The 288,358-nt window shown below is 42.4% G+C and overlaps 2 protein-coding genes and 1 long non-coding RNA gene across 11 annotated transcripts; 2 read left to right on the plus strand and 1 right to left on the minus strand.

The window, feature by feature from the left end:
• Positions 1-10,447: 10,447 nt before the first annotated feature.
• COG6 (component of oligomeric golgi complex 6) lies at positions 10,448-72,074 on the minus strand. 9 transcript variants are annotated; one of them, XM_052786222.1, is made up of 19 exons: positions 71,452-71,687; positions 71,170-71,313; positions 70,737-70,808; positions 67,009-67,067; positions 54,287-54,398; positions 52,288-52,370; positions 51,981-52,051; positions 50,719-50,812; positions 46,863-46,991; positions 46,663-46,754; positions 42,243-42,307; positions 38,075-38,166; positions 36,258-36,375; positions 26,342-26,473; positions 25,637-25,804; positions 23,551-23,658; positions 21,945-21,998; positions 18,754-18,833; positions 10,451-12,379 (listed from the first exon to the last, which is right to left on the minus strand). In XM_052786222.1, exons 2-19 carry the CDS (start codon positions 71,308-71,310, stop codon positions 12,196-12,198), a joined length of 1,854 nt encoding a protein of 617 aa, XP_052642182.1. In that variant the 5' UTR covers positions 71,311-71,313; positions 71,452-71,687; the 3' UTR covers positions 10,451-12,195. The 9 variants fall into 9 exon arrangements, with proteins under 9 accessions (XP_052642186.1, XP_052642182.1, XP_052642180.1 ...); XM_052786218.1 differs by lacking the exon at positions 71,452-71,687 and adding an exon at positions 71,900-72,074 and having other exon boundaries at positions 10,452-12,379; XM_052786219.1 differs by lacking the exons at positions 10,451-12,379; positions 71,452-71,687 and adding exons at positions 12,507-15,049; positions 71,900-72,073.
• Positions 72,075-72,713: 639 nt separating this feature from the next.
• Positions 72,714-81,433, plus strand: LOC128141482 (uncharacterized). The gene is made up of 3 exons (XR_008235071.1): positions 72,714-72,746; positions 75,004-75,141; positions 81,056-81,433. It is a non-coding gene; the product is annotated as an uncharacterized LOC128141482 (long non-coding RNA).
• A 6,377-nt stretch (positions 81,434-87,810) lies between these two features.
• On the plus strand, positions 87,811-237,305 carry LHFPL6 (LHFPL tetraspan subfamily member 6). Its single transcript, XM_052786227.1, has 4 exons — positions 87,811-88,016; positions 90,450-91,009; positions 222,483-222,581; positions 236,213-237,305. Exons 2-4 carry the CDS (start codon positions 90,625-90,627, stop codon positions 236,329-236,331), a joined length of 603 nt encoding a protein of 200 aa, XP_052642187.1. The 5' UTR covers positions 87,811-88,016; positions 90,450-90,624; the 3' UTR covers positions 236,332-237,305.
• Positions 237,306-288,358: the final 51,053 nt, after the last annotated feature.

The raw sequence follows: 288,358 nt of genomic DNA on the forward strand, positions 1-288,358 counted from the left end.
CTCTCAGCACCCACTGGGCTGAGGCTGCAGCCTCTGACTCTTAGCTCTTCCCTCTGCCTTCTGCTGCTGAGCATCCCGGTGCCTCAGTCTCACCTGAGCCCTTCAGAATTTTGCTGACTTCCATTAACTCTGCCGACCTCCGAGCATTCATCCACCCCAAAAGGTCATGCTCCTCCTCTTAATTCTCCTCTCTGAACAGCGTGAGCCCTGTCATTTAATGATCACTAGCAATAAATGGGAAAGACAGGAGAGTGCAGGAAATGCCTTCCTGGGTCAGCTCAGTGTCTGTCTGTCCTGGCTCTCTGGGGAGAGCACACAGATCTTGGTGCTACCGAAGGTCTGTTGTCCTCATAGTGCCCCACACAGCAGCTGTAGGATTAGGGATGTTAGAAAATACGCCCTGGATTCTTTTCTTTAGGATCTTTTTATGGACCTATTGTTTGTGAGGTTTTTCTCCAGTCCTTTTGCACCTGATGGTACTGTCTGTCTCCACAACCTCTGGTGGCAACAAGTCCCCAGATTTCTCTATTTGCCATGTAAAATTTTTCTTACTACTATCTGTTATAAATTCATTCATATTTCATTGATTGCCCACATTTCTGCTATTGAGGGATCAGGTGAACAATAGCTTTGCATTCCCCTTACCATTGCCTTCATGTTTTGTAAGCCTCTCTCATATCCTTCCTCAGCCTTCTCTTCTCCAAATTAAAGCAATCCAGCCTTTTCAGTCTCTCTTCATAAGCAGTTTGCTCCATTCTCCTCATCATTTTAACTGCCATTCTCTATAGCTTTTTTTGATTCTACTATATCCTTCTTCAGATGCAGAGACCAGAGCTGCACCCAATACTCAAGGTCCATGGGTACACTAAGGTTTGACAGCATGGCTGTTTCCACCAGTATGATGTGTAGTGTATATATATAAGAAAACCCACATCAAAACAAAATGGAGGATGCAACCAGTACAGACAGGCTGAGAAGGGCATCAATATTCTAAAATGTCTGTAGGTAAAAGCAATGGTGAACAAGAAATAGGAGACACACTGTAAAGTGAAGTTACAGCCTAGTGAGCACAGCAAGAACATGATGCTTAAGAGTAACTAGAGATTTGATATTGAGGCCTTAGAGAAGGAAAAGCTGTACTGCTTTGTGCAGTGCAGTGTGGTAAAGAAATCACAGGCACCTCCTGTGGGCAAGGAGCCAAGACATGGAAAATAGAAGAAAGAGCTTGAGCAACTGCTGGGTGCAGAAAGAGAGGAAAATAATTCAAAACCTTCTCTCCTAGGATTCGTGGCTGTTAAAACAAAACAAAACAAAACAAAGGAGAGGATTAAAAAAATATATCCCCTTCTATAGAGAATACAACTTAATTGTCTGCAAAGTAAAGTACTCAGAGGAAAACCCACCCTGAACCTGATTTTTTGCAGTGAAAAGTAACTGATTGAAAGTAGTAACAACAAATAGCAGAGCTACTCAAATTCAGATTACCACAGGGTAAAATCCCAGTGCAAATAACTATGATTTTGTGAAAGCAATCTAGTTAGTCACAAGTGACTAGGACCAAGGATTAAAATCAACCGCTATGGGAGAAGGCTAAAAGATACGATCTCCAGTTTTCCATCCAAGATGAGGCTCCTGGAAAAGAGCACAAAGGCAAGGAGGCTTTACAAGGGAAGTGAGGTTTAAGAAGGAAAGTGCATCAGCAACAAAAGAAGGGAGCCAAAGTGACAAGATAGATAGAGCGAGGTAATTCTGATATGGAAAAGATAAGGCCAGAGGAAGATAAGAAAAGAGGAAAAGGGTGTTTTAATGTGGAACAAATCTTCAGTCATTAGGTAAAAGATCTTAAGGATTTACAACAAAGGTGGGGGTAACTATCTGTGTAGTATGCCCCATCTGTACTGCCCACAACTAGCTTAACAATGTCTTTGTAGGGTGGACCTGCAGTATGTGGGGCTGGAGAAAGCCAACCCTTCCTCTAATGTACAAGAAACAATTCTTCAGATGTTAGACACAGCTCTCAGTGAAAGCTTTCATCTGGCTAGGCGGAAAATGAAGAAATAATCTCTTTCAATAAACATGAACAGCAGCAAAAAAATAAGCAAAGCCTTAAAGCTGCAGTTGCCTCAGGTGGATGTTTTGGTAGGGCCAAAGCTATGCCCCTACGGGTGTGTTTACCACTGGAGCTGTTGTCCACAAAAGGCACATACTCAGGTTTTAGACCTGAGCTATCTTCTGTATAATTTGATGCTAGGCTGTTTTTTCTGGCTTTAGGACCCGACCTGCCATTTAAGTATACAACTATCCTTACCGCCTTACTACCTCATAGTCTTTGCTAAATGGCATTTCAGATGAGGGCAGAGATCTGGCATCCATCTACGACACTGCTGGAGAGACAGAGTAAGAAGGGCAGATAAGCAGATTTAATCTGCTGCTGCAAGCGGATGCTAGGGGATGCACGAGGAGGGCTAAGCAGAGCCTCCTCCTTGCCATCCTGCAGGCCGTGGCCAGATAAGGGCGCAAACAGAGCAAAAAGATTCAGATTAGACCGACAACATCAGGGTAGTAAAATATCTGCTTATTCAGTGCTGCAGTTTCAGATCGGAAAACACAGCGAAGAGGTCCTTTCCTCACACAGGTGTGGGTTCAGCCTCCTCTCACCCTGCCAGGGCAGGTGGCTATTCTCCACTCCAGTCGAGCTATTCAGGACACCCAGAGCAGGGAAACTGAAGCACAGAGATTAAGTGACTTCCCCCCCAGTGGTGACAGCCAGGAAAGAAACCCAGATTTCCTGCTTTGCCGCTTTAACGACAAACCTTTCCACCACAGGGTCTGCAAACCTCTCCTTTGCTCATCGCCCTGCTCCAAGCAAACTGACCCACATCATTAGCAAACAACGGCACTGGGGATGCTGGGGCTCAGGCATGGCATTTAGTCCATTTGCTCCTCTCACTTCCCTTTCTTTTCCCACAGAGCTCACTAACTTTGCGTGCTGGTGCCCAAAGCGGAAAGGGTCCCGCTGGCACTGCGCATCCCCTGGATGGCATCTCTGGAGCCCCCCCACCTTCTGCACAGGGGCAGGGGACAGGCACAGACCCCCTCTGTCTCCATCACCTGCAGGCTGCATCATACAGCCCATTGCACTGCAGTAGGGCTGAGGATCCTGCAAGCTGCGTGGATTTGAGGCTTATGCAAAGGTGAACGTAACTCCGGTGTTTTCTAAATGAAGGGGGTTTGTTTGTTTGTTTGTGCCTGGCATGTAAACACCTGTAATACAGTGTACTGATGTTTCTGACTTCTGATATAGATGGGCCTGTCTGAAATGTCATTACCTGTAGCCTGAAAAGCCTTTATTCTTGCATGCCAGGTTCTATTTTTAATGCATGGCATGATCCTACGCTCAGGAATGATCACTAGCTCCACTTTAATTTCTCCTCTCTGTTTCATTGCTCAGTGAGCAGCCTCTGGTCTCACTGCTGACCTCCCAAACCATGGAAGAAACAGGCTCCCACTATCTGCAGAAACACCCTTCCCTCCCACCCTGCGCCCCGGCAGCCTCAGCACAGTCCCTGTCCCCATCGCCCAGGCTGCAACCGCCTCCTTTATCTGCACTTACCAGCCCTTCCTCTGTCTTTTCACTCTGCCATCAAGGTCTAGGGCAGCTTCCTGTAATATTTTCTGTGCCACTGGTATCTTAACTTCTGCCTCAAGTAATCTCTGCCTCTAGTGAGCATTTTCCACGTCATGTCTTTCTGCAGACTATATATCTTCCTTTGCTCCCGTCCCTCACGCTTCCTCCGATCCTACTGAATCTCTTCTTTACTGACTTGTGATTTTAGGGTTTCCTGTTCTCAGGAGCCAGGATCTCCAGGCAATATAATATAAACTGCCAAGCCAATTTGCTTTTGACCTTCTGCTTAAAGTATTTAAGCTAGCTCTTGCTCTGTTACACTCAAAGTATATATTGCACGTGTTGGTTTCTCCTGCTTTTTTTCCCCTTCATGTTTTTGGACCAAAACCTACTTTTAATCATTGCTGCAGTTAAGACTTCCAAGGAATCAGTTACAGGCAGTGTATTTAACAGCTTGACTATTAAATAACAATGTGTATATAGGAGAGTCTAAAAGAAGTGGCAAATATTCTATACATTATGTCTTGAAACTGAAAAGAATGCACACTCTTAGAGGTTATTCCAAGACTGTACCTCTGTTGAGAGACCGAACTTCAAATGAGCTGCAGCCTTACACATCCTTGTGTAGTGGAGTTCACGAGAACATACGTATGCAAATGCCCCTTTCCTTTGAAATCACCAACATAATTTGACATATATACATGCAATAGGATTACTCGTGCTGAAATGTGTGCATAAGTTTCCACAGCATCAGGAACTTACTGAAGAAGTAAACTCTTAAAAAATCAGGGACTCCCACCCTTTGCCTTCTGCCATCCCACCCCAGTCAGAGTCACCCATAACAGAGCTCTGAGCTGACCCTGGTTTCCACTTAGGCAACACTTTTAGCAATTTTTCTAGATGAAGAACATCATGACTCCAGAAAAAGCATCCAGAGTAAGTATACTTGGGAAGTTAAAAAACTTCTGTTTCTGTATCTTAGGACACAAACAATACATTTTAAACCCACTGCATTTCTGCATCCAGAAAAATCAGTAAAATCAATCGCACAAATGCTTGTGCTGGTCCATTCTCATTTCCCAGCAACATGTATTTACCTGGTGAGAAAATACGACTTCAGGGGATGGGAGAAATGACACCTACTAAATCCACATTAAGCAATTTCTACTCAGGACTTTGGGATTTGTACTGGCTGTCAAGCTTTTCAGATGGAGGTGACAGCAGTAATTAGAGGGTCTCAGACTCATTTTTTGCTGTACGTACTCACGTTGCTGCAGCTGCAGTCAGTGTGAGCTCCTGAGCTTCTCACGGGGCACCTGGAGCAGGGCTCCAAGGCCAGGACTTGCAGAGCTCAGGTCCCATGACGTCCCGGACGTGCCAAGAGAGATGGTGCGCAAAAAGATCTTGGAGAGGTCACAACCTACGCTTTCTGTCCAGGAAAACGCAGACAGGAGTGTGTGTATGTATCTGGCTGGTTAAGTGCCCATTGAATTATTTTATTTTTGTTGTGATTGTGGCATTTAAGGGTATTTTAGGCCATGATGGGATCTTTAGTTATTTAAAGCTGTGACAAGCCAAGCAACCTCAGTTTCCAGGTGGTTCCACGTGGAGCCAAGCTTGCTCAATTTGCTTTTCTTTAATTCTGCCTTTTTCTTACTGAACTGGGAGAACAAAGCAGGACCCGGGGCCCAGACACACCCAGTGCAGATGGCTGTCTCCAAACTGGTCCCCACTGTATTGTCTAGGGGGAGAGATAAGCACTTTTACAGCAGTTAATCTCTTCTGAAGCAGTTTTCTCTACCTGATCAGAAAAGCATTGCTCTGAGCACCAAGTCCTGTGCCGCTGACATTGCTGGGAGCTATGCCCTCAACAAGAGCCATCTTTGGGTCTCAGGTACCTGTTGGACTTAGAGATAAGTACACGTTTATGTGCCCATGAAGTCACTCGGTCTTAATCATACGCTGAAGAGCTTTGCAGAGTTGATGCCAGAGTTCAATCATGTAGCGGGTGGTTGGAGGGAAAGTGGTAACTGCAAAGATTTGCAATGGAGAGCCAGAAAAAAATGAGTTGGTCTCCACATAACATCCTTGTATTCTCCACATAACACCCTTACATTATTTATCCCCCTGTTTAACTTATGAATCTGCCCAATGATAGATGAAATTTTGATTTTCAGCTGTTTCACTTATGATCTCCCTGGCTGTTTTCTCTCCTAAAGTTAGCCTGAGTAAATATTTGACTTTGTACCCTCAGCCACCGCATACCGTTGTGTAACCTAATAAACCCTTTTATTTCATTAGCACCAGTTTATCCAATGTTCCGGACTAACTGAGAGTGGATTTCCAAGAAGAAAAAGGAAGAACATGTTCACAACCACAGACACCTACTCACCTGTTTACGAAAGACAACATGGGTTCTGCAGGACAGAAAAAATACTGGCAAAAAATACTGCATCTCACCTTTCTGCAATTTGCTCAGTCTGTATCAATTCCCTGAACTAAAAGCTGCATCACTCAGTGTTTAAATAAAAATGAAAGCTGAAAAGTAATGTTGCTGTTTTCCTCCACCCCATAGGGATAATTGGAGCAGATTCTGCACTCACATGTGCGGTGATCATGTCCCTCTCCGTGCTCTGCCTTAGCATTCCAGAGGCGGCTGGACACGGGCAGGCGGGAAGTGACAACTGCCCTCTTGTTTATAGCTACTTGCGTCATCAGTGTGATCTTTGTAAGGAAAAGGGGAATCAGAGGGAAAGGCAAAACACTCTGGCAGCAGCCAGCCCGCATCCCAAGCCTGTGTCCTGCTGCAATCACCTTGATCTCCCTCACCACGCTGCAGCGGTGCGGGGGTCCGGGCAGCGACCCCCCTGTGCCTGGCCCAGTCGCTGTTCTTGCCATACCCACCGTGGTCTCGCCTCCAGACAGCTTGGCTTTGTCGCTGCTACTCTGTGGGCTCTGTTTAGTACTCAGTAGGATTTTCTGGGCTACGCCAGAAAAACTTGGGAATACAGTGCTTTATAAAGATACGGAAAACGCACAGCACAGGTCCTTTTCCAAGGAGCTTTGTGTCTAGGTGAGGAAAAGACATATAATAAATGGCTGAAAACCTCTGGAGGTGCGAGAACAACCTGATCCAGCACAAAACCTGCTACGGCAAAATAACGCCTCCAAAACCCTCTGATTTGTCTTGAACAAAATTTGGAGTGGCAGCAGGAGCTTGTACCTTCTACAGTGTTTCTCATTGTGCAACCACAGCGGCTCTGACAATATTGGCACCTGAAAAGCAGATTTGTCTCAAGGACCACAGTGTCACCCTGCAGGAGCCACCCAGCTCTCCCTGTTGACTCTATAAGATGCCAGGATCCACTCTGTGAGTGCTCTGCATTACTCCGAGCCACAGCTTTATGTTCAGGCGTTACCATACCTGGGCTGCATACCCAAGGCAGGTGGTTTGAAAATAGCCTGACGTCTCTTCTCATTAGAACAAGGACTAAGTGGTAGCACTCCTCAGGCGGCAGTCTAATTCATACAATCTTTATGAAACAGTTCATAGAATCACAGAATAGTTTGGGCTGGAAGGACCCTTTAAAGGTCATCTAATCCAATCGCCTACAATAAGCAGGGACATCTTCAACTTGATCAGGTTGCTCGGAGCCCCATCCAACCTGGCCTTGAACACTTCCAGGGATGGGGCATCTGCAACTTCTCTGGGCAATTTGTGCCAGTGTTTCACCACCCTCATTCTAAAAAATTTCCTCTTTATACCTAGTCTGAATCTACCCTCTTTTAGTTTAAAACCATTATCCCTTGTCCTGTCACAACAGGCCCTACTAAAAAGTGTGTCCCCATCTTTCTTATAAGACCCCTTTAAGTATTGAAAGGCTGCAGTAAGGTCTCCCTGGAGCCTTCTCTTCTCCAGGCTGAACAACCCCAATTTTCTCAGCCTGTCTTTGTAGGAGAGGTGCTCCAGCCCTCTGATCATTTTCATGTCCCTCCTCTGGACCCGCTCCAACAGGTCCATGTCTGTCCCGTGCTGAGGACCCCAGAGCTGGACGCAGGACCACAGGTGGGCTCTCCCCTGATGGGAGCAGAGGGGCAGAATCCCCTCCCTCGACCTGCTGCCCACGCTGCTTTTTGTGCAGCCCAGGATACGGCTGGCAGTTTTCAATTCTTTTCTCATTCTGGATATAAAACAATAAAAATCAAAGGACTCTGTAAGCTGATCCCATTTAAGTAGAAAGCTGACACATTTTTATCATTGCTGTGAGATTCCTGTGTGCTGCTAAGAGGGCCTGGGGAAGGGGAATCCGAAGGAATCGGTGTATTTTATAAAGAAACCGAACAGTACAAGAGCGTGTTCAAGTACAAATTGTTACTGAAACCGAAGAGAGGACAACATTGCTACAACATCCTCAGCTTCAGAGCCCTTTCTAAGTCAAAGTGCTGGCAAGCTGATCATCTCCTGGCATTTGCTTGTGCCACTATCCTGGAAGTCCCTGGGGCACATCGGCTCCTCCTTGCTGTAAGAAGACAGGCAGTCCGTTCTGCTATTGTGGACAGGAGCACCAGACCCGAGGCACAGGTTTCTCCCCAAGCCGCAGGTGGGGATGGATCCTCATAGGGATAAATGTTTGTCATTCCCACAGTATTCAGGTATGGAGCAGAAGGGCCACCTGACCCAAGGGCAGAATGGTTGGCCATGCCAATCAAATCTCTGACTTAGTGTTTGCTGAAGTGAAGGCTCTATTTCCTCTACACAAGCCAAGCAGCTTGTCTTCCAATTTGCTTGTTCTTTCTTTTCAGCCAAGAAGGAGCCGGACAGCCCTACCCGAAGCTGTGAGCTGCACTCGGGACAGTGCTAAGAGGCAGCAGAAGCACTGTCCTTTGTGAACAGGGAGAAGCCTCTTCTGCTGAAGTAGGCAGGTGTCCTCGGAGCAAGGTGGGGAAGGGCTGGAGAATGAAGATCTGCTCCATGATCTCTCCAGTGGGGCCATGGGAGCTGGAAGCACAACTAAGGCTTCTTCTCAGCTCTGTGTCCAGGAGATTTGAGGACCTGTGAAACTGCTGGGTGCAGTAATTCAGGATTAGAAATATTTTATTTGGACAGTTTCTACAAGGGAGGGTACAAGGAGAATCAAGGAACTGGGCTGACCATGCAGAACTGATATAGACAGTAGGGACAGGAGCTTTCTTTAAGGATTTCCCCATAACTTGGTCCTTCCGAGGCGCATTTTCTGAGCCATTTCTAAGGGCGAAGGACCTTTAAGAGCTTAGCCAGACTTTTAAGAGTCATCTTCTGAAAATCATTCATAAATTCCTATTAAAAGTTCGTAAGGCTCCTAAGCTACAAACAAGGACACCAAAAACACTAAGGAAAAAAAAAAAATGATAATAATATATGTGTCCTGTTCTGACTCTTACCCACTTCTGACTCTGATCTTTCAAGGTCAACTGCAGATGCAGAGAATGAGCTCACGTCCAGCCTCTGCAGCCTGGCACCGCTGCCGGGGCCTCTCGCAGAGCCAAGGCTCCGCACAGCTTCAGCCCCACAACCTGCTCCTGCGAAACCTGCCCTTGCCCAGCGAAAGGCGCGTGCCCAGCCAGGGACTGGCACAGGACGCACCTAGGCAGCTCTGTTTTCTTCCCTTTTTGCTTTCTCTGTGACTCCTGGAATGTGTTTGCACATGGTGGAAAAAATGCAAAGAGCAGGGAGAGGTGGCCAGGAACGTCACCCTCCCTGCCTGCGCTCGGCTGCGGGGCCAGCAGGCGCAGCGGCTCACGCCAGCATCGGTACCCGGGGAAGTCGGAGGAGCCCCTGATGCCTGCAGCAGTAGAACTGCCCAGGGATGAGCTGAATTTTGGGGGTAATCCATTTTGCAATTAAAAAAGGAAAATGTATCATCTGCACAAACTTGGGTAATGCAGGCTTGCAGTGGAAGACGCGAAACCTGGTTTGCTCAGAAAACTGGCTTGCAAGGAGTACAAGATATTTCACAAATTTTCGAACCCGTCTTCTCCTCCCCGTTTTCATTAATGGGCATCTTTTATCCTGTCATAAGCAACAGCAACAAGACTAATTAGTTTAACAAGTACAACAAATGGTTTTATTGACAAAAAAGAACCCTTTGAAATATACATTATATTCACAAAGGATTAAATTACACCCTATTATCCATTTTCCATAAAATAAAGATTACTTTGATAAATCACGACTAATGTTATCTTTGGCTGATAAGAACTCTGTGCTTATTTGTGTGGCTTCTATAAATAGTGTGTTCTGAATTTTTTTTCTCCCTAAATATAGTCAATGATACAGTCTGCCAGGCATCTTTCTGCAATTTGACAATACCACATCTGTGAACTAGGCAGCAAATGAAAGCTTCATTTTCTGAATATGAACCATGCAACAGTATTTTTCTTTTTTGTCAGCTGCTCTGCAGTGATCTATGAAACACCTTTCAGCCATACCTTGCTCAATCAAGGTTTCCTTACTGCTAAAGCAAGGTAGTCAAATTTCTTTTTGTTAAGAGAAAAGCCTTTATGGTTCATCTTTCCATTGTACACAAAGTCTGACAATTGTAGTGTGAGGGGGTCATACCCTCATTTAGGCCTTAATGTACATAATATATGTACATTAATGTACATAAGTGCACATTTTCAGGTGTAAAGGACTCTTTTGCACTTTGTCTTTCCATAGCTTTGCACCAGAGGATTCTGCAGATTACTGAAGAATTACCTGCATCGTCTCTGAGAGGATGAACAGTCAGGCATGTAAACATGCTCACCTTTACAACGCCTTTAAAAAACTTTTGAAGAAGTAGTTTGATTCTGAAAAACTGAAGTTGGCTTCCTACCATGCAGCAGATGGCTGGAGAGACCTGCCCTGCCATACGAAGGGCATTGCCTCTCCTACTCTTCAGGACAAATATCCAAGTTCATGATACGTTCATTTCCCACGTTTTGAAATTCTTTCAAGAAACAAATGGGCTCCGGGTAAAACTACAGCTTTGTACACCACTGGTTGACTCAAAGCACCTCATTTTACTCCGAATTACCCAAGGGTTAGAATTGTTGCAGGATTGTCTTGAAGTCTAATTTGCCAAGTGCTTAAAACCAGTGGAGAAAAGCTGCAGAGGTTCTACAAACCTTTAACAAGTAAACCCAATGTGCAAGGGAGTTCACTTGACATACCTTTTACTTCCACCGCCAGTTTCTTCTAATCTGCATTTTGAAAATTCTCTGAACTATTCAAACATAACATCAATTTAACATCAATTTACGGCATCTAACCCTACCATGGCTGTTCTGGATGGGTGCCCTCATCATAAGCAAATGTCTCTTTTCCTGTATTTTCCCTCAGAAGCACGTGCCAGTGGATTTCAAACAAACCCACACCCATGTCTGTGTTGCTTCTGGAGGGTGTGTTTTACTCATGGAAATATGTCTAACCCCTTCGTTTAATTTTCAAAATTTTATAAGCTTCCCACCCCCTGGGTTGCCTGCAAAGTGACTCAGCAAGGCAAGCAAAGGGATCAAAATTCAGATAGAGTTTTTTAAATGAATGGAAAAGTTTAGTGGTTCTGAAATTATTTTCCTCCAACACATATTTCAAAAACTTTAATAAAAATAATTACAGCTGAGTCTATTAACAGACAAAATGCAGGGCTAGAGTCATAAATCTCAGAGAATAGGGAGGAGCGCTCTGAAACGTTGCAAAACAAATGTATTATCACCTTTCCAAACCTCCTTACGCTTCTCTTTTCCTATAATAAAAAACAAAAAACCACTGTGGCTGGGCTGCTATGTGCTTGCTATAATCAAAACAACTTTTATATTTTATTTCCACAGTGGTGCGTGTATTTATAAAGAGGGGAGGAGAAAATTGTACACATAGGACTGAACACAGAGGCATTGTCACCAGTGCGGAGGAACCACCTTGGGTCCAACCCAAACTCAACTCTGTAGCTTGCTGTTTGCTGGATATTCTGTAGGTGATAAAGTCCTGGGATCCTGATTCTGTTTCTGGGACTCACGTACTGGAGGTCAAAGATAAGGTCCCCAAGTAACAACTGGAGGGAGATCTAGACCTTGGAGTCCTCAGGAGATTCCTCACGTACATGCCACAGGGCCAAACTCCTCCTTGCTTATTCTGTCTCATGCCTCCCATATTTTGCATTGATTTATGCATAGCTGCTAAATTAAAAAAAGAAACAGAGCTGCCCCATCTCATACTCCACAAGAGCCAAGGGTTCCCCTCCTCCAGGAAGGTGGGAGATGTCGATTCCAAACTCCTTTGGCCCAGAACCCAGCTCTCCCACTTCCCATGGAAGTGCTCTGCATCGGACAACGATGCAAAAAGATGCCTTTCACACATCCGTTCTCAGAATTGTGTTGTCAGACCGTCAAACATGGAGAGCGGTGCCTACCACAGGCAGCGCTCAAACACCTCGCTTTACCCAGTTTTCCCAAGCATCTTGCTGCCCAGCACAGAATAACGGACTCGCTCTTCAAATGCATGCCCCTCCTTGTCAAGTGTTTAAGGACCAACAGCAGAAGTGCTGACTAACTCAGCCCAGCCAGGTGAGCTTCTCTTCACGCACTGCGATGCTCAAGCCAGACCTGCAGGAACTGGTCTGAATACGGACCCGGTACTGACACCCAGGATTATTCCATTTACTACAACGCTTATGGGTCATCCATCTAACTGAGCAATTAGAGGACTGCAGCTTCACAGCTCCTGGTGTGGAAATCCTGGGAATTTGTAAAATAAAAGGGTCAGAAATGTCAAACTAGAAAAGGCAGGTCAAAATCTAATCACCCTTTCCTTCCTCCTCTTAGGAAGGCAAGCAAGAGGAAATAACAACATGGAAGACAGCAGTCAGTAAATCAAATGCTTTTATTGACATTCTTTCTCATTTGTGACCCTTTGTCATTTACTTTAACTGCACAAACCAAACATAGTGATTTGACTTTAATTTTTGTAAGTTACAACTTTCATAGCTTTTGCATTTTTTATTGAGAAAATAAAATCATGGCTAAGTCTCTACATGGACTCAAAGATAGGAAGCAACTTCTTACTAATCTTCATGCAAACTACTGACTCATTATTGGAGACTGAGGTTGAGTGTAATTTCAGGAAAAAGTTCACTCTTATGAGTATGTTAATCTAATAACTAGCTAATTTATAATCCTTTCACAACTGATGTAATTTTCACATATTAGATAATAATTATAGGCATATTAAGCAAAATTAACGTTATTAAACAACAATGAACAGCCTTCTAAATATATACTATGGTAATGCAAAATCTGAGTAATTTAAAGTGTCTTACCTAGTAAAAGAGCATAATTTTCCATTAGAGCTTTTCTAAGCTTCTAGAATTTTTTGTCTTACAGGTCTGGAGTTTTTAAACAGAATAAATCTAACATTCACATTTACAGAAGAATTTATGCCTGATCCAAGAACTCCAGGGACACTTACACTTTCCAATCTTTTTCTATTATACCAACAAATTATGCCCATTTGAAAAAGGAGCTATTGCTTTATTGTGGTATTACCAAGGAAGCTGATTTCTGAGCACACTGAATATATCTTGTGCAATGAGTTTTCCAAGAGACTAAAATGTATTGCTGCTGCTCTTCTCTATTTCTTGCTCTTTTGCAAGCATACTCTAAACTGCACACTTGGCTGCCTCTAAGTATATATTTTATATGGGGAATATTATTGTTGATAAAAATAAAATATGTAAGTTATTCAATATGAATGACGGCTCATCTTCCCCTTGATGTATATAAATAAGTCACATCTAATATAAGTGTAAACTCAGGCAACTGTAGTAACTCTGTGGCACCCGTACAATAACAAAGAGGAAAAAAAAAAAGTTAAATGCTTCCAACGAAACAGTTAGCTTAAATTATCCTTTAAAACAAAACAAACAAAAAACCTAATCCCAAACCACTCCGAATTCCTTTTACTAACTTTTTGTTTCCTGAAAGTTTCTCTATAACAAGGCTTTCCTAAAAGAACACGCTTAAGGAATTTGCAGAAAATTATCATAAGGCCCAACAGAGAACAAGTGTCCTACTTATCTATTTTCCTCTTTTACTGGAAGCAAAGGTCTCCTAAATCATAACTCTCTATATAATTACAGTTTCTACACAGAGCAGGTTCAGCTTTGCACCGAAGGAGGAAAGAAATGAAACCTTCACTCGTGGCTTTCTACACATCAGCCTAGAACAACTACACACCCCGGCTCTCCCACGTAATTCCCAGAACAACCTGTGGCTGCCACAGGTGAACTTAACCATAATTTTTAGGAGCACCGCTGCAGACACATAAACCACGAAAATCTCTTGGTGGATTATTAACTGAATGAATGCTTGTACTAGAGCAGATGGACTTTTTCTATACTTAAAAAAAAGCAAAGCAAAAAAACACGTACATGTGAAGGAGGAATGGCCATACCGCTGTGCAAACCATTTTCCTAACCTACATTGTTATTGGTCCCAGCCTTAAGAGATCTGCAAATTTCAACTGATACAAGGATTCCTACAGAATGACTGCACTAAAACAAAGTCCTTCCAGTAAAACAAAATTATACAAATAATTTAAAGCATTAAGTTCCAGGTTATGTACATGCATGTAGTTCAAATACTTCTTTTTCTTACAGAAAATACCAGAACTAGCAACAACAACAATGAATTCCAAAAAACCACACAAATTTCACCCCAAAGATTTAATCAATGGGATTTGAAAAACAGCATCAAATATTCTGAAATAATTTATGAACTGTAAAAGTGGTGGACTTGAGACATTCAAAGTATATCAGTTGTATTAAAATTACAGTTATCAGCATTTACTGATGATAGGCTGAGAAAAAGAGTGAAAACACAGGGAAAAGAGCAAATAAAAATATTGGTGAGGTCATAAGAGACACTGGTTCAATCTCTAGCTGAAAGGATTATGTACAGCAAGGAAAAAGCTTCTTTCTCCTTTACTCCCTTTTTCAAAGAGATTGCATATTGTCAAGGTCCATTTCCATTAGAGGAATACATTAAAATAATTTTTAATCTATATTCTATTTTCTGGCCTATAGAAGGTATTCAAAGACACAGGAAAGACTAAACTTCTGCCAAGCAGATTAAACAAAATCGCATTCCTACATATTTTAACTATACAGTTACACATCAAAATTCAAAACAGAAAAATAACTTGATGCAAATACTCAACAAATACATAATTATGGATTCTGATAAATCTGGGGGAAACAAGACTATGAAAGGAGTGCCTGAACTTGATGAGGAGATCTGTGTAGTATGGTTTCTGGATCCTTATATTCATTTGAAGGATCCATCACAGCTGCATATAACTCACTGTAAGCTCTGCAGACCAGTTCTGTTGACTGTTTTATTATCTGCTCTCTAAAAAACAAAACAAAAAGATAATTTGCAAATCATGGGGAATATAACTGTACTACATACAAGGAATTAAAGATATATGATAAAAACGCACATTAAAAATGAGTGTCAGTTACATTAAAAAGCCCTTTTACTTCAACTGCGAAAACAGCTTAAAGTTTTAAAACAAAGGCAGGCTTCTTCATCTCTTTGTATCAAACAAACTCACATATATGATCCTAATAACCAAGTAATTAGCTTCTTTATTTCTGCAATCATAAAAAAAATAGTAGAAGGACTTAATTTGCATACATGAGGTTTTTGCCTGCACTCCCCTGCATATTTTAAAAGACTGATAATCTTAGCGATCTACCTTCTACCTCCCGTGGCTTCTCACTGTCCTTTGCAAATACACACATTTCATCTATCAGCAAATATATTCTATTTGCTTTATCTTGACAGCACCTGATTCCATAATCGGTCAAAAAGGAAGAGCTGAAAGTGATAGTGGTCAGAGATTTAAAACCTGCTACAGCCTTTTACGAACAATGCTATGAAGTCTGTATCCTGTTATTCTTCTGGATCTAAATGAGTAACAATGCACAGAGACTGGATGCTAAATTTAACTGGAAAGTTTAAGATTTAAGAAAGTTTAAGTTTAAGATTTTTATTTATTATAAAAACCAATATTTTTACTTTACATTGCCCATTGAATCGGTTTACTTTAATCACCATGGTGATGTGTTTATAGTTGCACATGCATTTTTATCTATCAGAAATAGTAGTTAAAACTATTTTACAGCCAAACCCATGCAAGTGGAACACCAGGAGAAGCTGAGGAAACCAAGGTAACCATGAATCCAGATTCAGCCCTGATATAATAGGCTGCAAAGGAATAAAGACACGAAAACTGCATCCACTAAAATCAGGGTGGAATTCACCAGCTGTTGGGAACTGACAAGTTAAAGAAATCTCAAAGACCAAGTGCGTAGAACTTAGTCTTTTCAGGAAATACGAATAAACGGAAGCTATGAGAAAGAAGAGTAAGAGACAAAACCTGCATTTTATTCTGATGCAAAGTATCCAGTTTTTCAATACAGGATCAGTAGATTATTTAGCATACCTGAAAGACAGACTGGCCTTATAATAGAAAATTTAGAAACACCATTGTAAGGGAAATATATTCAAGGTGTTCAGGTAAAAACCAGCTGTCTCTGAACACAGTCTGGGATCACTAAGCTACTGTAACATGACAATCTTTTAAGAAAGTATTGCACACAGAATTTGTATAAAATCAACTATATTGCACCAAATAATATTAAATTAAAAGAAAAAGTTCATTACAATATTCCAGAGGATTGAACAGCATCAAATGAGTCTTTCCATCACATGTCAGTGTCATTAATCAGAACATTAGGATTTCAGTTGCCATAACAACGTGATACATTTTATCACTAACACAAATGGCAGCACTTTCTAAAAATAGTAATGCCAGCATTCAGCTTCTGTGACCCAACACAAATGAAAGAGCTTTTCAAGACCAACAACACATAAATAAATAGCTTAAAACTTTTTAAATGAGCAAAGGAATTTGAAAGACAAGAGCATGCACTGGGAAATGTTGGAAGGAATGCTTTTCATAGTTGTAAAGCTTAAATGATATTGCCAATGAATATATAATACACTGGTCCCTTATCAAAAGCATGTGGTCTGATTTTGAGAACCAAAGAGCTCTTGGGTTCCAGCTTAACCGCTGGAACGGTGGATCACAATTATGTGATTTCAAGGAAGACGTCTTCAAAAGTGACATCAAATGTCTGCAAAACTAACTTAAAAATTTCAACTACTATAGCCAGAGATTAAAATTATAGCACTGGTTAAATGTTTTGCTTGAATCTTGAGAAACTTTTTAATTTTGAATGTTTATTTACTACAGAAAATATTGATTACTAAGTCCCTGATTCTACAAGCATGTATCTCTGTAAATACGTGTCTTAACTTCAGAAGGATTGCTTGTGTTTAAAGCTACATGTTTGAAGGCTAACGGGCTAACAGACTTTTTTTTTTTTTTAATTCAGAGCAGAACCTGACCTATAGCATTGAGTTACAGCAGGTTAATAAACTCCTGCATATTAGCTGAGCTGTACCAGCTATAGCAATCATCCTCACACAGGCTCACCTCTCAGCTGCCCACTGTTGCAAGATAACATGAATTTGGCTTAAATTTCACTAAGGTTTAAAAAGCTTATCAATGGGCTAAGGCTAAGAATGCGTACATGACCGGTTTATCTTGGTTCATCTAACAGAAGAAACGATTAAGTCAGAGTAATTTCACTGTGCCTGAGTCTTTATGGTAGCATAAAGTCTACCTCTGAAAAATTGCTTCTGTGTTAGCAGTGAAAAATTGAGGCTTTCAAAATACATTTACTGTTATTATGATTTTTAAATAGACCTACATTAAAAAAAAAAGAGCAAGAGCTAAAATACAGGTTTAACAGCTTGACACCTAAAAGCAAAAGTTGCAATGCTTCACTGACATTACTGTTCAAGCTACCCTGTTTGATCTGTACTGGAGCAGAACAGCTCTCGCGCAACAGGGTTAGCTCTGCTGGCTGAGCTGTGGGAATCGTAACCCTAGCAGAGAGACCCAGCGAACTACTGAAAAGCACCAACATCCCCCACGCCAAGCCACACACCATGTGTATGGCATGAAACTGGAAGTCTTTGAATGAGGAGAACCTGAGCAATACAGCAGGAGAACCTGGCAGCTGGACTATAGCTGATCATTGTAGGTCCCTTCCAACTGAACTATTCTATTCTATTCTAATAAATTCCCAACAATAAATATTTTTCCCTTGACGTATGTCATTTTTTAATTGCAAGACGCTGTAATACAATCCCACTAAGGACAGGTACTAGTAATGAGACTCCAAATATTGTTGCATCACATAAAATGTGATGTGCTAGTCTCAATTTCTGGTATATTCCATAACCTGCATTCTTCGCAAAAGTGTGAAAAATAATGTCAAGAAAAGTTTTTGATCAGCGCAGCATATAATTCTCTGAGTTTAAGTATTACAAAATGTCTTCATATGGCTCACATTTAATTGGGAAGAAATTCGTGGCACTTTCTCTAGCCTTAGGGTTCAGTTATATTCAAAAAACAAGACAAGAGATAAATAATAAAGTTCGTGCTTCCACACTTCAAAGAAGACATCACTAAAAAAAAAACGCATTAGGTGAAAAGTAAAGTAATCTCAGCACAATATTCAATGAGACAGAATGCCAATATTCTACAGCAGAAGACAACAAAGTTGAAAATTCTAGACCTGACGGAGCAGTGGGGATAAAAGAAATCTTGAGTGGAGAATTACATATTTCATCTGTCTTTGGAATGCTTACAAAATAGTTCTAAAACAATTTGCAACTAAGTTGACAAAAAACTGCCAGCACAGTGGAACGTATTCAAAATAGATGAATGTAATTAATTTTGATGGTGTCCGTTAAATCAGGAGTAACTACTTCAGAAAGTTACAGAATTACGTATTCCTCACTGCTTGTTCGAAAAGAGGAGAGTCAGAACAAAACTGAATTGTGACCTGAAGGACAATGCAAACACGATCACAGCTGATAACTTGAATTCTCATCATGATCCACTAAAACCTAATCAAATTCATCTTTCTGATCATTATGCAGGCATAACAGAAATTCAAAGGCAAGATACTTACTTCACAGTGGCACTCAGAAGGAAATTTAGCTGGGACATTAACAGACTATCTGGAGCAGAGAGATAGCGATCAAACTGAGCCTAGGGGTGGGGGGCAGGGAAAAAGAATATGAGATCAACATATTAAAAACTTGCTGTTAGATGAAAATAGGTAAAAACACAGATCTCTGAAAAGTGATTACATTAAAACGGCACCTTATTTGATAAACATTTCTCTTTTTATATATTTAAGATGGAGCCTAACATACTGTACAAATGTTTAAGGCAGAACTTAATAGTCCAAACCAAATGGCTAACTTCAGCACCTCTGTCACCAAAATTTTAAGTTTCTCACTCTGAGGAGTATGGGTGAAAGGGCAAATAATGAGAATCCAGCTTCCCTAATTATCCATGTAAGTTCCCTCTGCAGATCGTGCATGTATGCATGTGCCTCTGAAGATCAGACCTGGCGGATTCAGTGCAGAGGGAATACAGTAGCCTCCAGACAGAAATCTAGTCTGTCCAAGTTAGACATGTTGCACGTTTCTTTTTACATGTTTCTTTTTACTTTTTGGCAGGGAGTCACTGCTTAATAATCTAATAAGCATTTATATTGGGGAAAAAGAAGAGCAAGGGACCTAGTTCAGGCTCCTCAAACTGCTTCTAGGCCTACTACTCCTCCCCCATGTAATACAGTGAAAAAAACTGTGGTGTTTTGATTCTAGTAGTTTGGGGAGGAAAACACTAAGAAAGAACATTACTGCTCTCTTCAACTATCTATCAGAGAAGTTGTGGATGCCCCATCCCAGATTGGATGGGGCTTTGAGCAACCTGGTCTAGTGGAAGGTGTCCCTGCCCGTGGCAGGGGGGTTGGAATGAGATGATCTTCGAGGTCCTTTCCAACCCAAACCATTCCATGATCAAATGGGTGACCATAGAGAAGATGGAGCCAGGTCTCCTCACAGGTGAAAACATGAGGAATATTACGCTAAGAAAAATTCTGATTAGATAGTAAGAGGAAAAATTCTTGCCAGGAGTGTCATCAAACACTGAACAGGTTACCCAGAAAAACTGTATAATCTCCACCTTTGGAATTACTCAATTAGGCAAGGCCCTAGGCAACTTTAGCTAATGATGGCAACCTTCCTGAACACTGGATGAATCTTATCAAACTGGTAAACCCTAAAATCCATGTCCATCCATCATATAAATGTGCAAAAAGTGGGCACAAATGACTAATGAAGTCACTCACAGTTCTCATGAAGTAACTTTTTGGGGTTATCTGCCCTCGTTTGGAAGGCAAGGGAGCTTTAGCTGAGAGAGAGGTATGGACTTTACTAGAACAGCATTTGTAAGCACATATGAACAACTTAAAAGGCTGGGACCTGGGAATCTTTCAGGTTAAGTTGGGAGGCAGTGAATCTGCCTGCAAGTACTCCCTCCACATGGTTTAAATCCTGGGAAGCCAACAGATTACGCTGATAGATGGGATTTATGCGGGTTTGATTTCAGCATACTGGGTTCCATTTTGTGTGTCGACACAAGCAGGCATTAAACAAAGTAATGAAGAAAATAAAAACAGTTGGATTCTTCCCTAACTATTCAAGTGAAATTATTATGTACCGCTATAGATAACAGTTACATACATATAATTTAAAGAGATGGTCCCCAAGCTGCAGTCTTTAAATTCCTCATTGGTCTACAAGACTATGATAAATAGAAGATATTTTAAATGCAAAATTTATAAATATTTGTAAGAACACATGCTGATCTGAGTAAACCACTGAGTGGTCTGTGCCAGAGCTCCGTCCATACAACCAGCTTGGGAATCACTGGTTTAAAACTTGAACAGAGGAAAACAGGCTACAGTGACACAATTAAGAGGGATTCAACACAAAATTTTTTAAAAGACCTTTTTTTAAAAAAAATTTCTTTTAAAAAGACCTTTGTTTCGTGGGGCTATACGTGTACTGCTGGATGAGCAGGCCTTATTTACAGTTAAAACTTTCAGAATAAAGCTAAACTTGACTAAGCAAGAAGAGTGACAGATCATATATTATTGCCTACTGAACTGTGATACTGCTATCTCTATGCAAAATAGCCTTCACACACCCTAAGAAAAAGTATCAGCTGATAATTTGTTTTAAAATTGTGCTGGTTTTGGCTGGGATAGAGTTAATTTTCTTCACAGTAGCTAGTATGGGGCTATATTTTGGATTTGTGCTGAAAACAGTGTTGATAATGCCGAGATGTTTTCGTTATTGCTGAGCAGTGCTTACACAGAGTCAAGGCCTTTTCTGCTTCTCACCCCACCCCACCAGCAAGCAGGCTGGGGGGCACAAGGAGTTGGGGGGGACACAGCTGGGACAGCTGACCCCAACTGACCCAAGGGCTATTCCAGACCATACAATGTCATGCTCAGCATGTAAAGCTGGGGGAAGGAGAAGGAAGGGGGGGATGTTCGGAGTTATGGCATGTGTCTTCCTATGCGTGACGGAGCCCTGCTCTCCTGGAGATGGCTGAGCACCTGCCTGCCCATGGGAAGCGGGGAATGAATTCCTTGTTTTGCTTTGCTTGCGTGTGCGGCTTTTGCTTTACCTGTTAAACTGTCTTTATCTTAGGCCATGAGTTTTCTCACTTTTACCCTTCCGATTCTCTCCCCCATCCCGACGCAGGGGGAGTGAGTGAGCGGCTGCGTGGTGCTTAGTTGCTGGCTGGCGGTAAACCACGACATATTGCAGCTTTCAACTTAAATATACAACTGTGACATATGCCCAGCACCTAACTGCTGAGTTTAGCTGAACTATTTGCATAAAATCAAAGCCTTAGGACTAAAATTATAAATGATAGCAGAACCTATATTTCAAAGTATACAGACAAAAAAGAGACTTTGGTGATTAAAACTAATTAGAGCTAAGTATTTGCTTTTAGCAATTTAAGATGACTCATGGGATAGCACTCTTGTAAGTAAAGTTCTATTTCTCAGGGCTTAGAAACTAATATTCTATTACTACCCATTCATAAATAATTTATGTATTTATTACTTCAAGTGGTCAAATTACTACAAATGAAGAAAGTATTCCCAGACATGTAATTTAGCTATTCTTAAAGAGTATGACTGGTTAGATGAATATCTACTACATCACATAATTAATAGTATTCCTTCCCATGTCACAGCATCACCACCTTAATATGAAATTGTAAAATGCTTACCATTGCAACCTTCAGGGACACAGAATCCATACTTGGCAAATTTGAAAGAGGACCCTAAGAATCAGTAGTCAAAGGGGGAAGGTGGAAAAAGGTCATACTAGTATATGGAAAAAGGTAAGAAATAATAAATTCTACAATCAGTTCAGTACTAAATTGTTATTTGGTCCTGCTACAGGATCTTAAATGTTTGGAAACTGAATCACTATATCAATACTGAAATGCTGTAACAGTTCATTTGTATTCTACCGCTCTCTTAAATTAAAAACTCAGAATACTGAGTTCGTAGTACATCCTTTCAAGTCCTATTCTTCCTTCTTCACCATTAAATGATAAACCTCCAAAAAAGCCTTCCACAAGGTCTAGGATAAGAATTGAACTGCAAACTGGCCACATCCCCTTGGTGTTCCAGAATTACAGGGGACAACTTCCCTCTATTCATCTTTTCCGGGACCGTGCAGAATTCAAGCCTGCTTCCCAGTAAATCTTCTGTGCTGGTATGGCATTACAATGTATACATGCTGCCTAACTCCCCAGCAAATCCTGTGATGACGTTACCTCTGTGGCCAGGCTGCTGGACAGATGTAAATGAAAATTGCTACATTCCATTAACAATCTGCCCTGGTCGATTTGAAATTGTTTTTAGAACAGGAGATAGGCTCATGAATAGGAAACCAAGCTGAGTTATTAATTAGATTATTTATACATTTATTTATTCATCTTTATACATAAAAATCTGTTGAGTTTGGGCACTTTATGCAAAATTATTGGCTGAAGAAACAACACAAAGCTCTCCACCAGAGTTCTGCTTTCTGCAGAAAACACGGTTCTTCACCTTCACAAAAGATCACAAAAGGACACAGGGACAGCTGAAGGGAAGAGGGGCTGTATTAACACCTATCACGTAACAACTGTGGTTCACAAGAAAGGATGAGCGTAAGCTCTGAATTCCAGTTTTCAGCTCACTCTAAGAAATCTCAAGTTTTCACTTTTAGAATCTCACTGTCTTGGTGTTAGAATAGCTAGAGCAATGAATAAGGACAAAAGAAGAAATTTTTTCAAATTACTACTAAACTTAACTGCCAATTTTTCACAGAAGAAAAAAAGCAGTAATTATCTAATGCATGCAGGGTATCTATCCATTCCATGTATGGTGCTATAGCATGCAACAGAAGAAACCTGAATGCTACATGCACAGTAGGTGCAATATGTTCTAGGTGTCATGGAAGTGGTATACATACTCAGTATTTGTGTTTTAAAGCCAGCTTGATGCTGACACTTTCTGAGGCATATTAAACTACCTACACAGTTATGCTGAGAACATACAGGATGTCTGTGGTGTACGGAGCCTGTCAATGGTACACAGATAAGCTGCACAGAAGGACTGTTGCATACCAAACCTGCTAGGCTTGCTGATTATACAGAGTAGGGAAAATCTGTAGTTGCAAGATGCCTTTGTCTAATAGTCCTGGTCCCATGTGAAAAATCAACAGATAGTACTGAGCTTTTGCTTTCAGAGGAAGCTTAATTTGCAAAAATATTAGTGCCAAAATTCTTCTAGTTGGCAAGTATGCAGTACCTCCTCAACACATACATTATATAAGCTTACCTGTTCTGGTTTGTGTTGCTGCAGAGAATTATATATGTAACTTAGACCAGCTCTTGTTAACACGTAGGAAGCTTGTTCATTTATAAGTGTATCTAAATGAGCTTCAATCTGAAATTTTAAGCATAAGGTATTAATAAAATGTGCATGAGAATATTAAATAGTACAAGCTCTGAGGTTAAAAGGTCTAGAAACACAAATAAGAAGAAAAAACACAAATAAGAAGGAGAGTGATCAACAAACAAGGAAAAAAACACAAATACATACAGCATAATTATTTTATCCATTTCCATCTTCCATACTACAAGGAGCCAATAATAAAAATATAGATAATTCTTTCATGTCTGACTAACAGAAGAACCTATTTTTTTTGTATTTGTAAATTCAACAGCAACAAAAATTAAGAATACCAAAGCTCTAATCTTAAAAATGCTGTATCATTTTATTTTGCTATAGTTCTTTGAAAATATGTGATAAAAATCATCCAACTCTTATTAAAAATATTGACAATAGCACGGCAGTTTTATAATAAACAAGAGACAGTCACAAGGAAAATAAAACTGAAACTAAATCATAATCAGTAATGATTTTAAATTCAATACTGATAAACATGTATGAAAAAATTAACTGAAAGAACAATAGACAATGAAATTACAGCTATCAATTTTGCTTTAGTTATCTTCATATGAAAAAAGTCATAAAGGTATTTTACATTCTTAGCATAATCTTCACTTTGCAGAGAAACCTAATCAATAAATCCAGTCACAGCAGCAGCAATCATTTTTTAGTTTGAGTAGTCTTGGAAAGGTATTTGGGTACATATACACTATTACTCCATTTTTACAGATAACTACCCCACATTTTACTTCTTTTTCTTCCAATCCTAAAGAAAAGAAAAAATTTATAATACATCAAACTCTAGTAAAATGTAAGACTTCCATGTCTGTTATTTTAAGAGTTCACCTTTTTACTTCCTAAAATTGTTTAGAAAAATGCACTTTTCTTTTTAAATCAGGAGGGAAATCTTAATATTTCAATTTGGAGATTTTAACTGTCTTAGAGAGTTCTTTTTTCTATGAAAAATGTTTCTCTTATTAAATATGCCATTCCAGCTCCACTTTAATAACCTACTTATGTATAATCTTAAAGATATTTTTCAGTCTGTTCCCGTATTTGTAAAATGTTTGAAGAAAGTAAATGGTATTAAATGCATAACCTTCAATTCTACTGCTTCTCTGAAGGATAAATCATTGCAACATTTACTGTGAAAAAGAAACTCTGATAATGGAAATTAGAAATGCCCCAGACAGTTTGGTAGGGTTGTCTGTTTGTTTGTTTCAGAGCTAAAAGGTGCTAGAAATTCTAATTAGGAGTAGAAAGTGAAAAATGGCTCACAGCCAATCTTTACTGATGCTTTCAAATAAGAAGTTGTGACTTTTTTCCAAGACCCCCCCAGCTCCAAAACCTCTCCTGAGATATATTGCAGAGATGTTCATGTAGCAAAACTATAAACGGGCAGTGCCTGTTTTCCCAAGTCAATGGTTTATAAACTACATTTCCGTTTCAAAATGGTACCACATATGAACTACTATCTTGGCACGTTAGGTGAAACCAAACGAATGAGAAAAGAAAGGTAGAAAGAAGGACTAAAGTAGTAACTTCAGCTATACTATATTCTAGTATAAACTAGATGATGATCTAGTATTAACTCTGTGACGGAATACAATCAGCCATTTGACTGTTTGAGCTTTCAACTCCCATTTACTTCTCACACAGTTTGCAGATAAATATTAGAATGGTTAGAATAACGAAAATGTTCACTGATAAAGGTTTATCTGCAATTAAACCAAACCAAACCAAATCTTCTAATCATTTTTTTGTTTGTTAAAAATGAAAGATGCTATGTACCATAAGCTCCGATACCTACTATTTGCTTATGGTCTCTGATAAGAAGCCCTCTTATCCCATTTCCCTGATTTAGAATTGACCCAAAGCCAACATTATCAAAGATAAATACATTCACATTACAACTTATAGTCTGCAAAAAACAGTAATAAGTTAATTTTCTTTTGGGGCTGTTAAAGCTTACCTGAAACTGTAACATTTCTAGACGCTTGTCAGTGAATTCAAAGAGAGCCAAAGTAGTCTTCATCATATAAAGTGAATTTACCATGAAGGTTGCCATATCAGCTGTGCCCAAATTACTAGCAGACATAGTACACATCTGTAACAACGGATCTAGCACACAAGACAGAACCTAAAATAGCAAACACACAGAAAACAGGGAGGGGAGGGAGGAAATCATGTCACGCGAGGCTTCTAAGCTCATTCTGTCTCTATCATGTATTTATTCCCCAAAGCAGAATAAAGAGAAATGAGAGTTTCCAACTGTGAAAGCAGCTTTCTACTGGATTTGTCAGCAGGTGATCAGCTACCATAGTGATGGGGAAAGTATAAAAAACTGAGAAGAACAGATTCCAACCTAGCAGGAGGAAGAGTAACCCAGATTAGATAATTGGCAATTGTGCAATCTTGAGGGTGTATTTACTTAATGGAGTAGTAATTGGATAACAGAATCTAGATACTGCATTAAGAGTAGCACTCCATACTGTACTGTAATTACCCACTTTGTTAGTCACCCTCTTATTCACATTACAAACTCGGGTTTGGTGGGAAGCTCCAAAGCGGGACCGGACAAAAAGACTAATGTTTCACCCATCTTTTGTGTACCGAGACTAACTTACACATACTTTTTTTTTTCCCTCCTCTTCCAAGCAGTCAAACATTCTTATACCTGCACAAAGTCAGCTTGACGGGCATCCAGTGGAACAACAGATGAGTCATGAGATGCTAGAACCTCCCGTAGCAAGTTAAGTGTCTGATTTAGTGCAGAGCTTGGGCCAAGATCAGGAGGTGGGAGTTCAACCTGAAGAACAAGATTATCTGTTTGTGGGGTTTTTTAATTTAATTTACAGCAAACACCATCCAATGTTAGCACAAATGCAACCAGCTAATAATAAAATTACATATAGCCATACAGAGAAGAACTTTAATTTGACACTGGACAAATCTAGCGTGTTTCAGACAATAATTGCCTGCAACTTTCAGCATAACCATTCCGTTCAGTGACAAACGAGCAAAACTGAATTTCTCCTTTCATTCAGACTATGCCTATTTTACAATCTAGAGAAACGCAAACAGTACTGGTTTTGGTAGTAAAAAAAATACATTTGCTAGATTAGGTGCCAAAGAATAGCCACATTGTTGGCACCACTGAGTTTGCTTTGAGCAGGACCTCCTGTAAACACTCCAGAACCTAGTGCAGGCAGAGCTCTGGGCTATCAGGGCCGTACTGCAACAGCTGAATGAAGTAATCTTCTTGACAAGGCTGCACAGCCCCTATCATGCTAAGTATGAGAGCTGCAGTCACAGATGCAACCGTCTTAATCCTATCAAGTTTGTACCTTAAATTACCAGTACACAAATGAACTGTGCACAGGCTAACTCAAGTACACATACATAAACTGCAACAATACTGCAAGAACTGGAATGCAGGCCTACCTCAAAGATGAGAAGTAGGAATTGCAGATGTTTAGAAAACAGAAGAAAAGTTTGTAAATCTCAGAGAAAAACACACACTTTCTGAGTCAAATTATGAAAAGTTGGAGCACCTGAAGTGGACTGAAATTCTATGCTATTTTTAACACAGGCTCACATACTTTAGCCCTTCTTTGTAACAGGCAAATACCCATTAAACACTTCATAAAACGTTTATACAATACAAAACCTAGCACAACTCTTTTTCCCAACCCACATTCCTCAGGCTCCACTCCAAACGTAGTTGCACCTTCTTATCTTCAGTGCTGCCTCAGATGGGCTTCCTGCTGCCTCCAGACCCTTCCTAGAGCCCAGGCTGCTGGCCTCGTTCCCTTCTGCCAAAAATCCTCTTCCCACCTTCCTGTACCCTGCCTGTCCACGGGCAAACACAGGTCCGGCTGGATCACGCGGGAGTAAGGAGACCCCCAGCAATACAGAGTAAGTGCGCGCTCCAAGGCATCATCTCCTCCCAGAAGGATGCAGGGAGAACTAAACTTGGCCTGGCCGGGAACTCACTCGAGGCGTCTGGGTGCAGCAGAGTGAGGCAGAGTGCACTTCTGCAACGCTCTTAAGACTCCAGCTCAACAAGGAAAGAAGGCAGTTTTGGATGGACCCCCAAGCCACAGGCAACATGCTCCATACCTTCCCAAACGAGAACTACTGATTAATAGCATAGTAACATACATGCCTGAGTCTCCAAGGAAGAAAAAAAAAAAAACAAAAAACATCAAAGGGGCAGAGGCTGATGGCCAAAGGAAGCAAGGAGGAGAGCGTAACAGGCAGTTTCGGAGTGAGCCATTTCAGAGCCTTCTGGAAATGAGTCTGCACCTAATGGACATGCCACTAGAGAAGGAAGAAACAACTCTCTCTTTGGAGCCAGGCCCAGCTTTCACACTGCGTGTGTTTTGAAACATTTGAGATATCGTACATGTCCCCACACTGTTACCAAGACAGATCAAACAAAAACTTTTTTGCATCCTTCTGAATACAAAGTGTTCCTCTATTCTCACTTTCCAAGAGACAGTATACTGAATTCAAGGAACTAATGGAAACTAAAATCTAATAGGTTCAGAGAACAGTTGTTGTTCAGCCTAAGCAGTCTTGAAAGCATAAAACAAATATTCTAGCAATGAAGTAACAGCAATTAAGAAAGAGGCACTTATTCAGTGCTGATTAGTAGTAAAGTTTACTGAAATTTACAGCACTGAGTGACTTTCTTCTTGTTTATTCTTGTTATTATTAGCATTATTGATTGTGCCCTGGACACACTGTTCTCAGGCCTGAACTGGACCGTGTTCAGGGATATTTTGGCATTAATTTGAGACTAGAGTTTGATGGGGTTTTCACTTCTAACACACACATAGACCATGGCAATGACTATTTCAGGCTTCTTTGCACAGAATTTTTGTCTCCTGAAGTAGCCGATGGTCAGAAACTTCTAAATTAGCGTCATCTTTCATTTAATCTGTTCTTTTAAAGTCTACTGTCTTCTAGATGGGAGCAAGGAACATTATGGAAGAAGAAAACAGGGCAAGGAAAAAAGGTTTAGATCATTAGATTCTATTGGGGTTAGCTTGAAATTCCTGACTACTGCAGTCGATGCAGAATTATCAGTAAGTGGAAGAAAAATTTAAGCAGTGCTATATTCATTTTGAAAATTCTAACTCTTTGCACACGAATGTAGGCTGGGGGTTTTTTCAGAATTGAAAAGGAAAATTTTAAAACAGACATATCTAATTTATAGAGCAACCTACCGACTCCAGTTCATGAGATCTAAATCACTATTCTAATAAAAAAATTGATGCCTGAAATGTTTTACGTGCACTAAAAGATTATTACAATCGATCCTATTTCCAGAAAAATAGATTTGAAATACATGCTGAATTCTACTTTTGAAGTACCTACTTAAGATGCAAGCTAGACAGGAGCTAACTAAAAAATTATCAGAGAAGTTCTGTAGCAGCTAGTTCAACAGCATTAAAACATACTCTAACACAGTATTAAGTGTCTAATCAGTTACAACCAGCAGTTCAGTCATGCAGAAATGAGGCCAACCAGCTGTTCAGCCTTTCAAAGAAAACAAGAAGAAATTCCCAATTTTTAAAATTCAATATACAAAACTGAAACAAATTCTCCTAAAATTACAACGGACACTAAAAGCTGTACATAAGGTTTAGTATAAAAGTTTGTATCTTCATTTAAAGTTCTGCGTATCAATCAGTGGGGATTAATTACTAAGCCAGTAATCTTCCTCCAAATATACAACCCAGAGCAGGCTTCTCTGTCTATGAGAGCAAGTAGCTCAAAGGCTGTCTTGAAGGACTTAAACAGCAAAGGAAAATACAGGAAAAAGAACAGGGAGTGTCAACAATCAAGAAGAGAGTGCATGTATGTTTATGTTTCCCTTTCTCATTTACGAAGAAGGTTAAATGGAAAAAAAAAAAGTGCAATTTTTGTTCCTATTAAATACAGTTAATTCTGTTAAGGACTGGAGCCGATATTAAGGAGAGCAGCTTTGTTAGAAGTTCATATGTGCACCTGCAAATACTGAAAATACTGTATAGGCAAGCAATCAAAACTATTTATATACTATCCTACTTGAACATTAGAAAGTTAATGGTACAGAAAGACATGGACATAGTGGAGTGAGTCGAGCAAAGGGCCACAAAGTTCATGAAGGGACTGGAGTATCTCCTCCACAGGAAGCTGTGTTCAGCCCAGAGAAGAGAAGGCTCAGGGGCGCTGTTATCAATGTATATAAATACCTTATGGGAGGGATACAGAAGAGGGAGACAGGCTCTTCTCAGTGGTGTCAGTGGCAGGTCAAGAGGCAATGGGCACAGATTGAAACACAGGAAAACAATTTTTTACTGTGAGGTTGGTCAAACACTGGAGACAATTGCACAGTGAGGTTGTGGAGTCTCGATCCTTGGAGACATTCAAAACTCAACTGGAACCAGTCCTGGGCAGCCTGCTGTAGCTGACACTCTTTGAGCAAGATGGTCAGACTAGATAATCTCCAGAGGTTCCAGCTGACCTCCTCCATTCTGCAATTCTGTGATACTAGTATTAAATAAAACAAGACGGTAATTTAAAACACAGAACTCCTCAGAGAAAGCCCTGCTCAGAGTGACAAACAAAAGGTTGGTGGCTTTTTGAAGGGCCTAATCAGCTTCTAACAGAGTCTTTTTGGAAACCTCACTGGCAGAGGGTGGAGACAAAGCACTACAGACATGCAACCTTGTAAAAAGGTATCTGGATATTTCATCCTGTCAGTTACAACTGGGTAGTGTCAACTACAGAAGTTCATTCTACAAATTTCACCATAGCAGCAGTCTAAGAAACTTGAGTGCACATGTACCAGAGCAGCTTCAAAGCAGCTGTCCTAAGCTCTTTTAAGCCCTGTTAAGATCCTACAGAGATCACCGTGGGTTCCACAGTAGAATGCCTAATGGCATGCTTTTCTTTTCAGCTATGAAGTTGGTCTTGAAAGAAAAGACAACATAAAAATTCTTGCTAACGTTGTTTTGTTCACATGGATCCATTCAGACCACAACATCAACCAGTACCATTTCATCTGTCCCCCATCTGGTTTCCCATAAACCTAACAGGTTTCATTCTGACAGGAACCAAATTATGAGGGAGAAGTTACAGTTATTCCCATGCTATGGTCTAATACTTCTCCAACTGACAAACTTAACAGATAATGCAATCGTAACATTTAATTTGCATACATCTACTCTAAAAAGAACAGCATTAAGGAATAACAATCCCAAAGCTTGATTTGGGGTACCCTACTAATAGTCTTCTAACAGCTCAGACAGCAGATGATAGGTTAGTTTGGCATAATATCTCTTTAGAACCCTTATGATAACTCTCATTCCATTTAATTCAATGTTTGTAATTATTCTTTCCTTTAATAATTTTCTGGAGTACTACTGAAGCCAGAGTAAGGACAGCTGTGCTTGAAACTTCCCACTCTCTAAATGTATTAGCTGGTCCAATAAAACACACTGGCATAGGTTAGCCTAACAGGCTTCTTAAAATGCCTCACCAGCAGACTTATGATTTTAAATGACAATTCTCTCAATATGAGAGAACTGAAAGAGCAGTCCATCCACTCCAGTGCATTAGGCGCTTTGAACTTTGCTTCCAGTTTCATTAGAACAGTTTCTGTTGTTCTGATAATTATTTTCATTTACTATTTTCTCCTGGATTTATGATCATCTGTAAAATGGTAATCTATACCAGGCTGTTCTTAGTTAGATCCGGACAGTAACACAAGAAGAATCCCAAATCCCTAAACATTTGATTTATTCGCACAGGGTCAAAAGAAACCTAAAAGGATACACAAGGACTGAACCGACAGTTCTCAACTGCTTTACTAGCATGGCTGCTAGACCCATGGCTGGGTCCAGGAGAGCTAAAAAGAAACAAATACAAACATGATTTTTCAGCGCAGGGACATGAATGCTGGCCAAAAAACATTCCAGTTGAACCGACAACTAGAACAAACCAATTGTTACCAGAGCTAGAAAGCACTGGCAAGACTGCCCAACACTGCCTCTGAAGGGTAAGAGCCCATACGACCATGCAAAGGAGAGACAGTGTTTGCAGTAAAAGCTGATGCACTGAACCTTCAGTGACACAGGAGAAGGGTGGTGATGCACAGCTTCTATATGATGTCAGTGTTGAGCTCTACGATGACCTGAGAATCTCAAAGCTGTGAATGGCATTTTAAACCCTGAAAACAAAATGGATTTGCAATGACTCTGTCACCAAGCTTCACATCAGGTTTCACGGAGTATTGGAGCCAAAGAGCTTCTCTTGTGTATTGCCTTTCTTTGATAACAACGGACTTACTTTCAGTCAGTATGCTGAATATTTCTGTCACATAGATTTCAGATGGTAGAGAGCTACCCAAGAAGTGTGAATGAGAACACCATAAAAACGGTTTCTCAGACTGAAGAGTCTAAAGTTGTGAGAACTGCTGACTACCTTATTTTCAGATTACAACCAGTAAAGTGCTTCTGAGCAAGCCAGTAAGTACTCTGAAGTAACCAGGGATTTCCCTGTATCATTTACACTGATGGCCTGACAACCAAGAGGGAGAATCCTGATCTGAGACTGCTTGTAAGTTTCCAAGGAGCTCCATGCTTGTGACACTCCTTATGTAATATGGGACTCTTCACAAAAATAGATGTGAAGAGGAAGCTAGTTTTTTGTCCTAGAAAGAACAGCCTCAAGTCTCAGTTTCCCATTGCGCTTCAGAAATTAATCCCAGGCAGTTTGAAGGCAATGCTCAACTCAGCATAGTCAATAACCTAGGGAATTAAATTGTCTTTGCTGATGAGGACATCAAACTACCGTCCTGTCATTCCTCCACATCCAAAGGAAGGGATCTTGAGGAGTTAGCATATTTAATGAAACCTGCTTTGTCTAAAAAAGTTCCAAACTAGCTATACTTAAGAGAAAGATTTGCTTAGATACTATTCTGGTCTATCAACTACTAGATAAACGATAGATATTAAAAAAGCATACCACAGCAAGACACAGTAACACACCAGTGTTTCTAGACAGTTCTCCCCCACTACAGCACAAGAGAATTTGAACAGGGCTAAAGAGATTCCTGTCAAGTCACAAAGTCACTGGTAATTATGACTAAGTCTTCTGGAATTTTGTAGCTGCAAACAGCAATTAAGAAAACACTTAAATTCTCTCTAAATTAAATAAAAATTGTAGAACTGATTTCCATTCAGAGTTTCTTGCTTAAGATTTTCAGATTATCAGCAGCAACTGATGACACTAAGGGAATACTATCAGTAAAATGGTGTAACTCACACAGGCTATATTCTCCACTTTCTAATGATCTAAACAAAAGAGGCACTTAAGTTTATAGAAATAAAAATATTTTTTAAGAACATCCTATTTTTATTTTAATCTATTTCCAAAGTTATTTAAATTGCCTTAAGAATCGTATCTTAACCGAAGTACTAGACAGCTGATATTCTTTTAAACAGGCTTATCAATGCCTTAAGATGCAATATATAAGCAGAAATAAGGAACCATGATTTCCAGATTGTCCAAGTGAAAAGTAATTTACTAATTTTACAAGTGAGTATTCTCTTTGTGCATAACAGGAGCAGCAACGAAGCCTTTGCAATTGCATATGTAAGCACAAAGGGTCTGTTTTCTAGTGCTTAATCTTCTCTGAAAATAAAAAAAATTCTGGAAGCAGTTGCAGTGCATACATAGTTAGCAAAAAGCTGGTAAAAAGGTTGGCATATGAAAAGAGTCCTACTAATACACAATTTTGGTCTGAACACACATTAATAAAAAGGATGATAAAAAGCAACCTTGAGATTCCTCAAAATGTAAAAGCATTGTGACATTCGTTACTAAATTAATGAAGACATATGAAAAGGCGTAAAAGCTGGTTATCTGTATATTAACACACAATAAACCAAGTAACAGGAGAATTAAATTTGTGATAAAATGGGGTCTTTATCTCATGGAAACTAATGTTTCTCTCAGTGTAATTCAGCCTATTAATTTTGTATTTTTTGTGAAGTAAAACTAATTTCAGTCATGAGGAGATAAGACATCATTCTATCAATACAGTAGTACACTCATAAAAAGAAATAACATAAGGTGCTTCAAAGGACTGTCTAAAACTCTGAGTCACAAGAACTACACATCAGTACAGTAAGACTCCTTCTCACCCATAGTTACCTCCTTGTTAACTCCTGAAGCAGACATTAATAAATAACGGTGGATGCCTCTGTTACTCACATATCTAACCCTCTTCCAAGTCTCTTTAAGCTTTTGACATCAATTATATCCTGAGGAAAGACCTTCATAGGGCACATATGCAGTGTAAAATTTCCAATGTCTCAGGTTTAACTTACAAAATGTGTTCATGAGAAAGAGCAATACTATCATCTTTTTACATTACATGGTATCCTCGGTATGCCATTCATTATTTGTAATAAGGTGCCACTGAAGGTGGCAGTGCAATCACTGCCTGCCTTCATTTAACATCAGCAAAACCAAATTCAACTCCTTTATAAAACAATGGCAGCATCTAGAGCCAGTTACATCCAGGCTGGGGGCTGGCTGAAGGGGAACTAAGAGGGTGAAGACAATTATACAACCTTCCCATAGTGACAATACAAAGAACACATGCTACAAACTGGGGGATCACAATTCCTTTATCACTCCTCCTTCTGAATTCTACTCATGTCCAAACTGAAAATGGCACATCACCCAAACCAAAAGTACAAAGATTTTTAATTATGTAAGTAGAAAAATTATGCTGGATCCTGTTTGAGTACAGATGTAAGACCCAGCAGGATAAATGCAACAGAGCTAAATACAACAGAGATGAATACAGAGCTGTCTTACAGTTTCAGGCCAAGAAAATTTCTTTTCTTAAGCACTACTTTGTTTGCACATTCTTTGTAAGTAAAGAGCAGTCATGTATTTTTGCTAAGGTCCATCACTGGTTTCTCTTCATAAAAGGAAAAAGTACACAGACTATTTTCTTTTTGCTTACATATTAAGAAATAAAATGTTTTGAGGAATTCACATACAGCTAGTGTATGCCCATAGCAAGCCATAAGCTTTATTTAATTTTTTTTGGTAAATTCATACTATTCTTGTCCATTGTATGTTTTATGAACTCAAGCTTTAACCGACCCTTGAAGAAGCATTAGTAGCAGAGGAACTACTATTCTGATGACACTGCTTTCAAATGGAAATACCCCATGACAACAATGTACTGAGTGGACTTCAGTAGTATGAACTGTGGGTGGTAGCAACTAAGGAGTCATCTATGAACGAATGAAACCACTGAAAGGAGTCACTGGGATATACGGAAGGGAAGATGAGGAACAACAACTGTTCCTTTGAGAAAGCCATTCCTCAACCCTTGCAGAAAGACAGGAAATTGGTGTAAGATGCAAGGTGTGCAGAATGAGAAAACTACTTTGAGTTCACAGAACAACACTCACCAAACTCAGAAAATCCCACTGAATGGCTGGTGAACTACAAGGCTTTGCACAAAGAACAGTTTCTGTAAAACTTCATATTTTTTGCATTTTTCTTGTAAGTTAAATACAAATAATTTAGAAATACACTTACAAAGCTTCGCTGTTTGTTTTTCGTTTTTTTTTTAACTGGAAAAAACAGTAATGTGAGGGCTTTGTTGAACTCTGGGGTTGTGCAGTAACTAGGAAAAAAGAAAGGCATTCCTTCTTGGCTTTAGGGCCTAGTCAACTCATCACAGCTCAGACAGAGATGCTGGATGAAGATCAGATCCCTAGGAAATGGAAAGGGAAGCATAGCCTAACAATTTTCTTTGACTTTGCTTAGATTTTAGAAAGGTGAGATTTAATGGGCGGATCCACCAACAGCAACATGATATGAATACAGCAGGGAAAAATTTAAAAAAAACCTATTCGTTACTGAATAATGGGAAGTTCACTGCAATGCAATTCAAAGCACTCAACAGAAAAAGAAAAGATACCAGGAAAGTGAGCTGGCTTAGGTACAGTTGTTTGGTATAACAAATGCATATTCTGTTTTTAACGGCAGCAATGTTGATGTGGTAAAACTATTTTTATAAAAGACAGAAAAGCCCAAGTTTTGTTTTTACTTAGCTTACCATTTTGGGATACACTTCATAACTTCAAGAAAGGAATTATGCACATGAGTAATTAACTACTGATCTGATGATGCATTAATACAAATTATCTAGCTCAATCAGCTGACTTTGCTATATTGCACTTAGGGAAATTTCCTAATTTTTTTGCTTCTCAAAAATATGTAAAGTGCTTAAAAAAATAAAAAAAAATATGTAAACTGCTCTGTAAACAAACACCGCTAACAACAGTATTTTAGCCGTATTTTCACAAAAAGAAAACTATTAAGAGAATTAAAACATAGACAGGAAGTTTTTAATGTAGTTCCATAGCTAAAATATAGAAACTACAAAAATTCAGTTTTAGGAAAAGTTGACATATAAAACAGCTATTCATCTAATAATCTTACTAGACAAAAGGGAAATGAAAGTGTATTTTGAAACCTGAAAGCTGTATGATTTTGAAACAAACCTTGTCCATTAGTTTACTTGCATGAAGACTCAGGCTATTAAAGAATATCTTCTTGCTCAACAAATGCATTTCTTCAATTGTTGTCAACAGTGTGGCTGCACTGTTTCCTACAATACCACTGAAAACAAAATTAAGGTTAATTAAATAATTTGAAGCAGGGGGGAACGTGACAGAGTCAGATACTTTAGACAGCATTTCAAATACAATTTGCTTCAAAGTTGAAATTTACAACAAATAATTGCAAGGAACAGTTTTCCGTATTAGCTGAGAGATTCAGTCATAAGATGACTGAGAACAAGCACTATCAACTATGTCACTAAGCAGATACTAGGTACAGGCTATCTGAAACTTTGCACAAACTTTTTAGTAGAATTCTAAAATTCACTGGATTTTTGTTTTGTTATTCTGTAAATCTACTTCTGTTATAGAAAACAGATTATGTAAACAAAAAGGCTTGATAACTATTCCGTCATACTGTCCTTTAGGGATAGTATCATCTCTCTTCTTTTTTCATTGCGATGTTATGCATCTCCAAAAATACAAGAATTCATGCCTTGCTATTCCAAGTGTCAATCTATTATACTTAGCATGAATGCCACATAAACCTTAAATGGCACTACATGACTATGCTCCTCTCACAGATATACCTTCCATCTAAAGTAAAAGCACTTTTAAGCTACAAAAATGGCAGTAAAAATTCATTGCATCGCAATAGGACTAATTTAAACTTGTAGCTTGATTTTCAGATTATAATCTTGTTGCATTTAATAGAAGATTTCTCAAATTGCATTTTCCCTTCATTAGCCAGGTGCACTTCCTCTATACAGAGGGAATTATTCAGCTGACAGAAGGTTCTTCAGTGGTCTTTAAACATTGTATCATTAGCAAGACAGAAAGCAAGAGATAAGACTACCTAAGACATTCCATTTTAACATCACATTTTCAATTGCACTAAGCTTTATAACCACTGGGAAACACAAACTTTGGAGACAGAAAAATGACAGCAAAAATATTTCAGCTTTTTTGACAATAAAATTAGGAATAGGTCTTATGTGTGTTCTACCATAGACTTGCAGTGCCATCAGAACTGAAGATTTTAAATGTAGTGGGAGCTGCCCAAGAACCACTTATCCCAGTCTGCGCAATATCTAATATCTAAATGTCTTTTCAGACAGAAAAGCTCAAGTAGTAATATTAGGGATTCAAATTCTCAGCAGTTCAGTCCAGGGCTGTGGAGGAAGATTTTTCTGCTCCTGCTGTTTCTAACCAATATAAACTACTGCAAATGCCACAATGTATAAAACCCCTGGTTCTGGCTTTTCTCCAGTTTCTGTGTTCCTGGTGGCATCTGGAAGGTTGGAAGGTGATTGCTGCACCTTCAACAGCAAGATACAGAATGAGGCAAGCACCTTCCCAATAGAAAAATGCAAGTGCATAATTAGAAAAAGTGATACCAAAACATAGTTGTTTAAGGAAGAAAAGGAAAACTGAATTTCTAGAAATAATTTAATTCTGGCATTTTCTCAAAGGGGACTTGACTTTGTCATCTTAAATGTTTTGTGTAGCTTTTTTGTATACTATTTGTATCTACACAGAACAATAAAGTTTCTGTGGCAAATTGATGCTATATTCCAAAGCAGATTCCATATGAATTGAGGAATGACAACAGATAAATGGCATCTGCTTGACATCATGCACATTTCTCCTTGATTCCATAGTACAAACTAAGCCACAAAAATACTCTTTTTGCTATATTAATCTTTATATATACAATTAAAAAAAAAGACATCTTTAACATACTTTGCAATTCTGCGTACCTGATTGTATGATGGTAGAACTTGAGAAGATTAGAAATCTTGTACAGTAAAACTGCTCCTGGCTCGGCAACAATCACCTGCTCAATTCTAACCTGCAGAATAAAGAAATGTAAGCATCCTTCAGTTCATACATTTCAAAAGCCAACCTCTATGACTTTATATGCAATATATGTCTGATTTCTGAAAAATAAATTTAACCAGAAATAAATTTAGAAAGAGAATGTCCAGTTAACTATAGCATTCTGCTTGAACCAAAGTGCTTCTTGGTTGCCAAGCCTCTGGGTAGAAAAAAAGCATGTGTATGTATTCTTAAAAAACCAAACCAAACCAAAACAAACCCCCAAACCATTTCCCTATAGATTTTTGTTGCAACTTGTTATTGAAAATTTCAAAATAATGAGATCATTTGATGGATTAATACCAGTACATACTGGAATTCTCCCCAGCACTGAATAGCAAGAATAGCTGCAAAGCTGCAAGATCCCTAAACTACAACAGCTGATCATTAGCATCATGCAGCAATTCAGAACATCCAAAGTATTAGGTGTTTTACCCAAAAGACAAAATTTCACCTGGATTAATCTCCTTCACTTAAAGGAGAGATTATATACCTCCCACTGGTATTTAATTAGATATATTTATAACTAATGACCAGCTATGTTGACTGCACCTCAAGCGGGAAATACTGGCTACACAGACCAAAACAGTGTGACTGTCTTTGTAGCTGGGACAGTTGATGTCTCGTCTCCATGGTACACACAGGGTCAATCCACTCATAAAAGGCTGCCCCAGGGTCAATCTTCGGGCACTTATGAAGCAGAGATAGACAGTGACTTATCACTGCCCTGTTCTCCCACGTGCCTGTGTGTGAAAGGGCTACACACAGATCACCAGCCACCACCCGCTCTCCCAAGTTATTTGTCCGCTGTTGAAGGGAGCACGATGTGCAGCAATGCCTTCTTGGCAGAGCCAGCTGCAGGGAGAATTAACTAAGATCATGCTTCCTCAATGCTTTCCCTTTGCATCTAAAGCAGAGACCAAAACCAAAGAATAATTTTTGACTTATTCACAATGCTCAATGCATGAAGTTAATTTCAATACTCAGGTGAATTTTGCTCTTCAATGCATATGTATATACAAAGGTATATATACAAATACCTGTCTCCAATGTTGCATAAAAGGTCATTTGCGCACGGATACTGAGTATAGTCTAGGCGTACAGCAAAAGAGAATAAGAAAGGCAGGGGAAAAAGAGGAAAATCAAAATATTGACCAAAAAAAAAAAGCAATAACTAAAAATAAAGAAAAAAATCAAGAACTAGGAAAAGACAGAATAGGCAGAAGGAGAGAAAAAAACCCAAAAGATTTTAGGGTTAGGAAACAAAAATGAGAATTAAAAAAAATAAAGTAGGAAAAGAAGCATTGCTGCTTCCCATACAGAAGACTTCACTGCACAGGAGAACCAAAATTTGCAAGTGACTAAACCAAACCTGCTCATGGAAGTCCTGGACTTACAGCTCTTACCATTTCTTAATGCTATGTGTCCTGTAGTCAGCTGACCATAAAAGACTATCTGAAGTCTACATTAAGGCATCAAAAACATTTTGTTAGTTTTGACCTCATCTTAAGTGCTACGGAAAAGATGAGGACCTTAATTTAAATTTTATAAGGTCCTCCTACTTCCATCTGAAATGAGAGGCCTGCGGTAAGATCTACTAGTGAGTACTCAAGATTCACTTGGATGCCTAAAACTCAAACCAACTATCAGTAAGAACTGTGGACAATTTATACTGCATATGAGCATAATCCTTCTTCAAAAGTAAGGAAACTGTATCATATTGCACATTCACATGGAAAGGCATAAACCAGTAAGAAAATTCTACATAATTCTGTAAGTAAAACTGCTCATGGAAATTCTATGACTAGGCTTTTATCAGGCTATTTTGTACTTCAGCATCAACTCAAAATGACAGGTTTGCAAACATCAGCAGAAATCCACTAGAAAAGCAGTATACTGTGGTGCCACACAACTACAACAAAGAGTGCTCCCCCTGAAATTAATGCAGTTATTTTTCTTATTGTGGACAATCTTCAGGAAGAACAATGAGAAGAAAAGAATTCTCCAAACTGAGCCTATTTTTGTTGTTCCTTTCAACACGATGGCTGCAATTATGTAACTGCATTGTATGAAGGCTTTTCCGCTTGGGGGTTTTGGTTTTTCTTTTTTTTTTTTTTTTTTTTTTTTTTTTTTTTTTTGCTATGGAAGATTTCCCCAGGGGAAACAGTAAGTACTGCATATTTTACGTTGGGAAGTCTAGACTGGCGGTGAATTAACATAAGTTGCATTCTATTAAAATACAGAATACAAGGGGAAGTCTTTAATTGTTCTTTTAGTTTTTTTCATTTTTATTAGCACAGTAACTAACTACCAACAATATTTGGGAGGATATTTCTACAGATAGCAGAAGTACACAAGTGTAAAGAGTTTTGCAATCAAAATGGAAGATATTCTGTACCAAACTGTACAAATCGTAAGTACTCAAATGAAGACCAAAACTCTCTCTGACTTACACAAAGGTTTGGTTCTATCCCTAATTACTTTGTTGGAATGCACAGAAATACTGAACGCAAACATCGGCATTCAGTATTAACAGAACCAAAGCATGCAAGAAGAACACAGGAAAAAAAAAAAGCTGTGGTAATAGTTTGTTTGTCTAATACGAAAGGTGTTTTTCAACAGGTCAAAAACTAAAGGGTGTGAAGGATGATCCTAATTCTACAGCAACAGGCACAAACTGAAACACAGGAGGTTCTGCCTGAACATCAGGAAACACTTTTTTACTGCGAGGGTGACTGAGCACTGGCATAAGTTGCCCAGAAAGGCTGTGGTGTCTCCATCCTTGGAGATACTCACAAGCCATCTGGACACAGTCGTGGCAACCAGCTCTAGGTGGCCCTGCTTGAGCAGGGGGGTTGGACCAGAAGATCTCCAGGGGTCCCTACCAACCTCAACCCTCCTGTGATTCTGTGACATTCTAAATGGCACACTTCCTTGATTTTTACCTCTCTTCAGACCTTATCTGTTTCTTATCAGGAACTTACATATAGTATTCAGAACCTACCTGTTAACATTTAAGACTAAGTATTTGGCAACTGGACACAGTTGTTATAGCTACAGCATCCTAAGAGAAATTTATTATAACAGTATTTAGTACAATAGATTTTTACTTTAGAAACACTTGGATTTATACACTGCACGGTCAGGCAATTATTGGTATCAGCTTCATCACCCTGATTATTTTATTTTGTGCTTATTTGAAGCACATCCAATAAATAAGACAATCAATAATTTGATGGATCATTATTAATGATTTCTATCAAATGGGTCCCCTAAACTGACTAAGGCTGTAGCTTGAAAAAAGACAACCGTGGAGGGATGCAACAAAAATACAGCAAATCAGGGTAGCATAAAGATGGTAAGTAGGAAACAATTTTTCATGGTCTCTTTCAATACAAAAGCTGGAGTTATTAACCAAAAGAAGAACAAAAGGAGCTGGCTTTTCACACAGCACGCAGTTAAACTGCACACTTCCCTGCTGCAGGATATGTTGTGAACACCAGCATTTTATGTCAACTTGACGTATTCATGCGAGAAAAATCTATTGAGGTCTATTAAATACAAAGACAGTAGCTATGGCTCAGTAAGTCCATAGTACGTCCACAAACCCGTGAGGAAACAATTCTACAGAAGTATCATGACACAACTGCATAACCTGTACACTCTTCCCTAAGCATATGCTAATGGTCACTATGAAAAACAAGGTAGTAAATTAAACTGATTTTTCATTTGACCCACTACTGCCATTCCTATATACTTATCCCAAAGCTAAATTTTTGTACATAAGCAATCCTGAACTTAGGAAAAGTAAAATGAAATCAAAATACAGATTTAGTATCCTAGTATCTCTGACTGTATGACTGTTTAAACCAGGTATCTATGAACTATGGAATCTTTAATTTTGAAGGGTTTTATGATTCTCAAAGTTGAGAATCTAATTCTTAACCAAGGGTGATGAAAATACATTGTAGAAATGGGGACAGCTGTTCTGGAAAAACATGACAGAACAATTTTTATATTTAGAATGCTAAGGAAAACAAAATACTTCACCTTCAGAGGCCTGCAGACACCTTCTGTGATGTGCCCAACTACTTCTTGAATATTTTCTTCCACACCTACAGTTAATGCAAACACATGCTAAGATTATGCAAATGTCATTCTCTTTTCTTCAAGACTATAAAACAAATAAACTCCTCCATAAGAAGCATTATGAACTGCATATTCCTTCCTCCACAAGACTAGTTTACACCTCCACTGAACTTCAAATCTAGCCACTAGGAAATAGCTGCATAACAAAACAGAGTCCTGGAGAGTCATTACCTTATGTTACACCATTGCTTCCTAGCACAACATGGTGCCTGGGGATTTCAGGGAGAAGGAGCAAGAGGAAGAATAAACGATATAGCAAGAAACTGTCACAGTAAGGCTCAATATTAGCACTTCATTAAACTAAACAGGAAAACAAAAGGCCAGTGAGATGCTCAAGGGCCAATAGTACATACCATTTTGAAAGGCCTGAACCATAAACACATGTATCTGTCAGCGTTCGGTACTGACGTGCTCATAGCATTGTTACAAATTAAATCACATATGTACCTCCACACTGCTGTATGCTGCACATTAGCAAATACTTCCTCCCCAGCAGCAATTGAAACTCATCTTTCACAGAACTATATACAAAAGAGAATATTGCCCTATCTTATCATGGAACATAAATGAATTGTTGCATGGCAACCAGTACTGTCATAAATCAATCAAACTGAAAGCAACAGATCTTCAAGCTCTCACTTCAGTAACAACTCAGAATAGATTTATGGAGAAAGCAATACTTAATTCTAATTTAAAACTTGTCAACAGGAGTTCATCTTCAGATGGGACCCATGCAATGAACAGTAAACAAACTGACTGTGACATGTGATAGAAATCAGGTGACCTGAAGCTATATTTTGCAGATCTTATTTCAGACTAAAAGAGATTACCTTTGAGAGTAAAAATTATAAAAGATCAGCGATCTGTGCCAATGTCACTTTACACCAAGATACGTGAAAAGCCACATAAGCAGAAACAACTGAATTCAGTGTGGTGGCTGTAAGAATTTCAGCATATTAAATTGGTAAGGTAATAAAAATATGTTTATGTATTTGAGTATTGATATCAAGTAAGAAAGCAAGATTACAAACCACAAGATGTATAGTCTGTTATGCAATGGCTAGCTCCCAGATACACCCTAACAATTTACACATTTCTTAGTAGGAACAGTCACACTTTACTGTTCATCAATATAACAAGCACCTAGCACATATTTGCAATAGTATATCTAGACCAGATTGACTTAAGAACAAGTTGTTGGGTATGAAAGCTTTAGCTGCAAAAATATACAAGTTCAAATACCACAGGACATGGAATTACAATTCTTGATATATGGCAGGCTTGTGCCTTCACATATATTTTCATGTCCAATTAGAATATTTTAGATTCAGCAAACAGTAAAAAGAAATATTCCAGCACAATGGGTTATATAACTGTTGCAAGTATTAGTACGTCACACTGACGTAAAAGAATTATGGAATAAACAATTCTTAGAGACCCAAAATCACTTTCAGAAAACAGTTCATTACTGAAGATACACTTCTGGCTGCCTGCTACACCACCTATCATTTTTCTCTGTGTATCCTTCTATAAGGGACAGATCTTTCTTGGACTTCGTTTGGCTTCTGCTCTCCAGCTGGGTTCCTGTAACTCCATGAAAAATGGGTTTCTACTGCATCTCTTAAACAGAATGCCTGCAATTCTCTCTTCCTTTAAAGTGTAAGGTCTCTGTAAGACTGGAAGGCTCCTGTTAGCCAGAATACCTAAGCTCCAAAGAAGAGAACCAGATGCTTTATGCTTGTCCACTACAACGCAAGATATTTAAACTTTTCTGAATGTGTTTTCAGTGCTTTTTATTAACATTTTTGGTCAGATTAATTTTAAACAGCTAACATTTGCAAGCTTAAAGTTTTAAAATTTTTTAAAAGCTATTCTTGAATGCTTGATTATGGGCTACATAGTTTGTTCTCTTCAAAGTAAAAACTGGGATGGGAACATCCAAAAATGTGGCTTGCACACAGTTTTTCCTCCACTGGGACCAAATCCACCTCTATCTCAGCCATAGCTATACATGTGGCTTTTTTTTTTCTTTTAAGAAAAGGGAAGGTTTTGTGTAGCTGCAATTTACCACGTTCTCCACAGTCCTGAAATAACACAGAGCTTATAGAAGAATTTAAACAGAAATCTGAACTCAGAACAGAGACGCCTGAATTAAAATAATAAAACCTGTTCCATCTGCAAAAAGCTACTCAAGTTGAAATTAAAGTTAAAACATTTGACTGACCTAACTTTAGACCCACAGTTAGATATCTTATCTATAGTAGTCACTTGGGCTCCCTCTATAGGGTATGGAAAAAAACCCCAAACAGTTGCGATGAAAGTCTCCAGAAATGCCTACGTTAGATCTAACTTTTGCTAGGAAGATTTGCCCTCTGGAGATGCAAATCTCCATCATTATCTGTAATGGCAAATAAACAAGATGTCCACTTTTTAAATGGCTATGTGAAATTAACCCAATCTATACTGTAGCCTGCACAACCAAACACCAGAAGACTACGACAGCACAGGGAATTCAACTTGAATCTCTCAGTACCATAGACACTGTACTCACTGATTAGCCACTACCAACTCAGGATCTGTATTTATATAAACCATATAATCTCAAGGTACTTCATAAGGCTGCACTTCCCATAAGTGGTTCTTGTTAAACCCAGTGGTATCCCATTAAGCACTGTTTGGTCTTACGGATCTTATCGCATAACCATCCCTGTCATCAAAAAAATTTCCCAAAGATGCGGAGGAGTAGTTAACAGCCAGCACCTCCCAGGCTTTGTTGCTCCCAGTATGAAGCTAAGAATCCCTCTTTACATTTCTTGAAAACTGTACAACAGTGATGGCAAACCCCTTCCTGGAGAGCTTAGGAAAACGTATTTTTGCTTCAGACAGAAATACTGAATCTCTTGTTTATACTAGTCTCTTGGGGAAAAAGTTTTGGCCCAGTGATTTTTTTGGAACATTTTTCCCTAAAAATTTAGTATCTCTGTATTCTCAAGTAGCTTACTCTGATCTATGGCTTAAATGCTCTAAATATATCTAATTATGTAGTCACAGCACCTCAGCCTGACATCCTACCAGAAGGCCAAGGGATTTAATAGTTAAATAAAGCACTGCACAAAGAGGTGTGAGAATTTCAGAACAGAATGCAGGCCTGGGCAGCAGCAGTAGCCCAGTCTACAGCAGAACCAGATACAGTACATCCTCCATGGGGCCAGCTTTTTCTGAGGGACTCCCCAATTACAGCAGAAGCATCAGACGGTCATCTACATAGAATTGCCATGTCTTTTTCTCTACCATAAAACCATCATGAGGCCTGCTTTCCTGTCTCCCTGAGATACTGTGAGTAAATAATACTAAATTCACTTCTATAGTACGCTGTAATTATAGCTAAAAAACAACAACATCTCTTCAGTTTGATTTACAGCAGTTCCTAAACAACCTCCTTGCTCATATACCGTTAATTAGGAAAGCCAATTAATACTTCCAACAGTAAGGAAAATGAGAATGCATATTCACTTTAAATCCCAGAGCAGGACTCAATTAAAACATACAGTCTGAAGAGCTCACTAGACACAGATCAAATGTAAGTTCTTACAACGAGTTTCTTAAAACTGAGTACACATGCTTAATTTATTAAATAAGCCTTTGGCTGAAGCTATGGACACAAATCATACTACAGCTTCTGCAGGATAAAGGTCTTTAAAGTATAGGTCCAATGTACTTAAAGCAGGGCAAGGGGGCTGAAGAATAAGCATGAGAATCTCTAGTTCTGTTAATGAAGGAAAGCTTTGATACTAATAAGCTTCACGTATCTATGAGCGGCCTACTTTGACCTCTGTAAACCTATATGATGTTACATGACAGAAGAAAATTTCATTTTACTTGTAGCATAGGAGGAAGAGAATTATAGGAAGAAGGAATTATATTTAAAAAATTTACTGAACAAATGAGCAAGGCCTAACAGGAATCCTCAACATACCAATAAGCAACCCTAGGACAATGTTTTCAGAGCGGTATGTATTCATATACACTACAGACAATTCTTGAACTCTCAACTACAGTCTAAAATGTCCCTTTGTAAATTTAGTGTAAATCTATTACAAGCACAGAAAAATGAGAAGAGTGCATTTTGAAATACTCTTCTTCATTAAGGGCTTTCTTCTGGCCAAATGCAACCACCAGCTACTCTGAAATTATTTCTATGAAAATCTAAGCTCAGACTCTCATAACTGAAGCCCACCCTAAGAAATTAATCACACTTTCTGACTTATCACAGATTTACTTTCTATCAGTTCCCAATTTATGTTTTAAAATCTAGTACTACCTTGAATAGTTACAAGCTTTAACATAGCTTCTAGGTGTTCTTTTTCAGAAGCTGTAGCTTGATGCAACCAGGCCAGCATGTCTCCTACGTACCTAAAGACAGAAATTTCTGTGTAAATCAGCAGTTTATGGTGTCAGGGATTCAAAGTGCCAACAGGCAAAGGAAGGATTACTTCATATACGTTCTTGCTAGTACTGTACCTCAGAGGATCGTGGGAGTGCATTTCAATAGGGCGGGGAGTACCTCCCAGACCTCCTCTAGTAAGAGCATCTATAAAGCCACGGACTACAGCACTCCTCCTAGCTGTTCCAAACTCGTCCAATGTGTACCTGTTATTGAAACATGAAAATAGGTAAAACAAAACAGTTCACCTCATCACAGTTCATGAGCTCAGCTATACAGTTAATATGAGTAACCATTTTTATAGTTCTAGAAATCTTGCATCAATGCTTCTACTATGAAGCATTCAAAACTATCTTATTTTCTTGACGACTCTAAACAGATACTAAAGATATACCTTTTCCTTGCCCCTCCCATTCCCTTGCCCCACACAAATAAATAAATAAATGAAAAATCAGCTTTTCCATTTTTGTACATATAAGCATGTATTGACAGGTCTAGGACTCCTGTCCACACGTGGTCCTGCTGACTGACAGAAGCAGCAACTTACTACACTGCCACACAAGGCTTTCTCCTTCTTCTAGGCTACCACATGATTAGTAGCAAAAAAGTTATTTTCATTTGATAGTTGTTCACTGGTTTTAATCAAATGAGTCTTAGTTAGATATTTCATGGCTGGACAATTACAGCCCATAGTGCATAACCTCAAATGGCTTGCTGGCAGTAGAGGAGGTAGCAAGAACATACACACAGTTCATTTTTGGAGCAGGCTACCTTCCTGTTGGGGCTAAAGCACGACAGCAAGTGAAGGATGGGAAATGAACACTGCTAGGATGCCTGTTACATCTGCTTCGAAACAGCATTTTTGCAAGCTATGGAACACTTTTTTTTTTTTTTTTGAAAAAACAAATTTAAGCATTTTGCACAAAACACATAAATTACAAAGGAGAGAAAGAAAATACACATGACAGTTTATTTTTCCAATATAACTGAAGAAATGCCAAAGAGTAAGCATGGTGTCACTTACCAATGACACCCAGCAGCTGAACAGATATAAAAATAATAATAATAAAAAGCATGTTACTCACTGACTGAAGTTAAATGACTACTGCATTCAGAATTAGCAGATGGGGAGAACAAAATACAAAAGAAAATAATATACTGTTTCAAATATGTTCCAAGTTCAATTAGATTTCTATTATGCTATAAAAAGTCTACGGGAACCTTCAGTTTTGCTCTTTTCAATCTACATGACTATTTGAGAGAGGGGGGAAAAAAGCACACTAAAGAATCCAGAAATTTCTGTTTAAATCTTTTTCTTCATACACTGTACTTGTTAACTCAGAGAGTAAATATCTGCAATTAAAAAAAAAAAAAGTCTAATGAAAAAAGTCTTTAATAAATTACAATTTACAAAAATTATGCAATTAAAAGTGGGAGAGATCCAGGATCTGCCGACTACCCACAGTCCAGGAGTAGCAGCATTGCAGTGAAAAATCTCAAGTGTTTGCAGAAACTACCTAAGCTTTATTTTTTCTCCCCTCCAATAAACAGCTATATAATAGATCATTAAAAATACAGCAGCGAAACAGATCTTGTAATCTTGTTATTAGTTTTGAAAACAGCATTTAATAATGATAATTCTGTTTTAAAAAGAAAAAGAAAACTACTAATTTTTCTTTTGCTCTCAGTAGAACCGGGTATAACTATTACAAAATCGTGCATCTTAAAAAATTCAGTAATAACTATTATTTACACTAGAAACACAGTATTCACTACTATGTTATTACATGTACTCATGGTAGGGGAAGAAAACAACATTTGGATTCTTTTCAACCCAGCTCCAATTTTTTAAAAACCCAGTAATGATCACTGCAGGGAGAGCAAGGAGGTGGAGAAAAGGCTTTCAAAACCAGAGAGGATGATGGAAGAGGAACACTGCTTTGCGCTATGACTCCACGTATTTTCTACGAAACAGTTTTCAATTTTTCTGTTAGAACCGGGAAATGAAAACCAAACTGCAATGTTTATTTCAGAACCCTACTGACTGCAGTTCCCAAAATCCATCCATGGTGCAATCTTTCTGCCACCTTAAGTTAACAAGACGTAAGTCAATATAAGAAAACAAGAATTTGTAGTTTTGTTTCTAAACTCCTGCCCTTCTCCATCTTACTCACTCTCCCCCAATCAAATCACAGTCTTTATCAGATGCAAGGACAGTGATTTGGAGGAAAAGTGTTTAGTCCACACAACAGTGCTTATATGTATAAAACCAACAACGATTTAAAATTACTTTCTTCTGTGATGTAATTTTTACATTTTAAACTCAGCAGTTTCTGTCCTAAAGGTATGAAGAAATTTTTGAAGGGAATAAACTAAATCTTGAGATTTAAAACGCAAAGCATCAGTAGTGCAACTTTGACAATGCTGCTGTAGCAAGTAGTTAAGCATGATAATCTATGATGAGAGACATATGACTGCATCTTCTACAGTAATGTTTATTTTTGCCTTTTTGGCAGAAGAAAAGTCCTATCTATGAAGTTCTGCCTTTGGTAATACCAGTAATGCTGTTTGTGAGAGAGGTGTCAGAAGAAAAATATAGTCTTTTTTGCAGATTCATTATAAAGTGGCCAGCTGTGGATTTATACAGAAGGAGCGCGGGGGGGGGGGGGGGGGGCGGTGTCATAAATGTTAAAAAAGCAAAACAATAGTTTTATGAATTTTGAAAGTAACATAATTTAACAAAATATTTATTACAGAAAATATAAACTATATTTATAAAGAATCCTATAAAATGTTGTGAACACCGTTGTGACTGATCCTTTGCAGCTGTGAAAGAGGGCCTGGAGGACAGAATGCAAGAAAACACTCTGCAATGCCCAGCTATGGCCCAGTGCACTACAACGCACCACATGCAAAAGCTGGGGGGCCGAGGGACACCACCTCTCCCTCACATTAACTCGCAGAACTGACTGAGCATGTCAAGATGTGCACTCTCCCTCATACTGACAGAACTTTTAAGGTCCGCTTGCACTGTGCATTTTCCCTGTTAAGAGCTCAGTGGAGATTGACAGTGTCACACACCTACACCATTGGGGTGTGTGTACACCTACACATTTGACACTCTTAAAGACAACGCTAGCCTTTGAAAGACTGCTTAGTACTCTGCTGTCCTGGATGCCTGTGGCTGAAAGTAATTTGCAGTAGTTGCAAAATGTGACGAATGCATTTTTCAAAAAAACCCCTAAAAAGCAAAGAAGCGTGAAGTACCACCTCTTCAGGTAGGGTCACCCCAATAAAAACAGTTCTTACAGTGCCACCTCGTGGTTAAGTTGTCTCTACTAACTACCATTTCATTTACATTAAGTCCCTTCAGCAAATTCTGAACAAGAACTAAACAGTAGTATATGTTATATATATGTAAATATATATATATAAAAAAGTACCCCTACGCTTTAGAGGCCCATATGTAGTAGACTGTTTTTAATAGATTACTGTACAACTCATAACGCAAGACATTCTTACTACCAGAAGCCCTTCAATAAAAGCTAATTAGCCTTCATCAATTTTTTACTTTGGGAATTTAAATGAGACAATCACATGCTTTGGACAGCATTTTTTTCTTCAGAAGAACTCTACAATGAGAGCAGAAGAAATTCACAATTCATTTAGATTAAAATAAATACAGTCTGACATTTTACTTTAATTAGAGACCAGTAAGTTGGAAAAAGTCCAATGACATTTACTGTACCATAATTATGTCAAAAAGACTTCTGAAATTTAAAGAAGTTGAAATATGATTTTTTTATATTTTTATTTTTATAAAATCTGACACAGGACTAAATTGCCACCATCTTTGGCACTGTAATTCATGCCCATCTTTAAATTGCCTAGCCTGGAAATACTCATTTCTGTTAATCACGAACATTTACTTACTTATACAGGACAGGTCTATCTTGTAAGGCTTCCATAGCTTGAGCGAGAACTGGAGAAATGTCACATGATTCTTGTGTCAAAGTCCTGCATTCATCTATAAAATATCAACACAGAAAAAAGCCCATTCTTTACACTGTAATAGCTTTTATAACAAGCTGTCAAAACAGAAAATGAGTTGAAAACTCAGAGTTTTTGATTTTGAATTGAAGCCTTCAGAATATGCTACCTGGCCTAGTTTGTGTTAATGTAATTAAATTCCCCCATAAGCAGTACTTCACTGTAAAATGGATGTCCATCACAAATGTCAACAATAATAAAAATTAAAGGAAGCTTAGTATCTGTTTGAGCCCACATACAAATGTCAAGTCATTCAACCATCAGAATTCTGTCAGGCTCCTTTGCAACAGTTTATCACATTCCAGGTAAACTATTAAGAAAAAAGGGAGCAAGTATTTAAGCAAGCTGTGGGTGTGTTTTGTTGTTTGTTTTCAGGTTTTTTTACTGTAATCACATTAACTATATAATCTTGTATATTCCATGCAAGAATGTGGAAATCATATAAACTAATCAAACATCGGCATAAAAATCATGAATTTTCATTAGGGTGAAACCACAACCATTATCTGAGGTTTCAGCATCCGCTGAAGAACAGCTAACAAGTATAATATTGCATTGCACCAGCTTTTTTTCACAAATCTTCCTCTCAGTGTCTTAGGAGAAGAGAGAAGTAATAAAAAAAATCTACATTTTACACTACCAAGGTGTTACATTGAAAACTGACACTTGGGTCCAGAGTACATATCCAAAAAAATAATCGCCTACTATCATTCAAAAGAGCATCCTGATGAAATAAGGTTGTGGGTTTTTTTCTTTTTTAAAGGCAATAAGCCACTCCTCCCACTAAACTACATCTTACTACCAAATGGTCAAAACCAACAACTTCCCTGTAACCTGCAAGAAAATGAAATGCAATACATTTAACAATTTGCTTAGACTACCAAACTGTAGTTGTTGTTCTCTGTGGAAAACCATCTAAAAATATAAATAAATAATACACTTTTACAAACAGAGATGAGATTGGTCAAAAAAGGAGAGAATCACCAATTAACTATTTGGTTCACAACAAATCTTTCAGCAAGAAGGAAAGCCAAAGCCTTGTTAATGAACCTTGGAAAGGGTTTTTGCCGAGTTCAATCCACATCAAGGAATTAAAGGAATCATCATAATAATATTCATAAACATAAAAACATTCTTAGTCCTACTTTGAGTCCATCTGTAAAGTCGCTCATAAGATGTCTCTTGCAGTAAAGCCATCTGTTCCATAATTTCCAAGCTACAAGACAAAAAGATTTTATTTGCAAATACTATTTTAGATAGTACTAGCAAAGGCATGTACAAATCAAACACACCATTATTAAAATTATGAAAATTTAAAAATGTTACTATTCTTCCTTTTTTTGTGAAATACTCTCTCCTGTATAGTCATATGAAGTAAAGAATGAGACCTTGCTGTAACTTCTGCTTTTAACTAGTAAATGGTTATCTCACACTCATTTAAGTAGCACTCACCCTGCCCTTTGCTGATTTGTCCGGAGGAGAATCTTGACATCATTGTGAATTTGCTTTACTCTTCCCAAAGCCTTGAAAAAATCCTAAATCAATTAAAAAAAGAAAAAAGAAAAAAAAAAAAAAAGCACGGTTTGAAAGCAGTAACTTCTCATTCAAATCTCTAGCACTCTATACTCCCCATATCAATTCCATATTCTTATTCCTTGCAGGTGTGTGTTGCAAGTGCTGCTTTTAAAATACAAGCCCCCTTCCACCACCTTTCATTCCACGTTAAGAGCCTTAGGAGTTTCTTCTCTCCCATTGCATCACACCTTTCTTCCACACAAATTAAAAAAAAATTAATAGCAGCAAAGATGTGTTGTTAACCTGTCTTTTATGCAGCATGTGTGTATTTTACATTTATTAGTTGACACTTTGGGGAGATGTTGAGGACATTACTATGTATGGTAATGATTTCTAAGACAAATCAAACATTTGCAGTAGATTAGACCAAGGTTTTCCAGGACAATCTTTCCTCCCTGTATAACTCAGCAGCAGCAGGAACAAAGAAAAAAAACCCTCAAGACATGGACATATGGCCAAAAAGGTTATTTTGTTACTGTTCCAGAGAGCAAGTGGAAATCCACTAACATTTTCAAACACCTCTTACTATGAAGTCATCTTTCAAACAACATGGAAGAGACTAGCTGATTCAGATGTAACTGTTACATCTTTTGTGACTTGAACACAGTTTGTCTCCGGAAAGTAGAGTTTCATTCTGGCTCAAGTCACATAAAAATATACATACTCTAAGTGAAGTAGGACACTGATTTAACCTACTGCCTTGCATCAACTGTGTTGAAGATCATGTTTATAAAAACCCAAATCGCTCTTCCTTCAGGAAAAAAAAAAAACATTAAAAAATTGCCAAAACAGAAGCCTGCCTAAAAATGCTTTAAACATACTGGTTGATTCCATCATAGGAGAAAAGCACACACATGATTTTACTCAAGTCTGCCATTTCATTAGCACAACTATGATTATGTATCAGTTACTTCTGCACATTTTTTATACAGATCAAAGTATCAAAAGGACTAATCCTCATTCTGCTGCAAACCAAGCACTGAATAAACAGCACAGCGCTGCTGTCATTGTTCCCTGCAACATGTGCTTTTTAGAAACCTGAATGTTCTTTCATGGTAATAGTTGGTACAAAAGCATACAGCAATTACTCAAGTGCACAATCATTTAACACATTCCATTTATGCTTTCATTAGCAGTGTTTATGGTTATCTGCTCCATGTCTTTAATAACGCTTTAACTGCAAACAGGATGCCTGTGGAAATGAGATAGTACATCTCAGCAGGTAGTCTACATTTAAAGTGAAGGTTTCTATGCAACTACAATAATAAAAATCTATTAAGTGTACTCAATTCTCTCATTATTCAGTTTGCTTTTACTGCAGAACAATGTGCCTTCTTACTCAAACCACAAACATATTCAAAAACTTGTTTTGAAAGGTGCCTAAAAGTGAATCAGCACCTAATATCTTCATCAACCAAATGATAATGAAGGAAAGTCTCAGCTTATATTGTTTCAAATCACTGAATATCTATATACATGCATATGCAAAATGCACACACACATGCAAAGGTAGTATTACTTATTACTGAAGTGCTCCAAATTTCTCATTTGCTTTATTTGAGTGTGATGAAGTTTTAAAATACCTTCACTGAAAGTTCAGACTTCATAAAGGTCTTTTTGAAGCGTAGAACCACATGATAGCTCATTTGCCCCTTAAACTCATTACACAAACTAGAATTTAATGTTGATTTTCTTTCTGTTACTTGAATCTTTCATCACACATTTCAAACTCCTCAGAAATTCACCATTCTGTTAAAACGTACATTCCTCCATAAAAAATTAAATTACAAACGGGTAATAAGATCTCATGTACAGTTCAGCTAGGACGCTTCTACATTTTAGTTCAGGGCAAAGCTTTTAATGTTCATTGAGCTACCTCAGTAATTGGCTCATCTTTTGTGCCTCGAAGGAGGTTCATTTCATCCGGCGTCAGTTGGAATTTTGCTATGAACGCGTCTGCAACTTGTGCTTTCATTTCTAGTCTCTGACTGTAATAAAACATGAAGAGGACATTACCTTTTTATGTTTATCTCAGATTTATTTTGCATATTCATACTTTTGGAAATATAATTAGCATTAGAAATCGGTGTTATTAAATTCTAATAGCACATTCTTGTCATCAAACACTTGAGTTGCACCTCCACATAGAATTTTCTGTTAAGCTTACATAGATTACTGAGTAAAGACAATATAAAGGTAAGTTAGCACATTTGAAAACTATTAAGTTCTTTAAAAAATATTCCTTTAGCATTTGTATCACAAGTTATCTAATCCAGATACTTTGTGCTTGTACAGTTGTAATGCTTGCAGTTATTTCCTTTCAAATTCATCAGGGAAAGAATGGGCTTTCATCTCATGTTCTCAGAGAGACACAAAAAGCTGTAGCACCCAAAATTAGAAAATTATCATTAGATAATCTACTTTTCTGTAGAACAGATCCATTTCTTCTTAAGCAACATACAGTTGGGATACAAATTTACTAATCTCACAAGCAATCAAAATGTAATGGTTAATTCTCTTGATTACCCTCCCTGAAATAAACACAGCAGGGATGTTATATGCAAACGCCATCTCGTGGGCAGCATCTTTTTGCACATGTTTTGTCACACACCTTACAATCACAGAAGGGCCCAAACAAATATAGTTCTCTTCCACAGAAGGGACTGGAATTCCTGTAGCAACAGAAAATTTGCTCAAACAGTGGTTTGAGCAGGCAGCATTCCAAGAAATAAAGACTATTTTTCAGAACATTGAGAAGACACTAATTAGTTATTTGTAGAAGAATAAGGCTCAGTTACTTTAAGACCATTTCAGCTTCCAATGTAATTATTGCAAGATAAACACACTGTTGTTATAGGGTGGTAAGACAGGCAAGTACACTTCTAATACTGACTGCGATAATCAAATTTCCTTGCAAGATCAAAGCTTGAAAAATAGGCTTTTACTTATTTACCCCTTCTCTACTATCCAGCTAGTGTCTCGACTTCATTCAGCTGAAGAAGCACAGAAAACTGGTTTCCCTTCTGTAGACATGGATGACCTTCCCATCCTGCAGTTCCGCAAACTCTATTTTAGAGATCAGATTAAATGTTTTTGCAATTGTCAGTGCTCTAGCATACTGAACAGTGAGAAGGAGGGGAATATAAAATCCAGCCGTGTTTTAACAGTAAAATTTATGAAAATCAAAGGGGAAAGCAACCCAGTACTTGTAAGTTACACAGAAGACACCTAACCAAAAAGAAAAACCAAAAATTCACATGCTTTAATACCACATCTTTAACTGGTAAGTCAGGTTTCACCAGAGTCCTACGCAGATGTGGCTATTTTGCCTTTACATTGACAGTTTTGCAATGGTTACAATCAATCTGTCTATTTAATTTTCTCTAAGCAAACTCTACAATTGCAAATTCAGGGTCTTCATGAAGCTGAATGTTTCTCAGAGACGGAACAAGAGTGATGGAGGATGATTTTGGCCAACTAAACAGGCAATGACAGCAGATGCATGCACAAAAAATTGTAGCACTTTCCAAGCAATCCGATGGTACCTCACTGCAAGTGAGGAAGAACAGGGAAGAAGTCTAAAAAGGGAGGGCTCAAGAGTGCATACACAGTTTGGAAACAAGAAAATGCAGGTACAGGAAAAAAGGAAAGGTATTTGGAAGAGAGGAAAGAGATTGAGAAGCATCGTGATGGTTTGGCAAGGAGGTGGAGTCAGTTTTCTAGCACAAGGAATGGGGCATGGGGAGAGAGAGATTTAGGAGAGAACGGAAAGTACCAAAAGACTCTGGGGGCAGAGAGGGGAGACGTGTGAGGTAATGGGTCTGAAGGGATCGAAGTTGCCCCATCTTCTCTCTTTAAATAACTTTGTCTAAATCTCTTATACGGGGGTGAAGACATGCAAGACCATCTTCAAACGTAAACAGACGTGGCACTGTTTCCAGCCCCCCGATACGCTTTTCTGACACAGAAAGTGTGGTAGACCTCAATACAGTGGAAGGAGAATGGAAGAATATCATTTTGAACACATTCAGTACATTTTCAGCAGGAAGATTAGGCAATAAAATCTGAAGAGAGGAAGTCATGATGTAACCAGCTAGAGACAGAGGAAAAAATACCAAGAGAAGCTGTCTACAAAACACACAAGAATTAACAAACAGGAGGATACTAACAAAAGAGTATTTTTAAGTAAATAGTAGGCTTGTGAGAGATCTTCTGATGACAGCTACATCATTCTCACAGCATAGATGAAAGATGAATCAGGTCTGCTCTGTAGTAATGTATTCCACCATTGCAACAATGCCCAAGACATGTTGCTTAGGCTGCCTCAGCCATCCCTGCTTGTCCCTGCCCTGCGCTGCCCTTCCCACTGTGCCAGAACTGTTGTTTATACTATCATGTAGTGAATCAGACAGGAACAAATCTGTCAGGAAAAAAAGAGAAGTTTTGGGGTTGGGGTTTTTTGGGGGTGGAGGTTATATGTATTTTCTAATTCAGTTTACCACAGTCCTGTACTAGGGGACTGTGGGGCACACTGAGCTGCCAGAGGCAAGGGGGCAATAACTACTTAGTTCATTGCTGCTATGAAACTGCTCATGAAAACTACACTTCAGAACTCTTCTGGGGTATAAAAAGAGGTCATTTCAATACTCAGTTACAACAAATAACAATAATATTTTTTATTAGGACCCTCCCCTCTCAACCCCCCCAAAAAACCTAGAGGCATATGACATAGCTACTCAAATTGAGTACCAGGCAAGAACACTTAAAAATTTCACCCAATCATGGCGCTTTCAACAGCACATTCCTGTTTCATGCCATTGTGCTGAGGAAGTCTAATCCATCAACATCATCATCGGATTTGGTTGAAACAACAGACAATGTAATTTAGTGAATTAACTTTATTTAATAGTTGCTCCGAGTCTCTCCTCTTGTGATGGAAATCTCTTTTTAATATAAAACCACAAAGCTGAAAATATTTACACTGGATTATCCCTCCCTTTAGGGAAAAGAAGGAAGGTAGGAAGGAGACTAGAGAAAGTAAACGCAAGACCTTCTTTGGTTTCAACTGAAACAAGATCTCCCATAAAAACAGGAGCAGATGAGATGTTGAGAAACTTTTCTGTTCTTTGAACCTGTGTATCTCCTGAGTGCATAAACTTTTAAGTGCTCTTACATAAGATCTCCATTTACTATTATCTCCTGTTCCTCACATTTCTTTAATATATCCTTTCACCAAACTGGGGGCATGGGGAAGTCTGATTTTAAGAAGTGCAATATACCAGGCATAGCAGTTTTTTCAGTTTGCTTTGCAGATTTGTTAGAATTAGGGTTGCAGACTTTCAAAGAACAAGGACCAGAGTCAGGAACTGTACAAACAGCATACTTGTTGGTCCGCAATGGAATTCTGTGCCCCTTCACTCCTGGGGTTACAAAAACTAAGCATGGCAGAAGATCAATCTCTCTCCGCCTGCAAGTCCTCACTCTGCACAGTCCTCCCTCCGTTGCTTTTTTGCTGCTACAGAGAACAAAGTTCAATCAAACAACATGCTTTAAAGCCATTCCCATCCCTGGCTGCATCTTTGGCTAACACCTGCCATAACTGCTGAGCCAGTCTGCACCCCCCCAATAATTAACTTATATAAAACAGAGTCAATATATTAAACTCTAGCATACTGGCAAGTCAAAAGTTTCACGATGTAAACACAAGATAACAACCTCAAGGTGGCAGCAATGTTTCATCTATCTCTCTTAAGACAGTGATTCAGAAGTGGTGAGAAACATCTATCCTAAACCTAAAAGCATGTGTCTGAATTTTGATACGCTATTCTTTTGGGCTCTTTACAGAGGACATGGGATTTCAACAAGCTACTCATTTTCAGAACCCAGGTTAGCCACCTCTGCTTACGCAGGCTATGAAAGTTGCCTTGGTTACCAATCTGCATGAGAAAGAGATCCTACGTCCTAGATGATGGATCAGGAACAAAACATTTAAGTGCTATGTACCCTTGACTTCTACCTGGCAGTATACAGTATTAATGAGACCAGTACATTCGCATAAGTATTTAATTTTTTATACATATATATACACATATTTCCTCAGACATAACCTAATAGATATTTAACTAGAATTTAATTGATCTAATTAAAGCAGAGAAATGGATTAAAATATCACTCAAGTTTGCTATAGTTATTTCACTGTGATGAGTGCTATGCAAAACACAATGCAGGTAACAACAAAAGCTAGAGTAAGGCCATCCTACATATAACCCACAGCAGTCGGTACCTGTGCAGACTTTTGGACATTTTAAGACCCATTGGCCCTCCTGTAAACATAATAATTTCTAAATTGTGTTCTAAGCAAGTGCAGTACAGCAGAGGAAAGGCCACACTGTGCTGTTATACCAAAGTTGGGTTTTTCTTTTACTAAAGTTATCCCTGCATAAAAGAACAAAACTAACAGATCATGGGAACACTGCACAGATGCAAAGGGGGAAGTGCCAAGCACTGGTAGACTTTGGAGCTTGGGTGGGGAATGGGACTCCAACAAAGAGCAATTTCCCCAGTTTTAATCGTTACCAGGGAGACAGAATTCTTTTGCAAGAGAACTCAAAAGGCTGGGAAAACTATGCACTTCATGCACTCCTCCCTTGAGCCAAATACAAATGCACGCTGTTTGTTAGGATTATCACCTAGACAGCTCAAAAAATGAGGTGGAGGAGAAACAGGCTTTTCCAAAGTTTAATTTTATCTTGCCACCAAATAGAGCATAAAAATCTGCTAGCTTCCTTTACCTAGGACGAGTCATAGCAGCACATTCTGAAATTACTTTCAGTTTGTGGTACAAGGATTCAACACATTTTTAAAGCCTCAGAAAGATAGAGTATTTCTAACTTATAAAGAAATAACAACCATCTTTAACAGACATGTATAAATGCTTTTCAGCAGCAGCTGGAAAAATTATTTTTCTGTGATGGTTTTTGTGGAAGGCAAATATACAAGACTACATAACAAAACATCTACACATAAATAAGTGTTAGAAAACCATTCTTAAGAATAAGTACCAGGTGCAAAAACGCAGTTGTAAATGCTGAAAACAAATGGTTTTATTCTACATTTTGTCTGTCAAACACATCCTTTATTAAAGGAGAATTGAAATACTGTGAGAAGGTATTCAGTGACCAATTCCATCACAGAGTAAAATTATGAAATTTTCTCCTTAATTAAAAATAGGAAGGCACAGAGAATCATAGCAAATTGTCTAACGTTCCCACGGTACAGGAAAAGAGCAGTAATATTACAGAAGGTTTTACTGAGACATCATCTGGAGAACAGATCACAATCCTGATCATCTGTGTTCAAGAACAACAGCCTCCCATCAGACCAGAGCTAGCAGGATGACCATGGGAATGGAGAACCTAATTTATGAGAGGAGATGAAGGAAGCTCTTAAGATAAAGGACAAGATGAAAAAACAGGCAATTTATATCCAAGAATTAGATTGGAAATTAGGGAAAGGCTATTACTGGGAAGAACAAGCTTTTGAGGTAAGTGTTCCAAGAACAGCAACGCGTACAAAATGCAAAAATAATTCACTAGTTATATGCTGAACAGTTGACGAGTTTATGAAAGTCATCATGCAAATGATAGCTGGCAGGAGGAGAGCAGATTTGAACTCAGAAGGTTTCTCTTATCTGTAATCCCTACCTAAACACAGCTAGTCTGCAATGCTGCAGCCCTGCCACGTAATACATTCTGCTCTAAAAATAGGTAAAAATCAAAAAGGCTAAATCAAAATTTAAGCAACAGAGGATACTAACTGCACGGAAATGATTCAAATCTTGCCAAACAGATTACTAAAAACTAGAATAAAAAAGCTTATATGCTGTAAATAAATTCACAGAATTCAATAATTTTCTACTTACACACTGATCAGGCTTCCTATAAACATCATTGGTATGTATCTACAGAATAGTCTGGATAAGCCATTTTCACAGGCAAAACTTCACTGCAATCATGATATATATACTTACCAGGCAAATCAGTGTTTAGCAATGGTTAAGACACATGGTTTCTAACTTGTGAAGAAGTGTATTTCCAGTGAATAGATTATTTTCCATCTTGTAGAGGTGAGCTAGTTGATACTGTCGTACCAAACAGACTATCTTCAGCATATCTTTTATACAACCTGATATAAAGACATTTGAAAGGGGCCTGCCTGGTCTAGCTTCAAACTTGCCATCAAATTAAAAAATGTTGCCAAAGGCATGAAAATAACACACTGTTCTCTACATCCACCTGGAATAAAATCAGAACAAATTAGCTTAACCAGGAGCAAAAGGAGAACTAAATCAGGTAGTAGGAAAACAATAAAGAAGCAAAATCAACTTCCAGGGAAGACCATGGGCTGGCTCTCTGTTCCTGGGCTTTTCTTCTAAGACCAGCTTAGACAAACATCAGTCAGGAATGGTACCATGTAACTAATTCTGCACTTCTGATGAATGTTTCTTGACCATGCCTCATTTCATATTGATCAAGAATACTTCAAACCTCAACAGAGTACATGGTTGCCAAGTAGAAAAGCTGGCAGGAAATAAGGCTTTGCACTTTCTCTGCTGGTCATGGCTAGAATGTGACAAATGAGGCTTTTTTTTTCCCTTCAGATCCATTTTAGCTGTTTTGATGCCTGTGTGCCCGCTACCTATGCTTTACTTTGGTACAAATCAGGAAAGAAAATCAGCCTCAGAATTTCAAGCCTTCACCCTCCCCCACATGAAATTATAATTCAGTTTGGGCAATCACTGCTTTTTCTCATGAAGCATATTCACAGGAATAAATGTAATTACAAGTTTCAAAAGGTCAAGACATGAAATACATCTCATCAGTGCGAACCACCATATCACAACTTTTCTCAGCATACGCTGATGAACGCAAACCTCTGTAACCTGCTACAAATACTGCTGAACTTCCTGCATCATTTCCAAATTAACTATGACAAAAAAGATACTTCTTAAAAAAGAACAGGAAAAAAGCACTGCGAAGAGACAAGCATGAGATCTGTAGTGTAGCACTACTGAAGCAGCAGATGTTCACTAAGAAACATTTCTCCTAAGACTTTTGACCTTGTATTGAGCACAAAGGTGACAGTCAAATCATTCACTGAACTCCAAGAACTGCATTTGTTGAATTTAAATAAAGAGCAAGTCTGAATGTAATTCAACTAAAATAAATTGAAGTACACTGCTGCATTCCAAAATATATTTGGGAATCACATTTAACTGTATTTTTAAAAAGTGAAACAATCCTAGTGCTGCAGAAACTGATTTCCAGAATCAACATAAATAATAAAGACTCTGACATCAAAACACACATTTTGCTCTCTTTAAGAACACAATTAATAGAAGGTAGAACAACAGGATAATGTGTAAATGTGTTCAAGTGCACAATCTCAATGAAAGCTCTGAAACTTTAGCCTGACTCAAAAAATTTCTGTCCAAGCCATTTCCATTCCCATTCTTCTATACAGTTTTCAGAGTATGGTGGTCTTTACTCCCAGAAAACTACTTCTGACTCTCACCAATTTTCTATTTCTGTAGGCTTATTTTCTGATATCTTCCTGAGCACATACATACACTCACATAGCAGCTCTTATTTAATTTTATAAAAATTAATATTGTAACTATTGCCTTCTGGTCTCTTTCTTCAGTTGTTGGATCCACAACTGTCATTTGTGGCTAACCTCAAAACAATCTTGCACAATACCTTACCAGTAAGTGACTGGTAGAACTACTATGGAGCCAGGCTTCTGGCGTTCTGCATAGTGTTTTGGAACTGAACTGTTATTTCTCTGGTTTGGAAACTACGGAACTCCAGGACACTTGTTCCCAATGTAAGGTGAAGTAGGTTAGTATTGCAAGTAAGTTTTCTGCTTCACACGAAGAAAAAAAAAAGAACTAAACTCAGGTACAACAAGAGAACCAACAAGTGACAGAAAGCTTTTATTAAAATCTCACTTCAAGGAGCAAGATCCTTTTTCTGTCAGCCTGTTAGCCATGGTAATAAACAAACCCACATCTTTTCAAAAGCAGCAGATGTTGTTTGAAAACAAACTAATCGCCTCATTACTATACATAAAAAGCCTAATGCAACCTGAAAGCAATATTAGTTTGCTCAAGAAAATGTATAGAAATCTAGTGAAGATGCTGAAGTAGAAGTGGATTTTTAACAATTCACAGAAATTGTCTAAATTAACTACCTCAGTTTTTCTTTGTTATCAAAGTTTGTTATGAAATACATTAAAACTAACATATTCAAGACTCTACATTACTGAACAGCAATAAATTAACCTTATGTTATAGAGAGATGGGTTGAATGGTTTGGACTACTTTATTTCACACTACATGGTTCTATTACATTGTGGTAAGTCTCAATTAAAGAGAGAAGAGGAAAAAAAAAACCCTAGTTCCTATGTTAAGCAGATTCCATAAATTAAATAATGTGAAGGAAAAGTTTCCTGCTTCTAATGTACAGTCATTTTAACTAGTCTTTACAGAGAAAATAAAATGAAAACAAGCAACCTAATTGACCAAAGAAATGCACCACCTCTGACATATTCACAATAAAAAAAATGCAATTGTATTAATGGAAGATTACTTTCTTAATTTGTTATTGCATTTATGCCAAATCAGGACTAAAGCTCAGAAACTAAGTTGGAAGAAAAACAATGCTGCAAAGCAACAACCTGAGAATGCAGAAGTTTTAACTCAAATGAGACGAACATCTCATTTTCCACCCCAACTATTTAACCAAGTGTCTTAAATCACACATTTTACCAACACAGGAAGTCCCAAACAGCTCATCAGGACTACCAACAGGATACTGCAGGTGGACCACTATACCTTCAAACCACAAATCTGAGAGACCAGGATGACCAACAAAGAGTTCAGGTAAGAAGCTTAGGAAATTGAAAATCACCTTGAACTACATCTAATTATATAGGTGATAATACAACGCAAAAACGTAAGAAACCTAGCACCCACACAGAACCACTGAGAGAGTCATTCCTTTGCAAGTACCACAGAAGAGAAAGAAAACATGCAAGGATGAAAGCATAAACAAGCATTCTTACTTAAAATGTTCATCCTCATACTCAAGTTCCCGTGGCCACTCTGCCTCTTCAGGAAACTATTCTTCACTGCTATCATGCAGTTCTTGATTAAAAAAACAAAAAACAAAAAACAAACCAAAAAAACCCAAAACAAACCCCAAAACACTACACAGGTTCAAATGCCACATAGGAAAAAATTTCTGAAGAGATTTTTACATTTGCAAGGTCAAAAAATGTTGCAATCTAAGAAAATAGTTCACTCGCTATTTCAATCTTTCCTTTATTTGCTTTGTATAGCTAGGGGAATAAAGTTACAACTCCAATAAAAAAGACTTTGGCTATTGACTTTTCTTTCTCTGGTTTTGAAGTGAACATTCTGTTCTTTTAATTGCAGTTTGCTTAAACTTGATACTAATTATAACACTTTTACAAAATTTAGTTTCCACAAGAACTGACCAGGCATGAAGAAGGTTTACCCAAGCCAAAGGTTCCACCTGTCATTTACTGAAAACAGCCTTAAGACTATTGCAGAAAGACAACTAGACATCTTTGATCAAAGCCAGAGCTAACATGTATTCTTAGAAAATGAAGGGAAGTAAATAAAAAAGCTGTGAAATAAAAACTCAATTATTTGCCTAAGTGACCTTCTATCTTCATCATACTGAGTGAAGGCAGCAGCCCATTCTCCCTAAAATTTCAAATAAAAAAATTAAATATTTTTAAAAAACTAAATCCCTAATTACTGTAAATGCATGAAATGCACCTGGAAGTTTACTGTCCCCCCTGAGTTTTAGAACATTGAATCAAATCACAACATTTTCCTCCTATGAAAATATGGTCAGCTAAAGAAAATCAGATAAATGCTAAGCATAATAGAAGACCATTTTTTTTGACTAATAGCTAGCACAGCAAATCATTTACTGCAAATCAGTATTCCTGAACCTAGTTTTTAAAAATGGTTAAAAATGCTGAAAACAGATGAGGACTTAATGAAGTACTCAGTGAGATGGGCAGAGTCAAAAAAACTTTCCTTAAGAACAGTGCGAACAACTGGTTCAGCAAAATGACACAATGTATTATCTCTGCTATTATGAAAATGTTCAGTAACTATCACTGTGAAAACAAAGAACATAACGAAAAGGAAGAACATAACTAATTTTATTTTTCAGGGTAATGTTTAAAAACATACCATTACTCAGCACTGATTTAAGAACTTAACTCACAAGTACTGTGGTACATAAAACGGAATTTGTTTTTTAAAAAATATTTTGATGTTAAATTAAAAAATTACACAGAAAATTCTACTATATTAGTGCTATTGAAATACTAATTCCCATTATCCTAAACTTTAAGAGACTTCTACCTAACTTGTGTTTTCTTGTGAAAAGCCTATCATAAAATAAACAGCTGGTAGGACCACAGAGAGTAGAAATAGAAATTTGGACTGATGAAATCTGAAGACAACTCCTGTGTTTCATAATAAGAAGAGAGATATCTTTTTATAGGAAGAACTCTAAAAAATTGATTACACTCTGCAATTACTGCCTTGTTCTAGACTGACTGTTCTTGCTTTAGAGTCATTGTTTCAACTGCTCTTTTTTTTGAACGGATCCAGCTTTCATCTCTGCGTTTCAATCAGACAGTGTTTTCGGACAAGCCTCAGAAGGCAGAGAAGCCATGCCCTCCCAGTTTCACCATTTACTCCTTTGTTGGCTAAGAAACGTCACCTGTTAAGTTGAAGGAATCAGCAATTCAAGACCTGTATTTTGTCTGACTGCAGGCAAGATTTCAGCTTTTCAAGAAACCCCTTATGTTTGGTAGCAGATGCCTCTTCACGTGCCTGATGTAAATCAAAGTGATGCATCAGAACACAGTCATGTAATAAGTCAAAAGAAAAGATGACTAGAATGTCCCAAATAGAACAAAACAGCCTTCCCACTGTAGCTTTTGCTTAAAAATTTTCCTAAGTTTAGCCAGGAAAAAAGTTAACTTTGTTAATAAATGGCACTATAAGTCTTCCATAACCATCATACTGTAAGATCACAAGTATTGTTTGGCTTCTGCTAGTGGGTACTTCATGGTATACTTAAAAAAATAGCCTTTCAAAAGAGAACTTTTTCCCACATTTGCACTCTGAGGTCACACAGACCCTCAGAAGGACAGGCTACTTCCTAAGCCTTTTTTCCTCCTCACACTAGGGGGACATTCTGTCTCCTAAAGGAATTAGCAGAAAGTCTTTTAAGTAAACTATTGTGCAAGTAAGGACTATATTCTAGAAGTACTGATGTACAGTCTGCATAATCTCCTTTAATGGAATTTAAGGCCAACTAGACATGAACCACTTGAGACTGGTCTTGGTATCTTCCATGCTGCTGCAGAACAAGGAATCAAAGCAGCTTTCCTTTTCTTGAGACTACAAAAAATATGACTACTTCTCTGTCCTACTACGTCACATATTCGTATTTAAAATAACAAATTTTCTAAGACTTGACTCCTGCTCACTTACTTAAACTGTGACTTCGCCAAATCCTTCATTTTATATCAACAAGCATTATATTTTATGCAGTTATACTACATTCAACTTTTAAAATATGTAGATTACACTCTAACTTCACATTCAGACTCTCACAGGACATAATCCACTTCCTAGTGAAGTCCACAACATGAACCTACTGATTTTGAAAGCGCACCAAGAGCTATCCAAAGCCGTAATTTCTACTCGAAACCTATCACTGGAAATAATAATTCCTAATCTCCAGTGAACTGTATATAATTTTCAGAAGAAAGCTCATAAAGCAAGGATATTCATTCTTCTACACTGACAAAGCCTAAAGCTGTAAAACCAGATACCCTAGACATAAAAACAATAAAGATTACTTGATTCTGTCACAGGCTATTATCCCCTTCCCACGAATAAAAATACTGAAAAGAGCGAAATACAAATCTTTTCTTCCACAAGAGGCTGGAGAACCAAGGGAAAAAGTGGTCTGCGTTAGGCTCATTAAAGAGCACTTATGTATTCCACAGTTAAATACAGCAGAGTAGGCTATAATCCAACTTTCTGTTCCTACATACAGTCCCTCAATAAGAGAGTGATTTCCATTGGATACGAAGCATTAACAACAGCAAGAAGCCTGTGAAACTGATGAGACACTGAGTAGGTCCATACCTGTTACAAAACAGTATAACTTAGATTATCAGCTGACATTAGATAAAGCACATCCGTATTCAGCATGCTGTACCACTATAACTGATTCTCTTCCCCAAAAGGCCAATTTTTATTGCAACAAGCACCAACACATGTTCTTACCTTATTGTACCCTCTAGTAATAAACTGAGTTCAGTATTTTTATTCCAGTTGAGCTACAAACACAGACAGTGTTAAAAACAAAGTACAAATACAAAAAACCCAAAAGTCATTACTCAAAAATAAGAGTGGCATAATCAGATCTAGAAGAAAATGTCTTCAAGAAATAAATAAGGTAGTATACATACTTTTCTGCCTGGAGTTTTGTGGTTTTTACTATCAAGTCCTGCGTTTGTTCCTTTGCTGCCTAGAATACAATTAGAATTGTTAAGCATGTGAAAAATACAAACATATCAAATGTTACTACACAACCTTTAAAATACGTAATACTTTTGAAGCTTTCTGACTATAAGCTGTTTAAAGAGTGTACTCTTTGAAACAAAAGGCCTTCTTGAAATAAGTATTCATTATTCTCCCTATTTTCAGGCATGAAAAAATAACCTACCTTATCCATACATATTTTCATCTTTATATACATTTATATTCACACACAGTTGATTTTTAATTTATATTTAATACAAAGACATTATTATAAATATTAGAAACAGCTCTGATTATTTTGTTTGTCCATTGACTGTAAATTGTTTGCTGTTGCAAAATGAAAAATGAAAGAAATTCCTTTGGATGCTAAACTGCCCAGTAGCAGTGTCCATCCAGACATTTTAGACAACATGAATACAGCTCTGCTGGTCCAAGCAAGTTTAGCTCTAGAGTCCAAGAAGCTTACAGGGCTGTAAGGACCAAGAAAAATTATTAGGAAAAATTTCTTCACCGAAAGGGTTGTCAAGCACTGGAACAGGCTGCCCAGGGAAGTGGTTGAGTCACCATCCCTGGAGGTATTTAAAAGACGTGTAGATGTGGCACTTAGGGACATGGTTTAGAGGTGGACTTGGCAGTGCTAGGTTTATGGTTGGACTCAATGATCTTAAAGGTCTTTTCCAACCTAAATGATTCTGTGATTCTAAGAGCAATGCACTTAAGTTCATCACAGCCCTAAATGTTCAGTGGTGACAACGCAAGGGAATCCATGCAGAAATAATTCTGCTACAGACAGCAGCTGCATGACTAAAGGGATTGCTGCAACTGAAGTTAGAGTTCTGAAACTTATCACTCGGCAAGAAGATAAAAGACATCCAGAATTGTTGGTTTCCCACTGGATACCACCAGTGATCATTTAGGCAGAAAAATAAGATTTAACAAAAAAAAAAAATCCTGAAATCAAAATGCATTAGTATGGAATAATATTGTAAGTGAAGAGGTGGGAACAGCTGTAAAGATATTCTGTGTGAATAATGTCAAGACTGTAGTAGGTCTAAATTACAGCGTTTGCCAAAATGAAGATGCCAGTCTTGAAACCCCTGAGAGGTCTAATGCAAGTATATATGCACACTGCCACACTACATTAGTTACAATGGAAGAGCAGTCAAGGTACAGGAACGCTTTGGAAGGTGAAAGTAGGACTGCAACCACTCAAGTACAACCTCAGTCATCAGAGGGAGCCTGAGCTGTTCCATGAATATGGACAGCTGAGGTGCCAGCTGCTGAAGTTTTGTAAAGGAAACTTATGGACTAGCATGCAAATTTAATAAAAACTCAACAGAATTTACTGAACATTTAGTAGTTCCCAAACAATCTAAGATATCTTTAAGCATTTTTTTATCTTATATAAATAATAATAGATTTTTTAAATGTATTTGTATTTTAAACTTTTTTTTAATAATATTGATTTTCAATGCTTCAGCCTAACAGAGAAAGACTATTACAACAAAAGACAAGACCTGAACTATTCAGTATAGGAATCTACGAATTCTTTTTTTAGACTTTTTTTGCTCTCCTTCCTTCAGAGCTGCAGATTTTAATAAACCAAAAAGACAGAAGAAGAAATTTGCTTCCTTTCCAGTACCTTCTGGACAGAAGTACTAATTGCCAAGAAGAATGCTAACAGTAGGACAGCAGAAAGGAAGGAAAAGCAGTTTTTCTGGATCTAGGTAGATATATCAGAAAGCCAGTTTTTATTTACGTGCATTCAAATACATGCCAGATACTGTTATTATTGTATGTACATAACGAAAAAGCTTTCATCTAACCTAAACAAGGTAACTGGCAGAAAAGAGTCAGGCATGCCAGAAAAATCAGAAGGTTGATATTTGATGTTTCTGGCAAATCCAAAATAGAAATATTTTTCTCTTCCTCCCCACCTCAGTATACCAATTAAACTTTCATTATCCTTCAACCCGGCTTTATTCCATTCCAGCACTTGCCTCCTTCTCTCCCTTTCAGCCATTGCATTTATCAAATCACTGTCCTGAAATCAGACCTGACAGTACCCAGTTATTTGGATTGGATGGTATTATAAATTTACAAAATAAAAAAGGTAAAAAGCTTTTTGGCTTATCAATATATAGGTCCTTTCATATCTTGTGTTTGTTCTGCTCTTTTAGCACACTCTCCTGCCTTATATGCTATAGATAGTCCTCTTTATATCTTCTATTTGCTCTACTCTTAGTTAATTTTTGTCTTCTTATTCAGCTTGAGCACGTCCTTGCAAGTCTTCATGTCCTATTACAGATAAAATACCAAAGTATTCGACAACTGAGTGCTAGTTCATGGGCTTATTAACTTACTTTACATTCATACAGGCAAAGAAAACATGGTTTGAATTGAGACAAGTTAAGAGTTCTACAGGGCTCTAGAGGAACCCTCGTGTGGGGCACAGAACAAAACTACCTACCGACTTTAATAAAAAAAGAAATCACTGCAGGGTGGCTTTACTTGGGGGGTGGGGGGGGAGAGAAAATCACAGATGGTAGTTACATTTCATGATCTAAAGACAGAAAAGAGTAAAAATCTGCATGGACACTTGGCTCATTTCCACACCTAAGAGTTTAATCAAACAGTTCCTGAACTACACTAGGGAATACATCCCATTAACAGTGTTGAAAGAGATCTGAGACCTCCGAGGTGCATTACCCACAGCCTTCCAAAATTGAAAATTAAGTACTGCAGTGGGCTACACTGTACTTTCACACTTTCGCAACAAGTTCATCAAACTACAAGTATTCTTATAGAAATTATGTACAATGACTATGAAACCTATTCATCTAATTAGAGGGACATCTAAAGTCCACACACACACACACTAGGAAGGGAAAAAGCAACTGTTTTCACAGGATTTTTTAGTGAAGGATTCTCACTTACGTGCTATATTCAGAACAGATTTGGTTTGGCAAAACATCTACACTTCAGCATCCATAAACTTTTTAAACTCATCACTGTATTGAATATTGTACACTAAACCCAAGCCAGATTTAGTAATGCATTATAAAACACAACTTTTCTTCCCCCCCCCTAGAATATTATGGATTCAGGATTAATACAAAACAGAATTGGTTTTGTTGCAGATCAGCATTTTGAGACAATGTTATGAAACAAAACCAACAGAATGAAGATGGCACACTAGATTCGTCTCCCTCTTTGGATTACAAGATATTTTCTTATGAATATACTTGAGCTATTTATATGAACACATAACTCAACAGATGTAGTCAGTGTGAAAGGCACATGAACTTTAAATGGAAATACACAAATGTAATTAACCCTTTCATCTCACACACATCAAATCTAGTAAAATATTTTCTCTCTACTCACATACAAATGGGTATCACACTGCTGTTCCCAAAATAAGTACATTGCTGCATTCTGAATTGCAATTTGGAAGAAATGAAAATTATTTCCTCAATATATTTTCTAAGTAAGTAAAAAGAAACATTAATATCCTAAAGTAACACAATACGCAAACAATGGAAACGTCTCAGTGTCGCTGTTAATCCTCCAAAACAATGATTTATCTTTTTAAAAGAAAACAGTCACACCGCAAAAGTAAAAATATACAGAGAACATCTATTTAAAATATTACCTTCAAACGACTGGACATATCTTCACAGCAGCTGCTCATCGCTTGCACATCTTCGTTTATACTCTCAAGCTCCTAAAGAATTTCAAATAACAGTAACTGTGCTTTAAATCAGAAATGCCATGCCTAGGCCCAGCTTCATCCCACCAAAACGAGATGCCCAAGTTACAAGGAACATAGCTGCTCTAGGCTCCCTGTTAATCAATGGAGGGAACGCACCTCTAAAGATGAGCATTCACTTGGTATTTTTATCTGTTTGAAACATCACCTCTCTCTGCGCAGGATTTTCATCAAATGAAACAAATGATGAAACAATTTTACTGTAAAAGTATATTTGTCCCAGAAAGTCACAACCTCTCTTAATCCTTTTTTCTTTTTTTAAATGTTACATAGCAGTACTCTTGCAAGATAGCTAGTCACTCTGCAAAAACGCTACCTCTTTAACTTGCTTGAATATATGGACAAATTCTTCATTTATGGCTAAGCTTCGTCGTTCAATGTCTCCACGCAAGTTTCTTCGAGTGCGCAAACTGTTTTCGACAAAAAAGGTCGAGAGAGCCTTGAGTGCTTCCAGCATTTCCTAGAAAATAAAAAAAGACCTTAACTTTCCACACAGTTACAAAGAAGCAGGTTTCGTAGTCTGCAACCATCCCAAGTTCACAGCCTTACGGAAAAAAAACCCAAACCCTACTACGTGATTTTAGAGAGAAAAACCTACCTAAACACACTCCAGATCAGCTGGTAAATCACTAAAATAACTGCTGAGTCTTTCTTCTTCTTGAACGTTGTAACACACAGCTTCGTCTACTATTTTAGAATCGCTTTAATCGGTTAAGGTTACATTCGGTTAAAGCACGACCCATCCACTGCTAGAAAACGCTTAAATCAGAAAAAGCTTACGAGGTGCCCCCTGAGCTCAGCAGTACAAACCTCCCTGCGATTTGAAGGGGTCGAGCAGGAGCGCGGCACGTCGCCAGGGAAGCAAAAAGGAATTTTATCTTTAATCCGCGCTGCGAACGTCGGCCGCGGGACGGAGAGAGACGGCAGGGCTCCCTTCCCCGGGCCCCAGCCCCGCACGGCCCGTCCGGCCCGTTCCCCGCAGGGCGCTCCCCGCCCAGCAGGCCCCGGCCCCGGCCCCGGCCCGCCTCAGCCGCCGCCCGCCCCACCTTGTCGTTGTCCAGGCGAGTCTCCAGGATCTTGTTGAGCTTGCGGGACAGCGGGTTGCTGCCGGGGGCAGCCGGGAGCCCCGGAGCGGGAGGGACGGGCGGAGGCGGCGTAGCGGTGTCGGCCATGGCGGCGGCCCTCCCTGGCCGCCCCCAGACAGCGACGCGGCGGCGGCGGCGGCGGCGGCGGCAGACCGGCTCCGGCGGAAACGCGCGCCCGAGGCTTTGGTTCCGGCCCGGGGCGCAGGCCCGCGGCGGCTGGCGATGTGGGCCGAGCCCTCGGTCCCCGGTGCAGGTGGCACTGAGGGGAATACATAGAAGATTCCCGCTTGGTGATCAGAAAGAGCGTTCGCTTCCTGAGGCTGGGTAGTCATATTCGCTTCATGAAATAAATGCTTCAGTTGCGAGCATGACTAAAGAAAGAAAATAAGCGGACTCTTTATTGCACAGGCGAACGGCAACGGCAGCGAAAGCGCATCGAAGCGAGCTGGCTGCCTTGCTCTGACCGTGCAGTTACTGACACACAGGCCTTACCCCTGAGGTCTTCTCCTTGCTGCCCCAGAGCAGCAGAGCTGCCCCTGCCGCAGAGTGGAGGAGCCATGGCTTTGCCAGCCGGGGCCGTGGGGGGATCCGTGACCCCCGGGACAGCAGCGGCCGGCTCGGCCTGGCTCCCCTGGGCAGCCCAGGTGGCCTGGCCTGCGATGGGAGCTGCAGCGTGCCCCTCAGGTTGGCGTCGGGTCAAAGAGCCGCAGGAGCGCGGCCCTGCGCCCCTCTCCCCTGCCGCGGCCATGACGCGTCCCGTGCGGAGCGCAGAGCTTTTCTGTGAGCTTTTCCCAAGGACAGAAAGCAGGTATGTGGGTGGAGGTAAGATGCCACGGAGAGAAGATGACTATATACAGCACACAGCTGTTATTGAGGAAGACGAGGGTCCCGCCACGGTATTAGCTCTGAAAACAACAGCGTCTTGCACGTGCAGTTCAAAGTCTTTCCATTTGTCTGGTGGTGTGTGGATCAAAAAGCAGAGGCTCAAGCCGTAGCTTAACTCTGCAGGAGTTTGGGGACTTCACAGTGCTCTTCTGTAGGCTCTTCCCAAAAAGACCTGCAAGTGAATAGGGTAGCGTTTGCCTTTATGCCCGAGGTGGAGCACTGAACTTCTGAATGTTTTAATCCACTTATTTCTTGTCTTTTAGTTTGAGTCATTTACCTCAGGAAAAAATTATATGACCAGAGGCCCCCCCCCGCGAAATGTTAGCATGATGGTGACAGCGATAGGATATTTTTCTATTTAATTTTTATTTTTTGTTTACTTCCTCACATGGATTCTCTACATAAAAGGCCAGCTTTTCTGAACAGCCTGTCTAGTGCCTTGTTTCTACTCTTGGCTAGTCGGTAAGCAGGTTTTCAAGTATTTTCAGACACCTCATTTCTCTTCTTAGTTTCTGTTCCTGCCTCCTATTTCACTCATGTTATCTCCTCCTAGATATCTTTTACTCCTGACTAAGCTTCCCGGAGCCAGGATTTCCCTTCTTCGTGTCAGGAACCTTCTTTAGACTTAAAATGAGGAGATAAACCAGCATGCAGTCGTCCCAGGCATCAGCAATTAATATTTAAGCATGTCAGGAAAATCCTGTTATTAGATCTCCTCCCAACTATAAATTGGATGTTGTTAGCAGTTTGAAGGTTTCAAATGCTGTTAACCTGTTGGATGAGTTGGCAGAGTGAAGGCACACCTTGAAGTCTGAAAGACTTGAACATCTGAACCACAAGTGTCAGATAAGTCAAGACCATTGCCAAGTCTCATCCAGCAAGTTATACCACAAACATACAAGGAGCCACAAAGATTTTCCTCTATCGGTTGGTACATGCATTTTCTTTTGAAGCATCCAGTTCTGCTTTCAGATGCTTCTTGGTAGGTGTACATTTTTTCAAGAACGTGTTTCATGAGCCAGAATGCTTCTAGCTAACGTAACACATTGGGCTGGCAGGAACCGACAGGATTTTGAAACAGCATGTGTTTATCTGTGCATGTGTTCTCCTGGGAAAATGGGAAGAGATAATCAAGTGAGCACTTTTTAATCTCCCACAACTGAAAGAAGTATTTGTATGAGGGCACCAGGGCTTACCTTTTGTTCTTGTTTTAGGAAAATTAGATTCCCGCTCTCTTTTTCCAATATGCATAATATTGTAACTGCCAGAAGGGACTTTGATTTCAGATATCAGTTTCTGTGTATGAATGGACATTTTGTGAGTGTGTGTAATTTACTCAAGCATAAGTTCCCTTACCAAAGCTAGATACGGCAACAAAACTACAGGTGTCAGCAAAGAAATGTCTGGTATGTTTCCTCAGGAATAGACAGCAAAATAAGTGTTATCACTATGCAGCTGGTGAAAGTGTTCACAAAACACTCATTTAGTGCACTACACACAGGACCACCGTTTAGCCTGCAGAACAAGGAATGTGTGGTCTGTAGAATGCCACCTGCCATCTACATAGCCCAAGCTAATAATGCCCTTGCACTTTCAAATGCTTGGAGGTACATGTACTTTTTGAAGGCAAAGACAAAAGGTTTGTAGTAGTCACCTGAATCTGTTTCTCAAAAGGCATTATTTAGGCAGATTATTTAAAAGGCAGAATAAAACTATGGTGGATGAATAGGTTGACTGGGGTCAAAGAGGTGACTGGAGCTGCTATTTCCCTACTCTGTGGCAAAAGAGGAGCGATAGAGCAGGACATAAAGGAAATGTTTTCTTAAATACAGAGCGGGAGGAATAGCCCTTGCTATGGGTGTTGTCATAGGCAAATGAGGGTAAGAAAGGAGGATTTTTGTGATGAAGGAAGAAGAAAATGTAAAAATACATTAAAAGAAGAATAATAGAAGAGATTGAGGGAGGAATAGGGAGGCAGGAAGGAAGGAAGAAAGGAAGGAAGAAAAAACAGACTAATGCAGAGCTTGCCTCAGTATGGTGCACAGAGGACATAGGAACAGGAAAGATTATGAAATCAAGTTAGGGAGTTGAAATGTCATATAATAAATGCCCATAATTAGTTGTATTTTCTTACAGTGTAATAGATAAAAATAATTTGACAATGCTACTGTTACATACAGTTTACAGGCCCTGATGGTTTCAGCTGCAGTGAAGAAGAGCACCTGCAGGAAGCTGGCTATAGTAACTTGCTGCTCAGCTATGCCATCCCTGTGAAAGTGATAATAGCCCTTTATGCTGCAGCCCCTATAGAAGATCAGGTGAGTGGAACTCAGCTCTGCCAGGCTCTCCACTGCACACAACATACCCCAAAAGAAATCCATCACTGCCTTATGTTCTTCACTAGTTCTCTGTGTTCTCAAATTTGTTCTCAAATTATTCATTGGCTTTCTCCAGCATTTTGATGTCATTTTGTGCTGTGGTTGGGCTAGAAATTCAGCTGGTAGGCAGGAGCACAGGAAAATGTTCTGTGTCTCTAAGTCAATTAGAGTTGGAGATTTTGATGGTTTATTTTCCAAGAGGTTAATATCGTAGATACTTTTCACTAGACCAAATCAGCCCATTCCTTGAGCTAACAATTTTTCAAAAGTTCAGACAGCATGGACCCCATTCTGCAAATTAAGGTATGACTCCGTGAGTGATTTGGCCAAAGGTCACCCTGACAGCAACCTGTAGTCATGTAGTGAAACCTGTCTGTGTCCCTTGAAGGTCCAGAAGAATGTACCGTCTGAAGTTTTTGGTTAGCACATACTATCTCACTTGAGGATTTATTGTCATGCCTCACAGTCAGCAGTAGTGGCTATAATATATGTGATGCTGAATCAGCCACCTAGTTGAGGAGGTGTAAAACTCCTGTTTGTTATAACTCACTGAAAAGATAACACTAGCAGTACAGTATGCACTTTAATGCATACCAAACCCATGAAATCTTCCTGTTCATCTCGTGCTAAAAAAAAACAACCATTGATTTCAAGGGAAGTACTGTGTCAGCAAAACTACTAGGGTTTGGTCTAAATATATTTGGCTCTAGAACTCTGCACAATACAGGACTTCTCTAAGGAAGTGGTCATCTAAACTACATGGCCACATCCCCAGCAAGGTCAATAGCGTTGGTCATGGCACTTCCACTCACTTCAGTGAGGGCCCAAATTTCACCCAGAAAAAAGAAACAAATGGCTTAGATGGTGGAGCCAGGAGAACTAATATCTGCTTTTGGCTGACTAACCGCATCACCTTAGTGACACTATGTCTCTGTGGCTGAGGTATAAAGCTTATCTTCCTTTGCATATGCTCATTAGTATGCCAATGAGATCTGTAATATAGGAGATTGTTGTTATCATTATAATAACAATATAGCAACGAAGAGGAAAATTTTTGCCAAAAAAAAGTAGAAGCAGGACACAAGTAACACATGATATAATGCTAATGGTGTATGCCAGACCTGCTATCCTTTCTCTTCAAGCAAGGACTGCCTATGTCCTGCTGGCAAAAAGTGTCTGGAATGTATTCTGTTTTACAGATGAAATAAAAGTAACCCAAACAACTGAATAAAAATTACAACTATTCACCATCAGGCAAAGAAACAGTACCCTTTGTAGCAGGGAACCATCTGGAGACGTGAGCCGAGTAACAACCGGACACCGATACGGTTAAAGTTGTTCTCCCTTTATTGCCCAAATAGCGTGCTTATATACCTTGTCAAGCTAAACATCAGCTGTCCACGCGCCAAAAGCTAAAATATAATTGGTTATACTATCTCTGTCCACGCGCATAAACATAGGACACAATTGGCTATACTAACTCTGTACACACGCCTAAACATAGGACACAATTGGTTATACTAACTAAAACATGCGAAACTTGTCTCAGCCTAATTGGTTAAGATAAACTGCCGAATTGAGGTTCTTCGTGCCAAGTTTCCTTTATCTTGGAATGTGCACCTGTGTTCTTCTAATTGGCATCTTTCTTTTTTTGTCTTCTTGTTTATTCTGTTCAAGGCCTTCTAAAAGCATCTGGAATACTTTTGCGACCGTTAGCTAAATATGTGTCCACAACAACCCTTCACTATGTCCTGATCTCAGCTGAGGTCAGTCTCTAGCAAAGAAAATCTAGAGAATTATACCTAAATTACTGGGCAGTGCCTTCACATCAGCCAATCAGCACAAGGCCATCTATGGGATCATGACATGGCCATGACATGGATCATGAGAAGCCAAAGGTAGATCTAATAAATCATGAGAATGATGGCATTAGAAAAAATGTCTTTTGAGTAAGTACATCAGCAGCACATGTTTTAACACAGACCATACCTGCTGCAAACTTGGCAGAGTTCCCTTTTTTGACAGCTCCTCCAGCTGCTGTATTTTAATCCAGTCCTGTGGGTCAAATATCCATGTCTTACAGATCTCAGTTGAATCTCTTAGTTTTTTCTTCCCTTGACTTTTCTGGTGAGTTTCATGTGAACAGACTGTTCACTGCGATCCCTTAATGGAAATCCAGACCACTGCCTTAAGCCCCCACAGCTAGTGATGAACCATGACCCTTCTTCACCAAAATGCCTGCATAGCTTAGGCAATTCTTGTCATCCCCAGAACCCAACCACTATGGTCGCTTTGTGTTAACAGTTCAAGTCACTGAAGACGCATGATAAATGTAGCATATATTGCTGCCATTCAGGATTCATACAGGATTCCAAGATAGTATTACTCCGCTTGGCAGGACAAGAGATGCATAAATATAGACACGGTAATAAAATGTAGAATGAAGTGCATTTTTGCAGCCTTTTCCATTTCATTTTCTCTATTGTGTTGACTGGCTGGTCTCTGTTTTGAAGCCTATTTTTCTTTTCCAAAGCTCCTTTTAAACTCCTGTTGTATAACTTCTGCCCTCTTGCTCTTTTTGCTTCTACCCACACACACACTTCTGCAACGCAGGCAGGGTAGTATGACTGGCTCCTCTCAGCTCCAGCTAATTTCTTTACCATAGTCACTATCCAAAGTACAGTCTTCAGTGTTAATAACTGCTATACTGGATCTGATAGCTGTTCCTTGGGTTGTAGTTTCATAAGATGATAGACTTCTCACCTTGCTAACCCAGCAAATCCTGCACAAATGTTCATATAGGCACAGGAGGCACAGGAGTATATAGCAAGGGACACTTGGGGGATAGAACTTCCCTTATAAATGGCAGCTAACAATTTTGTCAGGCAAAAGTGAATCTGGAACCATGAGGGCACAAGGAACTCTTGAGGGGACAACGAACAGTGTGGCATAAGGGTAAAAGTAGGGCAGCTTGACCACAAAAGCCATCTTCTTGTGAAACTGCACCTTAGGGATGTTATTAATGCAAGTCACATAAAAATACTGACAATCATGGCGATTTTCATAGCAGCATTACATCAACCTAATTTTACAGGTATGAGTGTCATGAACAGGTTTCCCTAGTGCTCATAACAACTCTGTTTGGGTGAATTTAATGGAACTCTATTGCTACAGCAGGAAAAGTAAAAGTTTCCAAAATGCCAGAAGTCACACTCTCTGACATCTGCCAGGAGGGAAGCAAAACAACATCTCAGCAACTCCAGTGTGGAGCTACCTGTTATATCTGGATTTGATTCCCTCTGTAAAGTTGACTCAGAAGTGTTCTTCTGGCTTGCCTCAACCATTCATCTTTGTGTGTCAGCTCATGCAGCCCTTCCAAAGCCTTGGTGAGATGCCATCACCCTCAGAGATGCTGGAGAGCTGCAGCGGATAAAAATAACTTATTAGTTAGTGGCTGACACTGGTCGCAGTCACTGCAGATGAGTTGCAAACAATTTCTCTGCAAAGATCTGCTCACCTCCAGAAGAAATATGTTTAAGCCTGCAGATTCTTGCTACAATTATCTGCCAATCCTTTCTGGTGGTCATTTCTGCTTTCATGGCATTATTACAGGACTGGCATTGTCATGACTGACGCACTGGAAGCCAATAACTATGTCCCCAAGGGAAGGCAAAGGTCGTAGGAAGCAACCTTGTTTCTAAACTTTGGCATCTCTGGTGAATATTTATCCATTTGCAATCTGAAATAGTGAGGCCGGAATGAGTCTGGGCAGCTTTGCCAAGAACGGGCAGGGTGGCAGTGACCTAGTCTGTCCCAGGCCTGCCGGCTGGCTGCAGGACAACAGGCAGGAGCACGGTGATGGGCTTTGAAATGCAGGGGGAGGACAGCTCAGCCTTGCCACCCTGGGTGATGGAGCTGTCAGGTGGCTGGATAGTACTGATGTCATCACTCTGTGATTACATTGGAAGGAAAAAGCGTTGTGCATTTTCCTGCTCAGATGAGGGTTTTGCCAATGCAGGAGTTCAGTATCAGCATCTACTGCAGCCGAGTAGGTCGGTTCGGCTGGCGTACAGCACGGCGTCAACAGCTTTGCGAAGCACTCGCATTCCCTGGCAGGAGCTCAAGGAGCATTTCCAGCAGCCTCCAATTACAGTATTAATTACAAGAGACTATCAAGTTCCCCAGAATAGGCCCAAGCTTCCTTTTGCATGCAAACTAGCAAGGACTTTCTTGTCCATGCAGGTAGGGCTGTCTTCAGAATATCATCAGCCTGTTTATACATCACCCATCACTGTCAACTTCCTTAAACAATGACACCTTAAAACATTGTTGTGCATGCAGAGCACATGCCTTTCAAAAAGCAAATGTCAAGTTGAATGAACTGCCAATCTGGAGGTTTTGAAAGGGTATTTTAATGTTAATTTTGGTGATTAGTGGCTTCTTTCTACTTCTGTCCCATACATGGCCTTTTATGTGATAAAGTCTAGAGTTCTAATAATACAGGCACAATAACACCTTGAAGAGAAGCATCAGGTGCCTTACCCAGATTGCAGATTGCAGCACTAACTGGCAGAAATTAGCAGATTGTCTTCAAGCGATATTTGTGCCTCACTGCGAGAAAGATTATGGCAAGAAATGCCCATGCTGACATGGAGCTAGGCTTTCCTTTCACTAGTCAAAAAGCAGGTTATTTTGCTGCTTTACTAGTGGTGTGATTGCTGATCCACTGCTGATACAGGAAGCTCTGAATATTAAGTGGCCTGAATCTCTTCTTACTCTCTTCAACTTTGGTACCTGAAGACTTGAAGACAAAATTAAGTACTTATGGTGGGATACAGCTTACCGGTCTTCTACTATCTCAAAGTCAGAGGTGAAGTCCAGAGCTAACCATGCTATCAGAGGAGTGAAAGAAAGGCACTTTCAGAAGGCAATTCATCCTGAGATTTCTACCTAGTCCTCTCCACTGGCTGCATAGAAAACTTGTGTGATGGACCATTGGCTAGACAGTGAATGTTTTTTTACCCCTGTTGGTCTGACTGTGACTTTTGATTCTCCGCAAATAATACTAAGAATGTGCCCCAGCTTCAGTCCTGCGGAAACGAAATAACTGTGTCTGAATGCTGGTGTAAGCCCAGACTCTCCTTATACTCATGGGTAAGGGGGTAAAAAACCCAGGATGTTTGATTTTACAATTAATTAAATAAAATGTTTTATTTTCACAGTAAAACAATCCACTTGTTGCCTGTAGGCATGTGACATATCATCCAGACGCATATCATTTTGGGTGACATATCATGGACTTGCCAGTTGCAAAGGTAGAACTGCCCAAGGGCTAGTTTAATTTTTGCACCTGAATCAGAAAAACTTTTAGGTTTTCATTCATAAATCAATGGTGCAGTCTAGTTCATAGCTGCTTCTTCTGTCTCCTCTTCTTCTGCGTCTCCTTTCTTTATTCATTTTGTCACCTCCTCTCCATCTTCCCATGCAAATCCATCTCTCAGAGGTACGTGTTTCACTCTATCAGACATACGCCTACTTGGGATGCATTACTCACCTCCTCAGATACCAATATTAATCAAATTTTCTTTTAGCATGATGGGGTTTGTACAATTTCTATTATCAGTAGCAGAGATATTATGCCAGCACACCACCACGGGGATATCGGCTTGGGTCCGATTCATTGAAATGAATAGTTGTTTTACGAGAAACTTGAGCGTGAGCAGGAATATGTGTATTAAGCTCCATTCTCCAAAGTGTCGGGCACTGGCTCGAAGATGTGCTGAAGTGCTTGGTGATTCATGGCCAGAGTTTCTGTGTTTTACAAGGTTGAGCCAAAGTTCCTTTCTTTTTTCAGTCACTGAAGTTAACAGAAGCACACACGGATGGGTATTGCAGCGTATATTAATTTCAGCTGAAGAAACAAGATGGTTGCGAAGAAAGAGGAAAGACAACTCTCACTGCCTCAATCAGAGAGGAAGGATGCATTGACTTCCTGAATTTGGAAGGAGAGAATAAGAATTAATTCCCTCCTCATCGCTGTCGCAGCCCCATTCTGCCTTGTTTTCCTCCAGATGGTTAAAGGGCCGAGCGATGGGCAGTTCTTTAATATGCAGAGCCACCACGGCCCTGTCTTCTCAAAGGTGAAAGTGGCTTAGCAAATATCTAGCTTCTCTAAGAACAGCTTATGGTGTATATTTGAGTGAAGGATTTTTTGGAAAAAAAAAAAAAAAGAGTCCTTGGTTTAATGGGTAATTTCCTTTGAAAATGGTAAACTGCAAATTAAATGGCAAAAAGCAATTAATTATTGAAATTATAATATCCTTGTAAAGGTTAAGAGGTAATATAAATGAAGTTCCTGTGAGCACATTAATGAAATTACTATCTTCCCCCTTAAAAGTGGCAACTGTAACGACCTTGCTAATTAGCTTTTTCATCGCGAAAAGGAATATTGAAATATGTAGTTATATTGCAGAAGCACAATCTATGACTAGGTTATTTTGCTACAACATAATATAGAGAGAACCCTTTTACATGCAGTTGAGAGCTCTTCCCAGAGCACGCAGCTTTTGGTGGAAGCAGGAAACAATGCATCTGAATGACATAGGAAGAACAACTTGTAATTTGGAAGGATAACACGGGCCAAAGCAAAAGGTTAACACAGACACAGAGACCAAGATACACCTCTCTTCAGCTTGCTGCAGCTTCGTTGTGAGCACAACGCATGGCCAGAACATGATTCAACCCACTGTGGCTGAATAGGTGCCTATCGCTCCCCACTCACAGTGCAGGGCAGGTAGCTTGGGCTCTGCAGTCCAATCTGGGTCTCAGGTACTCCCTGCCACAGTATTTTTAATATGTGGAGGTATAGGTATCTATGTATAATACATAAATGCATACCCATGTAGGTATATGAATGCTAGATATGTACTGGATTTCCTACGGACAAGCCTTTTAGAGAGCTTTAAAAAAATGAGCTTGGTTCTTCCCCTACTGAGAACATGTTTCAGATAGACCGGGAAGTGGGTACTGTTTGGGTTTCAGCTGACAAGAGTTGGCATTACAGTTTTTCCGTGAATGAATCTGTGAGTTATTTCAGAGGTTCCAGCTTCATGGAGTGCCTGAGATCTGTACGAACCTCAGGGTATGATGGGGAGGATATGAGCTTCCACTTGTAAAATGAATTGGCCTTTGTCCCCAACAAGAGGATTTTCAGCTTTCCCTTCTAAAAACCCCAGAAATCATTAGCCTCATCCTTGGGAATGTGATCAGATACGGTGACCTAGATGCAAACAATTGCTAGAGCTCAGGGAGAGGCAGCTCAGCTCCAGTTCTGCAGCAAAAGGCCGGGGGGAGGAACACGACGGTGCCTTGCATCCCGTTCACAGATACACACGGTTTACGCAATCTGTGCCGCTAAAGTCAACATCGCATGTTCTGCAAATGCACCTCATGAACCTCAAGATAGCGGCACAGGGTGGTTACGAATCGCACAGGTTTTGCGGAGAACAGAAGCAAGCTCTGCTCTCCGCCCCCACTTCTCACACACGCGCCCTTCTCCCTCTGCAGCCCGCATCAAACGCTTCAGGGGGGGCAAGGACTAAACCTGTCCCTGCTCCCCGCCGCCACGGCGTGCCCCTGCCGCCACGCCAGCCAGCCTCACCGCCGAGCAGCACAGAGCTCTGCTCCCCCTCTGCCGCGACGAGCGCACCACGGGCCTGCCACCTCTCTGACCACCTGGGACTCGCACGCTGCTGGCCCCGATTTTAAAACGTGACTCTCAGCTGAAAGCCAGTCCCCAACTGAGGCTCTAAATCAAAAAGAAAAATCTTCTTACTGTTGCATGCGTTGTTCAACAATCTCGTTTCTCCAAACAGGCATGCCACGAAGCACAAGAAAACACCATGGCAAGGCCTGCTCTTTGTACATTCCCCACATCTTTCTTTAACAGCATCTAGGGAAGATAGACAGATGTTCCCCTGGTAAACAAGATGCCACGATTAAATTATTTGCTTTGGGGGTCTACATGCACAGAAAACACTCTGCCAGTAGGCGAGCATTTCTTACTGGGAAATTCCTCGTTCATCATCCAGACATTCCTTACTTTTCAAAGTCCACTTGGGAACAGTGGAAATTTAGCATGGAAATCATCCACGTTTTTCCTGAGTTTGTGCAGGACTAAGCCAGCTTCCTGTCGAAGGAGGACAGGTCTGGGACCTGTCATCCCCGAGCTAGCTTGATTTGCTGTGGCTGCTATTTTAGAGCCTTGCAAAATGCAGACTACCTGGTGGCTTTTATGTAATAGATGATAAGTAATAACTTTGTAAAGATGAAACAACATAAGGACGGTTTATGGCAAATAAGAAAGGATGCTTCCCTTTTTTGTTTTACATGTTATTTGTATGTGCGTCCAGAAATTGAAAGACTGATGTTAGCAACAACAGCATTCTATCTAGTAAGACAACTGTCCTTCAGAAATGTGTTCTGTTCATGAACTGCCAGTAATAGGATTTATAAAGTTTCCCACCATGAGAACCAGCATAAAAATAAGTACTAATCATAATATAGTATTGGAATGGAAGTGGAGAGAGGATCTTTTGTTTAGGGCTGTTTTTAGGCCAGGATTCAGGTTTAGATGTGACAGCCCAAAATCTCAGGAGTCTAGCTCCACCCACAGTAGAAAACATGCAATGTGTTTGACTTGGAAGAGACACCATATGGATGTGTTAGGATCTAGTGACTTGAATTGGTTTTCTTACCTTCCTCTGAGAAATTTGAGGGTATTAGACTTGGGGTTCTCTTTTTATGCCTGTTTAGTTGATGTTTTTTTCCCAGCTGCTGGGGACTGGACATAATTTCAGGCAAATATATTAATTATCAGATAATTTCCCTAACAGTACTTGTCTGTTTGGTTGTTAGTGACTGTATTTGAATAATTGGGTTGACTTTCTGTTGCTCCCAGTACATAACCTCAAGTCTATTGTTGTGCCTACACCTTTCTTTTTCATTTAAAATCAAGTACAGACACGACCTGAAGATCCAGTTTTGTAAGATGCTCGGAACCATGTCGGCATGATCACTCTCCTGCAGACCACACAAGAGAAAACCAGATGGTGGCCTGCAAGATAAAAACGCCTTGTTTCTTTTTCTTGTCAAAGACTTAAGAATGAGATGGAGGTTCGCTAGCTGCTTCATTTTCTTCGGGGTTCAGGAACATATGTACTCCCCTATGGCATTTTATATGACAGTGGATTGTCTTACAGGATACGCTGTAATGAAAGAGTCTGTGACCAAGCCTGTGATGTGTATATTAGCTGGGATTGATTTAGGTACAGTGACAGGATTTTCTCTCTTTTTTCTGCTGTGCTGATTAGCTCCATTGAGTCTGTAGGGCCCCAGCTGTAACAGCAGCTTAATCAATGGATCGGGGAGAAGAGAAATGGTAAAATCTATAAGCATATTTTCCCATCTCCCTGCTAGGGTAGTTTTCTTGGCAGCGTATTTGTGGGTGTTTGATCCAGTCTGACTTCCAGTTGTTCCAGCAGTGGGGAATCCGCGGCTCAGGTTCCCTTGACCAACTCTGAAGCTTTCTCAAAAGCGGATTCTCTTAAATTTCAAAACACCAGAACCAATTTTAAAACCAGCTGCTATTTCAGTATAGACAAGACCCTGGGGACCACAACTTTTGTTATCGCTCTGCTCTGAGGAGGTCTCTCTGCTTTTGTGGTTACAGGAGAGACTGCGGATCCTGAAGCACCATGTAATAACTCCCTTTTTCTTTCAGACAGGTTAGATGTGGATTGAAATCTTTCAGCTAACTTTCCCAGTAAAAATACTTCTAAGCACAATGTTCCCTGAAAGGGGCAGCAAATGTTGATACAGTTGAAGCATGTTGAGTTGTAAACACTAGGAAACAAATTGAATAAGAATTTGGATGTTAACTTATACACACAATGTGTTTAATTTGTTTCTAATCAAAACAAAACTTCTTCTCTGACAGAAAATGGATTGAGAAATGAAGCTTATTTCCCTACGAGTGACTAAGTCATGCATCCAGCTTGCAGGGGCATTCAGAGACAGTTGGCAAGATAAGATGCTTCAGGAGAGATGCAGAATTCAGCGTACAGTTTACATGAGGGAATGCAGAATGGCAGCAGCTCAGGGAGTGAATGTAAAGGCCATATAAGGGAAGTAAATGAACTGCTGTAGAGATGCCATCAGCAAAGCAAACACTGACTTGGGGACCTTGGCATATACCACGGAAGAGATAAATTGCATGAATAAATGCATACTTCTTTGCTTCTCCCTAGGTTTACAAAGCCAGTTTTAACTGAGAAACTGTTTACATGTGTGAAACAGAAGTTTTCCACAGCCATTTTAATGCCAAGCAATTTCTACCCATGCCTGATCCCAACGCATGCGTAATTTAGACACATTTATCACAGTTTCATTTTAACTGTGAGTCCCTTGGCTAAGGAAAGAGTGTCAGACCGGGTCTTTAAACAATTGTAGATTTAGTAACAGTACTCAATTCTTCTCTTTTTTTACGCCAAGAACGCAGTTCAAATGTCACAATGTTACCTTAGTATCCCTGTCATTTCAGGTGTTGGTAAAATGAATAGGAGGAGGCAAAACACCTGACTGAGCCAAGTGAAGGCATGAGAGTGGTAAATGAAGAGTGTCTACAATCATCAAGAAGTGCACAGCTCCTTGCAGAAGTGGAGACCTGAGAGCTGGTGCACTCTCGAGGGCGCAGGCTTGGCACCAGGCAGAAAGCTGATTTGAGGGGAGGGTGCTAGAATGGTATGCTGCAGAGCAGGCTCCAGCTCTCAGCCTTGGGAAAGTCACACCAGCTCCCTTTCCGTCAGCCAGCCTGTGGGCACCTCCACATTCACGTTTTGGTGTGAATCAAGGGCACGCTTTTGGAGTGAATCTCCAGATCATCCTCACTTACCACGTTTTGTTTTACCCAGCAGTGGCGAGTACACAAAGCAGGTGCAGATGGGACTAAAGCAGAAGACAGGCACCAGGAGTGCATCTGCCGCCTTCCGAGCACTCATGGGACCCTCAGTCCACAGGCCCAGGCTGGAGTGAATCTGCAGAAAAACCTATGGAAAAGTGTGAACATCATTCAGGTCCTGAGCACCAACTGATCGGATCAGATTGATCCACATTACTTGCTAGTATAGATGTATACTAGGTGGATGTAGCCTTGAGGTAGTCGGGGGGCACGACTGGTTTGGGGGTATGCCTCCATTGTCTTCCTTGTGAAGTACATTATTGCATACATTCTAGCACTCAGCCTATATTTAACCTATTTCTTCGACTTGAAGCACTTTTCCTTAAAGAATGCACTTGAAATGTTAGGATGGAAAACTCGATCTTGCTAGATACTTTCCAATCCATTTTTTATCCCTTGAGAAAACAGGCATTTTCAGTAGCGTTCTGATTTTAAAACTTTGCATTATGGGGAAAAAATTGAAAGTCTTATTTAAAAATCCAATAAGGTGGCTTTGTAATTTAATTCTGAACATGGCTGTTGTTACTATTAAGTGGTGTAAACACAGACTGAGTGCAATAAACGTCACTTCCATTTAGCATTAATAATATTAATGATCAGTACTTAAATCCCATGCCATGTTCCAGGACTGTAAAAGAAACATTACCAAAGAGATTTTGCATGTCTGGTGCTGACATAATTTAAACCTGGCATAAAATTGTCTTCTGTCTGAAGGAATTTATTCAAGCTGCAGGGCGGAGAGGAAAAAGCAGAATAGGAAATCTCTCATCTCCCAGCGGCTGTGTGTGCACCATCCCTCCTTGCCCCCAGAAGGCAACCCCTCCCCAAAACTTTCCTGCTGAAGACACTCTGGGAAAGGACTGGAGCTCCCGTCTCTCCGCTTGACCTAACCCAGCCGGGGTGAGCTGCTTGGTACTCTGGTCACATTGACTCTCGCTGTAGACCAGCTCCCGAACTGGTGCGATCAAAATGCTGGATCAGCAGCTCGCGTGCAGACAGACACAGACACACTTATCGCAGGCACACCATCAGGAGATTAGCCCGTATTTTCCCATGTAAGGGCTCACTCCGTCCCCCTTTCCTTCTAACTCTCCTTCCCCGCCGGCTTTTCCCCCCTCTCCTGCCCTTGCCTCCCCTCCGTCCCCGGCTCCACCGCCCCACGCACCCCGCAGGCAGCCGCCGAGCCGCGGCGGGCGGAGCGGAGCCCGGCGGCGCCGCAGCGCTCCCCAGGCGGGCTCGGGGAGCCGGGCCCCACCGCCCCGGGCCCCGGGAGCCGAGACCCACTGCCCCGGGACCCACCGCCCCGGACCCCGGGCGAGCTCGGGGAGCCGGCACCCACCCTCCGCTCCGACCCCTCGGAGCCGGGACCCCCGCCCCGCCCCGGGCGGGCTCGGGGAGGCGCCCCTCTGCCCCCGTCCGCCGCTCCCACATCCCCCGGTCGCCGCCGCCGCCGCCCGGCCCCTCACCCCCGGCCCTCTCCGCGGCCCCGCAACTGCGCCGTCCGCGGCGGGTCCCGCCCGGGGAGGCGGCGGCGGGGGAAGGGGGAGGAGAGGCGGCGGAGTGCGTTGCCTCCCGAGGAATCAAACGGGGAGGGGAGAGAGGAACGTGCAGAGGAAGGGAGGGAAGGACGGGCCGGGCTGGGGAGGGTCCCGGTCCCGGTCCCGCCCGCCTCGGAGCGCCCGCGTCGCCGCCGCGCCGGGACCGCGGGGAGAGTCGCTTGGGGCGGCCGCCACCCGCCGGCCCCGCGCCCATGTGCTCCCGGCAGCCGCGGCGGGCAGCCCCCGCGCCCGGCGTGACAGTAAGTAGCCCTTCGCCTCCCCGGCACCTTGCCCGGGCCCATCCCGGCACCCCCCCCCCCGGAGCCCTCGTCCCTCCTGCTCCTCCCTGACCCCGGCCCTCCCGCACTCCCCGCGCGGCTGCATCCCCTGTCCCCTCCCCCCCCCGGACCCCCTTCCTCTCCCGGACCCCCGCCCTTCCGCACATCCCCTGCACGACTCCGGATCCCCCAGCCCGCAGAACCTCCTTCCCCTCCCCGACCCCTACCCACCCTGCACGGCCACATCCCCTGCACCCCCGGACCCTCTTCCCCTCCCGGATCCCCTTCCCCGCTCCCACACCCTGCCCGGCCGCATCCGTTGCCCGTTCCACTGGACCCTCCGGACTCCCTTCCCCTCCCGGATCCCCAGCCCTCCCATCCCCGTCCCTTCCCGCATCCTACCCCTCCCGGGCCCCCGTCCTTCCCGGATCTCCCTGCCACCCCGGACCGCTCTCCCTTCCCGGCCCCCCTGTCTTCCCGGCTCTCCGTCCTCCTGCCCCCGCCCCCCCCCCGGATCCCCTGCCCTCCCGGCGCCTCTGCCTTTCCAGCCCTTCCCCGCCCGCATCCCCCCTTTCCCTCCCGGACCCCATTCTCCTCCGAGCCTGCCCCTCCCGGACCCCCTGTCCTGCCAGCCCCCGCCCCTCCCGGACCCCCTGCACCCCCGCCCGCCTCTCCCCGCTCCCCCTCGCACCCCACCGCCCCCGCGGGCGCCCTCTCTCCCAGCAGCCTTCCCCTCGCACCACCCCGGCCACTTTTGGTTCCCGGCCGCCGCCTTCCCTCGGGGGGGAGCCGGATCTCTCCGCCGCCCCCTCCTACCCCCGGAGCGGGGAAGCGGGGTTTCGGGGCCGGAGGGGCGAGTCCGCCTCCCCGGAGAGCACCCCGGCTTTGCCGGGGAGGCAGAGCTGCTGCCCGGCCGGAGCCGGCGGGTTTGCGGGGTCCTACCCCTGGAAGCCTCCATGTTGTCCCCCATTTCCAGCCGTGCCTCTTCCCCCGATTCAGGGAATGATCTGCCTCAGACGTTTGGTGCCAGGCCAAGACCCAGGCAGATCCTTCTCCAGAAGATGCATCTGGAGGGATGGAGGCACGCTGTGCCCCTCTCCCAAGTTTTTCTCCCCGGGGCTTTGGTGTTTTGCAGGTTGAAAGGCATTTCAGTGGATAGGCTACGAGTAGATAGGTGTATACTCCTTAAGTAGCGGCATAGGCCTTTTTCAGCATTACAGAAGAGACTTCTTTTTCTTAGTGTTTTAAAAGTAAACAAAACTTCTGTGTGGTGCACATGCTTAATTTCACTTACAGACTCTTTCTCTACATTCCCTCCTTGTGCTGAAGTAGTTTTAATTTTATTGCCTCTACATGAATTGGATTCACTGATTGGCGTCTAATCATGCTTAGAAAGAAAAGCCCCTGTAAATAGCTATCGGAATTAATTTGGCAGCAACTGTGAGAAATGATCATGAATTTACAAATGCAGCTGGAGTAATGATCCAGTGTGGATTTAAAAAGAAATACACCCCCAGCCTCTGGGAAGCAGCGTTTGAGTTTCTATGACAGTCAAACGCACTTGGTCACACTGGTACTGAGCTTAGAGGCTGGGAGTTGTCTGAGAAGGATGCAGAGGGGTTAAGGCTCCTGGGTTTGAGCTGGGAAGAGGCAAAGGAGAGAAGGAGCTGGGCTGAGAGCGAGCAGGAATACTGAGAGAGACCCCTGTTTAATCATGTGCTGCTTGAGGTTATGTGGGAGTGAATCCGAAAGATGTGGCAACGTCTTCATCGACAACAGCCCACCTGGAGTTGGGGCTCCTGGCACTTCTGGGCGTCAAGTGATAAAAGGCTCCTTTTGTGCAGGGACGCCAACAACTTAAGGGAGTGCTGGAAAACAGGCCACCTCGTAACACTTCTCTTAGGGTGTGTTAATGAGGCTTACCTCTGCCACAAGGGTCCGATTTTGAAAAGCCTTGGGCACTGCGAGTGGTTTTGCACTGAAGCTGCGGGGCCATGTATAACGTGGAGTACGTTCTCCGGGCGTCGCAGGACGAAGGGCCGACTAGCTAAGGATAAACAAGACCTTGCCTTTTTTCTCCATTGGTACAGGAGACATCAAGATGTTCGGTGGAGAAAAGTGAGTAGGCAAGTACACGGGGAGCCCCTGAAGGTGGCTGCAGAGCGTTCCTGGATGCGCACAGCAGCCTGTGCCCGCCTGCTCCCTCCCACCGCCGCCGTCCCACCATCCCTGGCAGCTGGTATCGCTGACAGCAATTCTGGCGGCTGCTTGCAAGGATGGGACGGAAAAGTGAGATGTCTTAATGAAAAGTCCTGTAGGAAGGAAAAGCACTCTGGCAGATAAACATTTTTTTCTAATGTCAGTATTACTGAACTTGTATCTTTCTCCTTTTTTTGTGTGTTGCTACTTTATTAGGGATCTTTGACTTCATGATGGGAGGAAACATCCCCCTGGCTGTCAGGATCCGAGCTTCCCCCAGTGCGAGGATTTGTCAAGGCTGAGAGACTCCGGATTATCCATAAACCTTCTCTAAAATACACAGCTGCTTTTCCGTCTCCCCATCGCGAGGGGTCCTGGAGCAGATACAAAGATGGCCTCCAGCCTCACCTGTGCCGGTGTCATCTGGGCCTTCCTCTCCTTCCTCTGCGCCGCCGCCTCCTGTGTGGGCTTCTTCATGCCCTACTGGCTCTTGGGGTCTCAGCTGGAGAAGTCGGTTTCCTTCGGCACTTTCCGGAGATGTTCCTACCCAGTGCGGGACGAGAGCCACCAGACGACGGTGATGGTGGAGCAGTGTGGCCGCTATGCCTCCTTCCAGGCCATCCCGAGCGCCGAGTGGAGGATCTGCACGGTGGTGACGGGCCTGGGCTGTGGGCTGCTCCTCTTGGTGGCCCTGACGGCGCTCATGGGCTGCTGTGTGTCCGAGCTCATCTCCAGGACTGTGGGCAGGGTGGCAGGAGGCATCCAGTTCCTGGGGGGTAAGTGCTCATGGCGGGAGGGGATGGGGGCATTCAGGCTGTCGATTTACATGTGTGGAGACTCCCCTGGTGCGTTGGGATGAGGAGGGGATGAGTCAAACTTTCTGCTAGCGCAGGAGACCGCTTGGCTCCCTTGACGGTTGAGCTGGTTGTCTGGACGCCTGAAAGTGGCCCAGAGGCGCAGCCGCCTGTGGTCCCTCTCCTGTGCTTAAGTCCCTGCCCAGCTGTTGTGCAGCCTTTGGGAGCTGCACAGCAAGTCGACTTCTGCGAGCCAGCGTCTTTGCAGCAGTTTTGTGGGCTGAAGTTTCCAGCAGAGCTCAGCTGGGATGGAGGTACCTGGGGAAGCGTGGGGGCTGCAGAGCCCCGTGGAGCATCGCGGTTTTGCAGAGGAGAGGTCGTGTTATGTGGGAACAACCTCTCTTCCTTCTGCCTCCTACCCCCATCCCTGGCACAGCTCCCTCCGCCTCTGCTCTCTGCAGCTGCATGGATCTGGCAACAAGTCTGTGGCCCAGGTTTGAAGTGGGGATTGTTTATCCCTGGTGGAGGTGGCTCACCATCTCCCAGGAGGAGCCCCGCTGGGCTGTCTGACCCACGCTGCCCGCTGATGGTGCCGCAGGTTTGTTGAGTCCATGGGCCAGACAGCGTGTGGGAGAATTACCTCCACTCCTTTTTTTAGCTTGTAATTGTATGGAGGATTTATAATTGTGGAGTATTTGAAGGGTATGAGACAAGAAACAGGATCCTCAAGCGTGTTTTTTATAGGGCAGTTTTCCCAGTAAATCGTCACTCTCTCGTCATCGGTGACACGCCGCTCAGTGGCACTCACTTTCGCCTGCTGCGCGCCCGCCCCAGTAAGGGGACGTGTTTCCCCAAGCTTTCGGTGCCCGGCCAGCGCAGGCACCAGCATTTCGGGTGTCCTGCAGCGTCCAGTCCCAGTCAGGTGCCCCGGCTCATGCCCCAGTGGAGCAGGCTGCAGTGGGACCCCCACCTCTCCCCTCTCCAAACAGAGACTTGCCCCGCAAGGGCAGTCTGGATACATCCCAAGTCTGCAGCCTAAGGAAGCACAAGACAAAAACTCTGCTACCGTCTAGCTCGGGGCAGACAGCCGAGGCAAGGAAAGGGCCCTGTGCCAAGCCTCCATCCAGGCGATGCCAGTGTAGCTCCCTCCTGGCCGCGGGGAGCCCTGCCACCAGCTTTTTGAGTAGTTTCTGCACTTCAGAGCAAGCCGACCCCATCACATCACCCTTCCCTCAGCTTTGCGACCCACAGGCATTCTTGTGTTTAATCTGGCTGACAATTCGAAAGTGCAGCAGCTGCTGGAGAGTTAACTCTGCTGCGAGCCTCAGCTTCATGAAGACTGCTCCGTTATACAATTCCAGCTGGGTGGCCTGGGGGTGGAGGGGATTTTTGGTTTCATGACACTCTGCACGCCCGCTCGGTCTGGCTACTTTCACTTAGAGCTGTCACAGGCTTGTGCTTTGACCACCCCCCTCTTTCCAACTGCTGGCTCTGCTCGTCTGGTTTTAATTTGCCTTTGGCCCCTTTCTCGCGGCCGTGCTCCCCTGCCTGCCCACGGAGCAGGGCCAGCTGTGCCCGCGTCTGCTTACAGCCACCCCAGCAAAGGCAGCAGCTCCGGCAGTGGGCGGGCGGGTGGGGGATGTGGGAGGGACCCCGCTCCCCATGACGCTGGTGTGGGCTGAAGGAGTGTGCCTTTCTCCGAGGCGGATGGTGACTCCGGTGCAAGGAGGTGAGAAGTCCCTTCAGACCACACCATGGCCTCCCCTGGAGCTTGTCCCAGCTGCTTGTCCCAGGCAGCGAGCATCCCATCCCGCCTGGAAGGGCCTGAGCAGGTAGTGCTTGTCCTCGGTAGGGGACAATTCAGAGAAATGTAAACTTGTGATATGCAACGAAAATTGCCAACAACTTTGCTTACCGTTCAGAAATTAGTTACACAGCGTGTCTAATTTTCCCCTCTACTGGCTTTTATGGTTGTCTCTCATTTCACTGCACACTGCTGGAAGTGTGTAAGAAATGAACAAAGTGACAATCCGTCATTTCTTAACCTGCTGAAAACCCAACTGTGGGGACACAAGGGAGAGGCCAGGTGGTGACAGCCAATAATTTGGATGAACTGAAGGGACATATTAGGGTAAAGATCAGATCCTTACATCCTTAATCAGATCCTTAGCTGCTATAAATCAGTATAGCTTCATTGTTTAAATGACATGACTACATTTATTCAGATGTCTAACTTAGGCACTGTAATTATTAGGTTGTTTTATGTCAAGATAGCCACGAGCTGTTCACTTTATTTACTAACCGGGAATGTCAGCTCTTCGTTCCCTGTGCCACAGTTGTAGGTTTAGTTATATACCACGATGTGTGCTTTGAATATGACTCAGTGGCACTACAGTGATTGTCATTTTAATTGGCCTCCACTTGGAGATCTAACCAAATAAAACCCTCACAATTTCTTTTTGACTGGGGAGAAGAACCCCCTCCTATCTTTATATGAAGAAAAAGCCTGGGGAAGTAAGCAGCTCACTGAGTGATGCTATTAATTCACCCTCCGTGTTAGGGCAAGGAGATGGCTAGGCAGTTTCACTTTCTTTTTGTGAGTCACCTGCCCCAACACCCTGCTGTGGCTCCTGCTCCAGTGGTGGAGGGCGAATGTTGGAATAAACCATACTTCTCCTGAAGTGAGAAACCAGCATAAAGACATGCTCAGTGTAGCTAGTTTATGGCTTTAGTGGTGTTCCATTAGTCTAGGATCCAAGTAATTTTCTCAACATGATTTAAAAACATGGACTTGATGAGGAACTAAGCCAACTGACAATGGAGTATTATGGGAGGTCCAGGAGTGGGTGAGATGTACAAGCCCCTGAAGCTGTGGTGAGCCAAACCACTAAGGTTGCTAAAACTAACTTAGTCCAACACTGGAAGCATTTTTACTGCTGTGAAGAGGTGGCAGAGAGGTTTGCTTACCAGAGGTTGTAAGCAAACAGCCCGATCCTCCTCTTCTAGCAGCGTGAAGGAGGAGTAGCTCCAAGTAGGTCAGTGGAATAACACCTGTATAAAAGTACTGCAGCTTGCACTAGCTAAACGGTGCCAAGGTTTTACAGCTGGGATTTCCCCAAGTTGTATGTGGCAACTCATGGGAGTGAATTATTCATGAGTGCTTATACCATAAATCTGCTCTTCTCATAAAAATTGAGTGGCAGAACCTGCAAGAAACTGTAGATCCACGCAGAGTTAGAAGGGCTCTTTAGATATGGTTGATCTTACATACTTGGTCTATATTTGCTATTTCAGATGATCCTGGCTACAGAGCATACATGTATTTTAAGATGACTCTGGGATAATACATGCCAAGTTTCTGTTCCTAGTAGGAAGATCGCATCGTAGACTTTTCCTCCCATTTGCAGTTGCAGGAACTGCTTCCTTTCTCATGCACGATCACGTGGCAGCTCTGTAGCCATTACAGCAGTTGCTTACATGAAAAACAATGCTATTTTTAGCTTTTTGTAAGGAAATTTGGTGGTGGGCCACAAGAAGTAGCCAACAGCCCAAGGCCAGCCATTTCTGCAGTGGCTGTCAGTGGTCTGCAGCGCACCGCTGGCAAACTGCTGCTTCGGTGTCTCAGAACACGCTTCAGGGACGTTTCTGTTGGATTGCTTCGAAGAACTGACAACTGAGGTGAAAGTTATGCTGTCTGTAACCTCTTGAGGGCACAGTTATGTAGATGGATACCGTCTTCACTGATAACAGTAAGTGCAGTGTTTCCAGCTGGTTCCCTCTGAATGTTTGGAAAACTGAGGCATATATAAGGTAGCTAGAACAGGTTGCAAGGATGTATCTTTGACCATAACTATTGAGGGCATGACAGCAGGAAGCGAAGTTTAACAAATCTCTGGCAAATTGGAGTCTGTAATTATTGATCTTCTTTTTGCTGTGCTGTGGCAAGTCAATTCCACTTTAACAGGGAGACTAGAAATTTGCAGGTAAGTAGCTCAGATATGACATACTAATTTGGTGAATAGTTTCACTCTCTGAATGCAGAGCAATGATTTTAAGAACATAGCAATAATTTTAAGAACATAATGAACTTAAAGGTTAGCCAGTTTTATGAGAGGCAGTGGATCAAAAGACACAAGTATTGCAAGGATGGTCAATTTAAAGAGTGTTATGCTGGCAAGGTGAAGCATTTCATTAAAATGGTCAGTGCGCAGGAATTATAGATGAAAACTGCACTAGCTCAGAACTCCCTTTGGCTGCGTAGGACAGCTAAGCCAAGCTCAGAGGGGATAAATCCAAGGGAACAGAGCATGAAACAACCTGCCGACTTAGACACCTCTGAACCTGACGCTTTGGCTCTGATTCTGAGTGGCATGTGAGAAGTGAGCCCTCTCTATGGTTACGGGGTATCCATGCCATTTGTACTGTCATCTTTAGTACTGATCCCTCATTGATGGTACTCAAGTAAAGCACAAGTTTTGCTACTCCCTTCAGTAAATGAGTAAAGTTTTCAGCAGCACCTTCTCTTCCTCCCCTCATTTCTCTATCTTGTTTCCCTTGTGTCTCATGGGAGTGCTGCAACTCCTGAAATGATGGTCCCTGAACTGCTGGTTAGAAAATCTGGAGAGCTCTTGAAGAAGGAGGTGATGAAAGGAGCATTTGGTTATTTGAGAAAAAGGAGACACAGTTCCTAACAACTTCTGATTTTGTCTCAGAAAAAAAATGTCGCCTTCTGAAAAAAGCTCTCGGCACCACGTGAAATCGCTGCAGAATCCTTCTCCAAGTGTCCTATGCCAATAGCGGCCATAGTAGTTTCCATCACCCGTAGGGTGCTCAGGACAAGTGTTTGCTGGGTGCAGAGGACAGAAGAATAAGCTAGTGCTCCATCAAGATGAGGAGAAAGTTGAGTGTGGGGTGATGGCTCTGTGTTGTCTGTGATGAAATCTTAGAGAAAGCCTTTGAGATTTGGGGCTGGAGATTTTAAAGAGACAGATCGAAAGGACATCTGCAAGTTGTTAGCATATTAATGGCTGAATCTGACTTTGCAGGTGAGACGATCAAGGTCTAAAATGTAGAGGGCAACGAAGGGAAGAGCACTAGGTCATAGCACTGTGGGACCATGTAGAGAAGCAGCTCTCCCTCAAAGGAAATGCTTGGGGAAACAGCTAAAGAAGTAAGAGGAGACTCTTGGGAGGGAGAGAGTCACTGAACCTAAGTCATGTTTCAAGAAAAGTGGCTGGCAAAGACAACCTGTGGATCAAGGAGAATGAAGGCCATCTCAGTTCTGAGACTGGCTAAGAAAAAGTCATTAGGGGCTTTGGTGAGGGTAGTTCCAGTTGACTACAGGGACTAGAAACTCCCGGGAAAGGTTTGTGTGGAGCCAGAGGAAAAGAACTGCAGGCAGTGACCAGTAGCCATTATTTTGTCTGACAGCTGAAGTGAGACTCTCTGCTTTCTGCCTGGAAGACTATGGTCAGGATCATTTTCTGCCTATAGGGAGAAATTGTAACTGAGAAGAGCCTTGCTGCAGACAGGGAGGATCTGAGATGGTCAAGAGACTTCCAGGAAGGGAACGATTACCCCAGACTCTTCTGCAGTTCTCCCAAGCCTATCTATCTCAACCATTTCCCCCATCTATACATATTCTTCCCAACTCCTCCTGATATTTGTACCTGAAAAAAAAACGGGCATAAAAACATGCAAAAATGGCCTTTTCATTCTTTCATCCTCTTTAGCCTAAAAATATTTTTCAGAAGGCTAACTTTTGGGGAGAGGCTAGGGAGGGGCATCTGCTTCTCTCAAACACCAAGTCCCCTTCTTCACCTGCAAGTTAGCTGCGCAGGGCTGGTTTGCCACATCTTCCTCTCTCTTTCCTCTTGTCAGATGCAAAGCTTCAGTGACTTTGCTGTGCTCATGTAGGCATGTGACAGGGCAATCCTCATCCTAGACAACGACAAGCTGCAGGCTGGGTAGTAATCCAGTGTATACATGCACATAGAAAGACACTGCAAGAGGGGCATATGAAAGGAACAGATGCCTCACCAGAAGGTAACGGAAGAAGAGCAAACAAGGAACACGGCACTGTTAAATGTTGCGAGTGAGTGATTGCATGTCATGTCATAGCTCATAGATTCAGCAATAATAAGGTCAGCAGAGAACACTGTGACTATTTAGTCTGAGGTCTGCTGTAGCACAGGTCATAGGACAGCCTTCATATAATTTCGGTTTGAAAAAGAGGATATCTTGGAGAAAAAAGCTTCCGGTCTGAATTTAATTAACTTTGAGAAAAGCAGGATCTTCCTAAGTTGCTCCAGTGGTGAATTACCCCGACTGCTTTTCTTCCAGATCATTAATGCAAATATTAAAAATGTAGCACCAAGAATATATCATTGCAAAATTACATTTTCTTGAGGATCTTTTTTTTTTTTTTTTTTAAGAGCCAACAGTTAGGTTGCTTTTAATCCATTTAAGCTGTGCTGTGGTTTCTTTACCAGAACAACCTGTATAGAAGCTGCTTCATAGCTGCTATGTTTCACAACAGTTCTCTCTCCAGTTTTCTATAGGCATCCACCAAAAGATTAAGTGCAGTGTGTAGTTTTGCAGCTTCATCCCTTCTCAGCTTGACTTTGACTTGCTAAACTGCATCCAGTGACTGCTACTGCCTATGTTCAGTATCTGCTTCCCAGCACCACAAGATACCTTCACATGCTGTGGTACAGCACAGAGTCAAATTCTTGGATTTAGGTTTGGAGTCCAGATGAGTAAGGCAGGGAAGTGTTATTGTTTGGGAAGACGTTCAGAACAAGGAAATTTAGACAGGGATGTTATCTTAACAGATTTTGTAGCATATGTTTTATTGAAGATTAGCCAGCTCGCTCTCTGCTGTATTCAGACGGGAGTTAAAATATAAGACAAATTCAGGACTGAAGCCAAAGTGATGCAATATATGTCCTCTGTCACTCTCAGTTTATAAATGACATTACTTAGATTCCTACTCTCTTAATCAGATGTAGCCTGTATTGCTTGAATCTTTCCTCTATGTGTGGGCCACCAAATCTGACTGGAGGGGAATCAAAGTTAGCATGTACTTATCTGAAATAGGTAAAGAAAAGGTGCAGATTTAGATTCTGTATATTCTTAAGAGAGGATCCTTTTTCCCATGGTTGCCTTCACCTTGCTCACAGAAGTTCCTACTGCAGCCTTGCTAAAGGCTGTTGCCCTGACAGATCTAACAGCACAGCTTTTTGTGCAATTGTTCCCTAAGGAGTCCCGCTGAAGGAGACCTGAGTTAGCAAAGATTTGCTATTTAAGCTAACACCAACCATTTTAATGAAGCAGGTTAGCAAGGAAGCATCAGTAATAAACATTACTGGTCATAAAGTGCAGAATCGGTAGCTCTGAGAAGGCCATCCCTGCCAGCAAGGTCACGAGTGGTGCAGAGCAAGCAGGGAGTTGCAATGCTGCTGGAATAGTGGAGATGCAACTTGAAGAAGAGGAATGATGCAGAGAGTAGCCTTCATACTTAGCTGTCTGTCTTTGTTTTTTTCTTTCTGTCCCCAACCACTTCAGATACCTTGACTCTTTGGTGTTTCAAAATCTTACTAAAAAAGCAGCAGGGCCCTTACAGGCTGCGAATTTTTGTGTGTCCTCTGAAGTCAGTGACACTTAGTACAAATGACATCAGTATTTCTATCCTAGAGGTAAGATTATTTGATCGTGACATTAGCCTAAAATGGGTGTGGTTCCGAGGCTGAGTTTATTCTTGAAGAGCTACCTCAGTGAATTAGCTTGTTTATATTGAATTGTGCTTTGAAACATACATTCATTTTGGGGTTTTGTTTTTGTTTTTTTTTTCAATTATATTTACTCCTAATGTAAATTTTGCCTAAATACAGGGGAAGAAAAACCATTGTAGAGTTTCAGCCTGGAGCGAATTCTGCGAGTAAGATTTTAAGTGCTTCGGAAGCACATTTAAAATGGAAATGCTGATGTTTTAGAAAAAATAAAAGATGCTGCTAAAATATTGGGAAGAATCTCTTTACTTCTCTTTGTTTTCCTATTGATGTTGAATATAAAAGTGATGTTTTGAATATTGCTGCAACTGTGTTGGGTTTAAGCAGAATTTTGCATTAAGAATAGAATTTTTGATCTAAAGAAGTCCCAGAGTGCTGTTTTATTTATCTGTAGAATGAAGTTCAGGCTTCTTGCTTTTTTCCCCCTCTTTTATTAGAAAGGAACAATGATGCTCAGCACTTCTGTGACACTTTTCATTTCAAAAGGCTTTGCTTGCATAACCTAATGAAACTTCAGAAAATGTGAGACAGGGGAGCAAATAACCTATTTTGCTGGTGTAGAGTCAAAGTAAATTCAGAGTTACTTCACTTCAGATCCTCTGCATTTGTGTTGATTAGAGCAGAATCTGGGTTGGAGTTAGCAATTTTGTTTCTGCATTGAAAGATCCGGCTTGTTTTGCTTCCTGAGCTCCATGAGATACTCAAATATCACTGGGAACTTCATTTAGGCATCAAAATGTTTCAATATTTTCCAGTGTGGATGAGGTCATATGCCCTACAGACAGGACAGGATTGTTCCCAATGGTGTATTTTCCAGGATTTTCTCCAGTCTGGTGTTAAATGTCTATGTGGTTTTTTTCTTGTTTCTCTCAGGAAACTCAGCTTACTAGGTATTCCACTCAGAACTCTCTCACAATATTCGACCGGCATTTTCCTTTCCTTGCTCACTGTCGTGGTTTAACCCCAGCCAGCAACTAAACACCACGCAGCCGCCCACTCACTCCCCCCCACCCAGTGGGATGGGGGAGAAAATCGGGAAAAGAAGCAAAACCCATGGGTTGAGATAAGAACGGTTTAATAGAACAGAAAAGAAGAAACTAATAATGATAATGATAACACTAATAAAATGACAACAGCAATAATGAAAGCATTGGAATGTACAAATGATGCGCAGTGCAATTGCTCACCACCCGCCGACTGACACCCAGCCAGTCCCCGAGCGGTGAATCCCTGCCCCCCACTTCCCTGTTCCTATACTGGATGGGACGTCACATGGTATGGAATACACGGTTGGCCAGTTTGGGTCAGGTGCCCTGGCTGTGTCCTGTGCCAACTTCTTGTGCCCCTCCAGCTTTCTCACTGGCTGGGCATGAGAAGCTGAAAAATCCTTGACATTAGTCTAAACACTACTGAGCAACAACTGAAAACATCAGTGTTATCAATATTCTTCGCTCTGAACTCAAAACATAGCACTGTACCAGCTACTAGGAAGACAGTTAACTCTATCCCAGCTGAAACCAGGACATCCTTAAAATACCCTCTCCTGAGATAGTCTATGCCAAGGATGCACGGAGCCTCTGGACCAGTCACAATGGGGTGTTTCTGCCATTCATTCCCAGTTAGGCTTCCTTCAGCTTCCAATACAGTTAACTCTTGGGATCCCCCTGTCACACCAGAAATAGAAATGGCTTCTGCCCCTTCATAACTTGATGGCATTAAAGTACACTGTGCGCCGGTGTCTACTAGAGCCTTATACTCCTGTGGGTCTAACGTGCCAGGCCATCGAATCCACACAGTCCAATAGACCCGGTTATCCCTTTCCTCCACCTGGCTGGAGGCAGGGCCCCTCTAATTCTGGTCAGAGTATCCAGTATTCACTTCTCGTAAAATTGGCTCAGAAGTCCCTTCAAGAGGATCAGAAATAAGATCAGCCCTTCTACTCTGTTTGGAAACCGGAGCGGCGTTTTTCCTGGTAGAATCCCCTTTTGTGGTGTTTTTTCCTCGCAGCTCACGTACCCGTGCATTTAGGACCGAGGTAGGTTTTCCATCCCATTTCCTCATGTCCTCTCCATGATCACATAAGTAAAATCACAGGGCACCTCGCGGTGTGTACCTTCTATATTCTCTCTCTTGGGCAGAGGAGCGCTCACTCCTAATAGCTGAGACATTGGTCCTTACAGGTGGGCAACAGGACATCTCCTCTTTGAATTGCTGGAAATCCTCGGACAGCTTCTCCACAGCCGAAATGCAGGCTTGTAGGGAGGAGGAGAGATTTTCTTCGTATTGATGGAGTTGGCGAGCCACTTCATCCACTGTCGGTGCCTCTTCGTCTTTCCAGGTCATTATTGCCAGTGAGTTGGCATAGGACGATGGTGCACTCCGTACAAGCTTCCGCCACATGGGTCGTGTGCATTGGACTTTGTCTGGATCTTTGGGTAATTGTGGGTTGTCCAGATCATGATGAATTGTCTCTAGCACAGCTAATTCCCTCAGATATTGGATACCTTTTTCCATGGTTGTCCACTTGCTTGATTGACATATAACATCTTCCTTAAAGGGGTACCTTTCCTTCACACTTGACAGGAGTCGCCTCCAGAGGCTGATGGCTTGTGTCCCTCTTCCAATTGCCTTGTCAATGCCACCTTCCCTGGCAAGCGATCCCAGCTGCTTGGCTTCCCTACCTTCTAATTCCAAGCTATTAGCCCCATTGTCCCAGCATCGGAGGAGCCAGGTGATAATATGCTCACCTATACGGCGGCCAAAATCTTTTCGCATATCCCGCAGCTCACTCAAGGATAGGGACCGGGTTATTACCTCTGGTTCTGCCTCTTCCTCCTGTTCCCGTGATGACCCTGGTTCGCCTTCATCCTTCGCTAAGCTGATTTTTTTGTATATTTCTTTTTCTGTACGGGGGCAACTGATACTGGTGCAGGTCGGTCCGCTGGTTCAGCTGCAGTACCGCTCGCCGGGTCTTGGATAACCGCAGTGTCTGTTGCCAAGGTTTGGGTAGCCACAGTGCTCGTCGCCGGGGCTGGAGGGGCCGCAGTGCCTGTTGCCGAGGTTTGAGTGACCGCAGTGCTCATCGTTTTGTTGTTAGGTCCAGAGACCTTCTCTTCCCCTTGAGGGTACTGAGTGGTGTCGAACAGGGCTCGATAGGCATGGGCCAGGCCCCAGCACGTTGCAGTAATTTGTATCTCTCTGGAGCTGCCGGGGTGACAGCATACCTTTTCCAAATATTTTACTAGTTCTTCTGGATTCTGCACTTGTTCAGGGGTGAATTTCCAAAACATTGGAGGTGCCCACTTTTCTAGGTACTTGCCCATACTACCCCACACACCCTGCCACTCATAATTATCCAGCCTTGGGGCAGATCTCTGGGTGATTTTCTTAAATAGTTGTTTAACCTTAAACGAGAGCTGAACCACATTCAGAAGCATGCTAATTCCTAGCAGTAGGGCTAGGACCGTGCTGGTCCCAACATCCCAAGAGTATTCAAATTTTTCAAAATTCTCAAACACCATTGTAACTGGACTGCAGGAGAAAGGAGAGGGGAAGAAAGGTATCCCACCCATAGACTGGTTTTCCAAGGAGGAAAGGTAAATGGTATAATTATTAATAGTTTCCCACAGATGGCTTCCACAGTATAAAGGTGACAATGCTGGGTGCAAGTACCGGATTAATCCCACAGCCGACGACTTTATCATACCATAAACCAGTGTTATACAATACATCAAAGCGAAAACCTTAATCCACCTCCCACGGATGATAAGCAGCAGAAGAGGGACTACATACAGCAAGCGAGGTGATACATAACAGAACTTTAAAAACCAGAGCAACAACTCTAAGAACACATAAATCAACATAATGACCAGCGACTATTAGACCGATATAACGAATGCTTATAACAAATTTGTTTTAACAAGCTCTGGTCAGGTTTGTCGTTATCTCAACCCTTCGTGCCCCACGTTGGGTGCCAAAAAAGGACTGTCGTGGTTTAACCCCAGCCAGCAAGTAAACACCACGCAGCCGCCCACTCACTCCCCCCCACCCAGTGGGATGGGGGAGAAAATCGGGAAAAGAAGCAAAACCCGTGGGTTGAGATAAGAATGGTTTAATAGAACAGAAAAGAAGAAACTAATAATGATAATGATAACACTAATAAAATGACAACAGCAATAATGAAAGCATTGGAATGTACAAATGATGCGCAGTGCAATTGCTCACCACCCGCCGACCGGCACCCAGCCAGTCCCCGAGCGGCGAATCCCTGCCCCCCACTTCCCTGTTCCTATACTGGATGGGACGTCCCATGGTATGGAATACACCGTTGGCCAGTTTGGGTCAGGTGCCCTGGCTGTGTCCTGTGCCAACTTCTTGTGCCCCTCCAGCTTTCTCACTGGCTGGGCATGAGAAGCTGAAAAATCCTTGACATTAGTCTAAACACTACTGAGCAACAACTGAAAACATCAGTGTTATCAATATTCTTCGCTCTGAACTCAAAACATAGCACTGTACCAGCTACTAGGAAGACAGTTAACTCTATCCCAGCTGAAACCAGGACACTCACATCCTTTTACCTCTCCAATACACATTTTTACCTTCTAAGGTCTTTAACTTTGGCTTTATAAAGTACAAGAAGACAGTTTTCAATCTCCATCATTTCAATGAAGTCGGGTGTAGACCTTGAGGGCAACCAATGTATCATTTCCACGCAGTGAGGAGTTAGGAAGGAGCACTATGTAATTAAGAAACATGGGATGTATTTGTACAACCAAAACTCCACCCAGAGCTGCATGCCTTGCAGTGCCCATCGTGTTGGCTGGCTCCCTGCTCAGGAGTTTCCTTTGGATCTGTGGAATACCTTTGTTGACTTCAGCGATGTTAAGCTTTTTATATTGCCTAAGTGCAAGGTCCTAAGTGGCATTCAGACCATGTGGAGATGGCCTTAAGTCACACAGGACCAAGAAGGGCATCCTCTCCTTGGTCTTGGGATGGCTCTGCCACCACAAGACATCACAGGTCAGAGGGGCAATATTGCATTTGACAGATCCCTTCTAGTAGCTGTCCTGTATCTTCTCAGGCATGAAAAATTGGGCATGGTCAATGCACCCTGACAATGCTGGTGGTAAGGCTGATTCACTAGGCTTGATTAGATCTCATTCACATTGTTTGTTCCACTGTCAGTCCCCTGATGTCACAGGTACATCTGAGAACAGAGGCAGACTTTTTTTCCCTCCAGACTGGCTTTTCCTTAGAGTCCAACCTGCTGAAATCAACAGCAATATTCCTCCATGGGACCCAGGGGAGGGCAGGATCTGGAGCTCAGCGCCGTTGCTTCTCATTGTGGCTAGCGAGATTTGGAGGAGGTTGCTGCTGTGTAGGAGTGCAGAGACCTTCACGGGATGCCAGATCCTACCTAATTCCCCAGATATGGAATATTAATTGCAGCAGGACTAATGCCTTAGAACAAAACTCTTTCTTGAGAGGGTTGCTGTACCATGAGCTGAGTCTACATTTTCCTGCATAAGCCTGGTAAACCTCAGTTTTTCATGAGGACTGACCATTTTGAATTGATTTGCAGGTACAATTCTTTACTGGGCTAACAGACTTTTAAGTAAGCTTGGCAGTAGTTTGTGGGAATATAAAGAAAATGTTAATGAAAGAAAGCCTAAGCAATTACCTATTAGAAATCATTGTTATTTTTATCTTGTAGCATGATCCAAAAGGCTCCAGAGAGAATGAAGCAGAAAATGCAGAGTTCTGATAAACACCATATCATTTCTGTAGTAATGTAAAGATTTGACCCTTTCCTTTGCAATCTGACAGTTCAGTTGTCTTGCATTGTCTCCCAATAAAGATGCCTTTGTAATATAAAGTGGTACTGTTGGTTTGAGAAGAATGGTTTTCTAATAAATGTGAAGGGATATGGAGTTTGTCCCTTGCATTGAGGAGAAAAGATTTGAGATAAAGCCATGAATGATCAATCTGGAATAACAAAAGCTGCTTCTGAAATACAGCGCCCTGTGAAAGGATATGAAACCCGCTAACATAGTGGAGTGTAAGAAATAGCCTTACGACTTCTAAGGAGCGCACTGCCTGACTTCTTCACAAGTTCATGCTTTTGTCTGAGTCTGCAGCTAGCTGAAAGCCTATTGATGATGTATTTTTTTTAAATTTTTTTTCTTTTAAATCAGCATGAACTTGATATTCAGAGCATCACAAGCAATTCACGTCAGGCACAATATAGCTGAATGCCAGTTACTGGGAAGGGTTACCAGGACATGCCAAAAAGTGCTTAGGTTTGGGAATCTATAGAAACTGGGGTAGCGTGATGTTGAGGGACCTTTGTGAGTGTATGTGTGAGAGGAAGTTTCTTTGTACTTCATTTCAAACTTTGCTCTGACTCAGCCCAGGTACTGCTGCACGACTACGAGCTTTAAATGTTGTTTGGAGATTAGTACATCTGCCTGGCAAATTTGTACAAACACCCTCAGCTGTGCAGTGTTGCTTCTGTTATGGTGGTGGTAGTTGTAATGTAGGAAATTCTAGAAATCCATTGTGCTGGGGGAAGAGACAGAGACAGTTGCTGCTCCAAAGAAGTCCTATCTGAGAGAAAGGCAGACCAGGAACTTGAGGGTGCTTTCAATTTACTGCATTTTTAATATGATAAGAACTGATGCTGACGAATTTCTTGTGCGCTTTGTAGAGGAGTAAGTGAAAGGAGACCTCTAAATGTTGGCTTAGTAACAAATGACAGATGTATTACTTTCATGGGTAGAGTTTCCTCTTCAGATAACCTGCATCCCTCAAAAAGCTCTTTTACTTCAACTCCATCCTCAGAACAGTGGGAGCAGTCAGAGGCCCAGGTTACAGTAAGCAAAGCTGGGCAAGGGGAGCAGGGTGCTTTGGGGGAAGGAGGCAGGTGGAGGGGGACAGGAGGGGGCTGGAGGAGCTCCAGCCCCTGGTAAAGCTCCATTTGCCATACCTGCAGACATATGTATCTGCTGCTACTGCTGGCTCGCAGAGGGTCTTTCAGATGCTGTAGGGGTTACATGCAGGAAAATACAAAACTTAAGACTTCTGTGCTGTAGCATGTTTCAGATTTCAAGGAATTCTGTTAGTTTTCAAGTCCTTTTTCTGGCACAGCAGTAAAACCATGATGAATGGCACTAAATACTGGGATAAAGCTCTTTACAGCCAAGACAAACCCCCAAACCATTACAGGCTCATTCTGCAAAATCAAGAGATTGTTATAAAAGTCAGGACATTTTTATGAGAAGTCCTTTTACAAGAAACCCAATGGCTGGCTTTGGAGAGCTTTGTTCAGTCCTGCAAATCTCTCTAACTAGAAACTTTCTCTCTGGAAAGTGTTCCAGGATCACTGGCAGACCAGCAAGAGCAGAATCCGGGCGTTCAGGCCAGGCTGCAAGTTTGAGCAGGTTGTGGTGATGAAACCCATCAGTGAGGCAAAGACGCAGACCCTGAGCCCCTCTGTGTGGCCCAGGGCCAAGGCAAATACCAATGTGCCCTTCCCATCTGTCCCCCAAACTACGGATAACGCCCCAAGCCACTGAAATAATGAATGTAGCTGAAGCTATTTCCAACAAAGATGGGTTGCACAGCTTTTTTGTCCCTTGTCCTCAGCCAGAGTTTGAGGGATTACTCCCATAAATGAATGCAAGCACAGTTCTGTTTGTGAGATCAGGCTTTTCTTAACACTATTGCAAAATAACACTCTGTTATGGGTTTGTGTGGTGGGGTTTTTTGGTAGCAGGGGAGGGGCTAGAGGGGTGGCTCCTGTGAGAAGCTGCTAGAAGCTTCCCTGGCTCCAAGTCGGACCCGCAGCTGGCCCAGGCCAAGCCCATCAGTGATGGTGGTAACACCTGTGGGAGAACAGATTTAAGAGGGGAAAGCTGCAGGGAGTGGGGGATTGGGATGGGAGAGGAACCCCTCTGCAGGCAGTAAGGCCAGTGAGGGAGGAGGTGTGCTGGAGGAGGGGGTGTCCCCGCAGCCCGTGGTGAGATGGAAGGCTGTCCCCCCCAGCCCATGGAGGGGAGCAGAGGCCCCCCAAGATGGCTGTGACTGTGTGGGAAAGCCCGTGCTGGGGCAGTCTGTGACTGAAGATCGGCCCGTGGGAAGGACCCATTCCAGGGAAGTTGGTGAGGAACTGCAGCCCGTGGGAAGGACCCATTCCAGGGAAGTTTGTGAGGAACTGCAGCCTGTGGGAAGGACCCATTCCAGGGAAGTTTGTGAGGAACTGCAGCCCGTGGGAAGGACCCATTCCAGGGAAGTTTGTGGGGAACTGCAGCCCGTGGGAAGGACCCATTCCAGGGAAGTTGGGGAAGGGCTGTCTCCCGTGGGAGGGACCCCATGGCGGAGCAGGGGCTGAGTGAGGAGGAGTCCTCCTCCCCCTGAGGAGGAAGGAGCAGCAGAGACCAGGTATGACAGACCGACCCCAACCCCCATCCCTGTTCCCCTGCGCCACCAGCAGGAGGAGGTGGAGAGAACCGGGAGGGCTGGGGGGAAGGTGTTCTCAGGTTGGGTTTTGCTTCCTAATATCCTTGTTTTGATTGGATTGGTAGTAAGTTAGATTGATTTTGTTTCTTCCCCAAGTTGAGCCTGTCTTTTGCCTGTGACCATAAGTGGGGAGCGATCCCTCCCAGTCCTTGTCTTGACCCACGAGCCTGCCTTTATATTTTCTCCTTGTCCCACCATGGCTGGGGTGGGGGGGCAGTAAGCGAGCAGCTGTGTGGTGCTTTGTTGGTGGTGGCTTTGTGGTGGCTGGGCTGAAACCATGACACACTGTTATAATAAGTGAGGAGTAAAATGATTTCTTAACAGGCTACAGTGGAACGATGCTTTGGAAACCATTCTCCTTGTGAGCACGGAGCTATCTGTTGAACAGAGTCCGTTGCTTCCTTCTTCTCCTATGTTAGCATTATGTTCTATTTCCTACTCTCTTCCATTGACTCCAATTCATTCCCCAGGCTGTGGAAGGGGACACCATGGCTGAAGATAGCTTATGCTGAGCCATTCGCTATTCTCTTTAGCTTCTTCCTCTTTTCCATAACAATTTGCAATAAAAAACTGTGTCAGGAAAAAGCTTGATGACCTGCGAGGGCTGGGACAGGCCTTATGCTGGAGATGGCAAATTCCATTTCAGGCCACTAAGCTGGAGATCCGGTGCTAAGAACACAGGAAGCTGGGAGGATAAATATTGTAACTTTTCATCTCATGCATAAGAATTGCAGTCTGTTTTGATCTCGTGATAGAGAAAAGTCATTCTGCTTATCTCATCTAACATAGTGGCTAGTCTGATTACAAGCTTCCCTGCTTGGCACCTTTTTAAATTCAATTTGCCTGCCTGTGCCCTTGGCACACAGTGGGTTTCATTAAATTTCACAGCAGTTAGTTTTCATTCCCTCTGTGACACCTTTTTATCAATATTTGACTCTAGTGTAATTTCAAGCAATTGTGCTTTTTTTGTGAAGCGCTTGTACCATAATAATTTGGCAGAGCAGGTGGGGGAAGACGATTCAGACACCATGGCAAATCTGTGTAGAAAAGTAATACATGGGAAGCCAGGTGAGCTTGCAAGTGTTTTTCATGTGTGATAATAACGAAAAGGAGGTGCTTCCTGTCCTTGTCTGGTGGTATAGTTGAAGACTGTCAAAAGTGCAGTTAAACAGCTTGCTGTAAGAGACAAACTTTATTTCCTTCAGGCTAATCACAGCTTTATTTTAAAAGCAGAGCTAGTGGACTGCTGCTGGATTGACAACCCAAGGTTGTGAGACAAGCCTTCTGCAACCTGGGCTGCTCAGCAAGTCTATGTGAGTTTTCTTTTCAAAAACAGATCAGGAAGCTGGTTTGTTAGGGAAGTGTGTGTGTTTGTGTATGAGTGCAGGAATGCAGAGAGCAAACGTGGTTGTTTTGCTTTTAGTATCTGATACTCAGTCCCTGGTAGGTGGGGTGAGGGAATGTGAGCACCCCAGCATGGACCTGGTGTCTCTTGTTCACATCACTGCTACCTCCTTCCTGGTGCAGAGCAGCATTTTCTCAAGTCTGTGTCTAAGGCAGGTGCTGGGCAGATCTGTGTAAGTATAAGTGGTTTTGTGTAAGTATAAGTGGTTTTGTGTAAGTATAAGTGGTTTTGTGTAAGTATAAGTGGTTTTGAGGTGTGCTCTAAAAGGCCTATATTTGCAGAATGCCAGCCCTTCTGAAATGCCAGCCCTTTTTCAGTCTGCCAAACCGAACATCCAAAAATAATGTGTTATGGTTTCTCACTAAAATTTGTAAAAGTATCTAATTAAAAATTAATTCAAAGTGAAGCTTAAAAGTGAGCTCCGCATTCAGAGGTAACTCAGACTGACAGACCTGTGCCTCACTGCAAGCCAAGAGCAGCCAAGTTTGGGAGACCATAAATCACTTTCAGAATGAGACTTCTGACTGAGGAAACTTTTCCTTATGCCCTTTAGAAGGTATTAGTTCAAGCCCTTTCAGTTTAACCAATGGAGCATCTTGCTTTCCTCTACCCTAAGGTCTCCATAGTCCCTTCATAGACAAAATACTTCCACATGCACATAGTCTTGAGCCTCCTTAAACACCTCAGGTTTTCCTGAAACACCTCAGGAAAGCTGGAGGTTACGGGCAGCTCCCCACCTCCTTCGCAGGAGAGACCTTTGTGCTCTGTAGCTCCTGGTGGGAGAAGACCTGCTGAGGCTTTTCCTCAAGGACCCCTTCTTCCTTGGAGGTTTCCTGTGGGATAGGACTAGTCGGCGTACGCATACACATATGTAACATCTCTTTGGTGTATAGGCTGACTGTAGTTTACATCTCAGGCAGTGGCTTGAGTTTACTGGGAAGGAGGAGGCTTAGTTGTGCCGAGAAGGGAAGGGTGTCTTCCTAGCGGTGTCTCCAAGCATCCCCCATGTCTCTGGAGTGCAGTGGCTGCTCCAAGAGCTGTGTGCTCCAGGTGCCACTTCAGAACAGCGAGCTGGGTACGCAGCCAGTGAAAACTGGCACAGTGCTGCCGAAATCAGCCTTGGCTTGGATCTGGCTGGAAAAGGGGGCCTCACCCTTTCTTCTGGGGATGGAAAACATCTTTCCAGAGCACGGGTTCAGTGCATGGACCTCTGGCTGTGGACTGAAATCTTGCTTGTTTTTCCAGGTTGGCTGAGAACATTGGTTTATGGATGAAGGCATAACTAATAGTTTCTGTGAGCTTTTTTTCCTACTAAGCTGAATGTAAGAATACAGATTATTCTTTTAGTATGAGGCCATGAAGTTTGGGATCCTTAATTGGTGTTTCCAGCACAAAATGCTCCAGTGTAAGTAGCAGGCCTAATATAGCAGACTGTTAAGCAATAAAACTGCTCTGGGGGAAGTTTCTTCCTCTTCAACAAAATTAATGATTGGTTTATATCCTTAAGGCTGGAGATTCCTATAAATTGTATACCTAGTGTAATTGTAGAGGTTTAAACCACAAAAATCATGTTATGTTGATAATCTAATTATGCAGATCTGATACACAGGATTACCTTAGACATCAATATTTACAGAAATGTTTAACCAATGTGGCCAGTGGCAGCTCTTAAAGAGTAAATAATCAAAAGATTATTTGAGAATGCGAGTAAACGTAAATCCTAGAAGAGCTATATTTTCACATTTTATAACTTAGAAGACTTTAATACAAGACTGTTTTGTTTCAAGATGACATATTTCATTATCAGTGTTGATGAACACCTGACTTGGTGGGCCTTCAGCTGGAAAGAAACAAGACTGTTAATGCCATGTGGAACCTGACAGACATCTCTGAGTATTTATGGGCCTTGATATATATGCAATCCATAGATATTTCAAAACTGATTAACATTTCTGAACCTGAGTTAAAGTTTATACTTGGCATTTTGGTAGTGTCGAGGCAAAATTAATCAGAGCTCAAAAGATATGCAGTCTTACTGACTTGCTAGTGACAGTGAAAATATAAACCACTGAGAAATAGCCTGCTGAAAGACAGAATCTAACCTGGATTTTGGAACAGGATCTGCAAAACTGGCGTACTGCCACGGATGGGCTCTGAGGTGGTGTGCAATGGTGTAGCTGGCATTTACTGACTAAGGTACCAACTTAAATGACTGAGGGCTCTGCTGAGTTATATGTCCTGTAATAAGTCACTTGGAAATCTTCTTACTTGTGAAACATTAACATATTAAATATGCAAACTAATCTCTTGAAACAGTTCAGATAAGCAGCATTTTTAAATGTACCCAGTCAAGATGTTTTTCAGTCAATGAAGCTCAGCAAGCAAATGCTTTCATTTCAATGGCCCTCATGAGAACAGTCAAAATTTATACTTGGTTGTGATTTTAGGCTGTATGACTGTCTGTCTTTGTAGTAAAAATAAGAGTGTGGAATGAATTTGTCATGGAGAGGGTTTTTTGTTGTTGTTGTTTATCTTTGTTTTAAATAGGTCAGCAATAGTCTTTACACATTTTAAAAGACTCTTAATTCAGCCTCAATGAAAGCTGTTAGGATCCAGTTGGAAAAGCGTAAGATAAAATACTATGCCTTTTAAGAAGTCATGCTTTTTATTTGTTCTGTAAAATAAAACCCTAAATGAGGGATAGGCAGTACTTTTGTTTTAATAACACCTAGTATCTGTAGAAAGACATGATGGACTGTGTGTCTGTAGATGGGTCTCCACGTTTCCCAACAGAAGGGCAGTGTAGCCTATCTGGGTGTGGTGGAGCTGGCCAGCATTTTTAGGTGAAGAGGGAGCATAAGCTAATTGTTAAATCAGTTTTGAAACTGCAGATCTTTTGCTGTATTTTCAGTCTGGAAGGAACCACCCAGTAAATAGGGCAAAAGTAGATAAAGAGGATCTGCATAGAACCAGCTGCCACTCCAAACACTAAAGGCAAGGTAGCTAGAGAAGACCTAGGAGGTGAAGAAGTTTGGGGTGGAAGAGGGGTTGGACTGTACTAGTTTCTTTCCCCTAACTTTTTATATTTTTATGCTTACTCATTGTGAAAGTTGTCTTAATTTTGACTTTGGCAAGAGTATAACAGCCCCCACTACTTCCATTTAGCTCTGAATTTGGTACATGGTGATCTGTGTTCTGATCCATTGACAGAGCAACCTGGATTTGATCTTACATCTGGAAACCGTTCATATGTCATGAAATATTTTTGATTCCTTTTCACGTTTTTCCCCTTTCCTCCCAGGATGCTCTTTGAAGTACTTTATGCCATATCCAGCAAGCATTCCTTAGTCATGGTAGTGGTTGCTCCCATTTAAATCCAGACTGATTAGATTCTCTTCAAAATATCAGATATTTTTCTTAACCTCTAAAGATACAAGGACAATGGAGAACCTTCCGTCTTGCAAACAGATGGTGCAAGGTGCTGCTTTTGGATCGGCAATACAAGTTCACTTTGAAAATAGAGTGGGACTGCTGTAAACCAAAGGGAGAGGTGGCGTGGTTTTCAGTGATCTTGAACAGTACATAAACAAGAGTGGAAAGCAAATGTTGACACGTCTATGGTCTCAACAGGTTTAAATGTGAATTCACAAGTTACAATCAGATTTTTCATTGCAGGCTATCTCCAAATACTCACAAATAAAACTGAGAAGGCAGGTGCATCTTTAACAAAACTACTCAGTCTTTGAGATGGATAATGAGGGCAAAACAGGATGGCAGAAGAAGGAAGATTTGAGGGAGCTTAAACTGCATAATTGTTTGGGTTTGGTTTTGGGTTTTTTCCCCTTCACTATTTGAGTACACAATTTGATGACATCTCTGGCAAAGTTGATTGACAGAATTCAATAATCTAAGTTATAAAAGTACATTTCTGTAAAATCTTTATCTTCACAGTGTCTCTTAGCACAGGCAAGGAATATTTTCATTTTACAGATAGGTGGCTAGAAACTTATTGAAAGTTGCATATAAAAATTATATTTAAAGAAGTGTTGAGTAGAGGCCTTTCAAGTCGTAGGTTCATGAGCAGGCACTGAACCAGCTGTCATGTGGAAACACTACTAAAATATACAGGTATAATGATGTGCCTCTTCCTTATGCTAAGCTATGACTACAGGGTTATCTGCCTGGCATTTTTGAGGCAGACAGAAATTTATACTGTGTGCAGCCTGAGCTGATGGGTGACTGTGCAAACAGTTGGTCACAAGCTAACACACACTGTTTTTCAAGGTAATTTACCCTGTTGAGCTCCTTGCTGCCATAATTAAATGTCTTTTTTTAGTCTAGTTGTGCATAAGGCATGTCCTGACTGAAAGACGCAGTTAACTTTCTTCTCTTTGTGAAGCTTTTCTTGTAATAAGAAATGGTATCCCATGGTTCAAAAGAGGTCATAGCTTCTTTTATGTACAAAGATTATATATGCTTGTTTAGATGACTGGTTTTCAACCTTTCCTGACTGGTTGACTCCCTAGACTGCTGAAGGGCATGGCTAAGCTTGCTGTGCTTAGTTACCTTTTGTGGACCCCTCACAGAAGTCCATGACACGTCCTATGGTCTTGGGTCACAGGATGAAACCCACTGAAAGACCGTTGTAAAAAAATGTAAAACTTTCCGTTGATAGATTTGTAGGTTAGAGCTGCTTTGTTGTGTTTAATGAGTTTTGTTAAGGACATTCTGTTCTCCCTGTGTACAGAGGCAAGAATCTGTATGCTTCTGGCCAGAAAAGCAAACAAACAAACAAGCAAGGAATAGATCTGCCACACAGATCAGAAAGGGGATTTTAGATCAAAGATCTCATGGAACCATTATGTGGTCATCTTTTGTATATGTAAAATATATAATTCCTGTACTTTTAATATGTTGTGCAAATATGTATTTAGAAGATTAATGAAACATGGATTATATATTCTTTCAAGTTATTAGGGTGTTTCACCACACTTTCTAACTGGATCTTTCCCATGAGCAATTAATAGCTCTGCAGATTACGTGGCACTGAACAAACAGTACTTTGCAGCAGGCTGCACAACATCATATTCACAAGGAAGGAAACATTTAAGACCAGTGATGGACTGAACATGATTTTTAGGTTGGCACTGCACCTACTTCAAACCCTATGTGTTCTTAACTAGTCTTGAGATATGCCTGTGTTAGGGCAACATAGGTAGGAAACATCACATAAAAGCTCCCCGCCCTGGCTGTCCTCCTGCATTTTAACCTTCAAGCTGCAGGAATCTGAGAAGTTTTTCTTTCTTTCATATCTTCTGATTTCAGAAGGGGTGCTCAGCTGGCTACCTCAGCTGGGGGTGAACAATCTCATTGAAATATGCCCCTTCATCTCCCTGCCAGGCCAAAGAGAAACAAACTTTCTCCCTCACAGCATTTTGGGGGTCAGCGGGAAAGTGCAGGTGCCCACAGTCAGGCTGACTGCCCCTGCACCACCCAAGAGTTTCTAGTGCGAGGAGCATAGCAGCCTGATCAACTGCCATAGTTTGGTGTCAGCATCTGGTGGGGAACAGCTGTGCTTGAATGTTGATGGAAATATTACTGTTGGTAGGAGTGGGACCCCGATATGCTGTGCCAAACAGTGGCTTGGGGTCCACACCTGAAGAAGAACCAAGGCATTGGTACACCTCACCGCAAAACTTGCAGGAAATCCTGTATAGCTGAGCCTGTCAGGCAGGGTCTAGCACAGCCGAAGTGACCCCCTGGCATGTCCCAGTGATGGGGTCTCTATGTAGAGTTGTGCCTGTGAAGAACTGGGGCAGCTCCTTTATATGCTGTGAAATAAGAAAAAGTGCCAAACAGAGTTTTGTGATAATGTGATTGCAAGATTAATTGGCACATGCAGTTAACAGAGGACACGGAGAGAATTTGCATTTGCATGTGGGAAGAGTGAGTCAGAATGACTTTGTACCTGTTGCCTATTATGCGTCATGTACATTTGATATTTTTAGTTTAATACTTCACTTTATTGTTTTCTTGATTATTTTAATTTTCTGAACTACCTCAGTGTGAAAACATATCACAGAAGATGCTGATACTTTTTATTTATGTAAGATGCTTAAATTACACTTCTGAAGTTACTTACCCAGCATTTTATTTATCTTGCAATCATAATTATTCAGTGTCTCCTCCATCTGCTTTTATTTAATTATGACTATATAGACAGCAGCCACAAAGATAGGTCTCTTCAGGTTGATTGGTTGCACAGAGCACCTTCCATGCACTGTAATGAGTTTGCCTGACACCTGGCAATTAAATGGAATGGACTTTCTTGTTGCTATTCATGAGGGTTGGTATGATACTAGGCATCCAGTGATATGGCTTGGTTCTCACGTGTGGCAGACTGTCCCTGGCAGTATGAAGAGGACAGGTGAAATAAATTACAGAGTTGCCAGCTAGTTTAAACCATCCTGTTCAGCTTCATAACCCAGTCTTATCCAGTTCTGGGATTTGATGCATTTTTGTGTGAATGTCTTCTTCAGCCTTTTCAACTGTTGCCAGAGAGAACGTCCTACTGAAGTTATTGCTGCTTAAAATTCAAGACTGCTTTCAACTTCCTCTCTAAGGCAGGGTTTTCAACAGAATAAAGGTATTCCTTATCATGCTACTGTATTTATATCATGCTACTGTATTTAATACATCCTTTTTGATGCCATAAACAGTGGTGGAGTGACTGGAGTCTGTGTATGCCTGTCAGCTAAAATTATACTCTTAAGCACCTGTTTACTGCTGGGACAATGCCATTGATTCCTGTGGGATTTCTCCAGGTTCGGTCCTTATGTAACTGAAATCCAGATATGCACCTGCCTGCTTTCTGGGGTGCACAGGCACAACCCCAGTTGCCTTTACAAGGAAAGGAATTTGACCCATGTGGGGTTTTTTCCCTCAGACTTGTGTGTATCCTAAGTCTTCATGGACATGACTTGGATCTACAGCTACTAAGCTCAATGGAAATAAAATATTAAATTATGATTTTATTGACAGTTTTATCACTGAAAAAATCTGTATTGCTTGCCACAAAGGTAATAGTTTGCCTTTTCTTTTTATTATTATACCTTTTTTCTGTGAGCAATGTACTTGAAATCAGTGTTATGACTTTGAGCCACTAACCATTTCCAAAAGTGTGTTTAGTTTGTCATTGAAAGAAGCAAACATTTTCATTAATTTAACCGTAGGCTATAATCTGTTCAATTTGATCAAAACATTGGAAAAACTCCTTAAGCTTACCTTAAAACAGTGATGAACCAGCCTTATTTCTCAGTGGTTTCTAATGTGACTTGAATCTGCCCTGCCTTAATCCTCATCATACCACTCAGTTACCCACTGGGAAATAAAAAAAGCAGCTCCCAGAGGGAAAGACAGCAAAAATTGCTTTCAAAACATGCTTTTTTTTAATAATTTAGAAGAAATTATAAGATTTTTTTGAATGTTAAAGCTCCTTTCTTCTTGGTCACATTCTTCTGGTGCTTTTATTAACAAACGAATGCTGCCTCACTCATCCCGGTATTAACAGTATTTTGGCCCCGAGTCACAGGCAGCCGTACACACTGTCCAAGGACTTGCGCAAGCTGGTTGATGAAGGGGTGTGCTCCTTTGGCAGTTTTTTTGCAGGTTGGCGGTTTTTCTGCTGCACTTGTGAGTTGCTTTTGAGGGAGCTCTGTGCTGGCTCTTACGTTTTCCTGGACCCACATGGCTTTGTCTGGCTCCTCCATTACTCTTGTAGTTACCCTGTTGCTAAAAGGTTACTGAGAAACCCACCTCTTTGAGGAGTCGGGCGAGGAGACCTTTGGGTTAGCCAGTGGGCTGGCCAGTCTGTGACATGAACTGGTTTCAAGCCCCGCTGAAATGACAAACCCGTGGCTATGAGGAGCGCAGGCAGAAGCATGGCTTTGTGCTTCTGTGTCTTCAGAGAAGCATGCTCATAGGAAGGGAGGTGAAGGGAACTGTTGGAAAGTGAATGAAGCCTGGATACCCCAATGATGGGTCGCAGAGCGGCTGTGTTGGCCAGCAGGCTCTTTGGGTCTGCAGGGGAGGGACAGCCAGGTGTCTTATGCCGATCACTTCAGTCCATATTTTGAGAGAAGAGAAAAGAACTTGTTTTCACTGTGGGTAATTTTATATTCCAGACTTGCTCGGGGGCTTAATTACACATCTCCCCAAGTGAAAAGCTTAATTTTGGTCGAGAGGAGTAATAATTCCAGGAGGAGTAGTCTGAACAATTAGATGAAACCGAGGAAGTGTACAAGTAGCGAAAGGGCTCCCAAAATGACATGTTGATATTCCTCTCTGTGTGAGACAAAGCATTGTTCTGTGAATGATCCCTATCCTGTTGAAGCACTCATGCTGACGTTTTTGTCTTGCTCCTTTGCTTCGGAGTACTTCTGCTGTCAAGTTTGTTTCGCATTTCCACACTGCAGACAACTTTTTTACCCAGACACCTACCTCTCCTCTTCTTGAGCCAGTGGACCACCACTGATCTGGCATGTCACCTGCTTTATTTGTACCTCTGTGCTCCAGGTTATAGCGTATGCTTCATTATTTTCTGTTTCTTCTTAAAGAGGTAAGCACCCCAGGCCGTGCCTGTATTTCCTAGTACACTTTGTAGTGCTTTGGAAAATGATCTAGTAGTTCTAATGCTCTGTTTTTTTATTCAAGCCATTTATTGCTTGAAGGACCAGTGCAATAAATAGCAAGCATAAGAATTCAGTCTAGCAAGGAGTGGTTGTGTGAGGATGCCTGTGTTCCTGGCAAGGGAGAGAAACCATAGGTATCACCGCATCACGATGGGGCATTGTACTACGCAGCAAGGTCCACACTCCTGGAAGTCTGCAGGAGGGTCCTGTCTCGGATGGTAACTTGCTCCTGAGCCCTTATGCTCACTTGGTAAGACTAGGTGCTGGATGTAGCTTTGTCCTGTGAAGGCATTTGAGATGCCTGTGCCAGGTCTGAGTACTTCTTCCAGTTTTGAGGTTTGTCTGTGTTCTGTGAGTGTGGTTAATAACTGTGTTTGGCTGGAGCAGGGCACAAAAGAGTCCCTGGAGATGAGGCTTGAGAACCATGCTAGTATTCTTACAGCAGTGACAGTCTTGAAAACTCTACCTTACGTCCCAGTCAACTTAAGCCAGCATAACCAGATGCTGGGGTGCCAGGAAGGGGTCCTGCTCTCCCAGCCCCACTTCTGATACTGCTGCCCACCAGCTTTCCACCACCCTGCCACATCAGCAGCTGCCCTGCCTGAAAATTGGCTTGGGGCGGGGGAAGTTATTTTTAGCCGGATCAATTCCCCTATCTGATTCCCAGCACAGCTACACAAATGTTTGTGCTGGCACAATTGAAAGGATGCTGTGAGAGTGGGAATGAGCAGTCACACATAGGAGGAGGAGGAAGCCAGGAACTGTATGCATCACCAAAAAAGGGTCCATGCACTCCTAGCCATAAGGCCTGACCCTGCCACTGAACTCAGTGGGAATATCTGTGGAGTCCTAAAAGGACTAATACTTAAGAGTAATAGTAGATATAAGTGCAGGTGATGATGAATGTGGGAAGTGAACATTTTCATGTAAGTGAGGCAGCCAGAACAGTCTGAGAAGCAGTGGCTGGAGTTGCAGAGCAAGAAGTTTTAACAGAGCCTTGCTGAACCTGTGAGGGCTTTTTTTCAATGAGCATTAATGCTATCATCACAAAAACAGCAGGTTGTCTCTTGTAGCCAGATTTTTCTGAGTACACACTGCAAGTGAGAAGTACATATGATAAACAAGGTTGGGTGCTTAATTGTTTAGAAAGGAAATAACTTCTATTATAATGCATTTTTGCAATCACAGCCTCTAGGTTCCATACCTTGTAGCATCTATGACCAAATCCTTAGTCACAGCTTGAGGCTGCAGAACATTGTCATTATCCAGAGATAATGGATTATTATCCATTATGCATTATAATGCAGAGATTTCAGTAATCCTCAAAGGGGGGGGGAGAAAGAAGCCTCCTGCCAATGAGATTTCCAAAGCTGGAGTTTATGCACTGTGTATTTAATGAGCACAAGTGAAGCAATTGTATTGTTTCTTTCCAGGATAGTATGAAGCTTGTAGTCAGGAGTGCTTGTCAGTGGGATTTCTGTACCTAACATTTAAATGGTACTTTCTGGAGGGAAGAAAATAGATCTGAAATTCAAAGTCATGGATATTTCTAACGCAGTTTTTCAGGTTTAATTTTGCATGTAATCATGATACAGTCTGTCTTCCTCAGCAAGACCTAATGCTGTAATACATCACAGCACTTTTCTCTGAGAGCTGATTGTTACTTAATGCCTGCAGCTAGGTTGTGAAAATTTGAGGCTTTTTTTCTGCAAAGTGTACACTCATAAGAAAGGTGTTTTTCAGAGCTGTGTCAGCTGAAGTGTTTTTGTTATTATGCTTGGTTGCTTTATGATGCTGTTAGCATCCTCCTTACATACTACACCAAACTGATCCATCATGTCATGTTAGTAGCTTCACTATTTAATCTGCCTTGCATTCATTGTCTTGCATTTTAAACTTAAGACATGGTCCTCCAAATGTAACTGTCTTCTCTTTGTGGCTGTAAAACTCACAAAGAACAAGTTTACCAAGGACTGCAATATTGAAGATTTTTTTATTTACAAAAGGGAGAATGGCAGAGGTGTCTGTGTTCCCAGGGACTTTGATCCCATGGAAGCTTTCTGTTTCCAAATAATGGAGAGGCTCCAGAAATCTTACCAGCTATAAAGAATTGCACTGGTATCCCAGAGTGAGCTGAATCCATCGAGTGTATGTTACTAAGCACCACCACTTAGAACCACTGCTTTCCGAGTGTCTGCAAATGCGAGACCCCCTTCCAGAGACCCAGTGGATTTCAAATCTCTCCCTTAAAGCACATTGTAATATTATTTCTTTACACAGCTCTCCCTTTGGTCTGCTGTATATTTGCTTGCTTAAAGTCCAGTCTGATGTCTGACAGTGCCAGGTCACTGTAATTTTCAGAAGAACATAAATATCAAAACCACAATACCAAAATTACAGCTGAAGTTCAGTGTGCTCTATTTCAGCCTTCTCCTCCCATCTCTAATTTGCAATGGGCTGCTGAAGTTAGCTTCTACCGCATGGCTGCCCATTGTGAAACTGGTGCCCATGATCACTTGCTTTTTCTATGGAAGCAGTGGGGCACGAGGGGAAACTCGTGATCTCGGTGACAGTGATAACAATGCAGAATTGGATCCTGACATGCAGGGAAGCTGGGGTTGAAACTTGGCAGCCAAACAGAGAGCCCAGTTTTAAACTTCCATGCTAAATTATCCTAACACTTAGAATTAAATGTGGAGTTGTTTTTGACACGTGCACGGTCTCTCACATTGGAGCGGGTCATTTTTTGGTGCAGAATAGTTATCTGATATTTATGTATCCTGTACTTCAAGAAGGGTTACACAAGCAGTTTTAAATGCTTCATGATAATATCTTAAAGGCTGCCATAAACATAGCAGAGCAGCTTCTCTAAAAGCAATTGCATTCAAAAAATAGGAGATCTCACTACTCTGAAAGGCTGTTCCAGACCCTCAGTCCTTTGATGGTTAGAAGTCGTCTTCTAATCTGCAGGATGAATTTATGTATTGTTAGTACATGCTTATTTGCTCTTGGGCCAGTGTTGACCCTTAGCTTAAATAGCTGTTTTCCCTCTCTGCTGTAAGTTGCTTTGATGTATTTATATAGACAGCAATCTCAACTCAGACTTAACTTTCATTGCTTTTTTTTTTTTTTTAAATCTTGAATTGTTTTAATTTTGGCATCCCTCAGTTCTTCAGGTGTATGGTTTCTCTGTGTTCCGTGAAGGGAGACAGGCACCTGCAGTAGGAGCCTGATCCCACTTGTGTTAGATCCCACCTATATCAAGAGAGAATAAATAGTCTGCTGGAGGTGCTGCTGGAGAGAGCCTGGACAATTAGCTCATAGAAGATGCTTCACTATTAGGTGGCTGAAGTTTGGTGAGATGAATCCTGCCCCCTCTGAACAACCTTACTTGGTAGCAGTCAGTCTCTTGTAAGACTAGGGGATGGTCTATGAGTATGCCCATGCCACATATTGATGTGGTTCTCCTCCTTCAAGCTGGCTCTGTAGGGCATGAAAACACCTCACAATCTTTTTTAGAATCAGTTCAATGACACCACGGCATAATCCTTTATCATCTGTTATGCTCCACTGTGCTGAGTACATCCCATAGGACAACTCTGGAAGGAAGTGGTTGCCTGCTGTCCGTGTGGAAGGCCCGTTTCCCTGATTGATTATCTGGCTGCATTTCACACTTCAGATCACCCCTGCATAAGAGAGCTCTGCCCGATGAATGCTAACATTGGCACTACGGGTTGTGCCTTACTTAACATCAGGGCTCCCATTACTAATTTTCTTGCTTTGGTTTCAAGATCTTCACTGGATGACCCCATGTCTGTATATTTAAATGATGGGATACTCTGTGCATTTGCTTGCATGGATAGTGACAGCATCCTTTGTTCGCTAATTAAGCTTGGCAATTAAATGTGAAACTTGTGTCTGCACAGCAGACCAGTCAGGACACCATGCAGCATGTAAGTCCCGTATCCTGGATTAAGTAGACCCTTTTTGGGACTCACTCCATAGACACGAAATTGTGCCATGAGTGAAAGGATGTGCTTGAAAAAGACTCAAGTGTGATGCCTTGCCAATGTAGGTTCTTAACGCCTTGAACAACTGTAGTTGAGTTTCAGTTATTTATGATAATATCTTCTAGCCTGCCAATAAACATACTGTAATAGGTTTTTTAAAAGTAATGAATTCCTAGAAATATGAGATCTTGCTACTAACATAAATTAAAGCTCTGCTGAGAAGTGTGATGAGTCCCCTTGGAGCTAAAGGGGTTGGTGAGTTCTTTAAATGTGTGGATTAGCAAAGTGAGAATTAATGAGCATTATTATTTATAGAAGCAACATCTGATCAGTGTTTCCTCATAATTTATACTTCCCCAAACCTGGATTTACTTTGCTTTTCCTCAGCTAGAGGCTTTAGACTCAGTGATATTTCTTCTACAGAACCAAGATTCATCAGTATTTTAAATGGGGTCTCCATTTTGTGCTAGAATAATTATTCCTGATTTATGTTCTGTCTGTTTTGCATACAATGGGCCAAGTTCCTACTTAAAATTCATGTAGCCCCATTCATATGAAAGAGGCTTGTAACAGTTCAGAGGCAGAATAAGACAGCTGTGGAGATGCCCGAGAGCACAGCTCAGACCAGGGATTTCCGTTGTGATCCTGACCAAGTCACTCGGTGGGATTTATCCACCTCCAGACAAGATAGCTGCCTTGAGCTGCTCACCTAGTCTCTCTATACAGTCAAAGGGGAGAGCAGCTCATCAATCAGAGGTTATTAATTCTACCCTAAAATGGTTATCCTAGATGACAGAGGCTCGATCATTTGTCTGTGCTCCAGTATTTGGTGCTCCTGCATGAACATCAGGGACTCGCCTGAAGGCCACCCTACTTTAGTGGTGATTCCCCGGTGACAATTACTTCTCAAGTCTTAGAGCCATTTTAAAATGCACTATTTCTGTAAGTCAATGACATTCATGTTGTGGTAACTCCTACCACAGCTGTAGTTCCATCTTACCTGTATTGCTATATCTGTATTGCTATTCCTATATAAAGGAACAATGAGCAGTAAATGCCAGTAAGCTTGGCACCAGGAAGAAGTGGAAGGTGGTATACCGTGACATGATTTCATGTATGATGTCTGTCTGTCTGCAGCATCAGTGCTATCCCAGCACCTCTGGTGCTGTTTCATACTGTCTGAGCCAGCGGAGTATCTGAATTGCTGGGATTCACCTCTTGAGAGTCCCCCCTTTAATACTGATTTGTAAGCTTTAGCCTCTGTGATTATTTCTCGTCCATAATCTCATTACCTAAACACTCCTGTATTGAACAGTGTGAGTCACTTATGCTGTAAACTGATTTACTCCAGTCTCTTCTGAACGTGTTTGCTTTTGTCTTCTGATGGATGGAAATACCTTTGTGCCTTCTGCCTCAGGCTGCTGGCATCCCTTCTGTTTCTGCCCCTTCCCCAGTCTTCCTGGTACTCTTGCAGATAGCTGCTGTTTCCTTAGGTGAAAACACCCCTGATTTCTCTGCTGTCTTTGCTGGCTTGTTCCAAGTCCTGCTTTTCCTCCCCTCTTTATTTTCTCTTTAGTCTTGAGTATATCTTCTTGCTGTCTCCTCAAAATTATATTTAGTGGTTTCCTTGATAGTTTCGTTCTCTGTACGTATGCCATATTACAATAACCCTAACTCAGATATGTAGGTGTCTTTTCCTGTTATTACCATTATTATGCCTGCCACATTTATTACCAACTGGCAGCCACAAGCTTTACATATTAAATATTTTCCCCTTGAATACCCTCTATTTCTGCACTCTCAAGTTTATTTTCCTCTCAGTGCATGGGACAAATTGTACACATAACTACCATTAATGGTAATGGAAACTGTGTGTGTATATCTCCCTTGCGTGGAGAGGAGAATGGGCCTCTGTGTTTCTTGTCATCTAAGATGTCATCCTGGTGGGCTTTCTCGGTGCTTCTCCTTTGGGGTTCCCCCTGCCCTCACCCTCTGGCACAGAACATGCAGCCTGTGGGGAGAATGTGGCACAAGTCACAGTACATTAAACAGATACCAAAATCCATACTGAAGAATGGGTAAGCTACAGTGGGGAAGTGCAGAATACAGACAGTCACTAAGGAGGATGAATGCGAGCTGTGCCTTGAATAATTAGATGAAGCGTAAATAAAACAGTGACATGATTTGCTTCCCCTCTTACCTCATGAATAGGAGGCACCAGCCCTGGCTCTTCCTTACCAGAGGGGAGGCATTGAGTTTAGTGCTGTTACTCCTGATTCGCACTGATGAAAGTGAAGAAAAATTGGCTTTATTTTGAGAGATGATATTGTGGGAGTTGTTGGAAAATAATGAAGCTATTGGACTGACTGTTTAAAGTCTCCTGTTACAGCCTTGTGTATGTCAGGGCAGAACTCACACTTCCCCTGTATGATAAATTAGTATTTATCCTGGAGCAGATATATATATTATGGTATCAATGTGTCTTATGAGTGAGATGGGAGACTGAACCATGACAGAAAGGAAACCACAAGGGAATTAAGCCATTTGGCATGGTAAAGGAGGCTATATTGTGAGGGATAACAGATTTTAATATAAGAAATAGCAGTGCCACGTGATGACTAGAGTAGGGTGCTTCAGCATATTGAACAAAGCTACTTCACTGAAACAAAAAAACCAGACCATGTTAAAAGATATCTTGAAGGGGTTTTCTATGTGTTTTTCTTCAGAGGTTATAAACAAACCACATACTGAGTATTGCTTTTTGCACATAATGGAAGGCTCTAAGTTGTCCCATTGGTTTCAGTGGAATGAGATCGATTTGTAAGGGCTGGCTTTTCAAGCAGGCACCACTGTTATTATTCTTTATTAATTTGTACAGCACCCAAAACAGGCACTTTGCAGACAGAGTAATGTTTTTTCCCTGAGGAGCATAAGAGTGTAATTAGTCCTAGCAGTGATTTTAACCGGACATTTCAGGCACTTAAAATTAAATACATGTTTTTTCTAGAATCAGATCTAGAGGGGAGGTAGGGACCACTTCTGCAAAGCTGTGGCATCTCCCCCACAAAGCCCATGCTCCTTCCTTCCCCTGTCAGCACCTCGGGTACTCTATGGTACTCTATTGACCCTTTGTGTTTGGGCTTTGACGTGTAGGAAGGAAGAAGTCCTGGAGCTGCACAGCTACAGTTGTGCACTCCCAAACACCCCAGTAGGGAATACACAGGAGTTGGATGCTCATGATGGAGCTGGTCCCTCCTGGTGCTTGTTGTGACCGAGATGCTGCTGTTGTGTAGGTCACGTACTCACAGGTGATCTCCATCCTCAGCCAAGGATAGGAGAAAGCTACCTCATGCTACATCTGGGCAGCAGAACACCACAATTTCGTAAATATTTTGCTTGTTTTCCAATGAGACATAGTGGACTATTATTGTCATGTATGTCTTATTTTTAATAGTGCCGTGGTTTTGATTTTTATTTATTCAGGACAAATTCAGTCCTGGAATAAGCAAGAGCAACTCCAAGACAAACCTTAGGATCAAATATGAAGTAAGGCTCTAAAGGTACACGTTTGATCTCATTTGGCAAGGAGATGGGTGCACTGGTATGTGAAAAGAGGGCATGACTCTGTTTTTTGCACCCTTTTTTGGCTTTGTTGTTATTCTCTTGGTGTCAGTGCTTGTAGTTATATGTCCGTGTAAGGATTTACATCCTTTTAAGTGGATGGGGACTTAGCCTAGAAAGTACCTTTTACAAGTCAAGGGTTGTTCACAGCTGATGCACCATTTATATTTTACTTGCATGAAGCAATTCTGAACAGAGAATTAGAGAAATGAAGACTTTGCTCAACCTGAAACTAGTTTAACTGGGGTTTTTTTGAGTCTTTAAATTCTTCTAATTGAAAAGTAACACTAGAATCTGCATTAAAATTAGAAGTAATAATCATAATAATGATATCCAGATTTTATGTAGCATTTATATTTCTTATTAGTGGTAGTTTCCACCTATGATGATAACGTGTGAAATAATTTCCATGGGCTCATGTTCTTATGAAAACGTGAGTTCAACCCGTAGTCTTTAGTGAACACTTGGTTATAAAGAATCTTTACAAAAAAATGGTCACTTGGGAAGCAATTACTAATAATTACAGAATCCTTCATCACTGCTTTTGATCTTTCGCATGCATGGATCTAAACCCCTAACATTCACGTTGCTGACAGTACAGCACAGTTCAACAATAGCTTTGATGCCAATAAGAACAAAAGGGCTTTTTAAAAATATTCAATTCAGCAATTACTGTCACAGCTCTACTCCTTGAATGCAACTGTGTGTGTTCTTTGCAGTTAATGAATTCACACTACCTTTTAAAATTTACAATATTTTTTCCAGCCCATATAGTTTTTAGATGCGAATTATATCAATAGTGATATCCATCATCACTAGGTGTTTGCTTTGTGAGCGTGTGTTGCTCTGTGTGCAATGTGTACAATTACTTGTGCACAATAGACAAGTTAATAGTCAGGCCATTTCGTGCCTTAGGCAGGGGACATCTGCCAAGCATATATTGTGCTCTACCAATAGGTCTTCAGTCTTTCGCATCCCCATGAAATTAATTTTTCCTGGGGCTCTAGATAATTTGTTGTGTCTAATGAAAGTACAGTCATGTCACAAACGACAGACAGAATGATTCTGGAAACTTGTATTAGAAAAAATACTTGCCTTTTTAAATGTGAAAAGCTGATTTGCTCAGTGAGAACGGTTTTCTATGTAATTTTCTTGTGAATTACGAAAAGAAAATGTAGGATGAGACAAACAGGTTATTATGCTAAGGCAAAGGTATTCAGAATAGGTCTGGAATGCAAAATGTATCTGTGAAATATGAGACATATCTATATGACTCATGTCATACATATCTCATATCTCATATAAATCGTGTAAGGTGAAATATAGCCAACATCGTTCACTCAGTTGTAAGCTACAACCCATCATTGTTTGTCAGTTTAGACTGTGCAGTCTTTGGGACCAGGGACCATCCCACCATTCAGCATCTCAGCAGCATCTCGGGGCGCTCCCAGGTCTGTTAGCGGTTGCTGCTGCCTTGTGCCCGGTCACTGAAGGGTCTTCAGCCACACAAAGAAGGGCCACCCTGGGTCATGCTGCAGCAAGACAGCCTTTGCCTCTGCCACCACGAGGCAGGAGATGCGTGGTTCTGTGTCCTGCGAGCAGGCATCACCAAGAGCTGGGTCGTGGCTGGTGCGCATGCCATCTAGCAGAGCTCCTCTGAGCATGGGCCTGGGTTTGATCGCTTCTCCCTTGCAGGAGCCCGGCATTGAGGCCTTTCTCCATCTTTAAGCTCACCTGTACCTATCTGGCAGATGCCAGGACAAAATAACTGGCTCTGCCTGGCTGTGGGGCCAAGGAATAGGAGAGAAGCTCTTAGACTAGGACCCTTCAGCCTGGAAAAGTCAACATAGGTGGGATACACTGAGGAACTACAAAATCCTGGATAAGGAGAGGGTGGGTAAGGGCTAAATGTTCACTCCTTCATCCCAGGCAAGGATCAATGTCCATCAGATGGAGCTACTTGGGAGACAGGTTCAAAAGTAACAGAGAAGGCGGTTCTCTGTGTGGGGCTCCCTGCCAAAGGACGTTACGAATGCAAAAGTTCAAGGAGAGACTGGGAAAGTACTTGGAAGAGAGATTTACAAAGGATTATTAAACAGGCAAAGCACATGAGACTTTGAAAATCTGCTCAGCTGAAAATAGTTGGAGGCTGAGATAGTATGCGGGGGAAATATTGTAAATGTTTGCCCATTTCTTATATTTCACTGGATATGGGCTTATGGCCACTGCTGGAGGCTGGAACTGGGCTAGCCAGACCTGTTGTTTGAACCAAAACATCCACGCATACATCCTCATGAAAACCACAGCACTGGGGTAGAAGGCAGCAGTCATGGTCATCCCCTGCACATAGGCAGCAGTCTCTTAATGCCTGTCCTGGGAAGATGACACGATTGGAAATCAGCTGAAGTTATGTATGTCTGGGGCCTTCAGGAACAGGCCCTGAGATCTGTCTGGCTTGGCTGTCCTTTCTTAACCTTTTAAATCCTTGAAGTAATTTATTTCCAGAGGATTTTGAATGCTTGCTATGGCAGGCTGGAAGTTTGCCACTGTTGTTCTGTATCTGTATCTCTGGGGATTTGCTGAATGTTTTGCTTGAGTCAATACCAGTTTAAATACACTTCAAATTTTAAATGGTGATCCCAGCAGCAGATTCAATCAGCAACAACATAAATAGCTTGCCTTCCTCTCTGCCCTGACTCCTGTGCCACAACGCCCAATATGCTCCCAGAGCATGAAGTAGCTGTGGAGTTTCAATGACCTGCCTTATCTCCTTCTGACAACTTAAACAAGAAAAAACTCCTTAATAAATCATGTAATTACAAGTTACATAGAGATAGGAGTCTGAAACCTGCTGGATTAGGGAGTTCTACCTATCGTTTGCTTCCCTTGAAGCAAAAAAAATTACCCCTGGCATCCCCCCTGCTCCCCCACCTTGTTTTTTGTCATTCCCATCCCTGAATGACTTTACAGTGGGCTTCCTTCTGCATTAATCAGCATAGGTTTTCACTCTCAAATAAATCAACTGTTTACCATGTAGCATTTCCACTGCTGGGCTAACCACTTTGCTTCTCTCTGGAAATGACTTGAAGAAAGGCTGGGATACTCAAAAGCCTGCCTGTATCCCCAACTGTATCAGTTGGTTTAATAAAAAAATTTGTTTCTTCCTTCAGTGGCCTTTACAGTAAAAGACAGATTTCTATATTTTGCATTTTCCTTGTTGTACAGAATGCTGATAGATAGTCTTCTCTAAGAAAATAATTTGAGATCATAATATAGATCATACTTTCTGAGTAAAAGTGTCTAGGAGCAAAGATGATTACAGATAAGGCAATACCTACATACTACTTGCATTTATTTAATACACATATTTTAGACCTGACCCTCTGTGCTTTGCAGAAGGGAGCTCTAACTTTGCAGGGAGGCAGGGCCACATCCTGACTTGATGATGGAGTAAGTGCGGGACCGGGTGCTGCCACAGGATCTGCAAGGTGACATGGAGTCAGTGCAGCCCTGAGACCCCCGGTATGGAACAGCCTGGTGAGAGGCTTCCTGGGCTGTGAAGACATGAGACCTCCTTTGCCTTCATCCTACTCATATGCTAGTATGTAACATCTGACTGTTTTTGCTACGCTCATCACCACGCTGAGTACCTACAGGAGTTACGCTTGTCTTTTTTTTCCCACAAACTCAGCAAAGAGTAGATTAATGGCACTTTCTGTTCCTCCTACTTTTCCTCCTACTCATTCATTTGCTTCGGGCAGCAATAAGCTGAGCAATTATAGCAGCAGCAGCAGCTGCCAGCTTCCAAACAACGAATTTGGCCAAGAAGAAAGGCATTCTTCAAACCTGTACTGTACTGCCCAGCCCACAGTCAGAACAAAGTCTGCACCTCCCAACAGCAAGGAAGGCAAATGCGTTAAAACAGAGGCTTGCAAACACTCTTCCCTTCCTCCCTTGCCAAAGGTAAACACTGAACTGGTTTGCAAACCTGGCTGAGGATGAGGAACTGTTTTCCCCCATGTGCTTAAGAAAAGAGCTTCCCCTTCCTTTGCCTGGGACAGCACCTCCAAATGGATAAATCTCCAACATACTCCATTTTGCAGCAAAAGTCCTGGAAAAAGTTATCAAGCAATGAGGACATGGGGACATAAAGTGACTTGGGGGGGATCCTTACCTGCCCATACAGGGGCCCCTATATTTTACATTGCATTGGGGGTATTTCATCCCCAGCCTCACTTTTTAGAGCATCACTCTTGGTAGCGTTCTGTTAGCTACAATGGGGGGAATGCTGCAAGAAGTGACACGTTATACTAAGCCAAAGCTTTTTTATTTGCCTGAGTAAATTAGGGTTTTCACTGGCTTACCTTTTATTACAATGTACGTACTCTTTGAATGGTTATTACCCTTCTTATGGGTAATCAATGAGATTGATTCAATCAATCAATGTCAGAAGACGTCAAAACTGAGGTCTGCAATAAGTATAGGCAATGATGAGCATGGAGCAAAGTCTGCTGGATCTCACCATTAGGGGCAAGAGGATCTGCAATGACCAGCAGCCCTTATTCCTTTTCCAAGGCTAAGGGGAAAATGGTGTTTTCCTTTCATAATAAATTATATGCCAGTTTAGGACCTGCCAAGATTTATAAGGTCAGATTCTGGCCTCTGTTGACTTCAGTGGCAGCACTTCACGTGCATCTAAGGACAGAGCATACTCCACCTTTCAGTGACTCTCTTTCCCTATCTGTTGACAGGCAGCGTTTTGAATTTAAAGTGAAGTTGATAAAGCCAGAGTGAAGTCCTTAATGAACGTTTCTTCTTGTTTGTTGGGTTGGGGTTTTTTTCCCCCCTTAATCAGGGCCAAACCCAATAAATATCACTCACACTAAAAATTTATATATTTTTGCCTCCTGGGTGGGAACCTGTGGGACCCTTTGCTCTGATAGTCTCTCCTGCGTCTGAGTCAGAGTTTGAGTTTCTCTACCAACAGGTCTGTTCATTTACTATTGCTTTTTCTGAAGGACTAGCTTGGGGAATCCCTCTTGGCAGTCATTAACAGAGGTTGCCCTGTGGACTGTAGTTCCTTTGTGTCTGCAAAAATGCCTCAGTACAGATGAGAGGTGTGCCTTCTGCAGTTAAAAATAATTAAATAAAATAGCATTGGCAGTTGAGAAGCCAGTGAGGCCTTTGACCATTAGAATAAGCACTGCCAGAAATAAAGTGTTAGGGTGTTGTAAGAATTAAGTGTATTACTGAGTCTAGTGGGAAGAAAGCCAATGTCTTAAATGGAGGGCACTGGAATCTCTTGTTGATTGCAACTGATGCTGCAATGCAAATCATGAGCCTACATTTCAGGCTATTCTGTTTGCCTCTCCCCACTCCAGGGATCTGTCTGTGCTCACTTAACCAAGAGAAGGAATCAGATCTCCCAGACATGCACAGGGGCCCAAACAGACAAGCCAGATGCAAACCCACAGACTCCTGAATAGCTGAAATCTGCTGTTGAGCAACAGGAAGAGAGAAAATCCGGAGGAATCTAATACTTCAGTGTAGGGCATTGCTTTTTAAGGCAACCCTCTGTAGGCTGGCAGTGGGGGAAGCAGAATAATAATTGGAAAAGGAATATATCAGGGGTGTTTTTTCTGTCTTAACATTCCCCTCCTTCTGCCTCTCAGAAGACTTTGGAGGTGGTGCAGTGCCTCTGCTCCATTCCTTGTATAGACAGGATGAAGGATTTGTTATTTTAAGAGCATGGACAAATTTCAGCCCCTGTCTAACTCCACATTATACATGGTGAGGATCAGCTATCTTTCTCTGTTTATACCAGGCCATGAAATGCAACATTAGCTGATGTATGCTCCCTGGCCATCCTAAGGCTGATAGCTGATGTTCCAAGAGTACATGAAGAACAAAATAGGATATAAATCCCCTCTTCTTCATAAACAAATGTACAAGGTATTGTAACTCTTCTGTAGGAGAGGAATTTTCATTTCACCCGTGTGTGACAGAAGGTCTGTTAAATAACCAACATGCTTAGAGCTTTAGAAAGGAGTATAGCATGATCTCTGTGGACAATTATATTACACTTTAAACAAATGAATTACCAGCAGAATAGGAAGGAGAATATACCTGAGGCCAAATGTCTCCATAAACCATTGTAATAACAAGAAGACTGATCCTCCCTGCTTCCCATTTGGGCTCTCTGCAGCTGCCCATTCTGCATTGCAATGTTCATTATAAGCAGAAAAGCGACCCTGAATTTTACTTTTAAACCACCAACAACTGTTTTGCTATAAAGCTGAGCCATTTATATTTTCTAAGCCTTTCCTCACAGATATGAGAACAATACTGTGAAGAATAAAAAGAGCAATTGCCACCACTCTTCTTTGAGAGTGGTGAGTATTAACAACCTGTTTGCCCCAGGGGCTCAGCCGCAGCTGGAACTCGGGCTCAGTGGTTGGGCAGTCCTCTGATTTCTACAAGGCCACATGGCAGAGGCAGGAGCTGGGATCAGGAGTTCATGGCTCTCCAGACAGACCTCCTTCCACCCTGACCTTGAAATTTAGAATTCCAAATCCCTCTCCTCATATGCGTTATTTAATAAAGAAGAACCTTTTCTTAAATATTCAAGAAGCCAGACACCTTGCATTTCTTCTCTCTGTTCTACTGTCTGTGAGTCTCACTCAAGAGCTAAGCCTATTTAAGTTTCCTATAATGATGCACATTGTAAAAGTTTATTACAACAGAATTTAATGGCTGGGAAGCAAAAGTCTGCAGGCTGAAGCATTATATGAAAGGTAACCTTTTAATAGAAAATTTTGCAGACATGGTAAATTTAATCCGACCCAACTATTTTACTCTTCATGGTGTCTTTCTCATATCTCTCTGAGGCGGGGAGAAAACAGGCCTGATTTCCCCCCTGCCTTGCATAATTATTTATGCTTCTGCAAAGTGGATATAAAGTTCTTCCAAATCCCAATGGCAGGATTTTCCATGCGATTGGCAGAGGAGCTGAGAAGTGCAAAAGGGATCAAGCAACAGAGAACTTGAGACTGTGGCTCAGCCTCATCCCTCCCAGCTTTAGGCACCTATAAAACTGAATTTTTGCATGTGGTTGCCATAGGTGTCCTCTCTAGTCAGTGATGAGAAATAGGCCACCTGCAATGGGAAATTCTCATCTAAAATGTGCTGAATCAAAATCTGCAGGTAACTCTGCCTAGCTCCAGCCTAAAAAGCTCTATTCAGTTGCCTTAACGCAGGTGTTTAGCATCATTTAGGATGCCCAAAGGAATCTTACCTGGCCTCCAGCTGCCACTCCAGAATTGTATGGGTTTCCCTTAGATCTTATGTCATACATGCCAGGCCTGTGCAGACATCTGAGATACCCTAGGGAATCTCAGATGGCACTAAATGCTTATGTTTAGGCAACTGACTCAAGCTCTAATTAACTGGACTCCCTGATTCTGGGTGGGTAAACTGAAATGAGGGAAATCTGAAGTTTCTTATAGGCATCTGAATATAGCATTTAGTTCTTGCACAGAGGAAGAGCAACAGATTTCCGCCACCATAGGCTAACCCATTTAGCTAATAATACCACTTTGGGTATGTCTTGGATGCTCACACTGAATTATATGTGAGCTCAGAGGAGGACAAGAACACAGGCTTAAGTGAGATGTTCAAAAACCTACTGTAGACTGCCTTGCCTTGCCTTGCCTTGCCTTCTCTTTCCCTATCCTCTATATCATCAGGTGCTTGGGATACAAGCCCAAGAGTTGGAGAAAGGATTGCCTGGAAATCAGGATTTCTTGCTTTTCTAATCAGCTCCTGGATGTTCCTGATCAAATCTTTTCACAGCTCTGTACCTCAGCTTCCTTTTCCATAGCTGGGGGTTATGACACTGACATCCCTTCTCAGGAGCTTTGGCAGGTTATGGAAAAGACTGCGTGATCATTTGATTTTTGGGAGTACTTGTCATCTCCCATACGTTGAAGAGGCAGTGTGTTAACTATGCTGGGATATTTCATGGAAGAAGTAGATCCTGTACATACTTTACCAGCTTCAGTATGGTGCTGTGGATGCATGATCTTCTCTAGCAAGATAATACTGCATTCTGTTATTCTGAGAAACGAATCACAGCATCTGACTGTAAGTAAAACCAGAAGAGAAACACTGAAATTCTCTGAGATATGATTGTTACAGATCCCCATCGCAGTTGGCATAAAGCTTGATCTAGCATATATGATAATCTGACATTGATCTAGCGAAGTCCTTGCCCATCTTGAATAAGAATTTAATTTTCTCTGTTGCTTCTGCTGTGGTTCAATCCTTTACTACTTCTGTCTTCTGATTACCTAGGAAACCTATCGTGTTCCTTGTATTACTCAGAAATTCTTCCACTGCAAGCAGTCATGATCTATAGTATGCATCCTGAGCTCCAGGTGACAAATGGCCTAGAGAGTGAGCCTAAGATTTCCCATGGCCAAGTGATTGCAGATTATCTAGTCCTCGAGCAATCAGTTTGTCTATCAAAAAGGACATTGACCCCCACCACTGTCAGGAATACTCACTGTATTAATGTAGAGCCAAGCTCAGTTTCCACACAACATTTGACCTTGCCTCCTTATGGAGACGTACATAACTTTCCATAGGGATGAAGTTAACAGCCTCCCAGGCTCTCTAATAGGGTTCTACAAAAAATATTCTGAAATTGGGAGGCTATTCTAAGGAATGGAAGTACCCTTTGTAAAGGTAATTTGAACCATTTTGCATCATGCCATGAGACTGACATCAATCTCAGTTCAGTGCAGGGAGATTATTGAAAAATCCCCAGGAAAATGTTGCTGTTTCCTATTATGTAATATGTTTAGGAGGTGAGTTGGAGCAACACTGCATAGGTTTCATTAGTCCAGCTCTTCAGTGGATTTATTTTCTGAGTGGAAATCCCCTGTTTAGTCCTTTAAAACCTTTCTAAGTGTAATGTTCTCTGGACTCTTGGTTCCCTTGGTGTGTTGGTGGTAGATGGCCCTCACAGCTAATTCTCCTTTAAGTGGAAAGAAGGCCATTTCCAGTCTTAAGGGGAGCTCCTACGTATATGTTTGATTTGGTTTAACAACTTCAATTTCAATAATCGGTTTTGGATACTTGTGTTAATGTTCTTAATTGCTTCCTGTGAGTAGGAATCATATGGATTTGTCTACATTTGATTCCAGAAAAAGTCTGCATAAAGCCTTGTTCAGACTTAGTGGCATGCGTCTTTGTAGTGTGAAAGTGAAAGAAGGACTGGATCAGGTTAAATATCTGGAGAGAAAGAAAATAGTAGGAGGCATACACCAGTAAAGCATACAGCAGCATGTACATAGTGTGCATGCACGCATGTTCTGCGTTTGCGTGGCACCCTACCTCAAATTCCTGGGTGCTACTAACATAAATAATTGATCTCAGCATTGTGATGGAGGCTATGAAGGACATCTAATGAAGCTTTCCTAGGGGATAACTCATTTGTCAAAAAAGATAGAAGAAGTATCACTTTGTTATAGGGAACTCATTACACAGGATGATAGGCAATGGATTGATAGCCACCTCCTACGGTGCAGTAATCTTTTGTCTTTATGATATATAGGCATGCCATTATTACAGGCTCTCGTAACAGAGGTGATATTCAGCAAGTGAATGGGGCTCAACTGAGCTACTGGAAAGCTTCCTTTGATGTGCAAATGAAAGGTCCTGTTCAATAGACTACACATGTCCCAAATGTGTGTACATGAGGCTCCACTTAATTTCTGCCAGAGCCTGCAAAGAACACAGTGTATCAGATAAGGACTGGGACCCCTTGAGGGACTGCTTATCTTAACGTCACTGGCAGGGGTAGATTGAGTTTTCAGTCTGGAAAAGCTTTTCATTCAAAGTGAACAGCTTGACATGTGCTGTAGCCCTGATTAGGGAATGAACTCATGAACTAAAGGTTGAAAATTGTCATACCTAACCAGAATGAGCAGGAAGAAGCTTTTAGGCATATCCTAAATGCCTGTATCCTTGAAAACAAAGCTTTTAGCAAAAAATCCAAAAAAATATTCCTTGATAAACTTTTCTTCCCAAAGGTGCATTAAAAATATCTTTGCACTTGCCCAGCTTTGTAGAGAAAAGAGAAAGAAGTGAGATCACATGCTACTAAAAGAAAGACAAATATCCTATTTGTGTCTGTTTCTCTTGCCAAACCGTGAAACTCAGAGAAGCTGCTACTCTTTTCAGAGATGCTTTGTACCTGCCAAAGATCCACTCAGAACATTCTAAAACTAAGTCAGGGTGGCAGATCTTGTTTCCAGCAAAGAGCATAACACTTAAGATGATGTATCTTGAATGCCAGTATGACATAAACGGGCCTAGGTGAAGTGGTTTAGTACAATGGGAAGAATCAGATTATGCCATTAGAAGGAACAGCTGTATGTGAAACCTAAATAATTCAGATTATGCAGCGTGCTTCTGTTTAAGCTAGAGTAAAGACAAACAACCTTTGTTTGATTTTAACTGAGCTACTTGGAAAATGAAGGACTACTCAGTCTGAATAGAAGTGAAGAAATCTGGCCCTACAACATAAAACTAAATAAAACCAATCTTTCTCCCCTGAATACAGGAACTAAAAGAATCTGTTCTTGAAAACATCTGTTTTTCTGTACTCGGAGGTTAGGTTAAATAATTTCCTAGTGATAGGCAGATCAAATTCTAGCTATGTTAGGGGGTACTTGAAACAGTAGAAACATTTCAAGTGAAATATTTAAAGTTAGATCCAGGAGGGTCAGGACTAATTTGTGAATCATCAAATGGCCTAAAGGCAACCTGCATATAAATGCTCAATTTTGTGCTTTAGTTTGTCATCATCATAAAAATTGATTCTTCTGTGCTGTGTGACTAATATTTATAGGCAAGACTTACTGGTGGAACGGAGGTTATAATAAAAGCTTTTGTCTGCCTGGGTAAGATAAGGCTCAGGCACAAATTTACAGTGCTCTCACTACTCTGTACTAACTCTCCACAGGGTCTTTTTACTAGTGGGGTGTATTACACATCTTGCTTAAGCTGACTGGTATAGACTCCCTTGTCAGCCAACAAGGAGAAATGCGTACCTCCATGACAGGAGAGAGGAGATAATTGCCCTGCGATGCTACACACTTTCCTCCCTACATAGGGGGGTCTACAAAGGGCTTTTTAGGCAAAACTTTTTGCTGGCTAGGTGTAGGAGAAATGAATTTCACCTTCTGTACAGGGTAGTTACTTCTACACTGCATCTAAGAAAACTATTTCACACCAGAGCATCTTCAGACATGCCCAGTCTAGGGGCTACATTTTGCTTATTGTTGGATTATTTTGGATTTGTGTAGGAGTAACGGAAAAGAGTTTTTTGGCCTATAATGGTTGAAGGTTACTCATTATAAAGATAAAATTTTGGCATCCACAGAGATATAGAAGATGCAGCCTGAAAATTAGACAGTTAGATTTATATATAAAAACCTCCAATAAAATAAAAGGTAAAATAGAAATTAATTTACTAGGATAGTGACAGAGAAGAATATATATGTAATAAGAGGCAATAAAAGTGTGACATGCAGGAATCCTGGCAAAAGATGGTTTTTATTTTATGGACACAGTCACCTAACATGAATAAATCTGGCTTCCTAGTCAGAGGTCAGTCTTCGTTCATCCCACCATCACAGAGGTGATGAAATGATTTCCCTAGGGAATGTGTTGCAATTGACAGCAGAAAACATTAAAAATCATTATAAGATATGCAACCACTGCACTATCTTACACTATGATTTAACCCATTCCTGTACACCTGACTATAAGCTGTGCTGCTTTGAACTATTCTTGCTCTCTCTTCTCTCTGAGGATACAGACCAAGCCAAAAGCCAGCAGGTGCGGTGGGCCAGATGGCTTTTCTTTGAGCCACATCTCATCGTTTTGTGGTAAGACGTGAGGATTATACAGAATCTTGATGCTGCAGGGCTAGCTACTATTTATTTCACTAATTTCTTCTTCCTTTTTTTTTTTTTTTTTTTTCCTGCACCGCTGTTGTGAGCACTAGTGGACAGGAGGCAAAAAGCAGGGCAGTGTAGAAAGTCCCCATTGTGCTCATTCTTCTGGAGACATGTGTTCGTTCTGTAGTGTGTATCGGAGCTTGCTGTTTCAAAGTTGGGCTTCTCTGTGGCATGCTGAGTGCTCATATCCACTACCCCAGGACATGCCTTGAGTCAGCTGGAATGCAAAATATGCTTTTTGGGGTTGCAAGAAGACTGTGTCAACACTGCAGGGTTTATGATTTAGCTCTCCAGTTAATGTTCTTTGGTTGAAATTCTCCAGTTCTCTTCTACAATGATTTGGTGGGGATTGCTGGGAAAATAATTATTTTCCATGTCAAGTGTTGCTGCTCCATGCTAAGCTGATAGCACATGTCACAAGAGACAGACTCAAAGCCTCTTGGGTGAGGCTCTTTTTTACTGGACTGCCTGGGCCTCTGAAGGATGAAGGTGCTGTGGTTTCATGTTCAGGTTTCAAGAGATTTGCCCTTCTCTCTTATTACTCCTGTCTATTTATTACCTGTCCTCATAATTATATCTGGCACTTGACAGAGATGGAAGAAGATGAGTAGCTAGATGCCGTAGCCTCACTCACACCTTGCTGGGCTATTTACAACCTCACTCGCATTTTAAGCCCCCATGGCACTCATTTTACACAGAAAAAATGGACCACACCACAGACAGTGTGGTGGGAATCTGGCCCCTAAGATCTGTGCGCTCATGGGGTGATACAGGAAAATACCAAGCCCCTGTGACAGCCTTTGCAGATCGTGAGACCTTTGGGTACTCGTTGCCTCTCTCGGGGGTGAGGTTGTCCCCGCCAGCAGCCTTGCCCACCAGAGAGGTCTCCTGGGTAAGCGTTCCCTTGCCTTGCGCCTCCTTGCCTGTCCCCTCCGAGGACGTGACCTGCTGTGCAGCGGTGTGGGACTCGGTGAGAAGATGGAGATGCAGTTTTTAGGGGCACAGCTGGGGGGCACGTCTACTGAGCTGCCCCTTTAGGGCTGGATGGTGGCTGGACAGCTGAAAGCTCTATCTTGAAGGCTCCTGCCTTAAAAATGCTGCCATTAACTAGCACTGCCTTGCATTAAGGTTATGCCTGTGCTCTCATGAGCATTATGGCCCCTGTGCCCCAGGTTTCAAAGGTGCTGAGTGTGCTCAGGTTACCAATTCATTCTCACAAGTTGGTAGGTCATGGGACATGTTTTCTCACACCTTTCCAGCCTGTGTTTGCACCTGTCAGAAGGTCTGAATCATGATATGGCATTTGGGAAAATGCTATTTGCAGAGCTGAAGTTATTTACCCAGCAGTGGAATATTTTGCTTGACTGAGGCAGTCTTTGATCTTTTGTTCTGGGGCTTTAAGAGTCACACAGCCAGTCTCTGGCAGATTGGTAGCCAGAGCCTTTTGTAAGTAATCTCCTTTAAAAGCCAAGTCACTTTGACTACCTCAAGGTCTGAAGATTCCTTGTTTATAAATTAGATGATTTTCTGGGAAGTGTATTCACATTTTAATCTCCATTTGAGCATCCACCTTGCAAATCCATTTAAGCAGCTTGAATTATTTGGCATGGCAGCAGAACCCCAACGTGCGAGTTAGCTTTCCCGAGGAAGATTTTCACCCATGCAAATTTAGGTTTCGAGTACGGCCAGTGAAAAAGCAGAACAAAGAAGAAACTCAACCACCTAAACAGGGACTCCTCATTACACCTGGTCGGCTTTGCTTTTCAGATTGTGAATGAACGACTGAATGAATGCACAGAAATACTTCCATGCTTGTAGCGACCTATTGTATAATGAATATACTATAACTCATTTAGAAAAATGAAAATACTGGAGGGCCCCAGGCAGCCAATGAAACATTTTTCCCAAGTTCAGATAATGCCTCAAGAAGATCTATTTTTATACCTGCTGACAAATTATGCCTACACTTTTTTCCTTCCTGAATATAATTCTTGGGCAGTTAAGCACACAGTAACTTTCCTTTGCTTTGCTCTGATGTTTTACAATTTCATGAGTTAAAATACTGTAATTCACAAAGAAATGGACCGATGAGACAGGTAGCCAGGTAGGTGCATTATTCTTCTGTAGTCGGATGCCTCATGAATCACTGCCCTTGCAACAATTTTTAATGAACTTAGTATATTTCCTATCAGCAATTCAAAACAAACAACTGTCTCAGAGGAAGTTACTGACTTTGTGGACCCCTCACAAACTGCAGTATGCATATGGAAGAAGAAAGAGTTTAGGGAAACTGCTTTAAGAAGCGTGTCACTAGAGCTGCCTCTTTCACGGCTCCCTTTCTACCTCCAGCTTCTGCTTATGCAGTGTTACTAATTTACCTTGACAATTGACACTCATCGTGTTTCCAGTAACAAAATCTGTAGTGACACAGTGACTTAGCGTTTCTGTGTTTGCTGGGAGAGCAAAGGGAATTACGCTGTGCATTGCTGTCTGACCCTCATTATGTATTGCATCTGTTCTGGCTGGGTGCTGCAAGAAGTGCTAATTCCTATCTTGCCATCTGCCTGGAATCGTCACAGTCCTTCAAAGCCACAGATGCATTTTGCATTGTTCCATACAATTTATGCATTTAATTAGGACTCTGACAATCTTTTGGAGCCTGTGTCCTGACTGTAGGGTAGCAGGCAACGCGAGAGGGTATGCAGCCTCTTGCCTGCCCCGTGGGTAGCTGGTGCCGAGTCCCTCGGATGTCTCTTGGGTGGGAGAGAGGCTTCGGGTCCATGCTATGCATACATGGCAGACATGGTCCTGCTCGTGGAGGGGTGCAGATGGACAGCACCTGCAGGAGTCCTGAAGCCAGCCCGTGCGATTGGGCGGCTCAGCAACACCATCAGTTCTGTCCTACTGCCTTTGTGCTTTGTTTAATAAACTCAGGGAAGGGAACCTGCCCTTTTATCTCTGCTCTGGGAACATGGTCCTGGGCTTAGGCTGGAGGGGAGGGTGAGAGGAGGAGGAGGAATCCCTCTGCTTCAAAATCCAGCCTTAATTACTGCCTGTCTCCTGCACGGCTTCCACCCCCGCGGCTGGCACAGGCTTCAAACACGGGCCATGGGTGAAGCCTCCAAAATTAAATCTACGTTCATCCTCACCCTTGTGAATGAGAAGCCCTGCTGAGAGCAGCTCTCGCGCTGATGGCAGTGGTGGGGTGCGCACGAGCCGGCAGCCCCTCTCTCCTTGCTGCTGCTTCTGCTGCCTCTGGGATCTCCCTGCTCCTAGGCCGGCTCATCCGTGGAGGCACCACGCAGAAACAGCTGCCAGCAGACAGTGTTTTTATTTTAGATCACCCCTGGAGAATGTCCCCCAGCACCGGACGGCACTGCACGGGGCCAAGCTGTCAGCAGCTCGGTGGGGCACAGGCGCGGCGCAGGGAGCCCTGATCTGCCTTAGTTTGTCCCAGGAGAAATCCCATTTATCTTCCCTCTGGCCTGCTCCGTCACACGGGGTCTGATCTTACCTGGCACCTGCTTCTCTGGGCAGCTGCTGACAGTGCGGGGGTGCCCAGAGGCCGCAGCTGCCTGGGCCAGGGGTGGGGGGAAGGCAATGCTGCAAAAAGTAATCATAAACCTTCATGACGACACCCTCTCTGACTCAGGAAATCCCTGAGCTGCAAACTCCTGTTACAGGATAAGGAGATGCTTTCTGCCCAAATATCTCTGTATGTTTCCTCTTAAGTCATCCTAGTCTGTCAGCACCCTCCTTTGGCCCATCTGACGGGCTCCTTGGGCTAGATGAACCTTCGCTTTGCATCCTGGCTTGGCAAGAATAACAACCTGCTCGTCACCTGGCATTTTCTGGCAAAGCAAATAATGGCTAGTGAGCTCACCACTGACATTAAATATTTCAAAAGGTATTTTAAAAAAATTATATAATTATATTTGTATACAAGTATATATAAAAAATTGTATTTTCTTCAAAAGGAAACAAAACCGTGAAAGCAACTGCATGCACTTTACATAGGAAACTCTGAGAGAATGAATTTGTAGGCTGCAAATTCGTAGACGGGTTTTTATTGCTTTTGTCAGTTAGGTTACAAAGAAGAGCTTTGACATGGGCAAACACAAGCATGCACATGTAAAATTAGTGAGAAAATTCTCAGAAGTCTAATAATTAACAAGTGTGCTAGGTCACACTTGTATAGCTGAATTACTACAATGTACATTGTAGTTTATATTAAGCATAGTGTATTACTGAATTAGGAAAAGAACAATGGACACACGAGGTCGTTCGGGTTTTTCCTGATGGGGAACGGGTGGAAGGCGTAAGTCCCTGCCCCTCTGAAGGATGCAGGGTGAGAGGGGCCCTCCATGGGGAGCAGCTCCCTGCCGCTGGGACTGCCTGGTTTGCTGTCACGGGGACCACCAGGCATGGAGAGATAGACACGTAGCCCTCAGTGGGATGTGCCGGCACGGACACCGCCCTGCACAGCACAGCTGCTGCCGTTGCTCCTGCCCAGCTGTCCAGCTGAACACCAGGAAGCTCTTACCCCTTCCCTCCAGGAATAATTAAGATTTTTCCTAAAGCAGGCCTTGTGAGGAGGTGGGATTGCCACAGGTCATTTGGAAACATTTGCTAATGACCTCCTTGGTCACAGTGCTGAATGCTAATTTACGTTATGAATTTCACTTGACCGTCGTGCTTGCTGCCAGAAATGCTGACTCAAGATGCCATGAGGTGAAGATGTTGGAGCTAGCAGAGGTGCTTAGTAAATCTGCACAGGCTGCACTAATCGGGAAAGAAAGGGATAAAAATTCTGATTAGAAGTGACATCATTTAGCTTAATGTAATTTTTTTAATGCTTTTAAGGACACCATCGCACTGAAGGTTCATATACTATCTGCATCTTAAACCTAAGCTGTTAAAAAAACCCTTGCATATAATATCCAGATCTAATCTTACTCTGCCAACCAGCAAGTTTCCAGGAAAAGCAGTGAGGATTTGTAATTTAATAGCATTTAGTATAATGTGCAATTGATGCCAAGAGAAGAAAATGTAGAATTAGCTGTACTAACTTTGAAGGGCCTGAAACAAAGGGGGAATATGCATGAGTAGCTGAAGATTCCTCAGATAATAGTAATGTCATAAATTTAGAATATTATAACATACTTTGTAAAGCTAAGTAATTTTATATTCCAAGTAGAGAACAAATATAAAGACCTTTCCTAGAGCATGCTGTAGATTAATGAATTTCAAGCAAACAGGCACATCAAAGTAAATCTAACACAATAACACTGCCACAAATAAAAAATATGATGGGAAGAAGTCAAAATATAAAGGCAAAGGGCCAATTTTTTGCTCTCATTATCCCGGTGTAAATCCAGTGTAACTTTGTTGATCTCTTCCATGACTCAGGGTCTAGAGATGGGAGTGACAAAGAACAGAATTTGACTCAGGCTTACATTAAAAGTGGGGAGATTATAGAGCTATGAGCGAAAAAAGCCCTGGGGTTTTTAGGAGATGAGAGATCTTGAAAGCAGGGAAAGGAAAGCCCTGGAGGATGTGCTCGGAAAGGCAGAGCTGTCTTTTGCTGCAGCGTGGTGTTACCCTGGCTGTAGGATCCCCATCCGGGCTAATGCTGATCTGCAAAGCGCAGGACGAGTTGCTCCCGAAACCCGGCACATCATGGCTTTGCTCTGAGAGAAAGCAAGAGGAGGAAGAGGAGGGACACCCAAGGCAAGCGGTCCCCTGGGTTGTCTGTGTGTGTGCTGCCCGTGCCAGCACGCAGCACTGAACTGGAGGGACTTGGGCTGGCAGTGGGGCTGCCATGGGGGACAGCCTGTCTGGCTGCGGCAGCCCTGGGAGGCGAGAAAACTGCAGCCACGTGGTGGGTGGGCGCAGGGACCTCCAAGGCAGGACTCTCATGTCAAGGGAAGCAGACTGGGGAGGTTACTGGACCCATGGCAGTCAAGGCGCCTGCATGGGTCTCCTTCTGTTTCCAGTGTTGACTGCTTTGGACCAGCTGCAGCTTTGCCCCGAGATGGCTGAGTCTCTGATCCTCCCCTGCTGCAGGGCTGATTCGAGGGGGATCACTGGGGTGTGTGCTGCTGCCGCTGCTTCCCAGGCTCCGCTCCTACCTTTGCCCAGGCAGTGGAAAGGAAAGGAAGGAGGTGGTTTTTGCATCCTCAGGGTCATCAGTAGTGCTTGAGACTCCTGAACACTTCAGCTGAAATGAATAAATATGCAGATGTATCCACTTACTGGGGTGACTAGCAAATGTGTGGAGATGATAAGGCACTGAAGCCTGCACACAATGAACGTAACTAAATGTTTTTGCTGGAAGCTGTTCAGTTGTTACAGTCAGGGAAAGCGCGGTTAAGGTTGACACGTCCTCTCCGTTCTGTTAGCTTTATTCTCCCTTCTAGTGCCTCTGTCATAACAAGCACACATACACATACATAAAAAAGAAGGCTGGGTAATGACGGGACTTGGCATGACATGCTATTTTGGTTCTGCAGCAACCTACTGAAGTGCCACTTGCCAGGTTGCTATTCAACCTGAAGGGATCAGGCAGTCAGTGTATCACATAGCAAAGGATTGCTTAAAAATAGAGAGGACTTGTGTCAAACTTGGAGGAAGTATTGATTGAAGCCAGAAGAGGAGTTAGTGCTTCCTTCAGTGTTTCTAATCTGTCTAAATGCCCTGTACAAAGAAACCAGCTGCAGACTTCTTACGTTTGCTCTTACCTGTAAGTGCAGAGCAGGCAGCAAAAAGAAATCAAAGGGATGTCAGATGTACTGTGAAACTGGGTCACTGCACAGCAAATGGAATTTAATGTGAAAGTATAAAGAAAAGGTAGGTAAAAACATGAAATAAATGAAGGTAATGAGAACAGCTCACAAAGAAAGCCTTTGGAATAGCAGTTGCCTGGTTTACTAAAAGGACTGAACATTTGAGGAATCGGTGTCCAGGAAATAAATCAAAACCTGAGAAACTGCTAAGATGCCTGACCACAGCAGTGGGCTTTTCGGTGTGGGAGCATTGTTTTCATCATATGGGCTATGGCCAGGGAGCAGAGAAGCAGGATGTGGCGCCTGCTCTGATTTTCTCAGATTTCCTCATTTTCAGCTGTTGCAACCAGTCTTCTGAAGGTGTGAGGAAAACTGAATTTAGTCCTTCTGGGGAGAGCTGCAGAAGCTTGTGTCCATTAGGGCAAGGGGAAAGGACCCTGGGAGGCCTTGGTAGAAACCCTGTTACAAAGTCCTTGGGGAATTTTAAAACATCCGTTTTTAAAGTTCTAGTAATATCCAGCATAGTGATTGATAGAACAAAGAGCTACTTGTTAAAAGCTGTTGGCTGCTCCAGGGGACCTAGAGGAGGAAACAGGGAAGATCTTAAGCAGGCAGATTTCCCTGGTATGCTGTGGGAGGCTTGCAGATGCTGCATGCACACATATGAATAGGCAGTTGCAGGTCAAGAAGCTCTTTGGGATTTGACAGAGGAAAGTAGGAATGGAAAATGGGAAATTAATTTTAAATGGAAAATTGTGAAAACTTTTTTTCTCCTTCTTACTTCCAGATCATGGCATTTAAGTTCAGAAGTAACCTCAGGACACTTCTTCCAAGTGGGTGGGACACTGCATGATAAGTTTCAGCAGTAATGAGGAGGCTGAGCCCGGAACGCACCTGTGCATTCCTCTCCTTTAGCCCGGTGCCAAAGGATTTTTGGGGTGGGATGTAGTCTCGGGCCAGAGGGTGACAAGGGTGGTAAAAGAAAGAATCTGTATTACCTAAATTGGTGGTAGCCCCCGACAGGGACAGGTAGAGAATAGAAGGAGAGGTGGTGTGTGCTGGGTGTCTTCACCACGAAACTAGATATCTATGTATGTGCAAACAGAGTAAAACATATTTTCAGTTGGCTTTCCAAGCTAAAGCCATCAAGGTAGAAGCATACCAGTGTTATTCGGCAAATCATAAGCTGCCTTCTTGGAGGAAATAGAGCGTTAAGTAGAAAAGCTAAGTGAACTTCGATGAACCAAATGGCCTATGCTTGTTCCATCATTTTTTATTAATTGCACCAGGTGGCTCACTCTGGGTCTCTGATTGTCTATCTGAATGCTCTGCTGTTTCTCTGAATTGTCACCTGGACTCTCATTACTGGAAGCCTAAGGTGATGTGGACAAACTGTCCTCCCCACGTGTTCTCCGGTAGAGAGATTTAGAAGAAGGACCATACAGATACAGAATATGCAGAAGCCCCCAGAGTGATGTACAGATAGGGACTCTAGAGGACATGGGGTTTGCTGCCCCCCAGGGACTGATGAGGCTGTTGGGTTGTAAACCAGCCCCTCCGATAAACCACTGTGCCAGACATTACTCTTCCCTGCCAGCTTTTTCCCTATTGCTTCCTCCTGAGGACAAGATGGCTTTCATGCAGATTCTTACCTGGGCATGGGGGTAAGTGGGGTGGGGGGCAGATAGCAAATGCCCTTCTGCAGCAAGCCCTAGCCCAGCACTCCCCTGCCTTTATTTAAGAAGAGGCTTATTGGCAGCAATTGTAGACAAACACATTTTTCTTTATGCCTTTAGCTTCTTTGTTGCTGTCACCTCAGATGCCACTGAGCCACCACGGCGATGACAGTTTGTTCTTTAGATAGAGGATGTCAGTTGCCAATGCAGAGTATTGATTTCTGCTGATTGCTAATGAGTAGGTTGAACTGTAACTTTGTGTGGAGAAATTGAGCTGATTCAGGCTATTGGAAGTGTCACTCGGGCTGATGGAAATTTCCTAGCTAGCGTTTAGCTGTGTACTTCTTCGGCAAAGGCAGTTGCCTAGGGAAAACTTCTCACCCTCTCTTTCCCTTGGTCTCTGAAACTGGTTTTCACGAGACTGGTGCCTCACCTTAGCCTAGGGCAGAGAATTCAAGGGAGGGGATTAGCACTCATATCAGAAAATGAAACAACGTGATATATTCATACTTTTAAAGCAACTACTTCTGCTCTGTTGAAGTTCATCTGCCTTCAGAGTAGTGTTTACCATGGATAATGTAGTGCACCTCCAAGGGTAGGTAATCAGCCACCTCCCATCCCTACTGGATATGCAACTCCCTAACCTTATTTTTATGGCTGTTTTATCTTCACCAACTGTTAGCTTCAAGTCCCAGCTCCTGGTCTGTACGGAATAATTTCTGATGGGTCTTGAAAATACCTGTTCACACTTTGTTGGACTAGGACTCAACTGCACCAAAAAAAAAAAAAAAAGAAGAAGAAGAAGAAAGACTGCTTAATGCAAGCAGGACAAGAAATCCTTCCATATGAGTTCTAAGTGAAGGATCCTCTGTCATCCCTTGAGATTTATTCAGCTGAATTTTGATATTTTGATGTATCTCCTCTGTGCTTTGATATATTTTTCTCCCTGTCAGCAAGTCACATCTTAAGCAGTGGCAGATTCTTTGCAATTAACCAGCATTTTGAAGACTCACAGTTCCCTTTCCCCCCTCCTTCTCTCCCTCCAGTCCTCATCTGCTATTATTCTCGCAAAGTCAGTGGCAACTGGAAAACTAATGCTGTTAACCTCACTGTAGGATTTCTGAAATTAACTTTCTAGAAAGGAAAGTTACTTCTTACTGCATGTTGAGACTTCAGAATTACTCACTTCCCTTGAGGTATACTGTTTTGATATCCCCATGATGGATGCTGTATAAAACTTAAGACAGGTATTCATGTTAACAGCATTAGTCAAAAATTGTATTAGGATGCCAGTATGGTCATATGGGGTAAGACTAGTGCTTCAGCTGGTCAGGATCCACCTTCAGCTGCTACAAAGGAACTTTTCAATTGATTATTTGTGTAACCATCAAATTTTTCTCCTCTTCAACTTGATAACAAAAATGAAGGGTGGTCTAGCACCATATTAATCTTTCAGGTCTCTTCTGAAGGGGGGGGCAGCTCAAAAAGGTGTCCTCTGTTTAGTCTAGGTGTTTTTCCACCCAGCTATGTTATTCTGCGTCTTGTGTGGAAAAAATTATTAAGTTCCGCAAGAAAGCTTGTTTGGATTAATTTAGGAATCATGTCTATTTTTTGTAAAGGACCTTCTGTCAGCTCATTTTGTGGCTTGGTTTACTAAGTTTTAAGGAGGTCAGATGACTTTGCCAAGAGCATACAGAGACCTAATGTGTCAGCTTTGATGAGATCTCTGGTCCCACTGGGTACAGGGGCATTATGGATGCTTCAGTCTGTGAAAGAGCACCTGAGCTGCCCTCTCTGTGCTGAGAAGGCAGGGTCACCTGTAGAAAAACTCTGTCTCAACACGCTGTAGCTTTGTGCTTTGTCTTATCCAAAGGTGAGAAACATTTACGAGTCATGTGGCTCATAAACATGGCAGATGTACAGCCAAGGGCTGCATAACCTCGTGCTGGTAAGGAGGAGTCCTTGCATGAAGCATGTTGGTGGGCTGGTACCTCCTTGTCTGCAGCCTGCTATCTGGAGCAGGAGCAAAGGAATGCAAGGTGGATTGTAAATAAATTACATCATTTGGATGGTATGAAAGCTGGCTGGAAATGTTTTGTATTCCTTTCCTGGAGGCTCCTAGATGTGCAGAACAGCTGTTCAGGGTCCTTGTTGTTGTTGTTGCTGCAGGGCCCTAACTTTGCTGATAACATATGTTAAGTGTGACTTACAAGAAGATGCACCAAAGGGGTTTGGCAGCGTGAAACTGTAATTAAGCCTCCACAGAATTTGGGCTTTTGGGGCTTGTAAGTTAACACAGGGAAAACTTGGTGCAACTTTAATGGAAAAATACCTACGGTGAACAAAGAAGAGCTTGTAATTAGTTCCCCAGGAACCCCTGCATTGTGGAACTTCTTAGATTTATTTATGTATTTTGAAAGCAAGAGTTTAACCAGGCAGAACAGGCTTCTCAGTCAGTGACAGCATTCAACATTCACGGAGAAGACGGCTTTGCTCTTGAACATCTTCCACACCTAAATGCATTCATCTCTTATACGAGGGCAAAAGGGGACCTGGGTCATCAAATCCAGCCATCCAATATCTCAAGCAGCTGTATGGTGTGATGATACTGGCACCAACGGAACCTGTTCTCTTAACATCTCTGTAGCATTCATTAGTGGTATTGGTTCTTCAGCGTGGCACAGGAGAGGAAAGGACTCGGTGTGTGGAGGGCTTGCTGGGGCAGGGCGGCTGCTCACTGGGACCCAGATGCATCCCTGGCAGCCCCTCCAACCCTGCCAGGTAGTGAAGGAGTCTGGGGCAGAGCCCTGGAGCATGGTAACTTCTCACAGATGGAGGAGGAAAAAGGTGTAAACTGCTGAATCACACCAACTGCTGCAATTTATGTGCAAGGCAGATGTGGGGAAAGAGCTTGCTCTTGCCATCAGATATGCAATCCATCTATTACTGAATTTGCCCTTAATAACCTATGTATGATCAACTCATTTTTTTCTCCACTTCTGTATATAGCATGGCACTGAGAAACTATCACAGATCTGATGTTAATACACAGATAATCAGCAAGCTAGTTAATCACAGCATTCAGATGGCTCTGAGCCTGCCTTGCTGCCTAGCAGAGATAAATTAGGGAATGAGAGTGATATAAAACAGTATTTTAAAACTATTAAAACCTAAGCCCACATTTCAGAAGTTATTCTACCAATTACAGTTCTGATAGAAGGCGGAGGTCTCTTTTCCATTCTTTGTACAGAATATGCATACGTACGAGTATGAATAATTGACACTGCTGGCAGTTTTTCTATTAATAAAGCTCCTGTTTATCAATAAAAGTGATTAATAGGTGCTTTGTCCCCAAATTACATTAGGTCATTCAGTGCAGAGCATATAGCTCCTTCCTCTGTATCTGAGGAAGCAGAAACCTCCCGGTCTCTTCAAAAAAGGACAAAGCTGTCCAGGAGGATGCAGCTTGTGGGGCTGCTGGGCACCTGAATCTGCGGGAGGGGTTGCAGCAGATCTCGTATCTCTGCAGCTCTGCCATCAGTATTTTTGCAAACTTCCCTGCAAAGTTTTCTGGGAAAGGCCTCTGTCTTCGTAGCCCCCAAATCTTGTGAGTATGGTGGCAGAATGAAATGCTGGATCTTGTAGAGAAGCTTGATGGAGTCTGAATTGCACTTTTCAAGGACGACCAGTGCTACATGACTGGTTCAATCTCCTTCAAAGTCCCCGCACAACCCTTTGCGAACTGCTTTGCGAAGAGGGTTTTGTGACAAAGGTCACAAAATGAAACCCTTTTCACAACCCCATTATACACTGATGAAGTGTGCTTTAGTAAATAAATCTTCCAGGAGATCTTTGGTTTCTTTCAAAAGCAACCATGCTAAAAGTTGATATTTAGACATTCAAAAAGGGGTCCTCACTGGGAGTAATTCAGCATTCAAGCCAGCACAAAACCTGTGTATACTCAAAGTCCTACACACGCACCTAGCATTTAATTCCAAACACATGGCCAAGACCCAGATAGACATCAGGTAAGAACCATTCAAGGTCTTTAGTGCACTTAGGCTTCAAGCTGGCCTTTTGCCTGACATGAGTTGCCTGAAGAGTATATGGGAATTCAAAGGATGCAACTGCATATCTATATTAAATCATTTTCTTATCAGGGTACTAGTACAAAAGCTGCTATATCTCAGCATACTGAATTCTTTACGTTCCTCATTTTCAAAGCATTTGCTCTGAAAAAGGCTTGTTTGTTCCAGTGGAGTTGGTGGAAGGCATTGTGGTCTAATCCCATTGGATGAAAAGACTTGCTTCTTCCTTAACTAAGAAGCAAAGGGGACCTACTAGTGAAAGAGCTTTGCTGAGCTTTTGGATGATGCTGGGATGAATTAGCTTTTGCCTCTTACAGCATACATCTTGTCATGCAGTTGTGAAGAGAATTGCATATCTGAAAGGACCGCTAGCTTTGAAAGATCAAGCTCTTCTGAGTAGGATCTGGGGGCACTGGCAGAATCACTTTTGCAACAGCACCGTCCTGCCTTCTTATCTCCATGGCTGGTCAGCCAGAACGAAAAGCTGGTCCCAGTCCCAGACTTGTGCTGGCAGACTTGTGTTTACTGCTGTGCCTGACCGTGACACTGAGGTAGCTTGGTTTTTTCCCTGAGGACAGAGATACTCTGATGCACCTCAGGGCATTGCCATAGAGAGAAGAGCATATGCAGAGCCAGCTACAGTGGGAGAAGTGGCTTGGGACCTACAGTAGCTTGTTCTTTAATCCACACCCCAGGTAACCATTATAAACCCTGAGCTATGTTCTCTGTTCGGCAGCCATCAGGCCTTTTTTACTGCAGCACTGAATAACAAAGTGTTTAAAAATACCTAAGCATAAATTCATGACCTCTGAGAGTTTTTTTCAAAGCAGTGCACTTACTACATTGCAATTTTGGGAGATGGCCCAAAAATCTCCCTGAGGAGAGACTAGAATAGCATCCTTAGAAATGTGTGTGAGTTGGAAAGGTTTATAAGGATTAAAGAATGCTCATAGCACTCCTTAGGTAGAGGCGGACGTGCAAACCTGAACCAAACCCCAGTTTTTAAAGTGAGTAATTTTGAAACCTTAATGTTGCGTTCCAAACAGCATCCCTCCAGTGATGTTGTTAATTAGTTGATAATCTTCTGTAAGGCTTTATGCTTGGGAACACCTCTCCAGGAGAGCCCAAACCGCAGTCCTTACTAGTTATAATAGCAGTTGTGCCATTGATGTCAGCTGGCTTTAGATCAGGCCCTAAATGCATATAATATCGAATTATGTGGCAATGGTGCATTTTCCATTGAACTCGGCAACAACAAAGCAGACTCCCACTGCGTATTATCAGAAGGGTGGGCTCCATAGAAAAGTGAGTGAGGAAAAGCCTCCCAACAGCATTTGTGCAATTGTTGGCCACTGCTGCAGCTACTTTCATTAGAGGAAATGTTTTCTTAAAATTGCTATGCTGCCGGTGTCGACCATTCTCCGGTCACTGCCTGCCAATATTAATAAGCCAGTGACAAAGTTCTGTCAGAAGGTTCCAGCTCTGACTTTATTTACCCTTGAGGGCAGATACAAACTCGGGAGGAGCTTTGAATCCTATTACGGCAAACCGTGGCTGCAGCAGCAGGCTGATGAGATAGAGAAACCCACACTTCCTCGTCTGAAAGCGTTATTAATAATGTTCCTGAGGGTTGTTTAGTTATTTCCTAGTTTTTCTAAAATGTAAGGCCACCTGCCATAAGTCCTATTTAATATAAATGCCGTGCTTGGGATGTCCTTCATGGTGTGTAAGAGAGATTACTATGAATGATGGAAAGGGATTACTTACTGCTGTCTCTGGACCCAAACAAACCCTGCGACTCCCAGGTTCACAGGCCAGAAATGCAGCGGATTTGCCACCTAAGGTCACCCCAAGATGTGGCAGGGACTGCTGACTGTGCTCCACATTGACATGAATGGAAGCTGCTTAGATCAGACCACAATGATGGATACTGGGACCTCAGCGGGGCCACTGCGGGCCACACTGGACAATGATGCTTTTGACAAACAGGCAGCAATGAAGTAGTTTCCAACGAGGGCAACCCACACATAACTGGATAATGAGATTTTTCCATGCAGTCCCCACAAGAGATTTGTTTGCTCAGGAAACAAAGACGCATAACAGGACTTTTAAGTCTATAAATGAGACCGTATCTCTCCACCTCATATTTACAACATAGCTAGCTCTGTCATCTTTGATAACAACACCAAAGGGGCTGTTTGCTCAGAAAATGAGCCCTCATTGTTCAGGAAATTAACATTTAAATTTATTTTATTTTATTAAACCTCTACCGTTTGGCTACCCATGGTGTGGGAGCACTGGAACATATACAAAGCAGTGAGACTGCTGACATCTAAATCAGACTTTAATAAGGGAATGTCATGTTTCATTTAAAAGCTTCTCCTCACCTTCCTTTTTTGTGCCGTCAAGTGAAAATAAAACTAGGATTATAATTACATCGCTGCCTCCACTCCACATTATCTGTGAGATCTCTCACATTTCTTTCCACACCTTTTCCACTCCTCCCTAGCTTTGCCGCTCGCTTAAAAGGCTGTCAGGATCCCAGTGCTCCCTCGAATAAACAGATGCCTAGCTGTGGTCCTTGTTCATTATGGGGTGACAAGCTCAAGGAATGAATGCCTACAACATGGAAAGTTTCATGCCGCAGGGTGTCAGCCTGACTTGGTTGGGTGGAAAATGAGGTGGCCTGAGCTTCCCCACTCTCTCTGGAGCGTGAAATTGGACAGAGACTGACTGACAGACGCTCACCCTCTTTGGGATCTTATTGCTGCTCTCAGATCCACCCTGTCACATTGCTGCATTATGCTCTTACAAACTACTGTCAAGTCTTGCTTCTCCTTAGAGTGCTTGACAAATGTTTTGGCCCAAATCCTTTTTCTTATTCTCCCTAAGCCTTTTCTTTTTTCATTCCTGTATGTTACACCCTTTCTTCTTGCCTCTTCATTTTTTGCTTCTTGGCACTTTTTCCCCTTCTGTTCTCTCCCATATTTCTTAATTCCTTTTTCTTTTAAATTTTCCTTGTGAACAAGCCTGTCAGTCCTCAAAGATTTACAGGCCATTCGTTTCCTGGCCTGCCCTGAGTTCCTAGTTTCCAGTTTTGGTCCAAACCCCACACTTCATGGCACACCCATAGGGCTTCCAGGACTTCAGAGAGGCTCCGTGTACCCACTGAGCCATGCCAGGCTCTCAAGTAACAGGGACCCCAGACCATAGTTTCTTCAGACAGGGATTTTCTGGCTCTGTGTCTGCTAAATCCCTGGCCCCCAGGATAAATGGTGTTGAGCAGTTGCATCTGTGATACTTGGGACTTCTAGAGTAGGTTTATTTTAGAGAAAGCTCACTGGAGGTGGGAAAAATGGAGCTGGGAGGTGTGTTAGCTTTAGCAGTGGGGACAACCAGTGGCCCAGAGCTTCGGCTCTGTCCCTACCCCTGTTTTATTTAGTGGGTTGCAATTATGTTTGGTCTTTGGGAAACTGTACAGTCATGACTAGAATTAAACACCAATCCTGAAGTCAATAATGGTATATTATTAATAGGAAATAATAAGATTGTAAAGCTGAAATGAAACTCCTGGGTCACTGAGTTTGGTCTTCTCTTGCCACAGATTATCACGTCATACAAAACCTTACCTAAAAGCTAGGTATTTTCTTTGGAGATAGCCGATTGCCTCCTTAAATTAGGAAAGTACGTTACTGAGACTGCTACATTTATTATGGGATTTTGCCTTTTGAACGTTAAGCTGTGGTTATACAGGCTCTCTCATCCCAGAGACATCAGCGCTGCCTCCAAGAGTGGCGGGCCCACCTTCTTTGAGGTGGCTCATTCTTGCCATCTCCCATGAGCAGCATAAGCTGTCATAGCCTTGCATTGCTAGACGTACTAGGTAAGTGATGCAGCTGGAAGCTAACTTGGCCAGAGGAGAAAAAAAAAAGAACGAAGAATATTATCTGACTTGGTCAGATGAGCCCGACCAGCCCTATGCAGCTATATGAACACTAGAGCTAGAACCTTGATGCAGCTGGAAAGAAGAGCCAGAGGAGTGCCAGAAGACCTCTTCTGAGCAGTCTGGATTTAAGCCAGGTCAAAGTGGCTCTTTAATGCAGCCTTAAAATTGCCTCTTTTGCTAGTCTTCACAAGAGACAAGAATGAACCAGCTGCACTTTCACTATGCTTTATCTGATGAAGTGTCTCTCAAGCTTTTCATAAAAGTAGGTGGCATTGTTCCGAGTAAAAGAGAAACGCAGTTTAATGGGAAAAATAGTGGCTGAGCACTTGATAGTTAAAGTGCCAGCCATTGGCATGGACAGGCGCACAATGAATGCTGTGCATTTGTCTTTAGCCCAGACAGCAGGCAGGAGCGCAGAGGTTATGTGACATAACTGGTTGTTCTCTGATTCTGAAGCTCTCTGATTATGCAGGTCTCTTCATCTGGAATAGCTGCTTGAATATATCACTGTGACAAGAAGCCATATTCTGCTTAAACTGCTTTAAGCTAGTGCACTTAGTAATTTACCATGCTCCAGCTTTTAATAAACACTTATAAGAAATATTTCATGGTAATTTTCGATCAGATACATGCAAACATTCAGTAGCAGCATTCAATGGAAATTTCATGAGCTTCACCACTAAAGCCTCTCAGTGGGTCTGAATTCATTTGTAGGCAGACTGATCAAAAGGAAACCACTGTTGGAGTCTAAATATAATAGATTCAGTTTGTAACTGATCACAGTCCTTTGTAAAGCCCAATGAATGGGAATTATTTTAAAGCCTTTAAACATCTTTTTTTTCTTATCTTGTTTATAAGTATTATCTATGGCAAGATGCTCAAGCAAAGCACAGGATTAATCTTACTGATTTATCATTTACTGCTATGATGCTTATTTATTGTACATGGAACTCCATGGATGTGCCAAACAACATATTATTTACTGAATATAAACCCCATTATTAGTCTCCTGGGGTGCACAGCCAATGGGCTGATCTTCAGGAAACAGTATAAGCCAACAAAGCCCACTGCTTGATCCAACATGAAGTATACAGCAGCTAATGCAGCTCCATAATAGTAGACCCTAATAATGATCCTTGAAATGGAATGATCCCAATAAGGATTGACATCCATTATGATTATTTGTATTTAAAGAAAAAAGCACATATTGGACCTGCCATATGTAAAAGGATGGAGTCAAAGTTCAGCCCAGAAGTTACTTGCCAATCCAAAGTTTCCTGGATTTAGCACAAATTATAAAATATGTTTGATCCTGCTGCGGAACAAGGGCTGGATCGCATCTTTGGTACCTTCCAACCCAATGTTTTATGATTCTGAGGAGTCAATGGAAAAATATTATGGCGCAGATGAGAATTTCACCTTGCAGATCAAAAAGGGCAGAAAGATAAACTGACACCAGGAAATGGTATCAACAGAAGAATGTGAGATATAGGCAAAAGCAGTTTCTGTTTTATTGTCCTTTATCTCCTGGTGGGAATTTTTCCTGCTCTATAATTCCCTCCTGTTCTGTGCTTCACATATACTATACTGATTTGCTGATTTGTAGTTGTGGCACTTTTATTACCCTTAACATCACCGATGAGTGTAGCTCACAAAGGTGTCACTTTTCAACCAAACACAATTGTGGAAATGCAATAATGCAGCGGACAAGTACTTGCTGCTTCTTATTTTCGTCTTTAAAGAAGTATGGCTGTTGCATGTCGCTTTCACTCTTTTGAGTTAGTCTTTCTCGCTTATTAGTCGTGTTCTGTGCAATGTCTTCTGCTTTGTTTTCCAGGTCATTTCTGAGTTTTATGCTTCTTAATTGCAAAGCACCCTGTATTTGTTGGTTTCTTGTGGGCAAACAAATGGAAAGTCAAAACACATTCACCTGGTAGTGCCAAGCACGAAACTTATCACTCCTGAATTTTAATGTAACACTCTTTGCAGAAACAAAATACTGCTACCAGTGCAGCTGAGGCGTGCAAATAATCAGCTTGTAAACATGCAATCAAAAGAACTATAATGCATTTTCCTTTTCTCCCTCCTTCTATGAATATATACATTTTGTATTTAATGTCTTTGCCCATAGAATGAGCATCTCATACTGTTTTCTCCCTCATCACATCCTTGAATAATAAATACAAGTTGTACTAGCATAAACCCTACTTGCTAGCTTTGTTTATAAAACAACAGCTTTTCTAATACACTGTCCATATGTTGACAGACCTCAGTGTGTTAAAATTCTGTTCTTTCATTTCAAAGTTTTTTCCTGGGTGCTTTGGGTTAGTGTTACAGCCCTATGCCTGTGCCTGCAATAGGTGCTTTTGTTCCTGCTGTGGAGTTGCTAGTGCTGGTGCTTACTCTGCTGTCTCCTGTTTCTGGTGAAATCAATGGTTTCAGGTCCTCTTTGATCTGCATTAATTACAGAGGGGCATGAAAGCAATGTTAATTGCTTAGCTTCTGACTCCAGTTCTTGTCCTCAGAAATACATTTCTCCTCCCATATTGACTTTGTGGATGCAAACACATGGGTTTTATCCACTCATGGGCCATGCCCTTGCCAGTTCTCTGTGACCAGACTTGGAGCAGCAACTCGTTCTGCTCAGTCATGTGGTGACCAGTGCAAAAGCAGGCTCCTTGCTTCAGAATTGCTTCCTGTTGGCTGTGACACCTGAGCAAATAATTCTCTTTCCAAAGAGAAAGCTTATATTGTTTTCTGGATGTTTATCCCCCACTGTGTAGGTATTCATCTCTCTATTATGGGCCATATTAATAATTGACAGAGGGCAGGAAATACAAACAGTTTTAATCTGAGCTTCATACATTTATTTAACAACAATATATTCATTTTTAATGGCATTATGGATTTTTAAGTAGGGAAAAAAAAGTGCATTCTCTCACTGGGGTGTGATTGAGGTCTTAACATTCCTACATGGGAGAAAAAGTTCAGACCTGACCTTGAGGCATTTAAACACAATCTTAAATAGTTGTGATAATATTGAAACCTACTAATTCTTGTAAAAGTATCTTCAAAGGAAACTGTGATAGGGTGCAATCACTGGAATGTATTTATTGTAGGTCTCTGAATTGCTACCTAAACCCATAACAAGCAAGATAGCACCTCAGACAACCTTCATTAAGCACCCCATTCTTTGAGGGGCAGCTCATAGACTCTACCACAATTTACTAGATTTAATGGCTTTTGGGGGTTGTGCTAACAAAAACCTCCAAGCTAACTCCCAAAGCCAAACATGATGCTAGTCTACTGTATTGTAGAGTGTACTCTGCTATTCAGAAATAATCAATCTTGTATCTCTAAGTGCCTCAAACACATTTGAAAATATAGGCCATAGAAGGTTTTTCCTATCAGGCTTGAACATCCCCTTCTTGCGCTAAATGCTCTCCAGCCCAAACTGTTTCACATAAGTCTTTTTCACTGGCATCGAGCAGTCCCCATCCACAGTTCTTGGCAGCCCCAACCTTGTGCTGGTGTTTGTGAGACTGCATAGTGAACTGAGCCAGGGAGCTGGTCTGGCTGAAAAAAATAACAGGGGAGGAGGGAAAAAATAAAGGTCATTGGATTCCCTACATTTGCTCTCTGTGTGGCAGACACAAGTCACTGGAGGTGGAGGAAAGGAGCTGCCCATTGGCTTAGATGACATTGCTACAGGTTGTCTAACCCCATCCTCAGGGTGAAGCCCTTCAATGATGGCACAGTTTTCATTGGTCATGTTAGAACGTGAATTCCCAGATCTGAGCTTGCTAAAATGGCCTTCAACAGAGCTTCTGCAGTCATAGAGACCTAGTCAAACTGTGCTTGACGGCAGATCAGTGGGAGGTCACTGTCATACAATGCTCACCAGAAGCAATTGTCTCTAAAAGGGTCATAAAGTCATGCTTAGCATCTTTCTAGCTGAGAAGACTCCTTAGCATTATCTTCCAAGATGACCCTAGAGAAGTTAAACCTTGAATCTTGCATCTTGGCTGATTCATTCATAAAACAGATGTAAAAACACTTGCCTGCCTCTGTGATGACATGAGAGGCATAGCAAGCAGGGGTGGCTGGGCGCTTTCTGAGGAAACACACATTCATTTCATCAGAATCAGATGTGAGAAGCTCTGGCTCAGGTCTTTAATCTGAATCAGTTGATTTTGGGACATCGGTTGCAACCTTCTAACCAAGACAGAAGCTCTAACCAACCTGCCTGCTGCCTACTTCAGGGAAAGAGTGTTCAGGGGTTTGGTGTTGGCCTTTCATGATTTTTCAGGGAACAATACTGAGATAATTTTAAAGGAGAACAGGAAGCATTTTTTAAATCACAGGAATTTTTGAGGATGGGAAAACACATTTCCAGATCAGCCTGATCCTGAACAGTCAAACGCATGGGGAGGGATAGGAATTTTAGGTGCCGTGAGGAATGTAAGTGATGATGAGTGGTAACACACACACACTGATTTTATTTTCCCCCTCTTTGATTATCTTTGGCCAAGAGACAGAACAAAAAAGTCTACTGCATCATTTGGCATGGTAATACTTCTATAAATGTGGGCAGAACCTGAAGTTGCCTGCAACTGACTACAGGTGGTAGCTTGTGTTTGTTTTGTGGTGGTTGTCTTAGACAAAGTCATTTGGGGATCAGGGGCTTTCCCAGCTGGACGTAGACTGTCAGGGCCAGGGTGGAAATTATTCCATGCGATGGAGATGCTGCCATCTCAGCTTCACAAGGCCTGTTTCTGCCAAGCTTTACTCCTGCGAATAAGCCTTCCTTGGACTAATTGTCTCATTGGATTTCAGTGGATAAGAAGAGCATTTTCGTGTAAGTGAGAGCAGGCTGGGACGAGGTCTTGTGCCTTCACTCTGGTTTTGCCAGATGCAGAATAGCAGCATGGCTTTAGGATCTGTAGAGCTGCCCTAGTGCCAGGTTGTGTTTGAGTTTAACGTGCCTTCTTTCATAGCATATTAACTCAAAGGCCTGCAAGAAGATTGAGCTTAAGCACATTACTTCAGTAATGTGGCTGTAAAGGCTTCCAGATCAGAGCAGATAGTAGACTGCTCAGCTCATAACATGAGTAGTGGAGCTCAGGGGTATGCCTACTTGGCTGTTAGATATGCACTAAACATCTCTCTCTGTTGCAAGATTGGACAAGATTGCAGCTAACATCATTGCCTTGGAAGATGCATGCCCCTGCAGTAACAAAATACTCTTACTCAGCCAGCTGGGATCCCAGAGACCGAAAGCAGAAATCCTATCCCCACTAAACTCCACCACTCCCCGTCACAACTGTCTCTACCTAAGCAGGATCGTCAGTATAATTTACAAACCAGGATAAAGAACAAACTGAGGCACCTTCTGAATTAGTGGAGAGCTGGCTAACAAATAAAGAACAAACTGAGGCACCTTCTGAATTAGTGGAGAGCTGGCTAACAATAGAGAACTATCTCCAAAGTCCTGCCATTGTTCCTGAGAATAATGATTTTGTCCAGTTCCAGTTTTGCTTAAGGAGAGATATCAAAAGGAGTGAAAGAAAGAAGAGCTATTGTAAGCATGAACACCTTCATTTCCCCTTATCCCGAACGCTGAAATCTGTAGGAGTCTTGTGCAGGTATCTGGCAGCAGAATTGGGTCTCATCATTTGTGGCTTCTCTGTTGGTTTTGGTTTTTGTGGTTTTGGTTTTTTTTTTTCATTTTGAACTCCTCGAGTCATTTCAAGCTTTTAAATAGATGTGGTGACACAATGGCTTTCTCTGCCCCCTGCTACTGCCATGATCCCTCCAATAATTTTGTCTCCTGAACCCCATCTGTACCCTCAGTCCAAAGTTTAAATGGGGCATTGACTAGAGCCCTTTCAGCTGCATTTGGTGGGACTTTACTGCTTTGGAGTCATGTTAAAGCTGATATATAGCTCAATCTACACTGCCCACAAAAGGTAATTGTTCAATTTTATTTTTATAGTGCTTCAATTTACAGCAGGTAGTTAGATTTTGTATAGGCTTATGCATTTCAGATGGCAAAGCCCTATCATTTTAGTGCAAAGGTTTCATGTAGCCACCTGCAGACTGTATTTTAAAAAGCCTGGCAATTTTTTGTTCTGGATTGTGGGACAACTTTGTTACACCTGTGGTTTAATATGATGTAGGATTAATTATACCCTATAGGCAACTCTGCAGCTTTTGTCTTTGCCTCTGAAAGGAATGCTTCAGAGGTGTCCAACCACATTAAGGGAGGAAAACATTCTCTACATTATTACTTTGCCATTTTCCAGCAATAGACTGGCCATTGCTATGTCGTGATGGTTCTGCAGCTTCAGGAATTGCATGTGAATTTTTCCTTGTGATGGGCTATTTCATCTGTAAAAATTGCATTCCTGGGGTCCCAGGCATATTATGAGCTTTAGAGACTAGCCCAGCCTATGAACACCAGCACATGCCACGCTTAATTATTTCCCCCAGAGCAGATAAACCTTATGAGACACTAAAAGGAAAAGAAGATGCTGGGTGTAGTGGAAGACTTGGATGACAGTCACCTAGATTAGATGGCAAACCAGCAGAAGGCAAAACAGTTTGGCTTTCACGGGAGACTTCACAATGTTACTTAGTTTAATGGTACTCCATTAAATAATAAATACTACAATGAGAGTCTATGGGGTGTTTCTTGGTATCTTCCCCATGCCAAAGTCTTATGTCTTTGTCTAGAGGTCCACTTCAACATTACGCAGGGGCAAACAACTGTCTGTTCTGATGCTGTAAGTGAATTTAATCTAATATCTTCTCACCAGTAATGGTCAGTGCATCTGAAAACAGTTCTGGATGCTCCATATTGGTGCTAATGGGAAGATCACTTTCAAAACTGTACCAGTTGGGAACATGTATGTGATACAAAATCCCTTATGCTTTTTCTTCCCATACCTTGGTTGCTGCTGAAAGGTTAAGGATAAATAATTTTGTCAATGCTCACTGTTGCTTTTGCCTCTGTATCATTAATAAATTCAATAACTAACAGCTCTAGCTGTGGGCATCCTGCTGTTAATCTTTTGCCACAGTAAAAGAAAGCTGACTATCTTTGATCTCAGTCTCTCAGCCACTTTACAATGCATGACAAAATGTTACCTCTCATCCCATGACTACTCATTTTTCATAACAGTCTCTAGTGAGGAACTTGGTCAAAAGCTTTTGCAAGTTTAAATAAATGGCCTCTGGTGGTTGCTAAGGGACAGGGTATTTCAGCTCTCCATGTAAAATGTGTGAAATGCAAAAGTATTTGAAGGCCAAGCTTTCTTACCAGCAAGATATGACCACAGGAGGGGGATTCATCTCAGCTGCCTTTAGCTGTCTACACGCCAACTGTCTAATCCAAGTTACTTATCTAGGCTATGTCTTTAGTGACTGCAGAGGGAAAGAAGTACCTCCAAAAGGCAATTCATTTCATCCTAAAAAGGTGTGTTTAAAGGTTTCATTTGCTGAGATGCCAGCTTCAGTGGTAAATCTGGCTTAAGTAGCTTCCACTCCTGAATTTGCAATTCCCCTCCCTTTGGATGTGCTGGTATAGCTGTTGCTGGGACCACACTAGAAGAGGGAAACTGAACAGATTTGGCTTATTTTTAACCTCACAAGAGACTCATGGAAATTAAGGATATGGTTTCACAGGCAGCAGCTGAGCTGATTTAATGGCTAATTAACACTGAAAGGTGAAGGTCTGGGTCATCTTCCCTCCTCCTCTCTGACAAGATGGTCTGGTCCTCCCTTACATGCCCAGCCATGTGTTTCCCTCCTCTCTCTGCATCAGCACGATGCTCCTGTACTTGCATGATAAACTCGTCAGGGAAATCATCAAACAGAAAATGAGCACTACCAAGCATAACAATTTTTTTAGCTACATTATGTCCTTGATTTTGCTGTTGTTGCACCTACCAGAATGGTAGCGCTGGTGCTGAGGGAAAAGAGTGTGGAGGAGGTTGGACCAGACCACTTGGCAGTAGTGTGTATTTCCATGGATGCAAAAATGACTCATGAAACCAGACACTGCATAGTCACTGAGTGAGAGGTAAGGTTACGTCATGCTTTAAAGCAGGTTGCCCAAGACCGTGTCCAGATATTCAAAACCTGACAGGACACGGTCCTGGGCAACTTGGTCTAGCTGACCCTGATTGAACAAAGCGTGTGAACTACATGATCTCAAGAGGTCCCTTCCAACCTCAACAGTACTGTGATTCCATGGTTAGGGACTGTCTCCCACAAAGGCTCTTTTTATGTTCGTCAGATCAGCGGTAGGCTTTAAAGCCTGGTCACATGAACAGCTGTAATGGCACAATTGAGAAGTGACAAACTGGACCACGAGAGTGTGAAAACTTGACTGAGGGTGGTAGGGAACAGAGATTTTATAAACCATTTTTCCTGCTGCAGTCAGCATCTTGTTGAGCAACCTTTATATAGTTTGGAGCAATTTTGTTCACTCCAGGCACCTATTTCACTTCACTGATTATAGGGGGAGACTTGATGAGTAGTTTAGATTAAATGGTTAACTTTCAGATTACTAAAGTTTGGCAAGATGAGTGTTACTGTAAGCTGCTACCTATCGGTGCTACTAGAGGCCCAGAATGCAGTGGCTGTGAAGGCCTCGCTAGTGTAGTCTCAGAGGGCTCAGGAAAAGGCTTTCATAATATGGTAAATTCATTTCACTCCTGGGCCTGGTTTTTTGATGTTAATGTTATGCTTGGAAACCTCAGCTGATCACTGCACTTTCCTATTTCCTGTCTCTAACTGCTTTAAGTGGGGACTCCACTAGGACATCACAAATGATGTGGTAATTTGGTATGCTCAGAGCCTCTTCACTTATTTAAAAAGAATTAAGGCAATGGGTAAGTCATCCATTATTTATTGATAGCACTTAAGAAAGCACTGTGGTAGATGGTATTGCAAACGGACATACCATGTGATTGAGAAATTAAAGTCTGTGGATGACACTTTCTAAAGATTATTTCAAAAGGTCTTTCAAAAGGAAGTTTCCAAGCTTTGAAAGGATTGCTTTGAAAGGCTTGCTTTGGAAGCTCTAAGTTGCATGAATGGCTATTTTCAGATGGCACCAAAGCGCCACATAAATTCCTCTACATCCTCAGGTGCCCGGATGTTATACATACTTCTTGAATGAGGAAGGCCAGAAGGTAGCTAACCTACCTTCTCTATAACCTACATGTCATTACCTCTTTAGGGAGGAAATGTATCCCTAGATTAGTGTCTAGGAGAGAACAGGACCTAGAGCCTAGCTTCTCCACACCGCCTTCAAGACTTGCTGATCTTCGGGGTATTTCCAAAAAGCAGAACCTCCTTAGAGAGGCTGCAAATGTGGTGAGTCACAGTAAAGAAGGGATCCAAGAAGAGGTACCCTTCCCTTCTCTATCTGTAGAGGCCTCGATCACAATTTTTCTTGCCAAACCAGAGGTGTATTAGAATTTGACCCATGCGTTGCTGTCTAATGATATAAACATACTCACAACTTTCCTTTCTTACCCTCAGTGTATCTAGTATCAGAAAGAGGTAGAATGTATCATGTATTTATGAGGTGGAGTCAAACTGATAACCAATGGCCCTAGAAACAGTCTAAGTAAGTTACAAACATATAGGCATAAAATATTAGCGTTGGGACTCATCATTCCAGCTTTGAATGCTTACACCGTAATGATTGTGTCTGAAATAGTTGTCTAGACACCCTTTATACTCAAGGGGAAGAAGCAGGCTCTTCTGGGCTGTGATTCATCTGGCTGATTTTAATCATCTTGCTTTGGTGCAGAAATTTCTCTTTCTCTCAGCTGACTATAGAGGAAGACTAGGTGAGCAGATCAGATGAGAACATCCATGTGGAGGTAAGACGTGTGTGTGTCTTAGGCTATACCAACCACAGGACACACGTGTGTGTGTAGTCTACCTTTCTATGTGGGGGGGAAAAGTCAGTCTCTTCTATAGAAATTGGACTGCTGCAATCCAGCAAACGCAATAAAAACTTGAATTCAGCTGGCTTTCAGGAAATGAGAAAATCAGTGTGTGGCTGGAGGAAGAACATTAAGGAGGAGACTTTACTGATTTAAAAGCACCAAGACAAATATAAAACTGCTGGTCTGTTCTTTAGACTCCTGGAAAATAGGTCCAGTCTGTTGTTCCTATGAGCATTTCACTAAAAAATGCAATCCCCTTGCCAGGTGAGATATTTGCTTTTAAGTTTCTGCACAATGTGGAGCCATTCAAACTCATACTCCTCTCTGCTATTTGTATATGTTGCAACGCTTTGCACCTTTTCTAAGTATCTTACCAATGGGCAGAAGGGTCAGTAGGCGCAGCCTTGAGCCAACCGAAGATTCTCCATCTGTACTTGGAAACTGCAAAACTGCCATGTCTCTGTACATAATTAGTTCAAGCACTGTGCCAGACTAATAGGACTACATAGCTTCCAGATTGTATCTGACTGGCTCGGAGAGATGGAGACATCAGAAATGTAGGCATCTACTCCACTGGACTGAGAAATGTGTTTGTCATATCAAACACAATTATTTTTTCTGTGGAGTGTTGTGTAAAAGAACTAAATGAAAATCGTCATTACTGTGATGAGGTCTACCTTCTCTGTAATTGCTAGAGTCCTATGCTTACTCTTTAGAGGAGAATTGAACTTTGCTACTGGGTTCTTTTCTGCTGTAAATATCATTGTATCTATTTCGTGCAAACAGTCTTCATTGTTATGCTGCATTGGTATCTGAGTAAAACTGAACACCTGTAATAAACAGGAAATCAGAGATAAACTCAAGGTACCTTTTCAGTTTCTGTGGGATTTTGAAGAACCAGTTGTTCTGCACCAGTGCTGGAAATGTTGCAGTTTGTCTTAATACATAGCAATATCAAAAACAGTCAACCTCAGAAAGTATCTGGTTTCCATTGGCAGAAAAAAATAAAATCAAGTAACTGTTGTGGTTTTTTAATACTGGTCTTTTGTGCTTTCACAAAACCTGGATATTTTCAGGCAAGGCTTTCTGCTTTCAGCCATCCATAACAAACAAAAGAATATGTTTAGCTACTCTCCATGTATTTTTACTGTTGATGCTGGGAGCCCAGAGGGTCCTTATCTCCTGACTTTTCCTGTGGCAGAGGAGCTGGTGACCAAAAAAAACCCCCAATCTCAGACTCCTGTGCAGAGTTCCTTGGACCTTTCTGAAGCTTTGCCTAGGTGAAGCATTTTTTAAATGATGAATCGGCAAATTCTACAGAAAAGTTTAGTGGGATTTTCTTATCACCTTCTTTTCTGCTGAACTCACTGGCAGTGCTCCCATTTATATAAATGGAATCAAGGTTTCATCTACAACTGTGATGGTAATATTGTGCCTATAGTTTTGCTGTGTGTAAACTTTCTATGAAAAACATTATTGTGAGAAATCTAATTTTAATTTCCCATCATTAGCCTATGTAGGAGAACAACCCATAAGCACTGTGGACTGTGGTACAGCAGGTTAACAAAATCATTTGCATTTTATCAAAGACTAAGGAAGTGTACTCAAAAAAGTTCCAAGCCTGTCAGTACCTACTGATGTAATTTTGTTAATTTATGATAAAACATTAGGTCCCGGACACCCTGCTTATGCACATTTGCAGTGACCCCTTATGGAGTGGGAAGAGAAGGGTATACTGTTAGGAAGCAAAGTAGGTAGGCTCCAAGGTGACACGGTCAGACTGCATCAGCATCTTTGGAGCTGCAGGAACTGGGATTTCTGAGGAAATCACTGAAGGGAAGCTCATGTTTTCATTGATAAATAGCAATATAGCCCAAGTGCTGCCGTTCAGTGCTCAGGTGACAAACGACACTAGAAACCCACCTGTCCAGAACAACCACCTAAATGGCTTGGAAAGCCTCAGCTCCCATCGCTGCCGCAGGAAGAGCTGTGCTTTGTACACATCCTTTAACAGGAAAGCCCTCACTGTGAGTGGTAAAGCAATGATTATATGGTCCGAAGTGTGGATGAGTGAGGCTCCCTGACAAGAGGGACGGGCTTTGCCTCAGGTGACTTCAGCTCCCTGAACGTCAAACATCTACCATAAAGCTGTGGTTCCTTGAATATTTCTCTTGGCAGCAGTGCTGCTTTAAAGCAGTTCCTGCTCTGGCTGCTTGTTCCTGCTCCCATGTTTCTCCTTTTGATGGGTCCATACTGCTCTTCAGGTGGCTATGCATTGAAATGCATTAACCTAATTTGAGGGCAGAGGGGAAACAACTATACAGAACAACCTTTACATTTCTTTTTTTTTCCCATTGCTTTTCAGCTGGACTAGTTCTTTCATCTGATTCACAGAATGTCCTCTCAAAAAGCTGGGCCCACATCTCTGAGGAGCAGTGAAGTCTGGGGAGAAAAGAGAGGGGATGGGAATATTGCGTGCTGTCAGTGCCAAAACTGTAAACTGATATTTGAGATACGTATCTCACAGCATGGGATGAATCACATTCCAGAGGTGCCTGTCTCTATCTGTTGACCATACATACAGGCTAAGCAGCTAACTTAGATGAAGGAAGCCGTTCAGGTGCCAAAACATAGGTGCCTCCTAGCCATTGTGCACTTTAGGGTTTTCTTGGCCTCTGGCTGATGCTCTGAAGGGTAAATAACTGCCAGGCCTGTGCAGATGTCTTGACTCTGCAAAGATGTCTGAAAGGGCACTAGATGTGTGTCTTTGGCACCTGAATTGCTCTAAAAGTTCAACTTCAGACAGTTACAGCTAACTTCAGTTAACTTAAGTGTGTGAAGATCTCTTGTCACTGTATATATGCAAAGACCACACATGTGGGCCTCCTCTCCCAGCCTTTATCACCTAGTCTGGAGCAGTGCACAGGAGGACTCATCACATCTGTGTCCTAGTCAGTGATGGGGAGCAGAATCCAAAAAACAAATGTGAAACCAGTGCAGCCAGGGGTAATTGATAATCCACCCCTATTTTTTGTTCTAGTGGCTGGAAAAAAGGGAAAATAGCTTAAATTATCCTTGAATGAAGTTAACTTTTTTAGTGGCTATGCAATGAAATAAAGGAACAACTTCCAAGGGAGGCATAGACTCCAAAAGACGGTGCAGAGGAGGACTCATGGCCTTGCACCTCTCTCTCTCTTTGCTACTCTCGATATGGACATAATCTGTGGTGGTATGAGCATGTGTCCATGGCTTCCAGCGGCATCCGCTAGAAAGAGCAATTATTCTGCTTGTGCACCTGGGAAGCAATTTGCTGCTGCCCTGAACTAGCAGTAAAACATCTCATGTTACTGGCCAGTAGGCTTGAAGGCTTCGCCTGTTCCCATTCTTGGCTGTCTACCAGCCCTGTAAAGGGAGGGATTATCTTTTATTCTGTGCCTACTACGTAAGCCACAGGAGGGAAACACGGAGTGGAGGAGTTTCTTATTCCCTTGCAAGAGCGTGTGGTCCAAACTGTAGTCTCAGCCCATGCACATACATTTTAATTCTTTTGTAAAAGGTCATTTTTACTAATGAACTTTCTCAGAAATTTCCCTCTTGCTTCACAGTGTATCCATGGAAGACCCATGTGATTAAAATCCTTGGGCATGCCATGGAAGATGGGACCTGCTTTAATTATAATGTGTTGTTTGCTGACCATTAAATAAAGATGAAATAAATTGTCCCATTTTCTGTCTCCGAGGCTAGTTGTTTGAGCATATTACTCATCTGGGGAGAGTGCATTGTATTGCCAAGGCTGAGAGCACACACATTTATCATTAGTTACAGCACAGGGATGAGTTGCTTTCCTGTAGCCTTGTCTTTTGTTTGTGAGATTAACTTGTTTTCAACATTGCAAATTCAGTGTTACGGAACAATTCCATACTCAGTCATTTGAGAGCTGAATATAGTTTTCCCTCCTGTAGAAGTGCAGGGTTTTCCAATCTTGAGCAGTATGCTTCTGAGATATTGCAGTTGTTATTTACTACTGGAATGGTGTATCAAGCTTTAAATATAGGGGAAGGCAAGGTCTTTTCACTATGCAAGTAGATGCATGCTCTCTTTGCTCTTTTTCATTGGATCTATTTTGTTTGCCAGCGAGAGTATTTCATCTGCAGAGTTTGGACCTTCAACCCCAAATCTGACATTGCCTCAAAGCCATTTGATATTTAGAGCTGTGGAGCCTGCTTAACCCCCTCTGATTCTTGCCCCTACTGCAAAGTCAAGTCTCTTCATTTGGGTGTCAAATATGGATTTAAATGCATGATGTTGTTAACCCTTTGGCTTCTAACAGTGATAGGTTTGTTGACTTCAAATTTGTTTCAATGACAGGCTGGAGAGATGGGACGAAGGACTGATGTAAATGAAAGTGATCATTTATTCTGCCCTGCCTGGTATGATGGAGGCCTTACTTTGTTTTGTGCTTAAAGAGATTCCATTGAGGCAGGGGCAGGAGCATGTGAAAAAGAGGGGGAAGAGCTTCACTACTGTCTTCAGGCATTTGGGTCAGAACTTGCCATGTAACTTCCAGCTGGAGCCCGTCCAGAAGTCAGGCTCCAAAGACATCGGTGGGTTTGTTCCCTGTTCCCTTACGAGCCATGCTGCTGTGAATCCACAGCAGCAGGAGGTAATTTTTAGGCTCAGATCTCCAAAGAGGCCCCCAGGGAGCACGCTGCCTTTCCCTCAGCTGCTGCAAAGAAGAGGGCTTCTAGCTTCTTGATGCCTGCACCCATCCACCATGGGTTCCCGGCTCCTGCAAATGAATTAATAACAGGGCAGCAACTTACTAGTGGTCCCAGGGCACTTCCCAGCACCTCCTGGTTTCTCTGTGAAAGAGGAGAGAGCAGTCCCTTTGAGGCAGGGATGATTTTATTCCCGGTCTCATGGAGGACAGCGCAAACTGCAGGTGACACAGGCGAGGAAACCTGTCTACAGAGTGAGGAGGGAAGGCAGCAGCTGCCTCACGTCCAAACGCCCTCCCGCCAGTTAGCACACCACTGGACAATAAATATTACGTTTATTCCCCTGGAACAAAGGATCTGAATTCTTAGTGCTTATGGGGAAAAGGTTGGAGGCAGCTCCAGGGCACTGTGTGAAAGGAAATAAAAAAGCAGTTGTAAATCATTACAGCCCAGTGGGAGGGAAAAAAAAAAAGCAGCCCATTGTCTTTTATTACAGTGCTAAATCAACAAGAAAGGAGGTGGGTGATTTATCAAGGTGGAATCCACATTGCTTGCAACACCCAAATTCGCTTTCATTAGAATGTCAGTTTTCTGATCAAATGATTTTGCTTTCATTAATTAGCCTTTGTGTAAATGCAGCCCCCAAAAGTGCTAGTTCCTGCTCACATGTAAGAAATCCCATCTGCATGGAAGTGGAGTGGTTATGTAACTCTCCTTTTCAAGGTGAACACAATTAAATGTAAAAGCCCTAACAAACCCAGGGCCCCCAGATCTCTTTAAATAGCCATAGTGATAACTAATAATACTTAATGCTTTGACTGGCTTTTATCCCTGTTGTTGAAAGCCAGCACTAAGGCAAACACAAGCATAAATAGCTGATAACAAACAGCAAAAAGAAAGTTGAACTAAGATATTCAACAAAAGCTTTGTTCAAAATTAGGTGATGGGTAATTCCAAGCATAGAAAGAACATAGTTTTAAAATATTTTAACCTCAGGTGCATAATCAATATTCCCTTTTCATATGCTATCTATTCTGTTTTATTGCACTTTCTGTTTTCATTAATCCCCGATTTTCGGTAATGCTGTGGAACAGCTTCAGCAGACATTCACACATTCATAAGGAAGATTGCCTCAGCTATTCCACCTGTATGGATTGAAGGCGAGAGGGGGACAATGTGTGGGCAGCAATGGGAATCTCTTTACAGCCGAGTAGATTTTTCGAGCAGAGGGAGGAAAGATTTCTTGGAAGCTATCATGTTGTTGCTTGGTTATGAAACATCCTGAAATGTAATATTGGTATGATATGATATGATACGATTTTTTTTAAGTGTTTGCAAAACGAGAGGGGACAGGTCCTGTGTATGGGCTCATAGACACTCTGCAGTAGCAGGTGTGTTTGTCTGCCTCTGCTCAGAGGGTCTGGCCTGCTTCTGTGCTGGGCATGCTCCAGCAGCTTCCAGCTTCCCTAGGTGATGTTTATGAGAAGTGATGTGCTCGTGACAGCTGCGGTGTTACGTTCTTGTGCAGAGAGACAGGAAACACTCTTTGGAGGTGATTTTCCCTTTTTACTTTTAATTCTGTGTTTATGAGGAACTCTGGCTTCCTTGTCATGCTTACTGATAAATTGACCTGGAAGTCAAAAGACACAGCTCCTTCTTTCTGTTTCATGCTGCTCACCCCTTAAGCACTGCAAACGTGCCTGCGTGGTAGATGTGTATGGAGGGGACATGGACTGGGTGGTTGGTATCTGGAGGAGAGACAGCTCGACTGCACATAGGGGTAACCCAGCAAGTGACATGGAGCCTGGAGAAGTATTAAGGCTTCCTGGAGGTCCAGTCAGAGCTTTGCTCAGGACCACAACCAGTGGAAGAACCAAAGGCCTGTGGGGAAGGGGTACTAAAAGATTGTTTGGAGCCAAGAGGGAGATGGATTAAACCTCTGCAAGAGCTGGGTGTATTCTTTTTCATTAAGAACCATTGACTGTTGAGGTCCTGGGAGCGTAGTTACAATGCAGGGGCTGGGGTGGCCCTGTCCAAATTTTGTCTAGGAGCAAGACTCCAGGGCGTACCAGACCCTCACTTACACTGTGGTTTCCACAGGTTGTGGATATTGTGTTTAATACTGGTTCTCTTTCCCCTCCTTCCCTAAAAAGATGTAATAGTAGGAGAAAAAAAAAGAGTTTAATAAAAATTGTAACATTTGCTAAAAGTTACAGAATAGCTTCTACATAAGGGCTAAGTAGGTAGGACTATTCAGCCTGGAAAAGAGGTTACTGAAAAGGTTATGTGAAAGACTTATAAAATAGTGAGTTATAAGGAAAAGTGAATAGCTGACTCTCCTATTCATTATAAAAACTAAAGGGCATCAAAGAATATTAACAGGCAGTGAGTTCAAAACAAACAAAAGGAGGTGTTTCTTCACATAGGTAGTGAGCAACATCCCTAGCAATTGGTGAAAATGCTGAACTGCCTCTTTTATAAGAGTAATTTGTGGCAGAAAAATTCCCCAAGGGCTGTTGAGTATAAGGACATTGCCTCTGGCTGGGAAAGTCCTTGAGCTGCAAAGTCTGCAAGCCTGGAGGGATGATCTGGCGAAGTGTCTGTACATGCTTGCTCCATTCTTCTTCAGATGGCCAGATAGGGAACTAGAAGGATCTTTGATCTGACCCAGTAAATCCATAATTGTGGTCTTAAAGTTCAGGAAGAGTTTCTGTCCCTCTGCATCTGTTTCGAAGACCCATCTGTAGGAGGGTCAGCTTGAAACCTTTTGAAAGATTTTCTTGTTCTTCCACATGCACATTGCTGCTTGCTGGTTTAACCATACAGATGCATGCTACTGTTGCTATGGTTTGAGAGAGTGGTGTGCAGAAAGGAACAAAATCCTGTACCTATTCTGTTAAAGTATGTTTGGAGTGCTTTTTAAAGCATTTTTTTTCTTTATTCTCTTCCCCCCCCCAATCATAAAAACACAGCTGTACACTGATGAGCTAAGTGCACTGGGCTTAATTGTCTGTTTCTGTGCTAGGGAGAGACAAGGGAAGGTAAAGATAGCAGAAGCTACCATGGGGAATTCTTGGGTCCAGTGTTTTCCAGGGTATTTTGCAAGGCCTGCCAGCTCCTGATATGAAGATAGCTACTTCAGAGCTGCTCTAATTTATGCTTATCTTTCTACAGGCTTTGGGAAACAAGTAACAGGAGAGCAGCATGCTGCAATTATGCCCTTGATACACTCCTTATCCTGAGGACCATAAGCGTGACAGCCTTTATTCTGTCTGCTCCTTGAGGAGGCACAGCAAAAGGGAGAGGGAGAGAGGGGAGTCCTGCATAGGTAGCAGGAGGGTCATTTCTCCTGGTTTTAAATACCTTTGGGATTTTTTTTTCTTCTTGGATTTTCCTATTTATGAAAATGCAGTGTCTTGCTGGTGAGCTAAGCTCACTTTAGTTTGTCAGAGTAGGATGAAATTTCTAGCATAATGGAGAATCAAGCCTGCTAGGCTGCTGCAGGCAAATTGAACATCGGTCCAGAGATTTCCAGAGCTGCTTTGTCTCTGTCGCTTGGAATTCCTCCATCCTTATCATCATCAGCTCACCCTCTGCATCCCACATCCACTTCCCTAATTCACATCAGCAAAATGAACAAGACAAAGCATCCTTCCAAAAATAAAATATCAACTGGGAACCCATTGATACGTGATTTCCCTCCTCACCACCTTCTCTCTCACTCTCAGAAATGTTTATGCTTTCATTCCTTCCCAGCCTGCCAGGAACAGCCACTAAGGCATTTGACTTTAAATAATGAGTCTGTAGCTGGGGAGGGCCAAGAGGGTGGTCTCCTAAGCATGGCTGGGAGTTATTAGTCCAGGTTAATTACTAGGGGAATTTATGCGGTGAGCATCAATCAAGGTTTAGGCACATCAGATTCTGCTGTATAAACTGGCCTGTGCCCAAACTGCATAAGATTACTTTTGTCTTATTATTATTGCTGTATTTGTCAGCTGAATCTGTAGCCCAAACATATTCTGAAAACGGGAAACTCAGGCAAAAAACATCAAATATCCCAGGACTGTGAATGTCAGTCTGCATAGCAAATGGAATAAACTTGGACTGCCTGGAGTGATAAATTATAACAATTTGGCATTGATGGGAAAAGGGCTAGTAATGGATTATAACATGTTGCCCTTGCTTAGGGTTACTGAATCATGTTAAGGAACTATGGAGTGAAGGATAATATGTATGAGCCAGTTTTGCTAGTGGGATTGAGGCAATGCGCTAGACAAAAGCATGCTTGTGGCACAGGTATTACCTTCATCAAATGAGAGGCTCTTTTAAACACTTGGGAACAACTGAGTATTACTCCCTCCTGGGACTGACTTCTTGAGAAGGCAAAATTTGTCAAATAAAAGTGATCAGGTGATCCATGGTAATAAATAGTATTTTTAACTTTTCCATACAGGATACAAAAGAAACAGAGGGGAAGAAAACTGCAAAAAATAAAATGTTTGGAAAAAAATCAGTTGTCCCCTTAAAGCTGGTGCCCAGGCCAAAGATACAACCTTGCCTCATCCTCCCCCATTGTGACACTTTCATTGTCTCCCAGTTCACCATAAGAAGTGGCTCCCAGTTGTTCCCCAGCATTTCCTTTTGGGCCCTGTGGAACGCATCTTGTTTGACCCAAGCTTAGGAGAGGGGTAGGGTGACAGTAGGATGGCTCTCAACCCATCCCGGCTTCATAGGGATGACTCAGAGAAAGGTGCATGAGATGTGAGCTGGACTTTCCTCTCCATTTCTTTAAGCACCTGCCCAGGTGCAGTGGCTTTGGATGCCCATCCCCACTGAGGCCATCACAGAAGAGACACTGGGCCAGCGGGGATTGCAGGTGGGCTTCAGCCCTCCGGTGATGTGCTCATTGAACTGGGTGCAAACTTTGGCTGAGGGAAGGCCTGAATCCGAAATTAAGTAAAATGAATTAAATGACAGCCAAAGGCTTTTACGAAACTCAGTGATCTGCAGGTTAACAGTTATAGTGACCAAATGTATTTTAAGAAAAAGCCTGAAGAAAATCAGTAAGGGCATAAAAAAGTACGCAAACTCACCTCTTACTTTGTAAAACCATGCTGTTTAAACTCATTATAGCACTTCCACGGCCACAAGATGCAGAGTGCACAGCAGCGGGCTGGTAGAAGAGCCCTGGGGCACACATACAGCACCTGCGAGCAGCGGCCGGGCGGCAGCGATCGCTGCCTGCCACGGTGTGCCCACGGAGGAAGATAAAACATGCCGCGTTTAGGCTGCCCAGCGATCAGTGAGCCCCAGTCGACAGCCCACGCTCCTATGGCTCTGTGTTCAGCCCTGCCAGCAGCACAGAATGGAAAATCTGCTAAATGTCTGCCTGGTTCAGTCGGGTTTTCCTATTAACATTCCTCCGTTGTAAACCTTGGGCTAGTGCCACGTAGCTGGGGGTGGGTGGGAAGGGGGGGGGGAACCCAGGCATTATTTCTGTGACGGGACAGCAGCACATGGTGGCGGGGACATCATCTGCTGCTGGTGGGGGAGGAGAGCAAAGGCAGGAGTAGGAAATTGGGTGGAGGGGAAAAGCAGGGAGAGGGAATCCTAGGGAGACACAGTTCGCTGCTGGCTTGTATATGTTTTCTATCGCTGTATTCCCCCCCTGCTATTGCAGATACAGTCACTCAGGAGGATGATACGCTGCACCACGTCCTGGTGCTGCAGCCTGAGGAAGACTACAGCCAGAAGGGCCAAAGGTGTTTGAAACAGCCCTGTGTGGGGACAGGCACCATGGGGCACTTGGGGCGGCACATGCACGGGGACAGCAGTGGCTCCCTTCCCCTGAAGCCAGTTCCCCTGTCTCGTCTCTGTCTTCCTTTCAATGGGAAACAAAAGCCAAGATTTCAAAATGTAAAAAGACTCAGAGGCTATTTTGTTGGGGGTTTTTTTAGCTTGAGGTTGTGAAGTGTTACAGGGAGAAGGAACTGGGGCTGGTAACTTGGAAGAGGATGGGGAATTTTGGGACCCATCTCCCCAGGACTTTCCCATTTGGCACTTCTTGTTGTGAAAATTCCAGCTTTCATGGTGAAAAGTCTGGTTATGGCCACAGCTCGGCAGTGAAGTGAGGCTGAGTTTGGGTGGATGTGCCGTGCAGAGATGGACCAGGGGCAATGTCTACTGTTCCTCCTCAGAAACCCTCTTCTCCAGGAGTGAAAAGTGGTAGATATCTGGGTAGATATCAGAGAAAACGTCATTCCTTCAGTGACAGCAGCTCTCCTGTGGGTGGAGGTGGAAGTTTATAGCGTATGAATACTATGTAGTAAGGTTGAAGGTTGCAGATACGCTGATAGCTAAAACGTTTACAGGTGAAACCCTCCCCAGCACCCTACAGTTTTCTAGTGGAAGGATGAGTCCCTCTGCTCTTGCTGGGGCAATGCAGAGGGAGCTCTGTGCATCAATACTGACGTTCCCAAGTGGGCCATAATGTGCTCTCACATACATAAACAGCATGCAGCTGTCACAAAAGCTTTCATGGATTCAGGGCAGAAAAAAGAGAGGACAGAGTTATGTGGCAATTAAAATATTTAATATTCAAATAAGCCTGATGTCCTATGGAGCTGACCCAGAGTGTTTTCTTGTTAGGAAAACTAAAGCCAGCCGGCTGGATGCTTTCCTTTCAAGAAAGTAAGGGACAGCTGTAGCTGAACTTATGCTCTCTGGTGCCCTATGCCTGCCATGCTGAAGGTGAATCAGGCACTGTCTAGAATGTCATTGTAACAAAAAACTTCAATCCTTGTCCTCAGACCATGAATCTAATCACCTTCCTTAAGCCAACGAACTGACTGATTCCTTATCATCCTGCTTTCCTCTGTGATGCCCAGGCAAAAACGGCTTTTTCTATGCTCTTCATGAAGTCTGTAAAGTGCCCTAGTGGGTAAGAAGCACACACCTCCAATTTATTGATCAGCTTTTAAAATATTTTAAAACTGGTAAACAGACAAATAAGCCTAAGTGGCTAATCTAAAGACAAATGGAGTGCTCCAGAATGCATTTATTTCAGGGTTTTGGCCAGTTTGCAGTGGTAATGGTAATTTTGCTGGCTGTGGTTTTAGGCAGAATAAGTGGGGATGCTAGCCTGGTTAACATACAATACAATACTAATGTCATGCCAATTATAGATAAGCATCTTAATTAAAAACTGAGGAAAGCATGCTTACATATTTTCTAGAAAGTAAGATTGGAATGTAATCTGAATCTTCATGAATGCAATGGGGTATAACAGATGATCTTGATGTTCTGAGGCTTTTCGCTTGGAAACAGCATTTATTTTGAAACAGTGAAGGCCGCCTGCACAGAAGTAGTCCTGTTTTCAGAAAAACTGCCTACCATGTTGACAAAAGAAATCAGTGTTTGTACTCAAACACAAGACATAGGACTATTTTGTATTTCTCGAAATGAAGAGCATGTTTTCCATAAAAGGCTAATAGGCTGGCCTATGTAATTATTGAAATTTGAGGCATTTTTGGCAAATGCTTTACATAATAAGGCTGTTCTGGTCACACAGTCATCTTATTTTTGCTTGCCTCTCACAGATGCCTGTTAATAAAATGCGACAGCTGAATTCGGAGCTGATCCAGGCAGAGTTTCTAAGTTCCCTGCTGCTGTGAGGGTCGGGTGGTTAAAAGCAGGAGGATCCTTATGAAGTTCTGCTGAAGACAGTCGAGATCAAACAGCAGTTGGGTGTAACATTTGGCCAGGTATTTCCTAAGTAACACTGGCCATGTCCTCAGGTGCAGCAGATCGGTGGGGCTCCACTGGGCTCTGCTGGTTTCTTGTGGGACATTCAGGTGCTGCTTTTCTGCCACTTTCTAAAGTGGCTTTTTATGCATCAAAAGGCTCTGTATCAAGCCTCTAAGGCATATGTAGGATGAAAAGTACAATGAATTTAGGAGCAGCTACCCAGGAAGCTAGCTTGGCGATAAGAACTTGCTAATAAAGTGCTCGATGAGGAAGGGAACTGGTATTAGAGAGTAACAGGCCAACAATGGAGCTCAAAGGAAATGTTTGAGGCTCTCAGATGTCCCAGCTGATTTTTGATGCTGAAAAGATATCAGATAGTCAGAGCTAGCTGCACACCGGAGACTAGTGCGAAACATGCTGCGAAGTCTGTCTTCCAGCTGACAAAACAGCCAAGCCATTACAAGGCAATCTGGCTAGCGTTATATCTTTTAATATATTTCCAGACTTTAGTTTCTGAAATCTCCAGAGGATCATGAGCGTCCAAGGTCATCAGGGTTTTGACCTTTCTTTTATTGCCATAGCAACCAAAGCTGTCTTTAGTGTTTAAATTAGTTAATCAGTTGCAGTCCTTGATTTATGCTGGTTGGCAGCAGCCATCCTTGAAAGCTATTTCTTGACTAATATGTGCTTTTATCACAGGAGGGTATTCCCACACCTCAGTTGAATAAGACCCTTTGATAGAGGAACTCACTTCATCATCTGAACTCAGTACCTCATCTGGGGCCAACTAGTATGAATTACTCTTATAGATTTTTTTTTTTCCCCCTAGAATCATCTAATTCTGGTTTACAACCCCTTAGAAGAAGACGGGGGGTCACTTAATTGGAAAAAAGCACAGGCTCTAATTGCTCCATAAAAAAGGAGAATGCTCCACCTTTGAACTGTGTGTAAATGAAATTACAATGCACAAACAAATTGATCACTTCAAAGAACTCTTTTGAATGAGGTCAAAATATGAACCGTTTTCTGTTCAACTAGCATATTCTGATAATCCCTGATTCTTCTGAGAAATAGCATGGAATAAAGGATTAAGGGCAAGGTCACCGACTGAAATGCCCCGAGACCCAGAACTGCACATTGATTTCCTGTGTGGGTTTGGGTATGTTAGTCCAGCCCTCCGCAACTCAGTTCCCTGGATTGTAGAGTGCAGCTAATACCTACCTTGCTCGCGTGGAATCAGAAAGGCTAAGCAGTGAGCGTTTTCCTGTTTGAAACAGCACCTTCTTCTCTATTTCTTCTGTTAAACAGATGTATCTGCACAAGTGCAGGTGCTTACAGCCAGTTCTGCCCATGCTCCAAGCTGGTTTAAGAGAGTCACAGGCTCACATGGATGCGGAGGGACTCCCGGAGGTCTCTAGTCCAAGCCCCTGCTCAAAGCAGACCCTGCAAGTTGTTCAGGCTGTGTCCAGGTTAGTTTTGAATACCTCCATGAATGGAGATCCCACAACCTCTGTGGGCAGCCCGCAGCTTGACCTGACACTGCTTCATCTCTGCAGAGATGTATTTCTAAGGACTGTGCTCTCCCAGCAATACTTCTTTGTACAGTAACATATTTTGCACTTAAACCTGCTTTGTCTCCTTGGACAATCAGTGCAGTCAGGCTTTGGCTGTCTCGTGCCTGTGCACATCCTAAGAAATTACTGATGCATGCTCTCTATGGCAGCTCTGTATTAAAAGTAATTTCCAAATACTAGTCAAGCTCTCATCTGTGAGTAGGGTTTTCTTTCTCTTCCAGTCATTGGTAGCAGCTTTAAGAATGACAAGCATGGAGCAAGCTGGGAATTTCTTCATGAACTACTAGAAAACAAAGATAATGTCTTCTCTGTTTTGGGATGTGTTCTCAGCTAGAGTCCTGGAACTCAAACCCAACCATATTTGGTTGAAATAGTGTACATGTACTTCTCGTAATGCCTATCGATACCTATTATTCATTGGGCTTTAGAGAAGGACATGGATTCTGCAATGCCAAAGCCCATGTGCTGCTGAATGGTGAAAAAATGCTCTGTATCTTAGTTTTCACTAATGCAGAGTGAAGTGTGCTGTTTGCAGAGTAAAAAATAATCCCTGCAGTCCAGCATGGTGATTCCTTCTGTTGCCTTAAACCAGTGGCCCCCGGGGATGCGTTCGCCTGGGCTGGCTTCTGACAACATGACTTCATCATTATGCTAAACCCATGTTCTTCCTGTCTTTACACAAATAGTTTTGCAATCCAAATGAGCACACTCTTTGTTATTTTAAAGAGTGGCTGGTACCAAAGCGAATAGTTTTTCTTTTGATTAGCATTTTCAAAGGATAACCTTCGTGAATTTTCCACAGAGGCTGCTGCTGCTGCACAGTGCATCTGGTTGAGTTTTAATCATTTAGCAATTTTTGGCCTCAAAATGCTGTTGTTCCTGGGACTTCTTGAAAGTTGTGACATGACGGCAGGTGGGGACAATGCCTTTTCCTGATGTGCATTCACTGTGATAGGATTCGTGTTTTACATCCTCTGTTTACTGCCAAGAAGGCTGTTGTTGAGGGGAAGGTGAAACCGAAGAAGTGGCATCTTCGTAATGTGCAATGGCAGCGTATCTGTGAAAGATGTGGGACTGGGTGCCAGCTTGGAAAATCAATAAAATCAGAGTAATTTTCATATGCTTGTTTATAGCCTTGGACATATTTCCCTGGTAGCTCTAAGAAGGCTTTAATTTGGATAAGTGTTGATGCAACTTTGATCATGAAGTTGAGGCTTTGCCACATATATCGAGCACTATCAAATGAACTGACAAGCACCATATTTGCAGTTCCTCTGGAACAACACTATCCAATTGCAGAGGGATTAATTAGTTATGGTGCTCAGAGAAACGATTTCAGTAGTAACTTAAGGAATGTATTGCTTAATGTGAAATAAATGAAGTGGAAGAGGGGATGGAGATTAGGATACAGCTTGCTGTTTTATAATATTTAAGCTGATTGCAGATATTCAGAATAGTTTGAATATCACTTTGGCACCAGTCCTGAGCCTTTTAATCTGATCTTACTTTCTGATGTCTCTGTGGCCGAGAAGCACCCATGCACTTTGTGAAGTTAACAAAACAAGACAAACGGTGCTGGTGCTGTGCCAGACATCGCGTGGTCAGCGGCTGTCCATGATCCTCACTGCTGCGATCTGCGCTGGGAGCAGTGGCAGCATGGTTTTGGTTGGAGTCGGGATTCTTCAGAGCTGCTAGACACTGTTTAAAAAATACTATAAAAACAAGAGGCTATGGCGGTCTGTCTCTGAAGAAGAGGTAAACCAACAACATTTAAGAAGATAAGGTCGTGGCACTTCAGAGGAGGTTTGTGTTGGACTTCTGAACTCCTCCTTGGCTTTTTGGTCTGACATGGACTGCATCTCCTTCTGGGGCAACACCATAGCAGTGCTAGTGTGTGTGGGATAATATACTCAGGCCTCGGTCATATAGGAAACCCTTTAAATCATTTGGCAGCAGCACCCCTTGTGGGAGTGAAAACTGCCTAGCCAGGAAAGCAGGGTGAGAGGAACCTTAGAAGTAAAAAGTAGGATTTAGTGTTTTCTCATTTCAGGTATCTGGTACTAAAGCCATAGGATGTCATCTGAAGAGTCAAACTGAGGAAAAGTTGCTGAATGAAGAAACCTGTGTTAATAAGCACATGTAAACTGCAAAAGCAGAGTATGCCTGTGATGTCCATGTTATCTGTAGGGAATGTTTTCATTGTGTGCGGATCAGGAGGAGTTGCCTTATGTTGATTTCAAGTTGCATACCCTTTTATTCTCCACCAGGCTTAGCTCTCTTTTTTTTTTTCTTTTTTTGCTCTGCACTTTGCCTTTTCCTAGCTTTCTCTGCTTTCCCCCCAGTTGTTCTTTATTTTAAAAAAAGACTGCAGAAACTTCCTATTTCTGTCTTACCATCTGGTCTCACTCCGCAGTGGCTTTCCTGCTAGATTGCTGCCACTGGAACTGCATAGCAGGTATATGCCATTCCAGGCATATAAATTTTCCAGAAGCAGCTGTTACAACAGTGGTTTTTGCTTGGAAAATGCAATTTCAAAGTCAATTGGGATGATAGTGGTTTGGACCCAGGATATTTAAAAGCAAGGCACTTGCTCTTAAAACCAAGATCTTTTTTTTAAAAGGAGAGGAATCTAATTTTTATAGCTATTATTTCCTCTTCGTTTTAAGTACCAGAATTTTATCATATAATTTTCTCCTTTTCTTTTTTACATACAAGCTCTGCTTTCCCTTATAGACCATCTTCCCTTCCCTTCCCAACACAGTATTCATCATGGTAGTATCCAAGTGTATTCTTCCATGTGACTAATCATTGTCATGTGTTTTCATTTTCACCCTTTCCCTAAGAGCAGTGGGATGTTCAGTGACATCATTTTGGAAGTAGTAGGAAGAGGTTCTGTTTGGGTTGTGGTTCTGTTTTTTTCTTAATCCTGTTTTTTTGTTGTTTCTTCCCCCCCCCCCCCCCCCCCCCGCTTCTAGTTAGTGCATGTTAATTTTCTCTCTTTTTCAGTTTGCTGTAATAGCCTTCAATGTCTTCAGTCACTTTCAGTGCAGCTCCACCTCACAAATATATCTGGATCTGAGATGATTAATCATGGCATAGCAGTTTATTTTTTCTAAGGTATACATAGCTGAGTAAGATTTAATGGGCTTCAAGGGACAAACTCTTAGAAGAACAGCAGGACATTTAAATTCTCTTTTTGGATAGCTAGAGGAATTGTCGGGAAAACAATAATAGTGATGTAGATAGATATTACAGCGAGGGCAGTGTGGGGAGAGGATTTACTTGTAACGCGCATTAGCAGGGGACTCCTCTGCTCTCTGACACCTGACAACACAGGTTACTGCTGAAAGCCTGTTTTTCAGACTCACTCTAGCCACGCTGATCTCTTCATCCAGGATAATTTCTAGCAGGTAAAAGTTCATAACAGGTTGACTTTTCCATATTAGCCGAGGACAGTTTTTCCTATTGATTAATGAAACCCCAGCAGCCAGTGAACCAGATGACAACGACAAAACAGGGCTCGTAAAGCACTTGCTCCTGTTTGTGCAAGCCTCTACACCGAGCAGCATTCCTCCTAGTCCTTCCCCTTTGCCGAGTAGTTACCCTGTTGAAAAGTATGGCTTTTAGTCATCCAGAAAGTATTTGGGAGCTCGCCCTGAGATTGCTGGAGACGTTTTGGGGACGAGGGTCACCAAGGGGGGTGGTGAGGAGCTGGAGGTCTCTGAAAGGACCTGAGAGTTGGAGCAGGGTGCTGCCCTTGCTGCCAGAGGGGTGCGAGCCCCTGTCCCTGGGGGAGCTAAGCGGCTCCCCAGGGGGCTGCTTTCAGCCCTACTTCTGGAAGCTGTTTTATTAAGTATAAAGTACTTAACTAGTCATTGCACTGGGATGGAAAAATAGGAGTTTCCCCTCCCAAGCAGACTCGAGGCTCTTCCACTCTGTCTCACTGAATAGTTATTTCTTCCATGCAAAGGGGGCATGTCCAAGCCCTGGGACTCGGCTGGGCTGACCCTGACGTGGGGCAGGGGAGGCCGGGAGGGAACAAAATCTGCTGCTGAGGTGCCCTGCGTGGATGTGTGAACCGATGGGCTATTGGCACTGCCCTGGTGCGAATGTGCCAAAAATGAGCTTTTCAGGGCCTTTGCTGTTGTTCAAAGTGCTGACACAGAAATTAATCTGTTTGGGATTTTTGTTTCCTTGACAAATACTAAAAAAAATGAAGCATATTTTTTGGCTTTATCTGATTTTTTTTTTTTTTTGCAAGCCAATGCTGTTTTCATTTTCAATGCAGGGGCCAATTATGACATAACCCTGCTAGAAATAATATAGGGGATTACTCAATAATTGTTTCTCTCTGCATTTTCATTGCTGAACTGTTTCAGTTTCAACTCCAGTGTTTTGCTCACTTGACAAGCAGCCTTCATTTTATAGCTTAATGCTGTTAAACAATGCTATCATCTGCTTTCTCATTTTGTAAATGCTGTTTAGCACTAATGATTCATGCAGATAATGTATACACTGTGTAACAGAAAATAAATTCCATGGGGTTTGCTAGAAGAAAGGTAATACAATATTTGAGAGCCTTGTTCCCTGGAGAAAGGAAACTGTAAATTGTTCCTTAATGCGTCTGCCTGATGACTTTTGAGCTTCACAGTCTGTGGGACTAAGCCCCTTCTCTCCGCTGCCTTCCTGCAGCAGGCTGAGTTCAGCCCCGAGGAAGGTCTGGAGCAAACGCCACGTCTGCAGCGGGGAAGGAGGAGTGTAGCTCAGCCCTGGAGCCGCTGAGCGGCTGCACCCACCGGGACGGGCTGTGAGTTTACAGGTGGGTGGTGGAAGCTCCCTGGGTCTCTCTTTGGGGCAGCAACTTTGATTGCCTCAGAACCCTGCAGTGGGTCATGCAGAGTGGTGAATGTCAGCGGTTTGGGATGTCGTCTTCGTGGCTTTCCTCCAGTCTGGGGGAAGTCGTGCCCCACCTCTGCAGTCCCTCCTCTGCTACTCCAAGTGTTAGTGGCTGCTGGAGTTTGGTGGATGTGACTCAACACCGTGCTGTAGTCACAAGAATACGCTCTATCTATCAAATACCTCGAGGGTGAATTGCTGAGTTTCTGAGGCATGCTGTTTTAATCTTTATGGCCTGCAATGTTTTTGGTGAAGAAAGCTCACCACAAATCACAGTCACAGGTGGTTTTTTCTGAAATCCAGAGGGCATAACCCATGGCCAATAATTTCAAAAGTAACCAGTGATTATGTTGCCTCACCACTGGTGGGGATCTTCTTACAGAGGGCTGAATTTCAGAGGCTGAGCGCTTAATGCCAGGGATAGACTCAGCTGAAGCGTGTTAAGCCCCCCTCATTTCATTATTGATGCCTGCTGCAGTGTGGATTTCTGGACACACTCTGGGGGAACAGCTCTGCTCGTCACTAATTAGTTATCGGGACAGAAATCAGGCCATCGTTCCGTGTTCATTAATTCTGGATCTTTGCAGTGCAAAATCACCTGGCTGTACCAGAGGGATCCAGGACAGGCACTAAGCCATGGTCATATTCCTACTGAATTTGCCAAGGTGCACACCGAGTTTTGTGCTGGCTGTTGTGTGACAGATGACATGTGGTCCAGCCTGAAGTTAGAATGCTTTAGGTCCTTTGAAACAAAGTCATCAAGGAAAAAGTAATGCTTTCAAAGTTTTTATCAAATTTGAATAACTGTAGTGAATTTTTACCTGTTCAGTACTTTATATCATGCGGCTCTTGCAATTTTTGCTCCAATACAAGGCACCCTAACACTGGATACAGAGTCTTGTGGACCCATGCCCACATTTAATCCCACAGAATACTTCAAATTCTGAATATACAAGTTGCACCCCATAGCCGCGATTCACACTCTTTGTGGAAAATTCCCTCCTGCTCTCCTTTCTCCCAACTTCATGTTTTTGTCATTTGCTAAACAGATTGTAGCTTCAGAAAAATAGCTTTCCAATAATAACTAGAGGTGGTAGCAGCCATGTCAAGGATATTATAAAATCCTGCTGTCTGTGCTGTTTTGCTTAATCTTGACAACACAGCCAAGAGAACCAAGCACTGAACAGAAGGGATGTAAAATCTCTTAATTCAGTATAATGACAGATAGCATACTTTGCCCTTTTGCAGATCTCTATGAACGGTTAAAGTTATAGCTAGGCTTGGATTAAGCAGTGTTTCAACCAAAATATTGCATTTGGGTATTTCAGACATTGAGTCATTTGAAAGATGGGGGAACATTTAATCTTACGCCCACACAGACACCTTCATTTCCAAAACAGGATCTCTCCTGACGTTTAATGACTCTCCAGCCTGTGTTGAAACTGAATGCTGAAAGGAAAATATATCAGTCAGCAAGGGAATGCTAAAACTCTCTCAGTGCTCATTCAAACATAATTGTCAGCATCTCTGGCTTTTGGGGGTTTATACATGCTAAATATTCTGGACAATACTCTTTACAGCCTGGAAAATCTTTATTCTGTGTATTTCATGTAGCAACTCCTTTTTATCATGAATCCCACATCAATATTTCACTAGTCAGTTCTTCTTTACTGACCAGAGTAAAATACTCTGATTCTCCAGGAGCTGTTTCTCAGCCTTGCCTGGGTTACTGATTTCCTTCATGTCTGATCCCTTTTGACAAGTCATTTGTACCTCTTGAACTTGACTCGGACCAGCTGGAAAATGGAAACTCTGGAAATGGCTTACCGTGTCTCATTTGAGCTCTCCTTCATAGATGCAGTTCATCTGTCATAGATGAAATATCAGATGATTCTAACCTCTTTCCTGTTTTAATGGCAAACTTTTCTCAGTTAGATTTTTCATGAATGATGGAGATTTTGTGTGAATGCTGTAGTGTCACTCAGTCACTACTAGGGCAGAGAGTGGTCAGCGAAGTAAAGGGAAGGTTTTAGATGAACTCTAATTATAGGTGATTTTGAGCCTGGTTAATTCTGTCACTTCTTTAATGGACTCAGCAGTGTCTGAAGGTGTCAGTAGCCCTCATGAGGATCAGAATATCCTCAGCGGCATTTGGCATTGCTGGGACCGGACTCTCCTGAAACTGCCCCCAAATAAACAGCTCACTTTCACATGGCAGTAGACCAGGAAGCCGAGAGCTACGCAGAGTCACAAGGAGACGTAGTTTAAACAGACAGCCATCAGCTGGGAAGTTCGCAAGATGTTATTTTACCTTCCGTGTTATATCCTGTCCATGCCTAAGAGATATGGGGATATCTGGGGGAAAAAACAAGGTCCAAGGCTTAGAGGTGGCAGCTGCGGGGCAGCAACACGTGTTGTGGGCTTAAGGTGTTTGCTCCAGAGTCCTACTTGAACATCTGCCAGCAGAATGAGCCACCTTAGGAGGTTTTGTAATGTTTATTTACCTACCCTGGCAAGCCTGCCAGTGAAATCAGCCAGGAGGGTCAGCTCTCTACTTATGCCACGGACATTTGTTGATTTGAGATCCTCCGAGGTGAGTGAAGCTGCAGAGTCTGCAACCCAATCCTGAGAAATTACCACTAAATCCACCCCCTCTGGAACCCTAAAAACCCCTGCCCGTGGCTGCAGGGCGGCTCAGCCCAGGTCGTTCTGCTGCAAACCTCGCTCCAGGTGTCTTACTGTCACTGGGGAGGGTAACACAACCCTTATTGCCAAGTGAAATAATGCAGTGACTCTCTGCTTTCCTCTAACCATTATTTGTGTCTCACCGAGTCCTGGTGGAAGGAGTTTAACTTTTCCTGTGGGGAGAAATGTCAACATGAAACCTAGCAGCAGATGTTTTTTCCCAGCAGCTTGATCTCTGCTATTTTTTCTGAAAAGGGACACTTTCTCTTTATTTTCTTTACATTAGTTTTCATCACGTGTTTTTTTCTTTTGTATGTGAAGAGATAAGAAAAACTGATAGGAATTTAGAGCAGAGGGTGAAATGGTAAATGTGATCTTTTCACTAGTTGCAAGTCATTTTGAAATATGGTTTGTAAGACTAACAGTGTCCGTGTGTATAGAAGACCACTGAACAGTTCTGTTCTTTCCACTCTTTGGCACTGACCCACTATAGCTTCATTCAAAACCACTTTTTTAAAGACAGAAGGCCTTCTTGGGAGAACAGCCTTGGTTCAGTGGCATAGACATAGGCACCTGTGTTACACCAGGAGATGCTGGTTCATTATGACCCTGGTAAGAAACACACTCAGGCTCTGCAAAGTATCAGTTCAGGTGCCATTTGTTGGATCCAACACTATAAAGAGAAAGGCAATAGCATAAATAGTCTTGCCTGCTGTGAGATGCTGGGGACGCAGAGTTGTGCGGTGCGGTGTGGAACTCCAGTCTGGGCGCAACACTCCATGCAGACCCTGTCTCTGCAGTTGTTACCCCATGTTGGTCATTCAAGCTCTTATAGGGTTTTCTTACAAGAAAACAACTCCATTCATCATTTCTACTGCCAAACAGAGAGGACGTCCACATGAGAACTTGTTGCTGCACTGTTAGATAAAGGCAAGGTGTCGCAGGTGGTGTAATTGTTGGTGCCAAGTGGGAGCTGCCTGTGGACTCCTCCGTCACCATCGCCCGGCTGAGTCTGTCCTGTGCCGAGGGAGAGGTGCAGCATGGCACAGGCTGGAAATAAGTCTGCACTCCACATGCGTGGCTTTGTCAAAAAGTTCTCATTCAGAATAGGTGCCTTAATTTTATTTCAGCAGAAGCAGTGCTCTCTGCACTATAATGTGTTAGCAAATGCCCTTGTAAAGCTCAGTAGCAATTTCTTGTTGTGGATTAGCTGTAGTTTCTTCTGTTCCTTGGGAAGGGTATATTGTTGTCAATATGTTTAGTCCTCCTGTAAAATTAAATCATTTAGTATGCAAAAGATAATCATTATCATTTGTGTCTTGAAACAAAATCAGGGATGAAAAATACTGAGATAAAACAATCCAAAATTTCAGATTTTTTAATCCTATAAAATTTGAATACATTGAAACTCACAGATTTTTAATAGATTCAAATTCTACTAAATCAATAACAAAAACTATCGAACTTATTATTGATATAGTTTTGGCATGGTAGTTTCTTTTGTTCAGTTGCTCCTTTTGTACAATTTCTTAGCAAAAGGGATTTTTGAGAAAGATGGGATGGGGGGGAGAGAGAGGGAGAACAAGAGATGAGGAGGGAGGGAGAGAGGCAGGAGAAGAAGGAAGAAAGAAAGAAAAAAGAAAGAAAAGAGAAAGAAAGAATTAGCAAGAAAGTAAGAAGGAAAAAAATTTTTTAAGTCTTTTAGCTATAGATCTATTGCAGTTCCTCTTGCTGGCATATGGTGCCTACTTTAATTTTCCTCAAATTAAAAAAATGGCAGAAGAATTGCTGTGCTGAAGCTGCAGACTCATCTTTCTGATTTTAATCGTCTTCAACACATTATGTCTGTAACTGCTTGTCCCTGCTGCTCAGTACTTGCATTATTCAAACCTGAAATTTACATCTGACTTTCCTTCTAAAGTTTGTCAGAAACTATCAAATTCACAATTTCAAGTATAAATTCATTTTTACTAAAATGTCAATTAAAAAGACTGGTCTAGTTTCCAAGTTAAAATACGAAAAGTGTTCAGAGATTTTTTTGCTCTATACAGGGCCAATACAGAAAAAAAACCCCCCTTAAAAGGATTTACAAGAGTGATAGGTCTCATTTTTTAATTGGTTCCACTTGTTTCTTCCCACATCTTTTCCCAACTATCAGGAGTGTTTTCTTCACATCTTTCACCCATGGAAGTAGCTCACCAGTCCACAGCTCTCGTCTCCTCCAGTGTCTCCTCAATACTTACTTCTTTCACACTGCTCATGGGGAGGTAGTTCAGCAATAGTGACCTAAAACAATGTTCAGGTGGATATTCTTCCTGTCTGAGTGAGGGTAAGACAACATTATAACTATTTTCTTACCTCTCCACTGGCTTGTTTTTTATTGATGTATGACCCTTGGTTCAGTTGCTTAAATAGTTCAAGGCAGGATAAATGAACGTAAATGAACTATAGGCTCATTTTAGTCAGTGTATGAACGCTGTTAATATTGGAGCCTAAACTCTGGCCGGTTTAAAGCACAAGAAGTTGAATGTTCAAAAATCAAGGATAAGTTCTCCTTTCTACATTTTTTATAAGCCTTTATAATCTCTTGAATTCTCTTCCTTTTTTGATAAGATTAGTTCTGATCTCTGAAAGAAGAAATAAGATGACCTGTCACCGGTATTTCTTGTGCCTGGAGCATCCATCATGACATACAAGCAAAAATGGTTTGTCTTTTCTGAAAACTACTGGCTACAACAGAAACCTGAGTATGTCAGGTTCATAGCAGGAGCTCCACCAGGCCCCAAGTAATTAGTGGAGGTTTTAAAAAGTTAAGTCTAGATGGTCTGACAGTGTTTGAAGTAAGGTTAGTTCTTTCCTAAAGTTGTTCTTGCTTTTCCTTTCACATTTGGAATTATAGAAATTGTGGGGTTGGGGAGGCAGGGCATCTAAAAGCCTTCTTCACTTTTAAAGGATTAAGGCATCCTCCACCTGCACTGCTCCTTGTGATGCCGGTAGAAATTTTATATTTGGTGCAAAGATAGAGCTGTGGCCCAAAGACTTTGGTGTATTAGGAAAATAGAGGCTCCCCGCTTGCTCATTAAGGGTATTCTTTTCTTATCTACAAATATATGCAGATAAGATGCTAATTATGTGGATCCATCTGTTGTATTTAAAGTGTCATAAATGTAGATTCTAAGTTTAAAGCTGTTCATAGAAGCTTATTATATTTCAAGTCCTTCTTTTTAGAGTATGATTTTTTAGAGTACTATTTGCATCTGGAACAAAGTTTAAGAGGCTGGGAAGGCCTGCAGGTTGCCTGTGGGATAATCGTGAACCATATTTTCCCTCTCTTTTGGGAACGTCCATGACAAAGCATTTTACTTTCCTTGGACACAGCTCCTACCATTTTTGTGCCATCTGCTCCCAGCACATGGACTATACATCCATTAAACACTGGGGTGGGGGGGAGGAGATGCTTTCCTTCTTTCTTCAGCAGCAACCCGTTAACCTGCTAGAGAAGAACTTTTATCTGAGCATTTCTACAAATTTATTTGCCATGTCTGATTTGCAGGTGTTTTGTGACATTCTCTGGCATGAAAAAAGCCTTGGAAAGGGGAGGGAAAAGGAAAGAAGCTTAGTTTTGAAGTACCTGACGGTCAGGTGGTAGAACTGGGAGCTCTTCTGATGCAGCTGGATTGTCAGAAACATACTGGAACTTTTCTTTCAGATTTTGCAGCAAAATTAAAATAAAAAGAATGAGGGAAAGATCCAGGCAATGCATTGCTACATCAGTGGGAGAGTCCCAGATGTCCAGCACCCTATTTTTCTTTTCCAGTTCAAAGCAAACCCACATAACGCATGTATTGCTTAAGGAACAGAGCTAAGCATTCACATCAGTCTCTTGAGCGTGCACTTGACGTTGGGGATAGCTTGTATGACAGGTCTGACAAGAAGACCCCTGAGGTAGCACAGTGGGTTTTCCCTGCTCCTTCCCTCACCTCCCAGCACAGGTCCAGGCCATGGCAGGCTTCTCGCCTTCACAGTCCCCCTCAGATGTATCCTTGGAGGCAGAGTGACAAGAAGACAGGGATATTTACAGGTTTGTAGTTTCCTCTTGTGGTCCAGCAAGGTGTGCTGCTTTATGGAGATGCCAAATATATTACAGCAGTTGATAAGAACTTCCATTAGATGATACTAGAAAACACTAGGCACCTTTCAAAGAAGGGAAGCGGCCATGTTTCAAGCAAGGTGAACCAACAATAAATAAGGACATGAGAAATGAATCTGTGTACAGCTGGCTTCAGTCAGAAAAAGGAGGATGGAAGTACTGGAGCATTGCAGTAAAGCAGACTGGTGCCATCCTGTTCAATTGCTATCTCTTGGAGGGACCTGGTATGAGATCAGGGGGCTACAAACCAGCAGTGAGACAGTTTCCATATAATTGCTCAGCATGTGAGGAGGCCTTTCGATGTGGATGCTGAAGGGGTCTCTGCATGGCTCTGTCCTCAGTTTTACTTCAGATCGGTATCTGTGTCAGGTACAGACACAAACTGAGATCAGTCAGCATGAGTTGAGATCTACTACTTCAGAGGGATGTTTTCTTAATAATATGATGAACTCTACTTTAGCTTTTTGAGGAAAAAGTGTTAAGGGCAATATCCTTGTGTCTCATATTGCATTCTTGCTTGTAAATAATAACATCTATTGGTATTAGCCAGAAAGCTGTCTGAGGGTATCTTAGAAATGTATATGTACTAAAAAGTAAGAATCGGTAGGATTTGGTTGGGAAATCAGCATAACCTTCCTTTTAATTTTCTCAGTCCAATTGTAGTGGTGGAAACTACTGTTTGCTTTGATTTTTACTAGTTTGCTATCTTTTTCCTGAAAATATTTGAATGGTGAAGCAACTCCCAACACATCACAGCTCCCACTCCACAAGGAAAACGTGGCTGAGTTAAAGCTTAGTTCAGATTCAGGATCTGAGGCCCTTGAACATTTGCAATGCACAAACTTCAAAAAAAATGCAAACCTCACCCAACAGTGAGTCATCAGACGTGAGAGAGGTCTAAGGAGCATTCTGGGAATCTTTCAGTATTCTCAGTTGTTGACATTGCATTGGGTACTACATAACTGGTCATGGAGAAATCTTTCTTGTTGGAAGTCAGCCTGCAACAAGGTAGTCTGCTTCCTCACAAAGGCTTGTGGCTACTGGAAATGAAGCTGTGTGAACAGCTTCACAGACAGTTTAAGAAAGATTTGACAGAAGATAGGTAACGTCTATTGAAAGCAAGTCCTACTACATCATCCAAGTGCTGTCAGGAATGTGTAACGAAGCCTGAACAGCTTCAGCCTGGCAGGCAATAGCTATTAAAGCTACAAAGAAATGTAATCGATTTATATTTTGCATATTGACTGCTGCACTTTCCAAGATACACCTTCCTATACTGATGCTGTCACAGTCCATATGCCATCAGCAGTAACACCCTCAGCTTCCCTTCTCGTGGATTGAGCATTGGAAGGGTTGCTAATACAATTTGACACCCAGCCTGAGACACTCCAGGGTCTGCAGCAAAAGCTGGCTCACATATTTTGAAAAGGTTTAGCAGAGGTTCTCCCCTCACTCCCTGACTGGGGGAGTTATATAAAAGACTTTTTAATATTAAAATATTTCCTTTTTTCTATGTGGTCTTTAAAATAAAGCCTCTGGGGCTGTTAATATCTCTGATGTTATTGCTTTGAGGTCCGCATAAAATGATTTTAAAGGAGAAGTTTTTAAAGGACTCATCCATTTCTAACATTGGCAATCAATCTGACTTTGTAGCTCTAGATATAAGTGGAAACTTTGATATAACAGAAGTTAAAGGCAAAAGATTTTACATGACAGTTTGAACAGATGCATATTTCTAAGTGCTGAACTTTCATTTGTTAGAATTTCATTTAGTGATTTCATTTAGTTTTCTATAAAACTGCAACTATCTCATTGCATTTGACTGTAGATTGTTAAGTGTAAAAGATCTTCTTCTGCCTTTTATGTAGCTAATTCAATAAAGAGAAAAATGAGCCTTTTCTACCTAATAACAAGGAATCCACAAGAATTTTAGCACATTAGCCCCTGCATCAGCCTGGAAAGAAAAACTAGGCACATTAAGAAAGAAATGTCTGATAAAAAATGTAAAAGGTGTTTAAATTGACTTCAGTCTTTTGGGACTTATTCTTACGTGTTGCTGTGTGGAAGAGTTTAGGGAAAAAAGCTTCCTGTTTTGCAACATGGTTTCCCCATTTCCATTTCTGAGAATTCAAAATAATTTTCATACTTTGAATGATAAGATTTTTTTCAAGATTTTGCAAAAACAGAAAGACCATGGGTTAAATGAAAGATGGGTGAGCTGTGAGCATTCAGTGGTGGTGCGAGACTTTGACATTGTCGATCAGAAAGATCAAATGATGCTAAAAAGAGAGGAATCAGTCTGGTAAGAGTCCCTAATCTGACTGATGGGACACTCATCCCTGGGAAAGAAAATTTAAACTTTTGTTATGAGATCCTGGAGTTCAAGTGTCCTATGAATTTACTGTGGGGCATGACCTTGCAGAGGAAGGCCTTTCACCCTCGTTTTAGGACAGTGGTTCCATCTCCAGTCTAAGAAACATTTTAGAATGAAAGGGGGAAAAAAAGTTTCTTCTTTGATAAATGACAGGTTCCAGTATAAAACCATTTCATTCAATCTATTTTATTCCACCATCTATAATTGAGTTCCATGCCTTGGTTGCTCCAAGGTTATTGTAGCAGCAAGAGCACCATCACCATAGAAGGACCGGATGATGGACTTCTTATTTCCAGATCAATGTGAATCTTCTGATATTGTTGAACTAAACTCAGTCTGCTATTCTAGCTTCTTTTCTGTCCTTCCCCATCACTTCTTCAACCATTTCCTTATTTACTTTTCACCTAAGGTGATAATATTTAAGTACTACTTTTCCTTAGAGACATATTTGAGGGGGGGGTTCACTTTCATTATTCTAAAGAAAGAAATATGACATAAGTTGACTACATCTTTCCAAGTGGAAAGGACATTATTATATGAATTCCATATCTCTACATCTTTATATCTACACAGCTGTATAACTATCACTGGGGGCCATGTTTCTCTTATGTCTGAAATTATTTTTTGCATTTGTGATACTACAGCTGTTTAGATTACTTATTTCCTTCCATGTCTTTGAATCATTTCCTCCATTTATATTTTTCCTTAGAATCTTTTCTTTCTTTTTAGTTCACAAGAGACTTGGGGTTTTTATATGACTTTGTAACATCATGTAGAAAGAAGGCTATATACCCTTGAAATGTGAAAATTAATGCATTACAAATATCCACATTGACTGAACAAGTTTTCTGGCTTCACACCTGAAGTATATGGCACTTACGTGATGTCTCAAAATTTCAAGCTCATCATTTACGGAGAAACAATATGAGTATAACATTTGAGCCATTATTCAATTCTTTGACAATCAGATTTTAAGAAAGAAATACTAATCTGCCTGATACTGTACCTAACCTCTTAGGAAAACAAGCAGTCTTCCTCTAAATGCAATCTATTGCAATTCTTACATCTGTTTATATTTGATCCATTTATACTTAGTTGATTTGTATTTGTGTAATATGGAATTATTCCTATTCGTCTATTACAAAAACTCTGCTTTGCAATCATTGCCAGAGAAGCAGTATTCAGCTAGCCAAATCAGGTGTAGTGAGAACACCTGAAAAACATGTGTTTCTCAGCTGAAGTTGCAATCCCTGGTCCATGGTTACATCTGGTCTAACTTTGCAATTCAAAACAACATTCATTTCAAAGTGCATACTGCATGTAAGACAAAATGCTTACCATTGAGAAGGGGACTGAGTCCTTCCCCTTCCCCACACTCAAGCCTGCATGCGTTTCTGAATGTGGTTGGGAAAATGTGAGAAAACAATAAAGGTCAGTGAAACAATAAAAATCTCACCCCCCGCACCCCCACTGTCCCCCCAGTTCTCTGGGATTAGCCTCTCTGACGAGCAGACCAGCAGTGTTTCCAATGCACTGTGGGGTCCTGGTCCCACAGCTAACCCTCCCCACTTGTGTCCCCGGGTTAAGCAAGGGGATGCTCATACCCATCCTCATCCCAGCATATAATCAGGACACAGCAAAAGTCACACGCAGAGGAGGGGAAAGCCGGAAGGTCCTCACGGTCCCGTGGTCAAAGTGTGGATCTGCAGACAGACGTGAATGAGGTCGCTTGTTGGTTCGGCTGGTGATGGACACATGTCGCAGCACAAAAGACAGCTGTCTCAGCAGGTTTGATTTACCTGAGCTGCTAAGCACCGGTCTAGTATCCCTCATAGTGTGGAAGACCGAAGAAGACAGCTGAGACACATTAGCAGGGCACCGTAGCAAAGGTTGCTGTCACACATTAGAGACATTGAAATCATATTTTCACGGTGCTGATTAGCTCGATGGCCTCGTAGCTCTCGCACTGAACAAGCACGGCGAGGCAGGGAAGGGGCGTTTCTCCCGCGCTTCTCTCCCCTTGCCTTCAGGAGCCAGCCGCTGTCTGGTGGCAGCTCGTGGAATGTAGATTTGATTCATGGCACCCAATGTGTCCCCCAGGATTTATGCTACATCAAGGGGACTGTAATCCTCTGTTTAAAGTGCCTGTGAAGAAAGGCTTCATGAAAGTCAGGCACTCTGTTGCATTAGTGAATGTTTATTGCTATTCTGGTAGACTACTTTCAGGTATCATAACTTTTGTCAGACCTGAGCTCCAAGCAGGGAAGCATAGATATCCAGGGGAAGGCTGCTGATGCTGCACACGCTCTCTTCAGCGGGATTTGGCTGCACGTATGCATAGCATTGGTGAGCATCCTCCCCCCTGGGACTTCTGGGGTGAGATAAGAATGCAGAGAGATTTGCCAACACAAGCATTCATCTCAGTGCACCAGTAGGAAAGATACAGGAAGGAAAAGGAGGAAAATGGGGAAGACCTGCCCGGCTGTAGAGGAAGCTCTAGAATGACAGAGATGTTGATTTAACCTTGTGTTGTCATTCCTCACAGTTGCTCCAGCTGCCCCAGATTCTGACCGTTCACCTAGAAAAACCCAATTTACAATCAATACTGAGGAAGCCATACTTCAGAGATTAAGAAAGGCTTTTTTTTCCTCAGCTCTGCATGTACTAAAGTCACATCAGACTGAGGAGAGAGCAGAAATAGAAAATATAACGTGTCCCTCAGCACTGAATAGTTCGCATGATTTATTTAGCATCTTCTTTGCCAAGTGACAAAATAACACATTATTACCCTTTTTCCTTTGAAATACTGGTGCTTGCCCTGCTATCTCGAAGTAGCTGTTCAGGGTGCACCAAATATAACAACAACTATTTTACCAGATGTTTTCAGCTTAACATGAAACAGACACTGGCTCGTTGTTTTCCTAATGTGCTGGCGTGCACTCTGCTCTCCGAGGGGAATGAACTTGGAGCCAGGTTAGTCACTCACCCATAGATGGAGCAGGGTTAATGTTCAGATGAAAAGAATTATGATTTGAGTAGATCAAATTTCTCAGAGTATAAAATAATATACTGGGCAAAAGCTATAATTCACATGGCACAGTCACCCACTAATGACATTTCTAGGTTGTTTCTGAGTGATTTCAAGACACTGTGCCATAAAATCTTAACGCGTTTTATTAGAATAAGCATGTGTTTTATATGTAATGATCAGCAAGCTCCAGGGCATGAATGAAGCAGTAAGGGGCTTTCTTAGAGCATTTTTGTTGCATGATTTATGTGCCTTAGAATTATTTTTCAGAACTGACATTTGTGAATGATAAGTATTTTTTCTGCCTGGTAATGTGGCCAGAAACAAAACCATGCAGAAAATAATGTACTTCTGTACTGTACAAATGCAGTTAATACTCTATTACAAGAAAAAGGCGTTCTCAGAAAATTTTTTCGTGTCACAATATGTAACTGCTCAATACACCAAGTGATCTTGCACAAAGGGAATCCTGTGATGAAGGTTGTGATTGTTCTTAGATAAACAAAAAACAGTCCTACAGATTTCAGAATGACTCATAACAGGGTGATTCACAGCAACTGAGCTGTTGGGGTCTTTGAAGAAGCTCAGGGCCTGAATTTTATGTGCATTAGAAATATTTTCCTCCACTTTGATAGAGTTAAGAAGTACTGAGTTAGGCATAAAGGGCCTCTATGATGAATTAAAAGTACTCCTGAACCAACAGAGTTGTAAGGAGTTGTTGAGCAGGCTTCTGGATAGATGGTTCCCCCCAGGACTGTGCAGAGTTGGTGCTAAGGGGAGCAACATGGCCCAGGTGGAAAGGTTGAAAGCTTCGGAGTGGTGGACAGTGAGGACACCCGCCGTGCAGTGCCCCTGCGCCCTGACATGGGGTTTATTAAACAGCACGATTAAGCCTGTGAATACTCCTGTGGAACAACTGCGTTTTACTTATCCCTCTGAGCAAAAAAACATCCTTTGCTTTTTACTTTCTTGATTCTTCATTAATCTACTGAATAGACACTTTGTGCTCATCCCTTGTTCCCATGTACCCACTGCAAGTTCTCATACAAACTCTCCATCACTCCATGTCCTTGCTATCTCAGTCCAGTTATCTCACATCTCATTGCTATTCAGCTCACAAAAGTTGCATTTCCTAGTTTACAAGCATTCCTATTTCAGCCACCCCTTTGGCTTTTGTCCCCATTGCTCCTTCTCAAACTGTATCTGTTTTTTCTGACTTTTGATATGTTTGATTAAGGCTATTCTGAAGAGCAGCTTGCTTCTTTAAATTACCCAGCAAGCCCACCCAGCTCTTGGGCTGGCCTGACTGACCCGCCCCAGCAACAGGTTGCAGCAGCCTGCAATCCTCAAGAGATGGAGAAAGTAAGATTAAGCTTGTTGCCCATCAGCCACTGATCACAGCCCCAGATGGACTTCATGGATAATGATTACTGAGGCCCAGATCCAGTGTAAACAGATCTGATTTAGGACTGGATCACTGTGGTGATGTTCAGGTGTGTTTCTCTCTCTCTCCTGTCTCAAAACACTAGCTCTTACTTTAGCTAAATTATTTCTACTCAGTGCTTTTGAGTGCTGGAAATGTAAAACAGGGGTGCTTTGCTGCTTAAGTGATCACACTGGATCTGTAATAATGTAATAATAATTATTACTGAATAGAAATTATTACTGAACTTGATATTACATGGGAATATCATCTCTCTACCAAAATAAGCATAGTCCAGGACTTTAATAAAGCTGAATCTTCATAATCCATGTGCTGGTCATTGTGGAATATAATGATCTAATTAAACTGTGCTTTGCACCTTTCTGCTCTTTTGTGTTAATCTCTCACTGAGCTCTGGATTAATTTGACTGTTTACATGGTATAAATCCCACAGTGGGTTTTGCCTTTGTGGGACTTTGACGTTAATGCAAAGGAGCCAGTGAGTCCTGAAAAGTCAAGGCTGTTTAATTTTATTGAGATACCACAACACTGAGGTTTTGGTGGTTAAACCAGTTGTTTTATTTGGAAAACTTAGGAAAACTCACAGCTGTGACATGGTAGCTCAAAGACTCCTGCTTTAATGAGGCATACAGATGTCTGTTATTCAAAGCACGAGATAATCATCAGTGTCTGAACAAATTCAAACTGATATCAGCTTCTGCTCATTTTATTATGCAATTTCCACTTACTCCATCTGTCACTCATATTATAAAAAGGAGATGTGTTGATAAAATAGAGGATTTACATGCTTTCTGGAAATAAAACCTCAATAACGAAACAGTGGCATCTGGTTTCTACAACCATTGATGAGAACCATTGTGATCTCTTTTTTAATGCAGGCATGATCCAAAGCACATTGAAATTTGACAAAAGCTTCTCCATCCTTGTAGTCCAGCTCATTGCTACTGAACCCTTGAAGCTACCGCAGCATAAGAACTGGCCCCACAGTGTGTTCCCCTTACAGCTTTAATAAACTGCATTTTGATTCTTCTGACTTGTATCCGAAAATGTGCCTGTAAATTAGACTTCACAGATGCATTAGTAGTGTAATTGGGTTGCATAGCCGGTACCCCTCACAGCATTTCTCACGTCTAGAAAAGGAAATTAGGATCCAATGCAATTTTTTAATGTCCTTAAGAAGATCAGGGGGAAAAAATAAACTCCATTAATGAGACACTTCAGTGTCACCAAGGCTGCTTCTTCCCACATTTTCGTTGCCAGTGTATCACCTAGGCTGGGCTGCATATGATGGAGAGAGAGCCTAGAAATGAAGGAACATCCGTTAAACCCATTCCTCTCCTAGTAATGCTTTAAATCCTCTGATGATACCATCTCAATGGCTGCAAATCCCCAGTCCGTTTCTGTGCTGAAGAGCCCTGAAACATATCCAGACACAGGCACGGGCCAGCCCTGGGTCCTGATGCTGCTGGTGGGACGGAGGGGGGCTGTTGTCACCCACCGCTGGACTGGAGCGGGGTCCATGGGGACACATGAGGCTGCTGGAGGGGGTTATAGTTCACCAACGGCCTGAGTGATAACAAAGGCTCAATTCTCTGCTGGAAGTTCAAGATGGGAAAGGGGGAAGGCAGGGAAAAAAGAGAGAGCAAGCTGTTGGGAGCAATTCATTCGCTAATGAACTTCTGGAGGAGGACAAGCGGGACCTGGCTGTACTTGGGTGTTCTGCTTGAGACCAAGCAAATGTCTTTCTCTTCCGTTACAAAGATCTTAGGCTTATTGTTTAATGCAGTAATAAATATTGCATTAAAATAATTGGCAAAATAATGCAAATAAATAATGCATTTCTCCCAAGAGTTTAGGCAAAAATCTAACCCCACACCACAACATCCCCTAAAACTGGTCACACAACTATTGCTTCTCATCTGCACTGTTTTTTTCTTGCCTGGCTTTGACCTAATTTGGCTCTGTCCGTCAAATGGCTACCCACAGTTCCACAAGGCAGAGAGCAGGGCTGCTCACCAAGCCTGTCCCATCCCCGGCACTGCCTGCAGACTGCTGCCTTTTAGGAAAGGTGCTGCTGTGCTCCACATCCATAAGAGGATCATAATAATCTCCTTGACTATGAAGTTGATGCCAAGCAGCAGCATTAACTCTTTTTTTGCTGGTGAGATGAGGAAGGAGACCCACAAATAAATTCTTTGGATCTTTTTTTTTCTAACATAAGCATTTCATTTGCTCCCTGGAGAAAGCAATATTCTTCCCAGGAGCTGGAATAGGATTTACTGTATATTAATGTCTTATTTTTTCTACTCTTTATCCCTAGCTTCTTCCATCTGTATTAAATCAGTCACACTGGCTGGCCTGAAATGTGTCAGCTAAGATATTCCTGCACTGAAACTCAGGAAAAGCTAGTCTTATAAAAATGACAAGTTAAGGCAAGAAATCTTGTGATTATTTTCTTGATCTTTTACTGTGCGCAGAATTGGAGTTTTTCATGACTCTCTGCTAAGCAAGTATCTTAAGTGTTTCATTTCTTGCTGAAGAATAGCAGCCACCAGTGCCTGATACCAGCGTCCTCATGCAAGGACTGAGTCAGCCTGTTTCTGGACACCTCCACCTTGAAATTTCATCTGGAAGAGGCTGTTATATAGATCATCCAGTTTCCCATCTCCCCTTTAATAGCTGGGGAGGATGAGTGAAAACTGTGCAGGTACAAGGGGACATAGAAATTGCTCTTGTCTTCCACACGATCTGCGTGTAGTCAGCCCCTCTCTAATGACCCTAGAGGCTGTAGAATGGACTTGCTGGAACTACCGATGAAATGCAGGAATCACATCGACCATTAAATATGCAGGGCTTTAGCTCCCCCATATCAACTGAGCTGCGATAGCCCCATGGCGAGCACTTCACCTGCCACAAATGCAGAACAGTTTGACTTACCTTGACCTTCTCTCATTGTCTCTCCCGTTGGTATGAGGCAGATTGTTCCTGCAGGCAGCTCACTCCTACCTTCTGATTCAAACTGGTATTTTAGTAAAATACCTTTCTCTCTTTCCACTCCCATCAAAAAGCATCAGTATTATGGCTCTGCCTGTAAAATCATAGAATCACAGAATGGTTCGGGTTGGAAGGGACCTTAAAGATCATGTAGTTCCAACCCCCCTGCCACGGGCAGGGACACCTTCCACTAGACCAGGTTGCTCAGAGCCCCATCCAACCTGGCCTTAAACAATTCCAGGGATGGGGCATCCACAGCCTCTCTGGGCAGCCTGTGCCAGTGCCTCACCACCCTCACAGTGAAGAATTTCTTCCTTGTATCTAGTGTAAATCTACCCTCTTTCAGTTTAACCAAGTTACCCCTTGTCCTATCACTACACTCCCCATCTTTCCTGTAGGCCCCCTGTAAGTACTGCAAGGCCACTGTAAGGTCTCCCCGGAGCCTTCTCTTCTCCAGGCTGAACAACCCCAAGCCTGTCCTCGTAGGGGAGGTGCTCCAGCCCTCTAATCATCTTTGTGGCCTCCTCTGGACCAGCTCGAGCAGGTCCATGTCTTTCTTACACAGGGCAGGCCCAGAGCTGAACACAGTATTCCAGGTGGGGTCAAAAAAAAAAAAAAAGCATCATCTGTCTGAGGAAGGAGGTCTGTCTGGGGGATTTCCTCTTGGTACTGATAACAGACCAAGGGGTGTCCCTGATTTCAAATGCTGGTGGAAAATCATTGCATAGAATAGCATTCACCAAAGCAAGCTGCAAACCAAGGCAATTCCATCCCGGAGAACCCTTCAGAAGAGAATACAAATCCAAATTTCTCTGTCCTCACTTTTCATGGATGCTGCTGGCAGGAGAATTTTACCGACATTCATCATCATCATTCATTTGCAGCATTCACCTTCTGCATTCACAAGACATTTTGACTGACAGAGAAAAGCAAGAAGAGACAGATGTAGTCACTGGGGAAGGCTTATATATAATTGAACATGTAAACATTTGCAAGCCACTGTTATTTTTACAATTATATGAATAACATTGTCTTGACTTCTGCTCACAGGCCTGTCAAAAGCTATATAAAGCTGGGTACAAAGCAGCTCCCTGCTAATTCATTGCACCACAGGCTCTGGGCATGCAGCGAGTACTGGCGTTGTGTGGTGCTTTGTGCACTCCTTCTTCAAGGCACCACGTCACAGCGAGCACTGGAAGATGGGTGTCAAAGACACATTTTACCATGGCTCTGCAAGGGAAAGACAAGCTGTACCTACCGCAGGGACTTTATGTTGCAAACTGTCCACCCAACTCCTTTTTATGGTGTGAAGGGTCAATAAAGTAAGTTGTTTATGTTCCTGCGCCATTCTGCCTGTGGGAAATCCCCCAAATCAGCTGAATTAATGTCAACTGAGCAGCAGGGTAATGACAGGGGAGTCCTCAGAAGGCCCGTCTTGTGACAGTTCATAAGAAATTAGAAAACGTTGCCCTTGCACAGCTTTGCAGAGGACTTTTTTAATGCATGATACAGTAAATCTATTTGATGATTGTCAGCAGCATGTTTTCAGTACTGCCAGTCGCTGGGAGGAGCTTCCACCCAAATGAGATTTGGAGGGATCTTCACCCCCAGTCAGAGTAAAGAGTTCTGATGATGCTTTTTGTGAGTACAGTGCCTGTGCTCAAAAGGAATATTGCAGGGAGACCACCCTTCTTAGCCTGGGAGTTAAGCTCTTTTCAGTGGTATACATCGCTCACCATGGCAATGAGAATTGAATTTTCCGCTCCCTGAGCTCTCCTGGATACTTAAACCAGCCTCATGTAACACTATTGTGGCCAGTGTCATTGCACCACTGAAAACTAAATGAATGAATAAATTAGAGCCGTGGCGTTTTGGATTGCTGAATTGCATCCAAGCTTTTTATTGCAGTCATGAACTCCTTTTCTGATGACAGACGGAATGATGCTTATTAGGCAGTTAGGCCGATCATTGTAACAAATGAATGCAAGAAGTACAGTAGCAAGGCTGTATATCAGAGAACTGAGAAGGGATTATCTCTTAAGACACCTCTTTCCAACACCAATTGCCTTTTGACTGCAGGGCCCCTTCATATTACACAACAGTTTAGTCTCCCTTATTGATGCAAGTAATCTAAGTTTATGGCTCCTATCACAATCTTTTCCTCCTTGGCCTTTTAACTGCCTTTAATATAGAAGCTATTCCCATCTTCTTGAAAGTTTGTGCTCTTTCAGCTTTTGGCTCCTATTTTATATGTCTCTGAATATCCCTCAGTGTCACATTTGCAGTGCTCAGTTCCCTCTTTGTCTCATTTCTGTGCAGTTGTCTCCAAGGCTTTTTCCTCAGCCCCACTTACCACGTTGCTCCACAGCCACTCTCAGCTATGGGCAGCACTCCAGGTCCCTTTGGCTCTGCCCACCTCTACAGGACTTGGTCAGGTGCCAGACCACTGTGTGGATGCCCCTTGTTCCCTTGATGTATCTAGACTGGACTCCTGACCTGTTTGGGTCGTTGCATGGAGGGCTCGAAACAAACTGACCTGGACAAGGGTTTCATAATTTGCCCGAGCTGATTTACTGGCTACTTGGGAGGAGGTGGCCCTTTGCCCTTGGCATGGCACTTATGTTACCCATCAGTATGCCAATTTGGAGAGTTAATGCTAGCAGAATAATAACCCTACAAAAAGCAGTGATTTTTTTTTTTTTTTTTTTTTTTTTGCCAGTGTAACTCGCTGAACTGGTTCATGTTAGCCTGAAATTGCACGAGGGAAGGGGCAAGATGTGGGCAAGAAGATGTAGCTGGGAATGTATAGCATGTCCAACTATCCCTTTCAGAGATGGCACAGCATTAGATCTGCTCAGCTGTGTCATGAAATTCACCCCAAAGTCATATTTTGTGGCCCATTAACCAGCGTAAGAGCAGGCTGCTTTGGGACGGAGCGGTCCTGTTGGATGCCCCTTGTATTGCCACCTCTGGCTGTTAGTACAGCTGATCACACACTGCGCATGGTGAGCTGGAGCACCTGGAAATCAACCCGAGGGAAAGAGAAGCCCCACTGCTCAGGTCTCCATGTGGCCATAGCAAGTGGCACTGAATATTTCCTGAAGGCAGTGATGAGCTGTTGTGCTCCAGAGGAGGCTGCTGTGCCTGGGGATGCCGTTGGTGTTTTGTGCTGCTAGTCCTCACAGTGTGGTGTTTGGTGAACGTGAGGATAGGGGCAAGCTGAGTCTTCGTCACCTCAATGGGAATGAAAGGTTAACGTGATGGGACAGAAGATTGTCATGTAGCATTGGGAAGCAACATTGTCTTCGTGTGTATATATATATATATATATATATATGTAAAATCGTTCTAGGAGAGCTCTTCAGTGCAGATGTGTTTTCGTGGTGAGACATAGATATAAGCCTCCATTTAACTGCTCCCCTGAAGTGAGACCAGAGCGATCCATTTGGCTGTGGAACAGTTGCCCCAGGAAAGCCATAAACCTTTATTGCTTGGAGACCTTTCACTGGACACACCATGGTGTTCAGCACAGATGAAAGCAATGTGCTTCAGTGAGCAAAGCACAACAGACTACCTCAGGGAATAAACCACCCCTTGTGAGGGGGGGACTGGATGCAAATTGCTCTTTTCCATCTCCAATTTGTGCAGCTCTGCTGGATCTGTTAGACTCAGAGACCTGGAACAGAGTGATCTGCTGCAGGGTACAGTGGCACATTTTTGTTATTTTTATTTTTTGATAGCTTAAGCTGGTTTAAGTATTTATCACTTGCCAACCTCTCATTCGTGACTCTATGTTGCCCCTTGTCCTCAGGAAGAAAAAAATGCTTATTTTCTACTGTATCAGTTCCCAAGCAGCCATGTAAATGCTTGTGGCAATATCTTGCTGGGGCAGTTGAAGAAGAGGTGATGATGGGAGAGTTGTGAGCAGAAGGGTGCAGAGAGGGACAAGGAAGCCTTTCAAACCATCCCTCAGTGACAGCCAGGCAGGAAGATGACCTTATTCTGGTTCCTCTTGCTGACCTTGTTGAAGTTACCCTGACACTGCTAACATGTTTTTCAGGGGGCAGATTCAGACCCAGACTGTAGACACCAAAACCTTGTCTTGATCAGTTTTTATGTAAAAGCTGATTTCCAGGGACATTTTAACCAAAAATAGCACATGTTTACACTACCAAGTTTTGTTATTGTTGCTGCCTGCAAACTGCAAAAAGTATCTCATATTTAATTTACGCTTATTTCACTTATTTAAAAGCAAACAAAAGATGCATTCATAAACTGAGAGGTAGAGCATCATACCTTTAACTGACACTTTTGCATTGTTTCCCAGGGACTTGTTTTTCCCAACAGAGGTAGGTAGCTGCTGAGATTATCATAAATGGAGGAGTGTACAAAATGGAAAAGATACTGTGGATTTTTTTCATTCCTGGAAATGTAGGATTTGTCAGCCTGTTGGATTATACCTGCTTATCTCACCCTCTGGCCAGTCCCTATGGCTTCTGCAAGAAGAACACTTACCCGTAACACTTACCTGTATCTCAGCCTCTTCAGATCACAGCTTGATCTGCTAGGTTAAATGGCTAATTGAAGGTGAGTACTTCAGTGTACATTAGTCAAAGACTGTAGTTAAAATGGCAGATAATTTCTTTGTAGCTGCACACAAAGGCAGATGTCTGTTTCTTTTGTTCCTTGCCATCCCCACAGCCAGCTATGATGGGCTGCTGATTCAATTGCATAATCTAGCAGGACTCAGTGGCAGGGCTTTAACTTAACCATATCTAAGGTATCTATGTTATACAGACACCCTTTCTTCTGCCTTCTTTCCATGCACTCGTTCCACATCTGTGTTAAGCCACATGGAGATATTGGAGGATGCTGTAGACCCAGATGTCTGCTGGAATCTCAGACTGTGTAATTAGCTATGACCATCTAGACACTAGCTGGAGACATGTGTCATTTAGTGAATAATGCTTAGTTTTGGTGCCAAGAGTTGTACGTTCAGACTTCTGCAGACCATATCACAGGCTGTGAAAGTAGCTGTGTCCACTCCTTCTGGAGCAAGGGCTGTGGTGAGCTCTGCCCTTGGAAAAGTTGGGCTTGTTTATTTGCTTGTTGATTTGACTTTTTAAAGTGTTCCCCTTCCCTGTTAAATAGAAGGATAGAAGGAAAGAAAGTTGAATGAGTTTGAGTCCAGCCTAAGTCCGCCAATAAAATTACATGATTCACCCAGTTATTTGTTTTACTTTTGTTCTGGGTTGGAATAGTTCAAACCTTGGTGAACACCTTCCCTCCTCCTACCCTTTCTCCCTCAAGGTCTCCAACCACCACACAGAGGCAAGAAATCACTGTGCCTTTTGAAACTGTTATCCCCTCTTCTTCATGTAGGGAAAAGAAGGCTTCAAGGGACAATATGAGTAATCTAATGGTTGCACAGAATTCCCCAGTGGGGACAGAAGTCGGCTGTAGCTTTCATGACTCCCCAGGTCTCTGTAGTGATCTTGGTAACATTTCTCAGTCATTATAGTTGCAGCTTTTTTGCTTCAAAAAGCAGCATCATGTCAATTAAAGAAAAAAATAAAGCAGTCCACCGGGACCTTATATGTGTATATTCAACCCCATGTCTTTGCTGAGTTGCTCACTCTGCTCTTTGAATCCTACCAGCTGAGGGACAGCCTTAGCTGCTTTGCTTTCCTCCAGAGCCTCGACCTGAGCACTAGCAGTGTCTGGAAGTGGCACCAGGAAGGCAGGGCAGGCAGGGTGAATGTGCTTTTGGGGCCTTGGCTCTTTCTGCTTCATTACCGTGAAAAGCCTACAACTGAATATCGGTTTATTTGTATTCAACCTGGCTGTTCTGCTTCCAGACCTCCTTTCTTGTCTGCAGCTGACAGGATGTCACGAGGAAGCAACAGGGCAGTGACAGTTTGTGTGTCATGGTCCACTTCTATTTCAACTTGATTTTTATCTAGTAATGAATCAAGCCACAGGAGTCCAGTCTGGGAAAAAAAGAAAATGTCCTAAGGAAGCAAGCTGAAGCTAGAAAGTTTTTCAGTCCATTAGGAAATAAGAATGCATTACAATGTGCTTTTTCCCTCTATACCAGACCCCGGTATTCTCACAAGGTAGACTGGGTATAAAAGGGGTTTTGCATTATTTATTAGTGTGCCTCTGTCACACATAATGAGGGCTATAAAGTATGTAAGAGTTTATAATTGGCTATCTGCAAGAAGAAATCCTAAGGGGGCTGTGTAAGGATCAAATAAATTATGCTTCATTATAGTAGTTATGCCAAAGATATTAGAAAATTGTTTTTAGTTGGAGGAAGAGAAAGAAGGAGAAGCAGAAAAAGAAAAAACCCTCATTACTTCCCAGACCCACTTCTGTCAAAGCCTTTACAGGTTGAGGCAAGATTTCAGTCCTCCTTTTTAAAATTCCTGATGTGTTCAAGATGCTAAATAAGCAGTTGCCAAGATACTTGGACAAATAATGCATAAATGGAGTTTATCTATATTGTTTTATTAATAAACTTTACTGAACTCTCCCATGCAGTTAAGAAGGAATCCCAATTCCCCACTATCCACTGTTGGTACATCAGCTTTCAGAAATGAAAGTTTTATCTCTTCTTCTCAGGGGGATATGAATGCCTCCCCACCCCCCACCCCCCCTTTCCCGAATCTAATTATTGTTCTGATAATTCAGAACAAGGATTCAGTGACAATAAAATACAAAGAGAAAAAGGATGAACAGCTGGTCCTGGAAGCTGTGATGGTATCATTTTAAAATGAACATTTACATTTCAGAAAAGCCAGGACGAAAGGGATCTCCATGTTATAGGGCTCTTCTGATGCTTCTGGATATAATCTCGGCTACAATGGAGGTGCCCCTGGAGTACGTAAGTTAGACAAGGAAAAGTCTTGGCAGATCCAGGAGGAAGGGAATGTCCCTTCCCTTAAAGCAGTTATTGGGTATTATTCTAGTTTTAAATAGAAAGCCAAGGAAGGACAGAGTTTCTCTCATGGTACAATATAATTGGTTTTGAACAATTTCCAGCAGTGAAAATTACCTGTAGAAATAGTGAGCTAAAGACTGTGGCTAAAGCTCTGGCTTCACTGAAATCAGTGGCAAAACTGATTGATTTTCACATGGGCCAGTTGTCCCCCATTAGATCTGCTTGAATGGGTAAGGTTACGACACTGGGCCTGCAAGGTCACATGTGCTTTTGTATGTTAAATGCAATAACTTTCACAAGTCTAAAAACATATCCCATAGCCCTTATGGTGCCATAGTTGTGCTGGCCCCTGTCCAAGCCATAAAGTGAACTCATGTTCTGGAATACATTAGTAAAACAGCATTTTGTATGGACGGAGTTCTGTGGAAACTATAGAAAGCAGGAGCCAACTGCAGGGACCAAGAGCGGTGGAGGGATTGCAGCCTCTGTAAGCAGCTCGGGTCAGCCTGCACACCAGAAACCTCACCCCAGCTCCAGTCTTGGGCTATTTGCTGAATGCATGATTCCGTCAAACAACTTTGGCTTGGGAACACTTGCAGGTGGTTTTATTTGCATCACAGGAAACATAGGTCGCTGATTTCATATCTGAAGTGTAAGTTGAGGGGATTCAAGCAAGGATCAGCAGCACAAGTGGCCAGTGAGGACCTGGATGTGCCACAGGAGTCAGCGGCTTCTGAACGAAGAATGCAAGTAATGGTTAGTATACAAAGAGAGTTGAAAATGAGGCACTTTTCCTCTTCCTCCTTGAAGACTTTATAAATAGTCTAAGTGCCATCGTTAGTTGCTTCTGCAGCCATCTAACATTCATCTCATAGCTTGTTTATGTTCTGTTTGTTTCCATTTTTTTCTTACATTCTCTCTTAGTCCTTGTAGGAGGTCCAGCCAATGCTACTACTGCTCCTTAACACTCACTACTCCTAGGTCCGAATAAGAATCCATTCTTGTATCTAGCAATTGCATGCTCCAGTCACCAAGTATTAATCTGTTAAGCCAATAATCTTGTAAATTGGAGCAGATATATTAAGTGCTGGGGATGGCATCAAGGCGCTGATAGGCTTTTATCAAGGACAGTCTTTATAGCAAAGATGTACTTGAAGAGTCTTCTGCTGCTCATAAAGCATAATTTCTGAAAAGTTTTTAGGAAGAGAGAACAGTAATGAGCTCCAAGATTCACACAGTTCATTTTAGGGTTTTGCTAGTTAGCATTGCCATCACCTTCAAGGTCTTCATTTAACTTGATTTAACTCTCCTTTTGGTTTCTCTCAGTTGAAAGCAATGAGTTTGGTTCATTATTCAGCTGCTCTGATAGTATTCTGGCATTGCTTTTTGTTTTTTGAAGGAAAAATTCCAACAGATTGTCAAAGCCAGCAGCCGCAGAAATCCTCTGGATAGAGAAGGCTGTATGGAATGGCCAATTCTAGCAGGAAAAACTGAATAAATAGGGACTGCTTAATCCATTGGAGAGAAAGGTGCTGCAAAGGGGAAGAAAATAAACTGCTCTCTCAGAGCCCTAGTAGGGGTTTAGCTAAGTCCATGGATTAAGGAGTGAACTTAAATTGCCACAAGGAAGACACAGGTGAGACAACATGAAAAGCTTCTGTTGCAGACACAGAGCCACAAGAACAGATTTTCTTAGAAGGTGGTGGGATCTCCATTGTGAGAAGCTTTTTAAGAACAGATTAAACAAATATTTATCTTGGAAGGTGCAAGTAGAGCTTATCCTGACTTTGAGGCCGAAGGATGGATTAGATGACTGCTTGATATCCCTTCCAACCCAAGTTTCCAAGACTTTTTTTGTGTTTCAAGTGTGCTCTCTGGATAAAAGTATTTACTAAATGATACAGGAGATGGGAAGCAAAAAACTCTCAACATAAAGAGCTGGACAGTGCTGAGGCATTACTCCATTGCCTTGGGGTAACTCACAGGTGGGTTAGGAGAAGAGGATTTCAGAATGAGATCAAAGGTGGGCTCATGAGTTCATCATGGGAGAAGCATACCCTTCTACTCAGTTCTTCCCTCTCACACACTGGTCTTTATTACCAGAAAGAGTTAAGTATGTTTGAGATGTTGGTAAGGTTGTCCATATGGATTCTCTCTGGAGAGGATACGCGGCAGAGCCAAATTTTTCTGAGCTGCAGATGTGCAATGTATTTGTAACAAACTGCAGCTCCTATCGAAAATTATGATTTATCACATTTTGTGGCAAACTGAAAAATGGGACCTATTTGAGGTAAATTGACTTGATAGAGTATTTTTTTCCTCTGCAAATTAGGTCAGTTATTGAGTTTGAAAGCCTTCATATAGAAAGCACAGAAAATTACGTATTTGTCATTTGTTTTTAAAAATAAAAAATATCCTTTTCTTGGGTGTGTCACATGAAGTGAATTTTAGAGCATGTAAAAATCATGCAAAACAAAACAGGCAGTCTGACAGTATGGAAACAGTATTTTGACTGTCACACAGTTCTCATTGGAGCTAGGCTGAACCTTATTATCTCTCTTACTGAAAACAAAGTAGCTGAGAGTGGGGTAATGGTGGGTTTTAGTTCAACTGAGGAAGCCATATGAACAATCGATCTCACATGGAGTCTGTTATTGCTTAGACGTTACTCCATTTCTTTTGATTTTACACCGTAATTCAGCACAAAGGCAAACTGCACTAAGTATACCTTTGTTTGTGCATAGATTAATTCATGTGCTTAGCTGCATGCTCTGCAAGTAGCCTTGTGGATGCGGAGGGTATTTAAAAAGCTGCTAAAAAGTGCTGCAGCTACAGCAGCAAACAATAAATTAAACTGACCTCTCCTTCACCAGTTCCCATGTATTTCACAACACTTAGCTGTCTATGACTTATCCATCAGAGAGCTCTACACTGTACGGAGAGAGATGCATTTGATGGCTGCAGGCCTGTTTATCAACTAAGCTGGTGTGTACATTTTTGCAGAGTAGAGGGAGGCTTAAACCTGTGAAGCACCATTGAGGATAGTATAAAGGGGAAAGTGATTCTCAGCTGTGTTTGGTGACTGCCACTGGCTTTTACAGCATTATAGCAGTTTATCTTACTATATTTCATACCTAGAGAAATGGTTTCCAAATTCATTTGATTTGAGGGGTCTTACAGACTCTCCAATAGAAATGTGGACCCATTCAATCTTTTTTCCAGGTTTAGATTGCCTATAACAACCTTAGTCTTCCCAGTTTGTATTGAAAAGGTATGGCAATGCCTGTCCATTTATCCATTTTTCTGCTTAGGCATCTTCACTGACACAGGATATATTTCCTTCGTTCCCTCCTCATGGTCCTTCATGAGATCAGCTCACGTACTGGGAAATCCTTCGAGCATGGAGCTTCTGCAAAGGCTCTGGCTAGTTTTGTCTGGTCTCCAGTTGCTATTGAAATTCATATTAATGAAAAAGAATATGCCTTATCTCCCATGGCTACATAGAGAATTATGTATTTTGGGAAGTTAGTTATTGAACTACCTTTTATTAATTACAGTAGGCAGCCTTGTGTTTCTAATGGAGTGATTTCTATTTAAATACACTATGTCATATGCCATATGCTGCTCTAGACTCTTTGAACTGTCAAGCATTTGATTCTGAGCCACAAAACGATGGGGTGAGCACACAGATGGGTTGTCACGTAAAGAAGTCTGATGGCATGTGATAACGCTTAGGCTTCCCCCCCTCCATAAAGCTTATAATGTACAAGTAGTGATTATGGCTTGCCAAACAAAAATGAGCTGAAACTCCAGAGTGTTTTCTGGAGTTCTTCAAGCATTTCAGTTCCACTCTGCAGATTCACTCTGCCTTTAATTGGACCATGTCACAGCCTTTTCAGAAGAAGTGGTGTCAATCATTTTTTTGTGCAACAAACTCTGGGAGGAATGACACAGAGACTTACCAAAGCTAGTCCTGAGTGGTCTAGCTCTGGTGGTAGCAATTGAGGCAGATCAAGGCCATTTTGAAGCAGCAACTTGTTTCCATAGAAATAATTTCCTTTTAAGGTAGAGCATACAGGTTTACACTCGGGAGCAAGACAATTTTTCCTTTAATCTCTTCTTCCCTGAAATTCACGTCATTTCCCATAAAGGAAGGCAGAATTCATGACAGGAATTGAGATATTTGCATCTTAAGGGCAGAATGAGGGCAGAAGGATGGAAGATAAGGGATAAACTAAAGTGTAAGTAACTTTGGGACGGATTCAATTATGGATTCAGACACTTCTTAAAGGTGTTTACAATACAGATATTTTTCCCTTGAGGTAGGTTTCTAAGCTGACATTAAGATCAATAGATATCTACGGTGAAACTCCTTAGCCTAAGTCTAGATGCTTTGCACCATACCCTAGGGTATGCAAGACCTCTGTGTGGGCTGGCAGGTGTGACAGAGGGCTTAAGGGAAACTTGCACTGCTCTGGAGAGGCAGCTGGAGGCCAAGCAAGGTACTGAACATCACTTAAACTGACAGAAGGTGATGTATTTGGGCGGCTAAATCCCACTTTGACTCGATACTGCCAGTGGAGCACAATTCTGTCATTGACCTACAAGTGCCATTCAGGATGCCCTTGGCTATCCCACCTCCAGCTGCTGTAGTCCAGGAGTGTCTGGCTTTCCCTATTGGCTCTGTGTCATGTCTGCCAGTCCCATGTGAATGTCTTTGCCGTCTTAGGTGAACTTAGATGTGTCCTAGTCATAGACCTATGTTTATGTATTCTTTAGGATGAAAAAATATCTTCTAGACTACATTGATTGTACTGACAAGGTTGTCAATTCAATTGCTGCTGCAGAGGCATCTCCATAGGTTTGATATGATCTGTGCCATCTGAGGCACCTAGAAAGGAAGACCCATGCTGTTCTGGAGCAGGAGCTGGTCTCCAGGTGGGCTACCCAGCTGAAATGCAAGTAGTCCTATGTGCATGCACGTGACTTGAGCCCCATCTGCCTTAAGCTGAGGTGTCTGAATGATGGAAAAATGGATTCCTAAAGTCTTTCATGCTGGAAGCGATGTCGAGAGGTCATGTCGTCCAGCCTGCTGCTTAAAGCAGGACCAACCCTGAGTCATGACTATGATAATTACTTTCATGCCTCCAAGTATCCCCTTAGACAAACAAAAGCAGCCAAGTCTGGGCTTATCCAGATCGCTTACTGCTGTGCCTTGTGTCTAAACACTAGAGAATTCACAATCTTGATACTCCCCCCACTTACCACATCCATGGGCAAATAACCAGTACATATTGCAGAAAGCCCAAAGGAGAAAACCTGGTGATGCTGGAATCTCTCATATCCAATTGTCTGTACCCAGCACTCATGGTTGGGAGAAATAGCCAGGGTGAAAGCCGCCTTTTTTTTTTGCCTTTTTTTTTCCCTGATTTGAATCTTGGTCTCTCATCCCCTGGGATCTGTGGAGTTTCTGTCTGAAGGATGTTCTACTTGATACCAAATACTTGTATCGTCATTGGCCGAGAGAATGAAAATGTAAGAGGAACTGTGTGTTTTGGTGGTAAGGGAATCAGCCTAGAGTCTCTGCTTCAGTGAATATTCATTCTTTAATCAATTGGTACGTCCTCCAGATACCCTCCACCTTGACTCTGTGGCCAGCCTTAGCCTCACTTAACCATAACCAATAAGATATAAATTGCACAGGCAGGTACCTGTTTCCTTGGATCTCTCTAAATCCCCCTGCACGTGAATGGTGCTGTATAATAAATGGTAATAAAGGAGTTTTCAATGAAATATCCAGCTACACACCGTAATTCAACTATTTCTCAAAGATCATATTACTCCTCCTACTGCATACATAAAATAGGATTAAACTCTTAATGTGTAGTGCTAACCTGCGCAGACTGTGGACCCTGCTTACTGCTGCTTTGTAAAACCTAGTTACAACAAGTACTTCCAGGGGTGATTTTCAGGGGTTGGAACTGTTGGGAGCTGCAGCCCCCTGAGGCCCCCCGCACTAGCACCTATTTTGGAGGGCTTTAAAATTGGTGCTGGATCTTTCCTTTCCACGGCAGCAGCTGCCACAGCCCGGTCACTTGTCATTTTCCCAAATGGTTGTTATTAATTCAATTCCATTTAGTAGCATCCCTGTGTTTGATTTCTCTGCTCTTCCTACTTCACTGTTTCTTTTGGGTTTCTGCCGGCCCCCAGCCCCATTTTCTGAAGCCTTCGGTATTGCTTTAAAAATGCCCAGGGCCAAATAGAGCAGACAAAGCCATTAGCTTTTGGGTAGCCATGTAGCATCTCTCGGTGGGGAGATTTCCCCCTCTGTGCCTGAAGCACCTCTGTCATAATGAGCACACCACCTTTGATCAAATGAAAACCAAAGTGATGCTTCATCTCTCAGAAGACTCCCATCTGTACCCTCCACTGCCCCGTGCCCGCAGTCAGGGAGAAAGTGAGGGCTGTGACTCTCCCATGACACAGCACTTTGCCGTGCTGGATGCTGGCAGGCATTTGGAATGCCTTTTTTAGGCTTCCTCTGCCACCGGCCCTGCTTTCCGAGAGCTCTGGGAAGTGGTAGCAGGCAGGTGGCAGCTCTTCGCTGTGGCTGTTTTCTGAGATTCAGAGCTGAGCAGCTGCCAGGCAGTGAGTGCTCATGGTGTGGAGTAACCCAAATAACAGAAAAAGTCTCATTTGAGGGATGGGGCTTGACGGTCAGAGGAAGGGGAGCTAAGCAAAGCCAAATACATTGAATTAAAACCTGGAGATCAGAACCAGAAGGGAAAGGGTGGTGGGGTTTTGCCCTTGGCTGAAAACCCATGAGTACTATTTCCATCACACACAAGATGAAGCAGTGTTACTGGAGGCAGGATGCACAAAGCTGAAGGTTGTAGCATTTTATTCTCTCTGGTTTTTGTTGTTGTTCTTATGTTTCATTTTGCTTTGCATCTAGAATCCCTCTAATATCCTGCTGTAGCAAAGTCAGTGGCAGAAACACCTTGACCTTGAGTGAAGCCCTGAACTGACTTGCTGTCTCCCATGCTGTGACCCTTGTGAGGAGGAGTGGGAGGAGATTTGGCACAGCATAAATGTAATTTCTATCTGTGTGTCCCTGGGAACCCCTGCCTGGACACTCAGACGAGGGAGTCCCTTATTACGTTCATTCAGATTGTAGGCAATTGTACCCTCTCTCAAATGATGCACTTTCAGTTCGGGCTCAATAAGGAACCAGTCAAATGCCCCATGTTCAGTGACTACTAACTCAACAGAGAACTTTTGCCCAAGTGTTGAGCTCATGTTTAAGCCTAATAAAAGCCCAAGTCAGGTGCATGCCTGGATTTCCTGAGGGACAGGTACTAACAACAATAGAAGGGACTGGTGTGATAATGTTTCTCTAACAGAAGAACAACAGAGAAACCAAAGAACAGAGCGGTGATGCCAAAAGAAGCAGTAGGAGTGTGACCTCAAAGAATAGATGCTTCTGGGTGAAGAGCTGGGAGCTGCCAGTATAAAGACATCGTCCCTCGTGAACTGAATGGAGGCTGGACGCCCGTGGGCATGGGAGCCAGGCTGCCTGCAGCCAGCACGGCCCTGCTCTCCCCGTTTCCCTCTTTGCTCCATTGGGTCCTGCTGCTTTGCCCGGGCTCTGGAGTTTATTTGAACCTGCTCTGACCCACTTCTATCACTCTGCAGTTGCTGTTTGGTTGCAGCTCCTGGAGAGTTTCTTGAGCAGGGACTTCAGAAGCTGTGTCTGCTGAAGTATTTCACATCATAGTTTTTAACCAGTTCTTCTTTAACCTCATTGTTTGTTGGCTAAGGTATGTCTGAAAGCAGCAGACAACTTCATGTGCCAGCTCAATTTTACTTTCACACTGCAGGCTTGGTTTTATAGCACGGTAAATGCTTTAAAACTATTACAGCGAGGAGAGTTTTTAAGTCAGAACTGGAGAGTCAAAGTCCGTGCTGCATCTAAAAATTGGTTTTGTTTTGCTTGTAGAGATTACTGTACCTTCAAGTGACAGATGGGAATGTGAAAACTTTCTATCATCCTTGAAGATTCAGATGGGCTAATAGAGAAAAAATGTGAAAGGAAAAATCATCATTAAAATGGTCTTGAAAGGGATGACTTTCAAATTATTGTCTGTCAGCTTCTCCAGATGGCCTGAATATCTGTTAGATGAGCAGTATTCCTTAGAAATGCCTAGCAAAAAAAAATGGCAAGGTTTCTTTTTGGTCAGGTCCGAAAATGAAAGGGGAAAAAGTAGAAGATGGGGGGGAAGGAAAGGCGGAAGATATTTTGAAGAATATTTTTCTCACTAAAAAAGTGACTGTACAGAAGGTATCATTCGGTTCTGGTTTTATTTTCTCTGTGCAGTACATATATCAAGCCTGACCCATTCCTTTTATTTTTCTAGGTGGAAAGACAAACTGGGTTGTCACAATGACACTGGGCTTCTTCCTACTTGAGAGGCTTCCCAGGCCCCCCCGCTACAGCAGTGCAGACCCCCTCTAACTGATGGCCAAGGAGGCCCTTTACAGTGCCTGGGCAGTCCCTTTCACTGCATTCATAGGGTATAACTGTGACTGGAGCTGAGGATATACAAAAAAGGAATACAATTCCCAGTGCCCATGTAGAAAGCTCTTAAAAAGCCCACAATCAAGGAAAGCCACCATTGGTTTAGTTACCATTTGAAAATGCATTTTCTAGCAGCAAGGCTCTGAGGCTGAATCCAAAGCTAAGTGCCTCATTTACTGCCATCACTACCTCTCTTTACTGATCAAACTGATGGTTTCCCCCATCAGATTTATGTGAATCACGTGCTTAGGTTTACCCTATGCAAGGGAGAAGGAAGGACACTGGGGAAGGTTTGGCTTTTCAACAGGCTTTTGAGGATGCAATGATCAAATGGGCTGACAACAAAACAAGAATGACCCATATAGCAATCATGGGCATGCTGTGACCTCAACAAGTGAGAGGAATAGCTGAGTCTGTAAAACAGGACTTGCTAGCTATGAACTGTCAGGACAGTTACAGACAATTAATTTATGGTGTGATGTCTACATGGGTTATTTAAGGCACATCAGATCTTTGGGTGGAGGCTCCCATTAAAGCCACAGCAGCAGTCTGAGGACTGACCACCACAGGGACTTGCAAGCTTCCTTTTTTGTGCATTGACTTTTGCCGATCAGTCTTTGTCTTTCTGAGTGCAGTCATTTTGCCCATGGCAAAATCTGGTTAATGTCTCTTGCTTTATTAATCCTTCTGTATTTATTGTTTCAGACTTGCCTATATCCAAGCTTTCTTGGAGATATTAATAGTGGTTAATATTTTACCTCTTGGAGTAAGCTGATTGCTGCATGCCACAAATCATTTCTTTATCACTTCAAAGATGAAACCTAGATCTGTGCCAAGCCACTAATGTAATTACTGTCCCTTCCCTGCCACATCCACCATATGTAGAACCTGTTATATGCAATTATTTTCAATCACAAGCTCCACTCCAGACAGACAAGATCATCTTTCAAGTGCTAAGTGTTACCAAAATATGATCACACGTTATACCCGCAGCAAGAGTGACAGGGAAGGCAGTCTGGGATGGACAAGGATTACTTTGGGCAGTTTACTATTGAGGCATCCACCCTCTGACCCCCTGGTTTGTAGTTTTGCAACTTGTAGGTCTAGGCAGCTCCTCACTTAGCACATAGGCAGGTTTTAGCTCACTTTTTGAAGATATCCAGCTCTCTGCATAGACTACGCAAAGAGCCTAGTGGCTAAATGGGACCCTGTTAAACATTGAAGCCAAGCGCTTAATCCCAGCTTTGCATTGCCAAAGCTGGCTGCATTAAGGCAGCCCTGCGGCGCTCTCCCATGTGCCTCGCTAGCACATTGAGCCAGCTGCAGCACTTGCAATAGCAGTGTTTCACGGATCAGGGAAAGGAGCCCGCTTCATTTCCGAATGCAGAACTGCTGCAGAAGAGCTGGTCTCTGACAGTGCCAACACCTCCACTGGTGCATGGCACGTCATCCAAAAACAGCAGCCAAGTGCCACCAGTGCCTCTGCTGCCATCTGACCCCATCCCACTGACTGGCTTCCCCACACCTCGAAGCTGCAGCCCCCTTTGTGAAGGTGCTGTTTATGGACCTGCACATTTCCTTCCCCTTTCTATTTCTTCTAATGACTGTAGTGGATAATGAAAGATGACAGGTGATGGTAATTACAGCACGGTGGGTTTGTGGGTTTTTTCACTTTCCTAAGAAATCTTATAGGCGTCCTAAGCATTTTAAGCAGCTGTAAAGATGGGTCTGGTGTCCCGGGTAGCATAGCTGGCTAAGTACAAGAACTATAGGGCAGGCCAGGATGTGACTCTGGAGCTAAACCAGTAACTGCTCTCCACTGAAGCTGCAAAATTACCTTAAGGATTTCTGTTGGGTTTGCAGGCCTTGGATTTAACTTAGATCTTTAAATGGAGGTTGCAGCTGTTCAGCAGGATCTACATGTTTCTGTGATTAAAAAAATTGGCTGTGAGCATGTATGGCTTAATAGCGGTAATAGTATGCAGCCTTTTTGCTTTTGCAGGGTCTGATCCACACATTTAGTTGCTTACAAACAGGGGTGGATTGATTAGAAGGGAAAGAACGGGCTGAGGGGCTTTTGTCCAAGTCCTATTAACACCATGGGCTTTGAGGCACGCTCCACACTTTTAGTGCATAAAATAAGGGAGCTGAAACGCCATTTCCCAGCTTTCCTGCCCATGCAGACCAAGGCAGTATCAGCCCTGTTGAAGTCATGCACAGTCCTGCTGAAAGCAATGGGACATTACACACGCTTTTATACATATATGCCTACCTGTCGTAGTTTCAGCCCAGCTGGTAACAAAGCACCACGCAGCCACTCGCTCACTCCTCCCCCCCCCAGCCCTGGTGGGATGGGGAGGAGAAAATATAAAGAAAAACTAGTGGGTTGAGACAAGGACAGGGAGGGATCACTCACCACTCGTGGTCATGGGCAAAAGACAGGCTCAACTTGGGGAAGAAACAAAATCAATTTAATTTCCTACAAATCAAATCAAAACAAGGATGAGAAGTAAAAGCAAACCTTAGAACACCTTTCCCCCAAGGAATGTAGCCCCATGCTCCTGGCAGCACCTTTGGTCTCTGGCAGGTTTTGTGTTAGCTAAATGAAGCATGTGAGCTCGCCCGTGGCTTTATACCTTGTCCTTTGAATGTAAACGTGCTGCCACTCATGCTTTGGGGCCATGCAGCGGCACTGGCGTTAGGCGGCAGTTTCCCATTTGATCTCATCGTCACCGTCAGTGCAGGCTGCAAGCAGAAAAGAAGCCACAGTGCTCGATGGCTGGTACTCCACAAATGAAACTCAGCACTGCTAAAGCCCAGCTGTCACTGGGGTAGGGAGGTTTTCTGACATAGCACAGTAGTTTTCCCTTATTTGGTTTATTTATTTCTAGGAGGCACAGCTAATGGTGAGGCTAAGTGGTGGGTGCTCTGAGCTGGTTATTGGACAGTGTGGACTGGCTTTATGGGCAAGCATCCATGTATGAGTGAGGCAGTTGCTCCTTTGGAGCAATTTAACATTACAGTATATTGCATTGCTAAAGAATTTTTGACTGAAGGCCAGAATTTATTCTCACTGAAACTGGGCTTTGGACTTACAGAGATGGACATACAGAAATGGGAAAGAGGGTGTGACAGGGTAATGAAGAGGTCTGCCTAAGGAAGGAAATAAGTTGCCAAGGCTTGTGGCCACTGTATTCCGGGTAGCATCGGAGGCAGAAAGAGTGAACAGGTACATGTGTTTGGAAGAGCATGAGCTGTGTTTGGAGGGTGGCAGTGGAAAGTGCTGTGAGCAATGGTCGTGGGAAAAAACCCAAACAACAACCTGTAACTGCAACAAAACCTAAAGAGAACTGAAAACAAACAGTCCTCTGTGAATGCAATGGTCACTAGACACTCTTGCCACCTGAGGAGAGTAATTGGCAAGTGCTGAGTAAGAGCTTGTTCTGGGTTTGGAGGGGCAGCATTGTTATGCTAATAGTGCTTTCACTTGCCTGCAGTGCTGCTGTTGTGCTCTCCTGGAAGAACTGGGCGGGAGGCTTTCCCAGGACCTATTTGTGAGGAAGGGCTGGCTGCCATTTCATCTGGTCCAACGCAGGCGGCTGCCAGCCTGCCTTTCCTCCTACCCGCTGGACACATCTCCCTGCCCCTCACAATGGAGCCTTTGAGCATTTGTGAGGTCTCCCAGAGAGTCTGTTCAAGGACACAAGTGGATTGAAACCAGCCTAGCCAGGGCGGTTCACTTTTGGCCAGAGCAGCTGCAGTCTGCCTCTGCCTGGGCTGGCACCAGGCAGGTCGTGGGCATCACAGCCAGTGTGGGAAGGGGTCAGAACCACAGCAGGACTGGCCGGGGCTGCCATGGTCCACCGGTCTGTGAGGCTGTCTCTGGCATCTAGGTGCTCTTCCTCCCTTCCCCAGCCATTCTCATCATCAGTGGTGATGTTCCTCCTTGCCCCACTGGGTCATAGAATCATAGAATCATTTTGGTTGGAAAAGACCTTCGAGATCATCGAGTCCAACCATTAACCATGCCCCCTAAACCATGCCCTGGAGTACCCTGTCCACTCGCTTTTTGAATACCTCCAGGGATGGTGACTCAACCACTTCCCTGGGCAGCCCATTCCAATGTTTGACAACCCTCTCAGTAAAAAAATTTTTCCTAATATCTAACCTAAATCTCCCTTGCCTCAACTTGAGGCCATTTCCTCTTGTCCTATCTCCAGACACCTGACAGAAGAGACCAACACCCACCTCACTACAACCCCCTTTCAGGTAGTTGTAGAGAGCGATAAGGTCTCCCCTCAGCCTCCTCTTTTCTAGACTGAACAACCCCAGATCCCTCAGCCGCTCCTCATAAGACTTGTGCTCAAGGCCCCTCACCAACTTGGTTGCCCTTCTCTGGACACGCTCAAGCAGCTCAATGTCTTTCCTGTAGTGAGGGGCCCAAAACTGAACACAGTACTCGAGGTGCGGCCTCACCAGTGCCGAGTACAGGGGAACAACCACCTCCCTGTTCCTGCTGGCCACACTGTTCCTGATACAGGCCAGGATGCGATTGGCCTTCTTGGCCACCTGGGCACACTGCTGGCTCATATTCAGCCGGCTGTCAACCAGCACCCCCAGGTCTTTCTCTGCCGGGCAGCTTTCCAGCCACTCTTCCCCAAGCCTGTAGCGCTGCATGGGGTTGCTGTGACCAAAGTGCAGGACCCGGCACTTGGCCTTGTTAAACTTCATACGATTGGCCTCAGCCCATCGATCCAGCCTGTCCAGATCTCTTTGTAGAGCCTCCCTACCCTCAAGCAGATCAACCCTGCCTCCCAACTTGGTGTCGTCTGCAAACTTGCTGAGGGTGCACTCAATCCCCTCATCCAAATCATCAATAAAGATATTAAACAGAACAGGGCCCAACACCGAGCCCTGGGGAACACCACTTGTGACCCGCCGCCAACTGGATTTCACCCCATTCACCACTACCCTCTGGGCTCGGCCATCCAGCCAGTTTTTCACCCAGTGAGGAGTGCACTTATCCAGGCCACGAGACGCCAGCTTCTCAAGGAGTATGCCATGAGAGACAGTGTCAAAGGCCTTGCTGAAGTCTAGGAAAATAACATCCACAGCCTTTCCCTCATCCACTAGGCGGGTCACCTGGTCATAGAAGGAGACCATTCCTAGCACTTCAGCCATGCTGTCAGCACTTCACAATGCCATTCTTGCTTTAACAATTTAAGTGAGAACCAGTCAGGTTTTTTCAGAGTCTTAAGCTGTCTTTAACAAATGTAGACCCAGTTTTGGCCTAAGTTCTCTTGTCTGAGAAACATCATTTCTGAGAATTTAATTAGAAGTGACTATCATTTAAATGGATTTTACCAGCTGCCATTGGCTCTGCAGCCCTGAAGGAAAAAAACAGATGATACTGTGAAAGCCATTAGCAAGGACATTAGAAGCAACTACATCCAGGTGAGGCAAAGTTCTGACAATACCTAGCATTCATGTGTCCTTAATTGCTTTTCTCCCTTTACAGCTGTTGGGTGAACCACCATCTGAGAGGGGGCTGCCTCAGGGATTTCTTTTCCATTATGTGATGTAGATATGGAGAGAGGAGCAGGCAATGACTGCTCAACAGGGAAAGGAAGAAGTAGACTTGAGCAGCAAGAAATTTGAACTTAGTGGAGGAAGATCTAAGGAGCTAATATTGGGCCTAAATAGGGGCAGATGTGCTTGGAGGAGCAGCAAAGGAGTTGCTGAGCTACTTTGCTAACAGTTGAGATGTTAAAAGCATTAAACATCTTTTGGAGAAAGATGAGATACCACTTCTGGACTTCAGTGGCTTGTTCAGGTGTGTCTCCGAGCAAGTCAAGAAAATAATAAGGTGATTTCTGTATCTTGCAGGAGCATCAGAAATATGAGAAGCTGAGGCATCTTGAGGATGGAGACAGTAGAAATACACAGCTAGCTCCAGGCCCTGAGTCAGAATCACTCTCAGGACTCCTGTTAGACTGGTGTGATGTCCACAGTGCCTCTGTCACCACACCCAGGGCTTTTCTGCACTAGGAGCACGGCAGCAAAAGTGCTTTGCCAGGGAGCACATTGTCTTTATTCTCATTGTCAAGAGAGGAAAAAGCAAGGTGGTGCGAGGTCGAGGGACTTGCCCGTGGTCAGCCAGTGACAGCTGTAGGGCTTGAAACCTTGTCCCAGTCCTGCGCTCTGCCTAACAGCTAAAAGGCACTACTGCAAACCCACACTGCAAACTTTTTGAGGACTTGCTTGCCTTTACAGCCTGTAAAGTGTGAGGTGTGCCCAGCCCATTATCTACACAGTGATTCATTTCCAATCGTATAAATAAGATCTGACACAAAGGAGGTAACATTTAAATGCTGCAGCATACATTGAAATGTTCTCTCTAGGCTCTCTGTGTAAGAAGCTTTGCCAGCTACACCCGCTTTTTGGCAGCTGCTGCAGTGACAGCTGAGAATGCAATATGATCAAAATGCCACTTCTAGCATCCTAGCAAGATCTTGTGAAGGGAAAGACTTAGCCAAAACACATCTGTTTGGGGCAGCATGAGGGCTGGAGAAAGCAAAGCATGTTGTGAATGTTAAGCCAAGCATGATAATAGGTAAATGGCTCAAGACCTCACTTGTTTTAGCTGAAATTATTTGAGAAAACTTTGTGGAGTCGGTACCTGTGTTATGAATTGATTCAGGTGACATGAAACCATTCTTCCCTGCTGTTGTGGTTTAACCCCAGCCAGCAACTAAGTACCATGCAGCCGCTCACTCACTGCCCCCCACCCAGTGGGATGGGGGAGAGAATCGGGGAAAAAAAAAGTAAAACTCTTGGGTTGAGATAAGAACAGTTTAATAGAACAGAAAAGAAGAAACTCATAATGATAACAATAATAAAATGACAATAATAATAATAAAAGGATTGGAATATACAAGTGATGTACGATGCAATTGCTCACCACTCGCTGACCAATGCCCAGTTAGTTCCCGAGCGGCGATCCCGCCCCAGGCCAACTCCCCCCAGTTTATATACTAGACATGATGTCACACGGTATGGAATATCCCTTTGGCCACTTTGGGTCAGCTGTCCTGGCTGTGTCCCCTCCCAAGTTCTTGTGCCCCTCCAGCCTTCTTGCTGGCTGGGCGTGAGAAGCTGAAAAATCCTTGACTTTACACTAACCATTACTTAGCAACAACTGAAAACATCAGTGTGTTATCAACATTATTCTCATACCAAACTCAAAACATAGCACTGTACCAGCTACTAGAAAGACAATTAACTCTATCCTAGCCGAAAGCAGGACACCTGCCTTTTGAAAAGGTGAAAAACAAAGGAAAATGACAACAGATTAGCACGACTGTCACTTTTCCTGCTAGAACCTTGATAGACCCTGGTTGATTGTTGTTTTAATTAATCAGAAGCAATCAGCTTGTAAATGCTGTGATTAACACAGCTTCTATTTAACCCCACGTTGAGTTTTCCATACAGTACATGTAGCAGTTCTGCAGAGTAGAAGGGGAGTCTAAAAGCTCTCAGGTAGAAGCTCCAGAAGCTGAGGATGGCTTCTGGTGCTGAACCGCCAATGCTGCCTCCAGCCCACAGACCAGCTGCAAAACAATGTAGCAGAATGCAGCAGTAGAAGTCCAAATGATTTTTTACTGTTTTTAGGAGAAAAAGAGATTTTTTTTTTCCTCTGAGATTCCCAAATGGCACTTTGACACTTTGATTCCCAAGTGGCAGCCTGTGTTTAAGCTAATGGCAGTTGCTTGTATAAACTTGTTTCCTTTCTCTCCATAGGTTTGTTGATCGGCTCTGGTTGTGCCCTCTATCCTCTTGGCTGGGACAGTGAAGAAGTCAGACAAACCTGTGGTAACCTTTCCAACCAGTTTGAATTGGGTGAGTCATCATCAGAGCATCTCAGCCACATTAGACTCTTCTATGTGTTGTCCATAAAAGCAAACGAGGACATGAGCACAGGCTTGGAGAAGCAACCCAGTTGCGTGTGGTAGGGTATTCATATTGCATCATTCTGGTATGATGCTAAGGCAGGGGATTTCAGATAGATTTGCTGGAAATATTTTCCAGAAGAACATTATAGAAGAAAATGAAGGAATGTATGCATGTATATTTATATTTAAGACATCAGATTTAATGGTCTTGCATTATGGTAGCTAACACTCCTGGAGATCTTGACAGGGTAGGCAGAGGCATCATGTCACAGCGCAGGTCAGGGTGATTGATGATGAGTGAAATTAGCTGTCTTTGAAGTCTGGCATGTTTATGGCCTTCTAACCCAAGCCTAAAGAGTATGGTTTTGGTTACTCACATCCTTGGTAAGCTGGTAAATAACATTTGATCTCTATGTCAGCCTTCTCCCAAACAAGCCACTGGTCTTATTGTTGATGACTGCACTGAGCACTGAATGACAGCCAGGGATGTGGCCAAGCTGGGCTCACGTTCATGCGGTATGGGGCGAGCCGCTTCTAGAGAGGGCTCTAGAACACAAGGGCCCAGCAGCAACCTCAGGATTAAGCAATGTGGATGATCAGGATCTGATGTTTGAATGCACATCCAGGTCCTTGTTTAGCTAGAAGGATCGATGCAGCTGCTGATACCCTACTGTATAAGTGGTCTCTGATCCTGTGTCACTTGAGGACAAGGGGGATCTGCAATCCTCCTGAAGGAGCAGGAGAGACTGAGCACCCTGACCCTCCGCAGGCTTGAGAGCTCCCAATCCCAAGCATAGACACACACAGCTCCCCATTTCCAGCCTCTGCAAGTTAAACCTTATGGTTAGTGTTGGAAACCTTTTCCATAGCTGTGTGTGCAGGGCTTGTGGTAGGCTGGCAGTAATCCCAGTGCAAATGACAGTGGACAAAAATGGTCTCCTAGGGTTAAACAGAAACCTGCTGCATTATCTTTTAATTTTACACTGATATTTCTGTCAAGCTTCAGGAGTAAGGAATTTTGTTTCCATCTCCAAGGTGTTTCTTGTGAAGATATGCAAATGAATTGAGGTTGAAAGATAAAAAAATATTGCTTTGGGAGAGATGCTCCAGGTCACCCTCCCTCACACCATTCTTGTGGTGTTGCAGAGTGCATTCGATCTGGCACGGGACCAGAAATTCTCATTACCAATATCAGCACCCGTCTCTACCACCCCACTGATGCTGTTATCAGCAGCCACTAATGGTGTTGCCCAAGGGATGAGTAACATGCTTTAGAAGCTTTACCTTGTTATTCTGAACTCTAATATCCTTCTCTGCTATTGATATTAAATTTTTTTTTCAGTAAAGTATAAACAGTTCCTGCAACTTTTTTATTCACCTAATAATTGAAAGATATGAACATGAAGGAGAGCTAGCAATGAGAACAGAAATGTACAGTTAACTAGCAAAAAAAAAGTCTCAGAACAAAAAATGTCCCTAAGATTCCCAGCTCCATGGAAAGGTGTCTCAAAGGATGTAGCAGAAAGACTAGGCAAAACACTGCAGTAACTGTTGCAGGGAACAGTCGGGTTCATTGCTGCCCATGGTCAATCCTGTGCAGAAGCCTGAAGTAGTTCCTAGCCAGCCCATTTAGCAGCACCACCACTTGCAAGGCCGGCTAGCCCCTCGCTGGTGCATGCTGATGCCTGCTCTTCCATGCCAAGCATGTGAGCAACTCTGCTCCTGTGATTCCTGCTTGTGTCTCCTGACAGCCTGCTTGTTCCCAGGCTTCAGTCATTCCTTTCCCCAGAGTGCAGAAAAGTTACCTTTCCAGGTTTTTTCTCTGCAAACTCACAAGAAGGTAGGTGTCGTGCCAGTCTGAGCTCCTTGAAGACAGCACTTAGGCAGTTACAAACTGTGACCTTAAACACAGTCGTGCCCACAGTCTGAGCAGAGTCTCCGAGACCACCTTCCCGTCTCAGTCTTGACTCATGAGTCAGATATTTGCATAAATTTAATCACTCTGCCATTAGAGTCAGTGAAGAAACTCATGTGAAAAATTTCAGCTGACAGCTTTCCTTCCAGGTACACATAAGGACCATGAGATGTATTACATTAACTGTGAAAGCATGTACTCTTACTGTATTTTCTGGACCCAGAGCATGCAGGGCATGTGTTATGCATGCCTAAACTTGACAGGAGTGCTGGTCTCGCCAATCTGCTGCAATCATATGTTTAATGCATTAATTAACAGATTATAATGAGAGCTGAAATTTGCTGTAGTGATTTCCACCAGGCAGCTCTGCAACTAAACATCTCTTTTCCACATACACTGGCAGTGAATTTAAAGCTTAGCTAGGATTTTTTTACTTAATATCTGTGCCCGGTTGATTCTGTGTTGGCAAAGTACTCTGTAAAGAAGAGGTACTGTCTGAGGGCCATTTAATAACCACACTGCCCATCGTCTTTCACAAATACCTCTTGGTTGGTGATAACCCAAACCCTCTAGGCTTTTCTGAATCATTAGAGATTGGCTTACTCATTATAGCCTACAGGCCAAAAATGATGTTTCAAAGACTTAATCTCACTAAGTCTCAAGACAAATTTAGGTAAGTATTGGTTTCATTTGAATATTTAATTTGATTAGGCCACAATGATATGTTTTCTGTTCCTGAGTCTGTGAAATGAGTTGTCTCAAGAACCACACATATACAGGCTGCATTCAAAATCTGCCCTCAAAAAAGCTGAGCTGCTGTGAGCCCTGCACTGGTTTGCTGATGGGAGAAATGGTGGTGGTAGGAGTGCTGGTCCTGCACCTCCTGCTGCTGTGGGTGCTAGCAAGGATGACACTGAAAGCCTAATTCAGCGGGTTACTCTCAAAGGAGAGGGTGTTCAAAGGGACACTGATCAGTAGACAGCATTGAGCCTCCTCTTCGAGGATAGCAGAGCAACTGCTGCAGCTTGGGCCACAGGGAACATGTGCATGCGGTTAGGAAAGGAGAGTTAAAGCACACCAGCTTTGACCACAGAGCCAGCAAAGGTGGAGGTTCAGCACTGAGATTCATTCTGGACTTACAAAAGGCGAGGGGAAAAAATGTTTGAGATTGGACGTAGAAAAGATAAGCCAGGAGCTGCAGTCTACATTATAGGAGGATGAGAAGGACAAGAGGCAGGTACAGAGGAGGGACTGCAAGAATTCGCTTGAGAAGCGGCTGAATTTTGCACTGTGAAATGTCATGTTAACCCTAAATATTCCAGAATTAGCAATTAAATGAAGATTTTTGCTTTACCAAAACAAGACAAACCCCCACTCACTGTAACATGCTCAAAACTAGATAGAATAAATAAATAGCAATGCTAGGAACCCATAAAAAAGCTTAATCCTTAATGGGTGTGCTAGATAAGAAGTGCTTCTCCATGTCTTCAGGCACTCTGAAAAGGCATTGGAATAATAGGCACTCCAAATGGTGCTGAGATAGCCCATATTGTGAAGAGGGGACCCACTCCCTCCACCCCCACCAAACACAAACATTTCTGTGTACATTCCAAAGCAACATTTAAAAAGGCTGCAGGAAAAATAACCGTGCCTTTAATTTACATAAGTGGAATTGGGTACTCTTTTCTAGAAAACCTGAGCTGACATTGTGAAATGCCCAGCAGTTTGCTGCTCTCTTTAAAATTGGATATTTATTTGGTTTTTTATTAAGCGAACGATGTCCAAAGGGTTTACTTAAACATTTATGTATTTAATTGGGCTAATTTTTTTCAAGCAAATTAATCCCTACAAAGAGTCATTCTTCAACTGAAGATACCCTGCCAAGGACAACCCCATTTGTTGATTAAATTACATTGAATAGATGTAGCTGTTTTGCTAATGGGGATGGGGAGTAACCTCCATAAATACACAGAGAGACTGGTGCACCTGTAGAGGGGTCTGCTCTCTGCTCTGTTCTAGCAATCTGTTTTTGCCATCATGAAAAAAAGCACAGTGATAGATTAGGGCTTTGACAAATGACCTCTGGCAAATCTTGTTGGGGGGTTAAGGCCATGATGGGTCTCTGTCATGTTCCTCTGCTTGTGGTTCCCAGCTCCCTGATAGTTAGGGCCTGAATGGAGCTCTGTGTTGCAGCATGCCATCTCAGATCACAGATGGAGCAGAGTTCCCACCGAAACACCAGACTATGAACTGGAGCAGTCGTCTGCCACTGTTCTTAGGGTGGTAACCCCTAGCAGTAGGGCAATATAAGCAAATGGGGGCAAGAGAAAAAGAGGTATTTATGTTTTAAACCAACACAGTTGTTTGCTCAGTGACCAAGTCAAAGTCCTTAGTCTAATTTGGCCACAGGCTAATGCCCAAGGCAGAGACTGAAGTTACAAACTAGCAGTGCTCAAAGTGACTGCCTTTTGCTTTTACCAAATGTCTGAGAGTGGATCAAAATCATCTTAATCTCTTGTCACCATGGAAGCTGTTATTGTTATGCTGCATTTTTTACACCCTGGAGTTGCCTGTGGGCCCATTCAGGACAGCACTGATGTGGCACAGCAGTACAGACCTGCTGACTGAAGAGTGTGGAAGCGAGTCAGATCTACACAATCCAATGGTCTGCAAGAGGAATTATCAGGCAATTTCCTAAAAGCAAGCATCTTTATAGCATATCGTATAGCACACATTCAGTTTTTCTGGGCTAGAGGCACTAATACCATTTTGTTTTCCTTACTAAATGTACCACACAAGAATAACAGCTGAAAAATGAGGGGTTTAGCAGGAAATTCATTAAAGTGAGGGACCCTGCATTAAGGTGAGAGTATGCATTAAAGTGAAGACTACACCAGACATTTGCAAAAACTTCCACATTTTGCAAAACTTAAATTGTGTGGAGAAATCTTCTGAACTTGCATGCCTTTTTTAAAGGGCAATGCAAGTGTACACATGTGAATACATTAGTATTGGTTTTGAATGTCTAAAATCAATATGAGACTTCATTTTAGGCCATTGATTTCCCTAGATGTGCATGTGGAGAATGCTCAGTTGTTGCATGCTTATTTCTGTTGTGATGGGTGCAGAGGCAGCTAAATCCCACAGAAGGTCCCAGAGAGGACAGGGCATGCTCAGTTTAACTCACAAAATCAAGCCTCAGTTGGCATCTGGTGAAACAGCACTACAAGACCAATACCTAAGAGCCCAAACAGCAAAATGGTTATCTAGAGTAAGATTAAATTATCTAAACACAGATGACTCAAGCCATTGTAGGTGCCCTAGGAAATTTCACCTGGTCTCCAGCTGCCACTTCCCTACCACCAGATGTATGAAATGATATTATGTACTTACCTTATTAACCTGAAAGAATGAAGACACTAAATTCAAGATAAATTTTTAAGTTTAACTACTTGGAAAAAATTTTTGTCTTCCTTTGAGGAAATATGGTGTGTTTGGGCAGTCAGGACTCAGCCTAGATGATGAATGCCTCAGAATTTTTTTTGTCCTACCCCGTTTTGTGAGAGATTACTTTTTATGTTGTACATTTCCTACCTGGGACCTACATTTTTTTATTCTGCTGGTGATCATTTGTGCTAAAATGCATCCTACAAACATGGCTTGGTGTTTGCTGTATGTAACTACCTTCAGAGCTCATCTTTGAGTTTCATGATGCTTTTCTTTGCTATTCAAGGCAGTGAAAATCATAGGTCTGGCAGCAAGGGCTCACATGGCTCAGGTGTGGCTGTCAGCACACCATGGCCTGCCTACCCACCTGGCAGCTGCTGCCACAGCCTGCCTGAAATGCATTCTATGCTTGATTGAGTTCATGCCATCCTTATGAGGTTGGGAGCTGTCTCCTGCTCTGTTTCTTCTGAAAGTCCTTCTAGATCCTCTCCAGTTGTTTCATGTACTCTGGCAGTCACGCTCCATTGCTACCTGTCACGCACAGAGATATCCTAGATCTGGGGGCTCAGCTGCATCAGCAACCAAAGCAGATGGCTCCAAATGCACACCTTTGCTTGCCCTCTGTGGCAGTCCATCCCTCTGAACTGCTGTGAAAGGGCTCTCTTGGCCAAAGTGGCTGGCTGGAGAGCAACTTAAAAGGCTGGCTCCCATCCTGAACTAAACAAGCAGTTGAACTGCCCTCAAAAGAAAACTCAGAAACTTCTCTGTTGAGGGATATTTGTTTCCAAAGTTCATTATTATTAAGGTTCCCCTTTGCCACTTTTAGAGGGCTTGAAATATCTTAAAGAGAACTCTTGACTTGATAATTACTTTTGCTGTAGAAATATTAGAGTGAACTATCTTTAAAGCACTTTAAAAGCAAACAGTGCAGTTACTAAAACAACATAAAAAGCCCACAGAAAGCAGTGAATATAAAAAAAAAAAAAACCCACACTAACTTTATCTACTAGTTAATTTGCCTTAGGTGGCATCATTTCAGCATCTGGCTGAGTGCTGACATACAGTGCCAAAACAATCAAGGAAAGGATTTAGAAGGTAGGACAATTTATTAGAATCCTATTAAAGGCAAAGGCTTCAAAGCTGTATTTTTCTGAGCAATCTATCTGAAAAAGCCAGTTTTCTTGTTCGCAGATTCTCTGCAAACAGCTCAGAGATTTTACCAGTTCATTTTTTTGACTGGAGCTGAGCACAATCTTTACAAGCATACCTGAGCTGCAGCTGCTGAGTTCTTAGATAAATGAATGAATCAGTCTGCATGCTAGTAAAGAAAGTGTTTCATCAAGAAACATTTCCTCTTCAGTGCTACCTGGATAACTTCCATTCTTAAATCTTTGTAAGCCTTTGGTGACTATATCAAGGTCCACATATATTCTATCTAACATAAGGCACTTACCTTTGTTGACAGAGTTAGAACATGGTGTTGTGGTTTAACCCCAGCCAGCAACTAAGCACCACACAGCTGCTTGCTCGCTCACTCCCCTCCCTGAGTGCAATGGGGAAGAGAATCGGGGGGGGGGGGGGGGGGAGAAAAAAAAAAAAACGGTAAAACTCATGCGTTGAGATAAAGACAGTTGAATAGGACAGAAAAGGAAGGGAAAATAATAAGACAATATACGAAACAAGTGATGCCCAATACAATTGCTTACTGACCAATGGCCAGCCAGTCCTCAAGGCACAGCATCCCCCAGCTAACTCCTCCCATTTTATATACTGGGCATGACATCATATGGTATGGAATACCCCTTTGGCTCATTTGGGCCAGCTGTCCTGGCTGTGTCACCTCCGAACTTCTTGTGCACTCCTAGCCTCTGCTGGCAGGGCAGTATGAGAAGCTGAAAAGTCCTTGACTTGGTATAAACACTGCTTAGCAACAACTAAAACATCAATGTGTTATCAACATTCTTCTCATCCTAAATCCAAAACACAACACTATACCAGCTACTAGGAGGAAAACTGACTTTATTCCAGCCAAAACCAGGAGACATGGTCATCCAAGGACCCCTCTGCAGTCAATAGAGATAAGCAGGAGCATCTAGAAGGGGACTCAGACCACCTGGGAGCAAGTACCTGGTGCTCTTTATTAATTGAAAAGGGCAGCTAAGCTGGTTGTTTGGAATCCCTTCATAGTTAAAGGGAGAAAAATAGGTGCTACTAGAGCAGGGTTCATCTGCTGTACTTTAAATGTCTACCTTACGATGAAATGCAGCACACTTCTATAGGTGACTTTTTCTCCTTGTTGTCTCCAGAGGGAGTCTGGGGGACTAGCCCAGTGTGAATCTCTGCACTGTGGCTGTCCAAAGAGAGGTGAAATTAATTTCACTTCCTGTAATATGTGAGCTTTCTGCTGGCTTCTTCCAGGAGGCTCGAGAGCTCCTCATTAGCAGGACATAAGCTATTTGCTCTTGGGAATTTGAGCATTGTAATTGACACAAAGTATTGGTTTCTCCTTCATTGCTCCATGATAAATGCACACCTACAGCAAACTTGAGGTTTGATTAAACAAAATTATGTGATCCTCCAAAGAAAGGAGGATTTGCTCATATGAGTGAGTGTCTGCATACAGCAGAACTGAAGAATTTCAAGTTGGTACTTCTTTTTACACTTTTTTACACTTCTGAACTTTAAGCGATTTTATGCATTTAATTACAAACCAAAATATCCATACTATTTCTTTGACCAATTATAAGTAACCAAAATAGCTTGATCTGTGCATGCATAAGAAATCATATATTTATAAAAAAGATAAATCCATTGAGAAAGTCATATCCATGCAACAGACAAAGAAACCAGCTTCACTAAATTCATTATTTTGTATCAAGCTATTTGTTTGGCTGCAGTTTTACCTTATACAGCTTCTTTCTTTGTTTCACATAACTACTTTAATCCTTTCTGGATGCATTCCAAGTTTTAACTTCTTTTCCTGCTTTTGTAGCTGATTTCACATGACGGTTTTTCATTGTAACTGTGTCAAGAAAAAAATCTTCAGCTGTTTAATTTATCTTGGCTTTGTTTCAAAATAATCGTGCCTTCTTATTAATTAGCTGATTATCTTTTACATTCATTTGTGGCTTTCATATCTCCAAATCCCTGTATATTCCTTAAGATCACACTCCTTACTTTTTTCTCTGATTACTTTTCCAACACCCTGATTGATTACATGAATTCACATTCCCTGTAGTACTGGACTCTCATGTGAAGCTGTTAATTAGAGTTCCTGCACATCTTTTTTCAAGTAGGAATTGTAGTTTTTATTTTTGAAGGTATATTATTTGTATTCTTCAGCCTGGCTAATTCTGAAACCTTTTTTCCTTCATCTTGGAAAATAGGCTGTACTTAAGGTTAAATGATTAGTGTTTGCCAAATACTCCAGGCTGCAAGCCCAGGGTAGTCCTTAACATTAACGGCAGAGAAGGTACAAATATTTAAGATGCTAAGTCTTGCAATCAACAGGTTTGCATCCAAGACACTTTCGTGTTCTGGGTATTTTTTTGTAAGTGTCAATTATCGGTTATTTTAGATGAAAATCATATGTTATTTCCAGGACCTTGATAACTATACATGATAACTATTTATAAGACATCATGAGTAGAAATTCTGGTAAAATTCTGTTTTGGCAGCTGGATCCTGGCACAGCTCCACGGTAGATCAAGTATCTGCAGATTTTCTGTTGCCAAATTTCGCTCACTCCCAAATTTGTCTTAATCTTTGTTTGCTTTGTATATTGAAGAGGAGGGGGGAGCTAGGGGACACGTATCATGGCCTCGAAGATCATGTTAGAAATCAGGAAAAGGCATGGAAGTGTTTTTTTAATGAGCCCATCCATCACTGCAAAACTACCCTTCCACATTCTTTGATTTCTTTTGATTTAGCAAATATTGTCTTATGTTCTATGGGACTTTTTTCTGCTGAATCTTCTTTTGATAGTGTCCTCACTCACCTTGCTTTTGTCCTTTATCCTCAGGAACTGCAATTCCTTTCAAGCATTTTACAAAAGAGAGGAGTGTAATGTTTCCACTCTTTCCTTCTTTTATTTGCTTGGAAAATGGCCATCCATCCCTATAGCTGCAAGGTCTGTTATTCTATGATTTCAGGGTTCATCCCGACACTCTCTTGTTGCCAATCCCAGTAAAACAAATGTGAAAACGAAGTTCTTAATGGCTGGCTAGAAATTTACATGAGCCGACTTGGGACAGCCCTGCTTCACTGAGCAACCAAGAGCTCCAATTATTTATGCTCTCCTTTACCAAAAGAACCCAAAACAACCAAACCAAGGATCCAGAACTAACCAAACGCTGAAGCTACAGCTTCTCCCTCCATACTGACCTGTCAGGTAAAGACTTATTTGTTAAATGCAACACCATTTCTGTGCAGAGAAGGAAACTGCTGTGATGCATGTCATCTCTATCAGCTAGAAGGGTACTTCAGCTGCTGGGGAATTTACTTTGGCATGAAATCAGATCCAGCCCATCTTATGAGCAAGAACATGTACACATTCTTACATGCATCTCCATGCCCTCAATAGACTGGCATCCTTCTACCTGTATATATGTATTCCTATGCATCCTTAAGGAAAACAACAGCTTCTGTGTCTTCGTGTGTGTGAAAATTGACATGGTTTCAATAGTTGTTTTAATTCTATCAAGTAATTAGGTGGTCTTGCTCTTCATTTTAGAGTTTTGACATTAAAAATATGGGAAACTGCAATGCAGCGTTTCTAATCTTTAATATGATGGGCTCCATGAAGCCAAACTGCTCTACTTGATGGTTGAATTTAAGCCCCAGTTCTGCAAAGATCTTAACTGTTTGCTTATCTCTGAATACATGACTAGTCCCACTGATGTCAGTGCAATAAAATTTGAACATGACAAAGGGTCCTTCTATGGTATGTATTATTATAATATAAAAATACAAAGCTAGAAAGCAAAGTCTATCTTCTCTAACATATAACATTTCTATGGGTGTATTTTGTTTCATTTGATGTTACATTTAATTACTCATCAACCCTGCTTTTTACGAAGTTTCCTGTTCTTTTTAAAATGAATGTTTAATATCAAAGCAAAGCAGAAGTCATTTTACAATTTAAAGTGCAACTAAATTACCCAATTATTGACAACCAATAATCTTTCTTTAGGGTGCAGTGGATTAAAATAGGTCATACATGTAGTAAAATGAGAACACCAGAGCAGAAACATAAACTCCAAAATATTTTCTCTCGTTGTGCAATACACGATTATAAAAGGGGTAGCATTGTTTCATTGTGACACGTGGCTATGCAGTGTAGGCAATCATTCATTGCAACAGGTACCTTTGAGATGGATTATCTCTGGCCTTATAGCTATACTTAGCTATGGACCTAGGACTTACCTATACTTACAATGAAAAGTATAGCCAAGTCCTATACCCTCGGACACCTTCCCTGCTGCAGGCTCTTCTTCAGCACAGTAGCTTGAAATGCTGTTCTGCTCAGCATCATCCAAGTACAGATCAAGCTATTTTATCTGAGGCCTCCCATTGCTCCTGGCACAGGCTGGAAATAATGGCCATGTTTATTGCTGTGTTATTATTGCTCTAAGGTCAGGCTCCTGGCTCTTTCATCCGTTCTCCTGCACTCTCCCTTTCTTTCATTTTTTCATCTTGACCCAACACAGACTTGTGAACTACATTGCATTTGTTAGATCAAGAGGCTGCCTGTCATGCCTCAGAGCATTAAGTAGGGCAGTGGTCCTTAGGGTAAATGGAGCATGGTATGGAGAAATAAACATGATTCTCTTTAGCCAAGGCTGAATGTGCATGTTGTATGTGTTGAGCACATCTCTGACACTGATTTAACAGCTCTTTCTTCTTAATATGTATTACGTACACACTCCCCCTCTCCCACTGTCAAGGCACAAAAGTTGAAATCACACCATGCAAAAGTTCAAATTTACTTCATTCTGTCCCACTTAGGTCACACCTTTGGGCAGTGCTGCCAGGTGATTCTTTAAACTCTTTTTAAAGTAGCATTTTAACATTTATTTTCTCTACCTGGAAGCATCATGATGAGAAAGTTTTACTTTTTCAAGCTGCAACTACAATTCCCTAGTATTTTTAGGAATACTTAGCAATTTAAAAAGACCTATCAGATGGAGTCTGTCTTATCACAAGAAATGCTTTAGCACGCCCCACCCTGGTATAAACGTGATCATTTTCAAAGCAATCCAATGGATTTAGACATATGGTTTATGCTTAGGTCTGGCTTTGAAATTCCCAGTGGAAGCTGTAGGCAGTGGCAAAGCAATAGATGGTCCAGAAACAGGTCTCTCCAGGGACTGCTGTGCAATTGGGCAAGGATCAGCATCAGTGACATTGCCAGGCACTTGGAGGCTCTCCATGGTTTCTGATGGTCTTCTCTTTAGGAAGTCAGACTCTCTGTGTGGTCTTCTGCAAGGAAGCCAAGAATGGCGTTAATCTACAGAGCATAACCAGATTACAAAACCAAGTAAATCTCTCCATCTGCTCCAGCACATTAAGGAGAGAGGCTCATGAGCTCAAGCCAAGGCCACAGATCCTCAATTCCTCTGGTCACATCAGGATCTTTGTTTCACTGGACACTTTTTTAAATAAAAAGTTTTGAGGGTTATGAATTCAAAATGAAACAAGTACTATGCTTCCCACTGTGGTGTCAACCTGAGATCTTCAGAGTGGCCAAGACCATAAGTGTTGCCTCCTACTAACATCTTACAAAGCTGGCCTGACAATATCCTGCAGACAGTCAATGGACATGCTGTCTGCCTTGAGGCATGCTAATGTTTTGGACACGTTGAGATGTACAGACAGACGTCCTGTGTGTCTCGTGCCTAAGGCAGGATTAGCGGAGTTGATAATTGCCTGAACCTCAAGCCTTGCCCTGTAGGATGCCATTGGAACAGAGTATGGACATGCCACCTGTTTCAGCTCTGTCTTTCTAGATGGAACCTCTGTTACCTTCTGTTCTCTGGAGGGAAGAATGGTTTCTGCTGCTTTTTCCAGAGGGTGGGAAGGAACTGTTGTATTGCTGTTTGTGCCTTACTGAGAGCACTCGCTGCTCAAAGCAGGGCAATATCACCCAAGATGGCAACACAGGGAGAACCTCAGTTGTAATGAGTCCCAAGCACTCAAGATCAAAATGACCAAGATGTTGTCCTGAGGAGTAATAGCAGCCGTCTCCTCACTTTTTGGAGATCTCTGAGGAGGCTTCCTCCCTGTTGCAGCTGCTGTTTTCCTGATTTCCTCTTATGGTCCACCGCGGGATTCCCCAGCACCATTCGCTGGTGATGAGTTTGGCTGTATAAAGATACTGAGGCCGTTAAATATATTCCAGGCCATATTGTGACACTGCTAAACACATGAAACAAAAGATCAGTGAAGTTTTCAGCAATGAGTTGTGGCCTTGGGTGAGGATAGGGAAATTTCTCTATTTTTGTATTTCTGGTCTCCATTCCCACAGCAGCCCCCATGCAGGTAGTCCCCTGACACCACGCTCCGTCGCAGATGGTCAGGATTGGTACCTGTGTGAGGGAGACATGAACAGGTTCCCCACAGCCGTGTCCTGGGTTATTGTCACCCAGCAGCTTGCAGCCGGGTCCAGTTTCGAGCCCTGTCACTGCAATGGCGGAGCTGGACCCACTCAGCTGCTTCTGAAGGGAGCAGGCCCTGGCCCAAGTTACCTGCAAACCCTCAAAATCTCAGTCAAAAATAACCAAAATATCCTCAAATGCTGCCTGGAGGAGGAGAAGAAAGACAAGGGTGGGAAAAGTCCTCTTCCGACTGCAGCTGCTGCGGAGAGCAGTGCCGCGGGCGCTCCCTGGGCCGGGCGGGCAGGGGGACGGCTGCCTTGTGGCTGGAGCGCTCGTGGTGCCGGCAGCCTCAGCTTCCCCCGTCTGTCAAACAGCAGCTGGCCACGCTAGCGAGCTCAGAGGCCTGTCTGCTGAACCCGTACGGAAAATGAAGGGGAGCCATTTAAACAGCCTGGCTTCTCTAATTGCTTGAATTACGCCCTGCGCTCCCCGCCTGAGGCGGACATACAAGCGGGCAGGAACCTCGAAAAGCGCTTTTTCCTGGGTGGGCAGAAAGGAGGGTTGCGGCAGCGCTTCCTCCCCCGGCTAACGCTGTGCCGTGTCGCTTTGTTTCCCTTGCAGGGACCTGCCACATCGGCTGGGCCTATTACTGCACAGGCGGGGGTGCGGCGGCGGCCATGCTGGTGTGCACCTGGCTGGCCTGCTTCTCGGGCAAGAAGCAGAAGCAGTACCCCTACTGAGCCAGCCCTGGGGCGCCGCCACTGCCAGACGCCCGAGGGGCTTGCCGATCTCTTCTGGAAAACAACGACGAACAAGACATTTTTAAGTGCTTTCTGGAGTGGGAGTGGGAGTGGGGCGGGACGGCAGGTGGCCCCGGGGAGGGCAGGGAGGTGAACAGCAGCGCAAAGCCACCCGGCCGGGCCGGAGAGGGACAGGCTTTCTCACCTGAGCCCGCTGGTGGTCGGCTCCGCAAAAATATAAGCAAGGATGACTCTGCTTTGGCAAATGGTGAAATTCTGCGTGCAGCAATTAATTGAGAGGTTGGTGAGGGGATGGCAGTGCCAGGGACTGGGGTAGCGCCCGGCAGCCCCTTGGCATGGCACTCCCAAAAGCACACACGCGCGCACAGATGTTGACCATGGCACAAGGTGAGTAGAGAGGAAACCTTTTTTGGTGCGATTCTTCTTTCTTTTCTTTTTTTTTTTTACTTCTCTCTGATGGTTTAAAATTCAGTGTTGCAACACTTTTTAATCTATACATTAAACTTAATAAAAGGACCAATAAGCCACTTTATCAGTATTTTGTATATTCTCTACACACTTTTCTTCCCCAAACATTTAGCCACTGCTTATTCAGCCCTATATAACTTTTATTAAGCCTCTGTGTTTTCAGCATTATTACAAAAATGCAACATAATTACTTGGCATATGTAGCCTTTCCCTATAGTACTTTTATGAAGTGCAGTAAATGGACGTTTTTCTGTCCATTGGAAATTCCACTCACAGTACTGTAGAGTTCTGTTGGTTATGTACAACTAACAGGAAACTTCTTCCAGACATAGATTTCTGTTGCTGTTACATTTAGCTCATTGATGTCGTATTGTGCTGTACCATGTTTATTATTTCAATATTCATTTTTGTAAAAAAAAAATATATGTGCTATTTTATGTTTGTATTTGCAAAATCTCTGTAAATAAATTTTTCCTTGATCAATACTTGCAATGCATGGTCGTGTCAATAGATGAAAAAGTTCCTTTCCAGATCCCCATTGGAAAAAAACTCAGAAATAATCATGACTTTTATAACCATGCTGTATCCTTTTTCCTTGTAAAACACATACATTTAGGGTTCAGTTACATTGCCTGAGGATAGACATCTGTTGCCACTGGAGGCATTCTGGCATATCCCACATTTTTCCCTAATGCTGTCAGGTGTCCTGCAGGACTTCTGTGAGACCTTCCCCTTTTTGTCCTGGCTGCTGCTGTGGACTCAGCATTTCACACAGCATTGCATATCCCTGTTTAGGTGGTTGAAACAAGCCCTTACTTTCTTAATCGCATCACTACTGATCAAATATCTACCAGGTGATATTCCCTGCACAAGACACTGGCACTGTACACACAAAACTCAAAACCAATCTTTTATTTTCTTTAAGAAAAACAATGTGAACTTAGAGCATGGGAACTTGTAGGGCGGTTTCAATCATGATATTAAATGATGTTATTCCCTTTCAAATTTGTTTTTCTGCTTGTTTTCCCAATATGATATTTCTGTTGTGTATTTCTAAGTTACCTTCTATGTTCTAGCTGCAGTTCTGCTGGTTAATAACACTTGTAGTTGTTGCAGCTCTGAAAACGTGCAGTTGCTTTGTACATTATGCTGGGCAGCTTTTTGGAGGTATGTGGAAATAGCAATGTCAGCTTACAGTGATCAATCCTGATATCACTGAACTAAATTTTATTGAGTTTCGTTATAGGCTAAGCACTATTTATTCGCTTTGTGGTGCTGTGCAGTGAAAACAAAATTGTACTTTACCCCTCCCAGATTAGCCCATAATACCCTATCGCATCCGACTGCACTTCTGCTGAGAAGCACACCAACTGTGCTGTGGGGGCTTGCCTCCCTGCACACTTTTCCACTGGCACCAGCAGCAGTGGGACATGGAGCTCTTCCCTGCTGCTTCAGGGTTTCAGGGCTTGTCCCTTCTCGTGAGCACTCGGGACCATACCCAAATCTGCTGCGGAAGGTCAGTGGCGTTCCATATACCCTCACAGTAAGTCCGAATATGCCTGTTAGGGTTGTGGATTGCTGCTTTATTGAAACCAAAGGAGATATAAACACAACTTTGGCTGTGGTTCCCCTGGCTCTGGTAAGATTTTTGGCAGGATCTCAACAGAAAAATGCTGCATTTGTACAGTATGCTACTGCGGAAACATGCCTTTCCTTCCACTGAAACTGCAGTTTGCTATACAAAGTTTCAGTGACTTGGCTATAAAAATATAAGTCTTATTCTAAATTTGGCCCTCTCTAGATTATATCCTGGACCATGCATCATTGACTTTTTTAGATCTTCCTGTGCTCAGGTTTGGGCTTGATTTATCATGACAAACTGGAACTATGCAGTTACTTCATGAAGAAAATTAGGGTTTTGTTACAATGCAATACAATTATAGCATGACTGACTTTCTCTGAATTTGTATACAATCTCCTTTTTTCAATTTAAGATTGAATAAAATGCCAATTTTTAATAATCAAGCCAATGATATATGCTGCACCTGCTTTATAGCTGTTTATCGTATAGCCTTCAGCTGCTGTGATATGACTAAACCAATCACAGCTTAACTAGGTTTGTCCATATTTGTGCATTTTGATTCTGATATCCATTTTGCACTAGAATACAAATACCATTTATTATCATGGTTACCAAGCCTCACAGCTACAAACTCTAATAACTTCGAACTGGGCAAAAGATTGCTTTCAATTTCACAGTATGAAATGTCAATGAAATATTTACAATATTTACTATGTTTAATTTTCCATTTATTTATTCTTCAAGATGAGGAGCTTGGCCTTGCATTTGTCAAAACGAAAGCCGTAAGCTTGCACAGGCTCTCAGGTCACTGAATTCTGTCCTTGCCATTGCTGGCAATCGTATCACATAATCCTGTTCATAAATTTATCAAGCTGTATTTTAAAACTATTTAAGCAGCTTTCCCCTGACAACTACATTGGGAAATTTATTCCGAAATCTCACTCTTTGGGTGATTAGACACTTCGTAAGTTCCAGACTACCCTGTGTTCTGGAGCTCACTGTCAACACAGATGTCAGAGGTCACAGTCCGCTTCCAACAAATAACTTTGGGAGCAGTAAGTTTCACCCATCACTCCTAACTATACAGGAGCTCAATAGAAACAAAACGTATGGTCACAGACTACTGTTCATTGTCAGAAGCTATCTTAGGACCACAGGATAATTCAGGTGGGAAGGGACCTCGGGAGGTCTGTAGTCCAGCCTCCTGCCCAAGGCAGGGTCAGTCATGAGGCCACAACAGGTTGCTTGGGGGTTTAGCTCATCTGGTCTTGAAAACTTCCAAGGATGGAGATGCACAACATCTCTGGGCAGCCTGTGCCACTGCCGCACTGTCCTCATGGGGAAACAGTTTTCCTTATAACTGATCTCTTGTTTCAACTAATGACTGCTGTCTCATCCTCCCACCAAGAATCACTGAGAAGAGCTCATCTCCATCTTCTGTCACCTCCGCATAGGAACTGGGTGGCTGCTGCTGGGTTATCGTTCCCCCACCCCAAGCCATCTTTTCACCAGGCTGAATAAACCCCTGTTTTGGGTTTGTGTGGTGGGTTTTTTTTGGTAGCGGGGGAGGGGGCCGCAGGGGTGGCTCCTGTGAGAAGCTGCTAGAAGCTTCCCTGGCTCCAAGTCGGACCCGCAGCTGGCCCAGGCCGAGCCCATCAGTGATGGTGGTAACACCTGTGGGAGAACAGATTTAAGAGGGGAAACCTGCAGGGAGTGGGGGATTGGGATGGGAGAGGAACCCTTCTGCAGGCAGTAAGGCCAGTGAGGAAGGAGGGGAGGAGGTGTGCTGGAGGAGGGGGTGTCCCCACAGCCCGTGGTGAGATGGAAGGCTGTCCCCCCCAGCCCATGGAGGGGAGCAGAGGCCCCCCAAGATGGCTGTGACTGTGTGGGAAAGCCCGTGCTGGGGCAGTCTGTGACTGAAGATCGGCCCGTGGGAAGGACCCATTCCAGGGAAGTTGGTGAGGAACTGCAGCCCGCGGGAAGGACCCATTCCAGGGAAGTTGGTGAGGAACTGCAGCCCGCGGGAAGGACCCATTCCAGGGAAGCTGGTGAAGGGCTGTCTCCCGCGGGAGGGGCCCCACAGCGGAACAGGGGCCGAGTGAGGAGGAGTCCTCCTCCCCCTGAGGAGGAAGGAGCAGCAGAGACCAGGTATGACAGACCGACCCCAACCCCCATCCCTGTTCCCCTGCGCCGCCAGCGGGAGGAGGTGGAGAGAACCGGGAGGGCTGGGGGGAAGGTGTTCTCAGGTTGGGTTTTGCTTCCTAATATCCTTGTTTTGATTGGATTGGTAGTAAGTTAGATTGATTTTGTTTCTTCCCCAAGTTGAGCCTGTCTTTTGCCCGTGACCATAAGTGGGGAGCGATCCCTCCCAGTCCTTGTCTCGACCCACGAGCCTGCCTTTATATTTTCTCCTCCGCATCCCACTGGGGCTGGGGAGGACAAGTGAGCGAGTGGCTGCGTGGTGCTTTGTTGCCGGCTGGGCTGAAACCATGGCAGCCCTGACCCCTGTCTTCCCTGCACAGGTTGAGCACTCCAGCCCCCAGGTCCTTTCCACAGAGCTGCTCCCTGGCCAGGCAGCCCCTGGCCTGTGTCACTGCAGGGGCTTCTTCCTTCACAGGTGCAGGACTTGGCGTTTGTCCTTATTGAATTTCATGAGGTTCCTGTTGTCCTGTTCCTCCAGCCTGTCTCAGTCCCTCTGAATGGCAGCCCTACTCTTCAGTATATTGACTGGTCCCCCCAACTTGGTGTCATCTGCAAACTTGAGAGCACACTCCTCCAGCTTTTCCAGGTCACTGAACAGGACAGGTTCCAGGATACACCTGCGATACCCCACACACTACAGGCATCCAGGTAGGGTCCGGCCAGGAGCCATGACCTCTGATCCTTGTCATCCAACCAGGCTTTTACCCATCTGGTTGCCTATCCATCCAGACTGTAAAGTCCCAACCCGGGTACAAAAAACTGTGGGAGCCTGTGTCAAAAGCCTTGCTAAAATCCATGCAAATGACAACCGCTGCTCTTCTCTCAATCACAAATGCAGTCACTTTACTGTGGAAGGCCACTGGGTAGGCCAGGCAGAGTTTGTTTTTGATAGATGCATGCTGACTGCTCCCAGTCAGTGAAATGAGGTCATAAGGGGCTACCAGTGGAAATAAGGTATTGGGATCCTGTTGCCTTTGTGTGCTTGACTTTCAGTTTGCATTGCTAAATACAGAAAAAAGTCATCAATAAATCTAGAAATATGAAGGGTAGGAAGAATATTGACCTCTGGAAGTTGGAAATTTACTTCATATATAAGTTTGAATGAGGCAGTTGGTGGTGGAAGAACTTGATGCAATACTTTATTTATTGTAAGTTTGGTCTTCAGGAATGACTTCAGGAGAACACATTTTGAGTAGGAAATTCTCCTACCCAAACTCCAGAGAGCTGGGGACTTTCTTTGCCTATGCAGCATAGTGTGCAGTGCCAAGGCTCTTGTCCTGAGCACTAACACAGTATTTACTGAAAGGGAAAATGCAAATTCTGTCATTCAAGCAGGGAGAAGCTTTTCTGCATATATATAAGGCATGTGAAGGCCCTGTCTGGAGTTTGAGAGGACATTATTCTCCTTCTATAAAAAAAAAAAAAAAAAAAAAAATTACTTTTCAAGACTTACATGTTAACAAATGACTCAAATTTTCACTACATGCTATAAAGTTTGCTCCCTCCCCAAAATATAAATACATGTCTATGGAAAAAAAAAAACAAACCACCACTTTACAAATGTTTTGAAATGAGAGTTAGATTAACTCCTGAGGTGGTTTAACCCCTCTATTTCCTTTTTCTTGACAGAAAATTCAGAAATCAGTTGCAACTGCAATTTATCTGTCATTCTAGAGTTTGAAATAGTCTATGAAAAATATCAAACTGAATGACAAGACAGATAATCTGTACATCAACATAAGCATTAATTCTACTCTACATACTTAACCTTTCAGAGAGACAATGGTGAAATTAGATATGTCTTTTTTTAGAAGTGACATTTTAGTGTAATCCCTTAAGCAGACAGGATTTTAAATATATGCTTTCAAGTAAGTATTAAGTGTGTTTATTATTATTATTCAAATAATGATGGATCAGAGAAAATGAGGAGAATTTTGAAACAGTTTCAAGTTCAGTTGTCTTAGTAGCAGGAAGGATGGTTATTAGGTTAAATAAAAATAGGTGGCCTTTTTTCATGTTCCTCACCAGGAAACAGAATATTCATTGAAATTTATATGGATATTTTAGCTGAGTAAAGACAGACTCTGACTGCTTTCATGGACAATTTTATGACCTTTTAGTCTGCTAAAAGTATCTAAGAATATCAGTATGTTAGGGATATTCTACGTTATGCTGAGCATATTAAATTAAGCCATCACAGGGGAAATGATAATCTGAAAGGAACATAAGGCACAACTTCATTATACATATCTACATCATCAGGGCCCAGCACATTGTTGCCTGCTTTCCTGGCTGCCTAAGAGCAAATGAACTATATGTTACTCTGCTTTAACCATCCTCCATCACACAGGGATATCTTGTGGCCTTCAAGTATCTCCTCAACAGGCACTGCGGACCATACCGAGCATCACTAGAAGTATGATCGTCTCCAAACATGCCTCAAGCATGATTGTCATGCCAGTGGTTATAGATCAGTTTGGCTTCTCAGAGTGAAAATGGTAAAGCAATGCTAGAGCACAGAAAAGCCACCTATCACCTGAAGTCTAAGCCAAATGCAAGTCTACGTTAGCAGGCAGAATGCTGCTAACTATCCATGGGGATGGGAGGAAAGTTTGCTGTCACCATGGAAAGCAGCTGTTAGCTCCTGTCTGCAGCAAGACTGAGCAGCCCCAAGAGTGGGCATGTGAGTCTGTAACTACTCAGGTAACTTTCCAGCTATTTTTCTTATAGGACATGCATGGAGGCCACTGCTTGAGTTCCCAAGAGAACACATTAAAGACAAAAGAGTGCTCCCATCTTGCTTGTCCCCCTCAGAGGCAGTCCCACCTGGGGCAGAGCAAAATGCTTGTGTACAGCTCCTGCAGCAGCCAGCTCCTGCAGCAGCCCTGGTGTGTGAGACCCCCGCACCAAGCCTCAGCTCCAGGACCAGATGATAAAGACAACAGCAGCAGCCAAGGTGTTCCATGTGTTCCATATGCTTCTGAAAACTGCATGCAGCCCTGCTCTGCATACATGAATGTCTTCATCCTCTTTTCATTCTCCAGGAGCTATAGGTAGCTTTGACCCTCTTCACACCAGACAGCAAAATCAGTATCTAAGTACACTTAATAAATAAAGGTTGTTGGGCTGTATAGACAGAGTCATGCTGCAAAGCCCTTTTGCTCCAGCTCACACCAAAGAACTGAGTGTTTCATCAAGTAATGGATGGCAGCTTCCTACACAGGGCTACTGATTGGGTTGTTTTCTACAAATTCCTGTGCCCCTCAGCCCAATAATTTTATCCTGTTCCCTGAATCTTTGCCAGATCTAACTGCTTTTTAAAACCTGGGGCTTTTGAAAGCATGGTAGGTGCTAAAGGGAAAGCAAGCAGTTCATGTGAATACTTTGTTTTCTGTTAAGGATTCCAGTCATTTCAGTGGGCTTGGACCAAACTCCATGACTCTGATCCAAAAACTATAGGAGCCAATGTCAAATAGTCCACTGGCTTAGCTCAGGCACAGATTCAATGGGCAAAATGCCATAACTATTCTATATATGGCTTTGTATTATGTTCCGGTAAACTGTCCATCTTTTTTTCCTATGGAAAAAATATGCACACACACATTTTATAAGCAAAAAAATCCCTATATCTTTCTTGGTTTTGTACTTATCTGAATGTTCCTTGTCATCTGAGAATTAACTAAAACAAGATGCTACAAATGCAAAAATCTATGTGGCACATAATTTGGGCAGTTAGTATTTATTTAGGAGTTATATCTTCAAAGATCAGAAATGTAAAAAAAAAAAAATGGTTTGGAATGATTTTGTAGACAAACAAGCTGCCAGATTTGGATAATAAAGCACCTTTTTTGCAAAGCAAGCCAGCTGTGCATCCTTATCTTGCCTGTTCCAGAGGAAGAAAATGAAAAGTGGATTAACTAACATAATGAACATTTCAAAGGATGTAAAGTAAAATCTGTTATATGATGTAAGGCTGCAGTTCTTAGCTGATATTACAAGGCTGGGTGAGTCCGAAGAGACTTTTGCTACTGCCAAATAGAAAGACAAAGAACAAAAAGTAGAAGCATAGCCATACACTGGGGGGTTTACTGAGGACCCCACTACAGGGTGGTAGTAGATGCTCCACACCTATGACTCACTGTGGCTCAGTAACTCTCCATATGAAGAATTTGGGTTATTCTCCTCTATGCTATACCTCCAAAAGTATCAGTAAGCTTTCTATTTGTATAGCACCTAGGACAAATATTTCCCAGTCTATCAGTAGGCCCCCTGGGTCCTATCCTAAAGTAAAGTAAATCCACTTCACAGCAAGAGTAAGGGTTAGTAAAGGACTTTATTTTACTGAATGGTAGTATCTTTTGGAAGAGAAATAGAGGAAGGAAATCTCAGTTAAAACACAAGCTATAATTAGGATAACACATTTGAAATGATGAAATACTTCTTGCCTTGAGCTCAGTGGCCATATTAAGAATTGCAGTGTGAGATATTTGTTTTCAAGTAGCTGTCAACGTATCATTGGTTTTCTACACTTCTGGGATTAATAGGTAATTATGGTGCATACAGGAATTAAAAAGATTGAGTGCATTACTACACCTACCTTTCTCTCTGGCTAAAATCAGAACTCCTTTTCACAAAAACTGTTTCACTCTGCTCCTGCGTGTTGAGTTCAGCAAGCCTGTGTGCCTTACAGCCACCTGAGGAAGTGCCTGATCCTTCCTCTTTTCAAAAGCCTGTTGTGAGCAGGATATCTGCTGCTGTTTTCCACATCACACTTCCCAGCCCTTTGCTACAACTTGCTGCTGGAGACCATGGCTGTCACTTCTGGAAGGTTTCAAGCTGTTTCTCACTAACTGATCAGAGTATCTCGTTTTGGGATAATCCATTACCGAAAGATGCCACAGTACACCGCAGCAAATTAAGTGTTTCATTTCCAAAGTTGTTGTTACATCCCACTGTCTTGCAGACCATTCAACAACATTAACGTAGTAGTAGTCATTGCTAATACCTTTTCTTTTTTTTTTTTTCAGGTCCTGGGGACAACAATACCAGGAGAAGTCACACCACAGGCAACAGACCCCTCTGTGGTAAGAGGGAAGAATTTAACTTTTTACAAGGCAGCAGCATGTAGACAATAAAGCCAGCCATGCCCAGATGTGCAGTGACATTTCAAAGAGGAAGCACATTAAATGTTTAGATCTTCAATGAAATATTAAGCAATCTGCATTTGTTGTCAATGTGTAGAAGTGGTATTCACCTCTCTCCAAAGAGAGTCCCAAACTACGGTTTTGTCATGTACTGGTGAGCAGTTTCACAGCTCCTCATTCTGTAGGTTGTTATGCCTGCGCATACTGTCAACATCAAGGAATGTGAATTATAGGGCAGCTTTCTGGGCCAGTCTGTCTCACAAGGGGAATCTGAAAGAGATGGTGTCAGATCACTGAGGCGTACCTTTTCAGGAGCTGATTTTGCGTGACCTGCGGCCTGTAGTGTAGCTGTGCTTAACTTGCAGCTATCAAACAAGCAATCAGAGAGACCTAACAGATGACTAGATAGAAACTGATGAAAAATGATAGGGGTCTGCAAATAAGATAAGCTGAAAACTTGTTTTTAAGCACTATTGATAACACACTTGAATTAAAATAATTGGTATTGAAATTCCCAATGCTGCATCAGAAGACTTATGTACATAAGCAGAAGATGGTTGCTGCTCAGTTTTCAGTAGCTTCTGTTCCAGGCAATGGAGCTGGTTTTGTCTCCAGCTTATCCAATATTAGCAAGATTGAGGTCTAATTAGATGTTTATTAAGCCTCGCACTTCTCCCTTCTTCCCTCCTCCCCTACTTCTACTCCTACAAGGTACTGATCTTCCTGGTGGAAGCCATCGTATTCACTGGTATAAATACTCTCCATATGCGGACATTTCAGGACTATATTTTTGAAATAGGCAAATGTTCTTCACAAAAGACTCAGCAGTCTAGTTCATATGCAGTTTCCTTTGGGAGCCACAGTAAAACTCCTGAACGCAGTACTCAGTGAATGGTATTTCACTGGCCTTCATAATTAGGAAACATTGCTGCCTGAGCCTCTTTCATACAGATGATTTCAACAGTCAAGAAGTAAATGTACTTAGCAGCAAAGCATGCTGTTCCTTTTTCATTGCCGCTAAGACAGCAGGACCATTCAGAGCTGCCTTCAGCACAATTATAAAATGTTCTCAGCTGCTTGGAGCCATTTCAGTCAATCTGAACATTTATTTCCTTTCATAGCAATGCAGAGTGAAGGCGCTGACAGTCCTTAAATGCATTGCTCAAGATGTACAGCAATTAACAACCCAGCTTCTGGGGCAGATGGTTTTAAGCTGTCCAGTGTTTTAGGTAGCACAGGTGTTGCTCCCTTGTGCTGATGCTTTAACCAGCTGCAACACTGTAGATGAGGAGAGATCTCAGGATCAATGGTAAATTAGAGATCTTTTTCTTCTTTACATCACAGGCTTGAAGAGAGGCCAAGTACCTGGCACCTGATGACTGTAGACCATTGAACCCTGGCACATATGAGATAAGCAAATAAAAAGAGGTGATTGAGAACTTTTCTGCACATCTTGGACAGTGCCAGCAGCTAAGCTGCTAAGGCAATAGGCTCGGACCCTGACTGCCACCCTAACTGTCCTGACTACCAGCTGATCTTCAGGACACAGCAAGAAGAGGTCATCCTCCAAATAAGGAGGTAACATTTTCCATATTAGCACTATTTTTTTCCAGTCTACTTACCTCTAGCTTTGCACCTGTTCAGTTGTCTGAATCCACACCAGTATCTACAGCCACCTATGTTTTCTTAATGGGTTAAAAAAGGAAAAAGAAACACATCTCTGTTGCTCAGTGTATTCCATGAAGTTAGGCTTATTTGCATAAAAAAGGCTCCCCCCAAAAATCAAGTGAGACTGACTAATGTCCTCAAGATCCTTTTAGCGCCTAAGAGGCATGCATTGTGGAAACTGTTTACTGTCTCCTGAGTAATGGAGTCTGTGATAAGCAATTTGTTTTGTAGGAAAATAATGTCACCTCGAGTAGCTGAAGGATATCGTAATGACTTTCCACATTGTCAGCATTCCATTGTATCTCTTGGCTTCTGAGTACACTGGTGTATCGAAAATTAATACAAGGGAAACAGAAAATTGCTGCAAACGTTAAACATGCTACCACATTTCAAGGATGTAGCTGTTGACTTTACCAATATTAAAACCAGAATCCAGTAGAAACCTACACTTTTTGCACAGAATATGAGAGCTGGCTTTAGGATGATGGTCCCCAAAACATTACTATTCCTTAGGTCTAAGGATGTTTCTTTTCTGGGACCTGACAGCATTTGGGGTTTCTTAAGAAGGCTTTGGATTACAGGCACAGCATGAGCTCCCTCTTGTGAGCCATGCCTAATGAAAAAAAGTCAAGGAATTCTCAACTGTCGTCTGATCTCAGTTCAGGACTAAACCTCCTAAAATCTCCATAACACTGGGAGACTCCATAGCTTGCTTTGATTTGTGGATCAACTGCCTGTGGAGAAGGGGCATCTAAAAATAGCTGAACATGATGAAGGGACACGCTGAGGAGCTTCAGCAATGGAGGAGCAACCTGAGGGAGGCAAGAAGAAAATTGGACTGCCTTCCGCAGTATTACTGCTGGTGACAAAGTACCCACTTATTCTTAGCATCCTACAGTTCAGCACAATGACAACATTTTCGTTCTCAATGTGAAAGGGCTGAACTTAAAGGGAAGCAACCAGATTTCTCATAAGAATATATCTTATACACTCAGGTATGCTAAATTAAAGGCACTAAATGAACAATACTGAGACATCTCTGAACAGTGACTCATGGCCTTGGGCATGTGCACTCTGAGAAGTGAGATAAACTAGTGTCGTGGTTTAACCCCAGCCAGCAACTAAACACCACGCAGCCGCTCACTCGCTCCCCCCCCACCCAGTGGGATAGGGTTGAAAATCGGGGAAAATAAGCAAAACCCGTGGGTTGAGATAAGAACGGTTTAATAGAACAGAAAAGAGGAAACTAATAATGATAATGATAACGATAACACTAATAAAATGACAACAGCAATAATAAAAGGATTGGAATGTACAAATGATGCGCAGTGCAATTGCTCACCACCCGCCAACTGACACCCAGCCAGTCCCCGAGCAGCGATTCCCCGCCACCCCTCCCCAGTTCCTATACTAGATGGGACGTCCCATGGTATGGAATACCCCGTTGGCCAGTTTGGGTCAGCTGCCCTGGCTGTGTCCTGTGCCAACTTCTTGTGCCCCTCCAGCTTTCTTGCTGGCTGGGCATGAGAAGCTGAAAAATCCTTGACTTTAGCCTAAACACTACTGAGCAACAACTGAAAACATCAGTGTTATCAACATTCTTCGCATGCTGAACTCAAAACATAGCACTGTACCAGCTACTAGGAAGACAGTTAACTCTATCCCAGCTGAAACCAGGACAACTAGCCTGGACAAAGTACCATTCAGATATGTATTTCTCATTTGGCACTGCAAGAGGACCAGAGCATGCAAATTGAAAGCGAGCACAGGCTGATACAACCCACAGCAGTATCAGGATCTACACGCCACTACAAGCATAGCCAGGGCAGCATGCACAAATGTGAGATCTTGCATGGCTGGAGCTAGAGAGGCAGGCTGATTTGGGGCTGGTTTTGTTCCCAGGGTAGCCAGAAGTGCCTAGTGGATGCTGTCCCCCACCTGGTGAGCACAATGCCAGCCTCTCTTGCCATGAGGAAAGCTTCACTACTGCGTGTGTCACCAGAGCCACCCAGCTCCTGCCCTGCTCCTTTCCAGCAGATAGGACTCTGGTGGGTTTTGTGCAGACAGGTGCTGGGGAGTGGTGTCCAGCTCGTGGCTTTCCTTCTGTCTCAGCCCAGGCAGTCCATGCTGAAAGCAGCTCTGCTGAAGCTCTAGAAATGCCCTATGCCATTAGACATAGAACAGAGGGTGTGCAGCAAGGCAACCTACTTTGCAGTCACTGCTGAGCAGCTCTTAGCATTGCTGCACTGTGGAACTGTGCAAAAGCCACCTCACGAGGAAGGCAAAGGAGCCTGCTGAATATATGTCTGTGTATGCATCTTCTAGAAAACCAGAAGTCATTAATTGAAGCTTGAGCATCCTTCCTGGTGCTTGCGTCAGCATATACAGCATTTTTCTGTTGGCACGTCTCAATGGACTTTGCAAAGGTGGTGAATGGCTCTCCCCATTTGAGAGACAGGGAAAATGAAGCAGACATTCATGTAGTGTTGCTGAGAGCTGCCTGTGCAAGCCAAAGGCAGAACCAGGCCTATGAGCCAGGTCTCTGTCTCAAACCATTGCCCTTCCCATGAAGCATCACTGCCTTCTGGTAGGGACTTCTTCACCTGCATCTTCCAGGTTTTATGAAGGTGCCTTAGCCAACAGCTTTCAAAGTTTTCCTTCAATAACAATGTTCCTCTGAGCAGGGAAATTTCCTTCCAGGTGACATCTGACTTGATAGCAGTTCTCTGCCTGGATGTGGTTGCTATGACGGCTGCTCCCAGTTCGGCAAATCCTCATCCTGCCAATCCTCCGCAAACGCAACTCTTGCATATCTTATATTCTCTGGGAAATCAAACTATGCTTCTGTTTTTAGTCTTTTAATCTTCTCATGTCTGTGTCTCCTTTTGTTTGGAATCAGTGATGTTAAAGCAGCCTTGTGCTGCCAATATTTTAACAACAGGTTTTCAGAAAAAATATCCCCACCTCAGTCTATGATAGATTTGGAGTACTGTATTGCTTGGGCTGCTGAGAAGAGAGACTGGGGAATCTACTTTTCTGGCTTGCCTTTGAAATAAAAACCCTTTCACATAAAAATCAGGAAGTCAACACTACTTGGCAAATAAATGCAGCTTAAGTGCTCTTAACTGGAAGTAGTTACAATAAACCTTCCTCCTAAAAAATCTGCTGGGTAATTTTCTGATTATGTGAACTGGGGTGCTGGATGGGCTGGGAAAGTGCATGCATGTGCAGGAGTGGGCGCTCAAAGGTGTTGAGAAAAGTCATTTTAGCAAATGTTATAGCCCACAGGGATATATATTCTTTCACTGTCCCCTGTTACCATTTTGAAGCACACAAACACACATAATACTCACATAGGCATTATCTCTCTGTTAAAATTCTTGTCAGATCTGGTCCTCACATCTCCACTTTGTTAAATGAATTAAACTCAGATTCCCATTGCCCCCTGAGTTATCTACACTGATTTGCATGTTAATAACTTTCCTTCCCTCAGTCAGTTTGTTCTACCCTCTTCTTGATTTGCTCTCCATAGTAATTTTGACTGAGTTCCATGCCCTCAATTCACAGCAAGGGGAGGAAACTGATGCCAGGTAGATGCAGGGGAGCAGGGAGTCCATCTTGGTGACTGTTTGCTTTCATTACCATTGATTGCCATTTCTCTGGGGAAAGCCATGCTGGGCAAAGCTGACTATCTCCTTGGAGGCTTTGGATGCCCGCCAGGGTGCAATGGACACTGCTCTGCTCATTTTCCCTTCACAGGTCTCTGGTTTTGGATATCTGACTCAGGTACCTTCCCTCCTCATTTATGTTTTGCTGATCCCTGAACTCCCATGGTTCCCCCAGTTCTGTAGCTCCCCTCCCCATTCTCAACAGAGGTTAGCTTTCAGGGTCGATCTCCGCCTATCTTTACTGAAGATGCCAGCTGAGTTAATGGCCAATAGTAGAAATAGCCATTCACCCACTTCTATCCCTTCCAGAAGCTGTAAAACAAAACTGGCCCCTCTGAACCAACAGCTTTGCCCTGCAAGCAACCAGAGTCAGCTGTGCAAAGATCATTCTGCCTAACTGCTGGCAACTTGGGTGGATGGTCTAAGTCTTGGAAAAAACAAAAGTCTCTCCCACGACTCTATCATTTTTGGACTCTGACTTCCTCGTATCACAGTGAGCAGAGCTCCTCACAGGAAGAAGCTTTCCAGTGCCAAGGAGAGGGCTGGCTGCCCACCACAGCTCCCAGCAAGTTCTGTGAGCAACACGCAGCTACTGGTCCACTGAGTCTGGTCCCTTGCATCTCTGCACACTGCTGCATTGGCTTGGGGCACGACTTCAGAGCGTGCATGTGTAGGGGGAAGCTGCTGCTGTTGTCATACAGTTTCAACTGAGTTTTCTCAACTGGTTGACTGCCAAAGACCATGAGGATTAATTTCCCACCTTTGAGTTTCTCTCCCCCTCAGGATCTTCCCATCTGCTGCATTTTGTCTTGCCCAGGTAAAGCTATGCTTGCCAGCCTCCCCCTTCCAAAAACACTGCAGTGTTTGTTTTGGTTCCTCCAGATTGTGCTGGCTCTGACTCGAATATGTACTGTGACTACTGACTCATGGTCCCGCTGGTCACCTCTATCTGATTCCAAAGTTTTCATTATCTTTTTCTCTTTGCAGCTCTGCACAGACACTTTTGCCTCATAATGCTTAGCAATCTGTTAATGTGGCCACTGTAGAGATCTGCTTTATTTAGTAACATTACTCACCAGTGCAGGATTTTTTTCAGTAAAGGAAGTCTAAAAAAAAGATCATCAGCTGTTCCTATGTTTTTTGTCTGCATAGACTGCAGAGAAAAACATTTTACTGAGGTTTCATAAGCAAGTGAATTGAACTACACGATTTTTTTTGTTTTGATTTTGCATACATTTTCCAGACTCTCAGATTAAAAAATATCTGACACATTCTGACACATTATTTGCTGAATGCTTTTAAATGAGCATAGGATTGTGTGCAGTGGAACTGAGAAGTTGAACACAGGACAGAGTGGAATTAGCTTTATCCTGAGGTCCCCTTGCAGGGTGTAAAAGAAAGTCAAGTCTTATTGTAGTTTTACAGCAAAGTAAACTGCATTGTCTTCATGTCTTCCTGGGAGTCCTTACACCTGTAAAAGGCTAAGGTAGCTGGTAGAACCTTAGCGGATCAGCTGTATCTGACCAGCTTATAATAGAGACACTTTGACAAGCCTCATGTTGTGGTTACAACCCAGTGACATCCCAGTTTAGGGCAAGCACAGCTCCAGCTCTCACTTCAAAGCCTCTTCGCTCCATTGGTGGGCAGCAGGGACCAAGCCTGCTGAGCCCAGCAGCTGGGCTGGATGGACTGACAACTTGCTCCATGTGCATAGCACCTGTGGGAAACCTTGCAGTCCCCTTATCTGTTTCCCACCAGAGGATCGAAGCCCTTTGAATAAAGCAAAAGCCCCAGATTAAAACTTGGAAGGTCACCAGCCCCCATTCTGCTCTCCCATTCCTCTTTTACCTTCAGGCTGGCCTTTTTGCATATGTTCATTGTTCAGCCCCTCTCTCCCAGCGCTGCATGCAGCTGGTGAGGCTTAGCAGCCACCTGGGCCAAACCTGAACCATGGCTTCCCCTGCCTGCTCCATAGCCCCTGCACCACATCCACATCCCGGTGCTGACTTTGCTCCCCCTGCGTGAGGCAGGATGGTCGCCACATACTCTTGCCCTCCTGCCCTCCTGACTCTCTCTGGCTACCCCTCAGGTACCTGCCTATCAACTGTACCTAAGCACAGATTGAACACGGCAGGCGCCAGAGCTTTTGGTAATTGCACCCCGAGGCTATGAAATTCTCTGACAGCAAATCACCCTGCCAAACGCAGACTGCAGCATTTCTCCCTGCTGAAGCATGTCAGGCAGCGCAATCGGCGTTTGTGCCCTTTGGATCCGACAGCACTGTGTCAACCCAGGAGGGGGAAAGCTGTTCTGTGAAGGTGTCTGCTGCCTTTTCAGCTGCCAGCAAATACAAGGATTGGGATTCACTGTTCCCTCCGTCCACTGTCAGCTCTCTCTTGGATCATGTTTTTGCTCAGAATGCACTGCAATTCAGGTGTCACTGGCAACTATTTCTCATGTCTGGTCTAGCCAGGTTTCAAACAGAGCAAAACTTTATTGCTGAATGTTATGGACTTGTTTATCTTCACGTGGGAGAAAAAGGGAGAGTAAGAGAGAGGTCCCTGGAGTTCTGGCTCCTGGTGACTGGCTCCCAAGTGAAGACAAGTCTCTGATCAACGCTCAGCTGATACGTTTAATTAACTCTGTTTCATCACTGTTGATCATGTTTCTTTGCCTCTGGGTCTGGTAGGGATCAGAGCCAACATACTATCTTTATGAAGAGTGAATGCTATGCCTGTAGCGTGACCCCGATTGCCAACAACGGATTTGTGGGTATTTTCCCAAATATTTTCTGTGTCCCTGGTTGAGGTGAGTGCTCCCAGGTCAGCAGAGTTTCATTGTCAGACTGGATCTCCCGGTATTTCTTCCCTGTCAGAAACGGTCTGGACAACCAGGAGGGAAAGATACTGGAAGAGGCCTGGTGAGGAGAAGGGAACAGAGAGGTGAGCTGAGGACCTGAAAAGAGCATGGGGATGTAGCTACAAACAGAGAGCTTTTGGTGTCTGCTCTGGGGATAGTGTCCACGGGACTGAAAAATGAAACCTCTTCAACAATGGCTGGAATAGGCACTGTCATTCTTTAGGGCTTTTTTAGGACACAGGCAATATTTCAGACAATGGCAGCATTGCCAAGGCCTCACAAAGAAACCAGAAGGACGTGACAAATGTTTGTCAAACATTTCCAATATACCAGCTAGACACTGGGCTGTGCCCTAAATATTTTCTCTGCATTTGTCAGGAAACACGTCTGTGTCCCCAGCTCCAACGTGCATTTGCTGAAGCTGTGTGAGGAGCATGTCGTTAAAAAACTCCTATGGACAATTCTTGTTATTTCTCCATTTTTTGTTTTCCTTTCTGCCCCTGGTCACCCAAGAAAGCAGCAACAGCTCCTTTTATGATCATGCCTGGGTTTGTGCTCAGAGAGGACCGCGTGCTCTCCACTGTGCTTTGAAGTAAGGTGAACCCAGGTTTGCGTGGCCATGACGGGACACATCCTGCAGGGCACCTGCAGATGCGGGTGGGATTCACCTCGAGGGCGGGCTGGTCTCCAGCCTTGGCAAGTCAGCAAGGGTCTTTCAGGGTTTGCTGCAGTGTCTGGGAGCTCATTCCCTTCCACATAGCTGTCTAAGCTGTGTCTTGACCCCATACTGGGCCCAGCAAGGACAGGCACACTCCTCCCTTTTCCCTGCTCCAGTGCATTTTTAACTACTCACACACCCCCTTCAAACAGGAGCCACGGCAGACGCTGACGGGGTGCCAGCCTAGACTGAGACAGCAGGACTCAGGTGCATGTGGCAGCAGCCCATGTTGGAAGACATATCTTTGTGAAAGGGGATTTCACAGCCAGTACAAAAAAGAGATAAGCCCTTGAGAAGACCCTGCACTCAATGAAATCCCAGGTACTAATATCTTGGTGTGTGTTCAGGCAGGCAGAGAAGATTTCTATTTTTCCACCTTAGTACAAGTCTACAATAAACACAGCCTTTTTAATGACTGAAAAACTTCAGAAGAAACTGTTGCCCGACAAGCTGTCCCACGTGGCCCCTGTGCAGCCACAGAGGTGTGCCATGGGAGCAGGAGGCTTGCTCACACTTTATTCCTGGGACCTCTTCCATAATCCTTTGAGAAAACATTCACTGAGAAAAGCGTCCCCCTTCATGCAAACTCTAATGTATTGCAGTAACAGTAATCTAATATGTAGATTTTATGGATCACTTATACAAATTACAGTGAAATCTCAGTCCTGACTGTGGTTTAAAATAGACACAGGAATAACAATACAGCAGTAGCAGCAATAAAAACAACAACAGCAATAATAATAATAATGAATTGATAAAAGAATATATCCATTAAGGTTCCTCCTCTCTGTAAGTACTTGATAATAAAAAGGTATTTTCAGCCTGAAAATTATTTAATATAATGTTGTCTTTATTCTTTATGGCTTCAGAAATATCAGGAAGGTTTACAGGGTCCTACAGTATTTTAAGACACAGAAAAATCACATTTGCTTCCGAGCCATCAGATTGCTCTTATATGAAAAGAGGTAGTTAGATTTGTGTTTTTCATTCTGTTGAAGATTCTGTACATTAACACATCATCCTGCAGGGGAAAACATCTCTTTTTAATAATGCAGTGTATTAGAAGTCTCTTAGGAGGAAATTCTTGGTACAGAAGTTTCACTGGAAATGTAAGCAACCTATGGAAGTACATATCCATATTGTGGTGACTATAGTTAGGACTCTCCTTTTTCTGGACAAGCTGAAGCTCCTGGAAAGTTATGCCTAACTGATCCATGCTCAAAACAAAGCATCAAATCTTGTTTTTTCAACTTCTTTAGCCAGTGCTGCTAAAAAGACTTTTACAAATGATTTAAAGTGCAAAGTGTTTTTCCTGTATGGCCTTTAAAACAGCAGCTGTCTGTCTGTCTTCTGCCTTTCCCCAGTGAAGCCTTTCCAAAAATTTTATTCAGTTTACAACAGGCCCATTTCTCCTCTGCTTTCTGACTGAGGCTCTTTTCTGAAAAGGCAGGCAAATCCTCACAGGACAAGTGGCAGCATTCTGCGAATAGTCACGAGCGAATGCCTTCCCAAATCCAAGCAACTAGATCTTTCAGAGGACTTGAAAAATGCAATGCCTCTGCCACTCCTCCCAACTGTTATCACCTTTTTCATGCTTATGGGCCCCGTGTGGCAGGAGGCACACAAGGATGGTTTCCTGCCTCCTCCCAAACAGAAATATTCCATAAATTTCTCTCAAAGATTACTCAATTTTTCCACTTCCCAAAAATGTTTTAGAATAATTCTTAACTGGAACTATAATAAGAATATAAAATACCATTTTTACCCAAAGATGTAAAAAATTGGAGATATCACTGACTGCATATGTACATTTCCTTTTCCTCTGGTTCTTTTGTAAAATTAGCTGGGTATTTATTAGCTCAGCAAAGATATCCTAGTGCTTTGAAATCACTCCTAAATGTTTTAAAGACCTTTCCTTTCCTCCCACTCAAAGAACTGACATGTTACATGTTTGAATTGTCACCAAGCAAAGATGTATGGGTTCATTAGGAAGAGCCAACAAGTACTTGGATGGGGGAGGTCAGGTTAAAAAGAGTGGATGTCTTCACTTAGAGGCAGGAGCCTGAACCTTGGCAATCCAATACTGGTGACAATGTAAACCTCTAGAACAAGGGTACATGTTAGGGGTGGAGACAGCCACAATAACGTGGATGCCACGGCATGTAGAGCAAACGTGTACTGGTAGTTGCTGATGGCATGTCTGCAGCTTCCCTACCTTTTGTTACTTGATGTGCTTTCCTATAGTTAAAGCACAATAGAGAGACCTGATTTAAGTATCAGACTTGATTAGTAACTCCTTTTCTCTGCAAAACTATTGTTAGCCACATGCACTAACTAATCTTTATTCTGGTTCAATGCTGCAGAAGAATGTAATCATTCCTAACTACAACTGCAGGTAGGTAAACTGAGGAAGCAATGCATAGTGATCAGCATTGGAGCCAGTTCTGGAAATTACAAGCTTTTGATTCAGTCAGATTCAGATGCCTCCTAGTAAGATTCATGTCACTTAATAGTAAGTGTCTGAGTTATAGATGTTTACCCCTTAGCTTATTTTCTTCGATGCAAGTGAAGAGAAATAGGGTTTTCAAGGGCTTGATCCTAATTTAGGTCCTTACCTTAGGCTGAGATTAAATGACCCCTGATCTATGCTCCTTGGGAATGCTTGTTTCTAAAAAAGACTGATGGTGTTTATCAGATTAACTCTGTACCTGGTCACAGCCCCTCCATCTGCACACATGAAAAAACCTAGGCCAGGCCATGTCCCCAGGTGCTGACATGTGGTTGCCCATACCCTTTGTCAGCAGGCTGCTTGGCATGGTTTTGGTTTGTGCCAGCCTGCAATCTCCCACACCTTGCCCAGGCATGGTTCTGGGACTAGACACGGGAGAGGCGATGTTGTCGCTGGGAGGACTGAAATGGTGATAAGAGAGGCTTAGTGAAGCAAAGAGTGTGTACCTGTATGGACATGGGCATACCAGGCCACTTGGACTTGCGGCCTATGTATACTTCTAGCCAGTTTCACTTATGGGCCTAGAACTGGCTTTTTATGTGCTTGGATTTCTTGAAGACACAGCTAAAATTGTAGCAGCCCTCCATCTGATTGGGTTGGATAAGCTGAAGTCTACTTCCCTGTGTCTGGGTCTTTCAGACCATGCCACATGCTTGTCCAAGAAAAATGGTGACCCATCATCTTTTCCTGAACTCCCCATCACCTGAGTGATGTGGAGCACAGATGCTGCCAGGTGGCATCCTGTGGCTGTGCTGTGTGTTTATGGCAGACAGACACAGCAGTGCAGTGGATCTGACCATTGCCCTCCCTTGGTCAGTCTCTAGCCCTAGATTTGACACGGCAACAATTTGATGCCTTCAGCAGATGGCATTAAATCCTTGAAACAGGCAAATGGGCACTGTCTGCCTCCATAAGTCTCATTTGTACTTGTCTCTCAAGAACAGCCATCAGCTTTAGTTCTGAAGGATGACACTCAATACACCTTACAAATACTGCAGTGCTGTTAATTTGGACGGCTCCGGCTGTTCCTGCTCTCTGAGTACGCTGGATCCTCTCAGGAGTCCTGGCCTTAGAAAATTCCCTGGGCAGTCTTTTCTAAGATGTGCAAAGAAGCATATTTGAATTTCTTACCTGTTACTTTCCTTGACCCCCTTGTCCTTACGTCGTGAGGCAGTAGCAATAGAAGCTCTGGCACTGTGTTATTCATTATATTATACCTCTTTTATCCAGTGCTGGGACACTATTTGGGGGTCAACAAGAGCTGCAAACCATGATCTGCTGCTGCCTTTTGCATTGCCAGTGAGGGACTGTGGGCCAAGTGCATGGCTTATGGCCTTCTATCCTTCATGATCAGCTCAACCAAATTCCCACATCTAAATCATTAACTGTAGTTCCTTGGATGACTTCTAGAATCAATTTTAAAATGTATGCAATGTCTACTACTTTCCAGTCCTCTGGAAAAGTGGCTGCTCCTTTTGTGACACAATCAGCAGCTCAGCTACTTCATGCGTGAGCATCTGTAGAAGGGGTCTAAGGGGTAAATCACCAGGACCTACTGGTGTAGGGCACGTTAAGTATTAAGTTTATTCCAGCACTTGTTCTTCTGTCATCTCCTTCTTTGGGAGCACCTCATCGTGGCTATCAGGGAGGAGAGGCAGGGAACCACTCACTGTTCTGGTGGTGAAAATTGAGGCAGACAACCATCCTGATTCTCATCAATCTCCTCCTTTTAATTAGTTGCTCCTTCATAGCCACTAGGCTTACGGATTCTACATGGGCTTCTTGCTTCACTTATACTTAATTTGTCTCCTATTGATGTTTACTCTTTGCTGTTACAAGGTGTTTGTCCTTTGAACACCACCTTGGATCTCACACTCTAATTTATGCTTCTGTTTGCTGGCTTTATTGGGATTAGATTCCTACATTTTCAAGGATTTTTATTGGGCTTGTGTTGCAGCTACAACCCTCATGTGGAAAGCACTTTGCATCCTCCAGGATGAAAAGTGCTGTGTAAAATGAAGTGTTGTATGTAAAGATTTCAATTAAATAATGTGCCTAAGGTTTGGTGTTACAAGAACATACTCCTCTGAAGATTTTAAAGTCTTTTTTCCTTGCTTTTGTTCCTGCATAATTGTGCATTCTTAATGGCAATAGGAGTCACTAGGGAACACAAATCTGGTATTCCCTTCTCAAGCTATATATACTTCTAACAGCTCCCATGATACAGCAAGAGATTTCTCATTCATTACTTTGCAGCGCATGATTTGCAGTGCCATGATGTAACTAATTAGCTGTTGACGTATTCAGAGTCCACATCTGCAGCTTTATTACCAGAATGAAAGCCACATGAATCTTCATTTTTCTGGTGGTTTTTGTTGTTTTTCTTCTAATCTAAGACCTTTGGACCTTCCAGATTTTCTTTTTTATCATATTTTCCACAGCTCTATGTGAGCAATTATTGCCTGATGTCTGGAAAGTTCAAATGTATACCACTTGCCATAGTATCCATTAGTCATCACTGTTGCTCTGTCACAAGTTTCTTGGTGCTAAATGACTATAGCCAAAGTAGATAGAAAACGTAACTGGAGAAATAGAACACACTGTAGTATTTGTTGGTTTCGTCTTTTTTGGAGATTACTCTGTCAGCAGTCGTGCCAAGTAAGGGCATTTTGTTCTTTTCTTCTTTTTTTTTTTTTTTTGGCTTACCAGTCCTGATGTTATAAAGGACTTAAACATTTACATTTCAGCTAGTTATGGTTGTTTTCAGTTGTTTTCAAGCTAGCGGACACAATGAACTGCTTGGCAGAAAGACTGTACAATAAGCTTATTTCAAATAAGTGTTTTACACTTGTATGTTTTTAGACAATAGTGCTCCTTGCTGTCTTATCTGTGCCAGAATACCACGTAAAAAGCTGTATCATGATGCATTCCTTGTTGCTTCTGTCCTCTGAGATTATTCCAGATATGAGGCTTGAGCTTATGCTAACTCAAGATAGAAGAAAAATGTGTGCCATCTTGAAGTTGATGGCAAAGTTCCTGTTGATGTCAAGAGGGCCAGGATTTCACCCAGAGAGATTTGGCATCGGCTTCACTGGGGAAGCGTCAACATGGACTGCTCTGATAACATTCTTATTTTGTCAATGCCAAAGCATCCACTCACTTTATGTCCAAACAGGAGAAAAACCCAGATGGTGTCAGATCACATTGCCATCCAGATCCATTTCAAAAGAGTTTTAGAGCCAAATCTGATCAATAAATTTAAAATGTTTGACTCTAAATTTTCTGTAACGCTCCAGTAGACAGTTCCTAGGATAGATGCCATAGTTAACAAGATATGCAGAACAATTATCCTCAGATGAAGCAACTGGCCAAGGGCTCAGTAGGATCCCTCTCTCCGGGTCTGGGTGTCAGTCATCACAAATAAGCAGAACAGGAGAGAATAGTGTCCATATCTGAGAAGGAAAGTCTTCCCCTCTTCCCTCCATCACCTTGCACAATTCAAGAGTGTATCCTATAAGTGTCTGGTTTTCTGAACAGGAGAAATTCTGCTCCTAAGGAAGCCAGGGCTTGCCCGAGCCTCTCCCTGGGCAGAAGGAGAAAGAAGAGCTTAGGGAAGTCACTGGCTGGCAATAAGTAGCTTTGCATCCTTCAGCTTCTTCTGACAAGGCCTAAAAGTGGACCCAGGTGATTTTAATCAGAAGCTAAAGGCTGAGAAATTCTAGGGCTGCAGGGACGCAGGTTTGGCTTTCTCCCACTGTCCTTGTTGTCTCTGGGCAAAAATGGATATTTACCTGAGTAGAAGGATAAGTCTGGAGAGCTTTTAGACAAGTGTTGGTTTTGCTTTGTTGCTTAATGAAACCTAAAAAGTAATTACAGTTAAATCAAAATTGATTGTATTTGAACATGGGATTCTAAAACATACAAATGAACAGCCTTTCTCTTAAAATCTGTAGTCCTTAATGAAAACCTAGCTGTATCTTTTTTCAATCTCATATAATTTTACAATAAAATAGAAGAAAATGCAGAGATCTTCCTGGAGCTTTATTTTAACTTGTATAACTGACCGTAACGAACTTCATGGACCAGATTCTGCTTTAACTGAATCTGAGGCAAATCCAAAGCAGTTCCATTTATTCTGATAGATTTCTTTAAAAGAAGACCAGATCCCAACCTTTCAGCATCAGTGTTTAAACTGTTTACAGTCAAAGCGAATTCAAATTCCACTTAAAGCTATTGTGTTAGTGGAAATTTTCCATATCTTTTATTGTCTGTGTGCAAAATAGATCACCGCGTTCCCAACAGTTAATAATTTTTGTTTTGTAAGTATCATCTGCACATAATTAAATACTTCAATCACTTTTTGAAAGTAAACCATAATATTTACTGTTAAGACTGGGTGTGCACTATGGGTGTTCATGTTTATATGTTAAATCTATTATAGCCATGTTGCTTTTAATACTCTTAGAACCATTCTCAGCATCTTTTTGTAGCATTCATGGCCAGGGGAGGCGGAGAATCCCCTATTGGCTAAAGAAACACATCTTCCATCCTTGGATCCTGGCCAAAGGCTACGTAGCCTTGTGATTAATATGTTAGCTGCACATTTAGAAGGCAGAAAATTCCCCTTCTCCTGAGCTCCTGTACTCTTGCTGACATTAATATTTTCCATCTCTTGCTGTTGATTATGGTTTTCCATTTTTCTGTAACAAAAACGTGACAAAAAAATGCACAGACATATCACCACATATTTAATACAGCCAAATTATTGCAAATAGAAAGATAGGTCTGACATTTTATCACATTATGGAAACACAGAAGCCCTGTTATACACAAGAGAGGCATTCCACTTACATCTTTGAAGTAAGATTTTCAGAAACAAGCAATGATTTTTCCATGTTTTATCTCTCAGGTTTTTGCTAATGAGCAAAAACTCTTTAAAATTCCCACTCCTGTAAAATCAAAAATTGGACACTAAAGGAGTGAGGGAACCAAAATCATGATTGCAGATATCTGGCCTGATTTCTTGTAGGCCTGCTTTTACCCTATTTTATTAGCAACATACACTCAGATCTGCAGCTGAGCATGTAATACCATGTAATTTTTACCAGTAGTCCCAGTTACCACTAGAGCCTAACCTGACCTTGCTTTACAACTATCTGCAGACACTCTATGGACAGAAGTGTGACCCACATAAACTTGTGCTCCATATCAATCATGCAGATACTCTTTTTTTTGTTTTTATCCTGAGGACTTAGGAAATGGTTATTACCTTGTGAAAAATTTACTGTCAAACTGTTCATGGCCTGCCAGGGCTCTCTTTTTGGTAGGGAGAAGGCTCAATATCTTTGGGACACTGGGTTATTTTAGAATAAGCTTGCTTACCGTTGTGTGTATTTCTTGCTTTGGTGAAATATAGAGTAACACTTACTATGGGTTAAAATCTCGGAAGAGACATTTTTCTATAATCGTGATTTTTCCATATTTTGGAAACAAGCTATCAGAAATATCCCTTTCTCATTTTTTAATTTTTGATCTCTTGGGGTTGGAGTCATATCACCTACCTTCAGGCGCACACCTACTTATCTGAGCTAGTTGTCTAGAGCCCCGTATGCTCTGTAAAGAGAAATGGCTACATCAAGACCATTATTCATCTGACCACCTGGCCACAGCACGTCTGTTCCTCTTTGACTATGAAGGGAACACTGAAGGACCAACACAAAGGTAGACATCTGCATTATACCTCTGCAATATAGTGAGATAGGTCTCACATGTGACCTTCTCTTCACTTGTACCCTTGTAGGTCTTTTGCACCCACAGTTTTTACTGGATAGCAATGCAGACATCAGTGGCCAACTCTGGCCTTGATTCTGGCTTCAATATTAAGTTTAACAGCTCAGGAACATCTGCACATGGACATCTGTGCTGTTAATGGGTATCAGACTCCCTGGCTCATCTTCAGCCCTACAAACTCACACTCTCCCAAGCAGTGTTGAGGCACATCTCGGGAAACAGCACAGACCAAGGATTGTTCCCAACAGGTGGAGTGGATGAGACCTTCTGGCTTGGGAGAGGAAGAGATTGTAGTGATATGAACACTAAGCCTTTCATCCCCTTTGTCCCCATGACCACGTCTTCCTGCCCTATTGTTTTGGGTTTGTGTGGTGGGTTTTTTTGGTAGCGGGGGAGGGGGCCGTAGGGGTGGCTCCTGTGAGAAGCTGCTAGAAGCTTCCCTGGCTCCAAGTCGGACCCGCAGCTGGCCCAGGCCGAGCCCATCAGTGATGGTGGTAACACCTGTGGGAGAACAGATTTAAGAGGGGAAACCTGCAGGGAGTGGGGGATTGGGATGGGAGAGGAACCCTTCTGCAGGCAGTAAGGCCAGTGAGGAAGGAGGGGAGGAGGTGTGCTGGAGGAGGGGGTGTCCCTGCAGCCTGTGGTGAGATGGAAGGCTGTCCCCCCCAGCCCATGGAGGGGAGCAGAGGCCCCCCAAGATGGCTGTGACTGTGTGGGAAAGCCCGTGCTGGGGCAGTCTGTGACTGAAGATCGGCCCGTGGGAAGGACCCATTCCAGGGAGGTTTTGTGAGGAACTGCAGCTTGCAGGAAGGACCCATTCCAGGGAAGTTTGTGAGGAACTGCAGCCTGTGGGAAAGACCCATTCCAGGGAAGTTTGTGAGGAACTGCAGCCTGTGGGAAAGACCCATTCCAGGGAAGTTTGTGAGGAACTGCAGCCTGCGGGAAGGACCCCACGGCGGAGCAGGGGCCGAGTGAGGAGGAGTCCTCCTCCCCCTGAGGAGGAAGGAGCAGCAGAGACCAGGTATGGCGGACCGACCCCAACCCCCATCCCTGTTCCCCTGCGCTGCCGGCGGGAGGAGGCGGAGAGAACCGGGAGGGCTGGGGGGAAGATGTTCTCAGGTTGGGTTTTGCTTCCTAATATCCTTGTTTTGATTGGATTGGCAGTAAGTTAGATTGATTTTGTTTCTTCCCCAAGTTGAGCCTGTCTTTTGCCCGTGACCATAAGTGGGGAGCGATCCCTCCCAGTCCTTGTCTCGACCCATGAGCCTGCCTTTATATTTTCTCCTCCGCATCCCACTGGGGCTGGGGCGGGGGGAGAGGAGTGAGCGAGTGGCTGCGTGGTGCTTTTTTGCTGGCTGGGCTGAAACCACGACACCTATTTTATTTGCTAGCATAGACGTAGCCCATGCACCTCATCCTGCAATTATAAATATAGTTGTTTGGTTCAACAGCAACTCTTTTCTAACACACTGTTTTATCCATTACGCTTCATCTGGCTAAATACTTCTTTTTGGAACTTGGCTTTTTGTTTTCATATGTAAAATATTTTGGATTAGGTATGTGTTTGCTGACATCACTGTAGGAGGTGGTAAACTGTTGACATTAAATATCAAGACAATTATTTTTGCTTATGGAACGCTGTCTAATGTCTGTTGCAGCAGAGCAGCAATATTCTTCTGTAGGAGTATGGTCACTTTTGAGAAGCACTCTAGTGGTTTATTTTTCAGTATGGCACCTGTCTCTTTTCTTCCATTGAGTTTACATAACATATGCACAAGAATGATTAGTCTATATTCTATGTTTTGAGGGAAGGCAAGTGATTGATTATTCTTTTTCTTACTTGTTTTTTACTTCTACCTTTCTGAAAATTTACTCATTCATAAAAGGGAGTTCTTTAGCATCTCACTTCTTATTGGTTGCCATTTATCCTTTTTTTTTCTGTCTGCTGATATAATTCAGGAATAGAAAAGCAAATTGAAAGACCATAACTAGGTTTGCTGTCTATCAGCATGTTAAAACCCTAGATCTGGACCACTATATAATTTTTTCAAAAATCTCAGAGCTCCTTCTGGGGCCTTGAAGGTGAACTGAAAGAGTCTGAAATCCTTGGAATGAATGACAGAGGGTCAGAGAAATACTGAGCTGAATCCAAATCCTTGTCAAACTATGTGGGTTTATGCTAGATCTGGGTCATATTAACAACGTTTGACAAGCTAGACATGCTCGGAATAGTTAATTTCCCAGCTATTTTAGTCCAAACCAGTTGCTGTCTTGGGTACAAGATCCAGTGTTAGTACTTCACATTTGATCCCTCAACTCCCATGAGGATAGTTTCAAGCTCTCAGTAATGTGTCTCAGTATGAAACCTGTGCTGTAATTGCAGGCTCTCATTTCTTGGTACACATCTTGACCTGCAGGATAGCTGGGTATCCTCCACATTTCTCTCTCTGACTGTTTGTTAGAGCAATTTAATAAAATGCTGCAAGCATTACCTGGATATACAATTTAAGTAGGTCAACTTCTCTGAAAAAGCTGCTGAGTTCTTTAGTGGTTGGAAGCAAAAATCACTATTCATGAGCCTTGCAGCATCACTCAAAGGCCTTGTTTAGATCAGACAGATCTATTGTGCCAGCTACTCTACAAAGACATAAAAACCACCTCTCCCAAAGACTTTGCAACCAGAATTTAGAGTCGGCAAAGTAAGGGAAGGAGCAAGGGAAAGGCAGGGAAAAAGCAAGAGTGAGCACCTTGAGACACCACTTAGTAGAATATTTTAGATGTATTGCCTTTATTCACTTTTTGTGATGTAATGTGTGAAGCCAAATTGTGCTGATAAAATCCACTTTTTGTAGAGTGCAGTACCTGGAAAACAGGCATTATTGTCTGTGATTTCTTGATCTAGGTGGGTACTGTTTTTTCCTGATGGTGGTTTATGACTCTCTACCCTTTAGGCATGGCAGCTAATCTCCTTACCAGCTGGGGCAGGGATCCAAAGCTCTTTCCTTCATGAGGAAAGGGCAGAGAGTAGGGGGAAATGCGTCAGTGGCTAATTTCTTTCTATGTCCCTGATGTGTTGGAGCAGGAAGATGATAGAGACCTATGGAAGGATATCCTTGTCCCTCCTAATGCTTCTGGACAGTCCATAAAGCCTAGATGCATGAAGTCTGCAAACTAATTTATGACCTACTCCTTAATAGTTAGTATTGTCTTCAGTTGACAACAATGAGGGATGGTGGTGATGACAGTGAATGTGAAACATTGCTTGAGTTGAGAACAATGCTTCTCAAAAGCAAATAGCCATATAAGTAGCTCATACATTAAAGAAGCTGTGAAAACTTAGAAACAATGCAGAGAATAGTGACAACAACTTTTGAAGAATAGAGAAATGCCTTATAATGAGAGATGCAAGGACATCCCTTTGCTCATTGCATACAACACCAAGAGGCAACATACATTCTAATATGACAAGAAAATATTCAAGTTATTATTATTTTTCTTAACCTGTCAGAGAAAAACATGATAAAAAATAATGTAAGGCTGTTAATGCCAATCAAATTCAAGTTAGGAGTAAAACATGAATTTTCAGCAGCAAAGATTATTAACTGCTAGAACAAACTAACATGGGAACATCTGCCTTTGACTTCATCAAGGGTGTTTTGGTCTAAAGCAAGCCTCAGTAAGACTGTGTGGTGGACTTCACATGGGAGGGGATGCAGGGAGACAATCTGTGCCTTATTCAGAAGGTTTAGCCACATTATCTACCAGGTTCCCTCCAACCTCACAGTCTAAGGCTCTGGTAAGGTTTTCTGCCACAGAGAAGAGTTGGGTTTGAGAGGAAGGAGTTCCAATCTGTACCAAAACTGTTCTCAAGTGCCCATGATATTCAGGGTGATGTTACGTACAACGTGCCCTCTTGATCCTCAGTGAGGCAAAGGGAGCAGGAAGGAATAGGATGGCAAGTTCTTTTGTGTGGGTGATAGCTGTGCTAAAGGATCAGGTATAATTTCACTGGTTTTATTCCTGATTTACAAGAGGGTGAGGACTTAAAGAATGTTTCCTTATGTGTATGAAAACTGTAATCTATACAGTAGATATTTTGGGGGGTATCAGATGTTTATAGGATACATCTGATCCCATTCTGAGTCACACCAGTCTAAGACTGGAGTACTGAGGAGTAATGCCAGACCTCTGCTTTGAAAAGCATGATTGTCTTTTTTCATTTTGAGTCCCAAGCCCATGCAAAGCAACAAGTACAAATCATGTGTGCTGCAGCCTGATTGCTGAACCAAAAAAAAACCCAAACCCCACCAAACCAGAATCATTGCCAAAAGCAATTTTCCAGTATATGTCTGATGCATTGTACAAAGGACCCTCTGCCAATAATACCCAGCATACAAGGAAAGTGATATAAATGTCTGATAACAGCTATAAAGATGAAGCACTATGCAATAAAGACCAGAACTGTGGTGAGCAAGGCAGCTGAGAACAGCCCCCACAGGAAACGAGAGAGGTCATCTCTTGTCATTCATGAAGTTACACTCTAAATCAGAGACAGAGGGTGGCAGAGGAGTCCAGTGCAAGGTGTTTGCAAGTGCACTGAGGGGGAGTATCTTAAAATTGTGTGAGATAAAATTGATAAAGAAGTGGTATTTTGAGGCAAAGGAAAGCATTTAGAGTTCCTGCAAACTCAGCAATTGAACTGAGTTGTGGCTGGTAAGGAGGGGATGAATATTGCCTTGATTTAAGAATTTCCTTAGTGTTTGTTTTCTTGCTGGTATTCCCTGAAGTAATGAAATTAAATAGTTCAGCTTGCATAGGAGATGAAAGTTGAATCATGTTCTTTCCCTCTGTGTAGAAGGATGCTCTCCACTAGGACTCATATAAATTTGAAGCCCTTACTGCCAAAGTTCTTCTTTTCAGAGCATCTCACATTCAGGTGATGAAGCCCTGCAGCACAACTGTGAGGCACAGGAGAAAATAGCATTACCCACATTTCTCTGACAATGGGTGAGACAGAGGAAAAGGCTTTATCATGGCCACAAGATCAGGAAAAAAAAAAGGGGGGGGGGGGGGATGGGACTGGGATATCAGAGCTCCCTCTTCTCAACCCTAGAAGAAAAGCTAATGAATGTATCCCAGAAGATCCTTCTATGGGTTGGGAGCAAAGCTGTACAATGAACTGTGGACAGTATTTTTAATGGTACACTATCAGGAAGGATGATCGGGGCTCTGCAGTGAACCATCTCAGGATCTGCTCAAAGGTGTCACTGGTGACCTGTATAATGGTCTATAAAACAGGACTGTGACATTTTGTAGATGAGCTGAGAAGGGCTGCAAAATTTTTGGAAGAGAAGATTAACATTCAAGCATTCAAAAAATCTTGACAGATGGGTTCAAAGAGATAAAATAAATAGAATGGATGGATTGCAATAAGGACAAGCTTCACTCAAGCAATAAAAGGGGCAAATCCTGGAACAGGAACAGTAGGCAGCTGTCCTTGCAGAAGAATCTGAGTCCTAGAGAAATGAGGCTGAATCTGAATCAACAACAGGTTGGCTACTACAAAAAAAACCAACCACAACCTTAGGAGCTCCAAAGTGGAGAGGGGCCTGGAAGGGAGATGGAAAGGAAGTACAACTGGAACTTAGTTTGTGTCCACACTTGAATTAAATTCAAAGTTATTCTTAGAGTAGAGAAACTATTTACATTTCTCAGGCAATGGGGCTGAAAACACAGCCAGTATCATGTTAAGGAAAGATTAGTTTACTTGGGCCTACTGTGGGTGAAGCATAGGAGAGCCTTGGATCTGCTGGTGAATGCAAGAGCAGCCCTCAGGACTGAGATACCCATCTGTGCCATATCCCACCCTGTCATGCTAGCCCCTGGTTTTAATTTTTTTTCCTGCTTAAAAGTATCTGTTTGTTTATTTTTCATTCCTGTAGGAAAAACATGGTTTCCCTGGAAGGACCTTCTCTGGAATTTAGTACTGAAGGAATTAGATTCAATACACTTTTAATGACTGTTTTGAATCTTTTTTGTATACCAAAACCCAACTCTACAGTAAGCCCCCCTATTGCAGAACGTGCATAGAACTGCACACATTTTAATGGACTGTCTTCTCTGACATCATGCCAGAACAGAGGAGACCTTTGAAACTTCATGTCAGAAGCTTCTTCCAAACTGTATGGAATCAGGATCTCAGTCTACAGGAGGCATAAGTTTCAGTAAGGCTTCAGCCTCTGGGCTGAGCCTCTGCTGTCTAAAGCATGAGAATTGTGTCCTCTCAAAGACTTCAGCTGAATCTGCTGCAGTGCAGTGTAATTAAAACCTTTGTTTGGGAGAGCGGTAGACTGATTTTTGCTACAGCTAGGAGCATGGTTCTATTCCAAAACCTACTGTAGATCCACTTGAAAACTTGTCTTGTATTGCCTGAGGTACTCGCATTCCTTGTGGTTATTTCTGACACATGTATGGTACAGTCATCAAAAATGTGAGAAGCATGTGGTAGAACTGGCAATACCTTGCTTTTCAAGACATTCACTGGACTTTCTGCCTGCAGCCAAATGAAGAAGAATATGCCATATTCGAATTACCATCAAGGAAATAAAGTGTTTTTTTAATGGCTTTTCTCTATGCTTAAAACAGGTTGCAGCCTAGAGTGATATAGGCAAGACACAGGGTCAAGTATTGATCGACAAGACATAAAAAGTAGGTTTGTTTTCCTCCATTTTAGCAGTGCTAAAACTTGAGCCAACCTGTTTGTGAGAATGTGATAGTGGCAGGAGGCCCAGTTCTCATATTCAGCTAAGCAAAGCAGACTTCTGCCCGTATCTTGAACACCACATATGTGAATTGTCTAAAACATACTTTAAGGGGAAACAATTCCCCAGCTTTCACGCCTCCTGGCTTCACTGGATGGAGAAAATTGCTGGAGTTGCCAACTCCAGTCTGGCAAAGTTAACCAACTTTGCATTGGAGTGAGAAAATCTGACAGCATGAATTTTCAAAAGCATGGGTGTATATATACGAAAGCCTAGGAGAAGTCCTTGTTTTCCAAAAATTAACTTCTGAGGCTTGTTTAGTGGTAATTCTTCTCAATAATATGCTGGATTCTGCCTTCAGGAACTTTTATTCATTGCTCTTAGTATTCATCCCAGGCTACTGAAGCATTTGTTAAATCAAATGAAGTCAGAATATTGGGATCTGAAAGAGCAGTACAGAGCTATCGGGTTTTCGCATTCTGTTGTATATGAGTGGCAAGTAATTTCCAAAATACCCTGAAGTCAAGAGGCAAATTTTAGTGGCACTGGATTGCCCTGCAGGTACTTTTATGTTTTGCTGACTACAGCACCCAAATCCTGGCTTAGCATGCAAAGGGAAGTTGATTGTAAAAAGTCAGATAGTTCTCTGAAAGAGACCAATTCCTTTTAGTCTTGTCCTGGTTTTGGCTGCGATAGAGTTAATTTTCTTTCTAGTAGCTGGTATAGTGTTGTGTTTTGGGTTCAGTATGAGAAGAATGTTGATAACACACTGATGTTTTCAGTTGTTGCTAAGTAATGGTTAGTGTAAAGTCAAGGATTTTTCAGCTTCTCACGCCCAGCCAGCAAGAAGGCTGGAGGGGCACAAGAACTTGGGAGGGGACACAGCCAGGACAGCTGACCCAAAGCGGCCAAAGGGATGTTCCATACCATTTGATTTCATGCCTAGTATATAAACTGGGGGGAGTTGGCCTGGAGGGGATCACTGCTCAGGAATTAACTGGGCATCGGTCGGCGAGTGGTGAACAATTGCATTGTGCATCGCTTGTTTTGTGTACTCTAATCCTTTTACTATTATTGTCATTTTATTATTGTTATTATTATCATTATCAGTTTCTTCCTTTATGTTCTGTTAAACTCTCAACCCATGAGTTTTACTTGTTTTCTCCTGATTCTCTCCCCCATCCCACTGGGTGGGGGGGAAGTGAGTGAGCGGCTGTGTGGTGCTTAGCTCCTGGCTGGGGTTAAACAATGACAAGTCTGTTCAAATTTATAGTCAGGAAGCTGAAGTTGATATCAAAGGGCTAGAAAAAAGAGCTCAGCCATTTCAAATTTGGGACCGAAAGCAGGCTTTGGCTATCTGGATGGATTGGTGACTGGAATATAGCATCTTAGAATCTGAAGAAAACATCTTGAAGGCAGCAGATGAAAATTACAGTGAAATAGCTGCATGCATGTGACCAAACTTGCTTGTTAGTTAATGCAACTTTGCACTTCTATAACAGCCAGTTTCAGAAATGCAGTAAGTGTGCCCTGCAAAAGCAGAGCTGTTATGTCATGTAATTAAGTGTAATACTTCTGCAGAGTTGGAAAGTTTTCTCAAAGAGACTCCCAGAATTCTGCAACGCAAATCATACCAGGTACAGTCTGACCCTGTTTGCTTCAATAGAAAAATGAGCATGGAATTTCTCTCAGGTTATTTGAATAGCACCGTCCAAAGATGTATTTGTAACACAGAGAAGATTCTTTCTGATAGTTGCTCTTTTTGATAACTGATTCATAATTTTATAAATGTGTACGTTTTACTAGCTGCTAAGATCATCATAAAATACGAAGTACTGTCTTGGCGACAGTTTCCTGCTTCCTTATTGTAAAGTAACATGTTTAGTATTCTCTAAGGCCTAGTCAGAAACTAGTGTTCTTGTACACAAAAATCTCTACACTAATGTTATGTGGAGAACACTATTATAATGAAAAACCTGAATTCTCCAATATTGGGGAAAAAACTTATATTTCTATGTCTCTCTCAGGATAAACTGCCCTTTATAACTTTCTGACTCTGCAAAGGAGCCCTGTACTGCCGGAGAGGTCTGAAGGGAACACAAGTTAATTAAGAGTCAGAGTCCAAGCCTGCAAGACTTTGGAAGTAAAGTTGTGCTTGACAAACACTTTAAGCCAGCATAGATGCATCCAGCCCAGAAAAGCAGCCTTTTGCGCTCACCAGCCCCTCGCTGCTCATTCCCAGCCCTGCAACAGCCAGGGTCTGAGGGAGGTGGGAGGACCTGCTCCAACTTAAAATTAACATGGCAAAAAGGAAAGGAAAAAAATTAGATTAATTTGGTACGAGGAGCTGCAGGAAGGGGAATAAGGGGCTTGGTAGGTGAGATGAGACTGCAGCTTTTAGTGACAGTGCCCTTGGAAAGTGTGTGTGGGCTCTTACTTCAGCTACTGACAATTTACATTGCCTGTCGGCTCTGTCTCTTTGGCAGTCATTTCTCTATGATTTTAATAATAGGGGAGATTCAACCTCTATAGAAGAAGCCATTTCCATTCTTCCTGAGAGAAATGCCTTTCCTTTATTTTTTCCTTTAGTATTTTTTTCCTGTAACTTATAAACTGTAAGTCAGACCAAGACAAGAAGCAGCACAGTAGCACTGAGCCCTAGTTTCTTTCTACTGTTGCACACAACCAGTATTGATTGCTAGGAACAATCTCTATTGCTTTGCTCATTTTTGAGATATTCCTCCCCATGCAGTTTTTATTTCATTTCCTGTGAGCATGTGTTGGCCAAGGTAAACTCACCCCACAGCATGGCAAACATGAACAAAATAAATGTACGAAGCTTATAGCTGCTTTTTTTTTTTTTTGAAGTTGGGTGCTATTCATCTTGCTGAAACAAATAAACAGAAACCCCTGCTTGGCAAAACACGTTTTCAAGCTGAAATATAGTTCTTATTTCTCTAATGTAAAATCTGCAAACGAGCCATCAGTGTTGTGGAGGAGAGTTTCTGTAATAACTAAGTAGACCTGCAGTGTTTTCACAGCTGACAAGAAGAACTAAAGTGAAGGAAATTCTGCCCCATTTCCTTTTTCTCTGTCACATGGGTGCCTTGGCTATTTCCTCATTGTTCATGAAGGTCTGCCTCCAGGTTGGCTTTTCCTCTGGAGTGCTCTGAGACCTTCTGTGCCCTGCGGACAGCCCCAGTGTGCTCCCAGTGCCTGGGTACAGGCACAGGGCTTGGGCACAGCCAGTCTTGACAGCAGTCTCAAAGACACCCTTATCAAATGTTCTGGTTTGTCCAATGCACTTTTGGGGTATGTGGGACTTTTCCACACAGACTGGGAAGAGGATTTCCCAGCTCAACTGACTCAGTGTTCATCTGAAGTTTGTCACATGGCCTTTTCTTCACCAATACTTCTCTGAAAACAGCTTTCCATCATAATGCACTATCTCACTTCTGCCTGTTCTTGGTGAGGAAAGGCTAACATCAGAACTACAAGCTGGTAATCCCAGGCAGATGCAGTTTGACTGTATTACTGGATGCAGCTCATCAGAAACTTTTCATTTTCCCTCTGGAGATAGTCCCCTGCTCCCCCACAGCACAGCAGGCTCAAAAGAAATCTTGAATTTATCAGCAAAACAACTAGCAACTTCCTCACAGCAAAAGAATCTATCTGCAAATGGGAATAGTTGAATTGAACCAGCTGCACGCCACCTGGAACATTTTAACTGCAGCAATTTGAAGCAGAGGAGAAAATTATCTTTTTTTAATCTCTCTTAAAATATCACAATAATAGTCCCACTAGCTGAATTCAGGGGTTTGTACCAGTGTTTCTCTGGAGGCCTTGGTTTTTTCCTGAGTTTTGTTGGTTTTGTTTTTGTTTTGTTTTGTTTTTTCCTGTAAGGCAACAGTGAACTCCAGTGTCCTCAGAGAAGAAACTGGGGTAGAGCGCCCTTTCTTGTCCACGTACTCTTGAACAACAGGTCTCTGGGGGAATCCAGCCAGCTCTGATTTGGACCATTGGGAGAGCAGTCATGGCGTGAATATAGTTTTCCGAGCTCATCTTGTTCCATGATCTTTTTAATTTACGTAGTCAAAATATGTTCTTTACCCCAAAGCAGAAAGCCCACTCCAGTCTCAGACTGCAGTTAGTTATACCTCGATTGGTTCAAACAGAAAAAGCAAAGACCGGCATTTCTCTTTGTAGCATGCTTCACTACCAAGTGGGATTTCCTTCATTATAGTCTTCCCATTGGTGACATTAGGATGTCTAGGAATCAAGAGACGTTGACATTGTGAATGTTCCCCTGGAGAGTTATGTGGCATTTTCTTTCCAAATTAGGATGCTTAGCAAGCCTGGGACAGAGAAACTAGAACTGCACCCATTGGTACTGCAGATGTTATAAATACAAATGGGTAGTCAAAGGTTGTTAATTTTTATGTGCATAAAATGCACACACAAGAGAAGAATATAAACTAACTATAAAACAGATGCATGGTTTTTCTAATGCTGTGCTCATAATATTATACTGAATACTGTCAAGTTCTCGTCTCCCCCCCCTTATTTGTTTATTTGCTTTCTAAATGTTTGTGTATAAATTCAGCTCTTATTAAAGCTATTGGTTGAAAGCACTGGCTGTAACAAGCTCTTGAAGAGGCTGGCTCTGCAAAAGCTTTCCTCTTGACATCTTTTGGAATGCATCTTTATTCACGTCTGAGATGTTCTTTCAGTTCCAATGGGACTGAATATACATCGTCCTTTAAAAACAAAACAAATAACAAATCCCTCCAGTTCTCTTGGGAATGAATTGGTATCTCATTTCTTTGTGGAAAGGGAGCATCAAAAAATTCTATGTCATTCTGACTATTGTGAATTTTCCACTAAAATTATTTTTCTAGAGATAATGCTGTTTCAGCAAAATAAATAATTTCCTGAGGAAGTCTGGCTTTCCTTGCTACACCCTTCTGCCTTCCTAATTTTCTTCTGAAAAAAAATACATCCCAGATATATTGGATTTAGTCAAAACTGATTTTACTCAAAAATAAAACACTGTCATCCACTGAAATGTTTTGATGTGAGAAGTTTGAGGTTAAAACACAGTGTAAATCTTCTTTTTTCACTGAGCTCTGTGTCTCATTTTAGTACATAGGGGTATCATAATCTGCCAGGTAGCCTCATCCAAGGTGTCCTGGTTTCAGCTGGGATAGAGTTAACTGTCTTCCTAGTAGCTGGTACAGTGCTATGTTTTGAGTTCAGAGCGAAGAATATTGATAACACTGATGTTTTCAGTTGTTGCTCAGTAGTGTTTAGGCTAAAGTCAAGGATTTTTCAGCTTCTCATGCCCAGCCAGTGAGAAAGCTGGAGGGGCACAAGAAGTTGGCACAGGACACAGCCAGGGCACCTGACCCAAAGTGGCAAACGGTGTATTCCATACCATGTGACGTCCCATTCAGTATAGGAACTGGGGAAGTGGGGGGCAGGGATTCGCCGCTCGGGGACTGGCTGGGTGTCGGTCGGCGGGTGGTGAGCAATTGCACTGTGCATCATTTGTACATTCCAATGCTTTCATTATTGCTGTTGTCATTTTATTAGTGTTATCATTATCATTATTAGTTTCTTCTTTTCTGTTCTATTAAACCGTTCTTATCTCAACCCACGGGTTTTGCTTCTTTTCCCGATTTTCTCCCCCATCCCACTGGGTGGGGGGGAGTGAGTGGGCGGCTGCGTGGTGTTTAGTTGCTGGCTGGGGTTAAACCACGACACAAGGGTAGAATGAGGATCGCAGGCATTGCAATTGTAATGTGTGCCATGGCTCCTTGGGCAGATGGACTTCAATGTCACCTTAATTTTAAATAAAACCTTTCAATTTGGGAACAGCAGAACCTTTCATTTCTATCTATCAAAAAAAATACTTTATAGAGTTTTCAGATCTTTTTTCAGAGCTTATTCTGCTCTTTCAGCTTTTTGACCTGATTTAAAAGGGAAGAAAGTGTCAGAACTGGTGGAAAAGGAATTCTGATTTTTGTTCAAGCTCAAGTTCAGTGTCTGCTGTGCAGTGCCATTGCTCACCAGCCTCACTGTCCTTATCCTAACAAAATTTGCACAGCCATTTTTGGGAGTTTTGCTGAAGAAGAGGCTGTAGGACTTTGACCATGTGAGAACAGATGAAAATGTAAGATAAAATCCCACTGATATGCTATGTTGGACTGCAGTTGTTTTATACATAAGGCAGGACACTCACGCAGGGAATGGAAAAAGTCTTGATATTTCCCATAGGTGGCTTTCTGAAAAACAGTCGTTAGCTGAAGTGTGAACTCTAGGGCTCAATAATATTCACCTCATCTTTTTGAGAAGAATAATTCTCTCTACTGTCAGAGTAAAGGAGGTCAAATCTGTGCCCTACAAACCTATGCTGTTGGATAGGCTGCAGAGATGTATTTTTTTCTTCCTATGTACCTATGGATGAAATTTCAGTAGCTGGCCCAGTGAGGTATTAGTTACCTGAACAGAACTCTGAGATTTCAAAATTAAAGGGCAAGAGGTCTGGTCTGATCTCTAATGCATAGATTAATTACACTGTGAAGACCACAACAGAAGAGCACAGCTGTTAAGTTATTTTGTTACTGAATGTAAGAGTGTAATAATGAGGCACGCTGTTACTTGTCATTTGTGTTATACAATATTTAGCGCCATACCCTACAATATTAAATTTTTACTTGGGCAAAGTATGTTTAATAATCTGGAGGTGAATAATACCTTTAACTCATTTAAAAGAGAATAAGATTTGCACAGTTCTTACCACCTCTGTCTTTATACCTGACTAAAGGCTTCAGGTGTTCTCTTTACTGCAAGGGATATGAATTAACATGGAAAAGAAAATCCAAATCTATGGTTTGTGTATCAGGAGAATCTACGACATTTTGCACATAGCCTGTCCTTAGTCATTTCTCATGTGAATTTCGGCAGAAATTTCTTCTGAACTGCACTAATAGGGTTTGACTGAGTTTGTCATGATTTGCCTTGCAGTATCACAGGCAAGTTTTGTTTCCTTGATCATATGTGGAATATTATAATAACATGAAAGGAACACAGTTTTGGAAAGCAGCACAGAGGAGGGGTCCAGCTGGTTTGCCAGTGCATGACAGTGTTCTGGGAATGGCTCTCAGCACTTTCTGTGACCATAAGCTTTTACATTTTCCTTAGGGTCCCTGTCATTATAAAGCTTAAGCATGTGAATTATTGTTTCCACAGATATCCATGCAGATCAGCCTGGTCACCCACATTAGCAGTTGTTGTATATTCAAAATGTCTATCTGGAAGTACCTATTTCTCTCCATTGACTATAGATAAGATAAATTGCCCAACCTTTAAGCTGCTAAAGCTGAGTGAGATAAACTTGACACTTAATTCAAAAGTGGGGGGTGTGGTGGGTTGATATAACCTAGAACAAAGAGTATAAAAACAGACCAAAGGGCTTCCTGGAGTTAATTCTTGTTTCAGGTTAAAAAAAACAAACCCCCCAAAAAACAAAAAACAAAAAACCAAAAAAACCCAAACCAAAACCACACAAAACAAAGAAAGAAAAACCCCAGGTAGGATTCAATCTAAAATGCCAGTAGTAAAGAACTGGTCACCACCCTTGATAAGTCATTCCATTCCTTAATTACTCACAGTTAGAAACTGTACCTCAGCTTCACCCTCCAGCCATTAGATGCTTGCCTGACAGGCATAATCAAAGGTTACATCCCCTAAGAGCCCATATAAACCCTGTCTGTATCACTGTTTGCCGCTTTTTCAATAGACTATGTAGACATAAGTCCCGGACCCTTCCTCTATGTCATGACCCAGACTGGACAGACCAGGGAGTCATGTTTAACTTGAAATTCCCTCGGGCTAAATTAAGGTGAAACGACACCAAACGATCAGTTAAAGTTTTATTCATGACAGAAGCAAACTGAACTGGGGGAGGCATGGTAGTAGGTGGCAGGGTTTCTCACAACAGGAATTGGCATAGGACTGCTGCTGTAAACCGTGTAACCCAGGGTAACCATATACATCAATTCAGGCAATAAGGAGATCCCTCCCGTTGAGTCACGAGGTTCAGAGCAGACTCCCTTGCTTTCTAGACTCCTCCTCAGAGAATGATCTAGGGGTGGCTGGATCCACTCTTAGTCTCAGACTTGGTCAGTGGTTTATGTCTTGAAATGGATGAGATGTAGGGATTGTGGAAAAGGAAAGGGAGAAGACAGAGAGAAAAAGGAAGAGAGAAAGATTTCACCAGTCCTGGGTCCAGTGTTGGTTCAGTCAGCCGAGGGGTCCAGGTCCAGTGGGCTTGCGCCACCTGGGGCTTCAGTTTGTGTCTTTTTATCATTCTTGCGCCTCCTTCGGGCAGGCTAATGAGCAGTTTGTGAGCCTTTGGGCTTGGGGTCATTTGTGGAGTAACTTCTCCTTCCCTGCAGACATGGCCATTGTTTGATCTTTGTATCAGAACAGGGAGCTGCCCACCCTCCAGCACGCCCTCCCCCTCCTGTTGCTGATGTCTGAGCTGATGGGCTTTTCACCTTGATTCCTTGCTGTGCAGGGTTTGTCTTTAAGCAGAACTTGCCCCACCACAATGTTTGAGACATTAACTCTTTCAGTCTCTCACACCCTACAAGTTAAAAGCAAAGCCATTCTTTAAATTCTGGGTGGAATTCATCTCATCTAATTCAAACTATCCATTAAGTCACCAGCTCATCCAAGCTCAACACTGAGACTTCAAAAGTGAACGGAAAATAGGTGTCATCATGGGTGAAGAGAATTGTCCTCGTAGGCTTTCTATCAGTCACTAGTGATAGAGCTACATGATGAGCTTAAACTACATGCCTAATTAAAGCTAGGTGAAAACAAATTTATATGGTATAACAAGACCACAAAATTATTCCCTAATGGATGACTTTACAGTTATGGGGTGATTTCTCAGTCCTTCTCTTTGGTATTAAGCAACTGAGAAAGAGGTTGCAGACTTTTAACAAATTAACACCCAAATGTGCCTGCAGGTTTAGATAAAGCCTGGGAAAATTCTGCTTCAGAAAATTATAAGCATCAAAATAATCTTAAAAAATAGCTTTATAATGCAAGTTTCTGCTCAGCCATAACCAGAGCATCTCCACTATGATACTGTGAAGTTAAATATTCCATTTCCACCTCTGGAGTTTTGTTTTATTTATTTATTGGATAATGCTGGGATGCTGATAACCAAGTTTATAGGTGGATATAAAATCTTTCTGCAGCAGTTAATTTTCTTTTAATGTTACAAATAATAATAATAAAAAAGGACAGACTACTTCATGAATCAGCAAGATTCTTCCCTCTCATTTCCATGAAAAAAAACCCAATTCAAATGATAACGTCATGCCAGCTAGACTTCCACTGGAAGGGGCATCTTTCATGATGAGATAAAAGTGTCATTTCAGTCACTGGCAAAGCTTTTGCTGTTGTCTCTACAAAAGAACCTCTTATCTTATCTCTGAACACAGCTGTATGCTTTATAAATGTATGCTGCAGCTGCCCAACTCTAGCTCCTATTGTAGAAGCCATTGGTAGAAAATTGATATGCAAATGTCTGTACAGTTTTTTGTCCTTGGGCTGAGTATGGCAGCTTATCAGGAATTTAGTGATATTAGAGATTACTTGCCAAGCAGTTCTTCATAATGTGAATGAGGGGAACTCACATGCCCTATCGCAGTTCTTGAATGTTCAGTGTAAGGCTTGTTTAAGCACAGTGATGTGGAAAAATTTGGGGTTAGAAGGAGCACAGAGATAAATATGAAGCCATAGCTTAAGGCTCCTATACAGAGATAAGATTGTCTTCCTGTGCTTACTAGCCAGTCCTGAAGTTATGCACTGAAGGACTGCATTAATTTTGTTTTCCCTTAGTTTTGGAGACTGATGTTGTTTGCCCTCTATGACCCCACTTCTTCAGAGTCTCTGTTGTCCAGGAGACAGTCCCTTGGAGATATGGCTTGCACTCCTTGTTTGTGGAAGTATGATGAATGCCACCTTTGCAAGAAAAGCCAAGCAGTCCATGCCTTTGCCCTGTCCCTTTCTTTGTTTCCTATTCCTCTCCTAGCATCTAAACACACCCCTGTTACCTCCATGCTGGACCCCAGCTTGTCCACAAAGACACAGCTTGTCCTCGGTTTCCCAGGTACGAAGGAACACCTATTCATAGAATTATAAATCACAGAATATCTCAAGTTGGGAGGGACCCATAAGGATCATCGAGCCCAACTCCCTGCTCCTCACAGGACTACCTAAAACTAAACCATAGGACTAAGAGCATTGTCCAGACACTCCTTGAACTCTGGCAGGCTTGGTGCTTCCCTGGGGAGTCTGTTCCAGGGAGTGACCACCCCCTCAGTGAAGAATCTTTTCCTAATGTCCAATCTGAACTTCCTCTGATGCAGCTTCATTCAATTTCCTCATGTTCTATCACGGGTCACCAGCGAGATCAGGACCTCCCCCTCCGCTGCCCCCCTTGAGGAAGTTGTAGACTGCGATGAGGTCCCCCCTCAGCCTTCTCTTCTCCAAGCGGAACAAACCAAGTGACTGCAGCCACTCCTCATAAGTCTTGCCCTCAAGACATTTCACCATCTTGGTGTCGTGGTTTAACCCCAGCCAGCAACTAAACACCACGCAGCCACTCACTCACTCCCCCCCACCCAGTGGGATGGGGGAGAAAATCGGGAAAAGAAGCAAAACCCGTGGGTTGAGATAAGAATGGTTTAACAGGACAGAAAAGAAGAAACTAATAATGATAATGATAACACTAATAAAATGACAACAGCAATAATGAAAGCATTGGAATGTACAAATGATGTGCAGTGCAATTGCTCACCACCCGCCGACTGACACCCAGCCAGTCCCCCGAGCGGTGATTCCCCGCCCCCCCTTCCCCGTTCCTATACTAGATGGGACGTCCCATGGTATGGAATACACCGTTTGCCACTTTGGGTCAGGTGCCCTGGCTGTGTCCTGTGCCAACTTCTTGTGCCCCTCCAGCTTTCTCGCTGGCTGGGCATGAGAAGCTGAAAAATCCTTGACTTTAGCCTAAACACTACTGAGCAACAACTGAAAACATCAGTGTTATCAATATTCTTCGCTCTGAACTCAAAACATAGCACTGTACCAGCTACTAGGAAGACAGTTAACTCTATCCCAGCTGAAACCAGGACACTTGGTCGTCCTGCTCTGGATACACTCTTAACAGTTTGATGTCCTTCTTATATTGAGGCGCACAAAACTGCACACAGTGCTCGAGGTGGGGCCGTACCAGCGCAGTGTAGGGTGGTACAATCACCTCTCTCGACAGGCTAGCTATGCTGTCCTTGATGCACCCCAGGACACAGTTGGCCCTTTTGGCTGCCAGGGCACACTGTTGACTCCTGTTCAGCTTGCCATCAACCCAAACCCCCAGATCTCTTTCCATGGGGCTGCTCTCCAGCCTCTCATCCCCTGGTTTGTATGTGTAACCAGGATTGCCCCATCCCAGGTGGAGAATCCGGCACTGGCTCTTGTTAAATTTCATGTGGTTGGTGACTGCCCAGGTCTCTAGTCTATCCAGATCTCTCTGTAAAGCCTCTCTACTCTTGAGGGAGTCCACAGCTCCTTCTAGTTTAGTATCGTCGGCAAACTTACTTAATGTACGTTTGATTCCTGTGTCCAGATAATTTATAAAAACATTAAAGAGCACTGGCCCTAAAATTGTGTAGCTTCTCTTCAGAAGAGAAAGTGATCCTCTCCCACTACTGTTTGTATCATTTTAAGTCCAAGGCATAACAGATCTCCTTGATAAACATACAACAATACCCAAACTTCAGTAGTGATTTGTAAGGAGATAGGAATTCCCATATGGAAAATACATCTTTCACGATCTGAATGGTACATAATCTTACCCTGAATATTCAGCTGGCTGCTGACCTAATTTGAATTGTATAACAGAGCTGTCTTTTAGGGAGATTCATCTCATTTCAGTTTAGTCATGGAAAAGTTGTGCATCTGATCTGTGGTAGTCACCTGGGTGTTTTTTCCATGTGATGTAGAGAAATAGGTATTTTCAGAGAGCTGGGCATCCCACTAACTCAAAGACACTTTTCAAGCATGGGATAAGTCTGCCTGCGCAGTGCTTATATGTTTGTTTGTTATGGAAGAACCTCAGTTACTTGTAGGGGATAGTGCTGAATATTTCCACACTGCCTAACTTTAAGTGCCTAACTATAAAGCCTAGAAGGCTAGACTCCAATTCTCTGAATGGTGGTGTACAATACCAGTCTCTTCTGAATTGCCCTCTGGAGAAACCCATCTCTCCCCCTTGATAATACAGAAAATTACTTATTTAGTTTTGTGTCTTAAGTGTCTCAGTTATATGGCAACCAGGACACTGTACCAGTTGTCAGACTGTATGGATGAAAACTTGTTTGGGTGGCAACTGAAGACACAAGTGCTGCCCAGAGTTTAGCTGTGTGTTTTGCTCTTTGACTTTACTCTGCCACAAGACAAGACTGGTTTCTCAGACATGCAGGAGAGCTCACTGTAGAGCCTCTGCTATGGGTAATTAAGTACAAGTGGGAAGGAATCCAGCCTGAGGGTAGCCTTCATGCTGCATTACAGGGCTAACAGTTTGAAAAATCTTGTAGTAACACCATGTGCCTAAATGGAACCTGGCAGCCAGAGATACTATGACTCCAGACTGCCATAGCGCTCAGTAAAAACCCCCAAACATGTCATTTTGAGCAGAAAGCCTTTTTGTAGGCAGGATAGTCTGAGAGGGAGCAGTTTTCGTGGAATGCATAAAGTGCTATTTCTTCCTGTCGAGAGTAAAACCTCCACCACTGAGTAACTCTTACATTTTTGTAAGGCAGAAAGATTCAGTGGTAACTTTGTCCTCCCACTCTCAAGATAGCATTGGGCAGTGAAGTCCTGCGATCTTCTGTTGGGGGCTCCAGGCTTGCAACCTCAGTTTGTGCATTGTTCCCTTGACATTACGTGTTACAATTCATATGTCTAAGGTGAACAGAAGAAGGCTTTAGTGTACTATCTAGTGATTGGATTCAAGTGGAGATAACAATAACTATGAAGACTGGTAGACTAGAGAGGCCTGAAGCGAGTCCCAGTATTTCAGACTGTTCAAGTGGTCATGTTTACTTGTTATTTCAGCTCACAATGTTAGGAGATGGAAATAGAAAACATGCTGTGAAGTACATCCTTTTTGCATGTGCATAACTTAGCACTTCTAAAGCAACCATTATATCTAAAGTAAGATCTTTTCAGGTTCCAAGTTCAGAAAGTAGCTATTTTTATAAGCGTCTGTGAGCTTCAAAAGCCATTAGAGAACAGCTGTATTGCAAGAAATGTAGAAAGCAAATTTCATACCTCGTTAATATTTTCCTGGTTTGGATTTTTTCCCACCCTGCAGAGGGACTCCTGATGTGTTTTGGACTTATTTCACTTTGCATAACCAATTAAATATTCACTGACATAAGGACATTTCCCTCAACCCATATGTGTGCTCCAACCTCCAGGTTCTAGAGACAGCTGCTTTCTAACCTAGTAAATATTACTTATTTCTCTATTTATAGAAAGTGGAACTGCTCCAGGTGGAGAGAATGAAATGAATATCAGAGATGAATGGCTGTTTCTGAAGAGGAACTATTTTACTGAATAATTTCTGCCTATCCTTACTCAGTTTCAAACTATACTCTCCAAGTTCTGTGTGTAGAAAAAATATCATCCAAAAAAGACATTTCTCATAAAATGATGAGTTTATGAAAACAAAGATTGCCACCAAATTCTAGTAGACAGAGTATATGTATACTAGCTTGATATAATATTTAATCTGGATTTTATGGTAGGTGGAAACAGATCAGCTTAAATATAAGAACAGGAAAAAGATGAGACAGCAGGAAGCTGTTCCTTAATGACTGAGTTCCCTCTTTAAATGACACCATTACCTTCAGATTGAGCTACACCTTCACCTCCAGATTTTGCTTTTAGTTGAAATCTCTGTGTAAGTACACAAACTGACTAAAGAAGGTTGAGACCAAACTGTCTGGGTCTGTTATTCCCCAGTTATATGCTAGGAATATTTCTTGCACCACCTGCTGAAATGTCATATACAGACATCATATATCGTCCTGAGTCCTGTTTGAGATGTAGGCTCTTTCTACATGATAATTCTGTGCTACCTACAGGGAGTAAATGAAATGAAACAAACTGTTATATGCTAATACGAAATATCCGTATTGTATCAAATGCCATTTAGATTGGAATCCAAGTTTTACTACATATAATATACTTTCCAGGCCCAGGGGGTAGAGAGGAACAATGAAGCAAAGATAGGCATATCAAGACTAAAGAATTTCCAGGCTGGAAGTTCCCACATTGGTGATTGTCCTCCCTGCAGTGAGCAGCAATTTGGTGTCCACCTTTGACAAGTTAAATCAAGACTATTTGTTGGTACAGTATGTACGCACCTTCTGGTGTCTTGCAGAGGTGTAAGGGGGAGTTGTGTGGCCCATACTCATGAGAAACTTAATCAGAGACTAGTAAGGTCCTGTAGCAATTACACATTTCCTTTGGACTTGACCCAGGAATGACTATACAAGCTAAAAGTAGGAAGCAGTTGACTCCCCTCCAGTTGCCTCTTTCCTAATTATTTTAAGAAAGCAATCTTTAAAAAAAAAAAAAAGGGCAGAATAAAAGAGCACAGTCTAATAAACTCATGCAAAAAGAGGGGAACCAGGCTTGGTTACAGGTATCAGGCTGTCTCTGGAAGCAGAGAAACTGGTGACTCCAATCATATCGGGGAGATGGGTTGTCCTTGTCTGTCTCAACCTTTCATTTCCCAGGAGTTTTTCAAGATAGAGCAAGAGGTATATCTTCTCTGATGTGCATTTTAGTATCAGCTGAAGCTATGTTTAAGCACCTACTATAGATATATACATGCCAACTTAGATAACGAAGGTGTTTCTTAACTTACCAGTGAAACTTCTGTTTCTTTCTATGGCTTCACTTGCACTGTAAATGTAGTACTAGATACAGCCAAACTCTGTGCAGAATCTCTCCTTTGAACAACTAGGCATGAGAAGGAAGAAAGCCATCTTGACTACTTTCACAATTCATTTGCAGGAGTAGTGGTATGTATGGCATTGCCTCTGTGCTTTCAAGTGGCCTGTCTCAACCTTTGGATGGTCTCTACATGCCTCTCAGACACGTGCAGCTGGGTATGCAAAACAGTGGATCATTGAAAGCTACTCTGCTGTGTGTACTGCATCATGTTGAGTAAAACTGTGAGCCTCTGCTGTTAGAAAAAACATTAAAACCAGGGAGAAACTAGACAGCAGCTAGTACTGTCTGCTACTGTTGTACTCCCATGTCCTGGTGTTCCAAGGAGCCAAAGCAATAGCGTAGTTAATACAGAACAAAAGTGATCGTAAACACTTCCCGCCCCCCCCCAGGAGTAGGTATTGATAATAGATAAAATGAATAAATGTTAACTGTTCAAAGGCTCCTGTCTTCCTATCTTTCTGCAGATAATTTTATGACTGTGGTGGTGTGGAATGACCCATAGAAGTCATGTAACTGTAAACCTGATCAACAGTCTGAACAATATTTATTTCGTATTTCCCAGGAAGATCCTTGGTTCTAAGAAAAGTAGTTTTTCAGAGCTGCTCTACTCAGTTATGCTTGGAAGCATATGGATAAATTATGCTAAGGTTATTTCATGCCTGAAATGCTACAGCAGCTCTTACAATACCCTTATGATCTACCATATCAGTAGACCTGCCATACATTTACTTTTTGACTGATTGCCTACAGTGAAGATGGAGAAAGTTTCTGCACATCTGTGTGCTAAACCAAATACCTGCTGTTGCTATTACATGTACTAATGCACATTACAGAATAGCCCAGATCCCTTCCATTAATACATATGTGTGCATGTGTATATGTGTACATACACATAAATATATATGTGTATATAAAGGAACATAAAAAGAAATAATCATCTTAGGTTTTCTTTCTTCATTATCATTTAGCAGCTGCCTGTTTTTGAGGCAAACTAGAAATTAATCATCTGGCTCTGACACCATGGGAAATTCATATGTCTTTGAATGTGTACCCAAGCTCACACACCTGTGATAAATGCTTGGTTTTATTTCTCTCATTTATACATATTTTCTTGCATCTCTGCCTCCCAGCCAGGGATAGAAACACAGTTGAGATTGTTGAAAAACTTAGGGACTATCTCCTGTTATGTCCACCTAAATGGGCCCTACTTTGGGAAATGTCCTCAAGACGTTTCCAAAACCCTTTGACAATTACATGAATCAGATTAACATAAAAATGTGCACTTTAAGGGAAGCATCTGCTTCAAAGCCCACCTAAACATTTAGCTTTTCAATTAAGCATTAGCTGCTTGAAGTTGTGCTATAGGTGCTACCTTTAAGTTTATAGAAGGCTTTGAACACAGGCCACAGTGTCATGCAGAGAAGGAAAATACCACACAAGGACGGGGAAACAGGAATGCAGGCTCCAGGATACTGCCAGGATTTCTTCCCTTCTCATTATCCCTGGCAAGGCATACGGTGCCCAGTATTGGGTGCCACACATCGTGAAGGTTGGGATCCAAAAGAAGACTGTCAAGGGGAAAACACTGGGAATGATCAAGGGTGAATGAAAAGAAGACCTACAAGCAAAGTCTTCTGGGGTGAATCAAATTGTTAAGTCCAAAGAAGACAAGATAGAGGAATAGGAATAGCTTGCAGAATCAGCATTGCTAGTGGAAGTAGAGTACTTAAATATCAGCTAGATAAACTGTCAGGAAACAGGTACCTATGGATGACATCACTCTCAGGTGAAGAAAGGACGAGATAACTTCCATCCTGGTGATTTTGTAACCATATTAACAGATCTGTACCCGCAGTTACCTGGATATATCGTTTTCTGGAATAGCTGCTCCCATGCATATGGGTGTAGGATCTTTCCTTTCCCCTAGGATCTTCCATTTCTTATGGTGCAATCGCATATTCTCTGCCTGGAGCAAGATCTTGGCTATAGCCCTGTCCCTATATTTTAAAGTGGAAAACTGCAAGATACCAGGGCTCTGGATCTTGCAAAAAGGCTGGGCAATAGGTAGAATCATAGAATCATTTAGGTTGGAAAAGACCTTTAGGATCATCGAGTCCAACCGTCAACCATGCCCAATAACCCATGTCCTGAAGTGTCTTGTCTACGTGCTTTTTGAATACCTCCAGGGATGGTGACTCAACCACTTCCCTGGGCAGCCTGTTCCAATGCCTGACAACCCTTTCAGTAAAGAAATTTTTCCTAATGTCCAATGAGATGAGCGTGTGGGTGCAAGGATGCAGAGCCTATCAAGCACTTCCTTCAACCCTGATCTACAGATTTCCATCATACAGTAGTGGGAAAGAAGAGGGAACAGAGTGAATAGTTTAACCACTGAAACAAAACCATTTAGGTTTTTAAACTCTTTTTAAATGGAGATGAAATCACCAAGGAATCCAGAATTAATTATAAAACCAAAACAAAAGAACCTCCCTCAACATATTGGAAGTATTAGAAGACCTGTTTTAGCCATTTCCAGGTTGTTTTTGATAGTCCCATGTCCAAGATCTTTGCCTGAAGATCCAAGTGCAGTTCTTTTCTGTGCCTGAGTCTAAGTAGGTCTTGCCACCAAGGGCTCCTGTTTCTCAACATTTTGCCTTCCCTGTTTGAGATCAAATAAATACCTGTTTGCAATGCAAAAAGGAGCAGCCTCAACAAGAAAGACTGAGAATGGTTCACCCCACAATAAGGATTTGGGCATTTTCTGATTAACTAGGATATATCAAATCCTTGCTCTCAAGCAGTTAGCAAAATAATTTAAATATAGCCCAGGTAAGCATATTGAATATAAGGCTTCAAATGGAAGCAAGGTAACAATGGTGGCTATATCTATACTGCCAAATAAAATAAGATCAGGGAAAGAGCCTGAGCCCTGATCATCCACAATGCTAAATAGTTATCTCGATCCCTGGGTTTCTTTTGTCTCTAATGGTGTCTCTCCAAGACGAATCTGCTACAGAAAGGACCAACCCCAAACAGTGTGGACTGAGGCCAGTTGGTGCCACTAGACTTTAGTGATAAGGATCAGTTCTGGCCTTTTTCTCTTCATCACTATTGACAGCCGCTGTGACCTCCTTGCTTGTTTTATGCACGACAGCTAAATTCCTTTTGAATTTAGTCCTTTGCTTTTATTTTTAAAAGTTGAAAATGAACAAAAGCCAACTTCCAATAACTAGTTCCAGTTTTGGAATATACATCCTCAAACTGGCTTGGCCCAGTATTTCAGAATCAAGTTTTTTATATATATATACACACACACATACACACACGGGGTTTTTTTTTGTTTAGTTGTCAAACTCCAAAAATAAAAACAATTTAAAGAAACCACTAATTTACATAGTCCTTTCCTTCAAAGACCTTTCCGTCAAGAACCTGTGGATGTCTCTTTGTGGAAATGTAGAGTCCATGTCTTCAAAACAACACATTACTTATTTTTTCCTCAAAGCATTTAAAGTGAAGTTTAAATCAATAG

The sequence above is a fragment of the Harpia harpyja genome, chromosome 4 (genome assembly GCF_026419915.1).
Source record: "Harpia harpyja isolate bHarHar1 chromosome 4, bHarHar1 primary haplotype, whole genome shotgun sequence".
Lineage (NCBI taxonomy): Eukaryota > Metazoa > Chordata > Aves > Accipitriformes > Accipitridae > Harpia > Harpia harpyja.

Bases quoted from the DNA above. Each gene is read 5' to 3' on its own strand.
- LHFPL6 (XM_052786227.1), top strand. From the start codon at position 90,625: ATGGCCTCCAGCCTCACCTGTGCCGGTGTCATCTGGGCCTTCCTCTCC. The intron at 91,010-222,482 runs GTAAGTGCTCAT...TTCTCTCCATAG, and splicing joins AGGCATCCAGTTCCTGGGGG to GTTTGTTGATCGGCTCTGGT. The intron at 222,582-236,212 runs GTGAGTCATCAT...TTTCCCTTGCAG, and splicing joins TTCCAACCAGTTTGAATTGG to GGACCTGCCACATCGGCTGG.
- COG6 (XM_052786218.1), bottom strand. From the start codon at position 72,025: ATGGCCGACACCGCTACGCCGCCTCCGCCCGTCCCTCCCGCTCCGGGG. The intron at 26,474-36,257 runs GTTTGTTTCAAA...CTTGTTCTTCAG, and splicing joins CAAGTAAACTAATGGACAAG to GTTGAACTCCCACCTCCTGA. The intron at 21,999-23,550 runs GTAAGCTTATAT...ACTGATTCTTAG, and splicing joins AGCAACACAAACCAGAACAG to GGTCCTCTTTCAAATTTGCC.